Source organism: Columba livia, chromosome 14, assembly GCF_036013475.1.
Source record: "Columba livia isolate bColLiv1 breed racing homer chromosome 14, bColLiv1.pat.W.v2, whole genome shotgun sequence".
Lineage (NCBI taxonomy): Eukaryota > Metazoa > Chordata > Aves > Columbiformes > Columbidae > Columba > Columba livia.
This window is the reverse complement of record NC_088615.1, coordinates 6,855,213-7,116,901: the sequence shown is the minus strand read 5'-3', so window position 1 is coordinate 7,116,901 and position 261,689 is coordinate 6,855,213. Positions and strand designations below refer to the sequence as shown.

Below are 261,689 nucleotides of genomic sequence, written 5' to 3'. Positions count from 1 at the left end.
AGCCCACTCCACAGTCCCACTAGGGCTCCATGGGCGAGAGCAGCCACCCATCCCCATAATGCTGATTTTAGGTGATTTTATACAAGGATCTGGGGCTGCCCAGGGTAACACGTCCCCAATGCCAGCGCTGTGCTGTGGGGCTTGGCCTTGCCGGGCACACCGCGCCCAGCACTGAGCCAGCTCCAGCCTCAGGACCCAGCATGCCAGCGGGCAGGGTCCAGCCAAAAGTGAAACTCCAAGCATGAAATTCAAAGCAATTTGCTCGGGCGTCACTAGTTACCAGGCAAACCTCCCTACGCGCAGCCCAAGGACCAGAGATTGGAGAGGGTTTCTCCAGCAGCTCCATACTTTCTCCCAGTCAGTCCCAGAACCTTCCAGGGTACGGAATATCCTAAAGCATTCCCAAGGAGCGTGGCAGGGCCTCCTGGCAGATGCTGTTTCTGGAGGAGAAGCAGGAGGTGGTGGGATGATGCTCTGGCTTCCCAGATGGGATATCGCAGTCCCTGTGCAGATTTTGGTGCTCAGAGCCCGCTCCCATCCCCAGGCTCATGTGAACCAGCTGGGGAAGTCCCGGGGACACCCAGGGGTGCAGGGACCCCCTGCCCAATTGTGCCCGTCAGCCTCACCTCGGGCCCCTGCACTCCCAGCTCCTGCTCCCACCTGCATTCCTCCCTGGAGACTATTTTGAAGACAATTTATCTGCTACTTTTTAGGTGATGTTGCATTCAGAAATCACCCAAGGTGTTTAAAAAAGAGAAAGGAATTAAAAAAAAAAAAAAAAAGAAAAAGCGCATATAAACCCCTTCCATAATTTTTTTGGCTCTCCGCTCGCTCTCAGCCCACAGCAAGCACAGGGGACCTGGGGGGACACGGGTCTTTCTCACAGCCTCGCAGGGGCCGCATGCCCTCACGCTCCAGGCGCATTCTATGACCGGCCCCAGCTCTAAGGGGAACTAAGGAAAGTCTCAACAGGAACTCAGCCAGAAAACCCGCAGCGAATTCATGGAGCTGAGCCCAACTCAGCAAACCACAAACATGGGCGATAAACTGGGGGGTGGGAGAGACCCCCACATCCCCCCACGGGCAGGCTGAGCCCCCAGCCCAGCTGGGGACTGTCAGCACCAAACCAGTCCTCGCTCTGCACACAGACATTTCCATTAACTGATGTAGTGCTTCTATTCCCCTCTTTCTTCCATAGCCTGGGACTGGCACCCAGGCACAACACAGGCTCCTCACCACCCTGTTGCACCCAGGGCTTTGTATTTGTTCACATTTTATGCTCTTCATGAAAAATTTGACAAGTATCACTACAGGAGGGTGGAGAACCAGCTGCCTTTTGGGGGGAAAAGCAGCCATCTAGATCAAGGAGCATTCTCAGGGCTCAGCTCAGACCTGCTCATTCTTCCAGCGCCTTGTCTCAAGCCAGCAGAGCAATTATTCCAGCTGGAAGGCAGAAATAACCCCACGGGCATTCACGTGAAGCCATTTGTTACCAAACGAGCCTCCATCTCGCAGCCCGCAGCCCCTGCACAGCCTGTTGGGTGAAAACCCCACATTTCTCACCTTCGGCAGCACAGGATCAGCTTCAGGCAAACTAGAGGGGAAGGGCCCAGCCGCGGGGCTCAGCAGTGAACACAGACCCACCTATAGGGACTCTGTAAGCCGGGGATGTGCTGCAGCCCCGAGCAGCCCTGTGGTCTCAGTGGGATGAGCAGCCCAGCCGGGGAGACACAGGGTGGGCAGCCACGTATGTCCCCCCACATGGAGCTGGGGAGCCATCACCCGGATGCAGGGGGGTTTGCAGGTGATGTGGCTCCTCACCAAATCACACAAGACAAGCCAGCTGAGTAGGGGCAGGAACAGGCAAGAGCCATGAAACCATCCACTAGCCCACCCAGGAGAGTCTTTCTCTCCAGACAGCCCAGAGACAAGCGCTGGACAGCCAGCTCCACACAGCTCCCCCCTGTCTCTCTGGTTTCTCTTCCTCATTCACCATTTCTCCCCTGGGGGGGGTCAAACTGACGCAGGAAGCTGCTTCAAAGACATCCGATCAGCTAAGAAATAAAAGTAATTTTTGCCACGGTGTAGTGAGCCCAGGAACACCCTGCCAAGGGCACGGCATAGCGAGGGCAGTGAGTGGCAGGGGCTGGACTTAGAACAGCCCTGCACTCCCAGCAGAGCTCCTGCTTCCAAAGATTAAAGCCCAGCAAAGCAAATGTCCCTTCCTGCACTGGGAAGAGCTCCTGCCACCTGTGCGAGCCCCAGAAAACCTCGCGGGGGAGGATACGCCAAGCAGGGGAGGTCTGGGTTCCTCCTGTCTCAGGTTAGACACGAAGGTCTCAGCTTGTGCTTCAACAACCTGCTCCAAAAAGCGACGTCACCACCAGGTGGTTGTGCTCTGCCAGTTTCCAGCCTCGGTGGGCAGCAGAAGGGAGATGAAACTGAGCAGAAAACATCACAAACTGCACCCAAAGAGACAAAATAGGTCTATTGAGTTTGTACCACTGCAAAGGCCCTGCCTCGGATGTTATGTTCCTATAGAGCTTCCCCCAAGTGTACCCTGTGAAGCAGCCGCATTGTAACCTGGGACAGAGCAACATCCACCAGAACAGCAACAGGCTTCACTGCATACGAGTATTTAAGAAAGCAAAACTAAAGCTGTTAGTAAGACACCACACCTTTGCTTCCCTCTCCCCACGCACCTCTGCCCTCTTCCCTTCTCAGTTCAGCTCCACGTTGGCTGAGCTACTACTGCTTTCATGTTTGCAGCACCTTCTCCACACAGAGTTCAAAAAGCACTTCAAGGACAGGAAAACAGTGATTTGAACAGCAAATAGTGTACTTCTAGGACAGTAAGGCAAGTTTATTTCTATAAAGTTTTCCATGGCCCTATATAAAATTACAAATAAAACACTCTGTCTGCGCCAAGGGAAATGCTGGCTTAGGAACATGTCCAGGCAGAGATTTTTTTTTTCCACAGAAAAAGGAAGTCATGTACTAAGTAACAGTTTGCAGAAAACCCAGCAGCAGTTTGCTTGCTTACAAGCCCAGCTTTCTTTTCCACAGCAGGGACACCTCCAAGAGATCATGACTCACTTTGAAACCACAAGCATCCAAGTTTTCGCTATGAAGACTAAGAAGCACCGTTGGCTTCATCTGAAACAGGGACCCTTCCTCCACAGTGAAACTCGTCCCCTTTTACCACTCAAGAAATGGCTCAACAACCGAGCATCAAACCCGACAGGCGCAACGTGCCCTGGGTCCAGCCCAGGCCAAGTAACTTCACCAGAACAGTGTTAGGAGCAGAACACTTCCACTGTTGGCCAAAGCGTCTTTCCCGTGAGGGGAAGGAGGCTCAGGAGTGGGTGAAGGAATCCCCCATGAAACATTTTGAAACATCTGACGATACAAAAGCGTGGGAGGAGCCCACACAAAATCTGTGAGGCTCTCCAGCCTCAGGATCTGCAGGCAGACCTTGTCCAAGAGCCCAGCACATCAGAACACTGCCTCCCAGCTCGATTCTATAGGTCACACTTCGTGTATCAGACTATTCATATTTGCCATATAACTGTACTAAGAATCCTGTTTTTCAACCAATTCTGATAAATAACCATCACTTTAAACTTGACCACAAGTATTCCTGGACAAACATTTTACCAGCTCCAGATGAGCTCCCTCACTCAGTGCCAGGAGTCCCACTGACCAGTAGGTGACTGCACCAGAGGCACAACGTGATGAGTTGTAGCAGTCTCTACAACAAACTACTGACCGCAGGGCTGGGGGAGCACAGGGCACACAAGACAGACCCACTACGAACCAGGCACTGCGTGTACTGTGGCTGATGTCACCATTTCACAGGAGGAATTTTGATAATTTTCTCTCTCGAGTTGTAGAAGCCACAGCTATTTTAACCACAGGCAAAAAGCACCTTGACACCATGAGCACATAGACCCCACGTATCTTAAACTGTAATCAAGTAGCGTAAACCCACGAAATCTCTGGGTCTAAAAATCCTGCTGCAGCCAAGGAAGCAACAGAACAGGGGTGATTTCAAAGCCTGGAGAGCTGGGAAGAGAACATTGGCGGCAGCACATCTTGTGGAGGGCAAACATCAGTGCAGGCAGCCGTGCGAGACTAAGGAGACTCGGAGTCATTTTGCTTAAATACTCTAGAAATATAAATATATAAACAGAGCGGCTAAGGGAGCTGTAGTTCCAGTGCTTTTGGCAGCTTTCTCAGTGTATGTCCAAAAGCACCTCAGCCGCAGCAGTACTAACAACCCAAACCAGAAGCCCGGCTTTAGAGGATAAGCCATTCACGTACGTGATTAAATTGAAGCCACTCAGCTCCTGAGTGTACCCCAGTAAGAAAACACATGGCTGAGAAGAGGTTTAAAGGAGCTTTAATAACCAAAGGTGCAGCATTGTTTACAGACGACGTCCACGGCGACCACCCTTTCTGCGAGTGCTGTCAGAGGGGATGGGGGTGACATCCTCTGTGGCGAAAAGAAAACACAAAACACGCCGTTACCTTCCAGAGGTACCCCAAGAAAGCATGCTGGCACGACCACTCTGCCCCAGCTATCACCCCAACATCCCCCAGCTGCACCTTGCCATCAGCCAGGACAGGAGCCAGGCTCAGGCACAACAAATGCTCTGTGGAGCGAAGATATTCATGAATACATCAAGGGCTGGATGCCCACAGCTTTTTTAACAGTCCAGAAGCAAAAATCCCCACTTCACTTAAACCAAGCATCTGCAGTGTTTCCAAAGAAATAAGAGGGTGCTTGGTGCAACTTCTAGAGTGCCAATGCTGATGCTTCTCCTGACTCCTCTACAAAGTTTGGGACTATCCCTCATGCAGTTGGAGGAACTGCATTATTACTCCGTCACAGGCTCAAACCAAGGCAAACACAACATTTCTGAGCGACAGAACAGCTTCAGCACAAACACTGTTACGTAAAAGGAGCATCAGCGCCCTGCTGTGCGGCTGGGGTTTGTGGTGCAGCCAGAACCCTGGTTTCTGCAGTCAGCTCACGCCACCTCCTGGTGAATCCTCCATTTACGAACCTGTTTAAATTAAATTTCACCTACAGCAGCACCTGACACAGACCAAGAACGTCCCAAGTGAAGTCATAATAAGGGGCACAAATGCCTATAAAGCTCCTTTTACTAAACAATCCCTCAAAACTATTTTTTGAAGTAGCAAGGCTCTGCACTGATACCATGACACACGCATCCAGCAACCGCTTTCTCCATCACTCACCAATGCGGCCGATCTTCATTCCAGATCGGGCCAGAGCTCTCAGGGCTGACTGGGCACCAGGTCCAGGAGTCTTGGTCCTGCAGGAGAGAACCCATAAGCCCTTAAATGATTCAGAAAGTGGACACAGTTCACAAACAACTGACAATGTCAAAAATCACAGTTTCCCCACCCCAAAACATCCTGAGAGCAGAACTTGCCTTCTTCCCATCCCCAGACCCAAACCATTCCCACACCAACAGCCACCAGACATGCACTTCACTCTCACGCCAAGATAATCTCCAAATGTGATAACACCTCCCCACCCACTACCAGATAAATCAGAGCACAGCACAGCTCCGGCCAACTGAAGACGTCCATTAGAAATGGGTTCCAGATGCTCAGCGAGAGGTGACCACATCAGCCACTCACCACATGAGACAGACACCCTTCACGTCAAATCTAGTGTCAAATTCCCAGGGTGCATCCACCTTCCCAACTGAGGCAGCACAAAGAAGGGATGTGGTGCCACCTAGCCAGATTCTGAGACCAGGCAGATCCTCCGGGAATGCCAGGCTCCAGCCCAACGTACCTGTTGCCACCAGTGGCACGCAGCTTGATGTGCAGGGCAGTGATGCCCAGTTCCTTGCACCTCTGTGCAACATCCTGGGCTGCCAGCATCGCCGCGTAGGGAGAAGACTCGTCTCGGTCAGCCTTCACCTTCATGCCACCAGTCACACGGCAGATGGTTTCCCTACAACACAGGAAAATATTCAGAAAACAACATCCTCCCTCTTTCCTCCCCACCAATCAGCTCCTGGGTACACACAGAACCTGTTATTTCAAATGTTACTGGATCAATAAGCTGCCAACTGGTACCTTGGGCACAATATTCATCACAGAGGAACACAATAAGCCATCTGGTCTGTGTTCAGGGACACATACCATCTCAGCTCGCAGCTCAACAGAAGCTCAAGGAGTGTGGTAGAACCTTTGGTCAAATGTAATTTCTGTTTCCAAAAGCCGGGTACCACAGTGACTGGCTTTCAGTACTCACTTGCCAGAGAGATCAGTCACGTGGACAAAAGTATCATTGAAGGAAGCAAAGATGTGGCAGACGCCAAACACATTTTCTCCTTCAGCAACTTGAGGTCCCAAGCTGATGACCTGTTCTTCTTTCTTCTCCTTGCCCTTACGAGGTGCCATTTCTGAACAAAAAGAAACAGAAGTATGAGCAACGGTGAATTTCCCAACATTCACTTACAGGAGTTTATGAACCTTCCTGCTACTGCAACCTTCTACCAAGCAACATGAGTTATCAACAATAAAACGCTAACAGTAATTCTGGGGTACAACTGGACTTCCTAAAAAACCCCAATGCTGCCAGCTTTGCTGCACCCGGGCAGACAGGCCACCACCAACTGTTCAGTGGTAGTTCCAGCTGCACTTTGCAGCAGAAGCCAAGCTGTGCTTCATGTCAGCTCAGGCACAGCCAAGCACACAGGAGCCCCTTTCTTCTATAACCAGAAACACCGGAGCGCAGGGAGATGGTTCCCTATTGCCCCCTCCTGCCAGACACCAGCTACAACTGGCGCTTTGCACAACAGAAACGTCTAACGGCTTAATTAGGGCTATCAACCCAAGCACCACCTCGTTTTATCCACAGGCTTCAGCATGATGGTTCTCTGTCTCCACACACCGACCAACCAAGGCCCAACACGGTCACTCCACAAAGCCCATCCCCTTCCAGGCACAGTCAGCCAAAGTTTGGTGGATGTTATTGTCCCCAGCTGGGGTCCACAAAGCCCAGGGACACCTACACGACAACCGAAGCAAAGGCCGAGCCGTGAGCGCTGGGACTCCAATCTTAACCTCAGAACCACGCACCCGCTGCTCTTTAACGATTACTCGAAACCGCAGCCCTGGCCGCTGAGGATCCGGCTCACGCCACCAGGCCCGCAGCCTCGGCCGAGCACAGAGCCACGGCCCAGCCTCCCGACTCCTCCACGCCGCCAGGGCCAGCCGCCCTCCACCCCTAACCGGGAGCGCCGATCCATACCCCGGGCACCCAGCTACGCCGGCTCCCGGCTCGCCCGCGGCCTAACGCCCCGCTCCGCCGGACGCGCCTCCCCTGCGGCGGGCCCGCTGCTCCGCGGAATCCCGGGCCCGATGAAGCGGAGGGTGGATGGGGAGGCCGCGGGGAGCCGCGGGCGGGCGGATGGCGGCGGATGCATCGCAGCCCCACACTCACCTGCGCGTCTGCTCCGGCGGCCGCCGCTGGAAAGGAAGTGGCGGCGTCAGGGGGCGGAAGTCACCGCCGCTCACCCGGAAGTGATGGCGGGAGGCGGCCGAGTGCCGCCGGGGCAGCGGCGTTTCGCCGATTGCAGGCGCAGGACTCTTCCCCGATCCTGATCGTGATCGTGATCGTGATCGTGATCCCCACCCCGGTCTCGATCCCGCCGCCGTTAAACCGCGAAGGGAGTTCCCGAGGCCACCCCGGGCCGACCTCCCCAAGATGGCGCGGCTGCCCCTCCATCGCGGGTCCGTCCCCAAGATGGCGGCAGGCGTCGTTGAGCAGCGGCGCTCCTGGCGGGGACGCGCCAGGACGGCTCTGGAAAGTCGGGCCCGAGACGGTTTATAAACAGCTGAAGTAAAATCGGTGTAATGCCATCACACAGCCCGCTGCCTCCTGGCCGTGCAGCTGCAGTCGGTGCTGCCCAGGCTCAGCTAGAGCTGGGCTGAGGCACAGGCCATTGGGCTCACAGAATCATGGAATAGTTTGGGTTGAAGGGACATTCACAGCTCATCAAGTGCCACCCCTGCCATGAGCAGGGACATCTTCACCAGCTCAGGTTGCTCAGAGCCCCGTCCAGCCTGGCCTGGGATGTCTCCAGGGACGGTTCATCCACCACCTCTCTGGGCAACCTGGGCCAGGCTCTCAGCACCCTCAGTGTAAAAAATGTGTTCCTCATGTCTGGCCTGAATCTCCCCTCTTTCAGTGCAAAATCATCACCCCTTGTGCTATCACAGCAGGCCCTCCAGGCTGCAAATCTCTCGCTTGCCAGCAGGGCGAAAAGGTTTGGTCGGTCCGTCTCCCTGCAGCGCCCGTGCTGTGCTGCCTCCCCCGGAGAGCGCTGTGCTCGCGGTGCCGCCAGAACGCCGGCCTTGACCCCACAGGCCACCCTCGCTCACTCCTCTCTTCGTCAGCAGTTTGCCGCTGCGTCAGGGATCTTCCTGTTTAAATATTGACAGAGAAGCTTTTAAAATATACATCGTTGGGACTGCTGTAATTCCAGCTGGGGGCTCCAATGACACCAGCCGTGTCCCGATTCGCAGAAAGAGGGGAAGGACGGGGCTGGCAGCAGGCGAGCACTCCAGAGGTCAGCCTGTGCCAGGCCATGTGTGCCGTGGTGACTGCAAGTGACCTGTCTGAGAAGGAGCTGTGGGGACAGCGAAGGGTGCACAGGCAGCCTGAGCCAGGCAGGGCGGGTTTGTCCACATGGAGGCTCTGTGAGGCTCGCACCAGCCTACAGATGTTCTGGAACAGCTGCAAGCCAGAGGCAAGGAAATGGGCAAGCTTCCATGTATGGGGTAACAGGCTGAAATAATCAGATGAGCTTCTAAAACAAACAAACAAAAAAAAACAACCAGCAGTTCAAAATCCAGTGCTGCCCTCAGCCCTGGAGCAGCTGGGAGCCAGGCTGCTCCCAGTCCCTCCAGGCTCTGTGCAGGATGAGGCTTTTTCCACTCTCCAGGATTAAGTCTCTGTCTTTGCTTCTCAGCACTCCTGGCGTGACTGCAAGGGAAATGCCTGCCCTGCAAAATGCTCCCGGGGCTCAAATGCCAGCCCTGACTGGGCTGTCGTAGCTGCTGAGGATCTTCCCAGGCTGGGGTGAGCAAGAAGGGAGACACCACGCAGGAGCTGCAGGGATTGCAGCCTCAGCCTGGCCAGGAAGGATGCCCAGGCCACGGTGGGGTCAGTGCTAGAGATGATTTGTGTTTGCTTTCAGAAATCCCCCAGATTTAGTTCCTTAATGGGTAATTAACATTCCAGCTGCTCCTCGGTAATAGCCTCTCCAGCCCATGGGAAACCCACAGACACGGTGACGCTGCAGGCGGATTTCATAACTCAGCCAGTGACTAAACAAAAAGGGAGCCCGAGAGCCAAGGCAAATGGAAATGTTGCTCTCAACCTTTCCTCCCGCCCGGGCTTTGGCCCTGCTGTGAACTGGTCCTGGCTGAGCGGGGTCAGTGGGAGCGACTGACCTGACCTGTGAAAGCCCCAGCTCCCATGGCACTGTTTCCGTGGCCGTGTCTCATTCCCACGAGCCACCAGTCCAGTGGCCTTACTGGTGGCCTTGAAACAGAGACGAGAGCTGGAAGAGGCAAAAATTCTCCTGAACTCTGGTATGGAGCAGGGTCTGCATGCAGGACTGGGGCATAACAGCTCCCAGCCCCCTGAAATGGCATCTTTCCTCTAATAATCCCACCAAAAAGAAATTCAGGGCTCCAAATGCAGCCATTCACAGGTTAAAAAAAAAAAAAAAAGCTTTTCCATTCACTTTGAAGGCCGTTTTTAGTTTCAGAAAGGCAGTTTGTGCATGCACACATGTAAAATGATGTGTCAGAAACGAGCACAAGAAAATTTAAAAAGCAATCTCCAACACTGAAGTTAAAGCACTTAAGGAATTGGCAGAGACTTCAAGAGCCAGTTTCTGGTCCTAATGAAGTCGGTGGAAGTGCTGCCATGGACTTCAAGGGGACCATAATTTGGCTGTGACTCAGTAGGGAGCTGGAAGTGTTGATTAATAAATTGGAGACAATGCGGAGGAAAGCCGCTGAACTTCTTTCTGACAGATGTGCTGAAGAAGAGCCTGTAAGTTAAAGCGTGCAGGAGATGAACTGTTTTCCTTTGTGTTTGCAAACAGAAGATAGGGGGAAAAAAAGCAACCTGATACTCATGTAAAATGGCAGAGCTGGTATTTATAAATACCAATGCCTTTCTGAGCAGCCTTCTGTTTCCAGGGAGGTCATTCTTATTACAAGAAAAAAAAAAAAAGTATTAGCAAATGCCAGACCAAGCATTCAACAAATTCCTTTTCCTCAGAAGTAATTATGCAGTGGAAAACTTTACCGCTGGAGATTGCAGATTGTGCAGATTGTCCTCGGATTTTGGTGCGTGCCTTTGATTACTCATTGCTGGCTTTTTACTTGATGATTTGTGCATGAATCTCCTCGGCTAAAGCTCTGACGGAGGTTTGCATGGCCTCAGAAAGCCGTTCCTGCTGCAGATACATTTTCAGGCTGAGTTTGCAAATCATTTAAGGCTGAAAAAATCCCAAACCTTTGATACCCTTTATAGCGGTTCGTAGCTGAAAAGCTTCCTGTTTGTCCCTTTTTTTGTTTTCTGTTCTTTGAAGTAACTTTGGCATAGGCAAGATCTTCAGAGAAAAGGCTTGTGAAGGAAGCAAAATGTTTAAGGATAAGGAGTCTTTGACTTCAATGAATGCTTTGGAGTGCATTAGGAAATTTGCAGCCATAATTGCCTGCAATTCTTTGTGTCTCCTTTCCTACGATTTCCTTTCTCCCTTTATTTTTGTTTATCTGCCCATTTCATTGATTGAAATTGCTTCCTTGCCTCCCATTAGGTCGGAAGCTCTCCCAGATCAAACTGCCAAAGCCAAACCAAACAGACCTTCTGCCGCATCTCCACGGGCTGGACAAGAAACTTGTCCCCAGGATCTGGACACAAAACCTGACAGGGTCTTCTTCATACACTGCATCCCTTCTTACAGGAGAACTGTGATCCCTTCTCACAGGAGATCCCACCTCCCTGAGATGGAGCCGGACAGCTCGTACTGGTGATTAACGTGGACTGGAGCGTGTCTGAGCGTGCGGCAGAGCCCCCGGCAGCCTCTGTGGAGAGGGCAGGAGCACCTGAGCTGTGTTAAACTCATTTTTCTCCTCTCTGAGGAATGAAGGGAATTCTGTGTGTGCACTTGCAGGTCAGGGAGCAGCCAGCCCGTGACTAGACATGTACCTCGCGCTTGTCTTGATGTTGGGCTGGAAAAGCTGAGAGGATGCGATGAACCGGTGCTCTGAAATCATGCTTGGGTTCCGCGGCTGGGGGGAAGGTTGGCGACAACCTTGCGCTTAACTGGCTTCAAAAATCAGACATGAAGGGCACACGCACACTGGGAGAAAGATGAAAGGAGACATCAGCCTGGCACCTCAGTTACACCAGAGGTGCTGCCTGGGCTTTACCATTCAGGACAACCTGTTGTGCTCACCCTGGGGACCGGTGGTGAGAGGAAGGACCTGGTGGGAGCATCGCTGGGTAGATCATCACATGTGCCTCAGGCCCGGGGGATGGAAGGAGCCCTCTTGTTGGGAGATTATCACAGGGTTCACGGTCATCCCTTGTATCCCGACACGGCAGGGACTAGGGGCCGCTCTCATCCCGAGGCTGAGGAGCCGGGGATGGGCAGGGGAGATGGAGCAGTGGAACGGCAGCCCCAGGGGGGCCAACCCGCTGTGTGCGCTCCGAGCCCCCCGCTGCAGCCGGGCGTCCGCAGCCGAGCAGCGCCGGGGCGCCTCCGCCGCCATCCACCTCCCCGGCCCCGGCCCCACCGCCCGGGCAGGAGCCCAGCGCGTCTCCCGGGGCGGCGCTGCCGGGCCGGGGCCTGGCAGGGGGCGGCGGGGGCCGGGCCGGGCGGCGGGGCGGTGCCTGGCCGGGGCGGCGGGCGGGACGCGCCGAGCGGGGCCGGGCCCAGCGGAGCCGAGCGGAGCGGAGCGGGCGGCGGTGGCGGCCTGGCGGAGCGGAGCGGTGCGGGCCCGGCCGGGCAGGCAGGTACGGGCCGAGCGGGGCGGGAAGGCGGCGGCGCAGACAAAGGGCGGCAGCGCGGGCCGGGATCCGCCGGGCCTTGCAGCACGGGCCGGGCTGCGGGAGCCGGGCCAGGGGAGCCGGGCCACACCGCCCTTCTCGTCCCCCCGGGCTCGGCGGCTCCCCTCCGCCGCCCCTTGCCCTGCGCAGGCCGCTGCGGTGCCCCTCGGGAGGAGCCGGCTCGGGGTCCGGAGGGGCCCGCCCGGGGCGGCAGAGCGAGGGGTCCGGTGCAGAGCCCACCGCGCCCCGAGCATCCCCGCCAGCCCCCGGCTCTCTCAGGCCCCGCGTCCCCCCCGTGTCCCCCAGCCTCCCCTCCGTCGGTCCGCTGCACGGGGGGCTCTGGAGGTGAAGCCGTGGTTGGCCGGGGATGCCCTCGCCCCACCGCTGCCCGGGCATCCCCCTCGGCGTGCGGCACCGCCGTGCCGGGCAGGGCTGGCGGCTGCTGCAGCCGGGGGTGCGAGGCCTAGAGCATCCCTGCTCTGCGGGAGCGTAAGTGGCATTAGTTAAAAATAATAAAGGATTGAAGGAGATCAGGACAGTGTGGCTGGGAGCCGGTTTGATGGTGCACTCCTTTTACATGGCATGGCTTGGCTGGTCTGGCTGGAGTCCCTGTAAAGCACCTTATCACTCCCTCTGGAAGCAGTCCTAGTCTTTAGCCAGCCACTGCTGAACTCTGGGCCTTTTACACATAGCTGTATGTATTATTTCCCCACAGTCCTTTGGGTTTTTTGCCTCCACCGCTGCACAGGCAGGCTGTCTCCTGCTGTAAGGCAGCCGGCGATGCCCAGCGATGCAGAAGCCACACCAGCTTTGCCACCTTTCACTGTCACCTGAAAGGCTCTGCTTCCCTTGGAGGCTGGTGCTCGCTCCCAGCACCACGATCGCATCCCAGAGCTGGGGCTCTCCCTTCCCATGGTCTGGCTGCCACCACAGCACATCGTGGGGCTGATCTTCTTCACACTGCCGGTGCTCACAGGGTTGTGAAGCTGGTGCCTTGCAATGCCGCTTTGTCACCAACAGCCTTGAAACAGCAGCTCTTCCTGCAGCAAAGCAGCATCTTTGTTACTTTAATCTCAAGAGTGCTTTTTACCGGGGCTGGGCTGGTGCAGAAGGGGGGGCGAGCAACCCAGTGCCTGCTCCTCTTGGCTGTTCACGGAGACCACGGCTGAGGAAGTTGTCCTTTTCCAAATAAAACAACCAGGACGAATTCGATAGGAAATAAGTTCCTCGCTTCTGAGTGAACTTGCCGTGGGTGGAGAAGAAGGAAATTAAACAATAGAAAAAACGTGTGGAGTTTTATACAGCAGGAAAAAAAACCCAGCGTTGCTGGCGTCTGGTGGGATGGCCAAGCATCTTCCCTTTGCCTGTCTCGGAGCTCCTCTTCGGCAAGGGTGGTGAACGCAATGCTCATGTTTCCCGGCACCCCTCCAAGTCTGGGACATTGGTGTGGGGAGCCAGGACCTCCTGTGTTACCGGTCCCCAAGCCACCCCGCAGGGTCACCTTGCTCAGCCCTGGTGGGTGCCATGTCACCCTGCTGGCCGCAGCCCCCAAATTCCTCCCTCCCCACCTGAAGCCACCAGCACAGGTGCTGATGGGAACAGTCACACAAACGAAGCTTTTCCCACTTCCTGCGCCTTTGGGAAGCTGATGGGTCTGGTCGGGTTGTGTTTGGGTGGGGATTGAAAACCCATCCCCGCAAAACAGACTTTTTATTACAGGTTGGTTTAGGTTTTTTTCCCCTTTTTCTTTCTGCGTGGCACTGTCAATATTCTAGAACAGCTACGTTTAATGCGCTGTTGGTGGTAATTTAAAAAGAAGAAAAAAGAGGCCTCACAAGATAAAAACTAGGCTGGGGTGAAGAGGGAATGATTAATATTTTTTTTCAGTAGCGTGTCATGGTGAAGTATTGCACAGCCAAGCATGTCCCTGCTGCAGTGTCACCAGCACTGCCTGCCCCCCTCTGCCTGCAGGCTCTGGCTTTTATAACCAGGTTTGATTTGGGGGCATCTCTGGGTAGCTGGGCCAGGGACAGAAGCCCGTGGTCCCACCGGGGATCCTGTCTCAGGGGCTGGAGATGGAGCTGCTCTCTTGGCTCTTCATGCTCTTGGGCAGGGGTTAAAAGGGGTTTTGTGGAATTTTACCTCCTAGGTTTACCTTATTGCATTGTTTTTTTTATTTTTGACTGTTGAGGTCTAGAGCCTGCTAGAATGAGGTTAGGACTCAAGGCACAGAGAGCAGTAACATATTGTCTTTATCTTGCAATGGCTTCGTGATCATGGAGGGCCAGGGTTCCCAGTCCGTATTGACGATGTTTCCAGCTCTGCTCTTGAAGGCACTTTTGGACCTCAGGATTGCCCTTGGCTTCTTTGTGTGTTTTCAGCCCAGATGGTGGCCTTACTTTGCGTATTTTTACAATGTGCCATTGTCACGCATGGGCCGGTGGCTTTGGAGCCTGAGACAGGAGAAGGACCTGGGTGGAGGGCAAGCATGATGCTGCTTTCTTGAGGACCACCTCAGAAACCTCGGGGGCTGTGAGGAGTCAGTCCCCAAGTGATGGCAGCCCCTGCACCCCGCTGTGCCCATCCCCAGGTGCGGAGGAGCAGGACAGCCCTCGCACCAGGACCCCTGGAAGGGCTCGGTGAGTCACACAGCACGGACGCGGGGAGAGGGCGGCCTGTAGCTTATGATTCATGTTGTTTTCCTGCAGAAGCCACCAGCTGTAATGGCAGAGCTTGCAGAAGATGAATCAATATCGAGCCGTAAATCCTGCATGTGACTCCTGACCGGGCAGCGACAGGGCTGGGGTTGGGACTGCCTTGGTTTCCGTGTCCTCCTCAAAAGCAGCAGGACCTTGCTGCAACCCTCTGCCTGGAGGAGGGTCTGAGATCCTCAGCGCTACCTTCAGGTGGTCTGAGCCTTCCTGGAAGGGTTTAGGAAAGTCAAGAGATTCCCAAATGTCGGGTATCCCGTGAGGAGCTACCCTGGTATTTGTGTGGGGACATGCCCGGAGTTCAGTTCTGTTGCTGGTCTGGTCCAAGCTGTGAAGATGATGGTTGTCTTGGAGAGACCGAGACTCTCTCCCAGGGGCTCTGCTCCGTTGTTGACAGGGAACTCAAAATGTCTTGGAAACCTCATCACTGATGTAAAGTGGGGAAGAAGGACGGTGTGTTCTCTGTCTCTCTTGGCTTGGGCTCATTGAGGGTTGGATGTACAGCGAGAGGGGTGTTGCTCTCAGATCCCTACGCTGAGTGAGGACATGTGTCTCACACAACGGCTCTGCGCATGGCCTGGGAGGATGACCGTCCCCGGGGTGTCCCTGCTGCCCGGGCAGCCTGCCAGCTCCGCACACCTGCTGCTCTCTTGGCTCAGTCTCCAGTGCCCTGGCCTCAGCAAAACCCACATGCTGTCCTGCTGCTTGTGAGCATCTCACTGAATATCCCCCTTCCTTCCCAACCACCGTCTGTTTCTTCACAGCCTTACACAGCCCTACAGCCCCACAGCCTGGAGCCTGAACTGGTGGTACCGGCTTAGAAAAAAGGGCTGCCTGAAAAAGGGTTAACGGCACGGTCCTGAAATATGGCTGCAAAATGCTATTGATGTCTGAATTCTAAATGTTACAGCTTGAACCGCTTTATATCTCCTCAATTCATCCCTTGGCTGCGCTGGTGCCTCGCTGACCTTGTGGATTTACGTTGGAGGGGGAGATGGAGGCCATGAGATGGGGATGCTTTTCCTGAGGGTGGGGACATAGGAACCCACTTGAGTGAAGAATGTCCCCAGGTAAATGCACCAGCAGCAGTGTGGTCCCCTGGCCCAGCTGGCTGGTGAGATGTGGAACAGGACATGTCACCGGTGGTTTGTTGTTATAGTTCTCGCCAGCTGACACCATGAGCTGCTGTGGTGAGGCTGGCAGCGTGGGGAGTGATGGAGGGGCAGGTGGGGCATCGGAGGCTGGGTCCTCGAGCATTTCCTTTGCCTTGAGCCTCTGCAGAGGAGAAGGAGGGGTCAGGGCTGATGCTGTAGCCTTGGAGCAGGTAAACTAAAGCAACAGGCTTCCCATGGAAATGCCACTCACATGGATCTGAAAATCAGGGAGGCAAGAGGCAGCTCGGGTGCCAGCAGCCCCGGTGCTGGGCTTGCAAGGGGCAAACATGGGCTTCACCAGTGGTGTCTTAGAGGATGAAAACAAAACGGATCTTGTAAATACCTCCTGTACTCTGCGCCTTTTCCTGTTTTCTGCATTTCCCCTGGGCTGGTGAGCATTCCAGCTGCTGGTACTTTTTAAGGGCGGGAAAGCTTGCGTGCAGAGGTAGTGTCTTTTATTAGCCTAACTAATACCTTTAGGAAAAGACAGATGTGCTCTCCGGCCTGAGGAATGGCTGCATGTCCAAAACGTGGCGTTTTTTCCAAGTGTGTCCATTGGTCTAATAAAAGATCTGACCTCCACCTGGTCTGGCTGTGACCTTGGAGCATTGCGTCCATTTGTCAGTCACCGCCTGGCCTTTCCCCAAAGGACCTGCCAGCCCGGGAGCCATCACTAGAGCATGGCTGTGCTCACAGCAAGCGCTTACCTGCTTCCAAATTCAGGGCTGGCTGTGAGCACCCAGCTCCACAGGTGCTTGGACCCCGGCAGGGTCTGTCCCGGCTGACTGTGGTGAAGCAGAGCTCGGCTGCGGCTCAGCAAAGCATTGGGGCACCAGGCGGGATGGATGCGGTCCAGGGAGAGCATCCTTGGGAGCCCCCAGGAGGAGGGGACAGCTCGTGCCATGCTCCATCCTTGCAGGGATTTCTCCTGAACACGAGCACCAGGGGGTTGTTTGCTCTCCATGAGCTGGTTCACACCATGGGTTTATGGATGCTGCTTTGCAAAAGTGCCGTTTTGGGCCCGGGTTAGCGCTTGGCAAGGCAGCTCCCCAGAACAGCTAGTGGTTCTTCTGTGGTGGGATGGAGCTGCTCTCCCACCATCTTCAAATTCTCCGTAATGGGCAGCTGGCCCATCCTGGGGGGCTCACAGCACGGCATGGCCGAGGGGCTAAACACTGCTGCCCCCCACGATCGAGCATCACCTTTGTGCTTGTTGCAGGACCAGCATCTCTGGCCAAGCAAACTGTCAGAGGCAGCAGAAGGTGGTTCAATTGGTGTGTTTTTTGGGTAAGAGCCCTGTGCGACCTGCGGTGAGAGCATAGGCTGCTGCTCTGGCGAAATATAAAAATTCACACGAGATTAGTTTTCTCTTGTCCTTTTTATGTTTTTTAAATACGTAGGATTTCGGCCCTGCTTACCCAGAAGGGCTTTCAGGCGCTTGGAGAGCCGCAGGAACCAAAGACGGTACATTTCAAAGCAGGAAAACCCGATTCATTGAGTGGATTCCCACCCCCCCCTGCAAACCCACTTAAAATTCATGGAGAGTTTTGTCAGTAAGAACCTGTTTCAATTAACAGACAAAAGAAACTCCTCGTTAAGCGCCTCTTTCAATTAAGGTTTGGGAGAATTCCCCCAGCTATGCTTCCTCTGGAGCAAGGCTGTTCCTGAGGATTCAGGGGCAAAAAGCACCCATGAGGAGGAGTCACCTGCGAAGAGCTCTGGCTTTTTTGGGGTTAGGCAGCGGCACAGCCTGAACCATAACCTGCGTGTCTGGTCGGGATGGTGTTGGGGAACATCAGCACTGTGGGGGTTGGCTGCCCAGCCTGGCATCCCTGGGGCACAGGAAAGCTAATGACAGCTGCTAATTGCTGGCCTTATTTATGGACAATTATGAACGATGCTGATTTTACGCAGGTGCTGGCAGATGGGGGGGAGTGTGGAGAGGTGCTCTTCCAATTCAGGGTGCTGGGGTCAGGAGGGGTGACAGTCACCAGTGTCACCTTCCTGGTACTGGTGCCACCTTCCAGGCATCAGTACCCAAGGCTCAGGTGTGGGGTGACCTCCTAGGGGGTTCCTCTCTGCGGGGGGCTGGGGAAGGGGCCGACAGATGGGGGTTTGCAGAGGCAGGACCTGGGGAGTGGGGTTAAGAGGTGGGGTTTCCTAGAGCTGGTTTGAAAGCCTCACTGGCCAAGCTTACCAGTTGCTCTGCCATGGAAAAAGTTTTAATCACGGGCTTCCAGAAACCTCACCCAGTTCTTTGGGGTTTTGAGTTCATTTTTTTTCATTTGTTTGAGGTCTTTTTCTATCTTAAAAATTCGTCAAATATTTGCAGCAATTCACCACATGTCAAACCATCCCTCTGCAGGGACAGAAACATTTTCATGGTTGTTTTTTCGAAGAAAACTCAAGGAAAGTGTTGCTTTTATCTTTTCCAGTAAAACTGAAGTGCTAACAGGGCTTTGTGGGTGGAAAACGGCTCCTCCAGAGCTAGGTGCTTTGACCCAAAATAACATCATTTACGTGAAAAATCTTTGACTGCTTTTGCTGGGGGATCACTCTCTTGATTTCCTTCCTGCAGGAGCAGGCAGGCAGTGGGCAGCCGGAGCCAGAGATTATTTCCAGAGGGGAAACTTAGTTCGGCCACAGCATCTTGGGTGGATGCTCTGACTGCTTGCTTCTGGCCAGGCTTTATAAATCAGATCTTAAATACAGTGTTGAGAAAAAGGGAGGATTTTCCTGCTGAAGTCCCCCAGGGGTATGAACGCTCTAGACCTTGAAAAAAATCAGGGCTAAATTTTCCTGATATTCCCTTGTGTTTGTTTCTATTCAGCCTGTGCACAGTGTGGAGAAGCTGAGCTGGGTGGGTTTGGGGTGGGAGCAGCGCCTGTCCCTGCTTTTCCCAAGGGCAGCTGGCCATTGTCCTCTTTAATTTTGCACCTTTTAGGCACTGGGGAAATGCCGGTGTGCTGAGGAACGCAGTGCTGGGGCTGTCCGCCTGCCAGCAGCAGCGTGTTTTTCTCCCTGCCTTGTTGTAACTACTGTTTGCAAAGCGCTTAAGCAGCCCGTGTAATCTACCATTAAGACGCTCCTTATCTGGCATTATAAAACTGTGCCGGTGGTGCACGGGCAGCCGGGATGAGCTCGTTTCTGTCCTTCTGCTTGTTTTCCCCTCTCCGTGTGCTCCACATCTCTCTCCCCTGTCCAGACATGCTGAGTTTGAAGCATGACGGGAGGCAACTGGGTTTCCATAAAGCTCATCCCTCCATCTGTGTCTCTTTGTGCCCATCCTAAAGGCTCGCCTGGGCTGTCAGTAAGTGGGGATCGCCAGGAAAATCCCCAGTTTTGCGCCATTTGAAGCTTTTATGCCAGTTTGTCGCTTCATCCCCTCTGGCACAGGGCTCCAGTCCCTGCTCAAGGAGCACCTTGCAGAGCTGTGACCTGGTGCCTCCTGTGTTTTGATATTGCTGTGCATCGTACACCGAAGCAAAGGAGTTAATCTCCTGATTGTGCCTTCTCTTGGCCCAGGGATCCGGCCCTGGCTGCGGAGGGAGGCGATGGGGACAGGGACAGGTGGTCCTTTGCACCTTGCGATGGCTCTTTTCCCACACCAGTACTCCCAGCTCCTTGCAGGTATTTCCAGTTGCAGTTGGCATTGCTGCCGTTCAGAGTTGGTAAAGGCAGCGGTGCAGAGGTAGGTGTTTAAAAGCAGGTCTTTCACACCAATTACTTGATCATTTTCAAAGCAAGCTCCCCTGTCTTCAGCTCACAGTTGTCTCTTGAATAATGTGGTGGTATTAATCTCTCTAAGGACGTGCTTCACTTAGTGGTTTTAGATCTGCAGCCCTCTCAATATTACCAACAGAGTGAAGAGGATTCCCTCTAGAGGGAACTTAAATCTATTAATAATAATATGTCTGCCTTTTGTGCATCTTTTACGGGTATTTGTGGTTCCCAGGGCTGCACGGCACCAGTTAGTTATTGCTGAGGGTGCTGGTGAGGATGCATCAGGTGCAGGAGAGATAGCAGACACGGTGGGCTGAGCACTGTCACTGTACTGGGCACCTGGGTCCCAACCTGGCCCAATTTAGACCTTCCAGTAGCCTTTTGCCATCAAATATCTGAGTGTGAGACAAAGCAGATGCATCGGTGGCGCTGGCCTGGCTGCCTCCTCTGAGGTGGTTGGGTACGGGAAGCATTGGAGTGAGCAGAAGCAATTGCAAATTGCTGAGCTGGGCAATGCAGTTTCACATCCTGCCTCTAAATCCTTCTCCATCCAGGCTTAACCCCCAGGGCTGGCTTATGTGGAGAAGGGGAGCTGGTGTGGTGGTGAGGGGGTGATGACCCAGCAGTGGGGCTCTCCCTGGGTGGGGAGGACAGGGTGCTGGCAGGAGAGGAGTGGGGTGACCCTCTTGGCTGTGGTGTTTCGGATTTGGCACCATCTCCGTGGGCTGAATGTTGAGCGTCTGTGAGGTACTAGAGTCAGGGGCTGGGGTCCTAACTCATGCGAGGTCTTGGAGTCCCTTCTCCATGAAGGTGGATGCTCGCTCCCTTCCCTGCAGCCCTTTCCAAAAATGTGTGAACGATTTCTTGCCATGTGGTTTTGAGCTCACTTCCCATCCCTGGGCTGTGGGGTTGGGACGGTTGATTTATTTGACAGCCAGGATTTGTGAACTGCCTGATCTTCACTGCTTGCACCTGCGGCTGGACCTATTGCACTCCCTGCTAAATCGAACCCTACTGCGCTTGTCTGCTTGGACCAGCAACCCTTCCCTCTCCTCTAGATCCGCTTGCACTTCCTTGCTTGTATTTAATCCTCCCATTGCATCCCTGCAAAATCCCACTGGAGGTTAAAGGGAGAGTGCTGCAAGCTGCTGATGGAGATGCTTTTATCCTCTTTCATCCCTTCCAGTGCCCTTCTACCTTTCCGGGGTGCAGTGGTTCCCCGGGGAGCATTTGTGGCCATTAACTCTGTCCAGGGGAAAACCGCAGCCCCCAAACCACACCGGGAGGGGGGAATTTAGAAAAGCTTTTAAAACCGTTTTTGCCTTCCTCCTGTGACTGTCTTAGGTTTGAAGTGCTGATAGCAAAGGGCTTCCCAGCCACCGTTTGCACTCCCCACCTGCCCCGGCATCGGATCCAGCCCTGCGGGTGCTCCAGTCTGCACTGGAGAAGCTGCTCAGATGCTGATTGTGTTTGTCAGGGATGTTGGATTAAGAGCGCTGTGGCTAAGCCTCCTCGCTGAGCCTCCTCTCCAGCGGAGCCTGGCCCAGGGCTTTGCTCAGAAACCCACCAGAAAACAGCATTTTCCAGGGCTCTTTCTCCTGTGGTCCTTGACGTGTGGCTGTGGCTGAGCACTCATCTGTGTGACGGGAGCCCACCGGCACTGTACGGTGTTTCTGGGGACCTGAGGTCTGCGTGTGGGACTCAAGCTGATGTGTCCAGCTGGTGCCTTCTAAATAACCACTGTGGTTGTAAAAGGCACCGGAGTGGCTTCTAAAAATCAGGTTAAAAGGAAGTTTGGCTCTGTCACCTTGCAAGCTCTTGTAGGTTTTTTTTCTATTTTACTGCCTTGTTTCCCTTTTTGTTTTAGAGAAGCTGTTGGTCTCAAGAACTTGTTTTGTGTTCTTGGACCTAAAGCTGCTTCCTTCTGTGGTGTGGAGCTGTCGGCTCTTCCACCACTGCCAGGGATGCTCAGGGGTTTGCTGGGCAGTGTGCAGCCAGCACCCGCTCCTGTGGGGAAAACCATGAGCAGGAGCATCCCTGCCCCACACCATCGCCCCAAGCCCCTCAGCATCCTCCCCACGGAGGGTTTGGTCTGGCAGCGAACTGGCAGAGCAGGATTCCTGCCCACTTTCTGCCTCAGCGGTGGGTTCGTGGGGCAGGACATTGCCTGCCCTGGTCCCGTCTCACACCTGCCTGCTCCGGGGGTCCAGTGCTGGCCCCCTGCCTGGGCAGGTGCTGCCTTCATGCTTTGACGTGACAGCCTCCCTCCCCAGGGACAGTCAGCCAATGTCTGCCCGGAGATGCTGTCTCCAAGCCTGGTCATAAAATACCATAATGAAAAGCTCTTAGGAGAGGATGGACTAATGAAGCCACTTTGGACCTGGCAGGCGATGTGGGTGCAGGATGTGTCTGCTCCGTCTCCCGGAAGGTGGTGCCACTGGCATCACACTCGCTGGCTGTCACTTGCCCATCGCTATGGGAATGTGGCTGCCAGCACCCACTGGTCCTGAGAGACAAGAAAAATGGAGGGAGAACAGGCTGACACGGCCGGGATGCTTGGTAACGCAGTCCTGGCTGTCTGCATCCCTAGGGATGGTACTGGGCAGGGAAGCTTCCCCTCTGCATGGGCACATCCCTAGAAACAAAGTCCGCGTGTGCCAAGTTTAATTACAAACTGATAGAACCCGGCACTCCACCGTGCCTGGCACAGCCGGGTGTGCGGGTTGCTGGCAGGCTCTGGGCGAAAGAGCGCTGTGCTGGCGGGGTTGGGAAGCAGAGCCTGGAGCGGGGCTTGCTGCAGGGAAGGGCAGGGATGACAGGATTACTCTGCCAAGCCCCAGCCTGTAATCCAAGGTACAGCTCAGCTGGCTGTGTTTAATCCCGTTATGTGCCCACCTGGTGCTTGGCTGCAGTGCCAACAGGGCACAAGGGGACTCTCCTCGGGGAGGACCTCTGTACCCTTGTCCCCAGCACCGGTGCTGGGTTTGGGGACAGTGCTGCAAGCCATCGTGCCAACACTTCGTATTTTCCTTAAACACATTGGCTGCATTGCTGTGCCCCTGGGTGGTTTAACTTCCTGGCAGGCGGTACCTTCTCCTTCTCCTTCTCCTTCTCCTTCTCCTTCTCCTTCTCCTTCTCCTTCTCCTTCTCCTTCTCCTTCTCCTTCTCCTTCTCCTTCTCCTTCTCCTTCTCCTTCTCCTTCTCCTTCTCCTTCTCCTTCTCCTTCTCCTTCTCCTTCTCCTTCTCCTTCTTCTCCTTCTCCTTCTCCTCCTCCCTCTGTCCCTCTCTTTCACAGTGGAGGGGAAAATATTCTCCAATCCTTTCAGCTGCTTGTGGGCACTCCTGTGTGCCCCGCTCGGTGACCTTGGCCAGTGGCTCCCTGCTCAGCCTCGTGCCAACCGGCTGCCCACATCCCTCTGTGCCAGCCAGGCTGGGTGATGGGGGGCTCGCACCCCCACACCCCCATTCTCCTTGCCACAGCCTGGCCCCAGCTGGGAAAACAAGAGGAGCAGGGCTGCTTCTCCAGCTGTTTGGTGCAACAGGGACTCACAGGAGGTGGGAACTCCCCTGCACAGCCCCCCAGCTGCCCGGCGGCTGGGATCCTGGGAAACGCCTGCGCGCTGCGCTCCCGCCCCATCGCCAGCACGTTGGGAGCTCGCGGTGCTCTGCTGGCAAGCCCTGGCACGCCAGCCAGCTCGCCGAGGGATCTGCCAGGGCCGCTGTGCTGGCGTCAAGAGGCAGTGTTGGTACGGACACCGACCCTTCCCACTCACCCTGTCTCTCTCTCGCAGGGCACTGTGTGGAGCCGGGGGACAGGGGTGCCCCGGGGAGCCGCCATGGCCGTGTGCCCGCCGCGAGCCGCCCCGAGGCCGCCCGCCGCCCCCTCGCCCCGCTGAGGCCATGGGGCTGCTGCCGCCACTGACACCACTGCGGGGATTTCGGCTCAGCAAGAGGACTCTCGGTGCGTCTGCCATGGTGACATGAAGCAGACAGCAAGGGACGCCGGACTGCTGGAGGGGAGAGAGTCTGCGCAGGCGGCCTGCTAGTATTTTAATTTATTAGTAGCATTCAGTTTTATTTTCACCTCTTTTTGTTGGTTGGTTTGTTGCTTCTTCCCCTCCCCGGGGCTCGCAAGGGGAGGGGGTGGGCAGGGGGGCGGTACCCCACCTCACCCCGCGGATGCAAGGATGACTGTGCTGGCCAGGGCCCGGCGGGGTATCCGGCAGCTCTCTCCGCAGGTGGTGTTGCTTCTGCTCTTCGCCTTCTGCCTGCTCAGTGTTTTCGTCTCTGCATATTATTTATATGGGTGGAAAAGGGGCTTGGAGCCCTCAGGGGACGTGGCAGGGCCGGACTGTGATGAGCCCAAGGTCGCCCCTTCCCGCTTGTTGCCGCTGAAGACCCTTAAGGTGGTCGACTCCTCTCGCACGGACCCCTTGGTGCTAGTCTTTGTGGAGAGCCTCTACTCCCAGTTGGGCCAGGAGATCGTGGCCATTTTGGAGTCAAGTCGCTTCAAATACAGGACGGAGATCGCCCCGGGGAAGGGGGACATGCCCACGCTGACTGACAAGGACCGGGGACGCTTTGCGCTTATCATCTATGAGAACATCCTCAAGTATGTCAACCTGGATGCCTGGAACCGGGAGCTGCTGGACAAGTACTGTGTGGAGTACGGCGTGGGCATCATTGGCTTCTTCAAGGTAAGGGGGTGCACAGGGTGAACTGAGACCCCATAGCCAGGCTGGGTGTGAGCAGGGGACTCTGGGGTCCCACAGCCCTGCAGGGACCCTGCCCTGCTCCTGCTTTCTGCCAGCGGCTCTGGTTTGTGTGGAGCCAGCCCACAGCCTGGCGTGAGTCACAGACTTCTAGCAGTGGGCATCAACTTATTCCTCTCCTCATGGAAGGGCTGTGCAGGCCCTGGGTGATTGCGGGTAAAAACATAATTCTGGGATCAGTCTGGTTGCTTTTAGCATCCCATTTCCCAGCAGTGACCCTTGTTGGGCTTCGCCAAAAGCACTAGTGGGTATTTTGCTCGGCAGCCTGCTGCCCTTCTCCTGCCCAGGGCTCGCAGCCCTGGGGTACTTTGCATGTTGGATGTGAGCAGGATTGAGCAAGCGAGGGGAATGAGGGTGTCCCATGCTTGGGAGGGGAACAGGGGACCTGGCACCTGGATTTCTATAGGTGCTGAGCCACCTACCCCCCTTGCCACAGCAGTTCATGGCCCTGGAATGCTCCTGGCTGCAGAGCCAGACTGGGCACTTGCTGTGTGTTTCGACACCTCCGTCCCCTGTGTCCTGTCTCCTCCAGCTCCTGTCTCTCCCCACGCAGGCCAACGAGAACAGCCTGCTGAGTGCCCAGCTGAAGGGCTTCCCCCTCTTCCTCCACTCCAACCTGGCGCTGAAGGACTGCAGCATCAACCCCAAGTCTCCTCTGCTGTACATCACGCGCCCCAGCGAGGTGGAGAAGGGTGTGCTGCCCGGCGAGGACTGGACCGTCTTCCAGTCCAACCACTCCACCTACGAGCCCGTCCTCCTGGCCAAGACCAAGTCAGCTGAGTCCATCCCGCACATGAGCGTGGACGCGGCGCTGCACACCACCGTGATGCAGGACCTGGGCCTCCATGATGGCATCCAGAGGGTACTTTTTGGCAACAACCTCAACTTCTGGCTGCACAAGCTGGTCTTTGTGGATTCTGTCTCTTTCCTGACGGGCAAGAGGCTGTCCCTGCCTCTCGACCGCTACATCCTGGTGGACATCGATGACATCTTTGTGGGCAAGGAGGGCACGCGCATGAAGGTGGAAGATGTCAAGGTGCGGCTGTGATGTCCTGGGTGGGCAGGGTGCTCGTGCTGCTCTGGGGTGCTCCAGGGCTGAGCTTTTCTGCCCCCAGAGTATCCCCTGGCCCCCTGGGAGCCCCTTTTGAGGACACTGATCCTCAGCCTGGTGTGACAGCTGTCCCCAAGACCACGTGCTGAGGACATCTTGCTTTCTCTCTCCCTTTCCCAGGCACTGTTTGACACACAAAATGAGCTTCGCACTCACATCCCGAACTTCACCTTCAACCTGGGATACTCAGGGAAATTCTTCCACACGGGTGAGGAAGGCGAGGGCATCGCTTCGCGTGTTGGTGCCATACAGCTGGTGTTGGGGCACAAACCCGTGCTCAAAGAGGCTGATGTTGGGGCTGCAGGAGGGTCCTCAGACATCCCACCCCTCTGCCCCTGTCACTTGGTCACCGAGAGGGGCTCCCCCTCCCTTGGCCCCAACTGCTCACACATGGCTCTGCGTGCCTGGCAGTGACACCAGCCATTGTGCCCGCAGGTACTGATGCTGAGGATGAAGGTGACGATCTGCTGCTCTCCTACGTGAAGGAGTTCTGGTGGTTCCCTCACATGTGGAGCCACATGCAGCCTCACCTCTTCCACAACCAGTCAGTTCTCGCTGAGCAGATGACCTTAAACAAGAAATTCGCTGTCGTGAGTAAGATGCCGCCAGTGGGCGTGCTTGTGGTGGGGGGAGGATGGGAGAAGAGAGGTGAAGAGGCTTCCTGGGGGAGCCAGCTGATGGTCTCTGCTTCCCAGAGGAATGGGACCTGGTGATGTTAAGTCCTGTCCCCTACATCGCAACTGAGCGGTTAAATCCATTTATACTCTAGTATCTGGAGAAAAAAACAAAGTATTTGTCTGCACCAGCCAATGCACTGCTGCAGCAGCAAGCTGCCCTGGTGCCTGCCCGACGGGAGACATTGTCTGTGCGTTGCCTGGCCATGGGTCATGTAGAGATCCAGCCTGAGGGATGTGGGGTCTGATCCCAGGAGATGTGGAGATCCAGCCTGAGCGATGTGGGGTTCCGATCCAAGGCCCTGCAGGAGGAGTGGGCCGCCTGGGTTGGTGTGTGCTGGGTTTTACCTGAGCCTGGGGTTTGGTGCTCAGCCGGGCACTGTTTGATGCTGCGCTGGGCAGCGATGCAGGATCTCGGAGCAGTTGCTGTGTGCTGGCAGACTCAGGCTGATGGAAACTCCCTCTGCAGGCTGAGCTGTCAGGGACATGTTCAGTTTATAAAGGCAGGCTCTGACCTTCAGCTGGGCACGGGGTTGTCCATCCTCTTGGACTGTCCTTTATCTGCCCTAGATAAAGCCAGATCATCCTGTGATTGACTGGTTTGAATCCAAATGAGTGAAGCCAGACCCAGTAATAATAATTGGGTTCTATGGCCTAAAAGAGGGATCTTTAGGCTGATTTCATTAGAGATGCTTAATTAGAGAGAGCCCCGACCATCCCTACTTGAGATAGGTGGTTGTCCAGCTCAGAATTTCTAGGCTGTTTTATATCTACTGACATAAACCAATTTACAGTCCCGTATAAATGTGTCTCCTCATTCTCCACAGAAAAGCTTTGCTGCTGTTATTTTGTTGTTGACAGCAGAAATGGCAGTGATGACGATGGTCCACGTGAAGCAGAGGAGCAAGTGTCCACCCAACATGTCTGCTCCTGGGCTCCCTTTCAAGGAGACAACCCTGGTTAGGAGAGGATGCATGGGCACAGCCCTGCTCTGGTTGCTCTCCAGGAGCACAAATAGACGATCTATAGTGGGGAATGGACAGTCTCTTGGGGAGAGATTGGGTTGGGACCTTGTGGTTTTGGGGTTTGCAGGGTCACCCACTCCCCGCTTTCTTCTCTGCAGGAGCACGGCATCCCTACTGACATGGGGTACGCCGTGGCCCCCCACCACTCGGGTGTGTACCCCGTCCATGTGCAGTTGTACGAAGCTTGGAAGCAGGTTTGGTCAATCAAAGTGACAAGCACGGAGGAGTACCCTCACCTGAAACCCGCTCGCTATCGCCGTGGCTTCATCCACAATGGCATCATGGTAGGTGGCCAGGCTTTATCTCTGGTGCTTCTCTCCTCCTGCCTCCCCACAACACCAAGAGCCTCAGCAGGTGATTTCTGGACAACTCAGATGCTTTGATTTGAGGACGCTGTGCCCTCTGCTTATCCTGCATGGGAGAACCTCATACGAGGACAATTTTTGGCTTCTCCATCTGTCCACCTCCATCCCTTGTGGGCAGCAGGATTCACATTGAGGTGAGGGGCAGTGGAGCTGGTCCTGACCTCTGAGGGGTTGAGAACCCCCTTTTTGTTTGGGAGGAGAAGGGGACACAGCCGTGGATGCCTGGAGGAGCCCGTGTAGCTGTTTCCTTGCCTGGCTCCTCTGCCTTCTCCATCCGTGTTTTTCTCCTGCCCCAGGTACTTCCCCGGCAAACCTGTGGCCTTTTCACACACACCATCTTCTACAATGAATACCCTGGTGGCTCCAGCGAACTGGACAAAATCATCAACGGGGGTGAACTGTTCCTGACAGTGCTCCTCAACCCTGTGAGTACAACCACCCGGCTGTCTGGGGACAGACTGGCAGATGTCTCTTGCAGAGCTGTCCCCAGTGCTGCTGTAGAAGATGTCCCTGATGTCCTCAGCTGGGGTGGGAGCCATTTGCACAGGACAGCTGCTGTGTGAGGCTCTGCTAACCCCTGCTCTGTCCTCTCTGCTTCAGATCAGCATCTTCATGACCCATCTGTCTAATTATGGCAATGACCGCCTGGGCTTGTACACCTTCAAACACCTGGTCCGCTTTCTCAACTCCTGGACTAACTTGAAGCTGCAGACGTTGCCACCTGTGCAGCTGGCACAGAAATACTTCCAGATTTTCTCTGAGGAGAAGGACCCACTGTGGCAGGTACCCCCCGTGCCTGGGATGAGGGGAGCAGCCCCATTTCTTGTGCTGGGAGAGGGAAGTGGGGTGTAGCTGTCCCTGCTCTGAGCAGGGGGTTGGATAAAGTAACCTTCTCAGGTCCCTTCCAACCCAGATTTCGCTCTGATCCCCTGAGTAAGCAGCGTTTTTTCATGTCTCTGTGGTTCTGTGGGCAGTGCCAGGAAGGGGTTTGCCCCTTAGACCTGGAGATAAGCCCTATCTTGGCCTCACATGTGTCTGCTCGGGCTGGCAGGGGCTGAGCAGTGGTGAGCGGTCCCGTCCAGGCTACCTGGTCTCTAATCCTCTGCCCTGTGTTTCAGGATCCCTGTGAAGACAAACGGCACAAAGACATTTGGTCCAAAGAAAAGACCTGTGACCGATTCCCGAAGCTTCTAATCATCGGTCCTCAAAAAACAGGTACTTACCTTTACCCTTGGTGCCCTGAGCATGCTGGTAGGCTTGCCAGGTCCCCCCCACATACCCAAAGATCCTCTCTCAGCCCTCCTGCCCTGAAGCAGAGCTTGGAGGGAGGTTTGGCCTAAGTCAGCTCTCACTTTCTGTCTGTCTGAAGGAACAACTGCCCTTTATCTCTTCTTGGGGATGCACCCAGACCTGAGCAGCAACTACCCCAGCTCAGAGACCTTTGAGGAGATACAGTTCTTCAATGGACACAACTATCACAAGGGCATCGACTGGTAGGTCTCCCCGCTGTGGGGGCTGAGCTGGGAGCACCAGTTCCTTCGGGAACAGGAGCAGTGATGCCGTGGGTTTTCCCATCGACCTCGCAGCCGCTGGGCTCTTGGCAGAGAGTACCTGGGTACTGCAAAGTGGGATGAATCCTGTGCAGGCTCTGCCTTTTGCAAGGGCGTGCTCATGCTCTGCCTTCAGGCCGTCACACCGCCACAGTTTATCCCCGAGATGTCGTTTTGAAGGCAAAGGCCACTTGCCAGGACTCAAAAGTGCCCCCAGCAGAAGCCGGGTGCTTGTGAGTGCATCTGCTACCCCCTGGTTTTGGGGTCTGCCTGGGGTATCTAGTGAGGCCTGGCTCTCCCAAATGGCTGGAAGGGATTGTGGAGCCACAGGCTGTGCGTCAGACCTGGAGGCACCCTGCAGAATTAGTGTGTGATACAGGGCGTCTGAGATGTCACCTGCAAGGGGGGGATGCTGGGGACATCCCATGGTGCCAGTCCACCTGCCTCATGCTGTGGCTCCCCCAGGTACATGGAGTTCTTCCCCATCCCCTCCAACACCACCTCAGACTTCTACTTTGAGAAAAGTGCCAACTACTTTGACTCAGAAGTGGCTCCCCGGCGAGCCGCGGCCCTGCTCTCCAAGGCCAAAGTCATCACCATCCTCATCAACCCTGCAGATCGAGCATACTCCTGGTATCAGGTGAGATGCCCGCCCCTGCCTCTCCTCCGGCTTGGGCAGCCCCATGAGGTGCTGGGCAAGGGGCTTGCCTCCATCACCTTGGTTTGGGAGGTGGGGTGGCTGTGGATGCCATGCTTTTTGGCTGAACAAGACACACAAGGACACAGCGTGGTGGCCTGGAAGTGGCAGCGCCTCATGGGCAACCCAGGATTTGGGTTGCCCCAGGAACAAACTGCCTTGCTCATGCCTGACAGCACCAGCGAGCTCATGATGACCCGGTCGCCCTGAAATACACCTTCCATGAGGTGATCACGGCGGGACCTGAGGCTGCTCCGAAGCTCCGGACCCTGCAGAACCGCTGCTTGGTGCCGGGCTGGTACGCCACCCACATCGAGCGCTGGCTGAACAGCTACCACGCCAACCAGGTAGGGATGACAGCACCACGTTCCTAGGGTGGCGGCACCCCCAAGGAGCCCCCCTCACCCAAGGAAGGATGCTCAGGGAAGAGAGCTTGGCTCCCAAGTCAGATGCCAGAGTGCTCTTGTGGGAGATGCTTTTCTTACACTCTAAAAAACATGTGAAGAAGAGTAAAAGTACTTGGGGAAGGGGCAGAGGGGAGATACAAAGCAAGAGGGAAACCCTTGTAGTGTGAAGCTGGTGATGGATGATGCACAGAGATGTTGTTGTGTTGGTCCTGGGCAGGGGGGTCCTGCTGGTCCCCTGGCAAAGCAAGGTTGAAGGGGGCTGTGGGGCAGAGGACTGTGGGTGACTCTGCAAGGACACCCACCACTCATCTGCCACTCTCGGCCACAGACCCTTGCGGGGCAGCCCTGTCCGGTGTCACCACGGCATCGAAACAGGACAAAAATAGCAGGCAGGGCTGCCTGCAGTTTGAGCTGCCTGCAGGGGAGACGGGGCTGGACGCCGGCCCCGCTGTGACCCGCACAGTGCAGTGCTGCTGGCTGTGCATGGGCTCAGTCCTGGAATGATTTTTCCACTGTCACTTAGCCTTATAAAGTCTATTAGTTGTCTGGTTCTGTGTAATTGCTGTAACGCAATCCTGGCTGGCGGTGGCTTGGGTGGCCCTGAGCTCTGATGTTGTCCTGGACAGATTGTGGCCATGGCTTTTTTTTGCATTTAGCATTCTAACACCCAGTGTAAGTGAACACCAGGGTATGTTACCATTCAAAAGGGGACCCTGCATGGTTGGTGGCAGGTTTGACTCTGAAATGGCAAAAGGTGCAGCGAAGGTGTTGTCGTGTCCCAGGAGAGCAGGGCTGGCAGCCAGTGGCACCTCACCACCCTGCCTTGCTCCTCACAGATCCTGGTTCTGGATGGCAAGCTGCTCCGAACAGAACCCGCCAAAGTGATGGAGACGGTCCAGAAATTCCTCGGAGTGACCAACTTCATCGATTATCACAAGACCTTGGCGTGAGTCCTTCCTCGAGCTTCTTCTTCCAAGCTGCCACTGGTCCCAGTGCAGTGGTTTGTCCCTGGGGCTCACCACGGAGCTGCTGCTGGTTTTGACGACACCAGGGTTTCACCTGAGACTGGAACAGCAGCTCCTCCTTGCTGCAACCTGCACCAGGGCAGCTGCAAACAGAAATAATGTTCAATGAGCACCCTGCTTTGCTGTGCTTATCCAGGCATTGCAGTGGGGACAGTGGTGTCACTTGGGGCAGCTCAGGAGCAGCTCTAGGTTCCCAGAATGGGGTTCAGGGCTGTGTTTGTGCTGCTTGTTGAGCTCTGGCACCCTGGCTCTTTATGCGCTCTTGCTGCTTGTGATCTGTCACCTTGCCCTGAGCCTTCCAGACATTAAAACCTACCATAGGAAGCAGGAAACTCCAGAGCTGCTAGAAAAATTATAATTTACCTCTGTGCTGCTCTTACCTCTATACGTGGCTGCTCTGAGTCTGCACCCAGGTGTTGTGGGGTTCTTGAGGGCATCCAGGGCTGAAGATGCTGCAGAAAATAGTAATTAAACCCATGTAGACTCCTGTGCTCCCTCAGCAGGGCGATGCAGTGATGAATGAACCTTGCTGGGCTGCTTATTGTGCTGCTGTACAGGGAACCTGTAGTACCAGGAGGGTGGTAACGAGCTGTTTGCTGGGCCGTGAATTAAAAAGGTGGAGAAGTGACCCCATGCAGGGCTGGGCAGCAGCAGGGCTCATCAGGAGGGCAAGAGGGGTGAGGCAGAGCTCTTGCTTTGCAGGTTTGATCCGAAGAAAGGGTTCTGGTGTCAGCTGCTGGATGGAGGAAAAACAAAATGCTTGGGAAAGAGCAAAGGGAGGAAATACCCCGAGATGGATTCGGATGTGAGTACACAGAAAGCCTACTGGGATGGTCCTGGGCAGGGCTGGGGGGGCCACGCTGGGATGGTGGGCTCAGGGCTGATGCCCCTGACGCTCCTCTCCGTTCTCCCGTTGCAGTCGCGCACCTTCCTGCGGGACTATTACAGGGACCATAACATCGAGCTCTCGAAGCTGCTGTACAAGATGGGGCAGACGCTGCCCACCTGGCTGCGGGAGGAGCTGCAGAGCACCAGGTAGCTGCCGCCTGCCGCCCCCAGCAATACCCCAGCGGGGCTGACCCTGCACCCGGCAGGACCTTCCTCAGCAATACTTGGCTGTGGCCTTGGAGGGGACCCCAGGAGCAGACGTGGCCTTGGAGGGGACCCCAGGAGCAAACAGCTGCGCCGGGGCTGCCCCAGCGGTGGCCTGACTCTGTGGTCCCTGTGCTGCCACCTCTCCCCCTCCCTCACACCTGTTTCACTTTTATTTTTCCTTTTTAATTCCTGGGCCCATCAGTGGGGTCCCTTCCCACCCCGACATAGGGAAGTGGTAAAAATTCCCCCTTTCTCTGCCCAAAATGGATTCCGACTCCCCTGGGCCTGAGGGCAGCAGCAGAGCTGTCCCTCACGTCCTGGTCCGAGGGTGGAGGAGCCGCTCTGGGCACACTGGAGATGGTGTTGCTGAGCTGAAGCAGAGGAACGGAGCTGGTGGAGACCCAAGGCACAGAGGGACCCAGACCCACTCCTGCCATCGGCCCCACGGCGGGAAGCGGGAAAGTTTGCCAGATTCCGTGACACCTACTTGGAAAAGCTGCGAACAAGGCAGATTTTTCTTTCAAAGACTCAGGCATGATTTCTTTTGTCAACTGTTCATTTTCAAGCTCCTCAATTTCATGCTCCCTTTCTGTGGGCAGTGCAGTGGGACAGCAGCTGAGCAGGAGAAGGGGCTGGTGTGCTGGCCCTGGTGTGCTGGTGTGCGACGCTCTTGTGCCCCCCAGGCTCCCCTGCGATCTCGTACACACGTGGTGTTTCCTGTGGTAAAGCCGAGTGGTGCCCAGCATCCCCGGGCATGGAGGAGATCCAGCCCTTGGGGACAGGGGGCAGACCTTGGGATAATGGCAATCGGAAGGATGCTGAGAACTTCAAACCTCTTGAATATTAAAAGCTAAAGTATTTTAATAAGGGTGGGGTGTGGGGTGGGGGGAGGGTTCGTTTGGTTCCCATTTTGCAGTTTTTCTTTGGTGCCAGAATTTGTACCTAAACCCCGAGGATTTTACGTGGTCTCTTTGGTTGTTACACGTGATGTGGATGAAGGTCAGTGGGGAAATGGGGACAGTTTCCCAGTTGGAGACGCATCTTTATACCGGTGGTGCCATACAGAGCTGCCACCCCGGCCCTGCCCCCCCCGCCCCGCTGTGTCCCCTGGGTTTTGCTGCCAGGGCTGGCAAGTGACACTCAGCCATGATGGGATAAGGTCCCAGATTTCCCCTGGGATGCAGCTGCTCCTCGGGATGCAGGATGGAGGTGGTACCCGGGATGCTGCCCTGCCCTCCAGAGTGGGGCCAGGGCAGCAGGGGGGACACACTCAGTGTTTCACCCTCGTGGTTGGCAGCAGGGGTTCCTACATGGTTATTGTAGCAGGAGCCCCCGTAGCTGTGTGTGGGGCTGGGGGGACCGCACACCCCACTGCCCCTGGTGGGGTTGTGCTGGTAGAGGCTCCTGGGCGCTGCTGTAAGGTCCTGCCAAACAAATGGCTAATAAATGTTGGGGCTCTGGTTTTACTTGCTCGTTGTTGCCTCTTTCTCTCCTTACTCCCCAAGTGGGGCTTCCATCTGCCTCTGGAGGTCTTCAGGCCCATCTTTTGGGGGGATTTGGGGAGGAGGGAGGTGTGTGGGAGCAGCTCTGCATGCACGAGGTGGCAGCAGCCGTCCAGTCCCAGATCTGACTGCGCTGCGCAGCCGCCATGGCCTCCTGCTCCCGGGACAGCCTCCAGCACCGCCTGTGTTACATTTTGAGGGGCCAGGGGGTCCCCACTTGCCTTCTTCCCCCTGCCCAAGGGTAGATAGCCCCTGCCCACCGTCTGCTGCCTCCCCACCGCCTTCTGCAGCCTGGCCCCTGCAGAGCGCTGGAGGAAATGAAGATGGAGCCTAATTAATCCCAGCTGGGTTTGTTTGAACCTGTCGGAGTGACAAACGATGTGCGGTGCCGCGGGAGCCGCCGGACGGAGGGGAGCGGAGGGGAGGGGGCTCCTGCCTGCCTCCGCCCCTGGGGCTGCCTGCCTGGACAAGGAGGCTTTTAATTTTTGGTAATTCTGGAGCAAAGCCAGGCCATGTACCCTATGCCATTACCCCAAGGTTGGGTTCCCAGTGTCCCCAGCCCCAGTCGTCCCCATCCAGCCCCAGAGTGATGTGCAAACCCCTGGCTCAGCCAGGTGGCACCAGCTGCTGCCCAGCTGAGCCCTGAGTTATTTGCTTGTTAATTAACAGGGTCAGCAGCACAACTCAGCCCTATGCAGTGTGGAATTATTTAAACCTAAAAGTGTCTTTACCATATTTTCCTGTCAGAGAAATCTCGCTGTGACCCTCTCCACTCAGTATCAACCTCCTACTTCTGCTCGTCCAGAGAGACACATGAAAGGGGCTGAGGCTGGCAAGCACAAACCTGTCCAGGACCTCGGCTTTGAAAACCCATCATGGGAGACGGGAAGGGCCACGGGAGCTGCTCCCTCGCAGGGAGAAGGCGGCAGGGTTTGCATCCTGTAAATAACAGAGATAATTGACTGCAGACAAGCCCCTCACACCCCCAAGAAAGGCATCCCCAGGGCAGGTGGCTGGAGGTTAAACGGTGCAAATATTTCACACCACGACAGGACTGCAAAAGCAGCAATAGCTTCACCATCTTCCACAGCCCTTTCCTCCCAAATGGGGACCTCCTCCTGGGGGACAATGTCCTGGAGGTGGGGGTGGGGGTGATGCAAGGGACCCGCAAGGACAGGGAGGTGACAGAGGTGCTGCTGGTGGGGTTCTGGCTACAAAGAGCCACACACAATATTTATTCTAATGCCTCATTATTTTGAAGTGGCGTGTTCACATTTTGTGATAAAATAATGCTAAACTCTGGTATCTGAAAAATGTCAATGTATTTTTATTATATGTTCATCTACCCCTGGATTACAAAGCCAAGAGAAATCTTTTTGTAAAAATTGTACGTTTTCCTGTAAAGATTTGTAGGTCTTGTTTTGTAGATCCAAATGTATAGAATGTCTTCTATACATTTGAAGATATTTATATATAAGATGCTTACAGTGCCTAAGACTGTAAATACAGATTGCCCATTTAAATGTCACAGCCTAAATCATAAAATGCTGGAGATGTAAAATAGACTTAAAATGTCAAAGGACAGATGACAAAAAGATGTTTCTTCCATCCGGGAAAATTGTCTTATAACCAAATTCCATTAATCCCAGCTTTCTGGTGGCTGCAGTTAACCCAATTCTATGGGTGGTATTTGTTTTAAAGCAGAGATGTGGTAATGGGCAGCTCAGGGCTGGGACCCCACAAAGCTCCTGGCCTGGTGTCGCCCTCAGCACCCCCTCACCTCAGCCCCAAATCCCCTCTCCCTCCCCATCTGCCAACCCCCGCACCGCTGCCCTGCATCCCACCACCCTCCTGCAAGGCACTTTTGTCCCTTTCTGTGTCATTTATTATTAAAACCAGGTGTCAGAGTGGCTCTGAGCCTGGGGGGAGCCAGGGCTGCCTCCTGGGGGTCTTGGGGCAGGGCAGCAGTGGGTCATTCCCCTAAAGAGGGACCATAAGGTGCGGGGGGTTGAACCGGGGGGGCAGTTCCATCTCCCTGAGGAACTGGACTCCCTGGGGACCCGGTGGCTTTCTGCCAGCCAGAGCCAGTGGGGTCAGCGCTGAAGGGGTGTCCCAATGTCATCTGGCTGGCAAAGCTGAAAGCAGGCAAGTGGAGAAAGATAAGGGGCTGATAAGGTGTTTCTGGTTGAATAATGCAGGGACAGCTGGGAGGCAGAGCGGCGAGACTGGGACAGGAGGCTCAGGGCAGCTTCAGGGTGAGGAAGGGCTGCGAGGTGATGCTGAGTCCTGGAAAAAAAGCAAAAGCAGGTATTAAACCAGGCTTCAGGTGCTGAGGGTGTGCAAAGGGCAACAAGGTGCAGATGGCTCTGGCTGTCCTGGCAGCTTTTCCTTCAGCAAATCCAGCTTCTAGCCACATAAATTCAGATATAAGTTCTCCGGGCTCAGGGAGCAACAAAAATTGTGCCAGGAACAATAGCACGTTCCCACCGCTGAGTGGCTGGCACTGCTGTGGAGGTACAGATCAGCTCACATAATATATAGATTTCAACCATGTTGATAGTTTTCCTTCTCTTTTTAAGACTTGCAGGGATTCGGTGCTGTTTGTTTGCTGGTGCAGAGCTTGCTTTCAGCATGCTCCTTGCTGTGGGCTGCTTGCCTCTCCCCTGCTGCCTTCCCCAAAGACCCTGAGGATGCCCAGAGCATCCTCACCGAGTCCCTCTCCTTGTCCCTCCCCAGGAAAATTACTGTGGCCCCTTTGCAGGGCAGCTGGGGAGTGAGAGAGGATAAACTCAGCAGCCAGGGCTGCTGGAGGGAAATGCTGAAGGGTTTCCTGCTGTTGCACATCTGGGTTGAGTTTCACTGCTGATCCCTCCCCAAGCACCACAGGGCCGGAGCTGCTGGGAATTGAGAGCCGTGATGGGGGTCCCAGCACTGGGGCAGGCGGGGAGGCGTGCTCGGAGACATCTTTCCCACTGTCACGGGGGGCTCAGCATGGCAGATAGCCCGTCTCCGCCCCCATCTTCCCAGCCTTTCCTCCGCAGCCAGGCTTGAGCAGCCCAGCCCTGTGACCACCCGGGTGTACTGGGATCCCCGCAGCCACCCCTGGCACACTCCTGGCTCCTTGTCCTTCCCTGTCACCTCCATCCACCCACCCTCACTCAGGGTTGCTGGGATACTTTCTCCCAACCATCCTGTCCATGGGGGGAATCACCTCTGTCACCTCCATCCTCCCATGTTCTACAAGGCTGGTGGCTACTTGGGTGCTGTTCCACATCCAGACCCCGTGGCAGAGAGGGCACAGGCTGGTCCTGTCCCTGTGCAGTGCCACTGTCACACACATGGACCATCTCCAGGGCCACTGGGAAGATGCTCTGACTGCCCATCCTGCCTGTGGGGGCTCACGGTGGGACCAGCAAGCTGAGCAGGGGGATGATGCTGCCGGCAGTCGCGAGAGCCGGGCTGGCTCCCTGCCTCCCTCCAGATGTTGTGCTGGGGGGAGGTCCTGGGTATCCTGCTCGCAGCTGTTTGCAGCTCCCAAAAAACCTCCAGCTCCCCTTCAGCCTCTGTAAGAAGGAGGGTGAGAGTGGGGCCACTACTGCTTGCAGCCTGCTTGCCCCCCAGTACAGCCCCAGCACCTCGTGCCCTGCCACAATGCTGCTCAGCCTGGTCGGGGCTGGGGGGGACAGCAGCTGCCCCCTTAATTTTGGCAGCGCTGGGAGAGCAGTTGCTGGGCTCCTCCTGGACGTGGTTTTGCTGCCGCTGGCTCTGGCTGGTGTGCCGGACCTGAAAGTGCTGTCACCAGAGCTGAGACTTGTCGGCTCTTGCAGCAGATGTCCCGGGGGGGTCCCAGCTGTGCCCCCCCATGCAGGTGAGCAGATTGTCCCTGGAGGCTGCTCTGGCACTGGCACAGGCTCACATAGGCCAGGGCAGACTGGGAGGGAGCCCCACAGCGTGGAGGTGAGTGCAGCCCACGGGTGCGTGGAGGCCTTCGGGGGGGTGAGGTGGGGAGCGGGTGAGCAGCGGCACGGTGAGCTGGACCCCCACTCCAGGCTGCTGCCGGGGTCTCTTCCCTGGGCCACACACAGCCACAGCGATATTTATACAGGATGGGAGCGGAGCACCCAGCCCTGCACATGCCCCCCACCCCCCCGAAAAGCCATATAGACCCAACATGAATCAAACGCCTCGGAATGAGCCAGAATAAATATTTTATGGTAAATTACCAAAGCTAATAATTATAAAAATCTGTACTTATGACCTAGAGGCAGAGAAAGCTTTCCAAGCAGCTGGTGACCACATGGTCCCCCCCTGCTCCCTGGGCAGGCTGACAGACCCCTCCGCAGTCGAGAGGAGCAGCCTGGGGGTAGGAACTGGGGGGATCTAGGGGTGGGTGTCCTCCCATGGCTATGGAGCTGGGGCTGCTGGGGGGTCTGTGAAGCCCCATGAAAGGGCTAGAGACAGGATTTCTCCAACAGTAATTGCTGCTGGGGTTTCGGGAGGGGACAGAATGGCTTGGGGGGGCTCAGCTTCCCCCCACAGCCCCAGTCTGCAACAGCTTGGGGTTATCTCATTGCTGAGGGACTCGGGGACAACAGCACTGCAATGTGGGGACAGGCCGGGGGAGAGTGAAGGAGAGAGGAGGGATGGCCCCAGCTGTCTGTGGAGTGGGCTTGTTTTACCCATTTGACCACTCAGAGGTGATTTTTTGGGGTGCAGCCACCCCTCCTCGACCAGTAGGAACCAGATCTGCCCTCACCCCCCAGCCAGGGCTGCTGCATTGTCACAGTCCCCAGGGGGTTTGCTCAGATGTGGCCACGTGCTCGGGGCTGGATGAGGCACGTGCCAGCTCTCGCTGTTTCTTTTCCTCCTTTCTGCTCCTCCGAGCATCAGTTGGAACAAGCACAGCAAGAGCTTGGGCACATGCCCCACCAGCATCTCTCAGCCTCTTTCCCCTCCTTGCAGGCCTTGGTGTCACCATCCCCATCACGGTGCTCCGCAGCCCCTCGCCATCACCCTGGCCACTGTCATGGCCCCATCTCCTTCCAGAGCAATTGGAAAGAGGGGACATTTGAGCAACCAAATCCCACTCACTGCTTCCACCTTCCCCCAAACTTTTCCCCTTCCTCCCTGCCCTGATTCAGAGAAGAAAACTGGCTGGATTTCAGGTCAGCACCCAGCTCTGCCTCACTTGGCTCCTCTGGGCTGATGACTCAGATAGCTGACGGTGGCGGCATCCGTGGCTCCAGCCTCGTTTGGCTCTGACGTGGCTCCAGCAACAATGGTGTTGGCCTTGAGCGAGTTTATGCTGAGCTGTAGGCTCCCTCGCACCCGCCTGGTTCTATTTAGGCAGCAAGTGGGGTCAAAGCAGCAGGGAGCGAAGGAGAGGGCCCATCGCTTGTCCCCACGCAGGGCGCTCAGCAGTGTTTGGGGAGCACCTGGGTGCACCAAGGGCTGCAAGGGTTGTTGCTGGAAGTGGGTGGATGTTACAGTCCCCAGATCTCCACAGGTGGGTGCCAGCATCCCACCTGCACCCCGCCATGGCAGCACGGAGCAGCCTCAGGGTGAACACCTAACCCCTCCCTGCCCCGGGGGTCTGAGCTTCAATCTGCTCCCCGAGGGAAAAAACTGCTCCCAGCCCCTCGGGACAGTTGTCCCCCATCCCCTGGGATGCCCTGGGGGGTTAACCTGGGCTCAGCCCTTTCTCTGAGTTACCAGAGAGCCAAGCGGCCACAGCAGCCCTGGGCTGAGCCAGACCTTGGCTTCCAGCGAACAACAGGAAACGGGAGATGGATTTCTCGGCAAACTGGGCTTTCCATAAACAGTCTGAGGGGCCGACCCGCGACGGCGGGAGCAGCGCAGAGCCAGGGCTGGGCTTTACAGCTGTTTATCACATTTTTCTGCTCTTGTTTCCTCCCCGGCTCGGCAGCTCAGGGTTCCTCTTCTCTCACGTGAAAACTGGGGCTGAGCCAGGTGCTGTCAGATGGGTGCTGCCATCTCCAGCCTGCTGCACCCAGGGTGGGATTGGGACAGGCGGCATCCCATGGGTCCTGAGCCCTGCTCAGCCTGGGTGTGAGGTGCCAGGGTCCCCCTCCAACACTTTGCAAACCTTCAACCCAGCTCCTGTCTGGCTGCCTTTGCTTCGGAGCATGTAACCCAGCTCCGTGGTGTTGGGGATCTCTGCCCCAGGTCAGCCAGACCTCAGCGGCACACAAGCTTCCAATTTCTCGGCAATCAGGGCTTAAGAAAATACAAGCTGACCCTGAGAGGTGAGAGGGGACCAGGGGGGGCGATGCTGGGTTCTCTGCCTGCTTTTCATTAGAAGCAGCTTGTTCAGCGCTGTCCCCGCTCCCCTGTTCCACTCCAGTGAGCTCAGCAGCCCTTGTGTTTCCCAGTGATGGTTTGCTGGTCTCAACCAACCATGAGGTGCGACATTCAGTTGTAAAGCCTCCATCCATCTGTCCGTCCCTCCCAACAGGACAGAGCTATCCATAGTCGCACACTCTCTGCAACCCGCACCAACATCCCCGGGCATGATCCTGATCCAAGAGGCAGCATTGGGGGCTGCCCCCATCCCCATCCCTGTGCACACCCCGTCCCATGGGACAGCGGGGACTGTGTTTTCGGGTGGTGGAGGTCAGCGCAGGGTGGTGGGGTCAGCCGAGCCCAACAAAGGGGCTTTCTTCTGGCTGGGGCTCGGGGGGAGCGTGGCCCGTCTGGAAATGAAGCTGCCTGCGTCAGAGGCAGACGGCGGCGGGACGGGGGGGTCTTCCAGAGGGCAGGAAAAGTGGCGGCTGCAGCGCGGAGCTGCTGGAGCCCCTGGGGAGCTGGAGATTTGCCAGGGCAAGACCCCAGGACCCTCGTGTCTCCAGCCCTAGGTTGCCCACAGCCAGTAGCAGGAGGATGCCCTGTACCCGATGCACAACCACTGTCTTCATCCCATGATGCCACCATGATGTCAGTGGTGCTGCCAGTCCAGCCTGCAAGCTAAGTAACCTTCATCTTTGCAAATTTGGTTTTTTTGGCTCTGAAAGGCACAAAAGCACCCCACAGATAGGCAAGAGTGAGCACACAGACAGATGTTAAAGCAAAGAGTCAGAGACCTCGCACTCCACCATTTTCGACAGGTCGGTGTCGGTGGCAAGTGCCAGCTCCCAGCCCCTCCCCAGCACACCAGGTCCAGCCAAAACCTTCCCACAAAAGCCAACTGTGCGAGCCACCAAAACACAGGCAGCTCTGTGCAGCCGTCCAGGCGCTGCTGGCGCGGCCGTTCCTGCGTGTTTTGGCACCAAAACGCACATCCTATTTCCATGTGATGGATGTGCAAGAAATGTGTTTGCCTGCAGAGAGGGGATGTGGATGGCGGGATGGGGGCTGGATTGGGGCTGGCAGGGGAGGTGTGGTGTGTGGATACAGGGCTGGCCAAGGAGAAGTGCTGCCTGGAAACGGGCTCAGCTGGACTGGGGCTGCATTTGGGAGGAAAGCTGGTATGTGGGTGTGTTGGTGTGTGAGGACGTTGGGCTGGGGAGTGTGTTGAAACAGAAGGGTTTGATTTTTTTCCATTTGAAACGGTTTTTCTGATCTCTTGGAGTATAAAACAAAACATTACCAAAGCGGGGGGGGAAACAAAATGGCAAAAAATTAGCACTAACCCTTCCCACCCTGAAAAATCCCCTTTGCAGTTACATTTTTTGCTTGCTTGTTTGTTTTTCAGCCTCAGCGTGAAGCTGTGCCTCAGAGGCTCACATGTCCCCTTGCCGTGGCTCTGCTGTCCCCAGGCTGCCAGGCAGGGATGTCCTTTGGGGAGCCATACCGCGGGGATGCTCTCAGCCAGGGATGCTCCAGCCTGTGGGACAACAGCAGTCACATCACCCTGTGTTCAGAGGAGGGAGGAAACCTCATGCATGTTGCTCTTTGCCCAAATGTTATAGGAGTGCAACCAAGCAGTGACCAACCTGGTAGCAAGAGATGCTCATGCCTGAAGACCACGATTTGGTGCTCCTAGCCCTGCATCCCTGTCCCCAGTGGGAGCAAAGGGACACTTAACCCTGGGGCAGGGGAGAAGATCCAAGGGTGATTCATGGCACCATGCCCATCCTGGCATGACAACACAGCTGTGTGGTGGGAAGCTCCTTCAGGATTGGCTTTTCCAGCTGTAAATCAAAAGAGCAGCTTGTCTGCAGGCCAGGGGATGGATGCTACCAGCTGTGCCGCAATTTTGGGGCTTCCCCCCAGCCTCCTCTTGGGTATGGGTGCAGGTGGGGGCTGCAGTTGTTGAAGGTGCAAAGCCACATGTGGGTCTCTGGCACAGCCCATGCCCCTGCCTGTCCCTGGGCAGCAGCCAAGAAGGTTTTGGATCTATATCCCTATTCCCATGGGGAGGCTAATTTACCCCCCAGGTTCCCCACTTTTTACTCTTTCTGGCAGTATTTGGTTTCACTTGTCACTAGGGAGGTGTCAGAGCCTGCAGGGTGCCCTGACTGGAGCCATCCCAGCTATAGCCACTGCTGTCCCACACAGGCCACCGTGTTCCCCGTGCAGCTGTCCCTGTCCCCTCTCACAGTGTCAGGGACACCCAGGGGTGCAGACACTGACCCCCCCAGCCTGTTCCAGGCATTGCTGCGTCTCCACAACTTCCCAGTGCGCTGAGCCCCAGACCCCACTGATTAGAGACGTTTAACATTCCTCCCAATGCCAAAGGGATATTTTATCAGTATTGTGTATTTTTTTTTCCTGCAGACTATTTTCTTTTCATGAAAACATTAAATGGTGTGTGAGATAAGGAGCAAATTTATAGCAGTTCACACCGAGGCAGCCAAGACACTGGCAAGGAAAAAATGCTTTCCCTCCTGCTACCCGCCTTCCCTCGCACGCTCCCCACCCCGGCCGCTTCCTCTCATTCTCTCCAAATTCTCCTGACTCCCACGACAAGCTTGGCTGCCCCATCCTGGCTTTTCCTGCTCCACACCAGGGCTCACCGCAAAGTTACCCACTGAGCCGGGGCTGTGGCACAAGGAGGGGCCAGGCACAGTCCTGCTTACCATCACTCTGGGGATGCTGGTGAGGACTGCCCGCATCCTGGGGTGATGCAGCCCTGCGTCAAGACAGTACACCACCTGGATCTGTCCTTGTGCCAGGGCTCCTGGATCCAGGCTGTGCAAAGTGTGTCTCACCTTAAAAATGAGCCAGTCTAAAACAAGGTTGATGTTAACCATGGGTCTGGGTGAGACTTGCAAGTCCTCTCCTTCCCTCCCCCAATAAAGCATCCCTTGTTCCATCCCTCCTCCTGGGAGCTGCTTGGCAAACCAGCCCTGGGGCTCACAGAGCTGTAATGTTTCACTTACCAAAATCTGCAATAAATTTTCTTAGCGGCCCCCAATCAGCTGGCCCCCGTCTGCCGGCGCTGCAGGTTTATGAGCTCTGAAGAGCTATAAAGGCCTTTTACTGCCTGCGTTTTTTTATTCAAATTAGAGTGTGACTGGATAAACACTGGACAAAGTACCGATTTACTGTGCACCCCGCATAGTGTGGGGCTGGGGGCTCGCAGATGGGCTGAGCTGTGGTTCCATGGGATGGACGTGTCCCTTCACCCCCAAAAAGCTGGGCTGATGCCTTGTCCCCTGGCCAGCCAAAAGAACCAGAGCTGGGGAAAGGGAAGCCCACTTTGAGAGCCTCCGTGGGTGCTGGGGCAGGGAGTGTGATCTACTGAAGGGCCCCAGTGTCGAGGGATCCCAGTTTGGGGAAAACAGAATACATCGACAGTCCCCTCCATCTCAAACCTCACTTGGAGGTTTGCCAACAGCTGATGTCCTCTCTTGCCCAGAAGGTCAAAGTCATCTCTTTTATGGGAATAAGGAAGGGATACAATGCCAGGGACCCCAGACATTCCCACCCCACATCGAGGTGGACAGTGGGATCTGCAGGGAGCAGTGCCAGCCACCCTCTGTGCTAAGAACCAGGGATGTCCCGTCCCTGCTGGCAGAAGTTGTGTCACTCTGTGTAACAGACATCATGATATGTCCCTGGGCACCATGGAGGGAGGTGGAGGGGGAAAATGGGTGATCAGCATGAGGCATCCAACATGGATATTTTCTAGCCCTTCCCTGCTGGCACCTTGCCTCCTTGCTGCTCTGAGGGATGCTCTCGTGTCTTCGGGTGTGGGCAGGGAGGGGACACACCACCAGCCCCTTCCAACCTCTCTCTGCCACCGTTAGTCAAAGCTCCATGGGACTGTGGGGATCTGCTGTGTCCCCAGGACAGAAGAGCTGTTTTAGAGTCTCAGACCCCCAGGATGGTGGGGCTGGTTCCCCCCTTATTCCCAGCAGGGACACACAGCATGTGCGAAACCAGGACCCCCCCTTTCCCAGCCTTGAGTTTGGGGGTGAGAGGGGCTGGCTGCCCTTTTGGAGGGAGAAAATCATGCAGGGAAGTGATGGTGGTGAAACAGAGCAATTTTCCAAACTGTGGTTAAGGGTTCCCCCCAGCAAGGAGGGGTGTGAGGGCAGAGGGGCCACTTGCTGCCACCTCCAGCCCCCAGAGACAGATGCCACATCCCAGACCCGAGTGCGGGGCCATGCTCCCAGCCGCTGTGAGCTCTTGAAGAATATAGGTGGTTAATGCCTTCAGCATGTATGAAATATCCCATATGCTGGGAAACAAAAGGGGCTCTGTGCTATTAAAGTTTCATTTCCCCACTCCCCTCCTCCCGCCCCTCTCCCCCCTGTTCACCCTGCCCTGCGCAGCGCGGCTGGAGCAGAGTGAGCGAGGAGATCCAGGCGCTGCTGTCCCCCAGCTCCCAGCTGGGACCCCAGGGTCCAGGAACATCAGGGGGACAGCACGCTTGATCCCCCTGGACTCAGCTGGAGCATATGGAGAGCAGACAGCTTTCCTTCCCCACGGGAGAAAACGGAAAGGGAAAAGAGGTGAGCATGGCGAGTGCGAGCATCCCCGCAGCCACCCGGGGCTCTGGGGCCATCCTGGTGGGATGCTGGTGTGGACGGCTCTCAGTGACCGCAGGGGCAAAGTGGTGTCACAGGACACGCTCCTCCAGCAAACTCCAGGATGGAGGGGGCTCCTGGCAGAACAGAGGATGGAGATGGGCTTCCCTGAGCTCCCTGGCATGTTTTCCTCACAACGAGGGTTCCTGTGGCTCCTTGGTCCCGCCCAGGACCCCTGCCCAGGGGTGCCTCCCTTGGCCAGGGTGTGCTGGGGATTTGGAGGGGGGAGCAGCCCTTTTCCCTGGAGCTGCTGGGAAGAGGATGAGCTGTTGCGGGGCTTTGCTGGAGGGGGGAGACGAGGACGGGGAAGAAGAGGGAAAGCAGCACTGGGCAAGGGGCTTGGTGGCCGCAGAGCCAGCCCAGGGAGGCAGCCCTGTGCCTTGGGGGGGAACCTGGGCACCCCATGGGTGTCCCTTCACAGGGACAGCCCTTTCTCATGGCTGGACCCCCAGGGGTCTACGGAGTTTGGGTCCACCAGCTTCCCAGGTTCCCAGTGCTCATCCTCTGGTCTCCCGAAGGGGTTAAGAGAGGAGAGGAAAAGCGGAGAAAGAAAACAGAGGGTTGGGAGAGAGCGGCTCGGTCAGGGGCTGTTTGCGCTGGTTGGGATGTGTCCTCTGCATGTTTATTCCTACTGCACAAGCACTTTTGCCAGAGTGAGAGCCAGACTGCTGAACACACTGCACACACACATGCTGCTCCTGCCTCTCACGCATGCACAGCCCCATCCTAAAATGCTGCCCAGTTGCACCCTTTCCCTTCCACCTCCTGCCCGTTTCCCTCTGCACTATAAACTACCTGGAGATCCCACTGAGCAGTGATGGCTGGTGGCTGTGTCCCAGCCCCAGGGATCCCCAGAGCCCAGCACCAGGGCTGCTCTCCTACCCCTCCTGCCCCCCCGCCTGTCCCAGATGGGTTCACAGCCTTGGCCAGCCAGATGGGACCAAACCTTGTGTCGCAAGGCCACCAGCCTGCTGTGTTGCTGGGGCCAAGGCCTGGGAACGGGCATGTGCTGGGGTTTAGCTGCTTTCCTGGGCTGGAATGAAAACATCCCCCTCCCTGGGGTGGTCTTTGTTTCCCGTTGACTGTCTCCAACCACTGCCACGGGGGCTCAGAGGTGCCAGACCCTGTGCTTGGGTGCACTTAGTCCCTGTCTTCTCACTGGGTTAAAATGTCCTTTGTCCTGGTCCTGGCTGTCCCCAGGCTGTGTGCATCCTCCTCTCCTTTCAGGTCCCATCCTGTGTCTCTGGGACTGGAGATGGGAACCAAGGGACTGGCCAGGGCTGTGGGTGCAGGAGCCAGCAGGGAGCAGCTCCCCCAGCAACCAGGTCCTGTTCCCCAGCCACCTCCTCAAGGCTTTAAGGCTCCAGGGATGCCTGCCAGGGGGTCACAGTGGGGAGGATGGAGATGCCAGGGCTCAGCAAACCTCAGCCAAGTTGCTGGCTCTGCCACTGACCTTGCATCTATATGTGGAAAGGTCTTGTGTCCGGATCCCAGCAGTCCTGGGTCATGGCCCTTGGTTTGTCTGCTCAGGGGAGCAGGAGGAGATGTGTCAGCAGCAAACCTGGCTGTGAAATCCCAGTATGGCCCAGGAAGCTTGGCAGCCCCTGGGGACTGAGATGCTCTGGTTGTCGGTTGTCACAGCTCCGGCAGCCCTGAATGTGCAGAGGGTGCTGCTACTGGCTTTTCAAGACTCTGTGGGTTTTTCTGCTTAGTTAATGGGTTGTGTTTTATGTCTGCTGAGGCTGAGCTACTGAGGCCAATGTGGCTGTGGGATGAGCCCCAACCCCACTGCGGGGTGAGCCCTAAGCCCACTTCAGGAGGCTGCCCTGCCCTCTTCACCCAAAGAGATTTTTGGCACAACCAACAACAGGTGCCCCAACAGCCTCGGGGTGACCCCATTCCTACTGTGCCCACCTCCAGAGGTGGAATTTTGCTTAATTAGACAGCATTCGTCATCATCCTCCCCAAAGACGTTCAGTGGTAGCGCTTGAGAAGGGTGTGAAGGTGCAGTGGTGCCAGCCTCCCCTACGGCATCTGCTGCTGGGGTTCTGTGGGGAAATTTGGGTGTGGGACCTGCTGTGCCGGCAGCCAGTGGCTGCAGAGCTGGGACTGTTCCCGTGTGATGGATAATGGAGATGAGCTGCCCGGGGCAGGCAGGGGTGTGCAGAGCTGGGTGGTCAGGAGCTGCCTGTACTCGGCTGGCCAAGCCGGCTCACTCTGACATGGCTTGGATCTGCTTTTTGGGGAGACCTATGCTGTGCTGGGCTGCTGGACCCAAACCTGAGTGAGCCCCCTCTGTCCTGCCTCCCCCTGGCCAGCCACCTCAGCTCTGCATGTCCCAGGGGCTGGAAGGAGCCCCCGGTTCATCACTCAGCCCTCAGTGGGTTTATAGCAGCGGGGAGGTGCTTCCCTGCTCCAGCTGCCAGAGCTTGGTCTTTAAGGTCATCTTCTCTCTCAGACCTCCCTGGTTTTGCATTTCATTTGAGCATTGAAAAGTCTCAGCTTCTTTTTCATCCCTGGCTACTCGCAGTGATCTGCCAGGGCTCCGGCTGATGGCCCTGTTTCCCTGCATGGCAGAGGCCAGGGGTCCTTGGGGACTGCCAGCCCCCTCTATGGCACCTTAGACTTGCACTGGGCTGCAACTGATGGGACCTGGGGTCTCCAGTGCTTGGCAAACTTGGTGCTTTGCTCCCCAAAACTCCTCTGAGAAGGACTTGGGACAGCTGCAACAGCCAAGCTGGGGATGTCCTCACCCTCAGGGATACAGCAGCTTAAGTTACTATTTAGATCTGGCCTTGCAGGGTCCAAGGACAGGGCAGGAGTACAGCCCAAGACCTGCCCTGTGCAGCCAGGGTGCAAGTGACTCCTGGGATGGTCTGAATGGGGCCCCCAAGTAAGTCGACCCCCTTAGGGATAATGGGGGGGGAAACTGATTACTGGACCTAGCCAGGAGGACTGAGAAGGGTCAGTGTCACTCAGCTGAAGTGCACAGGCTGAGGTTCAATGGATCTAAATCCCCACAGAGCATCTGCATTTGCTGAAGCCCCCCGCCAGCCTGGGGCTGGGAGGTGGTTCGAACAGTGGGAGGAATGGAGCAAATTTGCTGAGGGCTGTGATCCGACAAAAAGCACCCTGGGAGCTGGGGTGGTGGAGCGGGTGCAAACATCTTCTGGAGTTTGTTTGGGGTGTTTGTGCTCTGGTACAACATGCATGTAACCCCAAGATCAGCCCAGCCTGCCCTGTGCTGCCCTCCAAGGGACCAGCATCCCTCCAGCCCAATGCTCCACCCCAGCCCACTCCCAGCCCAATGCAGCAGAGAGGTGAGCTGTCCAGGTGAGCTCTCCTCCCCTTGAATGATGGAGGGACAAGCCCAGGGCCTGGGTGAGGAATCATGCAGGGGTGCAAAGTGATGCAGAGTGGTGCAAAGCGATGCAGAGAGGTGCAAAGGCATGCAGAGCAGTGCAAAGGCATGCAGAGTGGTGCAAAGGCATGCAGAGCAGCCCATGCAGCCACATCCAGCCCTTGCTTCCCGCGTGGGGTGGAGGAGGAAGGGGACATGGTCCAGCTGTCCCAGATGCCTCTGTCTTCCCTCCTCCTCTTCCCTTGCTCGGCTCACTGCTTAATCAGGATAACTCCTCAGGTGCCCCACAGCCCCCGTGCTGTCTTCAGGCATTTCTACTGCTGCTTCCCCTCCACCAGCTGTGGGCAGGGGACAAGGGCACAGCTCGGCGGGGACACCCGTGTGCCAGGACGTTTTGGTCTACGGGGGTTGCACAGGGATGGGAACTCAGGAATGTTATTTTTTCCATCTCAGTTTGCATCAAGGCAGTAAATCAGCCCTGAAAAAGGCTTTCATTTTCCCCAGCACACTGCCAGCAGCTGTGCCTGCCATCCCCTGCAGTGGCCAGGATGCTGCTGTCCTTGCCCACATTCCCAGGGCTCACTCCAGGGACAGGATCCATCCCAGCCCAGCAAGGCTGGTGACCTGTCATGCCAAGGGAAGCAGTCACATCACATCACAGCTTCCTTGCACCCCTTCCCTGGGCACTGGATCCCTGCAGGGAGCCCTTGCCCTGCTGCAGAAGCTTGCATCCATCCCACACAGCCCACCCGTATCCCTCCCGCTGCCGTCCCCTCTCTGCTGGAAACGGTCTCACTCTCCTGTGGAAGGATGTCAGGGTGGCACAGGGTGACACTGAGCTGGCCCCAGGCCTGCAAGGCTTTGGGGTTTAGCAGTGGGGTCCTTGTGTGAGGGGGTTCACCCTGCAGGCATCTCAGTTGTGTCTCTCCCAGCACGTGGCTTGGCAACATGTCCCAGACAGGTACCCGGAGACCTGGGGGGGGGGGATGTTGGATATTGAATTGCAGCATATGGGAGACTATCCGGCACAGGGTGGCCCAGGCGTGGCTCCAAATGCCACTGGGTGACAGCTACACCGCAAAGATGTCTCCCATGTCAGCTGTGAAGGCAGCGCTGCCTTAAGGAAACACACAACCCCCCAGGGAACTGCAGTCACCCTTTGGGGGTGCAGCTGATCCAGGCTCTGTGTCCCCTGCGGTGCCCCGCGGAGAAGGGGAAAATGGGGGAAGGTGACAATGGGGGAAGATGCCCACTTCCCCCGAGGGACATTCAGCTGCTGGCGTGGGGAAAGTGTGAAGATCCCCAAATGCATGCATGTTGTGGCTGGGCTATTTTGGAAAGGGACGGAGCTGGTCTTGTGACCGGAGCTGGGAACTGCAAGTCTGGACAGCAAGGTCCTGCCTGAGTGACAGCGACCCACTGTCTGACCTCAGGGAAACCTGAGAGCCCCCGCTGTGCTGCGGGCAGCTTTCGCACCCCTTCCCACCCCCCAGCCCACCTCGTTTAATGATGATGCAAACCAAGACCTTGGCAGCAATGTGGCTGGGGACAACACAGGGAACTGGGAACAAAGCCCAGGCTCGGGTGCAAAACTAACCCCCACCCTATGACATCCTTGTGTCCAGGCCACCTACGGTCTGCAGGGCTGTTGTGGAGGTCCACCCCATTTTTTCATGGCAGTGCCACCTCCTGCCCCTGTGCTGTGGCTGGGATGGGACCAGCCCAGGCCACCATGGTCCCCCGGGTCTCCCAGCTGGGGATCCACGGGCAGACGGAGACGAAGACTTTCTGCAGCATGAATGCCAGCAACGCCTGCCAAAAATATTTGTGTGGGAGGTGGAAAGTTAACTTTAGTTTTTCTTTTTCAATGGTGGGGGGGTTGGCAGGGTGTGAGAAAGCCAGGCAGGGGGGACTGTGCATCACCCTCTAGCAAGTGGGCAGGGAAAGATAGCCAAGCAAAAGGTCTCTCTGCTGCCAGATTACAGCACTTTGTGAATTGAAGGGGGTTTTAATTATTATTTTTCCCTTCCCTGGCACCATTTTGCAGCTTCTCGTAGGGACTTGCCTCTGCTGCAGAGTGCAAGATGCTTTCCCTGGGGGGAGCATGGTGGGCAGAGGCTTGTTGGGGCTGAGCTGTGTGCCAGCACCCAACTTGAGCATCCTTTGCACCCCAGTTTGGTGCTGTGTCCCTGAAGTGGTCCCCAAAACAACACTCACGTCCCGTTACAGCCTCATTCTGCAGGCGGGGGTGGCTGGTATCTCAGCCTGGTTTTGTGGATGTGTCTGGCAATGCCGCTCCTCTTTGCTGGTGCAATGATGCACTCGGGGCACATGTACCCATCCTACCCAGCCGGTCTTTGAGCAGACAGGATCAGCCCCCCAGCATTTGCTAGAGACGCACATTACCCATAAATATTCCTGTGCTGAGCTGCCTGCAGAGCCCAGAAGCCGTGTCCCAGGGGGAAGGTGCCTGCTCCACCAGCAGCTCCGCCAGCATCCCCCCATCAGCACGGGCTCAGACTGGCCCCCGGTGACACAGAACACATGTGACTCGGTATTTTGGTGGCATGGGCGGTCCCATCCCCACAGTGTGTCCTTGGGGAATGCTGCTGCTTGGGTCTCGCCAGGGAGGGGTTTGCCTGGGGAACGTCGGGACCGTGGGCGCCCGTCCCCGGGATATGCCCATCTGCAGAAAGCGCTCCTGACATGGAAGGGGGTGGCTTTGGAAGACGATTTTCACGGTGGTACAGACTCGCAAACTGTCAAGGCAGCCCTGGTGTAGGATGGGCGGGAATCGTGCTGCCTGAGAAACCTCCCTATGGATGGGGTGAGGGGGTGGGAGTGGGGGGCAGCAGAGCCTCTCCAACAGGGTCTCTGCTGACCCAGGCTGGGCTAGGACTATTTTTGGAGACTTTCTCTTTGTCTTCGTTTGAGATAAACCAGCTCACTCCAGCTCCCACAACTTGCCATAATTGTAAGGAAAAATGTGGGTGGCTTCCTGCAACTATTGGGGCCCTGAATTACATAAAGAGCTGGGTGAGATTCCTTTTTCAGAGAGAAACGTTGACATTTTCCCCCCAGGATGTCTTTGCAAATCTGTGTTGAATAATTGCAGCAGAACAAGGCGGGAGGAAGGATTTCAGAAAGGGCAGAAGATTTCCTTTGGGCATTCTCAAAAACATGCAGTCTTGCATTTGGGAAATGCCCGAGTGCCTGTTTGACAGCAAAGCTTTCACTGGAGGTTTTCAAAACTGTCTTAATTTCCAAAATAACCTTGCTAAGGGTAGGAAAACTTTTGCAGAGAAGCTCTGCGAGCCCCAGATGAAGCTGCAGGGTGTATTCCTGCCTGAGCTGAACCCACAGCTTGACCTGGTGCATTTTCTTGTTTCACTGAAAAATCTTGCAGCAACTCAGGGAAAGTTTTGGGTTGAGCAGAAACATCTTTTCCTCCTCAGCTGGCTCTTAGGCTGGAAAATCCATCACAGTTTGTGTGCCATGGGCTCTGTGGGTCTCCCTGCAGCAGCGACGCCCCAGTGGGTGATTCCCTGGGACCCTGAGGCGAGCGGGGCTGGGTGAGGCTGTGCTGAGCATCTGCAGAGGACTCACAGCACAGGAATTTCCCCCATATCCTGCCCCAGGAGCGATGATATCCCCCTCTCCCAGCTGATCCCTCGCCTCTCGGCTGTGTCGGTGCGTGCATTCGTCATCCAGCAGGATTTATGCTCGGTGGAAGGGAAGCTGGTCTGTCTGCGCTTGTCCCGGCACCGTGTGAGTCAATGGTTAAACACAGCTTGGTTAGCTGGATGCTGGGAATTCTGCTTTCCAGCAGGATGGCGGGATGGAGCCAGGGCTCCTGCTGACCCGGAGCAAACCCTCATCTGCAGGGAAAGGGCTTCTTCCCTGAATGCTCCCATCTCCTGAGCAGCAGCCGTCCCCCAGTGCTGGCCACAAATGGGGGGCTCTGTGGCCACGTCTGGGCTGCTACAGCAAAGGGAGCTGGGCACTGTGCTCCAGCCCTGGGCACTGTGCTGGGGGTGAGGATGGATGGGCAAGGGTGCTGGGGTGGGAGACCGTGGAACTCGAGGTGGGAGGCATTTCCAAGTGAGCACGTTAGGAGTTTTTGCATCTCATGGGGTCCTTCCTTGTGGGGAGCTGTGCTGCGGCTGGACCCCAGGCTGGGGACTCACAGAGACGCTCTGCTGGCTGTGGCCAGAGGAAACCAGTGCATGCACAAGCATCCTCAATGCTCCCCCTTCCCCTCACACAGGTCTTTGGACGCTGCTCCTCTGCCTGCCTGGACAAGATAAATTCCTGCAAAATCCTCCTTGGAGACGTGTATCCTCCAGGTGAATCCCTGCGGCTGGGTCTCTGAAAGCTGCACTCCCGTGGCTCCTGTCTCATTCTTCTGCTTGCAAGAGGAGTAAAACTGGGCTTGTGCCTGACACGTGGCCGCCTGCCCTCTTGGACACTGCCCGTGCTCCAAGGGACGCGGCCGGAGAGAAGCCAGCCCCCCGGCCATGCTGACAGGGTTTGAAAGGCCCTGGAGTGCCAGTGAAGGGAAGTGGCAAAGATGCTAAAGGCAACGCTGCGGCAGCCCTGCCTGCAAACCCAGCCCGACTGCCCCCCACCCGGCGAGGCTGCGCAGAACCTGTGTGTCTGCAGGATGGCCGAGGGGGACACCGAGGGGGACACTGGCTGTTGGCAGGAGATGGAGAGCAGAGGGGGACAGAGGTGCCATCAGCTCCGGGGTGCTCCCACCTCCCAGCCAGTCGAGCAGGAGGGATGGACAGGGCTGGTGGGAGGGAAGACAAGCGGGAGCTGCCGGCAGGAGCCAGGGGTGCTCAACAGGGACGCGCTGGTTCCCGCACTGGATGGCAGCAACCTGGCCTCAGCAACTGAACTCACAGCCCCTCCAGAATGCCCCAGCTCTGCCCCAGAGCTGCCTCCCCCAGCAGCCAGCCCTGTGGCTGACGACAGCCAGGAGTGGAAAGTGGTGAAGATCCAGCGGGTCATCATCAACCCCACCAGCGAGCTAAGGAAAGTGGGTAAGAGAAATCCCCTTTGACCAACACCCCACATCCCAAAACTCACTGGTGTGACCCCAGTTCTGGGGCTGCCACTGCTCAGTACAGTGGTGGGAACGCCCAGCTCTTCCCAAGGCAGGACCTCTGCTGGGTTAGAGGTCTCAGGCTCCCAGCAAGCAGCTGGGACTTTTATAGCTTGAGATGATCTCTCTGGCCTTAAAAATGAGGAGGAATCCATGGCTTTTCTCGGAAGGGGGGTGGGAAGGCAGCCAGTGGGTTCCCATAGTCTCCGAGAGCCCAATTCAAGTGAAGCACAAACAGGGTGGGTTTCCCAGCCCTCACCCTGGCCTCGGGGCTCAACAGGACCCTGCCAAAAGGGGGGTGATCAGGGACAGCTCCTGGGGTGCTGTCTGGGACAAGGACACCTCTGCCCGATCAGTCGGTGTGGGGATGACCAAATGTGCATTATGTGGCTTGGAGCCATCTCTCTTTCAGCCCCTGGTTTAAAAATTAAGCACTTTATTTCAGGCTGGTTGGTTCCTACAATGCTCAGTGCCACTGCCTCGCTTCACAGCTCTGTTTCACAGCCATTCCCCTGTGTGACTGTTCTTTCAGCCACAGTGACACAAATACAGGCGCATATCTAGCGTTACAACAGTCACCCCCACACCCGGACCTCCCCACCCAGGGGAGATGCTCCCACAGGATTAGACCCATCCTCTTACAGGCATTGGACCCATTTTTAAACCCTGCTGCCACCCTTCTTTCTATTTTGCTCCTGCCCAGCTGTTATCTCAGCTGCCACATGGCGCTGAGGCAGGTGTGCCACTGTTCCCATGGGATGGTGTTATCGGATGCTGTTGCTCTACTCAGAGCCTGGTTTTCCCAAAGCAGCCCCCAGGATGCAGAGGGACAGGACCGGCTGGGGATGCTCAACATGAACCTGGTGTCCAAAAAGCTGTTCCCCACCTTTTTTGGGTGTCAGATGTCCCCAAAGCCAGCGGCTCCCCAGACAGGATGAGGACTGGGAAGCTCGGCCAAGCTACTTGGCTCACTGCTGCCCCAGGAGCTCTCCTGGCCACCCGGGCGTCGTGTTTCAGAGCCCAGCACGCGAAACAGACAGACCTAAATAGCCTTCCCATTTCTCACCCTGCTCTGGGACAGCAGATCTGCAGCAGGGAAAGGTCAGGCCTGACTGTGTCCAGGCTCAGCATTTTTCTAACCCGCACCACCATCCAACACTTTTGCTGCCAGCCTGGAATTTTAAAGTAACTCAACAGGTTTGTTGGAAAGAGTTTGTCTTTCCCGTTTCCTCCCCCTCCAAGTGAGATCACCACCAGCCACTGCCTGCGGGACCCGTCAGACTTTCCAGAGCCTCTGGGCAGGATGTTGCTGAGGGTCCTGAGCACCGGCAGCAGTGCCAGGACCTTGCAAAAAACCTGCAAGTTTGTGAAGGAATGGTTTGGTTCAGAGCAGGGACCATGACAGAGGAGGAAGAGAAGGGCAGGTCCCCAAACAGGTGACAGCACCTCCTGGGGATGTTCACAGGAGCATCCCCAGGAGGTGTTGGGTATTTGCTCCTTATTTCCTTGGCTGACTGGGTGTAAAATAACCTCTTTCCCAAGCAGCTCCCACAAGAGAAAGGGATGCACCCATCTGCACCCAAAATCATGCAGGGGTGGTCCTGCAAGTTGGGAGCCAAGCGAGTGCCCCCCTGAGCAGTGCAGACCCACCCAGGCAGGTCTCGAGCACCCCTTTGGTCTCCATCCAGCTGCCCAAGGCCAGGCTGGCTGCTCCCAAGTATCTGGCACAGCGGCCCGGGCTGGCTGGCACCTCTCGGGGCAGGCTGGGGAGCACAGGAGCCCCAGGTAGAGGCAGCGGTTGGGAGATGCAGGAGGCAGGACTGGTTTCTCTGTCTGGTGTGCAAATAAACAGAAGGTTTCACTCCCTGGAGGCTGCCAAGCCAGCACCAGTCACCCCCAAAAACCAGAAAAGCATAAAAAAACAAAGATGGCAGGAAAAAAAGGAAATTAGAAAGGCAAAAAATAAAGCCAAGAGCTCATCCCGCAATGTGGACGGGCTCAGGAACAGGGTGACACTGTTCCCACCCACAGCAGTGCCCAGGAGCTGTGCAGACGTGGCGGGAGCAGGGTGGTGGAGGTGGGAGGTGATGCTGGCTCCCTGGGAATCATCTCACTCAGGGCTGCAGTCCCCGCTCACTGGAAGCAAAACACCCCTGGTCAAGGTCTTTTAGTGCTCCTCCCAGAGGGTCTCCAGGACAGTGACACTGGCGCTGGGTTTTTGCCCGTCTCCAAGCACCCTGGCTCTTGAGGCATCATGGAAACCAGCACAAGGGGAGGCCTTGCTCCCCCAGAGTCTGAAATGTGAGGTGCTGCGTGTCCCCAGCAGTGCTGGGAGGAGGAAAAGGGGGTGACGGGCCGGTTAAGGGAATGCGCTGGGCTGGGTAAGGGGATACTCAGGGCTGGGTAAGGGGAGGCGCAGGGCTGAGTAAGGGGATGCGCAGGGCTGGGTAAGGGGATGCGCAGGGCTGGGTAAGGGGATGCGCAGGGCTGGGTAGAGGGATGCGCAGGCCTGGGTAAGGGGGTGCACAGGGCTGGGTAATGGGATGCCCCGCTGCTCTCACCCGGCCGCGGGCCCGGGGCAGACCCAGCCGGGACGGGAAGCGCCGGGGCAGGGCAGCCGGGGACAGCCGGGGCGGCTGCCGGTGCCGCCGGGGAGGGGGACCCGTCCCGTCCGGTCGGGCGGGCGAGGAGGGCAGGGGCAGAGCCGGCGGGACCCGCCATCCCCCCCCGGCCCCGGTCCCCGCCCGCCCCCCCCCCCGGGCCCGCTCCGAGGGCGGAGCTGCCGCAACTTTCCTGCCCGCCGCCTCCTCCCTGGTGCAGTCGGGCTGCGAGGGGCGACGGCGGCACCGGCACCGCGGGTAGGGTCGGGGCTGGGGGGCGGCGGCTGCACCCAGGCGGGGCTGGGGGAGGGTTGCGGGAGGATGCAGCCGGTCGGGGGGGACCAGGACAGGGACAGGGTGCCGGGGGGTGGGGTGCAGAAGCGGGGTGGGAGCACAGACGGGGTGCAAGGGAGGTCCCGGGGCTGGGTATGACAGGGGTGCGGGGGCCGGCAGTGCACGGGGGGTGGGGGTGCGCAGGGCGTGGGGGTGCATGCCCAGAACCCTCCGTGGGTGGCGGATGGTGGGAAAGGGCTGGCGAGTGGAGCTGCAGACAGCCCGGGGGGAGCAAGGGCTGAGTGGGGTTTCTCTGCATATATAAATTAGCCAGGTGGGTGTCAGTTCCCTCTGCCCACACTCGAGGTCCATCGCAGGTTGTGGAGTGTGGGAGGCACAGTGGGGGGATGAGGGGGAATGTGGAGGGTCCCCCCCGAGGCTCAGCAGGATTGCATCTCCCAGATCTGCTCAGCGTCTTCCCAGGCAATGTCCCCTGTCCCCCACAGTGGGGACATGATCTCCCCTGGCTCTGCCACCCGGCACTGGAGACACAAGGTCTGTCCCTCTGGCTTGGCAGCCAGCGGGATGGATCCCTTACGCGTTGTGCAAGGGACAGCCGAAGGCCCCGTTTCGTCCCACTCCCCTCCCCACCCTGTCCATCCAGCGGGGATAAGCCAGATGACCTTCTCTCGCCATGCCAGTGTCTCCAGCTCATGACACCAGCCTGGTGGGGCCATCACTGCGGCCTGATTAACCCAGGATGTGTCGCGACAAATCCGAGCACTGTTGGGCACAGCGGGACTGGGACTCACCTGCCAGGAGGGGTGAGGTCCCCATGGTACCTGGCCGTAGGATGGGCTGACTCTGCTCTGTGCTGGGCGGATGGATGGCAGGGCAGCCTGGAGGAGATCTGCCTGACTCCAGCCTTCTTTTGCAAAGCTAAAAGCTTAATTTTGGCCAGCTGGGGGAAGTTGCTGCCTCTGTTTTTGTGGTAGCAGCAGCCTTTTCTTCCCTAGCACGGATGCACACAGAACTGGGGCTGCTCACTATATCCTCTCAGCTTGGCATCCTCTAGGGAAGCGGGGCTGGGACAGCGGCAGCCAACTCCTATTAAAGATCAAAACTCCCCCAGCCCCTTTTCCTCCTCCTCCCAGGTGGGAAATGGATGCACTAGGGCTTGGTGCTTGGAGATTGTGGGGCCATTTTTGGCAGAATTTGGGTGCCGGGCAACGTAGGGGCATGGCTGAGAGCCGGGAGGAGAGTGGGGCAGCAGGCATAGGGAGGCAAACAGCTCTAAATCCAGCAAAGCCCTTGTGAACAGAGTGCAGGGAAAACTTGCAAGCGCATCGAATTTTCTTGCTGTGCCAGATTTTGTCACTGGCAAAGGCACCCGTGAGGAGAGGCCCAGCACAGTGTACCCTGCCAGGCAGGCAGGGTCTGCTCCCACCATGGCACCCACCACTTGAAATGGGGCTTTTGGGGTCTGTGGGGCCAGCACAGATAAAAACTTCATGGAGGTTTTCTGTCTGGGGTATAGGAGTGTTGGAAGCTGGGAATGAGGCAGAAAATTGTCATATTTTTATCCATATGTTTGGTTTGTATCTGTTCCTAGCTAGCCTGACTGTCCGTCTGTGCTACTTTCCTTGTTTTCCTAGAAGCAGATTATTTGAGATAAGTCTGGGAGCTGGAGGAAAGAACACACTTAAAAGTGTGTGAGTTTGTGCGCATTGTAAAAAATCCCACACAGCTGTAGTTGGGGCAAAAGGCCAGTTGGCTTCTCTGCCAAAAAACCTGCTTACATTTTCTCAGTGTCCAAAGCCCTCAATGTCTGGGTGAAAAACACTGGATTCCCCCTCCCCAGTACCATCCGGCTGTGAACGTGTGTTTGGGTTCGTGGCAGGGAGATGGCACAGTGGCAGCGTTTGTCCCTCTCAAGATGAGGTTTGTTTTGGTTTAAGTCTTGGTTTTGCTGGTGGGATTTTGAGAGCAAGAGGCACCGTTTGGGTTGACTTGCCACAGCCCAAGAAATGGTCAGAAAGGGGGAAAAGCACCTGCAGGTTATGGATGGCGGTTGCCACGCTGTATTAAGGTTGATTTGGGGTTTCTGGTCCTTGCTCTGCCTGGCCCTGGACAGCGCTGGGGCTGGCAGATGAACTGGTGGGACATCCTGAGCATCATCCCGTGAGCTGGCCAAGGTGGACACCAGCACTGGGATGGCTGAACATCCAAACCAGGAGCAGGTTAGGGATAGATTTTAGAGTCACCTGCCAGCCTTGAGTCCAAGATTTCACGTGGCCTGTTGCATCCTGCCAACCCCACCGGGACTCTGGTACCTCTCTGCTCCTCCGTACAAAGACTTCTCACCACCACACCCAGTGCTTGCAGCCACAAAGACCTGCAAGGTGACAGCTTCCAAGTCGCTGATTTTCTTCATGTGACATCCCAGTCACATCAAGACCAACAACTTCCACTGAATCTGTTGGCTCAGAGAGCCCTGGGGTATCTCTCCTCCTTGCAATTTGGGGCCAAATCCTTGTCTCATTCCAGCTCTTGGAGCCCATGTCAGGGTAGAGTGGGCCACAAGCAGGGTCTGCCATGTCCTTCACCATCATGTAGGGTTGGGTGGTGACTCCAGCTTTTGCTGGCCGGACTTCAGACACTCCGCAGCAGCACTGTGCGGGGGAACCCATCCTTTGCATGGAAAGCTGAGCTGGAAGGAATTTCTTTTTTCCCCATCTCACCAGGAGGGGAGAGCAACAAAAATGCCTTTCATCACCCTCGTCATCCTCGCTTTGGAGCAGAGATCACAGTACGTGCTCTAGGAAGGATGACTGGCAGCTCGGTAAGAAGCTGTTAAGCCTTGCACTAACAGGATATTGCTGCAAGTCACCCCTAGAGCAACGGGAAACCTACAGACCAAGTGCCTATAGACATATATAGCTAGAAATCTATAGGCTCCTCTGGCCAGAGCTGAAGTGCATTGCACTGAAATAGCACTCAGGGGCTGGTTGCTTGCATGCACTGGAGTCTGGCGATGCTGTGGGGCACAAGGAGCATGTCCTGCCCCTGCACCCCTGGACCACAGGGCTGGGAGCTGCCAGGGGACTCCCCAAAAGTGAGGAGGCAGCAGCGGAGGGCGCTGGCAGGGTTGCATTCATTGTTCTTGGAAGAAGCCGGGACATTTGGAAAGGGGAGATGTTTTCTTCCTGAAGGGCAGCACAGTGGTGAGACAGTGCGTGGTGTGAGGAGGAAGGAAGGAAGAGTGGAAGAGCATGGGAAGAGCATGAGAAGAGCTGCTTGCCGGTCGGATTTTGGACTGGGCTCCCGTTAATGGGCGGAAGCCAGTTTCCAGTGCTGCGCGAGCCCCGGGCGCCCTCAGCTCTGCATAGTTGTGCTTTGCCTCCTCCCTGCACCGCTCGGGCTGCCTTTAGCCTGCACCCCTCCTCCTCCTCCCCAGCACCTGGACTTTTTCAGCCTGTTGAGCTCCCTCCTGACTGCCTGGGGCTGGGGGGAAGCGCAGAGCCAGAGCCCCCCGAGGCTCCCTGTCTGGCAGGGGGTGGCGGGGAGGGATGGAGAAACATTCCCTGCAGCTGGGAGGAGAGCAAGGGGTGCAGGAGCTGCCCCGGGTGAAGGGCGTCCCCCTGGCCACCACAGCAGATGGCTAAAGGCTCTTGGGCCAGGTCAAATAACCTTGTTCTATGGCTCAGACTGGAGGGGAAAGGGGAAGGAGCTGGTCCCTGCCCTTCGGCTGGGGATGGGATGTCGCCCCAGGTCAAGTGATGGTGAGCCACATTTGCAATGGTACCTGCAGAGCCGGGTTGCAGGGCTGCAGGGTCCATCTGTCCATCGGTCCATCCGCTGGGTTGTGTGTGGCTGTGCCAGCAGGGTGGTGTACGGGGTTGTTCTCTGCAATCTCCTCTGGCCCACTGGGGGATTTGGTGCTCTCCATCCCTGCGATAAACATTGGATGTAAAGAGCAATTATTATCCCTGGCATCCCCATAAGTATCCTGAGGGATTCCCATCCAACAGGCTAGGGTGGAACAGCTCAGGAACAGCAGGTACTGGGTCGGAGGTGCAGAGGGGCTGCCGGAAGCCCGTAGGGGATGAGGGTTGGCAAGATGATGCTGGGAATGGATTCTAGGCGGGGGATTTCAGGTAGGGAGCTCCCACCCTGCAGCACTCTCTGTCCTGGAGGGATGCCTGTGCCCAGGGCAGCAGCAAAGGCTGGGGACATCTGGGGGCAAAATCCTAGGGATCAAATCCTGGTGCTTGTCCTGGCTGTGCAGGAGCATATCCGGCAGCTAGTCCAAGCAGGAATGGGCTGGCCAAGAGCTGAGTCATCCCTCCAGCATGGAGGAGATCCCCCAGGGCCCCTCAGTTGCTGTTAAAAGGCAGTAGCAAGAGTGAGAGGCTGCGAAATGGCTCCATCGAGAGCTCAGCTTCTTAGGCGGCCTCAGCCTCCGAGGAAGCGGGGATGCTCAGCTCAGAACACGAATTTCGCAGACATCTGGAGCCTGTGGCTTTGTTTCTCAATGGGTCCTTGGCCGTATTTCTCCTCTGCTTCAGAGATGAAGGCGGCGAGGGTGACCCCGCAGAGTGTGAGCTGCGGTGCTGGCCGCCCTCCAGCCAGCCCGGCCAGAGGAAACCGCAGCCCCGTTCTGTGCTGCCGCCAAAGCAAATAGAAACGGGGCGTTAAACAATGCCGGGCGCGAACTGGGGGAGATGTTGGCTGCCAGCATTGCCGCTGCGGATGGGCTTCTCGTCTCCAGGAGAGAGTTTCCACTGGCATCTCTGCCTCCTCTCCCCCATGCCCAGCCAAAACCCTCCCATCAGGCAGCCTGAAGGCTTCGTCCATCCTCCTCCTCTCCGTCCCCTCTGGAGAGGCAGGGCCATCCTGCATGCCTCGGCAGTGCTGGGGTCATGGCAGGGACTTGCTGGGTGCTGAGGGAGATGGAAGGGGTGAAGAAGAGGAGATGACCAGCTTGCAGCAACCCTCTTGCTTCACCGTGGGCTTGCTGGAAGGATTTGGCTTAGTCATTCATCCCTTCCCTTGCTGGTAGGCTGAGCCACTGCTGAAAATATCCTGGAAGGCTCCCAAGCAGCACAGAAGGCAAGAAAATGAGAAACACATGAAGGAAGGGAAGGGATGGGAATGGAATGGAAGGGAAGGAGAGCGGGCGCTGGTGGGGCCCGGAGGAGTGAGGTTCAGGGTGGGCAGCCTTGGCCACCAACCTCCATGTCCGGAGCAGGGACACGCCGTCATGGCCACCCCGACAGCACCTTTGGGGAGGGGGCTGCATGCTGGGTGGGTGCTGAGGTGATGCTGATGCTCCACACCCAGGTCTGTCCCTCAGCAGTGGCCTTGGCGGGGCCAGGGACGTTGCCCTTCCCGTGGGTGCTTAAGGGCAAGCCTGTAGGAAATTGCTCACCCCGAGAAAATGTATTCCTGGCAGCTTCACATCCTTCTGGCCTCTGGGAATGGCTGACACCCTGACCTTTTGGCCAGCACATGAGAAGCCCAGCAGCACTCTGACCACTTGCCATGGGGCTTTCTCGGGGCTTTTAGCACTTTGCTTTCAGCACTTGCGTAGGCTCCGAAGGCACGAGGTTGGTGCGGCACTGCGGGCTGTGGCCGTGGCCGGCGAGTCGGGATCTGCACAGCTTCTGTCGGCTGCTGCCATCTTGTGTTGCTCCATACATTGGTCCCCTGACGGGGCTGGCCAATGACCTTGCCATGAGGCTATGGTGGGCTGGCATCTCCCTGCAGACGCTGGGTTTGATCTCCTCCTCACTCAGGGCTGAGAGTGCCGTGATTTGGGGCAAGGGGCCAGGGGGGACATGTGCTGGCCCCTTCCCTGCCCGCTGCCTGTTCGAGCCGCGGGACAAAACCATGTGAACTGCAACCTGAGACCTGCTGAAGCCCTTGGAGAAATTCCTTTCCCATACAGTCACCCCGGTGGGCATGCAGAGTCCAGCAAAATAGACGGTGGGATGGGAGGAAAACTCCCGAGTGCCCCTGGGCTTTGCCATCTGTCTGCAGAGCTGCAGCTCAGCTTCTTAGCAGAGGCTGCACTGGGTGCCCATCACCCCTGGATGGTGATATCCCCCCACATACCCCAGCCTGGGAACATCCCTCCTGCCTTCCGCCCAGCAGCCGGGGAAGGGGTTGAGATGCCGGGGGATACCTGGTGGAAGGGCTGCCAGTCCTGGGCGAGGAGGGTTGGGGTCCCATGTCACCGCTGAGCCCCCATAACCCCCGTCTCCCCTCTGCTCAGGTCTCTCCCGCAGTGCCAGCCTCTCCGAGAAGGAGCTGAAGGAGGCGAAGGCACGAAGCCGGAAGATCGCGGCGCAGCTCACCACGGCACCCAGCCCCAGCTCCAAGGGCGTCCTGCTCTTCAACCGCCGCAAGCAGCGTGTTGATGGGCTCACCGGGGCCGGGCATGGCGGGGGGCTGCTGCTGAGCCCTGCACCCCGGCCTCGGCAAGCAGCCATGGAGGAGGGCGAGGGGCAGGAGACGAAGCCAGAGCCAGGCACCTCGGGAGAGGAGCTGCGCGTGAACACCTCCCCATGCCGGGAGCCTGCCGAGGTGCAGCAGGTCCCCCTTAGCATCTATCTGAAGGAGAACATGGCATCAGCTGCCACCAACGGCGTGCAGGAGCAGGCGACTGGCGGGATGCAGAGTGGGGTGGGGGTGCTCAGGGATGCGGGAGCCCCCGCAGGGCCAAGGACAGTGGCTCTCGCCCCACTGCAGAGCCCCGAGGAGGGGAAGAATGGCAAAGTGCCCAGCGAGGTGCCCAGCAAGGCGCCCAGCGACATGCCCAACGATCCGGCAGGGACAGCCACAGGGAGAGCATCCCCGGCTGGCCAGAGGCAGAATGGGGTGCAGGGCCGGCAGTACTACGAGGTTCATCTCACTCTGGCCAAGCCCAAGCCTGTGAAGAACCGGACGGCCAGACCCTTTGGCATCCAGGCATCCCCCGCCAGCAGCCCACCCACGGAGGGAACCCCCGTCCCCAAGCTGCCCCCGCCACCCACCTATGCAGAGACCCTGAGCAGCCCCCCACCGCTCACCCGTGTCTGCTCACCCCCTGCCTACTCGGCCCTGTACCCGCTCCGGGAGCAGAAGATGCTGCCAGGTCCCCCCCTGAGCTGTGGGGTGAGTGGACCAAACCCCCTGCCCAAAACAGGGATCTTGGAGGAGTCGGCTGCTCGGAGAGGCAGCAAAAAGTCCATGTTCACCTTCGTTGAGAAGCCAAAGCTGGGCCCCAACCCGGATCTGCTGGACCTGGTCCAGAGCGCAGACAGCAGGAAGAAGCAGAAGGAGCAGGGCAAGCCCAGTGCTGAGGACGAGCCCTTTGCACTCGGGGCTGAAGCTGCCAACTTTGTCCCCAACAGCACGCCCGGGGATGGGCAGCACCTCCCACCAGCTGACAATGCTCCGGCGTGGTCCTCCTGCCTCAAGTCTCCCACCATCCAGCCCAAGCCAAAGCCACAGCCCAGCCACAACCTCAGTGAAGCCAGAGGGAAGGGGGCCGAGCTCTTCGCCCGCCGGCAGTCCAGGATGGAGAAGTTCATCATCGAGGCTCCCTCCCAGCCTGAGCTGCTGCGGTCCCCATCGCCCACCATGTCCCTGCCTCCCTCCTGGAAGTACGATGCCAATGCTTGCCTGTCACCCATGGTCTCCAGGCACCCTTCCAAGAGTCCTTCCAGACCCTCCAAAACCCCCCCAGCCTCTCTGTATGGCAGCAACCTGATGGAGAACGAGGTCTCCCAGAAGGAGCTAGAGATCTCTAAGCACCAGCCCTATCAGCTCCAGTCTTCACTCTTCATCCTCTCCCCATCCAAGGGGCCGACGAGCTCCGTGCCCTGCGAGATGCCTCCACCCAGACCCTCTCTTCCCAATGCCTACCCCTACCCCCAGCAAACCTCCTGCCCGACCTCTCCATTGCCTCCTTCCCCGGTCTGGCATCCCCCCACCATGCCCAGTGCTGGCCAGACCACCTCCAGCCCCTTCCCCAGCACCGCCGCTCTGCCTCTGACTCGTCCTGAAGCCGAGGTGCTGCTGGGCTCCCCATGCCGCCCGCTGCCACCTCGGGCCAAGGGGGGCTTCCAGGCGCCCCGACCCTCCTATTCCACCAGGAACGCTGGCATCGAGCCACAGGTGTGGAGACCTTCTTTTTACTACAAGTAGTGGTGGTGGAGAGAAAAACACAGGGGTTTGAATGTTTTCCCTCTGACGGCTGAGTCCTCCCTAACTGCTCACGGGTATGCCAACAGCCGAACCAGCCACCAAAAAAAAAGGGGAAAAAAAGGAAAAAGAAGTAGCTGTGAGGCTGCAGTGCTGGGACAGGGGTGAGCCCCCAGTGTAATGGGTCCCAGCAGGAGTTAAGGGCGTAGAACCTGCGGGATCCCAAAGAGCCATCGGCAGCCTGCTCGTCCCATGGGGCTGCTAGCACTTTCTCTCTTCTCTCATCTGGAAACTGTATGGAGCATCATCACCTCTCTGGCTCCGTCCTTTCCTCGTCTCCTGCCTTTCCAGCTCTTGCAGCCGGCAGCTGCTGGCTCTGCCCTCTGTCCCGCCGGCTCCTGTCAGCCTCCTACCCAAGCAAACCTGGAGGGGACACACCGCCTTTCCACTGCACTGTGCCTGCTCCTGTCTCTTCTGCTGCTCCTTTGGGATCTGTCCTCATTTGCTGCAACACCACAGAGGAAAGCCGTGTCCCCAGGGGAATGACAGAGCCCTGTGGTGCCAGGATGGGGGACACCATGGGGTCCCTGTCCCTCCCCAGGCTCGGTGCTGGGGCTGGGGACGGGCAGCGCTGTTTGGCACATCTGGGAGCTAGGGATGTGCAGGACAGAGGAGGGCAGAGCTGCTGGGCAATGCTCAGACTCATGCTTGTGGCCCAGCTGTGCCTCTGCCTGTCCCTCACTCCCGCCACTCTTTCCCACAGTAATGAGTTGCCTTTTGACTGTGCTTTTATTTCTCCTGCATTTTTCTCTTTTATTTTCCTCTCTGAATACACTCTCTGCACTGTCAGACCTGGCTCTTCTCTTTCCTGGCGTCTGGGGAGCAGGTGGCGGACCCCTGGGGTGGCTGAAGGCAGGTCTCCATGCATCACCTGGAGGGAGGCTTTAGGAAGCAGCAGGTAGCGAGAAGTCCTGGGTCATATTTTGGGCAAGGATGATTAAATGCAGGCTCATCCTGCCCCAACCTCCTTGACTGGTGCAGGGGCAAGTGCATTTTTTGGGAGCCCTTGCAGGGGGTGCAATGCACAAGGCTGCATTCCCCCAGTTCCTGCAGGGCTGAGCCAGCAGGAGCTTCTCCTGACACCACTCCTGCCCCTGTCCCTCTGCTCTGTCCTCTCTGTCCCCCTCGAGGGTGCCAGCGCTAACCTGCTCTCTGTCCCCCTCCAGGAAAGGCGGTCGTCCCTCCCTGCATCACCTACCTGGACGCCCCGGCTGTCGCGGCGCCTGGGCAGTCTGGACGGCTGGGCCAGCCCGGCCTCGGTGCCCGAGCTGGATGAGGGGCCCCCCATGTCCCCAGCGTGGAGCGAGAGGTCCCTGTCCCCGCTGCGGCAGGACATTGACCCCCGGGCCAGCCGGCAGATGCAAGCGCGGCTCGCCAGGAACATCATCAACGCTGCCCGGAGGAAGAGCTCGTCTCCCAAAGCCGTGGGGCCGGAGGGGTCCCGGCCATTCACCCCCATTCCCACTGGCCCCCCTAGTCTGCCCCAGTCCCCTCGGCTGGCGCGGCTGGAGAGCTCCAGAGCCCCGGCACTGCAAGCTGCCAGCAACATCCTGGGGAGCATGTGCAGCCCCTCGCCCACCCACAAATGCCCCCTGCAATCACCCCAGGCAGATGGCCCCCAGTTTTGTGCCTCCCCTGGGATGCCCCGAGCTGCTTGGGCAGAGAGTGGCCGGCTCCTGCTGCCACCCAGCGCGTCCTCCTGCCCTGTCCCCAGGCTGTCCCCCAGCCCCAAGAGCCCCCTGCCATCCCCCATGGTAGACGGGCAGTCCCTGGCCAAGCGCTGCACCTCCCGGTCCCCGACAGACTCGGATGTCTCGCTGGACTCCGAAGATTCGGGGGCCAAGAGCCCGGGCATCCACAGCTTCACTCTTTGTCCCCGCGGCTGGACCGGCAGCCTGCGCCTGAAGCCAGGGGGGCTGCCATCGGGGGCCCCCTGCACCTCCTAGACAAGCCAGCCCTGGCCATGGCCACCCCCTCTCTGACCCCGCCAGCCTCGGCAATGCCACCCTCTGACCCCGTGCCAGGAACACCCCAACCCTCGGGGCTGCGGTTCCCAAAAACCATCATCCCTGCTCCCTGACTTGGCCCCTTGGCCTGCCGGGGGGGTCAGGTGCCTCCCACCTGCCCGCCATCCCATGGCCCTGCTCTATTTTTACCACCCTAACCTTTTGGGGCAGGAGTGCCTGGTCAGCAGGCAGCACAGGCAGCGCAGGCAGCATGGGCAGCAGAGGTGAGCCAGCCCCTGGCACGGGTTCGTCCCTCTGCAGCGCCACGCCATGTATCAGGGACAGGCTCCGCAATCCCCTGTAAGTCCCCTGTCCCCAGAGCCAGGGTGTCACTGCAGCTGTGCTTTCCCAGGGTGGTACAGCCAGTGCCGCTGCCCGTGGGCTCATGGTGTCCCTGCCAGGGTGGGCAGCACCGAGTGGGTGCTGCAGCCAGGGCACCCTTTCCCAGCCTCTCCCAGCCTCCAGATCTGGCTGGTTTCAACTGAAATCAGATTTTGGGGAGGAACAGTCAATTTTGTATTCCAGCCCCAAAGGTCTTCATTGCCTTCTTTTTTTACTTTTGATTCCTTCTCAAAGAAATTCCCTCAAGTCTTTCCCCAGTGACCCAAAAGAGAGCCAAAGTTATTTATTGCCACATCAAGGGGACCATTTACAGGTGCTTTCCCACTCTGCCTGGACGAGAGTGACAGACCCATCCTGTACCCTGTCACTGTCCCCATCCCCAGGCTCACCCCATCCCTGTCCCCACCCCTGTGGGATGGAGGGACATGGGTGACCAGCCATTGCTGTGGCAACCTGAACTGGCGGGAGGACATGGGGGACTGAGGTGCAGGGCAAAGGAAGCGCTAAATGTTGCAGAAGGTTTGACGGAGATGTCAGTGCAGGAGACGATGCTGAGAGTGTCTTGGGGACAGGCTGATGTCCCCACGGGGAGCTGCTCAGGGCAGCAGTGTCAGAGTGAAGCTTGAGAGATGACAGGGAGAGGAGGGAATCAGGGTGGACACAGTTCCGTGGCAGAGCCTGGGGAGAGCAGTGGATGCCCAGGGAGAGCAATGGGTCCCCAGAGCACTTGTCTCCAGCCATGGGGAGTAGGAGCAGTCGGGGTGCCAGGAGATGCTACAGCAGTGACAGCAGCTCCCCCCACCAGAGGACACAGCCTTGGTGCTAGTAAGAGCAGCACTTAGGTGGGTGTGCTTGGGCTGCCGGGGCTCTAGCACGTTCCCCTGTCACCCCTTCCTTTTCCCTGGGACACGCCGTTGTCACCAGCCCACCCACGTCCCCCAGGGTCCCACCGCCCTGCAGCCTGCCCCTGCCAGGGCACAGCCCCCGCCTCGCTCACCAGCCACCACGACCCGCCTTTGCCACACAGCTGTGTACCCAGCTCAGAAATAAACTGCCGTTATCCCACCCTGCCTGGCTCTCATCTGTCCTTGAGGTGGCCTGGTCACACGTGGTACATGGTCACCTCTTGCTGCTGCTGCACAGCCACCATCCTGGTCCCAAAGAGTCAGCCCTGTTCTGTGCCGGGGTGGCAGCATCCTGGTCCCCAAGGGTCAGCCCTGCTCCATGTCAGGGTGACAGCATCCTGGTCCCCAAGGGTCAGCTGTGCTCCACCCCCTTTCTCAGCCAGAAATAGCTGCTGTCCCACAGCCCGCCCTTGGCATCTGGTCTGGAGCCCAGCACGGGTCGGGGCGAGCGGCAGGGAGTCTGGGGGTGCCGTGGAGGGCCAAAAGGGGCCACCGAGCACTGGTACCCACAGCCTGGCTTTGGCCTCATCACCAGCCCAGCAGGAGAACATCCTTGGTCCCCAGCATCTGGGTTGTCCCTGGCCAGGTAGGGGAGGTGGGATCCCACGCTGGGGTCAGTGGCTGCAAGGGTGCATGGGGCTTGGGGACATTGCAGCCTTGCTGGTGGGGACATTGCCACCATGGGGGGCAGGGGTGGTCTCCCAGAGTGGGGTCAAGGGAAGGACGGGGCACAGGTCCCATGTTTGTTGTGCAGATGGTTAGTGCTGAACTCGGAGCTGGCAGGGAGTCGTGTGCCAGGCACCCGTGGTCCCAGGGGACCCCCTACTCTCCAGGGCTCTTAGGGGATGCTGCACAGCCCTAGCCCAAGCTGGGGGATGCCAGAGGCACCAAATGAGGCCGAGCCACCACCCCACTCCTCGCACTTGCAGAGTCGAATGCTCCAGCAGTACAGGAGGGTGCTGCTGTGGGGGGACAGCCGGGGGGCTCAGACCAGGGCTGGTGTCCAGCTGCCTCCCCATGAAGGAGCGACCTAGCCCAGATATCCCATGCCCCATATTGCTGCCAGCTGGGCTTGCTGGCTCCCCGGCAGGGTTAGTGCTCCTGCACCCTCGGGGCCAGAAGCTGAAAATAGCTCTGCTGAGGCAGAGGGGCTGCGGGGGCAGCCAGGGCCCCTGCTCACCCGTAGGCTGCAGGCAGTGAGTGCCGCTCCAAGGGGGTTTAGGATATGAGGACACCAGCTCACTGCAGGCAAGGACAGAGCTGAGGACATTTCTGCACTAAAGAAAGGCAGACAGGAAAGACAACAGGCAGGGGCTGAGGGGCAGCATCTGTGAACATTTCCCTACACTTGTTGAAGGGAAGGGAGAGCAGCGCAGGGATGATGCTGTCAGGAGGAGATGCTCAGGGATGGTCCTGTCGGGGGGAGATGCTCAGGGGTGATGCTGGCCAGAGGAGGTGTTTGGTAAAGCTTGGCCTCTCCCCATGGCACACCTGGGGCTGGTGGGTCCCCATGCTTGGTGTCACCCTGGAACTGCCTCTCTCTTCCAGCCAGGCAGGATCCAAACCGCTCTAACAGAGCTGCCCCAGGAGCTCAGCAGCAAGTGATGACCATCATGAAACCGGGTCCTGAAGATGGTAAGGAGGAACGGGGGTGACCAGTCCCACGGCAGTACTGTCCCCCCTGCCTAGGGGCTGGACCCAACTCTGGTTGAAGCCACTGTCCTCACTCCTCACAGCCTCTGTCTGTGTGTGTTTGCTTGGTCCCCTGCTGCACTACAGCCCCAAGGGGCAGCAATTGCCTGTCAAAGGGTCCATGCACAGGGGCAGGAGAGGCTGTTCGAACATTTGGAGCTGAGATAATCCCCTGACAATTCCCCACACTGAGGAAATGCAGGTCCCCAGCACAGCTCCCACCACAGGTGCATGGCTGAGCCACGCGACAGGGACCCTGGAAAGGGGACATGCTGTCCTTGTGCTGGGCATGGGGGTCCCCAGTGTTTCAGCAGGCTCAGCTGTGGCTGTGCTCTCCCTGGGCCTCCCCAGCACCCCAGCTGGACCTGGGCAAGAAGGTGAGCACGCCGCAGGATCTGATGATGGAGGAGCTCTCCCTGCGGAACAACCGCGGCTCCCGCCTCTTCCAGCAGCGCCAGAAGCGGATGCAACGCTTCGTCTTCGAGCATCCCAGTGGGTACAGGCAGGTGGGTCTGCAGCTCATCCCCCCGTCCCAGCGGGACAGCCCTTCCCTGGTGCTCGCTGCCTTTGCAGGGAAGTGGGTCTGGGAGGTCTCAGCAGGGTGGCCAGGCTGGGCGTGGAGATGGGTGAGCATCAGGTTCAGCATCCACGAAAGAGCAAGGGTGCTGGTCCCCCTCTGCACCCACTAACCCCTCTCCTCACCTGCAGCTCCCAGGAGTGGGTGGCTCACACCACGCCCAGAAGGGTGGCACAGAGGGAACAGCAAATGAGTGGACGGTGAGTAGGTGGAGGAAGCTCCGAGGCACTTTCAGCAGAATTCTGAGTCCTGAGTGGGACAGGGGGAGCTCCCTGTGCCCACTGACTCTCCCCTCCGCAGGCAGGGGAGGACGGTGGGCTCCAGAACTATCACTCCGAGATGCACGTGGCTGCATCGCCCCAGGGCGGCCCCCCTGAAGTGCCCAAGAAGACAGAGAAAGTCTTGCAGATGAGCAAAATCCTCAACCCCGACTCTCTGGCCCCAGGTAAAACCTACCTACACCCCAAAGCCTACACGGCTGTTATCTCAGTAATGCGAGGGCACTGCGAGCTGCTGCCTGTCAAGGGTCCTCCCTAAAACCCTCCCCTAGATCTTTTATATGTATAAATATATATTTATGTTTTATGTATGTAATCCCACCTGCAGCAGCAGGTCCTCCGTGGCTGTTCCCAGCCCCCTGTCCCCTGCTCGGGACATTGCCCCAGCCTGGCTGTGGCTGCCCACACCATCTCTCCCCCCACACAGGGTACTCAGGGCCCCTCAAAGAAGTCCCCCCGGAGAAGTTCAACGTCACCGCCATCCCCAAAGGCTACCGCTCCCCATGGCAGGAACTCCTCGGTGACAAAGACAACACTCTGCACAGCAAGAACCAGCCACCCGTGAGACCTTCTCCATGGGACTTCAGGAGCTTCAACAGGTAATGCCTGCCGAGGAGCAGGCACTGCCAGCCTGTCCATCCCTTGGCCAAGCCCTTCAGCCTCAAGAAGCACCTACCATCCAGCCAGGGAAACGCAATGGTTCAGGCCCTCTTTATACACCGCAGGGCTCAGGTTGCTCTTTTCCTTGCTTGGGAGCTCCTCTGTGGCTCCTCTGCAAAGGTTTCTACCTCCAGCAGTTTCCCAGATCAGGTCTCAGCTCCATAACCGGGCTTGTGCAGCCTTACGCAGCTTGGTCTTGCAGGGTAACCTCAGGGATGATGGCTGAAATTTGGGAGGACTAATTCTTACACATGTGGTCCTGCAAAAGGAATCGCTGTTGTTCCCAGCCAGGCTCAGTTCTGGGCTGGGTGAGGAACTGCCCAGACACTGCCAGGTCTCTCTCCTCATTTCCTTAGGGTGTCCAAGCAGTTGCTGGAAGTGGGGGGTATAAGGTTAATCCCCACTAGATTCCTTCCAAACACCTGCTTGAGATTAAGGTCTCCAGGCTGGGGAGCTTCTGTCAGCCCAGCCTGGGCAGCTCTGTGCCCTGCGGCTGCTTCCAACAGAGCATGGCTGCTGTGTGTCCCCACATCCCCAAAGCACACTGGGGTCAAGGTTAGGACCACGCAGCAGAAGGCACCAAGGAAAATCTCCACTCTGGAAACATGTTTGGTGGCGATTCAGAAGACAGAGATCTGGTGGTGGCAAAGTACCAGCAGCCCAAGGCAGAACAACGAGAGCTGAACCTTTAAGCTGAACATCATCCCAGGGAATCTGCAAACCAAGGTCTTGGCTCTCCTCACTGTAAGCCTCTTTCACGAGGATGAAAGCACAGCAGCCCTGGTGGCCTGGCCAAAGTCACCTTCCAGCAGGCAAGCCCCACTGGAGCTCCTTTCAAGGACACAGCATTGCTCCCCATCAGAGCAGCTGCCACTGTGCTGGGGCCCCGCAGATGGCAGCTTTCCGGAGCCCACACCAGGGCTGGCTTTGAGGCAGGGGGGACACAGCTGCTGAAGGGGCTGCAGGAGACACAACTCCCCTGCATGAGAATGGTGTCCTGAAGGGCAGAGACCAGCCCAGCCACCGGAGATGATGCTGCCACCATCCCTTTGCTGCCCTCCGCCCTCAGCCCCTGGGGCTTTGCTCTGCAGCCTGGCGAGGTGCCCAGCAGGAGGCTGCTGTGCGCTCAGCCCCACTCGTGTTTCCCCTCCCACACCAGCGACAGCGAGACAGCACACTGGTCTGTACTGGAGTTGAGGGTGAGAGGGAGGAGGCAGTGGGGTTAACTGGAGGGACAAGAACGTGTGGGCAGCCGTGGGGAAGCCGAGGGGCTGCGTTAGCCATTCAGGGTCTCCTTCCCAGTTGCTCAGCAATCGTGAGCTTTCCTAGAGCAGCAACATCTGAGGAGGTGCCGTAGGGGGAGAACAAGGAGCTGCTGCAGATACTTGGCTCTTTTCTTTCAACGTTTAGCCATGCTCCTGCCTCAGTATTTATTTATGGACAGGGACGGAAGCAAGGGCATGTTTCTGAATAATGCTTTACCCCCGTACCATTTCTCCCCTCTCACATGCTGCCTTTCTATTTAAAGTCTTGAACTGTTATTTAATACAGATGGATGCTAATTTAACACCAAGCCTCTTGCCACCTCCTCTAATTCTTCACTGAAGCAAGAAGATTCAGAGAGCCAATCTGCTTTTAACTGGGCTTTTCAAGATCTTCCAAGCTGTTGGCTCTAAAATCACTTCTCAGTTCATCAAATACCAGACTGCAGAAAAACAAGCTTTTTGGAACAAAGCAGCTAGCAAAAAGCCAGCAGTCTTGCCTGAAGCTAGGTGAATCCAGCACAGCTCACACAGGTCACAGGGCAAGTTCGCTGTCTCAACAGCAACTGCATTAAAGCAGACCAATTTATTCTCAAGTTTAAACATTCAGGCTGTGATGCAAAGACCTTCAGCCACCTTGCTAAGGTGTCCTGTCTTAGGAGTAAAAACCAAGCTTTGAAAAAGATTGTCTTTTCCCAGAAGGGAGAAAGTTTCTGGAACAAACCTATCTCATTTACCTTTCCCCCACCTTATTTCTCCTCTGTTGCTAAACAGTGCCACGTTACTTATGTTCAAGTAGCACTTTCCAAAGCAAACATTCCCAGCTATGCCTCACTGATAACTCAGCCTCCATATGCTGCTCCAAAACCAACATTCTTGGCTTTCTGGGGGCTAGCACTCTCTTCCCCAGTTTCTTTCCATATTTCTCCAGACAGGGATGACAGCTCTTGCCCCCACACTGCTCCTCCTGTTAGTCATAGTTCAAGAGAAGCTATCCCAAAAGGCAGAAGTGGAGCAAGGGCCAAGAGAAAGACATTTGCCTACACATGTGCTAGAGTCATCAGGAGGCAGCACCACCCTCTGCAGAACAAATCAGCTGCGTACGAGTCACTTGCTAAAGATCAGGGGGTTTGTCACCATCACCCACTCTCTTACTCTAGCCCCTTTCATGCACAAAACATCTCTGCTGCTGTTGGTGGAGCCCACTGAGAGAGACTATGGCAAAGGTAAGAAGATGCTTCCTCCCTCCCCTGCATGGTCACTGAGGCTCAGGCACCAAAACCTTCTCTGCAGGGCTGCCAAAGCCGGAGTTGCAGGCGGCTCTGTACAGGAGAAGCACCTCACTGGGGTGGCAGAAGCCCTAATGGCCTCTGGGGAGGAAGAGGAGGGTTGTTATTTGCTACAAGCATTGCTAGGTTGCTGCCGGGCTCATAGTAAATCCAGACCTGCTTTTTCCATCACTTTTGTGACACACACAACCTCTCCTCCTGACATACCAAGTCTGTCTTTTCTTGCACTGCAGGACTCCCACCCCATTTGACAAGGCACTGGTCAGTGACCTGTCCTCTGTGCCCACCATGGATTTGGAGCACTTGAGTGTTCTGGAGGTGATTTCCCACAGACCCAACTTCAACAGAACCCCGCAAGGTTGGGTGCGGATCCTACCAGAGAGCGACGAGCTGTAGCATTGCGCTCCCTTCCTCATCGCCACGGATGCTTTTCTCGCTAGACTCAAACGTACTTCACACAGCAGGGGAGAGAGAAGTGAGTATTCTTTGTGAAAGCTAAGCACGTGGTCTCAGTTGCCATCCTCTTCAATGGGATCTGGACAAGCTCAAGTCTGGGACCATGTTGAATTCCCCCCATACCAGCCATTGTCACAAGGGTATTCAGTGCTGAGCTGAGCAGCCAAGTTCTCACCAGTAGTGTGAGCAGATCCCTGTAAGCTCCTGTACAAAACACCCCATACATCCCTCTTTCGTGGCCTTGCAGAAGATGGCAGGACCGCCTGCTGCAACACAGCGAGCTGTCTCACTGCTGTTCAGTGACACCCAAGACTCGCTCTGACAGCTGGTGCCTTTGCAGAGAAATTCCATCTTCAGGACACCTGTCATTCTGGTCACGATGGCCAGAGGAGGCGATAATTGAAGAGCAGCAGCAAAACAAGTTACCAGAGGCATTGGCATGTTCAAAGCATTCACCCTGGACCTGGCTGGACAAGAACAATGAGGAACCGGGAATCTGTCTGTTTACCAACACAGCACAACCAGGAGATATGGGAAAGAAACACTGGGAGCTGGAAACTTGTGCCCCATTCTCCACAAGCTACTGGCCGGCACTTGGCAGCTGATATTTTGCCCTTCCTACTGCTATTTGCGTGCCTTGCTTAAACACCCAAGCCCTTCGATTGACTCACACCAGATTTGCTTCGTGTAGTCAGTCAATAAAGATCAGGCCCTACCTGGACCAGCTGCTCTGCAAAATTGCACCAGTCTGGAGGTACCATCAGGTATTCTGGCAACTGCAGCATCAGTGGGAAGGAAAAGCAGCGCAGCTGTGACACCGGAGCAAGCACGGGCTTCTCCGTGAAGGCAAAAATACACAGCAAGGATTCAACTACAGAAACATTCTCAGCAGTGACACACAGCGAACACCAGGCTATGGGAGAGTCCTCAGAACACCTGGAAAACCCCGCTAAGCGCTAACAAAAATCTCTAACTTCAGACAGGCTTTCTACACTTACTTTTGTCAGGTTCTTGCTGTTACCCTTATTGAATCTTGCCAAAGCAGAAGCATTAGGATAAAAGTTTCTTATTCCACCACTGTTTAAACCAGGCAAGTAAATTTTGTGGTACAGACGCAGTTAACGGCTGCCTCACTTGTGAAGTGCGTTTGTAACGCTGTGCAGAATGAATCCCACACAGGGATTCCGTGGCCACAATGCAACATTCAGGCAGGAAACTTTCTTTGCTCTGTTCTTCCCACAGAAGCCGGAGGCACCAAGCAAATGGAAAGAAAAACGGTCTGTTCCTTATACATTAAGTATTTATGATGCTCAGTTGCTGTCCTGTTCCAAACCCGTCTTTCTCCCCTTTGACTGTTAGCTGAAGAACTTGTGTATCCCTGGGGACCTGGCTGGAAATAATAAATAAATGGCGATAATGTGAAGCCTGCTTGTGTTTGAGACCTGTGTGCAGAGCACCCATAGGCCCTGACTGCGGACTCAGGGCCAGAGCAGTGGCAAACACCACAGCCCCACCAACCATCCACTGGCAGCCTCTGCCCCATCTCCAACACTGCCCTGGGATGGCTCTTACCTGACAAAAACTAAACTACCTGCACCCAAAACCCCGCTTTCTCCAGAGAAAGCCAGCCTGCCTGCCAGCCGTGCCGCTGGTGCCACCTCCAACAGCCGGGGACCCGGTGGCATCGCACAGGACAGCACACAAAACCAGAAGTGGAGCTGCTGTCCTTGCGCACTCTGCACTGCAGCTTTGGCAGCAGCCAAATAAAATCAGACAAAGCGCTCAAACACTGTGCTTAGACCATGCCTCCTGGAGCAAAGTGTTGAAAAATTCAAATATTTTAATGTATGTTTTTTTAAAACAAGCAAACGAAGCTTCGGAACAGGTCCAATCATGTTTTGCTTTACAGAAAGGTGTCTACAGATCCAAGATACGAAAGCAGCTGACACAACAGATAAACTTAAAATCCTCCAGCCACGTGCACGCACATCTTATTCAATGGCAGGCTCCATGCAGGACACAGTCGCTCTTGGACAAACACTAGAGCTGGAGCACAGGGAAAAACAATGTTTCACATCTTACCAAAGTAGGACAGAATGAGATCCATCTCACAGTTAAAGAGATTGTATCCACTGGCCTCAAAAGCCCCAGACATGCTCCAAATATCCCCAGGACAAGCTTTTGCACCTGCACTGTGTCCTCCCCCCCGCAGCTGTCAGCACTGCAGGCTATGGGGGCCACTGGGGGGACTGTCACCAGTCCAGAACTGGCAACTTCTGAAACCAGGCAACCACCAAAACCAGGCAACCGCCAACCTGCAGCTCCATGTCACATCCACGCCCCCCAGGGGCTGCTTGCATGACCCAACGCTGATCTGGCTCAGGATGGGCAAGATTAGAAATGAAGCATCAAAAAAGGTTTTGGTTTTCGGTTTTTAAGCAGAAAGACAGGAAAAGGGAAGGAGGAAAATTCTGTGGCAATAGAAGGGCAAAGCCATGGGTCTGGCACCTCTGATAAGCTTGCTTTTCAGCTCTTATTGAGTCCTGGTTTAATAGCTCATTAAAATAAGAAGCCATTACCTGACACAGAAAGAGCCTCTGGTTACATTTGAACAGTCCATAGTGTTCAGACTGAGGATATCAAATGGGCTTGGAAAGGGTTTGCTTTTGTTTTTCCAGAAGTTTATTTCAAAAGTGTGCCAAGGGGATACATGGCTAGCACTGTAATTCTGGTACACCTGATCCACAGAACCCCGACAGCCCTGCTCCGTCTGCCCCCCGCCCCCCCACCCCCCTGCACTAAATGAAAGACCTGGGATGTATCAACCATCCCAGCAGCCAGTGGAGACACGGAGCTCAGCTCGCCCAGTGTCTTCAAGCAGGGAAATAAGGCTTCGCTAGCTCACCCACAGCTCAACAAATGGTGCTACCATGGTAACTATAAAATAACATTTACTGAAAAGACGAGGGCAGCAGGACGTGCTAGGGGCTGCTGTGCTTCCCTGCGTGGGCACCCATCCTCTGGGGATCCTGGGATGGGTAGTGGATGGGGCCTGGGGCTCTCATGAATGGAGGTGGAGGCCCCATAGCGTGGAACATGTGTGGTCCAAAACCTGTGGAAATAAAGTCAGCAGCTTCAGAACAAGCAATGCAGATGTAAAAGTACCAGCAGCAAACAGCTGGTTTACAGCTGTGCCTTAGAAAGGTGCACACCTCCCATGATTCCTCAAATCCCCCAATTCTTTCCCCTCTTCTCAGTATAACTGGGGGGCAATCCTCACCCAACACACACCCGTCCTCACACATAAAAGCTGGGGGGGGCGGGACTGAACAGGTGTCTGTAACACTGACTTAAATGCTTTCTACTCAAATGTGGAGCAAAGCAAACACATCCACAAGTCTGCTGTCCCACAGAGGAAAAGGGGTCTCTGGATAGATGTACACAGCCAAACACAGGCTGGCGTTCAAAGAGCTGCAGAATCACCCTTTGAAGTTCGGGTTCACGTGGCATTTATACAGCCAGCAAAAGCACCATGTAGGTCTCAGCAACCAGTGACAGAGATCTCTGACACGCCTGAGAACTTGCAAGTGAATACGTACCACGAGAGGCAGCTCAGTGTAATTAAACTGTGCTGACAGCTCATTTTAGCTCATCAGTTCACATTATATGATCAGGGATGAGGAAAATGAACCCAGGGCATGTGTCAGTGCTCCAGTGCAGCCGAGTGAGGAGGACTAGATCATCAGACACCCCCGCTTGAAGGGGAAACACAAGTACCTGGAGGTGGTGGCGGAGCGATGCCAGGAGGAGGTGGCAAAGCGATGTTAACCACGGCTGGAGGGCCGCTTGGAGGTAGGTTGAAGTAATTTGCAGAAGCCTCCTCTTCTGCAGCTGGAGGAGGGGGGAGAGCTGCGGGAAAATCACACAGTGGTTATGGAAAGTCTTTCAGTCAAGATATGCAAAGGTATCTGCCTTCAGAGAGGAGGCACAGTCAGTTCCTTCACAAAGACAAACTGCTGCTACTATTGCATGTATGAACCGGAGAGAGAAGCAGGACCACCCTGAAACTCCAGAAGTCACTTCACTCAAAATCGGCTTTGCTTTTTCCACCATACAACACTCAGTGGATTAGGAAAACATTAACCAAGCTTTGAAAAGCATGGGTCAGCATTATCTCAGACCTAAGTAACTTTAATTCAGCTTTAACTTTTCACTCATCACATAAAGAACTCTCTTTTCATCAAGAATTTGCTTCTAGACAAAGCTCACCTCCCACCCCAGCTGGATCTGCCGCAAACCTGCAGCACGTAACTGCTCTGGGCTCACCAGTGCCTCTCCTGTCCTGATATTCCTTACGGCTCTCGGGGGTTTAACACCAGCCTTGCTCGTGGAAGCAGGTCAGCATCAGGTATTTCAGAGAGAAAAATACCTCCCTTACCTCCAGGAAGCCCTGGAACTGGCTCCAGCTTTATCCCAGATTCTGTAGTACCTTCCTTGTCCTTTTCTTTTCCTCTTGCTGCCTGGGACCTATAAAACAGAAGTTCGAGAACAGGAATGAGAAAAAACTGGATAAGCAAAGATTCACACCACAATAGTTTCACATCTTCTCATCCAGATCCAATGCTTCATGCCAAAGGTGAAAAATTCACAAACATCAGAGACAGCAGGTACAAAGTGTGCAAACGGCACTTGCAGGAGATGGCTTAGAAGAAAAACTTCAGAAACTCATGCGTAACGCTGAACCAGGACACCCCTTGCACAATTTGTGTAATCTCCAACTCAGACCCTGCTGCTGAAAGAAAATCAAACTGTAAAAGGACCCCCGCTGTTTACCAACTCGGTATCTGCTCCAACTTAACATCCACTCCTGCCCATCAAGGCTGCATAAACTGACTGAGGAACCTTGTGACAGCATCCTCAAGGCTTCCTCCCCCCACACTCACCTTCCCCATTTGACATTCAGCCTGCGACCGTTGACGATGAGTTTGTTGAAGGATTTCTCAGCAGCCACCTCCGCAGCCTGCCGGGTGGCAAACTGGATGAACGCGCACTGCTGCCTCTGCACCACAGTTATCGTCCGAATCTCCCCAAACTGGTAGAAGTGATTTCTGTGGGGAGGGAAAAAATTATTGTGAAACCCCACTCCTCCAAGCCACAAGGTACAAAGCAGAGCAGGTGACCTCATTGTGTGCTGAAATATACATGCTTAGATCCTTTCATTTCTCCATCTTAAGTTCAGACTAACCATTAAAAATTAAGTCACTTGCCCCTCTGTGCAATTACAGAGCAATAAAAACTCTGCAGCCACTTTTCCCAGCAGCTAGCTAGAGAGAAACTATGGGACTTTCTTGTAAGAAGTATTTGAAATGTGCCTGTTCATCTGTTCTCCTACAAGCTAGCATCACTTGGCACTTGGCCCATCAACTAGTTTCCCATTAAGGAGAACAAAAAAAGAAAAATATTTATTTTCTTTCCTTGCAACAGAGATTTCCTCACTTTAAGATGAGCAGTAATCAAGGCATCAAATAAAAAGGCAAGGGCAACACAAATTCACCAACACACCTGAGATCTGATTCAGAGATAGTATCTCCAAGCCCTCCAACATAGAGGGTAGTAATAGTCTTGTCATCAGGGGGGTCTAGACGAGGCATGGTTGATGCTCGTTTCAGAAGTTTATCAGCCACAGGATCATTAATTCCGTAGTAACGATCTTTGATGTTCTGATCAGCCAGAGGATCGTCTGGATCTGTAGGCTTCTCATGCCTAAGGTTCAGAAAACAGAGCGTTTCTTAACACCAGTCACAGCCGCATCGGGTTAAATAAATGCTGCCTTCCCCTCTAAAGGCCTCTGCTCGCTTCTATGCTTAACCCTCTTCAGATAAACACACCAAAATGAAAATAAAAAAAGCCTGGAGAACTTCAACTGCAGCCAGGACTGCCTTGAGCTCTGAATGAATGGCACTTCTGACAGCTCAGCGTTCAGCACTACACAACACAAGAGCTGGATTTCAAACGGCCTCTTGTTCAAACACAAAGATCTCTGATTGAGGGGACTGACGCCATGAAAGGAAAAAATGAACTATGCAGAAGAGCTGCAGTCACTGCTTTGGCAAAACACTGCAGGACCAGGCAGCTAACTCCTCACAAAACAACTTGCCACAACAAAGACTCGTTCACTGGCGCCGCGTGCCAACCGACTGACCCCGCTCCTGGTGTTACAGCTCCTGTCTGCTGCAGCATTTGCTGCTCCTCGAACGCCCCAGGGAGCTGCGTCTGACCATGGGAAACAGATTAACTGTTTAAGCTGTGTCTGTACCTGTAGGGACACTCTTCTCCTCTCTTGCATTCTCCCTTTACCCAGAAGGAACAGATGTGAGGACGGTTACGTTTATAGTAAGGAGTGGTCCGAGCCAGCTTCAGCAGCATGTCGCTGGTAGAAGTAGCTTTTCCTAGTGCACCAACTGGTCTAGTGCCGTCAGAATTAGATATCTGAACAGTAGTTAAAACATAAATAATTATGTACATATCACCATTAAAAACTAATGCACAGAATAAGAGCAAGCGATTTAAGATAAGCCAGATCATTCCTCCCCTTTACACATCCACAGAGAGTGTGATTACAACTACACTTTCTTACCTCTCGTTCCATGTTCTGGGTGTAATACTCTTTATTAACGTCAGACTTGGGCATTTCGTCCTTGAGGGAGAGTCCTGCATCCCGGACTTGAATAGGCAAACCTAGAATCAAATAAACAAACAAAACACCAACAAATCTATATTACACCTGTGCATTTGAAGACATTTCACCAACTTTCATTTCAGAGGCAAGCAGACCAGATGCTTCTCTTTGCATTTTTTGGTACACACCATATTCCAGGTCAAGCAGGCAGGTCTGACAGACATTCTTCAGCTTGCTGCATGTCTGGCATACTTCTGTTTTCTTGAAACGCATACGAACACCAGGGCACCAGCGAAACACTGTGAAAGGCCTGGCACAAATCTGAGAGACAGAAAGTCGACACTTGTACCACTGTCACACAGCAGGGAAGTTACCGTGCTGGCTCTTGCACAGAAACTCAAAGTCCAAATACATCTAATATCTTTAAACTGTAAATACAACTTCATCCTTGTGCTAAGATTCACATCTCAAGAAATGTTTGTTTCTATTTGGTGCTTTTGACAGGAGAAAATTTTAGAAAGTTTTTTTCTTGTTGTTGTTTTTTATTTATTTATTTATTTATTATAATAACTCAAAGCAGATCGACTCAACAGAAAAATAAATTCTCCTTCATTCCAGGCCATGTCAGTACAGAGCTATTAAATTACCAGTTACAAGTAAATTGGTCACCAGTGTGGCAGCAAGTCCAGTAAGAGGTTACGAGACTTTTAGTCCAGAATGGACTGCTGGAATGATGCATCTGCTGCAGGTACCATTTGAGGAGGAGAAGGAAGATTTCAGAACCTGCCTTCTCCCTCCCTCAGATGGCAACTTAAAAAAGGGGCAAAAAACTCCTTTAATTTAACACTAAATATTTCTCGCTCTTTCAAAAATAAACATGGCTTATTTCTTATCCAGCTAACACACAAACCACTGTGTAGCTGTGAACAACATACTCATAGCAAAACCTAAACTCCAGTTATTTATGTACCACTTATGGGTAAAAATAAACTTGCAAGAGAAAATACGAAATCATTTAAAATGCTGAAATACCTTCAAGTATAGTACAACATTCACAAAACCTAAGTCAAATATACATGAGCAAATCTTAAGTCTGTCTGAACAGCCTTCAGTAATTTTATTAAGACCAACTGACTGCCTAACAAAGCACACAGTAGACTAACCTAAAAATGTATGTAGTTACATAAATATTTTAAGTTGTAAACCCAGATAAGCACTTTTCTGAAGCAAACATTTTTGTAACATTAAAATTTATTATTCCTAGAGGCATGCCAATTGAGATATTCTTTCTTCAAAAGTCAGCAAACACACCTTGCATTCTTTTCCATATTTTTCTTTGGTCTGAAATATAATAAAAACAACAAAAGAAAATATGAAACATCATTACTTCAACATAAAACATGAAACATATCATTGATGTTATAGCAGAGGGGTTTTTTCATAATTACACTGCATTTAGACTCACCCACCCCTATGTTTTGGATTTACACCTTGGCAGGTCAACAGGGAAAAAAAATCCTAAAAAGCTTTCAATCCACTTTTGGTTTAGAAACTTTAATTAAAAGCACAGTATAAGTCTCATCTCAGGTACAAATGAAAGGTGAGGATGAAATGGAATATTAATAGCTATTTTTAAGCAAAGATATGTTACATGAAGTGCATGAAACAAGCAGCTTTTGAAACATCACCTATACTGGCAGCAGGATTACATTTCACAAAAATATCATAGTCTTTCTCAGCAAAGTTGGTGGAATGGAAATGTGAAGGGAAGATAATCCCAGTGTCGGTCATACACAAATGGACTGAGCACAGAGAAGAGCAACAGAAGAGACCGACGCCTGCGTGAAGGACGCCAAGGTAAACACACAGGGATTTAAACTACCATCAGGCAACCTTCATAAGGCAGTTTTAACTTATTTTTACAAGCGCGTATTCTTCACATTTCAGAAATTGCGCTATTAAATATTTCAACAGCTTAATGTTCTCCATATCACATGATTCACCAGAACTGATGCTGTGTTTTCTAGTATTTCCTGCACTCCAGACATTGGATTGTATCATCTCACTTTCCTTTTTGACTCATTTAGTCTTAAATCACACATCTAACACCATGACATCGCATACCAACAACGGCCAGGAGCAAATAACGGTGTGCAGAACCAATTACGAGTGCAGGTGCACCTCAGCATCTCCTGATGTAGTCAGGCATGTTTTAGTTCCCAAAATACAGCAGTTCTAGGGCTGACACAGAGGAAAGGACTGTATGGTTGAACAGGCACGTACCATTCGGATATATGGGTTTTCTCCAAGGCATGTCTGGCACAGGATGGGGAAGTCCTGAAATGAGCAAGAAGAAAGAAAAAACAGGGATTTGCAACAAACTCTATCATCATAACAACATTCAAATCACACTGAACTGAGCTAGACTAATCGGCCCGCTTAAAAAACATAAAAAGACTCATTCAAAACGAGCCCCTGGGAGAGCTACAAGCCACGACCCAAGACCCATATTATGATAGACCCACGACCTGTCAGCTATTCCAGTCTGAAGCAATATTGAGACAAACAAGCCAACCAAAAGCATCCTCTGGAGACATCAGCTGTCCAGTGACCTGACTGCAGCAGCAGACACCGCCCCCAGCGTCCCCCGGCATCTATTGTCTGCACTGTGCCCACCCAGGAGAGGCCTCAGCACTAAAGAACGTGGCCCGACGGGCCCAGATCAACCCCCGCAGCTGCCGTAAGGCCTCCCCAGTTCCCGAACACCCCAAGCCCCGGCGGAGAGCGGGGAGAACAGGGCAGGGCGCCCCGTCCTCCGGTCCCGGGGAGCCGCGGCAGCCCCTTCTCGGTTCCCCCCTCGCTGCCCGCCCGGCCCCGAGCGCCGCCTCAGCCGCCGCCTCACGGCCTTGTCCGGCCCCCCACCCCGACACGCTCCCGGCAGCGGGAGGCCGCAAGGCCTGGCCCGGCCTCTCCCCCGGGCTCACCGCGTCCTCCCAGTTCTGCCGGTTGTAGGTGTTGGAGCCCAGCGATGTGGACATGGCGGCGGGGCCGCTCCGCTCCGCCACCGGAACACCCGCGCCGCTCCGCCCCGCGCCCGGCAGGCGGCGGGAGACGGAAGTGACGCCACTTCCGTCAGCGACGTACCGGGGAAGCGAGCACCGAAGCGACGGTGTGAGGCCACAGCGCGTCGCGCGCGTGGAGGGCGCTCTAGGCACAGAGAACCATAGAGCTCAGTGAAAGGAGCGGAGATGGGCGGGGCGAGCACAACCACTGCGAACAGGGGATGGCGGGAGCGGGACGAGACCATTAGGAACGGCGGGAGAGGTGCTCCGCGCTTTTTTTTAAAAAAATATAGTTATTCTTTGATGAACCGCAGCGTAAAAACCAGCGCAAAGAATCCGAGAGCCACGTTTGCTTTATTGAAGGTCACTACACGACGTCAAGCAGTAACGGCAATAGGCGCCTGGCAGGAAGGGGCGACACACAACAGGGACAGAGGTGGAGACAAGGCGACACCTTTTCCTATCGCCTACAAGCACCTACGGGAAGGGGAAAACACCTCACCGAGCTACTGAGACCGCTCAGAGTATCACCTTGCCGTTGTCAGTGAGGAACGGAGTGTTCTGGAGTGGGGCGCACAGCACTAGCCGAGCACAGGGACACAGTGGCCACCAGCCCCAGCAGGACCATTTTAGGGACACCAGCTTGTCCCTAAAAGGCTCTTTTCCATGTTAGTGTCAAAACCAGAGCAGCTATTTCGGCTACTGAAGAGAAGTCACAGCCAAAGGTTAAGTGCTTTGTTATCTGGACAGGTGAAGCTGCAGAACACGCAAGGACTAGACAGTAAATACCAACTACAAGTCCGAAACTCATGCTGTACATTCGCGTGTAACCTACACCGAGTTGTAAACGTGATGCCTCACTGCTTTGAGACCCATCATCGCAGGATCTAGGCTGCAAGGCACGCATGCCCCAGCACAGCAAGGCAAGGTTTCTAGAGCTATGGGTGGTGTTTTGGGGTAGCGCACCCCCACCTCCCTCCTGGGCAGCTCCGGGCTGGCACAACTATGGCACAACCGTCTCGATGGAGCGAGAGCTGCGGCCGGCTGGTGTTCTAGCCCTTCCCAGCACAGCAGCAGCAATGTTAAGGAAGGTCAATGTCTGAACTGGGGACATGTCACAGGAAGAGCGATCTCACGCACTTGCGCTAAGCTTCTGCAGGTACTGGTGATTCAGTGTCCTGGATATGCTGCGCTTAACCACTGGTTTTAGTTTGGACTACAGCCAAATCACACCCCAGATAAATTACCTCGTGGTGCAGCATTTGCTAGTTAACATGTAACTGTTTTGCCACCTTTACACCTCCCTCCCACTCCTTCAACTGGAATTAGAGTATGAACTGGAACAGCCTCTGGAGTTGTGTGTACACCAGACCTAACCCAAACTCTCTAGGTTTCATCCTCTGATACCTAATTAACACAGATTAATTGATCCAAAGACCGCCAGGCAGCCTATCCAGAGCATCCCTGCCTCAGTCAAGAGCTGTAGCAGAACGTGAATTCCCAGCGCACATCACGCTACCACATCCACCCGCACCACAGCGGGCTCACGGTGGGCTCGGGTGCCACTCAATTCCACCAACACTACGGGACACTACGTTTGGAGATTAAAGGCAAAGAGGTCATTTCCTTTGTGAAAACACATCTATCACCTTGGCTAAACAAGCTACGTATCCCAGAGTGGGAGGGCTGTATTTCCCAATCCCCCACAGCTGGCATATCCAAGGAAGGAGAAAAAACAAGAAAATAAAGTGTTGCTCTGCTGCCAATAATGCAGCAGACATGGCCACATCCTAAAATATTTGTTTGGGAAGGGCATAGCTCTGTATGAAGAAGAATTTCTTCGCTATTGAGTATGTAACACCAAGATAGTGGGTTGACATTAATAAAAACTAATAAGCATTCTTTTGTCTTGATAAACCCAAATTCAGCCAGGTGTAGTGCAAATCTGGAGAAAGTGAGACCTTTCTCTGTGCTGAAACACATGCTGCAAATGTTAAACTAGCCTGTGACAGTGAGGGGAAGCAGAGCGGTATTTAGTGGCCACTACGACAAGAGGAGAGAGAACAAACCATCCCAAAACCACGGCCCCTTCAGACAGCTCCTTGGGACCTGTGGCGCACACCCACACAGCACAAAGCAGCTCTTGCAGAACCTTCCACCGGGTGCTTTCTTCACCGTGACCGTCCATTCTGCACCAGCCGTCGGGGCGCGAGTGGCAGCAGCGTTTAGGGGAGCACTGGACCGAGGCTGAGCTCCACGTGATGGGTGAGCCAGATGACCTCAGAGGTGTGATCGCCTTCCTCAATGGGCCGGATGGGAGCAGCAAGGTTTTTAAACTCGTGCTTCATCTTGAAACTCACGGTCACTTCACCCTCTTCTTTCTGTGGGGTGACCTTGATGAAAACTCCCACCTTATTGGCTTTTCTAAAGGCAATAACGCTGTAAGGCGGGAAACAAAAGAACAGTGGGTCAGCCAAGTTCTCAGACAATTGTTCCAAGATAATTATTCTGACACCACATAACAGGGATGCTTAGTTTATGGCTGAATATGCCCTGTTAGAACAACTGCCCTGTTTTTTAGCTTACTCCCCACTGCTCTTTTTTGCAGGGGGCCCACAGCCCCTCCTGCCTCACCAGCAGAACGTGGGTACCCCCCTTTAGGCTGACAGCTGCTGGCACATCTGTCAAACAGAACACAGGAGTTTTGTACCCAGCTGTGGAACTGGGAAGAGCCACAATAAATGGCTCAGGTTGCTCTGCAAGAAGCTGCAGGATGTTATTTTGTTTTGAAGGCTGGAGGCAACGCTGTCACACACCCTACTGTGTAGTTCTCACCACTGCTGTGAACCCACCGCTTGCAAAGGAAAGGATTACACAGAGTATTCCTGGAGAGAATTAATACCATCATCTATAACTCAACTGCTCTTAGAGCACTCCTTGCCTCAAAGGGAACTAATGTCTCCTGAATAGTCTAAACCTCAAGCAGAAAGATCTGCATTGCTGATATCTGACCCCCTCCAAGAAAACATTAAGAAAATCAAAACCAAACATGCTGAAGACAGAGAGAAGAAGAAGTTACTTGGTTGAAGTCCCAAGTATTTAAGGGACAGGATCCCCACAGGACACACAACACTCACTCAGGGTCATCCTGGAAGTCTTGAGGCTCTGCCAGCTCATCATATTCTGCTGCAGCATCTTTGCCAGCCAGAATCAGCTCCTTGGGAGGAACTGCCACCTGAAACAGAGCATGAAGAAAAGCCTTTCAGCACTGATTACCACCAACACTGTGAGCAGGAGAGAGCTCTCCCCTTCCGAGGGCTGCTTTGCTGCTGTTCAACAGAAAAGTGATTCGTCCTGGGCTTTCCTCTGCTCTGGTACCACCTCACTACCGCTCTACCAGTGAAATCGTGAACCCCTGGGTTCTGGATGTCAACAAACAGATACAATTTCAAAACACTTGATGATCTAATGTTTACATTGGTGACAGTCCCATAAACTCCAAGGAGGAATATGCACCACAGTTAGCAGGGACTGAAAGACACATGGAAAGCGGGACCTGTGGAAGGATAAACAGGAGTGGAAAGCCTTGAAAGGGGCTTGCAGGAGGGTGCGATACCTTGGCAGTGCTGTTAATGTTGTCGGGGTCTCCCTCCTCACACTCGAGCAGTGTGACATGTGTGATATTCTCCACTGGATTGGTCAGAGTCAGAAGGACTTGACTCTCCTGGGGAGATTCAGGAATCACAGTTCAAGAAGCAATTACTCTAAAATTCATCATTACCATTAGCAAGTCTGTCTTCTGTAACGACACTTTCAAAAACCACGTCACATACACTCAAGGGATGGACAGCGAACACCCTCAGTGCATAGGAAAGGTGCCAATGCCATGCAGCACTGTTTTTTAATATAGAAAATACATATATTTGAAATCTAGCCACGATCTCAACTCCACACCTTTTATTCTTCAGGTATTGATGTGTATTTGTGATGCCAGATGTCACACCACACAGTAATCTACTCCTGGACAGTGACAAGTACATGCAGCAGTATTCTGACCACTCCCTTACACCCTGCACCCCCTCTAAATAGAGAGAGCGAAGCCCTCAGGCAGCAACCATCACGCCACGTCACCTTCCAAAAAGGTCCCACATCCACACCTCCCGGCTGCATCTCACCTCAAGACATTTCTGGGAAAAAAAATACTGACCTTCATGTAGCGCAGGTTGGGAATAGACATGATTCGCACTTCAGGGATATAGTTACTGCAACAAGAACAAAGCAAATGACCATGATGGAGTGTGTTGCTGTCTATAACCTATCTCTTGAAGTAGAGGGATGTATTCACAGGCATTCAGCTAAACTTGTTCAAAGCCATTAGAGCTTAGCTTACATTAAACAAAAATGAATTGCCCTTTTGCTATATAAGCCTAATCCTGCAAACTCTTACTCCTGTGTGGGGCTGGAACAGCACGTAGTGCCTTTTTCAAACTGCTGAAATCTTCAGCAAACTTTTTAGCAGATTGCAAAGCAAACCTATTACAGGTGAGCTAAATATAAAGAGGTGATTACACCATCCTAAGAGATGACACAACCACACAAGAGGTCAAATCAAGAGTACAAAAGAAATTGAAATAGAAAGCGTTAACCAAGCATGGTTGTTCTTTCCAATCCCTGTATCTTACTTACACAGCAACCAACTGGATCTTGAATTTGATAGATGTTGGGTTGAACTCTGGTTTGCTCAGGTTATGTTCACATCTCTAGGGACAAAGACATTTTAGTCATCACTCTAAGACAACAGTTTATTTTAAAATTAAATACACAACCCATTTCCCACAATCCAAGTTCTGCGAGCTTAGAAAAAGCGGTGGGTTTTTTTGTATTTAATTACCTACCCGACAACGCAGCGAACGTTTGATCAAGAGATGCTTATGACGTGGGTAGAGCTGGGAAGCGCAGATGGGCTGGAAGTCAGGCTGCAGCAGGCGCTGACGCAGAGTCGTCACTGGGTGCACAACAGAAAGCAAGACCAGATTAGTGATTCATGCAGGCACTGAAGCTCGAGCTACATCGTACATATGCACTGGCCTAAGAGCAAGTATGTCACACACCATATACAGACATGCTACAATCTCTAAGAAATTTAATTTCACCTGCACCCAACAATCCAGAAGCCACTGGCAAGTATCAGTGTTTCCAGCAGTCGATGAACAGAAGGTTAGAGCTGTATAAACAGCTGCCAAGTCTGGGCAAAGTAACACTAGAGCAACATCAGTGCTAGCCCAGGAAAAACAAGGGATGCTGATTCCTATTCAAAGCTCAGCAGGGGTGGAAACTGAATTTTGTAATCATCTAGAAAATAAATTCTTTCTCTTTCTCCACCAAGGGAAAATGAGTATTCACAGCTTTGTAACCCTCACAGCTGGGTCCTGAACAAGTACAATATACAGCTTTTCAGCATGGAGTTTGCATAACTCAGACTCACACATAGAATTAGTGACTACGTGGTTTCCAAGGCAAGGAACTCCATCAGCCAACTTCCCATGGGTTTGTCCCAAAAAACAGGCTCCTCACTGTTCCCAGTCCCTAACAGGCAGTGAGCCACCTGGCAGCCTTCCCCCCATTGGGGGGAAACATGAAAGTTGTCTTCTTTACTAGCATCAGGCTCTCACAATGCTGACAGTCTCATGAGAAAAGGAGAGCAAGATGAACTACTCCTTTCCATAAACCTTTCATGAATTAATTAATTTGGCAGACTTTGTAGACCTGCAGGACTACTGAGAACATCTGTCCTGCTTAGAGCCACCTCAGCTACAAGTCCACATTGCTTCCTGTACCTGCTGGTTTATCCCATTTGCTCCCAAGTTTAATTGGCAAGTTTACAGTATTTGCTGATTAAATCACAAGCCAGCTAAATAACTGGCAAGTGTACGTAAGTTGTTTCAAGCTGATGTCAAAGTAACACACAATTGTTACTAAACAGGTCAGTTTTGGTTCCAACTCCCCAGTAGCTCTGCTACTTCCTTATTTCCTGCTGTCATTGGAAAAAGGACGTCAGCTCTTTTTTCCATTCAAAACTTGACACTTCAAATGCAGAGAAATTAAAGTCAGCAAGAAAATGAAACAACCATTAAGAGCCCTGACGTATTTGGCTCTAATCTTTCGATGTACAACAAGAAGCTAAGTTACCATTTAAAAAGTCAAACATTTTCCACTATTCTAATCCCAGCATAAAAATTACTAAAACCTCAGGCCATTAGAAACCCCACTGCCAAGTTTTCAGGCACTGCCCATATTATGAAATATAAGGGCAAAAAGTGACAGAATATTAAGGCGTTACCTTCTGTCAGATTGATTGGTCTTGTGTAGTAATCCTCAGGAAGAGGTTCCACTTCTTCCACTGCATCAGCTGGCTCAATTTTTATCTCCTTTTGGTCCTCTCCTTCTTTCAGGCTGAAGCAAAGTGAGGGACAACTCAGTCGTAAAATATGGCACGTGTGCTCTGACAGCAACAGCAGTAACTGTGTTGTAACACAGAAGGCAGCGAGAACTGAGATTGCAAGACAATAGGTAACTACACGAGGACATGCGTAGTCCCTTGTTTCTATGAGGGGAAAGCATCTGGAACTGCTGCACAGAGATGCCTGAGGATTTGACATCTCTCTGACGCTACAAAGAAAGCTCCTTTCACTGCTATTTGCTAATATGTTCGTCATCTTTCTGAAGTTGCTTTATTGCTCTCTTGCCTACACCTCCTGCCCTTCCCACAAATACAACCCCAGCTCTGAGACTCACGAGAGTCCAGCAAGTGCGCTGATCGGTGCTCCAGGCCGCTGCCGCTGAAGCCTGGTTCCCAAGCCATACTTGTCCTACGAGGGAAAAAAGGAACTGTCACCTTCAGGTCTGCTTCCTGCTGGGACAAAAAGCCCTACTGCAAACTCATCCTTTGAGCTGCATGACAAGCATAGGAGACAAGCAAAGGAAAGCAAAAAGGGAAAAGTATTCAATGCTTCCCAAGAGGTTGTTTTTTTCTGCTCAAACTGTTAGTAAGGAGAAAACAACTATCACTGCACTGCAGATGGGGAGAGACAGATGAGGCTACTGCTTCTAAAGCTTTTGCTCTTTTCTCAAATGCCTGCACTACTGACATATTTTCTCTTGATCTTCTGTTCAGAGCAACTGCATGTCAAATAGTGCAAAATGAGAGCTCAACTGCCAAAAGACCTGAGTCTATGTGGGTACGCATCCATCTGAAATGCTCTGCAGCACTACCAGAAACAGCTGAAAGGTTCACTCTCCTACAAGCCTTGTTACCTACAGGCCTCTCTCACCAGGCACCACCAATTGGCAGGAATAGCTGAGCTACTCCTCAGCTTTCTACAGCTGAAGTGCAGCCAGGAATCTTCCTTCTGGGCAGGACTGAAAACCTGAATTCTGACCAAATGAGAAATCTGAGCATCAGCCTACTCTGGTGATTTTTCACAGATAAGACGACTGACGTCTATGCCATTTGTCTCAGGCAGGCAGAGAGCTGCATCTCAGCCAAGCTTTGTGAAGGACTGCTTTTCAAGTGGATGTTACTTACCCAAAGACACTGCTCTATTTATAAACTAATAAAAAATGGGGTTTGGAACAGATGTTACCCTCTAACTAGTTAGCCTTCACATACATCTGAGTCAGAGGCCCTGAGGCAAGGTGAAGAGTAGGATCCGTTACTGCCCTTCAGTTGGTACCATGAGAGCTTTAACACCAGCAGAAACTGTGAAAAGACTTACCACTACGTGTATAGTGTGTTGCTGTGGAGAGCCCCCAAAATAGCAGCAGGTAGCAACGGAGACAAAAAATGCAGCCATAAGACACAAGCAAGGGCACAGAGCAAGCACAGTTAATTGAGAAGTAGCAAGCATATGCAGAGTCACCCAGCTAAACAACGTAAGCATTTACCTGCCAGTTACAATAAACAAGTCAATCAGGCCACAATCAAGTCTTAAGGTTAATTTCAGTTGAGACGTCATGCAGAAAAGTTCCAGAAAATCCTGATTTAACTGTTACTGGTACATAACTGTCCTGAGAAAGAGCTACCAGCGGTATCGTGACCGCAGCTGCACTGCATTTCACTGCAGGGCAACAGATTTCTTTGCATGGCAAAACTCTTCTGCCATTATCAGAGAGAACTATTAGAGAGAGAAGCAATATAATACACAAAAATGGGTGTAAAACTACTTGCCCCTAAAGAAACCCATGTGCCCTAGCACATTTTCTTCATCTTGTTCTCAATAAAAAAAGGCTGAGCAGCCCTATCATGCTACCAAAACTACCTGATCTTTCAGGTTGAGGCTGTTGTGTGTCCCTTCTCCTGGTCTGAGAGCACAGAACTCCCAACTCACCGAAAAGGCCAGAGGCATGTAGTTTCGGCGTCGCACCAGCTTCTTCCGGTCCCGCTCGATCTTCTCTTTCTGAGCCAACTGCTGGTAATACTCAACCAGTTTGTTAATCTGGAGGGGTGAAAAGAAACACCCAGTGAGCGGGGAAAGAAAGCCAGAGCAGCTGCAGTATTTTGTTGTGAACAAGCTGGGGTTCCTGCTACTTGTTTCACCTGTTCCTAGTACCAGCTGTATTTTGAAAGACACATTAAAGAAGTCTGTGTGTCTTAACCTACACTGCAGGTGACAAACTGACCCTCCTTTGCAAACAACATCTGTCGAAAAGCCGTGTCCAGTTCTCACTTTGCAGCTGGACAACTGAGACTTTGCACACGCATTTGCCACAACAGGACACTCATGTCACGTGGCCAAACCCGAGCAATTTGGACTAGTGGAGCAACAGCATCTTTCCCCCCCACCAAAGCTGATCACATTTACTGCAGAGCCCTAACTGGTGACAGGGAAGGGAAGTAAAGGTGAAGTTCTGTTTTCCACATCGTAGATACACTCTTGGTCGGAAAACAGCTTTTGTTCATATACATACGCAGCATATTCATCGGTGTCATTTTAACAGCATTATTACATCAGATGTTTGCAAATGAGTTTCAGAAAAGAAGATTTTATACTGCGACATCCATGGGAGAGCCTCCTAGAGGCCTTCCTTCCATTGCATTCAGTCAAGGTGGAGATTAGGAGCTGGAACTGGTATCTGAAGGATTACATAGATGTAGAAAAAGTGACTGAGAGGGCCTGGCACTTCTAACAGCTTTTTCTAGCTGATGCATCTCAGCTTAAGCATGATCTTCCCCTTCACTCACCCTCTGTGTGTGAGGATTCTCCGGCTCCTGCCAGCCACCACTAGCTGCACAACAAAGAGAAAAAACAAAGTCCTCAGGAGAAGATTTCCAAACTCCACATGGAAATCACATCTAACACCCAACTATCTCAGTTTTACTCATAGAATATGATATTCTCTGTTTTCACTACACTTACCTTTGCAATTCTTTATGTTTGTGCCTGTACAAATACACCCCTCTAAAAGCTTTTCACAGGCAGGTTTGGGCTGAAGACGCTTCACCAGCTTTTGTACTGTGTTTTTAGACCATTGCTGCTTGAGAGATACTCAGGAGGGCACCTAGGAGTCACTTTAGCAGCAAGATTTTACAAGAACACTCTCTTACTACTGGCTGCCCACAGCCCTGAGTCTTCAGCTCCCAGTCTTCAGTCACATCAACACTGGAAGTCAGAGGATTTGCTTGGTCTACTCAGCTCCATTTCTGGAGCCAAACAGATACTTTCTGCATGATTTATGCACCAAGAAATAGATGAAAGATTTGTTCCAGTGCTGTCATGAAGAGAAAAACAAACACAGACTAGAAACCCTGGAATAAGCCTTAGTGAACATAAGTGACAGAAAATAAATCAGATATTTACACTGTCACACTGAGCAGCTTCAAACTCTCTGAAGGTACACAAACAAGATCTCAACCGTGGGCAGGGTGCACCAACTAAAAAAGCCCCTTGTCTGACATCTTTCTCATTAGTCAGGTAACACAAGCATGGAAGTGGGTGACATGTTCCACTAACTCATCTCAGATCTTCAATGAGACTTCAGCAACAAACCGTTTTCCTGTGAATTTCAAATTGTGACTCAAAACCTGGACAGATATTATACATATTGTATGGCCAGAAACTAATCTGATTATCTGTTACTTTCAAAATACATACTTGGCTCCTGCTGTTACTCAGTTTTCTGACTTTGACTGTCACTTACCGACAGACTTGTCTGCCATGCCCACATCCCGGGAAGTCCAGCGGCAAAATCCACAGGCCAAGTAATACGCTTTCTTCATGGTAGTCTTGGCCGGGTCGTCAGGGAGCGGAGCAGGAATGCTGGTGGCCCGGGTAGAAAGGGTGTGCATGCAACAGGGGCAGTCAAAGCAGTTAGCACACCTGTAGAGAGGAAGGTCTATAAGACAGTGCTCTGACAAGGATCCCAGGCCAAGGAAAATGCTCTCAACAAGCACATCAAGATTAAACCAACAGGGCAACAGAGCCACCAACAGAAACAGGAGGGGTGCAGAGTCAATATAAGAATGGCAACAGGGAGAAATACCGGGCAATACTAAAAAATCTTTTGTATTATGAAAGCAGGTCTTAAAAAAACTAGAACGTGAAGAGCACATCACACATCATGAAAAGACACTTATTCCCCAAGACTAAACGGTAACAAGAGGCAGTGTATTTTCTTGAAGACTGTTTCAGATCCAGTGAGCTGTTGATTAAGGAAGGAGCTGATTAAAATAGGGAATCCTGATGGAAAAAAAAAAAAAAGCCAAAGTGACCTTACCTATTCTTTTTCAGCTTGGCTTCAGCTGAAGGCATGTTTTCCAGGCAGCTAGGGCAGTAGTGAGAGTCCACCTGATGAACGAGATGGTCACATCACACTTCCTGGCACGCATTTGTCTAGACAACACACTGGCAGCAGCCTGGAGCTCCGCTGCATGATTTAACAGGGTTTTGCATCTGGCAACGGACACGTGAAGTCAGTGAAGACTTCAGACATTTTTTGATATCTGAAATCTTAGCCCACCTCAGCCAAATTCTGATATTCAACAATGTAAGTCAGAAGGTGTTTTAAGTCAGAATAGACTAAACTACTCTGCCTAGTAAATGGGAAAAGGACAACTGGGTAGTCACCTTTTGAGATCACCAGAATTTCATTTTTCATCTTTAACAGCAGGTTTTAACATGCTGTTTTTATATCTAACCTTATTCTGCTCTTGTACTTACACTGGTCGGAAATTCACACATTTCAGAAAATGCTTTGTCTCCGTCTGCTGTCACAAACCAATTTTGCTAATCAAAATGACAGCAGAGAGAAGGAGGACCCGTTGTTAAATAGAAAAACAAACTTATTGTTAAAGATGGAAATGCATGATGACTGCACTCGTCACACTACGGAGGCTTAATGACACATGCAGCCTCATGACAAATCTGTTTTCTATTCTTCAGAAGCTTTCATATTTCTGAACAGATACCTCTTGTGAGATCTGGGTTGCACAGTCATCCTTTTAAGGCTTTTCTGATCTATTGTAATTTCTTAATTCACCCAGACTCCTACGAAATCAATTTTACCAATTTTATTATGACAATGAGTGCAGTAACAGGAACAGGCCCGGGATCCAGGGTTGACACAAGAGCAGCGCTGAGTGCAGGGCCCTGCAGATCATCGCCCCGGCCTGACAACCTACAGCTTAGGGCTGGTCAGAGAGCAAACTCTCCATAGCACAAAGAGAGCAGCTGTGCCCCTGTGAGACAGCACCGGCCTGAGCCCCGAAAAGGGGCGGGAGCTCCCGGCCCTGCTCGGGCTTGGCCCCATGGAGATGTGGGGCGGTGGGTGTCCCTGCCCTCCCGGCCGGGCCCGTCGGGGTGTGCGCATGGGACGGAGTCCTTGTTCCCCCCGGCCTGGCTCCGTTGGAGGGTCCCGCCGCACCGGCCAGGCCCCGCACAAGGGCCGCTCCCACCCAGCCCGGCCCTCCCACCACAGCCTCCACCCCTGACATGCACGCCTCAGCCAATCACAGCCTGAAAACCGCGACAGACAAGGGCGCAGGACCAATCCAACGCAAGGTACCGCCCCTCCCCTCATCCGCTGTTAATCAGCCCGCTCCATGGAAGCATCACTGTGCCCACCCCTTAGCCGAGGCACCAACCAATGCCAAGGCAGAGAGAGAGTGAACGGCAGGAGAGCCGACCAATCAATACGCACAGAGAGTGCAACGTCCCGCCCCGTCACACCCGGCCTCCGGGCGCGGCCGGGCCGGGCCGCCGTTACCTCGTGTGAGACGCACTCCAAGGAGCGGAGCTCGCTGCAGTACCGGCAGAAGTACAGCTGCGACAGCGGCGCCCGCATCTCCTTCTCGCCGCGCACCAGATACAGCACCCGCTCCGACTGCAGCAGCGACGCCATCTTCACAGAGGGGCGGCCACCGCCGCGCCGCCGTCAGACGTCACCACGCCGCCCGGCCCACGTGACCCCTGCCGGAAGGGGCGGTGGCTGCCGCGTGCCGCGTGTCATGGGCCTCTGGTAGCCGGGCGGCGATCGGTACCGGCGGTGCTGGAGGCCGCTGCTCCGCCCGCCCCGCGGGGCTTCCCCGGGACGGCGGCAAGGCCGCGCGTTGCCCGCGGCGGGGAGGAAGAGGACCCGGTCCCGGTCCCGCCCTGCCCTGCCCGCAGCGGGGTCCCGGCTCAGCCGTGTGTCTGAATACTCACTGTGCCCGCAGGGGAGCTGGACCAGGGCCGCCAGCCCGGCTGCTCCGCACACCCCGGAGCTGTTTGTAACACGTTCTCCCGTGTCTTTTCCCTGAGCCTTTGTTCACTTTGCTGCCCACGTTCCCCTGTGAACCCACAAGGCGCCAGACTTCATACCCCAAAACTGGTTTCGCTTCGGTCTCAGGTCACTAAGGTGGGATCCTGTCAAACCACCACAACAGACTGTAGGAAACAATCATCTTGCAAATACAATAGGCCCAAGCAGGATCTGTCAGCAGAGCATATTTTGTTAACGATTTTGCAAGATCGGGTGTTCCACGTAAAGGCAGGCAAATATAATAGGGCAAAAAGCCCCTGTTTGTATCCCCCAAATCTCAGCTGCAATTTCCCCGCCCTGTTCCCCACTGGTTGGTACTTCAGGGTTTACAGACTACCCAACGCCTGCCTCAGTTTACCTGTCTCACTCATCTAAGAGCCCCCTCCCCTTATTGGTTTATTTAAAATACGGATTCCTGGCTCTTTGGTTACCCTTCCCTCTAGCTTAACTTTTTAAATACAGTAATCAGTTTGCATTCCGGGATTAGATTGAACAGACTTTGTTTTACATTAAAGATTCAGAGTCTGATGTCTCTCAGTCCTTCCCCCTTGCTGGGGTCAGGCGCTGGGTCCCCAGCTTTGTAAAAACAACATTTGTCCTTCAACGGCTCCTTACAAGACACCCCCGTATTGCGGGATCTGCAGAAAAGCATGACGTCTCCGGATGCTGTGTCCCCAGAGGTGACAGTCTGCATTAGCAAACACCTCCCCATTGCTCCCAGGCATGCTGTCCCTCCCCTGTCCCCACCCCGCTGTGTCTGTCCCTGCACAGCACCAGCTGTCAACCCCTGGCCTCTGTCCGCTGCTTGCCTGTTCGGCTCCAGAGGAAACCCTGGCCCGCAAGGATCTTCCACCGCTTGTGATAAAACTCCCACGCACTTTTCATCTGACAACAGCAGTAGTGATTTCTGCCACCAGGAACCCGCCAGGTTTTAAGGAGCCACTGAAGGAGGAATGTTGTTTTTGCAAGTGTGGATCCAAGGCCTGACCCAGTGGGTGGGGACTGAGGGACATCCAGCTATCAGACCTTGAATGTAGAACAAAGTCTTGTGGCACTGATCACGGAATGCAACTCGATTCCTGTGGTCAAAAGTTAAGCTGGGCAGGGGAGGAGGAGGTAAGAGAGCCAAGAAACCATACCTTAAATGGAAATAAATAAATAAGGGGAGGGTCGTTAGAATGGGAGTAATGAAAGAGGTAAACTGAGGCAGGCATCCAGGAAGCCTCGGGTGGTCTGTGAACCCTGTAGTACCCAACCAATGGGGAACAGGGGAGGGAATATGCAGCTGGGATTAGGGCAATGTAAGTACTGGCTTTTGCCCTGTTCAGTGTGTGCTTACCATGAGGTAGAACATCCAGTTTTGCAAAATCGTTAATAAAAATATGCTTTGCTGAAAGATCCGGCCTAAGCCTATTATATCGGCAAGACAATAGTTTTTTACAAGGTTTCCTCGGGAAATGTGGGGATGAAGGGTGCGGTGCGCGGGTCCTGCTGCAGGTGACACCAGCCTTGTGTCCCAGAAGGAAAATCAGAGCAGAACACCCCACCTCGCTTCCTGGGGCTGGCTGGGAATAGCGGCTGCTGGCTTTGCCGTTCAGCATCGGCCATGGGCTGGAATATTCCACGGGGCAGTGGAACCATCGTTCCCAGCCGGTGGGCTGAGGTCTGCCGCCTCCCCGGGGCCGCTCTGTGCTGTGACTCGTAAATCACGCCTGTCCCGAAGCCCTGGGGAGCTGGCTGGCACCTCACTGGGGGGTTTATGGAGGTTTTGTTTCTGCATCCTGCCCCTGGCCTCGACGGCAAGTGGGTGCGAGAGAGCCCCGCTGTTGGCGAGGCAGGAGGGGACCGGGGGGCTGTGAAATGTCCCCACGGCACCTCCCTGGCACCCGAGACCTTCAGGTCTAGCTCTGGATGGCCTTCCCCAGTGGGACTCCGTCCCGGCGCGGATGAGCTGGAGTGTGCGTGTGCAGAAAAAAAGTCCTGCCCTCCCTCCTCTTCCTCCTCCCCCCTCTCTCGCTTCCCCGTCCCCTCCTCTCCCCCTCGGGCCGGGCGGGGCGGGCGGAGGGTCCCTCCCCCGGCGGGGCTCCCGCCGCATCTCGCCGGAGCCGGGCAGCACTGCAGGTACGGGGATGCGGGTCGGGGGGGAACCGCTGCTGCCGCCTCTCCCCCGCGGAGGGGGCTCGTCTTTCCCCCCGGGGCTGCCGGAGCCCGGGGCGGCTGCGGGCGGGACGGGCCGGGGGTCGCAGCCCAGTGCTCTCGGTCGTGTCCCCGGAGCCCTGCTGTTAATTAAGGGATTAACTCCGTGACTCAGCAGGAGACACCCCGCGGCGGGGGGGAGGTGCGAGGTTCCCCCAAAGCCAAAGGGGCTCTGGCCGCCCTCGTCCCGTCCTTCCCCCCCCTTGGCAACCCACTCGTGAGTGACCAGTGGGACGCTTGGTTGTGGCTTTGCTTTAGCAGCTCTTTCAACAAGGGCAGCAATTAACAGGGAAGTTTTTTTCCTGGGCTTTTATCCAGCTGCATCAAAGCACATTATAAATCCTGGCGCTTCTGGAGGAAGCTTTTACCAAAGCCCTTTGTTCTCTAAGAGCCCAAGGCCAAGGCTGGAGGTGGCTGTGGGGGTTTCCCTCGGGAGAGCAGTGGGGTGCCCAGTGTGATAGGGGGTTTTCTGGTTCTCCAGCCCCTATGGCTATGGGAGGGATGGAGGGGGCTCCCCATCATCCCTCTGCCTCTTTTTTTGCAGGATGGACCTCCCTGATCCCGCAGGTCCTGCTGCCCTCCCCAAGCACATCCTGGATATCTGGGTCATCGTCTTGATCATCCTGGCCACTATTCTCATCATGACAGCCCTGGTGCTCTGCCCAGCCACCGCTGTCATTATCTACCGGGTACGGACTCACCCCACGCGCAATGGCATTGTGTGAGGCTGCGGCGGAGATGACGAGGGATGGCCAGCTTGCGGGCCAGGGACCACAGCCATGGGACCCTGTGCTAGGGACCCTGGAGAGCCCAATGGTGCACACCAAGAGCTGGGGAGAGAGGGGCAGGAGTCGGGGCGGCCCAGCACCCAGACACCTGCCCCTGTAGCTGGCTCTCACCATGTGAACCCTTTGCCTCCTGTTTACTTACCGAGCTCACGAGGACTGTCGGGGAGATGGCAGCCTGGGCACCAGCACGGAGATGCGTGACTGCAGATGCTTCGAGCTAGAAACAAGTCACTGCTGTGAAGCAGACAGGTGGGATTTCTCCTTCGCTGGCAACCCCATCTTCTCCCAGGCAAACAGCAAGGAGTGGAAATGCTCTGCAAAGTTATTCTTCTTTGGAGTTCCAGCTGTTGAGGTGGTTGGGAAAGAAGGGTCAAAGAAAGATGGATATGGCTTCTGGTCATGCATTCAGAGACTCAGCTATAAACAGTAGTGCCAGAGCCCGTCCTGGCTGCACAGCAGGCGTGCAGCTGGCACCAGCTCCTCCTCTGTCAGATATCTGCCGAATTTGTAGGAAAAACCCTATGGGCTGCTCGGTTCCTCTGGGTCTCGCAAGGCAGAGGAACATGGGCAGTTCCTGCCCATACGACAGCTGCGCTCGGTGCTCCTGCAGATGGGAAGAGCTCCCACCACTCACCCAGCACGCCGGCTCCACTGTGAGGGTCTGTGTGCCCCTAATCGCCTGGGCTGGCAAAGCGGGAGGAGCCCAGGGGTTCATGCCCAGGCAGTGGCAAGAGACCATACAAGTTCGCACATTGCCTCTTGCTCCAAAATAAATTGAATTTATTCTACACATGAGCGTGTTGTGTAGCTCTGTCCAGGCTACAGATGGTGTCTGGGGGACATGTGCATCATCTGAGGTACTTTGCAGCCCCAGAAACCCTCCCCACACTGACCCCCTGCACTGCCTTGGCTCAAGGTCCTCAGGGTTCTTGCCCGGCCATTGAGCTTGCTGGCCACAGCCTCGCAAGAGGGACACGGTGCCAGGCTGGCCCCACGCTCCTGGGCTGCAAACCTGGATCTGGCTGTGAGAGCGACAGCATCCATCAGGCAGTAAGAGGGAAGGATCCCCAGGGACTTTCTGACAGCAGCGACAGCTGCTTTTCTCTCGCTCAGGCGTCCGGCATCGCTCTCCCCCACCAGCCTCGTGCCGGGCTCTGGTGTGTGGCATAAGTCCTGGGGCTGAACCGGCATCCCGGTGACTCACAGCGGGAAAGGTCACGAATGATGGGATGAGTCGGGCTGGGATGTGGGGAAATGCTATGGTGATGCTGGATCCCATTTTCTGTGCTGGAAAGAGCAGCCCCATGGTGTTGGAAACCCTGCATCCCATCCCTGTGCAGCTTGATCCTCAGCAGCCAGCACGGGGTTTGTTTTTGGCATTGGGGCTGGAGGGGCAGGCAATTCCCAGGGAAGCAGGACCTTGCGTGAACACCTCCCTCCCCGGGGAGGGAGCCCAGCACGGGGCCACAGCCCCCGGGGAGCGGAAACGCCTGCGCTGGAGCTGCGGTTGTGCCGGGCAGGGCGCGGACATGTATTCCTTGGCCAGCCCAGAAATACATTTCTGTTTCGAGCTGTTGTCTCTCTATCCCCTCTTGAGTTGCAGAGTTTGAGGCAAATAACCAGTTATTTTCCTGTTGTTCCCCTTCCTTCGCTGGCACAGCACAGCAGCAGCAGCTGGAGGAGATTAGGGCTGTGCTGGGTGTGGGCAGCCCTGTCCCTGCCTCCCCCCACACTCTACCCTGGCGTCCTTTCGCTGGGGTCACTGGCGGGTGTGGGGACTGCCATCAGAATCTGGCACCAGCAACCGAAGCTGAGCAGCTTTGCTATGAGAGGAATGGGGAAGAAGCCACAAATATTGGAGTGGTTTGAGGAGAAAGCCTGGTTTGGAGCAAAACACCCGAGGAAAAGCACGCAAAGCCCCCCTGTCCCTGCTGTTCTCACCTCCCTGTGCCCTGTCTATGAGCAGCCAGGGGGTGCAAGAGGTTTCTTTTCATGGTAGAAGTTTTCTGGGAAGTTTCAAGCCCATGGCAAACAATTCCAGGAAAGGCATTGCAAAGCCTTGGAAAGATGGGTTTGCGCATGACAACAACAAACTGCACAGGGTAAAATGGCAGTGGGGGAAGAGCAGGGTGAAGCTGGGTCTTTTTTAAATAATGAAAATGAAGGGGATGGACTTGACAGATGTGCACTGTTGAGTTAGAAATTGCTCCTCCAGGACTGAGCAAGACAAGCAAATCCCCTCACAGCCCTGTTTTCAGTGCCTGAACAGTGCTGGAGCTTGGAGCCAGTGTTTGCACATTGTTTTGCTGAGGAAAAATGCCTTTTCCTGCCTGTTAGGGAGCGGGTCGAGCAGCGGTGACGCTGCGGCAGGCAGGCGCGGTGCGGGTGCCGGGGTGATTCAGCGTCTGCCGGGATCCTTGCCTGCCAGTGCTGGTGGGAGCTGGAACATGGCAGGAGTAGCTGCCAGCCTGGGGCTCCTGCTGGGGGTGGGGGGGTGTGCTGGCAGCTCCGGTGTGGAGGGGCTGGCACAGGATGCTGGCTGTGGCTCATAAAGAAAGTTGTGGGGAGCCCCAGCAGCAAGAGCTGACCCTGAACATCTTGGGTGCTGTGGGGGGAAGCATCGCCTGGAGCAATTGCTGATAAAGGACCCAAACATGAGCCCTGTGGCCCCAAAGGGAGGCTTGTGGGATCCCAAACCACACCCTGCACTCCCGGCTGTGGTGGGGTCTCCAGGAGCACTTCGCAAACACCATGGGCTCGTCCTTCCCCAGACCCAGGGATGAGCAAATCCCTGTGGGGTCGGAGCACTCGGAGGGGCTCCTTGTGCCGGAGGGGAGAGCAGCAGCACTCAGCAGCCACCCATCTGCCCTCCTGTGCTCAGCAGCAGCAGGTCACCGTGTGCCCCTGTCCCCTTTGGATGGGGGGCAATGGGCCAGGGGCATTTCTGCAGGGGGCAAATCTCTGACTGAGAGAGAAAGGGGAAGGGGCAGCACCTACAGCCATAGCCTGGAGGAGCGGGGGCACTGGGGGAGGGGATGTCCCCACTCCAAGGGGTGCTGGCCACTGTCCCCAGCGGGGAGGTGTCTGTCAAACCAGGACAGCGCCTGCAGGAGCACAGAGGCTTGGGTGGTGAGCGCTGGGGGGCTGCGGAGGCGGCGGCGTGTGGGGAGCCAGGCGCCAGGGAGCTGGGGCCTCTCGCCCGGCAGAGCTTGTTTTGCTTTCTCCTCCCGTTGCACACCCAGAACAAAAGTTCAGAGGTTGCCCCGGGACTGATGCTGCGCCAGGCTGACAGAGGGAAAGCGGCACCGCTGCCAGCCGGGACAACGCTGCCTGCCGCTGCCCCGACCCCTCGCTGCTGTCCCCGACATGCTGCTGGCACCAGCCCCGGTGCTCTGCGTGGAAGAAGCTCCTTGCTTGGCTCTGGGACAAGCCCAGCCAGCAGTGGGGCATGGGCCTCACCACTGTTTTTCACGTTCCCTGTGCTCATCATGGCCCTACAGCCTGGTGCAAGGTCTCTGCAGCCCCCAGCCCATGGCTTGGGAACAGCAAGGGAGGCTGGTGGCAGCAGCAGCACGGTGGCCAGGGGGCTGGAAGCGCCTGGCCTCCCACCCTCAGATTCCTGCCAAACATCTGCAGCAGGCGGGGGCTGGCTCCAGCCCAGATCTGGTGGAAAAACAACCGAGGAAGGAAGATCATGCGAGGGTCAGCCCGCCCAGTGTGCCTGCCATTTGGGGTGGAGGACCCCGATCCAGAGGGTGGAGCAGCACGCTGCCCTCCAACTGTCTTGCTGGAGCTCCCAGCACCCTAGACTCCCCCATGCTGCCTCCGGCATGGCATGGCACAGCATAGCGGGGACACTGGATGACATGCCCAGGGTCCCATGGGAGGTCAGTGGCAGAGATTGGGTCAATCAACTGTCGCTCATTAAATCCTCCTTCGTCTGCCACCCCAACCAAGGCCAGTTTGGCACCAGGACCCAAGGAGAGGGGACTTGAAGAAACAGGCCCCTTATTTTTACTTTGGTTTTAGGTAAATAAACTTGAGGAGTGGCTCAGCCTTTCCCTGTGCATGGTGGGGATCAGGGACATGTGAAAGGGACACAACCACGCTGTGCCACCACTGTGTCTGCCATACTGCTCCTCCCAGCCCCCAAGACCCTGCTAACCATGGGAAAGCCACCAAAGCCCCACACAGGCAATTAGGGGATATAATTAGAAGTCAGTGACTGTTCCTGTGGGGGGAAGTAGCAGGGCAGGGAGCACAGCCCCAAGCAGTTCCCCAGCTCTGCCCCATGAGATGGCTCAAGCCCTGGCCAAGGTCAGCAGCGTCAGCATCTGGGGAGCACAGCACCATGCCAGGGAGCGTGGCTCTGTGCCAGGAACGCACCAGTCCCTGTCGGCTGCAGGATGCAGCCAGGTGCAAGCAGCATGTTGGCCCAGAGCTGCAGCCTCATGGCCCCAAATCTTCACAGAGCCTGGGCAGTGTTGGGGCCAGCCCGGCCGCTGGGGTGTTGTGTTGGGCTCTGAGCAGTCTCCCGGCAGCCGCTGAGCATCTTGGGGGTTTGCCAGGACCTGGGGGAGCACCCCACACAGCTTGAGGACCCAGGCCAGGTCAGGGCTAAACCACTTCTCCAGCTGCAGTGTAGGTTTAAAGTTTTGGGAAACACTGCCTGTGACAGCGGGACCCACAGCTCTCCTGCTCCATGGGTTCCCCAGGTTCCTGGCGGACATACCTGACCCCCAGCTCTTCCCAGCCAGGGCTGCCCTGAGAGCCGGACAACATCAACCTTTCCCAGGACACAGCATTCCTGCCAGCAAAGGACACGGGATGGGAGATTGTTCCCAGCCTCTCGCAAGCCCATGGCCCCGCTCTCCTTCCCTGGTGGCATCTCCAGCTGTTGGCTCAGTGACAGTGCCCTGGCAGGGCTGGCCCTGCTTTCTAGTAAAGCCAAACCTCATGCTGACAGCCACGGTCCCCCCGGGGCTCACCCACTGCCACCCCATCCTGCCCTCTGTCCCAGGCCAGCTGCCATCCCAAACCGCAGCCCTTCCCCAGTGCCCCTCCAGCCAGTTAATCCTGCCATCAATTTTTTTTTCAGAATTTCAGAGAATTTACACCTCACCATGGATATTTCCCTTGGAGCCAGCCCAGGGTAAATGTTTGCATTCCCTGAGTATGCAAACAGGCCCCTGGAAACTCCTTCCCCTGGGGACACCAAGGGCTAAGGGATAGCCATGCCGTGCCCTTGGCCACAGCAGGGTCCCCATGGGGCTACGGTCCCTCAGCCCCAGCAGAGCAGACCCCCCAGGGCTGCTTCTAGGGGCACCCTAAATTGTAGGGCTGCAAAAGAGAGAAGTGTGATTAACCCTTCCTACCCTGCGCAGCGCAGCCACGGCAGGGGAGGACGCCAGCCCCAGCTCAGCCTCCCTGGGGATGCTGCTGGGTCGGTTCAGTCCCTGCTCCTCGGGTCCCAGCACTCTGCTAGGGGTGGATGTCACCTTGGCTGGGTGCCCTGCACAGGGTGGGGACATTTGCCTGGCATCTCTCCCACCCTACAGGTTTTTAATCCCCAAGTCCTTGGCTCATATAATGTGTTGTATAAACTCCTGAGCACATGCAGCTGCCCTGTGTGTTGGCGTGTGTGCCACATCCCTGTCACACCGAGGTGCTGCCACGGCACTGCCACCCCCCTTCCTCCCCAAACACCCCGCACGGCTGGCGCCGTGTCCGTCCCAGGGCCCACACGGTTAACGCCGTTGTCAGTCCGTCCTTCCACCGGCGATTGGCTCCCCCCCCGCTCAGCCCAGCAGCTATTTCTCCGCTGTCGGGCTCCGAGGTGGCAGAAGGCGACAGGGAGAGGTGTCCCCTCCCTTCAACCTCGCCACCACTCTCCCCTGGGGGTGTGAGGAGGGTGTCCACACCCCATACCTGCCCCTGCAATGGGGGGCTGGTCCCGCAGCGCCTGGATTTTGCCCCTTTTCTTGGCTGGGCTTGTCCAGCCGGGACAGAGCCAGGAGAGGGAGAAGGTAAGGGGGTGGGGGAGACCCCATGGGACTGGGTGGGCTCTTGGATGGGATGTGGCACCCTGGGGACCTGCTTGTCCCCAAGGCTTGCAGCAGAACTCCCAGGGGTAGGAGTGGGGCACAGTGGCCCTGTGACCCCCCCCCACCCAGTCCCAGTGGCTGGATCATGTGGGGTGTTTTTCTGAGCTAGTTCTTACAAAGGGGGAATTGCTGTCCTGGGGTTGGGGCAGAGTGGGACAAAGCCTGCCCCCCCCAGCATTGCCCCCATAGGGGCAGAACATGGGGCTTTTGTTCCATGCACAGTGTCCAGGGGGGTGCAACCACGTTTGGAGGGTGCAGGGACCTCTGTGTTCCCACACCTCGGCAGGCAGAGAGCAGGGTTACAGTCACCCCCAGCCCCCAGCCACCCTCCCTGCCCTGCTACCAGGATCTGGCCGGCCCATGGAGGACAAACTCTCCAGGCAGAGCCCCTATGACTTTACCTCCTGCCAGCTCCCAAAATAGCTCCTCGGTGACACTTGCGTGAGCCTGGGTCCCCTCATGGGGACAGAAGGTGGGTTCCCCTGGGTTAACCCCTGCAGCACTGCAAGCAGAGGCTGCTCCACCCCAGCCCTTCACTGCACAGGTCTGATCCAGTCCCAATCCGTCTCTTGCTTGGGCCCGGCTTGGCCATGGCACAGCACCCACTGCGGCTCCCAGGCACCCTGGCTGCCCCTGCCCCTCTCGGGCCCAGAGGGGCTGGGGCTGGTCTCCCCCTGTGCTAATACGCCACCTCCGGCTGTTGTCCAGTCTCTTGCCTCATCCTGGCTGGGTAAACATCCCTCCAGCTGCAGCCAGATGTGCTGATCCTTTGTGCACACGCATGTGCGTGTGCTAGCCAGCCTGTCCCATCACCATGACCTTGGCATGGTGGAGCCGGGCTGCTGCCAGCAGCACTCAGGGCAGGAGACACAATGCTGGCAGCTACCGTATCAGTCAACGCCAGGAATGGATCTGCTGCTCAGGGGGTATGGGCGGCCAGCAGCCTCCAGCCTGGTCCCATTGGATGCTCCTCACCCCACAGGTGAAATGCTACGACTCAGTGCCAGGCACCATCTACGACTACGGGGCTCTGACCATCGATGGGGACGAGTACATCCCCTTTAGGAACTACGCAGGGAAGATGGTTCTCTTTGTCAACGTGGCCACATACTGAGGCCTCACCCTGCAGTACCTTGGTAAGCGTCCCATGGGGCACGGGCACCCCAGGGGACAGGACAGGCAGCTGAGGAGCAGGCGGTGTCACCCAGATATGCAGCCCTCAGCAGGTCTCCATGGTCCATCCTGCCCAGGGGAGGCAGGGGAAGGGGTAACGCCTGCTTCCCAGGACTGGGCACGGCTGGGGATGCTCCGAGGGGGTCAGTGCAGCTGTGTGGGTGAGTCCAGTCCCCCGTAACCCACCCCGGCTCTGCTCACACACAGAACTGAATGCACTACAAAACGAGCTGGGGCCCTATGGGCTCGTCGTCCTGGGCTTCCCTTCCAACCAATTCGGAAAGCAGGAACCCGGCCAGAACTCGGAGATCCTCCCTGCTCTGAAGTGAGTACTGTGGTGGGGGCTGCAGGGCACCTGACCCACCCAGCTGGGCTGGGGTCCTCAGCCAGGCAGCAGGTGCATAGGCTCCTGCTGGCTGTGACCCCCAAAAGCACAGAACTTGGGGTGCAGCACTGAGAGCTGCCCATTGCACAACTTCCTGCCCACCTACCCCTTGCAGGTATGTCCGGCCAGGTGGTGGCTTTGTCCCCAACTTCCAGCTCTTCCAGAAAGGGGATGTGAACGGGGCCAAGGAGCAGAAGGTCTTCACCTTCCTGAAGGTGGGTGCCATGGCAAACGGGGGTGAGGGAGGCAGCACTCAGCTTGTTTTTTGGCAAGGCAGTGATGCACTGGTCCCCTGTTGCAGAACTCCTGTCCCCCGGTGGCAGAGGAGTTTGGGAACCCCAAGAACCTCTTCTGGGAGCCTCTTCGGAACCACGACATCAAGTGGAACTTTGAGAAGTTCCTGGTGGGCCCCGACGGCGTGCCTGTCATGCGCTGGTACCACCGCGCCAACATCGCCGTTGTGAAGAACGACATCATCGCCTACATGAGGCAGCAGCAGCAGCAGCCGCTGCCACAGGGCCAGTAGAGGCTGGGGCCACCAACTTGCAGGCAGCTTCTCGCCTTTTCCTGCAACGTCCCCAGCTGCTGCAAGGCTGCTCCCTGTACCCATCCCCTCCTGGGACGCTCCCCAGCAGCAAGCTGGCACACGCCCCCCTCCATCACTCTGCTCTCTGCCACCCGCCAGCCAGGATGCTGGGCCACCTGGTGGCAGAGACCTCAGGGATTGGAGGGGGATGTTTCCCAATAATCCTGTGTTCCAGCTCCACTCCCAGCAGTGTCATCTCCTCCTGGCCACCAGTTTGTCCCCCTTGTGCCCCCCGCTCTGCCATCCCACCTTGCCAGGCAGCAAGGGGATGCAGGGGCTGTCCGCCCCCGGAGCAGAAGACCCCGTCTCCATGAAGGCTCGGCCCGAAAGCCCCCGGCAGGGGGCGGGCCCGGCCCGATCCTGCCGGGCATGGAGCAGCTCTTAGTGCATTCAAGCTGCCCGTGCTCCCGGGGCAGAGACGTGCTCCTCTCCCAGCCAGGTGCAGTCACAGCCCCTCATCCCCTGCCATAGAAATGCCAAATAAAGTCTCTGCAAACACACAGCCCTGCTTCTTGGCCAGGGGTCGGGGGAAAGAGTAGGGGGCACAGCAGTCAACCTGGGGATACCAGAGTGGAGGGATGGCTCCTAGCTGAAGAAACCTCACATTTTTTTTAGGGCAACTGCAAACACAGATTTATCATCACAGCCCAGCACTGGAGGAGAGGATGAGGGAGAAGGGGTTAGTGCAGAGCATGGTGTGGAAAAAAAGGGCTGGGAGGGGGAGACCAAGGACCAGCCCTGGCAAGGAACATGCCAGGGTGTCATTTCCCCTGCTGTCATGAAATAGGTGTTTTGGGTTTTGTTTGTTTGATATCTTGGAGTAAAATTTGAGAGCCCAGTGCCACGGGCAGTGCTGCAGGGAATGACAGAAGGGGAGCAGGGGTATCCCTGCCCTGGCAAAGGTGGCAGGACAGAAAAAGGGGGAGTGAGGGGCTGAGGTGGGGGGCATGCACTTGGGGCAGTAGATCCTGGGGTGCCTGTGCAGGGGTTGAGTTCCCTTCGCTACACTCAAGCACATGGGGAACAGCAGCCCTTGCATCCCTCCCAAAAGAAGCAGAGAGACTCAGTTACACTTCAGTCCTTAAATAAATACAAAGACACCAACCACTCTCAGCCGTGGCTGTGGCAGGCACACGCCTGCAAGCTGGGAGAGCTCCCCCGCTGTCACATGCTGCTCCAGGGCTGAACCGCACCAAGATCCACAGTGAAGCCCTTGGACCAGGGCCATCTCCTCTTCCCTGAAGACCTGGCTTAGGTCTACAGGGACACCAGCCGTGATGTCTCACGGGGAAGGGGATGGCCACAGGGGGTTGACCCCATGCTGGCCACCACCGCGATGGCACCTCAGGTTCCTCCTTCACACCTTCCCCAGGGGATGCACAGCCAAGCCGCTCCAGGCCCTGGTTGCAGCCACATCCACCATGTGTCCACACAGGGGGTTAAGTAGCTGGAGGAATCTCCTCGATATATACACATGGGCACACACACACACCCTACTCCTCTTCTGCCAGTCCCACAGTGCAGCTGGTCCTCGATGTTAGGGCAATCTGGGACCTCCCTGTTCTGAGACACAAAAGGGGTGGCATGGGGTGAGCATGGCTCTTTGGGCCCAGACGAGCTCCACCGTAGGGGTGTTAGTCATGGGAGAGCTGTTCCTCCTGAGCATCGATTGCCATAACCCCATGGGATGCTGGGGCTCGGGTTCATGCCTGGCTTCAGATGCTGCGGGGATGACAGGGAGGATGCAGCAGGGACCAACCCCCCAGGCAGAATCATCCCCTTGTCTGATCAGAGGCAAGGTCTGAAGGGAAATCGCCACTGCCTGGCAGAGTATTGCACCCCCATCTCTCACCCAGGTGGCACCTGGGGCTCCCAGGGTGAAGGATGGGGCTCTTCCCACCACTCCAAGGGTCTGAGCCTTACCCAAGTCCTTGGGGACCTGTTTCACCCCAGCCATGGCCTGGGCGTTCTGGCTGCGAGCCATGGCGCAGGGCGGGCGCCAAGGGTACTCGGGCTGCAGGAGGAGATGGAACAGAAATGACATGTTACCAGGGATGTGAATCACGAGGCTGTGCTCTATATTTGATTGCTGGGGTGTGAGGAGAAAGAGGGGAAGGAAGAGGACTGAGCATTCACGTGCCAAGAGGACACATGCTCAGCTCCCTGCTTGGTGACTCAGTGGCCATGGAGGACCCGCTTGCGTGGGACCCTCATGTGGCACAGGTAGACACTCACCGGGGGAAAATGGTGGAAGTTTTGTCCCGGCGTGTGCTCGCTCGGCATCGCTGGCGGGTATCGGATCTGCTGCCACTCATCAAAGCCGTGGCACATGGGGTGAGCCATGGGGGGACTGTACTGGTACTGGTACACAGGGCAGGCAGGGCCCAGCGGCCCCGGCAGTGGCTCAGGGTGCAGCCTCTCTCCAGAAGCCTGCAAGGAGCCAGGGGAGATGCTGGGGAGAGCCCTGAAGGCAGCCCACCAACACCTCAATGCCCCAGCTCAGAGCTTCTCCTCCAATATGAGATATGGGGCTGAGGCCCCACAGACCCCAGCCCCTCTGCCCAGGAAGGGTTTTCCCCCCATGCGCACCTGTTTGTGCTGTTTCAGCAGCTTCTTCAGCTTCTCCTTCTCCTCCTTCTCCCTCTGGCAGTCCTCTTTGGAGGCCCGAAGCTGGGAGAAAGGGGGGATTAGTGCAGAGCTCACTCTGTCACCTTCCTCGTCTGTGGGGCAGGGGATGCTGTGGTGCCCCATGGGAATGTCTGCACTATTCCCCCCCCCCAACATCAGACTCCCAGGAGAGGGGCAGAAGGAAGAGATGAGTGAAAGGAGATGCTCTAGCAGTGACAACTGGCAGCTCCAAGATGGGTACAGAAGCCATGACACTGGGGACAAGGATCTCTGACATACCTTGAGGGGACACAAGCCTCCTCCTGGGGTGCTGCCCACAGCACCCAGTGCTTCTCACCTGGTTGTTGGACAGGACCAACTGCTTCTGCAGCTTTTCCAGCTGCTGCTTCAGCTCTTCTTTCTCCTCATTCATCCTCTCCCTGTCACTCCGCTCCCGCTGGAAGTCCTCTTCAAAAATTTTCACCTGACAGAAGGGAGGGGAGTAGGTGCACCTGGCTGTGGGTGGACACCTCCCCCAAACACCCCCAATTGCTGCGTTGCCATCCCTGATCCCACCAGCTGCACCAAGCCCCAGGCAGGCAGGTTGGCACGATGGCCCACAGCTGTGGTCCCTCCAGCTGAAGACGTGGTGGATGCTGAGCTAGGTCCCCCATCCCCACCACTGCAGCACAGACACCTGTCTTGGCCTGCTGGGCTGCTCCTGGCCACAATGGGCTCTTTACTGGGGGGTGCCAGGGCATGTAGCTCCCTCCCCATCTCAACAGGAGCAGATGCCATGTTGTCTTGTCCTACCTGCTGCTTGAGGAGCTCATTCTGGGTCAGCAGCTCCTGCTGTGGCACCTTCCCAGCTGGCTCCATAGCACTGGCAAAGATGGGTGGTGGGGAGGCCTGGACATTCAGCGCCTCCTCTAGTGCCTGGAGAGGAAGAGGAGCGGGGAGGAGGGGTCAGAGCAAGGTGCTGTGCCCACAACATCTCCGGAGGGCCACAGGCACAGGCCCAGTGTGGGAAGTGGGTATAACTGGGCAAGAGCTGGGCAGGAAGAGGTTGATCAGGGTCAGTTTTTGGGTCTGAGAGATGAAAAGAGGCTGGAGAACGTAAAAGACATTTTGCAGGGAGGGGGGTTTTCCCTGGCCCCCACCTTGTTCAGCCTCTGGATCTCCTTCTCCTGGTATTCCCGCTGCCTGGTGACTGGAGCCAGCTGCTCCTGCAGGAACCGCATCCTCTGCTGCAGGTCCCTCACCTCCATGGCCAGCCTCTCCTTCTCTGCCTGCAGGACCGAGGGAGAAGGGGGATCAGCCAGAGCAGGGCAACTGGGTGTCCCTGCTGCCCTTCCTGAGGGACTCACCTCCTCTGTTTCAATCCGGGACTTGGCCAGAAGCAGCTTGCGGTCAAAATCCCGTTGCTTTTGCTCCCGCTCTGACTCCAGCTCAGTCAGTGCCCTGCGGGCCTCAGCCAGCTCCTGCTGCAGGTCTGTCACCTGCCAGGAGGGAGAGGGGACATTGGCCTGCCCACAGGGACCCACACTGGAGAGGAGGGACAGGCAGCCCCGAAGTCTCCCCCTACAGCTGGTCTCCTCCAAGCCTCCCAGCAGAAACATGTCCCCCAAGCATTCAGACCTACCTTCTGCTCGTACTTTTGCTTCGTGGCTCGGAAGTGCTGATCCCATTGCTTATTCACCTCCAGCAGCTGTAGGAACAGAGGAATAGCTGAACGGGAGCCCAACCCCATCACCAAGCCAGCCATGGTGACCCCCAGCAGCCTCCCATTGCAAAATCACCTCGGGGTCCAGCTGGATGAAGATCCCAGCCCCAGCAGCGCGTCCCTGCGGCTCCGCAGCCCTGTCCCAGTTTCCCCACACTGTCCCAGTCTCCTCGTGCACCCATCACCCATTCTCACCCTGCTCACAGCAGGGCTTCCCCCCAGCCCCATCCTCACCTCCCTGCGCTGGTGCTCCAGGATCTTCACCTTCTTCTCCTTGGCCTCCAGCTCTCCTCTGCCTGGCGCCTTCTCCACCGAGGCCCCACTCTGCTGGACACGCACAGGGGAACCATTAGGGCTTTTGTGGAAGCTGTGCCTGAGACAGGCCAAACACGAGCCGGTTCCCCTGCCACCGCCTCCTCATCTCCTCAAGACCCTGAGAAGTCCTGCTGGTCATACTGGGGGCTTGATTAAAATCAGGCCACGCTTGCTGATGGGTCAGTGGGCTTCCTGCCTCCTCCCCAGCCCTCTCTGATGGTGACACTGCCTCCTCACCTGCTGCTGCTCGGCACCTTCCCTCTTCCCGCTGTCCTGGCTGCTCAGCATCACCATCCTCCGGAGCTCCTGGTTCTCACACCTGCAGGCATGGAGGGACATGTCAGCACAAAGAAACACCCAGGGCAGTCCTATCCCCCTCCCTACCACCCACCCTCACCTGAGCTTCTCCAGCGCCTGATTTCTCTGCTCCAGGTCCCGCTCCAGCTTGGTTCGCAGCTCATTGTTCTCACTGTGCAGGGTTTCACACAGTGTCTGGGGGGCGAATGCCAGCAGCGTGAGGACCACAGCCAGCCCCAAGAGACTCCTTGACCACCCACCTCACATCAAGCCCTGGCACAGAGGTGGATGTCCACCTCAGGGTGGACAGGAGGTGCTTGATGGGGGGGAAAAAAATATATATATCCCTGTGAAGAGGCCAACCAGCCACTGCTAACCTGCAGGAACGTTGTCCGCTGCTCGTTCTTGTGCACCTTGGAGGCCAGGCGCTTGAGCTCAGAGGCCATGTAGCCCATGCGCACAAAGACCTGGTCCTTGCTGGCCTCCTTGGTGCAGCCGCTCAGTGTGTTCTCCAGCTGCTGCAGCTGGGGCAGCAGGTTGGTGTCCTCACTCGGTGACTGCTCCAAGTCCTGGGGACGGGGAAAAGATGAAGCATGGTCAGATCAGTTCAAGGAGCATCGCAAAGCTCCCTCTCAGGGCAGCCTTGTCACCGCCAACCAGGGCTGTAGTGGGAGCTGGGCCAGTGCTCAGACCCTCTGCAACAGCCCTCGGTACGCTGACAAATCGTGTTGGCTTTGTAAAAGTTTGATTCCCAGCTGCTGGACATGGGACACCAAGTCCCCAGGTGGAAGGGGGCAGTACAGCAGTACAGCAGCTCTTTCAGCCCATGCAGCTCCTCATGTCCCTCGTCAGTCTGAGCAGACCATGCTCCGGGCTTGCTGATAACAGTGGAGACATCACCACCCCAATCCTGTCTTCTGCCTGAATTCTCCCAGTTGGCACCAGGACCAGAAATCCCAGCTCCTGAGACTGTCATAGAATCATTTTGGTTGGAAAAGACCCTCAAGATCATTGAGTCTAACTGCTAACCTAACACTGGCACTAAACCATGTTCCTAAGAACCTCATCTCCACATCTTTTGAACACCTCCAGGGATGGTGACTCAACCACTGCCCTGAGCAGCCTGTTCCAACGCCCGACAGCCCTTTCCATTAATATGTTTTTCCTAATACCCAATTCAAACTTCCTCTGGTGCAACTTGAGGCTATTTCCTCTTGTCTTGTTCCTTGAGAGAAGAGACCAACACCCTCCATGCTACAATGTCCTTTCAGGTAGCTGTGGAGAGCAATAAGGTCTCCCCTCAGCCTTCTGAACAGCCTGAACAGCCCCAACTCTCTCAGCTGATCCTCATAAGACTTGTCTTTTCCATGTACACCCCAGCATGTGCCAGGAGCTAAGGTTTGCCACGTGAGGGGTGGCCTTACCCCATTCCCCATCTCCTCTTTGTCCCTGTCCCCCAGCATGGTTCTGCAGCTCTCTTGCCCACCAGGAACCCAGGTGTTTCACTGCAGCACCAAGCAGGTGCTGCACAGGATTTAAACAGTGGCTGGGAAAGCCCCGGTCAGGAACACCCATCGGCGTCACGGCACACCCTCACCCATGCACTAGGGATGTCCCCAAGGGGCTCACCCTCCCCTGGTGTGGCTTGTTACCTCCTCCACTGACTGGGAGACATGGCCGGCACAATGCAACCTGTCTGCACACCCCAGTGCCACCCCTGCGCCAATGGGCTCGACTGTCCAACCACACACCGTGGGCACCAGAGCCACTCACCGCTCTCCCCATCTCCTGAGGAAACCCCTGCGCTTCCACAGCGACGATCTCAAACTCAGAGGAGGATCCCTGCAAGATGGGGGGAAAGCCAGGTCAGGTCTCCCCAGGGAATGGCAACCCAGGACACTTCCATGTGGAGGCAGGGACCACAGTGGGGAAGCTGAGTCCTCCTTTTGGATTTCTCCCTGTTTCTAGAGGCTAAAGGCTGCCTCCTTTTGCTTTAACTAGATAGAGGGTCTCTGCCTCCGGCCATCCCAGCACCAGCTCTCGCGTTCACCAGACTCACGCTTGGAGGAGATTTTCGTGCTTCCCTGTCTGGCTGGGCGCTGCCCGGGACGGCCTGCGTGGAGCTGGGATCAGGGCCGATGGCTGCAGAGAGGGGAGAGGACAGAGCCATGAGCCTTTTGGAGAGCAGGGCCCCTCCCCACTCGGTGCAGGGATGCGGAAAGCCGGCACCCATGAAGCCAGGCACCGAAGGTTTCCACCCCAGCTATGGGGATGGGACAGAAACCCCCTTCTCAAAGGGAGAGCGGCAGTGGTTTGACACACTCTGGAGACAAGAGGGCTGTGAGAAACCCTCATGAAAGTCTCCTTCACACCCCTCTCCCTTTCCCTGAGCTCAAAGATCCCAAGTCATCAGGTTATCCCTCCTCAGCCACTCTCCTGTCTCCTACCTCCAGTTTCCACCAGGTCCTCCAAGGAAGACGATGCCACCAGCATTTTGTTGTCCTTCACAAGGTCCTCAGCTTTCTGCCGCAGCCTGGATGCCTCCAGCTGAGACTCCTCCAGCAGCTCTCCTGTTGTGGACAACAGAAAGATACTCAACCTCCCTTCCCAAAGTTCCTGCCCTGCGGCTGCTCCATCCACCAGCACAAAGCCTCCTGCTTGGGTGGAAAAGAGCCCAGCATGGTTCTTCTTCATCCAAAAAGAACTTTTCTTGGCCAAATCCAATGGCAAAGCCCTACCAGCAGCTCACTGGCTGCAGAGTTCCCCATGCTGACACACAGAGGGCTGGCTACAGGAGGCAGAAGGGCAGCACTGCATCTCTTAGAGATCTCTGCCACCTCCCAAAAGAGGCATATTTAATCCTAAGTGGTGCAAGGTCCAGCCCACCAACTTGGGGGTCTGGTACACCGATGCAATCCCTCTCCCCACCCCGAGCTGCTCCCACACCAGTGAGCCCCAGTCCCAGGTAGGGACATGGTGACATGATGGGAATCATGAGGCTGGTGGAAATTCAGCTGCAGAAGTGGGACTCGAAAGTGGAAGCTGGGTCACGAGACTGAAAACAAAACTGGGGGTGCACAGGGGGAAGGCAGCCAAGGAGGAGAAAGGGGGTGGCATGACTTGGCTGGGGCGTTTCAACACCAGAATGTCCCCCCTGCTGCGGGGAGCACCCAACATCAGGGACTTTGAGCAGCACCTGGGAAAAGCCCCTGACCTGACAGGGATTGCAGGAGGTGAGGGCTTTCAAAGGCAGAAGAAATCTCAGCACCTGCGACCTGCCACTGCAGGATTCCAAGGAGCTGACCTGGCTCCATCACTTGCCTTTTATTCAGCCGTTTATCCCACCGTAAAGCACACTGGAAGTTCAGCAAAAGCATTGTTCCCTCCACACCGCAGCATGAAAAAGCCCAGAAACCATGCTCAACCCCCAGGACAGGGACAGTCTTGCTACTGCCCTAGTGCCAAGACCCCCTTCCCCAGCTTCTCATAGCACCTTTCCTAATTACTCCAAGAAAGCCGCAGGCTTGGTGCGTCCAGACTGAGCTGCCCCAAAAGCAAATATTGTCCCCCAGCCACACGGCAGTTACCAATAGACTTGATCCCCTGCATCTTCTCCTTCAGCCGGGCATTTTCCTCCATCAGCCGCTCAAAGGCAGTGGATTCATTTTCCTCCGTCCCCCCACCAGGGTCGTAAATGCGGTAGGGTCCTCTCCCTTCCATGCCAGCCATTCAGTTGCCTATTTCCTAGCCAGGCATCCCTGCAAGGCAATGGAGCACGGTGTCACTTTCCCCTGGCCCTGGATGGTGCCGTGGTCCCCTGGTCCCAACCCTGCAGGGGCCTGGGGCGCCAGGCAGACAGAGGCAGGGTGGCCTCACTGGACAGCAGAGAAATGTCCCAGGTGAAGGCACTCCCTGCTACGGCCCTGCTTGGGGTGAATATGCCGGGGTGACTCATGGCCATGAGAAGTGTCACACGAGAAGACATCACTAGCACCCTCAGCCAAGGCCAGTTCTCAGCCCTGTGGGGGGTGGGAGTCCCTGAGATGGTCACAACTGCCTGTCCCAACACCCCTGTGGAATGGGGACTCAGTCCAGGACATCCACCCATGCTGGTGCAGACCTGGGCACTGCCCCTGGAGCATCCCACTCATTGCAGGGTATTTGTGGGGTGCAGAAAGGATTGCAGGGGGTTGTTTGGGGAGGGGCAGTGTCTGCAGACGCAAAAGCCTTAACCCACAGCCGGTGGGCTGTTTGGGCAGCACTGGGGTGGGCAGATGAGCCCCAGCAGCCAGGCAGGGACCCACTCTGCCATCCGGCTCAGCCAGAGAAACCAGTGGCCAACAGCATGGCTTCCCAAATCAGGGCATCAGTAACAGCCAGGCACTGGGCCAGAAGCAAAATCCGAGGAAACACCCACATGCCATTTGCTTTTTAAATTCCTTGTGTTTGTGGGTGGCCCAAGGCCTCCCTCTCGCTGAGCTCTGGCCTGGGGACAGCCAGGCAGCACCCCAGCCCCAGGTCTCACCCATCTCCTGGGGGTGATAAAGCAGCTGCTGTGAATCACAGCCCAGCTCATCAAAAACACCCCCCACCCCCAATGCCAGCTCACTATAACGCAGGACAGCGTGGCAGCCAAGACAGCGCTGGGGGCAATGCCAGCTGGGGCACTGCCATGAGGACCACAGGAGCACCCAAGTGCTCTTCCACCCAGCCAAGGCAGCTGGGTGCTCATGAGCTGGGGGAGAGGGGAGAAGCAAAGGGGGGGCCCATTTTGAAAGGGGAAGAGGGGAAGCCTGTACCTGAAACCATCTTGACCTCAGACTAATGCTTATGTCAGGAGCGATCTGGGCTGATCACCAGTTTAATGACCTGCCTGCCAGGGAGCGGCAGGGACTTTCCAGATGACAACTGCCACCTGGCAGCATCCGCAACCGGAGCCGCAATTAACACCCACCTCATCGGCAGGTAATTACACATGGCCTCAGCAGCGGTCTGCTGTTGGGAGACGCATTTGTCAGTAGGTCTCACATTCCTCCTGCTTTGCCTACTCCAAGCAGCCCCCCATTGCCTGTGGCCCCATGTGGGGAGCCCGCAGCCCCGTCCCAAGCAGCTGGAGGTGGTGACCAAGGGAGCTGCCCAGCAACTATTTCTGGAGCCCACAGCAGCTGTCAGGAAGCTGCAGAAGAAGCGGGGTGGTTTCTGTGCTGTGGGTCCCGGTGCTGGAGCATCACCACAGCTGGTAAGAAATCGCCCACCAAGGGATAAGGAAAACTTGTAGAGCAGACCTGCTGGTGGCCTGGGGACCCAGCAGCACCTCCATCACAGGCAAATGCCATTGCTTGTGGCCATGCTACCTGCCTGGTCAGCCAGAGAGAGGATGGGGACAGTGCCACAAGCAGGCTGGGGACCCAAGCCTGTTTCTCACTGGTGTCTGGTGATGCTCTGGGTCCAAACCCAGGGCTCTGGGAGCAGCTGCAAAGCAATCTTGCAGTGAACATCGCGTGGGGTGTCTGTGCCCTCTGCCAGGACGACCCCAGGTGTGGGTCAGAGAAGGTGAAGGACAAGCTGCCCTCTCACCAGGGAGCCTCTCCCCATGCAGTTTTGCAGCAGCCTGAAATGCCAGCCCCTATTTTCTTGCACTCCAGACCCCAAAGATGGGGGATCTCCACCCCACAGCACATGTGGGAGGTCCCCTACTCCTGTACATCCCTGTCCACAAGGCAATGCAGCACCAAACACCCAAATCCTGCACTGACTATCTCACCCACCAGCAGAGCTCACTCACAGTGACCCTGTGTTCTTCCAGCTGGATAGAGTCACCAAAAGTCTTCGCTGTTCCCAGTTCTCATTATTTTATTAAGGATTTCTCTACCCAAGGTCTGTACTCCACCAGGCAGACAGCAGCAGAAGAGTGACAGGAACTGTTTTCAAACAGCAGCCGTGGAGAAGAACTGAACTATCTCCAGCTGACAGAAGCACAGATCAGCCACAAATTCACCAGACAACAAGACCCAGTGAGAGGGGAGGGTTTCTGCAGCATCTGAGCCCATCACCGGGATCAGGGCAGGTTTGTCCTGGGTGAGGAACAGCCTCATTTCTGCAAGGAGCTGATGGGACCGAATTGATGCTCTGAGGACAGGACCCTGGACCAGGTCGCTGTTCCCAGTCCTGTTAGGTTTTGTTTGTTTTCCTTAAGAGTTTTGAAAGGTGAGATTTGCAGTGAGAAATCTCACATTTCAGTAAGAACACCAGGGGAGGAAGGGGGGCTATAGACAAGCATGTAAAAATGGTTACAGACACAAAGAAAACTCCAGAATAAACCTCCAAACCAGCAAAAAAACACTTCTCTTTTTGCCAATCAACAGTTTCTAATCTAATCTGACAGTATCTCACAGCCTGGGGGGGTTGAGGGCCAGCCACGGACCTTGGCTGTTTGGCTCATAACCGGCTCCGTGCCACCAGCACAGGCTGCCAGATGCTGCAGCTGCCCGTGGGCATTGCTGGTTGTGAGTGGAGCACTGAGACCTTTAGGTAGTAAATTTTTATGACAACTCAGCAAAAGGAGAGAATGAGAGAGCAGGGGAGACTCCCAGGCAATGAAGAAAGCAGGGCTGTATTTAAATAGCTGTGGCTTAGGAACAAGTTGGCACTGTGTAGCCGCGGACTGGTTGTTCCCTCTGCATATTGTGGCCCCAGCACCACAGCCATTGCTACACTGGCCACACAGAAGGAAATTATTCCTGCTTTAAAATTACCAAACAGCTGAAGATACAAAAGGCGGAGGATGCAAATTCTGCACAGCGAGCAGGCCAGCACTGCTGGAGGTTTGCTTTCAGCAGCGAGACCCAGAGCACAAACCAGCCTCCCGAAGCTGCAGGCTTGGCAGCTCATGAATTCTCATCCCACGATCCATGGTGGGGGTTCAGCCCAGCCCTTCGAAGAACCGGGTTTTCCTTAGCCCAGCACACAACATTCCCAGGCAGTCTCCTCCTCACCAGGATCACCCGAGGTGAAGGCAAACCCCTGCAGGCTGCCAGCATCGTTTTCCCATGACCGGGACTGCCGGGCCCCCAGCAAAAGCCACTCCAGATAGACACTATAGAGGATTTTTTTGTTTGTTTTAATAATTTTGCTGGAATTCAGCAAAGTGCCACAGCCCCTGGCCCAATTTCTTTTCAACTCCAGAGCACCAGCAGCTCCCCAGACCAGGGACAACCATCATTCCCGGGCTGATGGGCCGGGGTCCCTGGGCTCATTTGCTGGGAAGCAAAAGCAGAGCTGGCTTTAGGAGGAAGTAACAATAAGGAGTTTCTGGGCACTGCAGTCAAGTCAGGAACAATAAGATAAAAGCAAACATTGCAAGGCTCAGATCCCAAAGGAAAAGGTCTGAACCTCCACTTGAAGAATTTTTCTTCCCAGCCTGGCCAGCTGCAGAGAAACGGTGGGAAAGGCATAAGCCCCATCTGAAATTCAGCAGATGTTACAGATGTGCTCTGGCCAGAAATGCCACCCTTGCCTGAGAAACCCACCTCCCGCAGAACCTTCACAAAGCTACCTGTTTCTGACAAGGCAGCCAGACTTGGCAGTGGTGCTCCCCTGTGCAGCACAGTGGTGTTTTTTTGCAATACCCTGTCTTATGCTGCAAAGATATCTTGCTTCATGCTGTCTGCTCCATTTCTTCCCCCTGCAGAGCTCAGTAGCTATCATGGCTGCTTGACACAGCGCTCCAGAGCACAGCAAGGCACAGCCACCCCTTTCCTTGCAGCTCCAGCGCATCCCAGGCTGCTCCTGTCCAACCTGGTGCACTTCAGCCAGGCAAGAACCAAGCAGCAAAAGACAGCAGAAACACAAGGCTACGCCTGCAAAGCCACCTTGCTCACCCAAAGCCTAAGAATTGTTCCTTAAAACTAAATCTGCAGTGCCACAGGAGTAGATGGTTCAGCTTCTTCCATCCATGAGTGTTTTGTACCAGCTACTGGCAAGCAACAACCCACAGCCCTGTGCTAAACAGGTCTCCCTGGCATATAGGTCAGGCGAAAAGGGCATTGTGGGATTTCTTGCAGTGCCAGGAACGATGCCAAAGGCTGCAAAAAGCCTCCACTCTTTTCTTATTGCTTTGCCACACCACACAGACAGCTCTCATGGACACACCTGGCTAGAACCTTCCTGCCTCCAGAACTCACCCCAGTGCTCAAAGTCCAGTCTCCAGCACGCTTTGGCCACAGTCTCAATGAAATTTGCACTCCAAAACAGCCTGTGGCAGCATTTGGCTCCCTGATACAGGAAGCAACCTTTACCCAGAGGCACTGAAGAATGGAACAGTCAGATCCCGAGAGGCTGCAGGTGCCCACCAAGTCCCATCCAGAGCTATTTTCACCCCAAACCAGGGCTGACAGGCAGCATCTTTCTTTCCTCTGCCCTCAGGGAGAACCCTGGCCTGGAATTGAAGGAGGAGAGATGGGGAGGCAAGTTGTGCGCTCCCCCCCCAAAGGAGGATGCTGTCATCCCCACTACGTCTATTCCAGCCTCTGGCCCCGCATCCCATGAGGGCTCCTCGGAGCTGCCAACCCTCGGGGTTCCGTCCCTGCCTGGGGAGAACCACAAGCCCAGAAATAGTCAGAAGGCAGATGCGGGGGCCGGGGAAACGCCGGGGTTGTGTAAGGCAGAGCGAGGGGAGGAGCGAGCCCGGGGTGCGGGGCTGTCCGGACCCAGGGGCCGGGGGGAAGGAGAGGACCCTCCCCAGCAGCATCACCTCCCCGGGCCCTTCCCCACCGCCAGGCATCGCCCCCGCCGGTGAGCCCCGGCTCCTCTGCAACCGCCCTGCCCTTTGGGGAGCGGCGAGAGGAGCCGACATCCCCAGCCCTGCAACGAGAGAGGGAAAACTGAGGCACGACTATCGCGACAAGCCTGTAGCAGCCGGGCTGTCCCCAGCAGCGTAGCCCCGGCCCCTTCCAGGGTTGCACCTTGGCCGCCCGCGGAAACCGACAGCCCAGGAAACGGTCAGATACGGGCAGCCTCGAGCCTCGCCGGGACCCCTCGCTGGGGCGGCGATACCCAGTAAGACCCCGGTGCCCCAGGCAGGGCGGCATGGCACTGTACCGCCCCGAGCTCACCTGCCGTACGCCCCCAAAGCCGGGTGGGCCCCAGCGCCGCTCCCGGTACCGCTCAGCTCCGCCGCCAGCACCGGAGGAAGCGCTTGGGGAGACGGGACCGACGGTTCCGCCCCCGGGAAATTCCCAGCCTGACGGACAGGCACCGCAGCCAATCGGCGCGGAGCGAAGGTTATAAAGAAGGAGGGCGGGGATAGGCAGTGAGTGGTCAGTCATGGCGGCGTAGCGGCTGTTTGTGCTGCTGCCTGGGCTCCCCGGGCTGCTCTGCTCCCGCGGAGCCGCTCGGCACAGTGGAGCCCTGAGGGGCAGAAGGAGCCGGCCTGCCTCCCCCTCAGGGGATCCCGCTCGCTGGGGAGCGGCAGGCCCGGGACCAGCAGCGGCTTCCCCAGCTTATCTAGAGACAAGATGGCGGGGCGGAGGGGAGGGCAGGGCGGAGGAGCCACCTTGCACCCTTGGTGCTGCTTCTGGGGTGCAGCCAGCTGGCCGTGTGGAAGAACAGCCGATGGGGGCGCCATACTGCAGAGACCCCAGGTCCTCAGCCGCTGTGGCAGCCCAGGCTGTCTGTTCAGGCCGGGTGCCCAGAGCAGCCCGAGTGCTCCCGCAGGCCCGGTCTGGCTCCCCGGAGCTTTCCTGCTTGGCACCTGAGGCAGGAGAATTCCCCATCGAGTCTGTCTCTGGAGCTATGTTACACGAGCAAATTACACCTCCCAGCTGGATCGTTTATTACCAGCAATCCTTTGTGCTGCTGCGTTATTGTGCGTTTCATGAACAACAGGAACCATCCAGAGGAGCAGGAACCACAGGGAGCACCCGCTGGTTTTGTGTAGCTCTTTGGGACTTGCTCTGCAGCAGCCTTTCTTTCTTGTGTTGTTTTTTCCACAAGGAAGGTGCTTTATGTATATATATATGTAAAAACGACAAAATAGAAGCAAAGAAAGCCTGCTGTAAGCAGACAAGCTGTTTGTTCTCTTCCTGTTCTGGTGTTTCTTCCTTGGGTGGCTGCTGCTGGGCTCACGGAGCTGTCGTTCATCAGCCATCGGGCTGTTTCCAGCTGTCCCGGCTTCCTACTCAGCTCAGTCCAGATGGTTACACCACTTCTTGGCGATTTGATGTTTTGTGTCGTAAAAATTAAAAAAGAAAACAAACTCCTTTTCTGCCTGCCCTTCATTCCAAGCAGGACGTTGTCCTGGCAGCCTGGCTGGGTTATGAGGCAGCTCAGCAGGTGCTGGGACGCCGACGTGCTCGTTGTCTGGGCTTGTGCCCAAGGTCTCAACAGGGGATGAGGCAGCAGGACCCCACACACAGCCAACATCTTCCCTTTTGTTCCCCCAAAGGGCTTGTTTTCCCCCACAGACCCAGCGCTATTCTGTAAACCCTCGAAAAACCCAGTTTTAAAGCTAAGCACATTCCCACAGAACAGAAAACATCTTGTTTATAAGATAAGGTCTCAGCCTGCAAAAAAATAGCCAAACCCCAGCTCTATTTCTGAGCGTACCATCTTGGGTACGCTTGCACCAAAAAAAGCATAGTGGTACTCACCCGGCCGGGTTGCCGAGGGGCTGGCGGGGGTTAGAGCCCTTTGCGCCAGGCCTCTCCGGCTGCAATCCCCAAATGCAGGAAGGCCGGCCCAGCTGAGCTTACTTTTAGGCACAGAGAAGGGGAATTCCCCATGATGGAGGCCCCAGACAGCCTCTGTGTGGTTTTGATAAGGAGCCAGGCACGGCTTAAAGGGCTCCCCTGTGCCGTTACAGAGGCTGCTGAGCCCTGTCAGGTATTAGTCAGCAGCAGGAGGGGTGGGGGGGCTGTTGTGGAGCCTGTGATTCACTTTTGGACAACTGGAGGGCCTGGTTACATCATTCTCCTTGCCTGGTTTCCGAGCGACTTCCGACCGGGTTTGTGAGCACGTCGTGTGTCTTCCCAGGGAACCTGCTGCGTCTTGCGAGAGGCTTCATCATTGTCCCTCGCGCATTTCCATCCCATTCCTAAGAAAGACGGGGACAGACTTTTTAGCAGGGCCTGTTATGATAGGACAAGGGGGAATGGGTTTCCATCCACCAAGATGACAGATGGTCAGAATCAAGGCTGGAGCCAGCTGGTGCTGAAGTAAACACTGAAGTGTTTTAAGTGATTTAAGTGTTTCTGTTTCACAGAGGCTGATTCCAGCTCTTTGCCATGAAGTTGTACCTGGCAGAGCATTTGATCCACACTCGCCAGGTGTGACCTGTGAGGCCCAAAGAGCACCTGGCTTTAGTCCGGGTGTTTGGGTGGTGGGAGCGCAGGTGCTGGGCAGGAAGGGTGAGGAACCAGGGGCTTTGGGACCGGCCAGCAGCTCAGGTACCCGTGGATGTGGTCAGTCAATGGTGTGCCCTCACCCAGCACCTCTCCACCTCTCTACCCAGCTGCTCTTTGTGTTTCTTTCTACCTGAGGTCACCAGCTCGGGCTGACCCAAATGCCAGGATGAATTTCACTATGAAAACTAAAGGCTTTTGGTTCCCTTGGTCCTTCCTCATTCCTTGGGTCCCGCTGTGCTCACGGGAGAGAACTCACCTGACGGCACCTGTGATTCATGAGCACGCCTGGGTGGCTGTGAAGATGTGTTCATAGCTGACACTTTTAGATACTAGGGTGTTTTTTTTGGCGTAGAGGGTTGGGATCAGCACCTTCAGCAGAGACTTGTTCACATGAAGGCACCCTGATTGCTTTTGTGTTGTTTTGGATCGGGACAAGCTTCCTTTGGGTTGACCCCACTCGTGGGTGAGCAAGGTGGGCTTTGTGCATGGCCAGTGGTGTGAATCCCCTGTAAAAGTGGCCCAGCAGCCTGAGGCATCCAATAGACCCACCTGCCTCGGGTGCTGCTGGGCAAACAGGATGCATTTCAACCTTCCCAGCGCGATGGGGCAGCTGCAGAGCGGGCGGCGGGTGCAGTCGGTTTGGGTGCTCGTGGGTTTGGTGCGGGGGGCTGGGGGTGCTGCCAACGGGTGACTCCTGGCATCAGCAGCAGGTTTCGCGTGTGCCTCACTGATCGGATGGGTGCTCTGGCGAGGGAAGGGAAGCAGAAGGCTGACAGTGACACTGTGAGAGCGGGGAGGAAGCTAAGGCCGCAGGAGGGGATTTCCAGAACATTGTGATCTGCTGCCTATGCAAATCAGGAACTCAAATTAACTGGGCAGGGAGGGCTCTGGGATGGAGGGTGAGGGAGAGGCAGGGGAGGGAAGCTGGGCTGGGAGAGGGAAGGAGGGAATTGGGGTAGGCGAGGGGTCAGCATAGGGATGGAGAAAGGGGGCAATGGGGAGTGATCTCGCACCCCAGCCCTCCCACAGCACCTTCCCAGGGGGTCAGAGTCACACCGTGGCTTTCCAGGGATGCTGGGCTGGCTGTGCTTTGCTGAATTCCCTTCTCCCTCCACCTCTTGTGTGAGGCAAGACTCAGTGTCACCCACTTCACAGGAGGAGATGGCCTCCTCCTGCCTTCCTCCACAGCCTCACCATCCTCCCCCTCCCTACTCCACAGTCAGCAGTGGATGGGTTATGGTGGGACTGGTGCTGTCCCACAGCAGATATGCCAAAAGCTGTGAGAACAGAGTCTGGGACTGCTCAGAGGATTTCCTTGCCTGCTTTAAACTTTCAGTTATTTGGAGTCCCAATGTGTAAGATCAACAACATGCACAGAAGGGATTTTCCCCTCTTCCTCTCTCTCCAGGCCATGTCTCATCCAGTCGCAATGCCTGAGACAAAGGCTCCTCAGCGCTCATTATGTCCTGGAAAGCGGCTCCAGGCATGATGGTTTGGGGAGAGCAGCCCCGGCAAGCTCAGTTGTTTCCAGCTTTGGCTCACCATGGGGAGCAGGCTGCCTGGCGAGCAGCACCTGGATGTGAGGGGCAAGGCTGCTTCTTCCTCATCTGGCTTGGGAAGAAGAAGAGCTGAAGAAGAAACCTCTGCTGGCTGCCAAGACTTAAGGCTAGGTTTCTCCTGTGGGGGAACGGGAGGACGACGGGTGGGATGGAAGTGACTCGCTGATGTTGCAGCATTGGGCCAGGGACCAAGACCAACATCCCGCATGTCTCTGCACCAGATGTGGCTCCTCCTGGGGTCTGGGAGTAAAGAGTATCTGTAGTGGCCCCTGGGGCTGACTCAGAGGGAGAGGTCTGACCCTCTGCACATCAAACATGGGCTCGCGGGGTTTTTTTGGATGTTGCAACCTGTGAAATCTGGTATTGGCCTTGCCTGGAAGCGAGTCCTTGCCCCCCGGCATTGCTGTTCAATGCACAAACCAGCCGTGTGCTGGGTGCTGGTGTGTAAATCCCAGACCCTGGCAGCAGCTTCTCTGCAGTGGCCAGCGTGGACCTGCCTCCAGCCCTTACCTTGCTCACAGCCTTTCTAATTCTTCGTGGGTTTTTTGTGCTCATCATTTTGTCCTCCCCTTTCCTTTCCTTGCTTTCTTTGAACTGCTTGCCTTCTTGCTGACCACAGAATCTAGGCATGAGATTTGCCACCAGTTGCCCTGGGATTGGGCTGGTGGGAGCCAGCGGGTGAAGTGGGAGTGTTCCTGGAGAGCTATGGAGTGTATTTTCACTAGAGACCGGGGTGCTACAGGGATGAAGCTGCTTTGTCTGAAGGGTCTATGACCTGCTCACATATAGAGGTTTTCACGGACAAAACAGTCCTCACTTGGGGAATTTTTATTTAATTTATTGTCAATTAATACAGTTTGCTAGTGCGTGATTTGGGCATTAAAAAACAAACAAAAACAAAAAAACCCCAACCAAACAAAAAAAAAACCCCACAAAACAAAACAAAACGAACCCCAAAAAAGCCCACAAAAAACAAGTGTTCTTTCTTTCCCAGGCTTGGCTTAGGCCTTTCTCCTTCCTAGACTCAGCATTCCTTGTTTCACTGCAGGTTACTCTCACCCTGTCCCAAATCCTTTGGCAAGGTGACAGGTCACATTTAACCTTCTGGCTGCACTTCTCTGTGTTTCTTACTGGGTTTCTTCCACTCCTCTGTTCTTCTCCTTGGCCCAGGGTCCACAGCCTGTCTTGGTGCTGCTGGTCCCAGGCTCTTCTGGATTCGCTTGGAGTCCTTCTAAAGCAACACCCCTGCGCAGCACCTCCTCCTTCCTCCTGGCTGCTGTTAACCAGAGCATCTCATTTCTCTGGGCCTGGTGCAGAGACCTCAGTCTCTCCAGCATGGGAAGGCAGCAGGAGTTTAATTCAGCTGGCATTCAGATGCATTTACTGCAATGCACAACAGCAAATGGGAGCCGGTGTCCAAACAGGAGCTGGCTGCAAACTCATCAACATCTGCAAGCAAGCATCGGGGTGAGAAACAGAGAGAAGATGCCCCAGGTGGAGAGTGAGTCCCAGAGGCCATGCTTGTGCTTCCCCAGATGCTGTCACACTCCTGGCATTGCCCTCAGGGTGGGCAGCTCTGCTGAGCTCAGTCCAGTTTGTGGTTCTCCCTCACAGGGCAGCCCACTGAGAGCAGCCCCAGGTGTGCTGCCAACCCCAGCACCATACAATCATACAGTCGTTTTGGTTGGAATAGACCTTTAATATCATCGAGTCCAACTCTTAACCTAACACTGTCAAGTCCACCACTAAACCGTGTCCCTAAGAACCTCATCTCCACATCTTTTGAGCCTCCAGGGATGATGACTCCACCATTGCCATGGGCAGCCTGTTCCAGTGCTTTACAACCCTTTCCGGGAAGAAATTTTTCCCAACATTCAATCTAAACCTCCTCTGGTGCAATGTGAGGCCATTTCCTCTTGTCCTATCACTTGTTCCTTGGGAAAAGAGACCAACACCCTCCACGCTACAACCTCCTTTCAGGTATTTGCAGAGAGCGAGGTCTCCACTCAGCCTCCTTTTCTGCAGGCTGAACCTCCCTGGTTCCCTCAGCTGCTCCTCATCAGACCTGTGCTCAAAAAGCATGGAGTGGGATGCTGAAATACCCTGTGCCTAAATAGGATGTCAAGTATGCTTAAGTATTTGCAGCGATTAAATGCCGCTGGCTGTTTTCTGTTCCAGCTGTCGCAACCACTGCTGGAGATAGATCACTATGGATCTGAAGCAAGACGAAGGCTTTTTGGCAGCAGGACTTTCCAGGAGAGGGAGTTGCTCTGAGGAGGAAATCCCATCTTGTTCTCCCTCCCTGTCCCCAAACACTGTGTGACTCTGGTATCTTGCCCTCATCGCAGGAGCAGCTGGCAGTGGGTGCCAGGGAAATTCCTGGCCTTGGGACCAGTGCATTGGGGTCAGTCAGGCTTCCTTCCAGCAGCATCACTCCGAGCTGGGCCGGGAGTGATGGAGTCACCAGTGACAGGCTTAGAGCAATTGTGGTACAGCCAGAAATGTCATTGGAGTGTTTCTGCCTGTGCATACACCCCCTTGTATGCACCCCAGTTTTGGCAAAACGAAGGAGGCAGGATGATGGCTCACGTGTTGCAGCCCTTTGCTAACACCGAGCAGATTTTCCACGCTGTCTGGAGAAGCAGAGCTCCACTGCCTCAAATCTGTCTCTCTCGGGGTGCTGGGCCGTCTCCTGAGCCCCAAAACTTCCTTGGACATCACAGCCTGGTCACCGAGAGCCCTGTTGCCAGCTGCGGGGATGTGGCCAGCTCTGCTGTGCCTCACGCCTCTGCTGCGAGCTACCATGCTGAGATGGGCAGATGAAGATTTGGGTTATACCTTCCCTTCAAAACATCTTCTGCATCTGCTCAAAGCCTTCACAGCAGGTTCCTGGCCAAGCAGGTGACCTGGGAGCTGCTGTAGGCTCAACCCACCCAGGTGCCACCAGGACTGGGTTGCCCATTCCTCATTACACATGGGGCAAGACAGAGGAGCCCAAATCTCTGTGGAAGAGTGAAAAAGCTTCAGCCAGGCCCTTTTCCCCTGAGAAAGGTGATTTTGTTACAAGGGGATGTTTTACAGGAAGGCATTGAGGAAATTTTCAGTGAAATAACAACCAGCTGAGTTGTTTCAGCTTCCCTGGTTTGTCTCTACACGTTGATTGCTTCTTGACCTCAGCTGGTTTTAAAGTGCTAGAATAATATTGTGTTATTATTCCTAATGCTGCTTTGATATTGTGAAAGTGAAGCTTTTCCTCACCCACCTGTTCTGAGGAAGACTTGGGTGTACAAGACTTTTTGTTCTGACTTGGAAACAATTGAAAGTGCTGGAATTTCCCAGTTTTGGAAATTCCAGTTATTTTCGGCTAGGCGCTGGGGGGAAGTGCAAACATAAACTGTTTGGGGGTGTAGCTTCTATGGCATGTGCCTTTCAACTGCTTCTTCAGCAGCTTGAAAACACAGGAAACCATGTGCAAGGACGGGCAGATGCCATCAAGTCCGATTTGTGTCTGTTTTATAAAAGCACCATCCACACAATGGCATTAACCCTGCCGGGGGGTTAGTGAAGCTCTCAGTGAAATCCCTTGCTGCTGCCAGCTCCAGACACATTTCTAGCTGCTTTCTCAGTAGCGAGGGACTCTGCGGTGCTGCTCAGATGGGCTTTGGGGTCTCCAGGGCTGGGATCTTGGTTGCAGGACCAAGAGACCCTGACACTTCTCAGCACAGGCCAGTCCCACCCAAACCTGGCTCAATAAATTGACTGTTCTTGCCCCAGGGTCAGCAACAGTAAGGTTTTATTTATGAGATTTAAAATTGTCTTTTCCATCTGGGTAGATTCCTGGGTTAGTGGCATGTTTAGGTATGAATTGCTTTGTACTAAGACAGACAATAACCCCCCTAACCCAGACCCCTCTGCTCCCTTCCCCGAGACTCCCCCGTTTGCAACGTGGTGCTGCTTTCCAGCGCAAAGTGAGTTGTCCTCTGCAGGGACCCGAGTGTCCCCCAAAGCTGCAGTGACATCAAGGCGGTGGGTGTGCATGTGCTGGCTCAGACAAGAAGAAGGGGCTCCTGGGGCCACCTAGTCCTCCCCACCGCACAGGGCCAGCAGAGCCTTGCGGTAGTCGCCGGAGGTGTCCTTCTGCAAGAGGGAGACCCATGTCAGAGACCTGCCTGCCCCAGGGACACCCAGTTCAAGGTGCTGGGCATGGGGAAGGCATCACTCCATGCCCTGGCCACCCCGCAGGCATCTTCACAGCAGTGGAAAATGTTGGCATGTCCCCTCTACAGCTAGACCTGCCAACACGGGGGCTGATTGGGGCAGGCTCCCCCTCCCCAGGCGATGCTCAGCCCTATGCATGGCACTGCTCATGGCTCAGGTCCCTGCAGGTCTCAGCCAGACAAGGTGACAAGCCAGGGAGGGAATGCCCACTTCCCCTCACCTCAATCATGTGGTGCAGTGATTTGTCAAACAGGTCTATGAACTCGCCCCGGATGTTCAACAGGTCGATCTCGCTCCGGGAAATCATGATCCGAGTAAGGGTCCTCTCATCCGTGCCGGCACCCTACAAAGGGAAGCTTGAACAAATAAGCCCAGAGGGACTGGGGCTCAGGGATCCCCCCCAACACAGTCCGAACTGGGGATCTCTGCTTGGAAACATGCTGGGCTTGCTGCCAGCAAGACAGAAGTCTGCAGTGTCCCCTGCTAGCCCAGAAAGTTGATGCAGTATTTGAGCTCAGCCCTGCGGTGCTCTGTTGGGGATGGCTGGGAGCCAAACTGCATCACTGCCATGGAGTTAAATCAAAGAATCCCAAAGGGCATCTGTGTGCCCAGCCCCCAGAGAGCCCGTCTGCACCTTCATGGACTTGTAGAGCTTGTCAGCGAAGAAGGCTGGCTTGTTCTTCACGCTCCGGACTGCAACACACAAAGGGGAGAGAAAGTGGGCTTCTGGCTGGCAGCACCCAGGGTACACATTGCAGTAAGGAGCTGTGCCGCCCCTTGGGTCAGCTGCAAACCCTCATTGGTACAGGGGTATAGGCTTGGCTCTGTAGGATGCCCTAAAAATGCCCCAACCCCACACCATGCTGAGGGTCTCCATGGCCCAAAAGCAGCTGGAATATGCCCTCATGTTGCCTTGACAGGGGCAGGCAAAGGGGCTGCCTGCCCACTGGGCAGCCCTGCCCCGAGGGAGCACCCGCTGGGCACTGACCGATGGCCAGGAAGGCATCCCGCACATCTCCTGACATCCGCTTCCTGATGGCATGCTCCACGTCGTGGTTGGTCATTTTGATGAACTCCTGAAACACTGGGGTTGGGGGGAGAGGAGAGGGTCACCGTGGAGCCGCTCCATCCCAGCCCCAGGAGACCTGAGCCTCACCCATGGAGGCTTCTGGATCAGATGGGACCAGAGCAGGCTTTGCTGACCTCGACCAGCCACCCCAAATGCCATCTCCTCCCACCACTGGGGAGACAGGGCCACCCCAACCTCCTGCTGCCCGGGAGTCTCCATCCAGCCCAAGTCAAAACACTTGTGTCACAGCTGAGGGTCCAGCAGTGATGGAGAAATGTGGTCGTACCTCTGCGGAGGTGGGGGTAGCTGCGGGTGCAGAGGATGCTGAGGAAGCGGGTCTCCAGGGAGTCGCTGGAGTCATTGCTGGAGACGTCAGCAAGTTTCTGGGAGAGCAACAGAGAGCGAACAGGGAGGCAGGGGGACAGGCATAGCAGAGAGTGGCAAAGATGTCAAACAATTCTTCCTGGGACAGCCAGTCCTGAAAACCCTCTTGCAAAGAGGGCAGCCTCTTATGAGCAGGAAAATAGGTTGTTGGGGATTTTTTGGCAAAAAAAGGTGTTTTCTCTGCATGGATGTGAAGGTGTACAGCTGCACACTCACATAGAATATTTCCTCTGAGAAAAGACATTTTCCAGTTTTTATGAAAAAAAGCTTTGCAATGCTCATGGTTAAGACTTTTTTTTGTCCTTTGGGGAGGATGTTTTTGGGATGACCAGTACTGAACAGAAAATTCAGAGCTGCCAGACACAGGAGCCACCCTTCACCCTGGGCTGTAGCAGCACTGCCTGTGTGTGAAATGGTTGCCCCACTGCTGTGGGGCTCAGTGGGGAGTCTGTACACATTGCCCCTGTTAAGTTATTGCTGGAGAGAGTCACCCCTTCCCCAATTCTCACTTTTGGTGAGCCAAGAAAGCCAGTCCTGCGTCCCAGGCTGCCAGGAACAAGAGTCCTGCATGCAGGCAGGATTGATCCCCAGCCCTCCCAAGGGCAAGAAGGTGAATTTCCCTCTCCCTGCCCAGCTCTGCAGGGAAATGTCCTCATGCAGGTCCCATCTGTCCCCCTTGCCACCCCGTCCTCATGCAAGGACCCTGAAGCCCCGAGCAAGCTGAGCCTGCACAGCCAAAGGAGTCCTGGCACATGGGGTTGCTCCTCCCAGCCCCGGGACCCCAGCATCCCCTCAGATATGCAGAAGGCTGAGGAGTGAAAGGGCAGGCACTCACCAGGGTCTCAGCAACAACCTGGTGGAGAGAAAGAGAGAGACAGGAAGACAACAGGGTCAGAAGATGCTGCTCAACCTTTATCCTTTCCTGACAAAGTGAGGGAAGTCTAGCAAAATCCCCTTAAATGACCTGTCTCCAGCTCCCCTGCTTCCCTGGGAGTGGGCTTGATTTTAGGACCTGTGTCCTCCTGCAGTTTGGGATGAGGTAGGTGCTGGTCTTTGGCCAAGCAAAGTGTGCTCCTCACCTCTGGGCTATGGGTACCAGCCCATTGCTCCTTGGGGAGCATGCTTGCCTGGCCCCAGGCTGGCTCACACCACCCTGCCCGCCTCTGCCAGGCAGAGGCAGCAAGAAGAGGATGAGAGCAACTTTGCTGGCAAAATACAGCTCAGTGTCAGGCCAGCTGCCTCCCGGCTGGCTCGTCCCTGTGTTTGTCATGCCTGGCTCTCTCTTTCTCCGCAGCAGGTCGAGGCAAGCGGCAGCGCATATGGTGGGGCGCAGGCAGCGCGTGCGATGGGGCGCAGGCAGCGCAGCACCTGCTCCCTCTGCCGGCAGCAGCCCCGCCAGGAGAGCTGCACATCTGCTGCTGCCGGCGTGTGTTAGAGCTGGCAGTATGTGTTAGAGATGCATGTGTTAGAGCTGGCGGTATGTGTTAGAGATATATGTGTTAGAGCTGGCGGTGCTGGGGCAGGACAGCCAAGCGAGAGCTCAGGCTCTGCTCAGCACTGAGCTTCTCCAGTCCCTCTCAGGGAATCACAGAATAGTTTGGGTTGGAAGGAACCTTCAAAGCTCATCCAGTCCAACCCCTGCCACAAGCAGGGACATTTTCACCCAGATCAGGTTGCTCAGAGCCCTGTCCAGCCTGGCCTGGGATATCTCATCCACCACCTCTCTGGGCAACCTGGGCCCCTGGGCCAGTGTCTCACCACCCTCATTGTAAAAAAATTCTTCCCCATGTGTAGCCTGAATCTCTCCTCCTCTAGTTAAAAAACATTCCCCCTTGTCCTTTTGCAACAGGCCCTGCTAAGAAGTCTGCCCCCGTCTTTCTTATCAGCCCCTTTTAAGTACTGCAAGACTAGCCCAAAGGAGCAGGAGGCCAAGGTGCACACACAGCCCAAGGGTCACAAGTCTCCTGGGACCGGGAGCTGAGCCAGGCAATGGGGCCCCAGCACCCCCTTTGCACAGTTTCTGGCTGCTCAACCTTCCTTCTCCATTTCTGGCTCACCACAGCCCAGTAAAGATGGGGCAATGGTTTGGGGGCTTGGGCTGGCATCCTAGTACATGGGCTGTGTGAAAAGCAGCTTAGGCTTCAGGGCTGCCCCTTGCACAACACAAAAGGTGGGTGGCTCCGGCAGACCAGCCCAAAGCTGCCTTTGAAGCTTAAGTGCCAAATTTCAACATTGCTGTGTGTTGCTGTACCCCAAATCAGCAGCTCTGCAGAAAAAATGCTGCAGCCCCTGGGGCTGGGAGCTCCTTGGGCTGCTCTCCTGGTTTGCAGCTTCCATGTGTACAGAGCAGTAGAGCCCAGGGTATCAGAAATTGGGTGTGGGAGCTTGACCTCCAAGGGCATCCTTTCACCTGGCATCTCCACCTGCAGCTTGAGACCCCACCCTAGCATAATTTGCTTCCCTGAGGATGCCATTTCCAGGCCAGGGGATGCAACATCCTCATTTTTGTGACACACAACCTGTAACAGCACTGCCAGGATGGTTCTTACCTTGGCATCTTCATGCGCTTGGGTGAGGTTCTCTGGTCCCTCGTCACGGTTGCCCTGTAGTTCAATAAAAAACTTATGGAGCTGGAGAGAGGACATCTCCCAGGAGAGCCCCAAATGAGGGGATGGCAGGCAAGGTCCAGCAGCACTACCCAGCTGGGTGATGTCTTCTCCATCATCACATCCTTGCAGACCACCCACCACTGCCTGTAGAAGGGAGGGGACCATCCCCAGTGAGACAGCCACCCTTACCAGAGCCAGGGAGACAAGAATCCTCTTGAAATGCCCCGATGTGTCAGAGCTCAGGTCATCTTCCAGGCGCTTGTGGTAGGCTGTGGAGAAGGGGGATGGCTGAGCCCTGCACCCCACCTGCCGCTCTGCTTCCCACCCCCCAGTGCCTGTCATGCCTGTGATCCCCGTGGGTGATGGGGAGGCTCATCTTCCAGCCTTAGCGTGGCTGAAACAGATGCCCCCACCTGTTGTTTTCAGGCCCAGCAGCTCTAATGCCCTGGAAATGAGCACAGGCTCTTGGTCCAGGTGCTCCTGAGAGAAAGGGTCATTGCAAAAGAGCTTTCAGGGGAGGAGATATTGGTGGTGGAGCTGGGGCATGTCACCATGACATGGAGAGGGGCCAAGAGCAGTGCTCTGCTGCGTGTGAGTGTCTGGTTAAAACTATTGGCTTGCTGGTAGAGAAGAGGTGGGGGATTTAACCTGGAGCTTGCAGCTCTTGTTCCCTAGGGAGAAGGGCACACGGATGGAAGGGAAAGAGAAGTGTATGGTCTGGAGGTGTGAGAAATCACAGTATGGATTTGAGGGCTCCTGCCAGCCTCATCCTGTGTTTCCACTGCTATTTAATAACGTGTTGGACCTGGAAAAGATCTGCTCTTGCCTGGAAGGACTAATAGACATTCACAGCATCAAGCCATGGACCCAGCCCAGGGATAGCAGTTGTACCCTGGGCTCTGAAGAAGACCTTGTACAATGTTAAACACAGTCTGTGCCCAGGACCCAGGCACTCCCTGTGTCCCCCCTGTGCCGCACCTTCCTGATATGCCTCGTTGATAGCTGCAATCTCCTGGTTGTTCCGCGTGGCCATGATTTCAATGAGGACACTCTCGTCTGTGCCAGCTCCCTGGAAGAGACCAGTGTGGTGGTGGTGGGGTGCTGTGGGTGCCAGCGCTGGATGGGGGCACTGTGGCATCGCCCTACCAGTGCCAGGCAAGAAGGGGCTGCTCAAACCCCGGGGCTACTATGTGCCAGAAGACAAAGTCCAGCAAATGGCCCAGCAGGCTGGTAGGAACAAGCACAGAAGTGTCCAAGTGTGCTGCCAGTGGGGTCTCAAGTGGTGTGACTGGTGGGCAGTGGTGCACGCCACTGGTTTGCCCCTACCCTGGCTCTCCTGTGGCTGCCTGTGCCTGGCAGGGCACTGCTCCTGCTGCAAACTGGCAATGCTCTGCAAAGCAATGGGATGCCTCCCTGAGCAGCTTTGTGCTGGCTAGAGCATGCTGGGCTTAAAAGAGGCCAAACTGGGCTCCCAGCAGGTCTTGAGTGCAAACCAGGTCTTTGTCCTGGTGCTTTCTGCTCTGCTTTCCTTCCATATAGGAGAAAAGAGCCTGGGGGCTTGTGGAGCCAGGGTGTGCTCACAGCCCCAGGCCACCAACAATATGGGTACAACCACAGCAAAAACCACTTTGTCCTTGCGTGCCAGGGCCGGTACCACCAGTGCAGCAGTTACCTCCACAGCCTTCCTCAGCTGCTTGGCATCGTACTGCGCCGGTGTCAGCATGAGCCCGAGGATCAGCTTGGCCAGGCTGCCCGACAGCTCGGATTTCAGGTCTGCCATCAGATCCTGCAAAAGCATTTGAGGATTCAGGCTCCTTCCACAGGGACAGACCCGCCGAGGCAACACCAGGAAGAAAACAGGGGAAGAGAGTGTGGAGGTGGGAGACATCTGGGAAGACCCTTGGGGCAGTTTAAGGTCATGTTTTAAGGGGTGGCTCTGGTGAGATCCTGGCTCTGGAGTTTGTATGGGGCTGAGGATGGGGCAAATAAACAGAGACACCCTCCCCTCAAGCTGGGGATGCACCCAGAGCTGGAGGCTGATTGACCACTTGGTCTTCCTCAGGGGAGTCATGCCAAGGCAAATAGGGGTGCCCCAGCTGCCCACCCCTCCCTGGGCAAGATTTCATCCAGCAAGGGGCAATCTCAGCATGGGAGGGGGCAGGAGGCAGGAGCAGGGGGGTCAGCAGCAGTACCCGGCCATAGTGAGCCTTGTAAGCCTTCAGGATCTGCTGCCTCTGGGCGTTGCTTCTCTGTGTCAACACATCGATGATGGCCCCTTCGTCCGTGCCTGCAATGCCAGCAGAGATGCTGGAGAGAGCCTTGGGGGGCCAACAGAGCCACACCATGTCACCCCCACTCCTGCAGACTGGGGAGGTGGGGAATGGAGAGCTCCCACAGCTCCAAAACCACCTCTTTGTTCCCCCTGGGGCTTTCACACACCTCTGCATGGGCCAGGGTGGGTTTTCTGCCCCAGGAGTTGGTGAGGAGCAGCAGGAAGGGGGGCACTGGGTACATGGTCCCCACTTACCCAGGCCCTTCATTGCCTTCCTCAGCACCTGTGCATCCCCATCATCATTGAAGCTTCCTGCAGGATGCACGGTTCCTCGCAGCTGTGGGTACACAGAGAAGTCTGGGGTCATCCCTGAGCAGGGTGGGATGGAGGGGGAGAGGGAGGGACGGACGGAGAGAGGGAGGGACGGACGGAGAGAGGGAGGGACGGACGGAGAGAGGGAGGGAGGGACGGAGAGAGGGAGGGAGGGACGGAGAGAGGGAGGGAGGGACGGAGAGAGGGAGGGAGGGACGGAGAGAGGGAGGGAGGGACGGAGAGAGGGAGGGAGGGACGGAGAGAGGGAGGGAGGGACGGAGAGAGGGAGGGAGGGACGGAGAGAGGGAGGGAGGGACGGAGAGAGGGAGGGAGGGACGGAGAGAGGGAGGGAGGGACGGAGAGAGGGAGGGAGGGACGGAGAGTGCCACCTGACAAGCCAAGGCCAAAGCAGGTCGTGTGTTAGTGCAAGCACCTGGCGCTCAGTGAGGACATCCCTGCCATTGTCACCCTTCCATTGAGGGGCAAACCAAAGCCAGGCTAGCAGAGAGCAGGGAGAAGATGGTAACAGGCAGTCCCTGGAGTCTCACTGTCCTGCTCAGTGTCATACTCGCCTCCCCTAGCACTGACACACCTCAACTGGGGCCAGCCACATCAGCTGAGAGCCAGAAGCGGAGTCGCTGAAAGGCTGTCTGCTCCTGCCCTGGAATTCTACCCTGCTGCATCCTTACAGCTCCTAGCACATCTCTGTTCTCCCTGTGCACACAGGGCTGAGGGTGCTTTTTCTGCATGTTGTTTTTGTCGGTGCCTCCAGCTGCATGCAGGGTGCTGGCTCCCCATGGCACAGCGGTGCCCTGGGTCAGAGTGGGGTGCCCTGGAGTACAGGAGGTCTCTGATGGAGGCACCAGAGCCAGGGCTGCAAGTGATGCATTGCACAGACATGCAGGGGCTGTCACCCTGAGGGAGGGTGGTCTTGGAGAGAGGAGGGATTAGTGGAGCTCATGGGGGGCAGTCAGCTCTGCTGGGGTTACGTCCCACCAACCTCCTGCCCCAAAACCAGAGAAAAGTGTTGAGAGAAGCCACAGAGCAGGAAGAGCAGAGACACGGGGTTGGCTGTGTTCCACAGCAGAGAGGAGCAGCCACAGATCCCAAGCTGGTGGGGAGCAGAAGGGGTACGGGGGCTTGGGGGTGCTGACCTCTACTTTGGCCACCGCGCTAAGCTCCCACATCCGATACGCCACCTGCGCCGCCTCGGGGAAGAACTCACCTGCGGCACTGCAAGGGGAGGGCAAGGACAGGGGACAGTGAGCCCTGGGGACCCTGTGCCCCACCAGCAGCTGCCCCCCACCCTGTCTTGCCCCTCTGTGAGGGGTGTTTTGTGCCCACCAGGTGCTGGGCATGGGGGCAGGTCCTGGGTGCTGCTGTGGGGCTGGGTGGGAATGGGGGGAAACGGGCGGTAAATCCCAACCGCCCCCCTCAGATCATCCTCCCTCCAAGTGTTTGCCCCTGGACTTATTGTCCAGGAGCCCCCACAGACCCTCTCTCCTCTGGGAACAGTGGAGCAGCCGTGTGCTCCATGGCTCTCCCTGCCAAAGGCACTGCAGATACTGCCGGTCCCATCCGGCTGCCAGTCCGGATCCAGAGGTTGGTACCCAGCACCAAGGGGATGAAGAGGGACAGACAGGGTGACAGGCAATCTTACTCATCGTCCCCTCCGCACAGCTTCAGCAGGGCCTTCTTGTACTCCCCGGAGGTGTCCTCCTGGAAAGACAGACAGAGGTGGAGAACCATGCGGCAGGGAGGTTCATGTAGTGCCATGGGATGGGCACCTGGAGAGGGAATTCCCTGAGCCTTGTTCTCGGAGGTGGACACCCGGCACAGGGTGGCTGGGGAGGGGGCTCAGCCCCCCAACGAGCATCTGGAGGGAGCAGCATTGGCAGCAGCTCAGAGAGTGACCAGGCACCCCAGCACTTACCTTTATCATGTTGTAGAGAGACTTCTCATATTTGGTCCTGAACACCTCACGGATGTCCAGCATGTCGATCTCGCTGCGGGACACCATGATGCGGATCAGCGTGTTGTCCCTCGTGCCCAGCCCCTGCAATGGAGGAGCCCCCACGTCACGCCTGGGATAGCCAAGCAACCCTGTTCAGCCCATCGCATTTGGGGGACCCTCTATCAGATTTCTACCCAGCCACGGGTTTGAAGGAATAACTCCTTTGGAGGGAAGAGCAAAGACCCCAGGTCATATAGGTCCTGTCTTCATGAACCTGCGTCAGCCCGCCCTCCAGCAGCACCCGTGGCAAGGGGACCCCTCTTTGGCCAGCTGCCCACAGCACTGCGGGGCACCCACCGGGGAAGGGGTGATCCACTCACCTTCATGGCCTTGTAGAGCCTTTCTGCAAAATACTCTGCTGTGCTTCGGACACACTTCACTGTGGGAAAACAGAGACAGGGTGAAGGGAGCCAGCACACAGCTTCCCCCGTGACTCTAGCCCCCCACAGTCAGCATCCCCACCCGTCCTGAAGGAGCCTCCCTGAGCTCCCTGAAACTGGGGACAGCCACAATCCCAAACTGCTGGCTCTTGCACAGAGCCCTTCCATCCCAGCAAGGCCAGTGGTGTGCTTTTGCAGCATACCCCACGCAGGGACTGACTTACCCACAGCCAGCATCAGCTTCTCAAAGTCTCCAGAGAGCTCTCCTCGGATGCTCCTCTCGATTGGCTTCCCAGAAATCTTCAGATACTCATCAAAGACTGTGGAACGAGAGTGAGATGATGCCTGGAGAGGCTGCCAAGATACATTCAAGCCCAGGTCCAAGCTTGCAGGAGATGCTCACCCAGGCGGAGGTGCTGCTTGCTTCGCCGGCCAAGGATGTAGATGAACTGGGCCTCATCCGTGCCCCATTTCTGCTCACCAGCTTCCAGCAGGTCCTTGTGGGATGGGGAAGGTGGCAGAGACCAGTCAGGGTGCTGCTCACATGAGGCTCTGCCCAAGCATGGGCATTATCAGCACCCACCCACCCTTTGCAGCACTAGGTCTGTGTGGTGCCAGTGCCACCAGCCACATCTCTGCCCAGATGCCACCCATCTCAGTGACCAACCAAGCATCACCTTGGCATCCTGCTCCACCAGGTCCTCGCTCACCACATCGTCCTCCTCCCTGCTGCCCTGCAGGACAGAGACAGGCTCAGCACTGCCTGCAGGCACCAGCTGCCTGCAGACACCTGACAGACAGAGATACCTGCAGCAGAACGACGAGCATCTTCTTGAAGTGTCCAGATGTGTCTCCAACAATATCAGCCTCCAGGTCTCTCTCGTAGGCTGGTGGAAGAGAGAGAGGTCAAGTCCTGGAGACCTGGATCCCCTTAACTCTGCCCGTTTTCCTGGCCTGAGGAGACACCAGGCAGCCCCTGCCCTCCCGCAGCCCTCACCATCTTTGTAGGCAGCCACCAGGTCGTGGATCTCCTGGTTGGTGCGGGAGGCAAGGATCTCGATGAGGCACTTCTCATCCGTGCCAATGCCCTGTGGGCAGAGACGCAGCCCCATGAGTAGCAGGGCCAGCTGGGGTGTCCTCAGAGAGGCCCCGGGGGGGGTTGCCCACCCCTTACCGCAATGGCATCTTTGATCTCCTTGGCGTCACTGTAAGCTGGGGGCCGCATCAGGCTCACGATCAGCCGCTCAAACTTGCCCGTCAGTTCGTACTTGAGGTCTGCAATGAGGTCCTGGTGGAGGGGGAGAAAGGGGCTGGGGCACCCTTTGCTCCACAGCATCTCTCAGTGGGTCCAGGGAGCAGTGGGTCCCTGCGTGGGCAGCAGGGACATGGACCAGGGAGCATTTCTGCTGTTACCTTCCCGTATTGGGACTTGTAGGCCTGGCAGATTTCCACTCGCTGCTTGTTGCTTCTTGATGTGATGAGGTCGAGGATGGCCTCCTTGTCACTGCCTGCAGGGACAGATGGGAGTCACATTTAGCCCCACGGCTGGGTCTCATCCCCCATGGCTGGGGCTCATCATAGCCACTGTCCTGTGCCCAAAACTGCTTGGGGCTGGGAGGAGAAGTAGAGCTGAGCCAGCTCCGGGGAGGAAAGCAGAGTCAGGAGAGGTCCTGACACGCTGCTAAAGCAGCTGAGATGGGAGGCAATGCAGGATGCCCAGCCATGCAAGGGTCAACCAAGGGGACATCAGGGTGACAGACCAGAGGAGCGTCCATACCAAACCCCTTCATGGCATTGTACAAGGCCTCTGCATCCTGGCTGGCATCAAAGCCTTGGAAGTCCTTCACCGACCCCCTGTAGACCTAGAGGAGAGGAGGCAAGAAGGTGAGAAGGAGCAGCCCCTGGTGGGATATGGGGAGGTAGAAGTTGAAGCTGAGCAGGACTGGAGCAAAGTCTGCTCCCACTCAGGGCTGCCTGAAGGCAAAGCTTAGCCTCAAACATAACACTTGTTCTTCTCCTCAGTTGTTTTCTTGCCTGTTTGCTCTCCCCACTATGCAAATAGTTTGCGTGCCAGGTTACTGGAGTAAACAGCTTTCCCTCTCATATCTTGCTGCTTGTGCCTCATGTTTAAGCTGGGTACAACCCTCCCCACTGTACCAGCAAGAGCTGGTGGTTTGATGGGAGGTTTCTTGAGCACTTTCGGGTTCTCAGCTCCATCTGGGGGCATCAGCAGAAAAAGGGCAGACCCCAGTAATTTCCTACAGCCTGTTGTGAGCAGGGAAACCCTCTGGATGGTGAGGTTGCCCAAGGTCTGCATGGCCTCCAAGCAAAGAGATATAAGTACAGGACAAAATCATAATGGGCTGCTAAGCGGAAAGCACTGAGAAGTGCTAAAGCTGCCAACAGCTTGTTCTGCCCCAGCATGCGCTCCTGCAGGGCCCAGGCTGGTCTGAGGGGTTGGAGCAGAGATCCTGGATACACAGAAAGGCTTTCCTGGGGGCCTGAGAAATCCTGGGGTTTGGCATGATCCACTTCTATCTGCTGCTCCGCACAACGGGGCACCCAGAAGCAACAGCCCCAAGCAGAGACATCAGGGAGAAGCAGGCACTGGGTTTCCCCTCCCTAAATCACCTTCGCCTGGGGGAATTCACCCCGGGGGAGCCTTGAGCTGGACTCTAAATGGATCAGCACAAACCCTGGGTGGAAGCAGATGTGAAACCAGCCCAGCACCACATAAGGAACTAGGATACATTCCCACTGGGGGCAGAGAGCAGGAAGAGCTGAACAGCAGCATTTCCTTAGTGGTCTCACTGGGAAGTGAGACAGCTGGGAGTCAGACTGAGCTGGGGCTCTCAGCTGTGTCCATACCCTGGGAAACTCTGAGCATCCTCCCTTAGCTCTGCTTCTTTAAGTGCCAACCAGGTGCATACACCTCCCAAGGTTCGCTTGCTCAGGGTCTGCTGCAGGGCATACTTAAAATCTCCAAGAACTGTCTGAATGGCCAGGGCTGTTGCCAGTGTGGGCATATAAAGCCAACATGTCCCCAGAGAAGGTGGGCATCAGGCAGGCTCCACCAGCACCCCTGGCCCAGCAAGTGCCTTGAAGTGATGGACACAGGGCAACCCCACGCCTGTCACTGCCCTGGGCCCCATCCTAATGCTGCAGTACAACAGTTTCACTGTACATCTCACACAACCAGCCTCTGTACCCTCATTTTCCAGAGAGAAACCAGTCCAGGCTGGGCACATCCCACGGGATCTCTCTGGAGGAGCTGCTGACACTGGTGTCCCATGTGGTGGGGACCAGGTCGGTCAAGAGGAGACGCTGCCCTTCGAGGGAGCTGGGCAGGCACAGGGACAGATCGTATTGCAGGTGATTCATCAGGAGAGCTGGATTTAGCCCTGCTTCCCGGCAGCTCACAGACCCTCCTGGCTTGGTGCAAGCTCCTGCCCACACACATGCCTTCCAGTGATGTGAATAAGGAGCTGCAGGGCAAAGGAGGTGCCCAGAGGAAGGAGTAGGGGTTGAGGGTGGCTGGAGGTGCTGGGGTCACACGAGTGGTGATGGAGAGACAGGATGTTGGCCCTGGTTAAATGGAAAGGAGGAGCAGTGCTGTGTTCCTGCCTGCTGAGCCATTGAAACACAAGCTGCCTGCCACAACAGGGGTAAGGGAAACTAAGGGACGAACTCAGCACTGTGCATCACACCATGCTCCCTGCATCTTCGTGGGAACAAGCCCCACGGAGGTGCAGAAACATCACTACTAGAGGGAAACAGCATTCTGCCCACTGCTCCCTCCTCACACCCCCATCCCCCTCTCCATCCCCACTTCAGCTGCCGGCCCTCCCGCCTCCCCTCCTCCAGCCTCTGAGTCATCCCGGCCTGCCCGGGACCTCCCAGCTAAAAATAAGCCAGGCTGGGGCCGGGAGGGTGGAAGCAAAATTCCCAGCGTGGCTTCTCTCTCTCCCACCACACGGCTGCTCAGGGTCCTGGACCACTGCAGGGGTGATGCTCACCCATGCTGTGCCTCAGTTTCCCCACCCAGAGGCAATCACCCCCTCAGCCAGGTGGGAAGCTGTGGATAATTGGGCTTGAGGCAACAACTGCTTGTGTTCTCCAGGGAACGGAAAGCAGAGCCTGGCCCTGAGCAGTGGAGAAGGGAGGCTCTGGGCTTGGAGTCCTCCCCCGCCTGGCACAGCTGCCACCCTGCCAGGGTTTTCCACCCACGCCGAGATGTTTTCCTGGCTGCAGGCAGCACCTGCTCACCCAGCTGCCACATTGCACCGGCCCCAGCTCAGAGCAGGGAGAAATCCAGGCTGGGGGGAGAGGCCAAAGTGGGGCTGCACGCCTTGCAGCAGAGTCAGGCAGGAATTCTCTCCAGTGAAAGCTAAAATCCCCCATCTCTTTACCTCCCCTTCCCACAGCCCCACTTCTCTACCCTATCCCCACTGGGGTCCCAAAAGGATTTTTGCTCCTCCCTATCTCTGTTTTCCCAGCTCCCTGCTCCAGCACTTCCCCCATCTGCATCACATCCAGACAGCGCTGGCAGGAATGTAAACAGGCTCCGGACAGCATCGCACTCTGCACGTCAACACCATCCTTGCTGCATGATGGAGATGCTGCCCCAGCTCTGGGGTCTACCCTGTGGCACCCTCAGTACCCATCCCCATCGTGTATGGGTCACCCTTACCTTTCCTTTGGGTGCCATGGCTTCCCAAGCTGGAAATCACCACAGGGAGGGCAAGGAGGAGCTGCAGGAGGGAACAGAAAAGCCGATGTGAGCAAAGTGCCCCTCCTCTGCAGGTTGGGTTCACTAAGGGAGGCTTTGCTCCCTCCCTGCCTCAAGTGCTGATGCTGGCCATCGCCATGGGTGCGGTACCCATGGGGAGGGCGATGGATGGCTGGGTGTTGCTTCACCAGCCACCCTGTGGTCACTGCAGCAGAGGTCCTTTGGTGTTGGGGACCCCACAGGCTGGAGGCAGCGGAGACAGGCACCCACACAGCTTCCTGCCAGCACGAGAGAAACCGGGAGGGGAAGAAAGTGCTGAATACATGGAAATGGCCTGAGCATCCTCTGCAGGGCTGATCCTCCTCTCTGCACCCTGCAATGCTCCCGCTGCAGACCCCAAGCCCTGGGGCCATCCCAGCTTCAGCAGCTGCTGGGGACACCCTGTTGCCACATGGTGCTGGGGCTGGGCAGCCCCCACAAGATATCACCAGCTTTTATCTGAGTTTTCGTACAGCAAATCAAGGCCGCTATCAGTCCCACTCACGCAACAGAGCCCAGGAAACACAGACGGGTTTCCAGGGTAACTTGCAGATTTTTTTCTAACACTCACACCATTTATAGCTGCAACCCGCTGTGGTGTGGGCTCTCCCCACCCCCCAAGAGAAAGTCCCCAGACAGCACCGTTTGCTCTGAGAAAACCAACGGAGGGAGAGAAACATCTGGAAAATGGAGCGCGGCCATGAATGAACCGCTGAGCGTCAGCTGAGCTCCAGCCATGAGGCACAGCTCCCTCCTCCCTCCCAGACACGTTGCAGGAAAGCTCAGGGTGCAGCGGGGCCACCCTGGGGGGATTTCTACCACCACCTGAGCTCTATTTTGTGCCATGGAGTGAGTAGGAGAAATCACATGAACTTTCTCAGCTTGGCCCTGCATCCCTGTGAGAGCACCCACGCGAGGGGACACCCAGCCTCACAGCCCTTGGTACGGCTGGGTCACCCCACTCACACGCAGGAAACTGCCCGGCACCCGCAGGCATCTTTGCCAAGGGGAGGAAGTTTTGCAGAAAATCGGAACTGCCCTCACCTCCCTTCCCTTTTCAGCTGCGGATGCTGCAAGCCTCTGCTGCTCTTCCCTGCGGCTCCTGGCTGGGGGGAGCCCCCGCCTGCCCCGTGCGTGGTGGGGCTGCACTGCGGCCGGGTGCTGGGTGTGTGCCAGGGGATCCCAGCCCCACGCAGCCTTTTAATGCCACTCAGGAGCCCGTATGTGAAGCTGCACACTCTCCAGGGAACGGAGAAAAACCCTGTGTGGCACAGCCCTCCTGCCTCACTCCGTGCATGCAGCAGCCGGGCAGAGACCACCCAACTCATCTCAGCAGTGGCAGAGAATCCCCAGCCACACCCAGTCCCCAGGATGTCCCCGCAGTGCCTCATCCCTGTCCCCCACCGCTGCTGGCACCTCTGCAGAGGCTGGGGGAGCAGCCCCAGCTATTGCCCTGCCAGCAGGTGACCCGGGGAGGATGCCCGGACCAACACACTGCATCCATGTGATGAATCCTGGAGGCTGCAGAGCTCAGACAGTGGGATGTAGCCGCACCCCTGCCCAGACGATTGGGAGATTTGGGTTGTGGGGGTGCCTGGGCAGAAAGTGCCATGAGAAACACTAAATGACATGCATAGCCTGTCCCTTTTGCAGAATGACCCACCCTTGCCAAAAAGCCTCTGTCCCCCCAGCAGCATCAACCCCACCGGTCTCCCAGGAGCCCAGCGGCTATTTTTGCAGCCTGCTACCTAGCAGGGCTCTCCCAGCACAGCCAGACACGGTGAAGGCGATGCCACACCCAGCACCCTGCTGCACATCATCCTGCCTGCAGGGTGGAAAGGGAGATTTGCTGGGTTATAAAAAAGCAAGGGAGGTCCCCAAAGTGCCCTGCCCCACCCCAGAGCCAAAAAGTCCCCATGCCCTTCTAGAGCTCTGTGCCTCTGGGGTTCAGCATGGTGCAGTTGCTGGTGCAAAACTTGGGGGGTACTGAACCAGGGGGATTGTCCCCGCTGAGCCCAGCTGGGACCCCTGTATAGAGGGTTGGGAGCGTCCACGGCCACTGCAGTGCTGGGGCACAAAGGCGCATCCTGGCCGGGACACACCCATGGGCCCCACAGCAATGCCAGCGCCCACCCAAAAAGCCCTGCTGGCAGCACTCCCCCCGACTTTTGTTAAAAAGGAAGAATTTTTCATAAAAAGAAAAAGAGAACAAGGACCCCCCCTGCAGCCACCCCTTGGAGGGAGCCTCCGCTCGCACAGCTCACCTCCCCTTGCACGGCTCACCTCCCCTTGCACGCCACCGCCGTGGCTTTGCACACCAGCACTGGCCCCTCGCCTGCCAGCACGGTCCCCCCGCACACTTACGAGCAGCACCGAGGCCTGTCCGGGTGTGCTGGCACAACAGCGGCCGCCGGCGCACTCGGTGCGTACTTGTGGCCGTGCGCTCGTCCTTGGCGTGCAGCTGTCTCCTCCCGGTGAGACGTCACCGCTTGCCGGCCCTCCAGTCCCCGCCTGCTATGGCACCGGGGTCAGGGCTGTGCTCCCACCCTCGCCGCCATGCCGGAGCTCAGCCCCTTGGTTTTGGGTGCTCACGGTGCAGGGGGACCTGATACTGCCCACAGAAGCACCCTGTCCCTGCCAGGGTGTGGGGAAGGGGGTCTGTTGGCAGAAAAGCCTCACCAGTGTGTGCAAGGGGCTGTGTGCCAACGATGGTGACGAGCACAGTGCAAGGCAACAAAAGTGCTTGCTCTTAACTGCGGAAATTTCACCCCCTTCCGTGCCCCCCACCCCAGTTTCCTGCTGAATGCTCAGTTACAGGGTACCCTGCTGCCTCCCATGCTTGTCCTGCTGCTGGCCATTTCCACCCACACCAAATCACCCCCTTCCCTGGGAAATATCCATCCCTGACTTTCTGCAAAAGCCAAGTGACAAGGCTGGCACCCTACAGGACATGTCTGGGGCTCTGCAAGGAGCATCCATGGGGCAAAGGCTGAGCTGGGGAAGAGGCAGCTCACTGTTCCCCAAACCTTCCATCCCAATGCAGACACAGGGCTGAGAAGACCTTGCAGCACAGTGGCGGGTGGAGATGCAGGCTGAGATGCTCCTGGTAGGCTGCACTGCAGCTGCAGCACCCTGAGGCCATTCCCTTCCCTGCCTTGCCCAGGCCAACCACATTCCCTCTTTGCCACCACCCTGTGCCCCAGCCAGCACAGAAGGGCTGGAGGAGCTGGTGGGGCTCCCAGGGGCTATGGGTAGCAGTGTCTGCTGTCTGGCTGATATCAGAAACAAAACCAAGGGCCCCACCAAGATGCTGAAGGCTGCTGGCACATAACCCTTCAGGCATCCAAGCCTTGGTGGTACCTACTGGCTGGAGCATATCTCTGGGGCTGCTCAGCCCTGCCTAGCCTGAGAGACAGAGGTCCTGGGCAGCTGGGACCCCAGGCTGGCTGTGACACACCTGATGGCTAGCAGTATATCCCCTGCCCCAAGAGACTGGAGGCACCTTGGGAGGAGAAGACCCTCAGTGCTTCTCCTTCCTGCCCTGTTGTTCCCTTGGGGCCATGTTCCCTCAGGCTGGCGTTGGTGTCTGGATGCCTCACTCATGTGAGACAGCGTGGGTGACAAGTGTGGCTTTGTTCACCCTACACTGCAATGCAAGACAACAGCCCTGCTGTCCTCCAGGGGCTCCTGGCTACACCAGGGTGTGCTGAGCCCCCACCACAGAGGCACCAGCCCAGCAGCTCACAGAGGGCACTATGGACACAGGGCTGCCCTGCACAGCCAGGGCAAAGTAGCCTGTGGTTAGAGCACAGACACTTCAGGTGCTCTGGATCCTTCCTTACTTTGTTCCTGCGTTGCTGATGTCTTCTTCCACTGTTCCTTGCAAGCTTTCACAGCACCAGAAGGCTGGCAAATATACCAAACTACACCATAGCCTATGCACAAACATAAATGGCTTTTAACCTGAAATATTGTGAGCAGACTCAACCTGCACACTATTTAAAATAACATCGAAGTTAGCACCTCACTGCTAAATACAATCTGTCAGACCCACCTCAAAGCCAGACTTGATTCTCCTCTCTCAAGATCACAACATAGCTTTCCCTGTACTCTTTCTCTCCTAAAAGCAGCCCTACAAAACAGCTGTGCTGGAGCCTGAGGGCACTTATATCCCTTACTGGCCCTGAGCAGCCTCACCTGGGACTCACACCCACACAGTCCTGGACCCCACTTAAGCCCAGCCCCAGACCTAGTTGAGCCTTTACTCTCACTCTGCTGCTCAAGAGGGAGGTACTGCATCAGGGTTATTCCTAGTACCTGTTTAATTTTCTGTTAAGGTGTACCCAGGTCTCATTGCACCTTTGCACCCCCCCTGAGGTAAGGCTGGATAAGTCAGTGGTGGATGGTGCTGCTGCTTGCTCTGCTCTCAGCTGTACTTAGCCTAGTTAGGTATTTCTCTTTTCCTTTTTCTAAGGATGTTCTCTCTATGCAATGTGGTTGTGACAAGGTTTAGGCAACACCTGGGGTCCTAGTGCCCAAACACTGGTGAACTGTGGGCAGCCTCAGGGCTCTGCTGCTGGGAGCTGGGGCTGTGCTCCTCTGCCTTGCTGCTGCAGTTATTTTGTGGACCTGCTCATCTCTCTCCATATTCACCAGGGACAGGTCAGTTTGGGTACATCCACATCTGTAACTGCATGCAGCCCTGTATCCTAACCTGGCTGTATTTTTGCTTTTTCTGCCTGGCTTTCCTCTAAAACCTGCTCCACAAATTGGGAGCACCTCCTGATGTGAGGTAATAGGGATGGAGAAAGGAGTTCCCCCTGCTACTTGTACAGGCAACTCTGAAATGTTGAACTACCTTACTGATGCCCCTGAGCCTATTAGCATTGCAGGCTCATGTGTGTGAACTGGAAGGCATTACAGGAAAAATATTTCTGCATAGATTTCCCATTGTGCAGCCCAGAGTGGTGGTCAATGAGAGAAGGACCAGGGTGCTCCCAAAAGGAATTTAAGGGGAGTGTTACTGGGGCTGCCCAGTGCTTACCCTCCCCATCAGCTTGCAGCTGGAGCAGTTTGCCCAAAGGATGGCCAGAGTAGGTAGCTTCTTTTGCACAAGATGGAAAAATTATGAAGGTGAGGTGTTCTGGGTGGGACTGGTGTTGTGCAGAGAGTGGGTGCTGCTGGGGGGGGAAAGCAGCCCCAGCTGGCCTGACCATGGGCAGCAGCTCTACAGGCCCCAGGAGACACAAGAGTTGACCCCAGAGACTGGGGGTCCAAGTGTTAGGAGGACTCACAGTGCCCCATCCTGTGGGGTGGGGTGCTGGGCACTGCTGTCCCACCAGGCTCCCCACTGCAGCAAGGACCGCACAGCCCTGTGATCCTTAGTGCTGCTAGGATGTATTGGTAAGCAGGGTTTCCAGCCAGGTCCCTGGCCCTGTAAGTAGCAGATCATGGGATTTGAAGTGTGCAGCATGGACTTTGCTTGGCTGCGGGGTAACACAGAGGTGCTGGGAGGGTTGGGATCTGCTTTCTGCTGAGAGCCCATTGAAATGAATGAAGCAAGGGAAGGAGCAGGAAAAGGGGGACCAGCAGTGTGGACCTCTTCCAGGTTTTTCTTGCTGTGGGTTTGTGGGGCCTCCTCCAACCCCTCCCCATCGTCCCACTGCCCTGGGTGAAAGGCACATGCCCCCCCATGAGATGCTCCCACACTGGTCCCCAAAACCATTGATAAGGGAATCTTGAGGCTGCTTCTTCTTACAGACTTGTAATTGTTACAGCCAGTAGCACACTGGCCTGGTGCACACACATACACACAACCCCTGGCTAAACAGGGGAGGGGACAGGCCAGTGACAACCGCTGGAGCAGTGACTGTCCCACCACACTTGTGAGCCCAGTGAAAAGTGCTTGTGTGCATCCAGCCCCAACCTGCAACTGTGCTGGCAGCATCTTCCCCAATGGGGATGTGATCTGCTGATGGCCACTGCTGAAACCTACTCCCCTTTGGAGGATGCTCTGCTCCCCACATGTGCACCTCCAGGTGTGCAGAATCTGCCCGGCTTTGGGGGAGAAGATGGGGCTGGTGTTGCTGCTGTTGGGCAGCAGGGGCAAAGAGGCTTTGGTGTCTGTGTGGCAGTCAGTGGGAGCCTGCCTGGGCAACCCCTGGGGTGGAGGAGGGTGTGAGGGGGATCCCTGCCTGACCCCCTCCCCAGGCAGGGGCAGCCCTGTTTTCACTGGGAACGGTGGAATGGGTGGTACCTGCTCAGAGCAGCCTGAGCAGGAGGCCAAGCCCCAAAATGGGACAGGCTGACATAGTCGGTGGCAAGGGCGGTGCTGGAGGTGGCAGAGGTACCCTCTTGCCCTTTGCTGCTACCCCATGAAAGCCTCCATGTCTCAGCCCTGGGCTCAGCCATGTGCTTCCCAGGGATACTCCACAGAAAGTGAGGTACCTTAATGGCACCATGGCCCCAGCGCCCTGCTCATCCTCCCGTGCTTGTCCCTTTCTTATCCCAGTCATGACCTTTTCTTACCTCCATGCCCCCTAGCAGCACTGATGCTGGTTATGCTTAGAGCCAAGTGCTGGGTGGCATCCAGCCCAATGCATGTGTGTCCTGGCTGACCCCTTTTACCCCAAGAATGCTCACCACAACTTCCCACAAGAGGAAGGGGTGGAGGGGTGGCTGGGGACCCCCTGCAGCCCTGCATGGGCTGGAGAAAGGCAGGTGCAAGTGTCCTGTGAAATGCTCCATCGCCCTGGTCAGACAGGGCCTGCCCCAGCAGCAGGGGCACTTGTGAGAGCAGCCCCGGGCTCCTGTGCCCGGAGGAGAGCCCTGACAGCCCCCCCGGCAGTGCATGGTGCTGGTTGGAGGTGTGCTACGTGGCCATGAGGGGCACCTCGCCGGCAGCCGTGGGGAAGGGGGAGCCGTCTCCCCCGTTGAGCACACGATACAGCAGTTCCTCCTTCTCGCGGCGAGCCTGCTCCCGCAGCTGGGTCTCTTTCTCCAGCGCCCCGCGGGCGGCCAGCAGCTCCTCCGACAGCTGCCTGCGGACAAATGGCGTGTTAGCCCTCTCTGCTCCCTGCAGAGCACCCGGGGGCACCATGGACTGTGATGTATTCCCCAAACCCTGCTGTCACAGCATCTTAGAATGGGTTGGGTTGGAAGGGACCTTCAAAGCTCATTCAGTGCCACCCCAATGCCATGAGCAGGGACATCTTTATCCAGGTCAGGTTGCTCAGAGCCTTGTCCAGCCTGGCCTGGGATGTCTCCAGGGATGGGGCATCCACCACCTCTCTGGGCAACCTGGGCCAGGCTCTCACTGCCCTCTGTGTAAAAAGTTTCTTCCCCATGTCTGGCCTGAATCTCCCCTCTTTCAGTTTAAAACCATCAGCCCTTGTCCTGTTGCTAAAGTCTGTCCCCATCTTCCTTATTGGCCCATTTTAAGTATGGAAAGGCTGCAATAAGGTCTCCCCAAAGCCTTCTGTTCTCCAGGCTGAACAACCTCAGCTCTATCAGCCCGTCCTCCCAGAGCTGTTCCAACCTTGGATTATTTTTGTGGCCCCTCTCTGGCCCCTCTCTGTCAGGTCTATGTTTGCCCTGTGCTGAGGGCTCCAGTGCTGTCACCACTTCCTACATTGGTGATGCCACCTGTGACTGCTGTCACGCTGCCACTGTGTACCAGTGGATGCGTGGGACCAGTGCTTACCTAGCCATGACCAAGTGGTTCTGGGTGCGAACTTGCAGGTCCTCATTCTCCTGCTGGAGGATTTTCACCTTCTCTTCCAGCAGCAGGTTCCTCTCCACCTAGAAGGGGGACAAGAGGGTGAGGGGGGAGTCGGAAAGTGCCTCTGACCTCCCCGCTGTGCCATCTTGGGGGAAAACTGGCTTGGTAGGAACATGGTGGCATTGCACCCACATTCCCTCCCCACTCTGAGGGAAGAACCAGGCTCTATCCAGTTCTGCTTCAGCTGCAATTTCTGGATGCGATTCAGGTGGGAAGAAGAGATGGAAATAAGAAAGCCCACCGGTAACGCCCTCCTTGAACCCACCACGCTCTCCAGGTTCAGTAGCTTCTTGTCCAGGCCGTGGATGTGCTCATTCTTCATCTCGATGACGAAGTGCAGGCTCTCCAGCTCCTGCTCCCAGAAGGGGCTGGGGCTGCCGTGCTCCTGTGGGGCACAGGGATAGGGCAACTGCAGCAGGGTGGGCACTCGGGCTGTCTGACATGGTTCATACATGACCCCAGTGGGCCAGGTGGAGTTCTGCATGGCCCAGGATGCATTTGTACCCCCTGGCCAGAGCCCCTCCACATGCTCTCAGGATCCATCAGAGAAGCACCCCTGGCTTTGGGCCAGCACCCTGGAACAGGTCCCCTCCCTGACACTCCTCTGCAGAGGCCACTGGTCCCACATCTCCCTGTACCTGGATGTGCTTCTTGTAGTCTGTGCTCAAGAGTGACTCCTCCACCCGTTTCATCCTCTCCTGGAAGGACTTCAGCTGGGAATTCAGCTCCTGGATCGTCTCCTAGGGCAGCCAGGGAAGAAGGAGGGTGGGAGGTGTCCAGGATTTCTTCCCAAGCAGGGGCACTGCTGGGCTATGGCACCCTGGTAACCCCAGTGCTGGAGGAGCCTGCATGGTCCCTGGGCACACAAAGGACCAAGGTGGCCACTGAGGAGCTCAGTGGACCGTGGCAGAGCCAGCAGATGGTCCTCAAGCCCTTCAGGAGCACCCCCCTCCCCAGGTGTTTCTCCATGGGTACCTGTAAGGCTGCTTGGGACCTGTGGTGGGACTCTGTCAGCAGCAGCTTCTCCTGCTCATGTACTCTCCAGAGCTCTGCAAGGGGCACATGAATTGAGCATCACCAGTGCAGGGACACCAGGGCAGCGAGCCCCACCTGAGCCCCACAGTGCCATGGAGCAGGGGGGCAGCGTCCCCATAACCCTGCATGAAGCTGGAGGGGCACCAGCAGTGGGGGGCAGGGGGACTGCAGGGGGCCCTGCTATCCTAGCACGCACCTCGCAGGGTCTCTGTGTGCTCCCTCCTCAAGGCATTGAACTGCTCCTCTAGCTCCAGGTCTTTTCCCTTTTCCACCTGGGAAGCAGGGAGATAATAAACCCTACCCGTGTGACCCACATAAGGGATGCTCTGGCTCTCCCCACCCACCCGTGACTCACTGCCAGACCCGCACCGCTCCCGGCTTCCTAACCCATTTCTAACACTTTCCTTCTCCTAAAGACAGGAGAGCCCAGCCCAGCGTGTGCCAGGTTTGTGATCACTGCCTGGGATGTCCTGGCTGGCCACACCTCCCTGTCCAGCCACAGCCCCACCAGCACCTCCCTTTTCAACTGACCTGAATGTGAATGTCCTGGGCAACTCTTGTGGACCTTGCCTGGCTGGCATCCCGCAGCTGCTCCTCCTCCTCCTGGTCTTGGAGGAGTCTCCTGCTCTCTGTCCGCTCCTCCTGCAGTGCTGCCTTCTCCTTCCCATCCTCAGGCAACAGGGCGGCATCAGCTGCAACGCAAACGTGGCTGAAATGGCACTGGCTACATTCTGCTAACTGGGCTGCTTGGGTGTCCTGGGCAGCTGACCTGCCAGCACCTTGTCCTGGGTTCAGGCCCTGTCCTCTTCCCACTGAACAAATCCCTCCCCTGCATCTCACTGATTGGGTTGGTGATGACAGGCTCAGAGAGGACTTGTTAGACTTCCTGCCCTGGGGACAATCTCTCTGCCTGGGAGGAAGGGATGCTATAATCTCTGGGATGCCACCATGTCTGCCCGCCTGCACCAGTGCCATGTGGAGGATGCAGCCATTATCCCCATCCTCCCCATCCCTGGCACATGCTGGCTGCCCTGGGGTCTCTCCTACTGCCTTTTTAATATCACACTGAGAAAGCACAGCAGGGGAAAACACACTTTCTTCTCACCATTCTCTGTCTTCAAGTCTGCGAGCTCCTGGGAAGCTGGTCCCCTCTGCTGCTGGGCTTTTAGCTGTCTCTGGCGGAGAGAGAGGGGGCTGGAGCAGGGGGGAGAACAAAGGGGGCAGATGGCTGCAGGCAGAGGACACCTCACAGCCAGGCACCCTGCGCTGAGCACCCTTCAGCCCTGCTAAAACACAGGTGCTCGAGCAGCAGTGATGCCTCCCTGACCCTCTGCCACCCCCAAGCACCCATGGGTGTGCACGTGCTGCCTGGCAGGCAGCCCTGAGCTTGTGCCATTTCCCTGTGTCCTGGCCACTTTGCCACATGGCATTGCCACCTACCAGCTGGAAAACCCACACGATGCTCAGGAACCTCCCAACACAGTGCTGGTGCAAAATACCCTCTGGCAGCAAAACTCGTGGTGGGGGAGAGCAGGCAGCACTTGGCGTGTCCGTGACACCCTCCTCCTGTCCCTGGCACCTTGCAGCTCCACAAACACACCCCTCTGCCGGTGTTTTACGCAGCTGGGCTTTGACATGGCCCATGCTGGAGCAGGAGTGAGAAATGAAAAGTAACTATAAATGAGAGGTGATCCTGACCCTGCGCAGGGCTGGCAGCAGGCGAGGGCTGGCGGCGGCACAAGCAATGAGCTCAGGAGCGCAGGAATGTGCTGCTCGGCCGTGCGCTCCCGCAGCTGCCGCGGGGCTGATACAACCCAGAGCTGGGAGCTGCCTTCAGCAGCACAGCTCCATGGGACGCTCTCCAGCCCTGTGAGGGCTTAATATAGTCACTTGGGGAGGAGAGAAAAAAAAAAAAAGAGATAGATATATTTTTATTTGTTGCCGAAAGATAGAAGCAAAGCTCGTCTGCTCACACAGCCCCGCGTCCCCAGTGCAGGGCAAACCTTGCCCCCAGTGCCCATCGCCAGGTTGTGCTTCTGAGCAGGGTATGAGTGTCTGTGGTGAGGGAATCCACCTGCTAACATGTTGCCACACTCCAGCCCTTGGCAAAGCCTGTCCTAAAAACAGCAGTCCCTCACAAAACCAGCCCTGCAGCCCGGGGGGTGCAGGGACCCCGCTGTGCCGACTGCACCTCGGCTTGGCTCTGTTGTCACAGCAGCGCAGCCAAATACAGACCAGATTAGGGAGCCTGGCTTGGGAAAAAAGGGAGACAAAGCAAACAAGCGTCCCTCCCTCCGCATCCCCAGCAGCCCCCCTCCCGAAGCTGGAGGGAAGCGCAGTTGCCAGAGAGAGCAGCAAAACTTGTGTCTGGGAAGCCCCGGCTTTATCTTCCCTTCTATGGCGTGAGTGGCTGCGGCATTGAATGCAGCCCAGGCGTTGAATGTGGCCCAGGCTGCAGGGTGAGGAGGCAGCAGGCGATTGGGATTCACAGGTTTTGTTCTTCTTGCTGACACAACTTGCTCTGCAAATGTGGGGTGCCCTGTGATGCTGCCAAGCCCACCCAGCAGCCCTACCTGCAAAGGGTCCCCCAGGTCCCCAGCACCCATCTCATGCTGATGTGCATCCACCTACTATTTAATATACCCCATGTCCTGTGCTGGATTTTGGGGTCTGGTGGGATGAGACAGTCGGGGCTCTGCAAGCCTGGGGACACCAAGAGAACCTCAAAATTCCCACCCCCCAGGTTTTACTGTGACAAAGCAAAGGCTGTGCAGGGGGACTGTCCTGGCACGGCAGGGTCAAACAGCCCCCAAGGTCTTTGGATGATCTGAGCCTTGCTGAGAGCAGGATGCTGGTACCTCCTCCAGGAGCGACCCCTAAACCTCACCTTCCCAAACCAAATCACCTCTGCTGCATGTGTCCTGCTCGCTGGTGAAGGTGATGCCCAAGGACAGAGCCAGGGCTGGTCACCCCTGGCCATCCCCATAGCATAGGCAGTGTCCCCAGCATGGATCCAGGGCACTTTCACCTCTCCTCCGTGTCCCAAACCCAGTGGGATGGGGACTCAGAGACCCTCAGCTGCTCAAGCAGAATGATTCGAGACAACTGTATTGAACTCAGAAGTGGCAAAAGGGAGCAAGAGGTGTACCAGCATCAGCAGACAAATCTAAATGCCTGCCCTGAGGCTATGAGTGAGGCACCCTTCCTGCCTCTAGGAGCAATTAAAATAGTGTCTGGAGCTAATTTTACACCTGATCACTCAATTGCCCTTTGGGATAAGAGCTCCACTTCCAAAAACAGAGTGAAAAGGAAACGTGGCTAAAAACTTGATCAGAGGCACCTTCTGCTGTCACTTCCAGAGCAGCATGTGGCACCTACATCCCGGGTATTGCCCAGCGCATTTTGGAGAGATGGAAGGTGCTCCTGGTACCCGCTACATGCAAAAGGAGCAGGCTGGGAGTTGCTCCAGCTGGAATGGCTTTGGCCTGAGGAAGAAGCAGCCTGAAATGTCCCACAGGTGCTGGCCATCAGCAGCACTGCTGGTCCTGTAATGTCTCAGCACAGAAACCTCTGGCTTAATCTGTGAGGATGCTTAAAAAAAAAGTATCCATGTTCTTAGAACTGAATATTTCTCATGGTCTGGATGGATTAATCAGGATTTCCAGCAGAACCTGAGGCACCTCGAAAGGTGACAGTGGAGGGGAGCCCCGTGCAGGCAGTGCAGGCAGCTGGGTTGGCTGCAGCCTCTGCTTCAGCTTTTAGCCTGAGGTGGGGGTTTGTACTGTATTTTTCTTCCTCTTTTCCTGTTTTACAAGCATGTTAAGCAATTAAACCATGTAATGTTACCGTCAGGGAACAAAATCACAAAGAGGCAGGAAACAAGCTTTTAAATCCTGACACTGCTTCTGGGGATGAGGCTTTGCTTTGTGGCTGTGGAGAAGGGGGGACAGGATTTGGCCCATGACCCTAAAACCTCCCTGGGACCTGCAGCAGACGCTCAGTGCTGCCAGAGCAATGCTGGCACAGGTCCGTGAGACCTGTCTTTAACTCTGCTGCTGTTTTTCCTCCGGCGATGGTTGTGTTACGAGATGACTATCACCTCTCGTACAGTCAAATCTGTACCGCAGGCTGTATGCAAACTCTTCATGTTGTTGACAGCCCCGACTTTTTCATTCTGACTTTTCCCTGGCTCCTGCTGCTACATATAGTTCCTATATCTCCAAAATAAATTCACCCCAGCCCTGGAAGACAGCCAAGCCTCAGCCCTGATCTTCTGGGAAGGCGTCTTGGCCTCTCTCACGCCAGGAGTATGGCTGAAGAGCAAGCGGTGATGTGAAGCAGCCGAGCACAGGTGGATGGAGCCAGGAGGTGAAGTGACACCTGGGGATGGTGCCCTCAGCTCAGGACTGGGCTCTGTGTGTGGCACTTGCACCTGTGCATCCTTATTGCCCCGCTGCCCATGGACCGGTGACGGGAAGGAGGAGGCTGCCAAGCCGCCTCCCTTGGGGCACGCAGCAGTGCCTGGTATGCCATCCACCCACCAGACACAGCCCAGCATGGGCTCCCCAAGGTCACCTCCAGCCTTAGACTGGCCCCAAAAGCCACCACAGCCCCCAGCCCCGTGACATGCATCACAGGTCTTTCCAGGCTCCCCGCTGGGGTTTGAGGGCTCCTCCATCCCCAAACAACCCCAAGGGACCAGCTCTGCAAATCCACCCATCAGCAGCAGGAGGGTGAAGGTCTCCCACCCTGCCTCTTCATACCCTGGACACGAGAAGGTGGGCAGAAAGTGGGTCAATGCCTGCCCTTACCTCTTTTTGCCATAAAGGGGATTTTTGGTGCTGCTTTTGGGTTTAACTCACAACTTAGTCACAGCAGCAGGGCTGTTTGATGGGGCACAAACCGCGGTGAGCTGTGTCGTGAGGCTGAGCAGAAGAGCTCAAGAGTGGGTAAGTGCAGGAAGGGAGGCGTCTGTGGGCAAATGACTCTGACTTAAATTTCCGCGTTTCAGTAAATGTGCTGCTCTCAACACCTGGGACCTCAGGGCTGCTGTTTCTTCCTGTCCCATGCCCCTTCTTGCGAGCTCTTAAGAGTCACAAACCCGCCCAGAAGTGTCTGATCTTATGACATGGAGAAGAGTGGGATTTTTTCCATGATACGGAGAAGCAGCCAAGCCTGCAAGTGCTGTAAATAAAGGCACTTGCTGGCTCCAGGGCCGTGCAAGCTCCACGCCTGCTCCCCCCACACATCCCAGCAGCGGCTTGTGCTTTGGCCACATGGTCCCGGGCAGCCGAGCTCTCCCAGCTGCTTCTGCAAAGGGCCACCCGTGCAGGGGGACACGGCGGCACCCCAGGGCCTTTCCGACTTTCTTTCTGCCCCTGCCACCCTCCAACAACCACAGCCCACTGACAGCAGTACGAACAGCACATCTGTGTTCACAAACAATTCCGAGGCTGATGGCGGGGCACTAAGGCAACATGAGCATGGCAAAAAATAATAATAATTAGCAGCAGATATTTTCTAGACCTTAACTTGCAAAAGAGTACTTTGAGTATAGAGCAATGCACTGAGATCTGCTGGGGACTCAGAGCGTTCCCCAGCAAAAGCTTTACCTTCAGCACAAGGGGGGACACAACTTTTCGGACAAGGGGTGGATGCTGTGGGAGTATGGCAGAGATCTAGCTGGGGCAACCCATCCTTGCCCTATATGGAACCAGCATTTCCAACAGGAATTGTCACCCCAGATGCTGGACGCCCCTTTAGTATGGACATCCCCATGATGTAGGTGTTAGCAAACGAGAATTCAACTATAACATAGGTGCTCTTCCCCAGTGCCTGGAGGGGTGCCGCAGGGTGCAGCAGGGCAGGTGGCTGCTAACACCCACTGTGCCTGGTGCCAGCTCCCCCAGGGGTCACAGGCAACTGGGGGCAGCCACACTGCCCAGCCCAGCCACTTCGCTCACACGGGCAGGGATCACAAAACACACCTCCCCAGCAGTCCAAGCAGGGGCCCACGCAAACCCCAGCCCCATGCGAACCCCAAATCCATGCAAGCCGCGAACCCACGCCAGCCCCGACCCCAAGCAAAGCCCAGCCCGAGCCCAGCCCCAGCCCAAGCCCAGCCCAGCAAAGCCGGTACCTTGCCGCCGGCGGGGCAGCAGCGCAGGGAGCTGCCGGTGCAGCCCATGGAGCCCCGGCCTGGAGCCCGCTCAGCCGCGGGGCACGGGGCGCTGCATCCCCCGGGGGGACCGGGAGGGACGGGACGGGACGAGCCGCCCCAGCGGGGGCTAGCAGGCAGGAAAAAAAAAAAAAAAAAAGAAAATTCAAAAAAGTCCGCGCAGCTGCTCGCAGGCAGCGCCGGGAGAGGGTGCTCTGCACCCCCGAGCCGCGGGCAGGGCCCCCGGCCGCAGCCTGCCCGCCCCCGGGGCTGGCCCTGGGCGCCCGGCGGGGCTGCTCCACCCCGGGGTGTCCCCGCCCTGGGTCCTCTGTACCGGGGTGCTTCATCCCAAGCAGTAGGACGCCCCCGCCCCGCGAATGTTCTGTCCCCCGGGTCCCCTGCACTGAGGATGCTCCACCCTGGATGGGGGAAAAGGGGAGCAGGACTCCTGCACTATGTCTGGGGTCCGGCTGGAGCAGGGCTGCCTCAGGGAGCTTCCACTGGTGAATCCACCCCAGTCCCCTGAAACAAGGGATGTGAGGAGCAAAGGCAGGATCCATCCTGCCTTTTACCTTCACCCCGTGAAGTTTAAGCTTGTGTTGCGGTAGTTGTGTAAAAGTGGGAATGTTTTCTCCTGTGGAATGTGTTCTGGCAGCAGCTCTGCTCCAGGGGTAGCTGTGCTGGCTGGAAGGGGTTTTCGGTGTGGTCCATACAGCCTGAGGGACTGCATCCTGGCAACTCCCCTCTTGAGCATCCCAGACACCCCGAATACTGGACCAGGGTGACCTTTTCCAGGAGAAATCCTGCACTTTGGAAGTGACGCCTGAATAGGAAGGGAAACACAGGGATTTGAAAGTGGCCTGCCTAAAAATTAAGGGAAGGCAGGTTCCTCCAAATGTTTTGGGTCTGATGATTTTTTTTAAATACTGTTAAATAATAAACATTCCTAGAAGAGCATACATTCTGACCTGAAAATAAAACCTTGCCACCCAGTGCTGCTGAAATAGGAGAGTTTCAACCTGGTCACGAGGCTGTGCCTGTATGGAAACACTGCCAGTTTTTGTCAACAAGTTTCTATTCTGACATTTTCCAAATATCCCCTGGGAGAAATCCAATCATCCCGTGGCTTCTGGGCTGCCAGCACGCTGGTGTTTCACTGCTGGTCCGGCACCGCCCGCCTGGCTAGCAAGCGAACAGAGGTGCGTGGTCGCCCCATCACGTGCGACTCGGAGGTGTTTTTCCTACCCTGGTAACCCTGGGATCTGGGAAATTGTGAAACACCCCTTGGCTAGGAGGGTGGGGAAGATGAAGGGCAGACCCGTGGCTGCCCCAAGTCTCCTGGGGACTGGTGGGACCAGTTGCCTTTGTCCTCTTGGGTAGACGCTGCTTAATCTGGGTGAAGTCTCGTGAGTCACAGCAGTTTTCTGGCATCAGCTCCCACCACTCAGAAACAACTGAGAATGTCTCTGTTCTTATCTCCTCAGCACTTCATACATGGGGCAAGTCTCCTTCCCCCTCCGGAGAGTACTTATTTGGGCTGAGTAGATCATTTGCTGGATAAAAAGCTGCGCAAGGTGCTGCTCTCCACCTCTTTAGGGTTAATTAAAAATCCTGGTCTAGACTTTGGAAACTGAAGGCGTATAGAGGCAAGCATAAAAGCACATGCTTATTTTCAGGCTGAATTTGCATTGCTGGGGCTGTGAACAGGAGCAACTGTGTGGGCAGCTGACAAGGAGCCTGTCCAGCTGCCATCATGTCTCGCTGGTGCAGGAAGCTCCAGCAGCTTGCATGTGCGCTTGTGATAATGTCTGGTTTTACTGGGGGTGCACTGGGGTACCCCCATGCCACAATGCAGGGCTCTGGGTAGGGTTTCTCTCGCTAACAGTGGAGAAAAAACAGAGGATTTGATCACATCAGGCTGTGGCATCAAGGCAGAGCTGGGGTTTGGGATGGGGTGTGCAGTGAGCACATGCCACTGTGCCATCTGGTGTGAGGTGCTCACCATGGCTGCTACAGCCCTTCACGTCTATGAATCACTAACTTTTGAAGAAAGAACCACACCAGATTACGTTACATCCTTCCTTTAGCCCGCGGGTGCATCTGCAATGCTGCCTGCTGGTGACCCTGCCTGTACTGCCCCCAAAGTCTCTTATTTTAGCTTGATTTCTCTCTTTCTCCAATTTTTCCTGTGCGGGCTGCACTGGATGTGTCCCTGTTGGAGAGATCTGCTGTCTCAGCCCTGCTTCTTCTTCCTCTGTCCCAATACATTGATAACTTGCTCCCTTTGCAGCGCAGCAGTTAAACGGTCAGAATCTTTTCTGTCCAACCACTTTCAAGCGAAGCAGGGGCTTTCCATGGCATTGTAGGGGTGAGATTCATGGCTGCAACAACTCATTCCCCTCTCTCTAACCAGGGGAGCGTCAGGATCCAGGGAACATGTGAGGCTGGAGCTGCCTGAGGCTACTCGCAGGGGACTAGAGACAATGGGGATAGGGGCAGAGAGGAGATTTCTGCCTGTGCAAATCAGGCAAGTGGAGATAGTGTGTGGCAGACCCACCTGGGGCAGCTTCGGCTTGTTTTGAAGTTTGCCCTGATGTCTTTTTCAGTGTTATCACGATCTGATCCCAGGAGCAACAGCGACTGGAGACATCTCAAGGGCTTTACCTAGAAAAGCGAGCCTAGGAGGGTTTATCTCACGCTCAGCTGAATTGCCGTAAATGGGATAACAGCTGGCCGAACATGGAGTTAATTTGTACCAATGGTCATTTAAAGTGTTTGGCAAAGCTTATGGATAAGAGAAGTATTTATGCAAGCTGCTAAAGTGTCTCGTCTCTCTCTCCAGTTCCAGCTGGTAAGGACTGGGCAGGAGGGGGTGGGTACAAGGCAGTGTTGGTGCCAGTGCATGGGATTTGCATCTGGCCTTGCATGGTGTGTGTACAGGGTGGTCCTGTGAGCACAGATGGGGTCATTCATTGTTTATGTTTCTTTTATTTTCAGAAACCCAGTCTGAGGAAAAAAAAAAAAAAAAGAAACAAAAGAAAACAAAAGAAAACAAAAGTGGGGGAGAAGATTTTGCTGAAAGGTTTTTGGGCAATGAGCTGGCCCATGGCAATGCCTGGCAGGTCCCAGCAGAGCTGGTGGCACAGACAGTGGAGAGAGGGGGGTCTGTGGTTGCACCCTTTGGCCCCGCACATCATTTGTGATCTGTTTGCTTTTGTAAAAGGGACATACCGAAGTCATTAACGTTGCCACACATCTGCACCAGCTGCTTTCCTTCAATGCAAATTCAAGATGTTTAGCCAGATCTGCTGGGACCTCGTGACTCGGGTTTCACACGGGTGAGGTAGCTCAGAAAGCTGTTTGAACTGCAGAGGATCTTGCATGTGTTAGAGCTCAAAAAAACATCACAGACTCCTTCGGTGAAGATCTAGGTCACACATGTTTCTGCCTTGAGGTACAGCAGTGATTTCAAGTCATTCTTGCCCCTGCCTGTGCTTTTCCAAGCAAAAAATTGTGGATTAACCTGTCCCTACAGTCCTTTATTACCTTTTTTTTTTCCCCCATGGCAAAATGGAGTGGGGAAGGAAGGGAATGGGGCAATGAAACATTCATCTGCGCTGGTTGTGAGAAGCAGCAAAATACCTGGTGTCAGGGGCTCTGCCCCTCTCCCAGCCCCAAATCTGATGCTCTAGCCATGCCCATGCCTCTCCCTGTGCATCCCCATCCCCATCTCCATCCCCCGGCTGCTCTGGGGCCTCAAAGTGAAAACTAATCCTGGGACATAACTTTCCACCCTGCTCCAGAGTGGGACGAATGGGGCTATTTATTTCTTGCCTTTAAGCATCTGCAGCGGATCAGCAACGCAGTTGTCGCTGCCGGCACGGGGTGAGCAGCAGCATCCGTCACGGCCCCTGCCTGCTCCCGCGCCCTGCCTGCACGCTCCCAGCTGGCCGCGCTGCTAAATAAGGATGAAGGGCTAAAAATAGAGCTGAGGCAGGGGTTTGGACGAACTGGGCAACCCTGCCCAGGGCTGGGAGCGATATGGGGAAGCTGTGCAGCGTCAGCATGTGAGGGAGAGCTGAGCTGTCTTCAAGGAAGGGTCCCACACATGGGTCCTAAGTGTGCTGTGGCAGAGAGGAAGTTTGAGACCTGCCACACTCATGTCCTGTGTGCTCAGTGGGCTCAGCCCCTTCCAGCTTTCCACGGGGATAAACATCTGTTCACCAAAATATATAGGAAAAGCCACACTCTTGTGCCATCCATGATGGTGGGGTACCCGTGGGGCCACTCCATCGTGACAGGGGGTCTTGGGGCAGCTCTGGCTAGAAAATGGGCACCCAAAGAGAGAAGGGTAGAAGAGGGGGCTCTTAAATCAGAAATGGTGGATAGGTGGGTGGTGGGTAGCAGGGTGCTGAGGTAAACAGCCCAGTCGGGGACTGCCCAACCCTTTGGGTGCTGCCACCCCCCCGCAGCACATACGGCATCAGGTTCAGGGTCTCAAATTATCTCAGCTCTCCATCCGCCCTGTGCTGAGCGCAGGGGAAGTGTGGGGGTCCCGGGTACATGCGTGAGGTGTGTACCGACCCTTTGCATGCCCACAGATGCCTCGGCCAGCTGGAGCGGGGTGCGAGAAGAGGTGGGGAGATCGTCTGGTCTCACCCACCGAAACTCGGAGTTGGTGGGTGCGCTGATGTGGTGGCTGCACCGCGGCATCCCGCCCCGGAGGCCCTGGGTGCCTGGGAAAGCGCGGCTTCCCGTCCCAGCATCCCTGCGACTCCAGTCCTGCGCTTGCCGACAAAACCAGGGAGAGAGAGAGAGAGAAAAAAAGGAGGAAGGGAAAATCTGAGCGTACCCAGGGAGAGGGAGGGGAATCGGGAGAGGGGCCGGGCCCGGAGCTAACAGGGTGCAGCCCCGCCGCGCAGCGCGTCCCAGCCCCGTCCCGGCGGCCGCCGCGCTGCGTGAAGCTCCGCTCGGGGACCCCGCGCTTGCCTCGCTGCCTCTCGCCGTTCTCTCCCCGCCGCCTTTCCCCGGGTCCTGCTCAGCCCCTGCCGCTGCCGGGGAGATGCTGGTAGCGGGGCTGGCGCTGGCGCTCTGCGCCCTGCAGCTCTGCCCGCCCGCGCTCGGCGGGTCGCAGCCGGCGCTGCTGGTGGAGCGGAGCGGTTCCCGCAGGCTGAGCAAGGTGAGAGACCCCAACCCCTGCACCCCGCTCCCCTTTGGGCAGGGAAGAGGCCGAGAGGGCTGCCTGGGGGTAAGAGGGGCGCTGGGGGTTCGGCGGAGGGAGCACCCCGAGCGGCGCGGGGGGAGGAAAACTTCCCCCGCCCTGCTGGGTTTTGCAAGAGCTTCAAAGCGTTTTCTGACCTGCAAGGACGAGTGTAAGGTCTGATTCTGGGTGCGTGTTTGTAGCTGGGCTGTGGGGGGAGGTGGGATCCCATCGACCTGGCCACGCTGGGGCAGCAGGAATGCAAGTTCAGGTATAGCCTCTGAACAGGAGGGGATTTCAGTTTTGACAAACCCTTCTGGATTGAGGAGCCCAGAGGCCTCTCTTCCTTCGGCTGAGCTGCCCCTGCAGCCTCCCAGCACTCATGCCTCTCGTTTGCTGGTGTTTTCCAGCTCAGACTGCTGCCTCCTCTTTCCCACGCAGAACTGGGCCGGGCTCATCAACATATGCTGGTTAAGATACAGCTGATTGAGACGTGTGACTCTGACAAGGTGCAGAGGGGAACCTCTCTATTTTCCAGGAAAGCTGATGTTGCACCAGGGAAGGGGGAACTGGCTAGGAAGGCTGGACGAAGCTCTGGACGAGGGCAGCAGAGGGTCTGTGGCACAGCCATATGCAGCCACACACTGACGTTTAGCTCCTGTGGAGCTTTTTTGGCTGCAGACTCGCAGGCAAGGGGCTCCCAGCTCTTGCTAAACATCGGTGCGCAGCCAGCCCCTTGCCCTGGCTTGCCCTGAGCTCTTCCGGGCTGGTGAGCGGGACGGCGGGGCGGGCTGCTGGCCTGCGTGGGCAGCGCTGCCCGCTGGGGCTGCCCGCTGGCACTAGGTAATACAGCTTCCACCGGTTCTGCAGCTGCTGAGCAGGTAGAGAGAGCCCTGCACCTGTGGCACAGGGACACGGGCTGCCCCGGATAAACCTGCTTGGGGTGCGTGGCTCAGGCATCCTCCCCACTCCCCGTTGGGAAAAGATCTGCAGTTAGGCTGGAACCTGCTTGGGGAGGGAGCCCAGGCTTAGCTTTTGCCACCGACTCGCAGCTGTGGCTGTTGCAGGCGAGTGCTGCCATTCCCCTGCCTTCCAACTTGATTTGTGGGAGCAAATGACTCCGGTGCTGTTGCCAGCCTATGGCTTTGCTGGTGGCAGATGGGGACACTGGTGGGACTTGGAGGAAACAGGGGAGATCTGCCATCCTGGCTCCTATCACACAAATGATGACTCCCTGTCTGGGTGACATCCCCTGTGTGTGGATTTTCCTTATCCCATGGGAAAATACTGCTTCCCTGGCCCATTCAGACCAAACTAGCTCAGGACCAAGCCCCTGGGATATGTCAGGCAGGGGGTGAGCCTGGTTCATCTGCCCCCCAAGCACAGCAGAGATGGAAATGTTAAGCCATGTTTAAAATGCAATGCGCGAGTGCTGTTCCTGCCCTCGCACGGGACCAGGTGGCCAGAGCTGGTGGACGAAGGCTCAGAATAGCCAGGCTGGTCATGGCTGAGCTGGGAGACTGTGTTGGCCCCTCAGCCCCACAAGGGCACAGCATGTCCCCAGCCAGCACAGCCAGCACTGCCCTGCCCCAGAGCCTGCTTGCTCTCTTGCCTTCGCTCTCACACACCTTGCTCACTGCTGTTGGCGCTGGCCTGAGGGTTGCTGCTCGCCTTGTTCACATGCAAAGTGTTCAGAGGCTGAGCTGTGGCTGGTTTGGAAATCACAGCCTGGGAACCCTCTTTGGGTGAGAAGAACAAGGAAGGGGATTGTGGCAATTGCTGTCTGACAGAGTTCCTGTGACACCCTCAGGCTCAGAGAGCTGGGATTGCAAGAAATGCAAATGGAAATATTTATTTGGCATTTGAGGGGGGGCTGAAGGTTATTTTCTGGCTGTGTTTGTAAGCGGATATGTGTGTGAAGGTGCTTGGGGGTCCAGCACTGAGGAAATCTCCTGCAAACCCAGGGCAAGGCTCACCCAGGATCTAACTCCTCCCATCCCTTGGTGTTGCAGGTTGGTGGCTTTTCCTGGGAGAACTGTGGTGATGGGAAGGACCCTGTGGTGCTGCAGAGCCTCTCCGTGGCACCCGACCCCATCTCCATCCCAGGGAGCCTGCGCGTCAGTGCGGCTGTCAGCGGCAAAAAGACCATGGCCTCCCCTCTGAAGGTACGTGCTGGAGCTGTCTCTGTGGGACAGGGGAGGGCAAAGCTTCCCAGAACCACCAGCCCCTGGGCAATACCTCACAGTGGGTTTGGGTATGAGCAGCTCTTGGAGGAACGAGGCACCAAGCGGTACAGAGCTGAGTGCACTGGGCTCTGTCAACCAGGACAGAGCGATGGGCATGGGGAGACCAGGAGGAAGCTCCCAACCTTGTCTTGGTGGGAGAAACACCATGAACTGGGTCATGTCCTGGGGACGTAATGATTCAGAGAGGGAAATGAAACCCCAGGTGCCCTTTGTGTTCCTGGCGGTCGCTGCAACACTTGTTTTTCAGCAGCCAGAACAGGATGCTCCCTTCAGGGACATGCCACGACACTGCTGCAGGAGCCCTGAGCTGACCCAGCTGCCCTGCCCCACTTTTTGGGCATTTTTGGGGATGAGACTGAGCACATCCCTCTGCCCAAGGTGCATGGGCTGTCTTGAGCAATGCCATAGTGCCTGTTTAGGGCTGGGAGGTGCAGGGAGCGTGCTGGGGGAGTGTGGAGGCGGAGCTGTGGGCTGGGAGCTGCCGTGTGGTTTTGGAATGAGGCACTAAGGAGAGGAGAAGGAGCAGGTATGTGGGTGCTGGGACGTGCTTGCTCAAGGAGTCAAGCTGAGGTTGGAGGAAGAGAAACCTGCAGGCAGAGAGGAACCGAAAGCAGGAGGAGGAGGAGGTTAGAGAGTGTGTGATGGCCGCAAGGCCATCCCAAAGAATTGCACAAGCAGGAGCTGGGATGGCTGGGGAGAGGTGGGACAGGCTGGAGGAGCCGTGCATGCTTGTGCTGGCTGTACTGGTCTGGGATACTTTCCCTCCAGGTGTCGCTGGTGGTGGAGAAGGCGCTGGGTGACCTCTGGGTCCAGCTGCCCTGCATTGACCAGCTGGGCAGCTGCACCTACAACGATGTCTGCACCATCATTGACAACCTCATCCCACCCGGCACACCGTGCCCGGAGCCACTGCTTACCTACGGCATCCCGTGCCACTGCCCCTTCAAAGCGGTATGCCCGAAACACTGGCGCCACCGGCTGCGTACCACTGTGGGGGGTTTTGGTTGGCGTCTTGCCTACATGTCTCCTCTCTCTGCAGGGCTCCTACTCCCTGCCAGCCAGTGACTTTGACCTGCCCGACGTGGAGCTGCCTTCCTGGATGACCAACGGCAACTACCGTGTCCAGGCGGTCACCAGCAGCAGCGGGGAGGAGCTTGCCTGTGTCAAACTGGCCTTCTCCCTGAAGTCCCAGTGAGGGATGGGGACCGTCCCTTCTCTCCCCACCACCTTTGTCCGCTGTCCCATGCCATCCAGTTGCATCCCATCCTGCCCCAACCTGTCCCTGTGAGATGCCTCCCTCCCGCTGCCAAGAGGAGGCAGCCCCCTGCCCTGCTCAGTGCCCCCCTCCCCTGCTATGCACAGAAAGGTCCCTCTGGCTGTCCCCATCCTCATCCCCAGGGTTTCCCCTGCCCCAGCCTTTCAGTGTGATGTGGGGGCAGTTATTTTTTACATGGTTTCTCTTTTTTTTTTTAGTCCCATCAGGGCAATTTTAGACAAAAACATTCCAGGGAAAAGCAATATTTCTTGAAGCAGTGCATGGGGAGGAGGGAGTGTTTGGGAGTGCTGGGGCAGGCTGGAGGGATGCAGAATTAGCTGCTGAGGGTGTCCCTACTTGCCCACCCCACCTCTGGCCAAAGCATGGGCCTGTTTTACAGAAGTGTCCCCAAAGTGGCTGCAGGAGACCTGTCCCCCTTCAGTAGCTCTGGGTCTGCTTTTGGTGCATCCCTGTCCTGTGCATGGGACCAGCTTGGCAACAGGAAGCACCCATGAGAGCACCTCCCCATGTCCATTTTTGTGACAAACATCACAAGCACAAGAGGACTAAAACCACCAGAGTCCCAGATGGACATTCCCACTCGTGAGGGACCAAGTGGCTGGTGCTGCTCCCAGCTGCAGGAGAGGTGGCTGGCTGCACTGGCTGTGGGGGAGGTACAGCCTGGCTGGGGACAGGTCCCACTCATCTCATTTTGCCACTGGGACAGAGCTCAGGCAGGATGCTGCACTGGAACCATCCTTCCAGCGTACCGGCAGAGGCACTCCCAGGGAGCAGCATCCTGGACATGGGATGGACTGGGAGATGGTAATGAAGACCAGCAGCCTGGGTCCTATTTGTGGCCCTGCATCCCATCTCCCAGTCGTGTTTGGAGGCTGAGGCATCATCCTTCCTGCCTGCTGCTCCGGGCAGGGTCAGTGTCTGAAGCCACCTGCCTATGGGGCAGAGAAGCAGGTGACCCACCACCCCCCTGCATCCCTTACTCCCTCAATGTTCCTGACTGCTCACATTTAGTGTAGGGCTGGCCTTCCTCCAAGCACTTTATACGCCTTAACTACTGTCGGGCTGCCCTGGTGGGAGGTCCTGTGCTGCACAAACCTGCTCCCATCGCCTTTCCGCGTCCTTGATTTACTTCACCCTGCTGCTGGGTCCAACCCGGGTTTGTTTTGCCTGGAGAAGTGCTAACCTTGTCACCCCGCTCCCCACCGCTGCACAGCGCTCGTGCCAGGGTGGGCAGGTACTGTAGGTTCTTAATAAATCTTTTTACCAGGAAGTGGAGCTGGTGCCTCATGGTGCTGGGGGTGACCTGGGGGTGTCGTTAGTTTCTCTTGAAATAGCAGGGATGTGGTTTGGAGCTGGGAGAAGTGAAGATGGCGTTGGGGCTGGGGTGCAGGCAGCGGTGGAGGAGGCTGCAGCCAGAAGAGCCAGGTGTGAGCAGGCTTGAGGCTGGCTCCTGTGCAAGGGGCACAGCGGGTATCTGCAAGCACTGCCTTTGGACATATGGACACAGCCCCCCACCTCCAGGGGTGCGCAGCCCACGCTGGGGGTGTCACTTGTCCCAGCGACCATGTGTCTCCCTGACACCTGCCAGCCTTACCCTGCTCTGCAGGCCCTGCCCAAAGAACAGCCGCGCTGCGGGCGATGCTCCTCGTCGCCCACGCGTGGGGGGCGCAGGGCTCAGCCGTACTCGCCTTTGCCCCACGCGGGGCAGCGAGACCCACCCCCCCGTCCGCGCCACCGCCGTGTCCGCCAGGCGGCGCTGTAGTGCCCCGCCGCGCTTCGCCTCGCCCCGCCCCGCGCCTTCACGGCTCTCCGTGCGCAGGCGCGGGTGGCGCGGTCAGCTGAGCCGGCTGTCACGTGACGGCGCGGGCCGAGGAAGCGGGCCCGGCCGGGTCTGCGCGGCGTGGGGCGGCAGCGAGGTGCGGGAGCGGGACCGGGGTGCGGGAGGGGGCTGGCAGCCCGCATGGGTGCGCGGGGTCCCGAGGGTGCTGGCAGCCGGTGTGGATGCTCAGGGATGCGGAGCTGACAGCCGGTGTGGGTGCTCAGGGTGCAGAGCTGGCAGCCGGTGTGGGTGCTCAGGGTGCAGAGCTGGCAGCCGGTGTGGGTGCTCAATGAGCCTGGGCGTGCTGACAGGACTCGGGGGTGCAGGGGTTCGCTGGCAGCGCTTGTACGTGGCCGGGATTGTAGGGGAGAGCTGGCAGCTTGTGTGGGTGCACAGAGGTCCCTGGGGGTGCTGGCATCAGGCGTGGATGCTCAAGGGTGCAGAAGCATGCTGGCAGCCCGCATGGGTGCTCAGGGGAGTTTGGGGGTGCTGGTAGCCCATTTATGTGGCCATGTGTGTGTGCAGAGCCTATGTGGGTGCCGGGGGGGTGCTGCTAGTTTGCAGGGGTGCCCAGAGGTCCCTGAGGGTCCTAGCAGCCTGCAGCAATGCCTTAGGGTGCCCAGAGCTTGCATGGATCTATGGGTCTGCCTAGACCCTGCATGGGCACCCAGGGGTGCTGGTGGTGCCCTGTGGGGGTGCTGGCAGCCTGCAGGGTTCCCCTTGGACTGTCTGGGGGGCACAGCACCTGTGTCGTGCACCCGGTGTGAGGTGCTAGTAAGGGTGCAGGATGCTGTGTGGTGAGCTGGAGGGTTCAGGGAACCCCGCGCTCTGTGGGGTGCAGCCACGCTGCTGGGGGCTGCTCAGTGTGGGGGGGGAGTGGGGCAGCCCAGCACGGCTGGTGTGGGAGCTGCAGGGACTGTGGGGGTTTGTCCTGAGCAACCTCTCTGTGGGGAGAAGCCAGGCTGGAGAGACCAGGCTATACTGTGAAGTACTGGAAAGGTGAGACTGGGGGTGACTCTGGGGCTGTAAGAGCACTGGGTGGCACAGGGACCAAAGGACTGATGCTGTGGGGACACAGCTGGTGTTGTGTGCACAGCAGCCTGGGGATGGAGCTTGGCCACAGCCTCCCTGTGGGCAGGGGAGTGGGACCAGGCAGGAGGGGGATCTGGCAGTGCTGGCTCTCCCTTGTGTCATGCTGGGATGGATGACAAGCAGTGCTGTGGAAATAAAGGATTCAACATGTGCTGTGGGGAGCAGCAGTGAGTTTTGCCCTGCAACCCACCTTTCTTGAAGATTTCGTGTAGTCTTTCTGCACACAGGCCCTGCTTGGCTGGGGAGAGCTGTCAGGGTCAGCAGAAAGTTGCATCTTGCTTTCGACTTCTGGCGTGGGGTTGTCACTCTAAGGGACAGATTGCTGTCACCCCCACACCCAGCTTTCCTGGGCGCTTCGCTCACCACAGTGAAATTACTCGTGTGTGGAGAGGTGGAAACAAATGCACATGAAAGCTGATGAGGAGCTGGGTTTAAAGTAGAAAATGAATGAGACCATTCTTGTCTTTGCAATGACGAGGCAATGATGTAGTGTGGTTTTGCTTTTGTTTGAAATATTAATTGTGTGGATGAGACAAGTTTTGCAGCTTCTTGTTGATTGCGGGGGAGCTGAGTGCTTGCTCCCTGCTGCTATGCAACCTTTAATCCAGACACAAAGAAGGCAAGTCACGATGAATGCATTTCCCTGGCTCTTCAAAGCAAAAAGCAGCTGGGGCTGGGAAGAAAAAAATAAAATAATGGGGAGCAATCAGGCAGACCGATGTAACTGTGTTGTGTTTTATCTGGAGGATGTTGCTGTTGGGTACTTCAGATAAAGTGCAGGCTGTCTTTGGGGAGGGGTATCCATGCCTGACCCCTCCCTGGCAGCCCTTCTGCCTCTGTCCTTGCCAACCACCAGCCCCAGGTGCTTGGCAAAACCTCCCAAGTCTCTCCCCTGTCCTTCGGGCACCCATGACAAATAGCTTCTAACGCTTTCCTTGTGTAAACTCATGCTGCCGCTCTTCCCAGTCCCTGCCTCACCGCATCGCCCTGCCTGTGGCAGAGCCGGTTCAGGCTGTGATTACGTGGCCTGGCTGTGAGGGAAGAGGCTGGGCAGGAGTGGTGGATGTACTGCCTTCAGCTCCTGAGCACCCGGCTGCATCCTGGCTTGCCCGGCCTGGGCTCTCCGCTGCTCTGGAGGCTGGTGTTGTGTAGGACAGACTGGCGCTGCTTTCTGCTGCCGGCGTTGCCTGGTGCCACAGGAAATAAAGAAGCGTTGTTGCAGCTTGAGTAACTGCTCCTGAGCGACCGGGATCTGGAGCAAGCATCCAGAGTTGAGCAAAGTCCCTTGCTCCCTACTTCCCTTCCGGTTGCGAGGCTGGACCATTCAAGCGATTGCAGCTTTTGGCTTTTTTTTGCAAGTAACAGCCAGGTTTGCAGAGTATGGTGATGGGGAGGTGGGATGCCTGAGGGTCGGGATCTGAGCAGCCTGGGCAGAGCATTCCGTGCAAAGACTAACGTTTAGGTCTGTGCCAGGGTCACTTGTGTGACCTGGTAGGAGCTGTCTAGCAGGAGACATTTCTCTCCTGCTTCCACTCCTCACCAGCACTGGGATGGGGAGAACTGGGACTGCTGGGGTGTGGATGGTGCCTGGGGCGGTGATACCCTGGAGGAGCCTTGGGGCAGGGACCGAATCACCAGGCTGTGTGGCAAGAGGCTGGCAGATAATTTCCCTGTCCCCGGTGCCCCTTCCAGCAGGCACCTGGGGTGCTGAGTGCAGCCAGGGAACTGGAGGAAGCAAAGGCATTTTTTTGGGAGGGGAGCAGCAGGATGTGCAGAAGCTACAGGAGCTTTTTAGGGCATGTGTGGAAATTACCTCGCCAAGTGCTTTCCAGCCGAAGGCAGGAGGATTGTGTCCTTAGGGAGGGCTTGTGCTGGTGCTCCTGGCTTGTGGGACTCTGCTGGGTTTTTTGCTGGAGCAAGAGCTTCAGTTTGTGCAGGTGCCTCTTCCTGGGAAGCCCCATAGTCCTGCAGCAACCTCTGTGGCTGTGAAAACTTTGGGTTGGGTGGTTTGCTGTCAGCCCATGGCCTGTTCTCCTGCCTGATCGAGCATAATCAATTCTTTTTTGATACAAAGTCTTTATTTATTTATGTATTTATGTATTTATTTGTTTATTTATTTATTTTAAGGGAAGTTGGGGAAACTTTCCCTTCCCTGGCAAGAGCAAGCTGTTCTCTTGCAGCAAACTGTGTGCGGGTTAAAAGTGGTTGTTCTTTCCTGGCCGTTCTCTTAACAGCCCGAGTCCTGGGTGCCAGGGCTGGGGACGCTCTGCCAGCATGTCCCTCCCTGCCCCTGGTGCTGCACTTGCCATCCTTAGAGCTGGTCCCTTGCCTGATGCAAAGTGGGTCACATCCAAGCTCTGTCTGCAGGATCCTGAACCCAGGTGTGCCCGAGTTGGGGTCATGAACCTGCAGGAAGAGCTGTTGGGAACATACTGTGCACGTTTGACCTTGGGACATGCCAGCTCCATGATTGCTTGGGCGGGAGCATGTTGCTGTATAAAAGCCCCGGGGCAGACCTTGCTCTGGTAGTAGGAGCTGGTCTCTCTGCACAATGGCTGACCCCAGGGAGCCCGAGAAGGGGGGTGTTGAGCTGAGCACTCCTAATGCAGCTCCCCCCACAGAGACCATGTCCACTCGGCGCCTGCGCAGCGAGGACTACAACGACTACAGCTCTACGGATGTCACACCAGAGGGGAGCCCGCCTGGTGGCATCAACGGCTTTGCCCACCCCGAGTCCTACCAGCGCTTCGGAGAGACCAATGGGACAACGTGAGTGATGCTTCCCTCCCTCCTGGGCTGGCTGGGAGGTAATGGGGGCTCCCTGCTGCCTGCCAGCTTTCCTTGGGGTATGCTGGAGCTGTGGTTTTATGGGGTGGTGAGGGCAGAGCTATGGTCTTGCCTCCATGGGGTGCTGGCACCAAGTGGGAAGCTGCCTCAGGGTCATTCTCTGCTCTCCAGTGAAGCTGGACTTGCTGGCAGTGGGCAGTGTTTGGTGCTTTTCCCAATGTTCCCCCCATCAGCTAGATTTGATAGGGAGCCGTGATGAGCAAACAGCATGTCCAGCTTCAGAGGTTACCTGGGCATGTTGCAGCCATGCCCTGGGGGCTTCCTTATGCCTTACCCACATGAGCAGAGGATGTTGTCTTGCCCCAGGGAGACCCATCCCTTCATCTCAGAGACTTGCCTGTTGTGCAGGCCCTTGGTGCTGAGCTACACTAGTGCTGGGTTTTGCCTCAAAGCTGGTTCTGCAAATGCCTACCCAAAATCTGTTGTTCCTGTCTTTACTTCCCATCATTCTTCAGAGCCACTGGGCTGAGCTGGGTTCAGGGGACAGAATCCAGATCCCTGTGTGTGTTTCCCACAGCAGCTCAGAGCTGCTGGACCCCGAGCAGGATGAGCCAGGGGCTGAGACTGTGCATGGTCCGGGTGCAGGTATCTGCCAATGGTCATATCTGCATCTTCTCTCCCTCAGGTGGTACCAGACCCTGATCCATCTGCTGAAGGGGAATGTAGGCACGGGGCTGCTGGGTCTGCCCCTGGCTGTGAAGAACGCCGGCATCCTGGTAAGGCAGCTCTGAGCCCCGCTGTGCAGGGGCAGAGTGACCTCAGGGCACTGTGCAGCTGATGTGGCCGGTGTGAGGGCTCAACTCCCAGCTGAGATACCTCTTGGTGCTTGGTGGCTTGTGAACCTTTGCACCTGGGCTCTGTGGCTCGCCTTGTTTGCTGCCAAGACTGTGTTTGCTGCTGTTGCATTGTGCTGGCTGGTCTCGAGTAGCTCAGTGTGCAAGTTGGGGCTGTGGTTTCCTCTGCTGGGGTCAAGCAGGGTGCTGGGTCCGTGGCTCTGCACCCAGCTGGGTGTTAACTTCGCGGCCCCTGCAGCATCAGCATCTTTCTCCCAAAATGCTCCACTCAGGTGGCATCTCCTTGCCCTGGTCTTGTGGGTGGCAGGCTGAGCAGGACCTTCACCTTCGTTTGTCCCCAACAGTCCATGGTGAGCAGGCTGTTGTGCCTCCTGAGGGTCCTACGAGCACAGCGCACACATAACGAACCCCGTTGGTCAGTGGTTAATGCCAGTGGCAGGAGATGGCAATGGGGTTTCACCTGGGCTGGCCCAGCCCTGTGGCACTGGTGCTGTGGAGATCAGTGGTTGTGATGCAGCTTTGCTGCCTGAGGGCTGAGGTCACACTTGGAGGTCAAACAGCAGCCCTGGCCATTGCCACATATCCCCACTGCTTCTGTCCTGACACTCTGCTCCTCAGGGTCTGTGTCATACCCCAGCAACTACTGTCCGTGTGAGAGGTACGGCCACCTTGCTGCTCTGCTCCGGGCTTCCTCACCCAGCAATGCAGCGTTCCTATTGCTCAGATTGAAAAATGAAAAGAATTTAAAAAGAAAACTTCTTTCCTTTGTCCAAACCATGACCTCTTCATCACCTGTGTAATAGCAATTTGCAAGATACTTTGGAAAAACAACCCTGGAAGCACTTTGCTATGCCCAGGCTGCCCCACCTTGCTTCTTTTGCATCATTCCAGCCAAGTTTATAGCTCTCTGTAGGGTTACTCAGTTCTGAGGGGCTGGTTCCTGGGAGCAGCACCCGCGCTCCAGTTCAGCCTCCGGCCATGTTTTGGTGCACGGAGCCTGTGGGGTTTTGTCTGGAAGAAAACCCCACGGTGCAGCTCTGCCTCTGGCCATCAGAGTGCAGCCTTCCCCCTCTCTTCCCCTGCAGCTGGGTCCTCTGAGCCTGCTGGTGATGGGAGTCGTGGCTGTGCACTGCATGGGCATCCTGGTGAAATGCGCCCATCACTTCTGCTACAGGTAAGGAGCGACTCCCCTTCTCAGCACTGCTGCTCCTACAACTCCTCCGTCATTCCTAACAAGCCCGGTTGTTTTTCTGAAGCTCCTCAACAGCAAGTTGCCCATGTCAAAGTCTCGGTCAGGAACTACTTCTGGCCTTTTTCGCGAGAACAGTTTCCCCATTAATGCCATTGTTTGCCTTGGGAGCCAGCAGACAGGGCTGATGTGACGTCCCTTTTCTTGCTCTTCTCTGAACAGGTTCCAGAAGCAGTTTGTGGACTATGGGGATGCTGTGATGTACGGGCTGGAATCGACTCCCAGTGCGTGTCTGCGGACACATGCCGTTTGGGGAAGGTACCTGTTCCCTCCTCTGGATGGGGGACTTGTCTTTAAGACCAGCACGTGCTGCAACTGGGACAGAAGAGCCCACTGGTCTCTGAGCTGTGTGGGCAGATGGGCACAAGTGACACAAAATGTTATTTGGCTCACCTATCCTGAGTGCTCGATGTCCCCCGGGGGATAACATTGAGGTCTTTGACCCAGTTTTGTCCTGAACCACATGTAGCTTATACTAAAGGGAGAAGTAAATCTCTGCAGTGTAAGAAAAGGGTAAATAACATGTATTTCAGTGCTGGCCCATCTCGTTAGACAATGAGCATGTCTAATGGTGCCTCCCAGGGATGCTGCCAGCCCTGTGGATGTCCCACATCACACAGATATTGCACACAGATCACATTGTACATCAGACGCTGGGAAAATCAACCTATTCCTGTGTGTGGGGAGCGTTGCCTCCAGCTGTGACAATTCAGCAGCAGACTGGAGATGCTAAACTTTCCTTCTGAGTGTCCTCTTGAGTCTGACCCTGTGGAGGTGGTGGGAGGGAGAGATCGGAGAGCCTGAGGTCTGTGAGGTTAGATGGAGATGTGGTCTTTCCCAAGCATTGAAGAGAAGCAATCTGGGCATGCTCTGACCTGCACATCCCAGCCCATGGAGCAGCGTCCATGCAGTGTTTGATTGCAGCCCTCAAGCAACCCAAGTGGGCTCTTACTTCTGTATGGCCTGGCTAACCAATGTGTTGTTTTTTAATTTTCTAGGCGTGTAGTGGCACTTTTCCTGATCGTCACTCAGTTGGGTTTCTGCTGCGTGTACTTTGTCTTTCTGGCTGACAATCTGAAACAGGTCAGACTTATTAATGAGCAAGGGGAAGGTGAGAATGGGTGTGGAGGCGTTTGGGTCACAGCTCTGTTTTCCACCAAAGGTCCGCTTCCCATAGCTAATGCTGCTCAGGAAGGTACTGCTCCTCTGCCCAAGTATTTTGAAGTATTTGTTTTCGTGTTCAAACAGGGCAGGTTTGTCTGAGAATCCCTGTGAGTTTGCTCCGTGTGCAGAGGTGCTGAGCTGTCCATGTCACCCAGGAGAAAGAGGGGACCATTCCTGGTTGGGAAAGGAACATGATGAAAGCAGAGGGACTGTGTCTTTGATGTCCTGCTGCCTCAGTTAATTGGTTTATTGATGCTCTGTGTTAGATGGTCATGTCATAGAATCCCAGGTTGGAAGGGACCACAAAGATCATATGATCCAACCTTTCTTGGCAAAACCACAGTCTAGACAAGCTGGCCCAGCCCCCTGTCCAGCTGAATCTTAAAAGTGTCCAATGTTGGGGAATCCACAAATTCCCTGGGGAGATTATTCCTATGGCTGATTGTTCTCATAATGAAAAATTTCCCTCTTGTGTCCAATTGGAATCTCCCTGGGAGTAATTTGTACCCACTGCCCCTTGTCTTTTCCGTATGACTCCTTGTAAAAGGGGAGTCTCTATTGTCTTTGTTGCCACCCTTTAAATACTGGAACATGGTAACCTCTCTGCTCCCTTTCTTAGACCTGTTTGCATTCCAGTTTCTTGCCTCATCTCGTGGCTTTGGGGCTTAATTACATCTTTAGGGAAAGAGTTTCCTTCTGCCAGGCATTGGGAGGAAATAAACAGAAACTCTGAACCGCTTGGCTGGCTCCCACGCTGTCAGAAACTGGGAATAACAAGTCCCTGTTCCCAGCCTCACCAGCTCAGTGCCTCGCTCAGCCTTGTTCCCCATGTGCTTGTGCAGCAGTGCTCCGGTCGCTACCAGCGTGGCTGTGACCTTCCCCAGCCCTGCCCTGACACCCGTCAGCTTCAGAGCAGGTTCTCGGGGGTCTGACGGTGGGTGGCAGAGGATGGACGGGCTCTGCCTCTGCTCTGGGAGCAGCAGCTGAGGAGATGCCCCTCGTGCTGCCCTGTGGGGTGGCCGGGAGGAATAAATGGGTGAACGTGGGTGATTTGTCACCAGCAGCTTTGAGAGCAGGAGTGTGGGGTGTATGTGTGGGGCCGGGCTGCTCCTGCTCCCTGCGAATGGCCCCTTGCTGTTCTATCAAGGTGGGCTGCTTTCTGCTCAGCCCCTTGCAGCAGAGACTGAAGGCTGGCTCAAACCACGAGGGAAGTTTGCACAACCATGCAAATCTGACCCGTTTTAGGGTTTCCCATAGCTGAGAAATCCCTTGGCTTCAGTTTCGGATTTCTTTTGTGTAGGGAGAGGAGAGTGTTGCTTGTTCCTTTTTGTGGTGGTTGGGTGTAGCATGTTAGATGGGGAGTAATGGTGCAGGTGGGACCTTGGGCAGGATGCCGCTGTGCTGGGCAGAGCTTTGGTTTGGAAAATGGCTTTGGGGGAAGCTGCAGAGAGGCAGGGCAGATGGAGTTTGAGCAGCACTTCCCTGTGGGTGCATGGTGGCTCTGCATGTCCCATGGGGGATGCTGATTTGTGCAGAAGCTCTTTATCATCTCCTCTGGGGCAGGACTTGCTTGGGAGCAGTTTAAATTAGTTTTCAGGCAGCACTTTGCAGTGGCCAGATGGCACCTGGCACCCAAACCAGCTTGGTGGTGGTTGTATTGGTGATCCATAGCGTGATCGCGCTCCCGAGAGGGACGGCTCAGCCTCTGGATCTCCTCACGTGGAAACAGGGCACTGAGCAGCTGCAGGGGTGCGTGACGTTGGGTGCAACGTGGTGCAGCAGGAGGGAAAGGACCTTTGAGGAAATATCCCTTAATGTCTCTTTCCTTTCTTCTCAACTGGCCACGTGGGTAGTGCAGACCAAGCTCTGCCCTCAGTGCGCTTGGCTGGTTCATGTGCCCAGCAAGCCTGAGCTTGGGCAGGTTTTGCTGTCTGGGCTCAGATGCTGTAGCTGGTCCCAGCTCTTTTCCTTGCAAGGTAACAGGGATTTGCTTCAAAACTACCTGAAAACCCATGTTGCTTTGATTTTATTTGACCAGCTGTGTGCGAATGTGAGCTGATGGGGCAGGAGTCTGACACACCCAGGGTGCGCTGCCAAGATTGGTGGCTCTCAGACCTGCACGATGTGGTTCATCAAGTGTTCCTGTGTTTCTCCAGGTCGTATCTGCAGCAAATGGGACCACCAATGACTGCAGCTCGAACAGGACGGTGACCATGACCCCCACCATGGACTCCCGGCTCTACATGCTTTCCCTGCTGCCTTTTGTGGTGCTGCTCACATTCATCCAGAACCTCAAGGTCCTGTCCATCTTCTCCATGCTGGCCAACGTGGCCATGCTCACCAGTCTTATCGTGATCTACCAGTACATCGTCAGGGTACGTGCGTACAGCTCCCCTCATTGATTCTGTGATGTCCAATGCTTTGGCAGGTGGGGGAGCTCAGTGATGGGATGTCTGCAGGCTGTGGGGTGCTGCTCTTTCCCGTGGGCACGCTCCTTATACTCTGCTCTGCTGGACTTTCTCTGCAGCATGGGCCTGTGGCAGGGAGCAGTGGGAGTGGGCCAGGTCCTCCCTGTCCTCCCCACATCTGAACTCTGTGTGGGCTTTTTTCCAGGACATTCCCGATCCCAGTGACCTGCCTCTAGCAGCAGCTTGGAAGACCTACCCTCTCTTTTTTGGCACTGCAATCTTTGCTTTCGAAGGCATCGGGGTGGTAAGTTGGCATGTGGCAGCGAGGCTGCTTGCATGGGAGGCTCAGCCCATGCTCGGGCTTGCTGCAGCACCTGCTCTGCGCTGCAGCTGTGTTTGCGGATGAGTTTCTCTGACAGTAGCCCAAATTCTGGGTGATGCTGTTAGCTTTAGCCTCCAGGCTATCTCCTGGGTCAAACTCTGTTGCTTCCATCTGAGGCTGGAGGAGAACATGTTCCAAACCTCAGGTTGCTGCTTTGAAGGTGGCTGTATCTGGCAGTAGATCAGGCTCTGCTGGGAATCGCACTGGCAGCCGCCTTCGGCTCAGCTGCCTGACCTGTGGATGAGGAACTGTCCTGAGTCTTGTTATCAGGCTCGATCCTGAAGTTTCTTAAGTGGGAAGCCAAAAAGCATTAAAAAAGAAAGTGATCTATTTTTGCCCCCGTCTCTGCAGAGGCGCTGAGGTCTCCCTTGGGCAGCCGCGTGGCCCCAGCCTGCCGTGGGGCTGGATTTGCATGTGCCTCTCATACAAGATGCTGTAAATAGACCATCTGTGTCTGTGGAAAAAAGCTGTGTGGGTGGGTAGAGAGCTTAATGACTCCTTAAGATATTGTGGGTTGTTTCCGGGAGCTCCCTTCAAAGGAGTGAAAAATGTTTTCATCTCTTAATATAAGCTGTAAGCACAGGGTGTGAGAGGGCCAAATCCATTACAGGAGGAGCTTTTACTGAATGCTGTGCCCAGGGCAGAGGGCTCTGGCTGACAGTGAGGCACAAATCCTCTCTTCCTCACATGACTTGGAGGTGGAGAAGCAAATAAAAGCTGTTCTGGTCCTGCCTCCTCACCAGCTCTGCCACTGTGTTTCTTTAAATCCCCACCACCCAAGGACAGCTATAAAAATGTTTGCTGAAGTCCTATATTTGAAAGCAAATGTTAGTAGTATAGATGTGAAGGACTTGCCTCTGTCCTTCCTTTTGTTTTTATTGTCCTGCCTGGTTGAAATCTGTCTGGACAAATTTGATAAGAGAGGAGAAAGTGTTTGGTCTTTCCAGGACCTGCTGGGGAAAATAAGACGATGTGACACAATGGGCATGGCTGTGCTGTTTTGGGGTGCAGAGTGTAGTGCAGATGGCATCGACTGGAGACACCAGGCACCTGTGGGCACAGCTCCTGCCACAGGGAGGGAGCAGGTCCCTTTGTTAAGGTGAGAACATGGGTGACCCTGCTGGGGACCTGCCATGCCAAGCGTGAAGGTCTCAAGTGGGAGCACAGAAATCAGATCTCCCTTGCAGAGTTCCATGTGTGACCATCCTGTCCCCTGGCATGCGGGGACTATGCTTGGCCGTGGGGCTGGGGCGTATAGAGGAGTGGGGGCAACCTGCTGCTCTGTCATCATCCTTCCCTCCTCTCCCAGGTGTTGCCTCTGGAAAACAAGATGAAGAACCCCCGGCAGTTCCCAGTCATCCTCTACGTGGGGATGACCATTGTCACCATCTTGTACATCAGCTTGGGTGTCCTGGGGTACCTGCGCTTTGGGGCGGACATTCAGGCCAGCATAACGCTCAACCTGCCCAACTGCTGGTGAGTCCCTGTGGGGAGTGGAGGGGCTGGGGGGTGAGGGAGGCATGTCCCAGCCAGAGAGGCAGGAGAGGGGACAGTGGGGGACGTCACTCCTTAGGAGAACTGATCTGGGTGAGCTTGCAGAAGGATCAACCATGCCATAGCCAAACTGTCCGAAGGAGCTGGTTTAGGGTTGTCAAGGCTCATTGCTCTGGTGTCTGAGCTTGGTCTTGGCTCTGCAGCTCAGGCTGATTCCTTGGGGTCCCTCATGTTCCCTGCCTGGGTAGGTACAGCTCTTGGCTTTTTCTTGATGTCTTTTTGGGGGCTAAGCAGCACTGCAGCTGACAGATATTGAATACAGACCCTGTGGGGCTGTATCAAAAGGTCATTGAACAGTGCAAAAACCGCTTCTCTTCCCCAGATGAAGCACATGGAAAACTAACCCAAAACTGGGAGCTCCCAGAGGGGCTGAGATGTGACGTCTCCACACGTGGGCTGCGTTCCTTGTTTGCAGCCCTCGAGCTTGAACTCCTACTCCCTGGGCTCCGTGTTGTGCCTGGACATGGCTCAGCTTGAGCCCAGGCTTTGCCTGTGAGCGCTGGTGCTGTGAGGAAACCCCTTCCTTCCCATGGGGGCTGAGCTCTGCAGCTCCCCAAACCTGTCTGTCCTCCTCTGGGATCTGGTGAGGCCTCCTGAGGTGCTCGGGTTGCTGGCTGGAGCCCTGCGGAGACACACATGGCCTGACCCTGGACCTGCTTCCCTGGAGAGGTTATTTCTCCTCTTGCCAGGGCTGGTGGCTGTTGTAGGAGCTGGCTGGGCTGTGTGCTGGTCTGTGCTGGGGGCAACGGGTTGCTCAGTGTCACAGCTCCATATTCACCCTGGAGGAGAAATTCAAGCAGTTTCTCTTGCCTTTGGGAGAAGAAGTGTGGAGCACACAGATATTGAGAACAAATGCCTTTTCCAGCTTGCTCCACTTGGAATTATTTGAGAAAATCCTGAAAAAAACCCCAATTCTTGCTTCTTATGACATGCTGCTTCGAAGTGTTTGTGTGGTAGGAGACGGTGCAAACAGGTTAGGAGCGGTTTCACAGCAGCATCTCTGGCGCCTGGGTGCAGAGCTGGGGCTGAGCGCCGGCTTTGATGCCACAAGGCTTCTTGGAAAACTGTCCTGTGGCAAAAGAGTTTCTCTGGGTTTGCCTAGGAGCACTCTGGAGTTCAATGGTTTTGCTTTGATGTCTCTGCTGTCTTGAAATCCTGCAAGAGACCAGGGTGAGAATTGGAGCTGGGGGTGCCTGTTCCCCTCCCCAGCCCATCGTCTCTGCTCTTTGCAGCTGCCCATTGCTGTGCAGCGTGACTTGCTGCCTCTTTCCCACTGTTGAAGTGGATTTGGGCAAGACTCAAATTTAGAGTTAGTGGTGGGCTTCCACATGCTGACCTTGCAGAGCTGTGCAGCTGGGGCTCTGGAGAAAGCAAGCATGTGAAAAAAAATAGAGCCTGTTTTTGCTTTAATTGTTGCTGTGTGGGTTTCTTTGAAGTATGCATGGATTTTCATGCTGGATCAGTGTAGTGACTGAACTGCTGGATGTTGGTGTGGCAGAAGGTCCTGCTCCTGCTGAGAGCATTGTCCCTTGCAGGGCTGGGAGCTCTGCTGGGTCCCTGCTTGCAGTGAGGAGGGACAGAGCCAGTGGAAAAACAGGCTTGTGTTGCAGGGAGATCTGAATCCCAGTGTGCCAAGGTGTGAATCCCATCCGCTCAGCAAGCTGAAGTGAGGTGTGGAGGGGATGAAATGCTGCTGTTGTTTCTGAAGGTGTGAAGCAGGTTGGATCCGGGTCTTGGGCTCTGCAGGGCATCAGGTCATGCCACAGCCTGTAGTGATGTCTGCTGACCTGTAATGCTGCCCCGGGGGGTTCCATGGCAAGTCTCAGCTTTGTTTGCTCTAAAGGATGACAATGACATCCCTTGGAAGAAGGTGATGAGATTTGTGTGACTTGATAAGCTACAGAAAGATCCCGTTTCAAGTGCACATCCATGCCGTCAAAGTACTTTTCTGAACAAAACTGTTGGGTTTTTCAGATAGAGAGGAGAGAATAGCCCTTTGGCAGCAGTGCTGGGGAAGCCTGGGTGTGCTGTGGTCCTTGTGACTCAACACACAAAGCGCTTTGATGTTTGCGCATGTTCTGGAAGAACATTTGATGGAGGCTATAAATAGTGGACTTGGAAATGGTTTATCTAAGGTAAGGGCTAGGATACTTAGGCCAAAGTATTGACTGCTGCATTCCCACGCATTAAACTGCAGGTGATGGGTGGAGACTTGCTCTTGAAATGAGTGTTTTGCCCATTCTGCTTCGTTTGCGGGTTTTCTCCCTAGCAGTAAAAAGAGTTGACCTGCAGGAGCCGGTCATAAGGACTGTGGGTGAGAAGTCATGGGGTTTGCCTGCAGCATGGGAGACAAGGCGAGGATTGTGGTGGAGATGCCGCATTGTTCCTTGGCTGTAACCATGGCCCAGAGGTCTCTAGAACAGATTTGATGAACGTGTTGGGAATCGTTGAGTTACAGGATGACTAAGGACTTCTCCAGCCTCATTTCTCTGTGACCGCAGCTTCCTCTAATGAGGAGTGTGTCAGTTCCCAGTGCCCAGGTCTAACCACAGCTTCCGAAATACTGCTCTGCTGTGCAGAAATCCCTCCTTGCATCCTCGGGAGGGTTACTTCACCCCACCCTCTTGAGAGTGAAGAAATGCTGTAGTGAGGGGGAGGATGTTTGGTTGCATATGGCTGGTTGGAGGTAGGTAACGACAGAGCTTACGGTCAAAGGAAGGTGTGCCATTTCTTACAACTTGTTGAGATGGCCTGTCGTGGCTCTCTGGATTAAGGACATGGGTGCTGTGGTTGGCAGAGCAGGACCCTGCGTGGACCCGTGTTTTCTGTGGGTCAAGCCTAGCGCTTGAGACCTTCTTCTTGTTGATGTTTAAAATGCCCTTTGAGCTTGTTATCCTGGTTCCTGACCTGTACAGGATTGGTACTCAACCTTATCCTGTACCTTTTTTAGTGACATCTCTTAATTATGTGTTGCCTGGAAGCACTTTATAGCTTTACAGCATCACTTAACTGAAAAAACAATAATAAAATATGCAGGCTGTGGAACAGGTGGCTCAAGGCTACTGTGCATGTGAGTCACGTGTGGCTGAGTGGGCACATTCTGGATTCTGGTAGCTTTCTCTTTAGCTTGCCTGTGGAATCACAGGGTAATTTGGGTTGGAGAGGGCATCTCGAGATCATCATATCCACCTACCTGCTCAAAGCAGGGCCAGCTTAAATTATCAGTAAGGAGGGGGGTTCCCCACCTCTCCACATGCTTGTTCTGGTGCTTAACTACCCTTTAGGGATGCAGCCCCGTCCCAGTGTCCCTGGTTCTTCTGCTGTGCAGCTCTGGGAAGGATCTCTCTCTGTCTTCTCCATGCTCTCCTATCAGGTAGCTGAAGACAGTAATAGCATACCCATTAACCTTCTCTTCATGCTGAACGAGCCCAGGTCTTGCAGCCTTTTCTCACATGTCATGTGCTCCAGCCCCAACAGCCTCTACTCAACTTGCTCTGCTAGGTCAGTGTTTGTCCTGTCCTGGGTGTCTCCAGACTGCACACAAGATGTAGCTTCTCAAGCTCCCAAACAAGGGAGTAATCCCTACCCTTAACCTGTTGGCTATGTTTTCGCTAACACAAACTGGTATATGATTGACCCTAATCACTGCAGGGTCCTGCTGTTTTCTCATGTTCAGTTGCTGCCCACCAACACTTCCAGGTCCTGTTCTCCTGGCCAGTCAGGAAACTGGGCCCCAGCCCTTCCCACCTGCAGGGTTTTGTGTTTACATTTGAACTTTGCCCATGGCACCATGTTGGTTGGGTCCTGTTCCACGGTGTGTCCATCATTCCCTCCAATTTGATCTTAGTGTGAACTTGCTCTGGGTCACTGAGAGCTCATCCAGGTCACCCATGAGGATATTTCCAGGATTGAAAAATCCCCACTGGCTGTTCACCCTGTCCAATATGCACCTGGAAATGGATGCCAGGAGGACTTAGGTCCTAGTTTTCTGGGGATTGAGGTGAGGCTGATTAGCCTGGAGCTTCTCTCATCCTTTTTGAAGGTGGACCTGACACTTACTTCTTCACAGGCAGTGAGACGTCTCTCTCTGATCACACTGCTCTTTTAAAGGTGAGAAAGTGGCTTCAGGCTGATGTTTGCCATAACCTCAAATACATCTGATCTGATCCCATGGACTTGCATAACATCCCATTTGCTTAGGTGATCCCCAGCTCCATCCCCTGTGACTGTGAGAAACATTTGACTCCACCAGACTTTGCTATTAGTGTTCAGAGTTGTCTTGCCTGTGAATATTTGGACTTTTCTGGTTTGGGATTGTTGTTGTAGCAGCTGGATGCTGAGAGCCAACATACAGAAAGACCCTGTATTGGGCCCAAAGAAAGTAAAGGGGTATCAGGAGGAGCTGTATACCTTTCTTTCAGCTTGGAGCCACTTCATATTTACTCAAGTGGTGTGGCCAGGACCCGTGTTTCCTGCTTGGTCAGCATGTCGTGAGTTGGGGACCAGATAGGACCGTGTGTGATGTAACTAGATATCACTCCTCTTTTAAAGAAGCGTTTCCTGCTGCCGGGTTGCTGCGGGCAGAGATGAGGCCGGGAGGTGGCTTTTTCGCCACCTGTGACAGGCTCTGTCCCGCACCCCCACTACATCGCTGTGGGATCTGGGCCGTGAGGTCTGACTCGGGGTGAGCCTCGGGTGCTGTTTGCAGCCTGTCTGCTCCCCACCTTCCCCCTGCGCGGCCCAAACTGCTCGTTTAACTGTCACTGCCTCAAACATGTATTATGCAGCATTCCAAAAATAACTGCTCTTTTTCGTTTCATGGAGGAGGTTCAGTTGCAGGTGGTGGTGGTGACATTTGCTTTGTAAGCCCAGACTTATCCCAGCAGTGCTGTTCTCTTCCCCCTCCTCAGAAGCCAAGCAGTAACTGCAATCTGTGAAATATTAATGGCTGCAGCTGATAAGGCTCTTTGAAGATATTCTTCATCTTCTATTTTAAGACAGAGAATAAAGTCCAGCTGGTTACAAATAGCAGAAAAGGTGGTGGTTTTGTTCCTTCAGCTCAGAGGCTGGATTTTGTTGGTGAAGGTGGGGGGTCTCTGGGGATGGGTGTTGGAGGCAACTTCATTCTGGGTCACTGGCCAAAAGTCAGGATTGCAGCTCTTGGTGGTACCAGTGCTAGTGGGGGTATTTGTGTGTGTGTGTGTGTGTGTGTGTGTGTGTGTGTAGGACAATCATGAAGAAGGCCACCCTGTGTCACTGCAGACCTTGCAGAGTCCAGCCTGGTCAAGCGGCGAGGGTGGTATGGAGCCTATATCTCTATATAAGGGAGCAGGGTACCTGGAGGATGTGTTACTTTGTGCAGCCAAGGGCAGCGTGGCACACGTGAGCATCTAGAAATGCAGGCAGATGCCTTAACTTGTCGAGGACCAAGTTAAGCCCTTGGTCCCTTGACTAACAACACCCCAGCTTCCCCTGTGCCTTTGGATGAGTTAGGAGCAGGACAGTCATTTGTTGTTTTTGTTCGTTCGTTTTTCAAGTAGCTCTCAATATCTGTGCCCACAAGTTTTGCCAAGGGGAAGCAGCATTTGAGAGGCTGCTGGCCCAACTCCTGGACTGATGATACCTTACACAAAGCCAAGACTAAAGCCTCTGAATAGGTGTGGGAACATGTATTGCTGCAGCTTGGAGGATGTGCTGTCTCCTTGCTGTCATTTGTCCAGGAAAGGTCTCTGTACATTGAATGCATCAGCCTAATTTTCCAGCAGAGCGTTCAGGAGGGACGATCACTGGCACACAAAAGTCCTTCTTGGCAGAGTGTTCCCCTTCCACTTTCTGTTGTTGCTGCCGTGGGGGCTGGAGCAAGAGCGTATCCCACTGGGTCTCCTCCTTCTCTTTTGCAGGCTGTACCAAGCTGTCAAACTGCTCTTCTCCATTGGGATTTTCTTCACATACGCTGTGCAGTTCTACGTGCCCGCCGAGATCATCATCCCTCCCCTCATCGCTCGGGTGTCAGAGCGCTGGGGCTGGCTGGTCAACCTGCTCCTCAGGGTGGCCCTGGTCGGCGTGACCTGTGAGTAGAAAGCAGCTTGTCGGAGTTCCCGTAAGAGGATGTGACACCACCTTCCCACCACTGGCTGGTGGTGCTGAGAGCCTTTGCCCCTCTCCTTCCTGCCTCAGGCCTGGCTACTGAAGCCTGGGCAGTGGGGAGTCTCCTGGAGCCCTGTTTTCCATACACAGCATGCAGCCGGGCTTCTCCTGCCTGTGTGACACAGACATGGCTGCAAAGGGGTGACTGACTGTGAGGGATGGGTGTGCTTGTGTACAGACATTCATGGCAGTGTATAGCACAGCAGAAGATAACTGGGAATGGTGCATGACCCATAACAAAGCCTTGGCATGCCTGTGGCCACAGGGCAGGTCTGGTTGCGTCAGCCCCAGGTGGTCTCTTTCCCTTGATGGTGTGTGCTGCCTGCAGTGAGGTTCTGGTGGAGCAGGATGCCAAATTAGAGCCTGGCGGACCTTCGGGAAAGGTGTGGAGCAAATCAGGTGCAGGAGTATCAGATTTTGGCTGGCTTTCATTCCTGAAGTCTAGATCCTTGCTATTGTCAGCACAGCTGAGACGCTTGACTGAGCTCGCAAGCATCATGTGCTGAAAAAGAGCTTTTCTTCGTGGCTTGACGCTGCTGATGCACCAGAGTTGAGCATCAGGGACCTGGCCCTGCATCGCAGCTGGGTTTTGTTTGTGCTTGAGAGGAGCATGGTGCTAACTGGAGGGTGGTGGAGATGGCTGAGAACAGGATGCTGCCAGTTCCTGGGTTCTCAGTAATGGTGAGTCAGAAACACTGCATTAACGGAGGTGGACAAAGCCCCTTCTCCTCTGTGCTGAGTTCCTGAAACACATTCTGGCCCAGTGCCCACAGCTGGAGGGATGGTGCAGGGATCACAGAATCCCAGACTAGTTGGGGTTGGAAGGGACCTCTGGAGATCATCTGGTCCAACCCACCTGCTAAAGCAGGTTCACCAGAGCAGATCACACAGGAATGTGTCCAGGCAGGTTTTGAATGTCTCCAGAGAAGGAGATTCCACAGCCTCTCTGGACAGCCTGTTCCAGGGCTCTGGCACCTCAAAGTAAAGAAGGTTCTCCTCATATTCAGATGGAACCTCCTGTGCTTCAGCCTGTGCCTGTTGCCCCTCATCCTATCATTGAGCACCACTGAAAAGAGTCTGGTCCATCCTCTTGACATCCACCATTGAGATATTTATAAACATTGATGAGGTCCCCTCTCAGTCATCTCTTCTCCAGGCTGAACAGACCCAGCTCTCTCATGAAATCCTTCTGTGCTGGACCACGTTCTCTGACCACCCCAGTGCTGGTGCTGAGCTCGCAGCCTGCCCATGGGATGGGAGCCTCTGCTGGAGGGTGTTGGGGTGTGCCTGGCCAGGGAAATGAAGGCGTGGAGTGACGGGATGGATTTAGACACTGGCAGTGGCCGATCGGGGATAGGGAGGCAGTGGAGGTGTTGGTTGAATGGTGCTGGTTCCTTTGTACCTCCTCCCCTCCCCTTTCCCTGTAGGTCTCTCTGACTGCTGGTGAGGATAAAAGCAACTGGGGGGGTTGCATGAATATTCATCGGATGATTGTGTGGCCACAGAACAAGCCTGCATCACGGCTTTGGCTTCCAAAGAGAGGATGCAATTTGGTGTATGGGTGCCTTTTATGGGTGTCTTTTAAGCTTAGACTTCAAAACCAGCACAGTTAAAACCCCTTTGAATTAATACCTGTGGAAAGCAGGACCGTTGCCCCTGGAGGCTGAGGACTGCAGCTGGTGCTTCAGCCCTGCTTGTTTTAGTGGGGGGTTAATAATTTTGTTTACTCTGAGTCCAAAGAGCGGTGTGGGGTGGGCTGAGGGTGCTGTTGGCGGTTGGCTGCTCTGCTCTCCCCACAGGCTGCCGGAGCAGGGATGCTGCTCACAGCAGAGACCTGGCAGAGCACTCCTTTGCCTCTGTGCAGAGCTGGGAACTGGGATAAACTTCCTCCAGGTCAGCTTTGTGGGGACTTTTGCTGCTCTTCCCCATGGTGGAAGGATGGTTCATCTCTAGGCTTATCCTTAACGGCAGGGCTGGAGTGGTGGTGATGTGCAGGAGCATCTCCTGTTTGTGTCTTTGCCTGCTGTCAGTCTCCCAAGCTTTCCATCTGCTGCAGTGCTGTGGGTGATCTTTGGCTCAGGGAGGCTCCACCAACCTCTCTTGCCTGTAGCTGATTGCTGAGGAATGAACAAATCCATCTGGAAGGGAGCCCCGAGACGTCTGTTTTCAACTCAGTCTGGAGCTGACACAGTTCTAGGTGTCTCCTGTTTCTAAGCAGAGCTTTCAAAGCAATAATCCAGTTTATTTCTTTTGGTTACTTTGATTAAGCGCTGAGGTCTGCTTTGATTGCTGAGGATGCTCTTCTGTAGTACAAAGCCCTGGTTGCCTTTTCCTCAGGCTTCATTTGAACAAAAAGCAGCAGTGATGCTCTTGAGTGCTGCGGGTAGGGAACTCGCTCGGTGTGTGACCGTGCTGAGGGGCACCGCTCCCAGTTGCGAAACAGGACCTAGATGATCCCTTGTTTTAAATCTGCTCGCCAAACACTGACACTGCGATGCCCAGGGGTGGTGGTGGCTGTGGGCTGTTGGAAGGAGGACATACCATCCCTCCATCCTCCCCTGGTCCCAAGCAGGAGAAGGGGGAGTGGGAATACGCTGGAATTTGCAGCCGCTAAGTGTGAGCTGTCAGAAGTCTCCCAGGGGGATTTTCCTTGGCTGCAGTTTTTACCTCACAAATGTTCTCCCCTGGGCTGTGCCGCAGGTGCTCTGCTGCTGGAGCAGCTCTAAACACATGCAAACCACAGGGATTTATTTGGAGTGGGGGGAGATGGCTTTTTGCCTCCTGTTTTATGGGGTTTCTGAGGCTTTGTGGCTCCCCAGGTGTGGGGAGCAGGAGTGCTGGTTCTCTCAGGGGGGCCAGCAGCCGAACTTCTGCCAGCGGCATGTTTGCTCGGCCCCAGAGCTCGCTGTGGTGGTGCCCGGGGCGACAAAAAGGGTTTGGTCTGCATGCTGCACTACATTAACTCAATGCAATGGCTTAATTGCTTGTTGGGGAGGAGTTGCTGGAAAACATGCAGCCACATCTTCAAAGCTCTTGTGTCAGGGAGAAGGGCAGAGGAATGATTCAGGCAGATGGAGTCCTTGCAGTGGGTTTTTGCTTGTTTTGACTCAGGGGAGGGTCTCTGCCGTTTGGGAGCCAGCTGCACTAACGTTGCATCTGCTCCTTCTCCAGGCGTGCTGGCCATCCTCATCCCGCGCCTGGACATCGTCATCTCGCTGGTGGGCTCCGTCAGCAGCAGCGCCCTGGCTCTCATCTTCCCCCCGCTGCTGGAGATCGCCACCTACTCTGCAGAAGGCCTGCACCCCCTTGTCATCGTCAAGGACATCGCCATCAGCCTCTTCGGCTTCCTGGGTTTCGTGGTGGGGACGTATGAGGCACTGGTGGAGCTGGCTGCACCTGCCGCCACCATTGTGAACAGCACCAGTGCCATAGTGCAGTGATGGTGCCTGTGCCCCGCTGGCCCCTCTGGGCGCTATGCTGGGGGCACACGGGCACTGCTGGTCCCCTGGGGACAGTCTCCCCTCTCCCCTTGGGAAATGCGGTGGGTTTGGTCTGCGAGAGGACGGGGCTGCCCGACGCTGTGGCTGCCCATCTGCAGCAGGGTCCTGTGCTGGGCTGCGGCTGGGGAGGTGGGATCTGGGGCAGTGCCTTCCCTGGGGGCTTTTCGGGCAGGTGTTACAGCCAAACAGCACCTGTGTAAATAGTCACTTTGAGAGTGTACATCCTGGGGATGTACATTTTGATTTTTTTCTTTTTAAATCCCAGCCTTTCTGTATCTCCCTTTTTCCCTTCAGTCAGGGCAGGAAACAGGGACTGCTCTTTTTTGTGCCAGTTTTTTATTTCCCCCCCCTCAGCACTTTATTTTTACAGCAACAGAGAAACCTCAGCTCAGGTTGGGGAGCATGCAGCCGCCTCCTCACCCCAGCCCTGCGGGGATGGCAGATGGAGCCTGAGGTATGGAGCATCCTGGGACTCTCCTGCGGTGGGATCCCCGAACATGGGCATTGGCTCCTGCCGTGCTCCAGATCTGTTTCCAGACACCCTGGGAGCTGAGCTGGGCACCAGGCACAGCACCTCCCTGGCCTGGGAGGGTTTCCCGAACTCTGGCCCATGCTTTCAGTAGTGGCACTTTTTTCCCCATCCAGCACACACACTTAATGTCTGGCTTTTGGAAATGTTAGGATCTGATGCACGTGGAGAGCAAATGGGGTCTGCTGTAATGAGGGTCCAAGCCGGACACCTTTGGGTGGGAGCGTCTCCCTTCATGGGATGGGGAGGTCACCACGTGCTGCCTGCACACCGCAAAAATGCATCACTTTGTTTACAGCACCTGAGCTGGCCCGGCACACTCCAGCTGTGTCTGCAGGCCATTACTGAATGTCAAATCACACACAAAACCCCCATGTGTGGGGTATTTTTGGTTTTGTTGTTTTTTAACCTTTCTCTCCTCCCTCCCTGGTGGCATCCTCTGCCTCTGCCCCAGCTCTGCAGCCCCTGGTAGGAGGCAGCTTCTCTCTGTGCTCCTGTTGCTTCTAGCTGTGTGGCTGGTGCATGCTTGGATGTGGGACAGTCCCCACCATGCTGCTGCTTCCCTTCCTCTTGGTGAGCCCAGCTTCCTCTCTGGAGGGTTCCCTTGCATTTCACAGAATCACAGAGTGGTTGGGGTTGGAAGGGACGCCTGGAGAACATCTGGTCCAACCCACCTGCTAAAGCAGGTTCACTAGGGCAGATCATACAGGAATGTGTCCAGGCGGGTTTTGAATGTCTCCAGAGAAGGAGACTCCACACCCTCTCTGGGCAGCCTGTTCCACGGCTCTGCCAGCAGTTTTTTGTTTGTTTTAAGAGGACAGATGCATCCTCCATGGGATGCCTTTTCCTAGCAGTGTGAAAGCCACCCCTCTGCAACCCCCGGTCTGGGCTGAACTCCTTCCTGCTCACACAGCATCTCCCAAACACCGGCAGCATGGTGGGTCCCTCCAGAGAGCTGTTATCCCTGCATCCCACCACAGCCTTTTCTCCATAGGGGTGGGCAAAGGCTGGTGGTGGTGGGAAAGTAGTGTGAACATAGCACTGGTGGGCTGTGTTCTGTCTTTGATGGAGGATGGGTGATGCTTGGGGTGTTTGGTGCTTAACCTGCTTCTGGGAGGAGAAACTGTGCAGAGCGGTGTCCGTGCAGCCTGCCTCCTTGATGGGTGGTGTTTCAGTGTCTTGCACTGTGTCCCTTTTGCTGGCTCTGCTTTGGGTGCCCCATACTGTTACATGGACCCATGGCCAGGTGTGGGGTAGGTCTGTGCCATGTCACTGCGCCTTTCCAGCCCCTCATCTGCTTGCTGCATCTCTGGAGGCTCACCTCATCTCCTCCAAGTCTGTGCTGGTGAAGGTTTCATGAGCAGAGCAAAGCTTTAACTCAGATCATCCACCTGGAGGACACTGGGGTCTGGGAGGGCACTCCAGGGGATGCCACGGACGGGAAACGTGCAATATTCACATCCATCACTGTGTACTGACCCTGGCGTGGCCCTTGCAGTTGGATTTGACAGCAGAAATGTCACCCTTAGCAGAAGAGAGCATGCTGTTATGAGCAGGGGATGTCTGGTACATGCCCCCAGATCTGTTGGTACCCTCTGAGAAGGCTGGCTGCATTTTAGGGGACAGCTGTGTGCCAGGGCATGTCCCCAGCCCAGCACCGGGCATCAATGTGTTTGCTGGTTGGGGCTCTTAGCACCCAAACTCACTTTGCAATCAGTGAAGACCTCATTTCCAAGGAGACTGGGATATCACAGCAGCATTAAATGTTTTTTGCAGTTCTTCACTTTTATTGGGGTGATCAGGGGGTGTTTAGAGATGAGGCCAGATGTGCTGTTGGGGCACACAGCCTGAGGGGCTCTGCTGAGCCAGGAGGACCTGACACAGGACCCAACAGACTTGAAAACTTGACACTTCTGTACCGTAGGCTGCTCTGTAACCACGGAAATTATGTAAATATAGAAATTATTAATGTATATGTTTCGTGCCTATGGATATTGTCAGTGAACAGTGTGGGTAGCTGCCCAGTGGAAGAGCTGGCGCTGCACCTCAATTACATTATCTTACTTTAATCAATAAATATAATCTATTTTTTACGTGAAAACACTCTGGGGTGTGAGATGGGGACTTCTCGTGTAAAACAACCTGGCAGTGCCCCAGCCAGGTGTGCAGCAGTGCCGGGGGTCTCCTAGGTGGACCCTGCTGTGCTGGGCTGGATGGGGCAGTGCTGTGGCATTAATGTCAGTGGATGTGCTACAACTTTTGGGACTTGTTTGTTTTTACCTCCTCTCTTTTCTTCCTTTTTTTTGCAAATACCACCCAGTAACAAGGGCTTGGGGAGGAGGGGACATCCATGCGACAGCAGGAGCCCTGGAGCCCGGCAGGCAGCCGGGGTCAGCCCCTGTGTTTTTCCCAGCCCCATTGCAGTACATGAGACTCCTGCCTCTGCTGAGGGTTTAAAATAAAAGTGTTTCAGTTTTGCTACTCTGAAAATGATCATTTTTCTTCTGAATGCACTTGTGCAGGTGGGTTGTGGGCAGAGTCTTTATGGGCTGGCTGGACTTGGCTGTCCTCTCTGCCCCACCAAAGCTGCACCTCGGCTTCTTGTCTGTGCCCAGGGACCCAGCAGCCTGGTTTATACTGAAAGTGGGACTGCAGCTGAAAAAAGAGCTTGATGTGTGGATGGTGGCAGCGTGGTGGATGCTGAGATGCTGCTGATCCACATGAGGGTTCAGAGGAGACGGCTGGGTGCCACGCCAGCATGGTTGCAGCTCTGCTTATCCTCATGCTGCTGAATAATTCCTGCCATTGCGGTGTGTCGTTAGTGGGGCTGTTTGGAAAATCAGGGCTTGAGTTAATTGCTTGAAGAAAAGTCTCCTTAAAGTTCTGAGGCTGATAGGGAGTTTGGTCCCCGGGGGGTGGAATCCGAGGCCACCCGAACCCCAGGGCAGGAGGAGTGGCTGAGCACAGGCGAGCAAAGGCAAAAACTGGGGTTTATGAGCAGGAAACAGGCAGAGCAGGTGAACCCCATCTTTTCCTTTGGCTTTAAGAAAATGCTGCTCCCTCAGCAAGCCTGGGGATGGCAACCCTGCTTTTCACAATGTCCCATCAGCATGCAGGGGGTTGACCCTGCCTTGGGGACCTGCCTGTATTTAGAGTTCTATTAAAAACAGCCATGGTGAACTGCAAAGCTCACAAGCCTGTCCTGGTAGAGGAAAGCTGGGTTGGGGATCTGCACAGCTGCAGCCAAGTGCGCCATCCCTCCCCTGGCTTTAATTTGGGATTAAGCCCAGCTGTGTAGGGTTAATGGGGTTGTGGTGGGAGGTCTGGCCAGGCCAAGTGGTGCTTGTCCTGTACCTGGCAGTTAAGGCAGGAGGGAGGTTGCTGTGCTATCTCTTTCTCAGCCTCTCTGTGTGATGAGCCCCCCTCAAGCCAGCAGGTAGGGTGCTGTGGCATCCCTGGGGTGGTTTGGGGAGTGGGGTGAGTCCTTGGCTTGGGACATGAAGCTGGTGTCAGGATTTGCAGCATGAGGTGCTGGGGCAGCATAAATATTGTCTGGTTGGGCTGGAGGTTTGGAGCTGGGGTCGTGTGCTGTACTGGTGGTTTTATCAGTCCTAATCCAGGCAGGGGCTGATCTCTCCAAGAAGCAGCCCATATTCTGCAAACCTTCGGGTAGCGCAGCTCCTGGGCTGGTTCCGGTTCGTGTCTGGGCTGTGCGGTGAGAATGTCCCTGTGTGTCCCAAACGCAACCTGCCCCTCCCCGGTTTTGGTCTCGGAAGGGGATGTGAATAGCAGGTTTTCTCACATCTGCTGGTTGTCCCACGTACCTGGGTGGCGGTTGCCCCCCCGCCCCGATGAACTCCGGAGCTTTCAATGGGGCAGTTGATGGCCCTTAAGCACCTTTTGTGCCCCGCTGTCCTCACAACAGTCCCGTCCCCCTCCCCGGTGGCTCCTCACAGTCACCCCTCGGCTGGGGGGGCAGTGGGGGCCGGACCCCGCTCAACAGATGGTTCCTTAGGCAATGAGGGGCCCATGCCCAGAGAAGCTTCTGGCCCAGCCGGTCACGGCCACAGCCAGACCCGACCGGGCTGTGAAGTGGGACCCTCGCCGAAGCTCCCGGGACTTGTTCAGCAGGGAGCAGCGGGACTGGGATCCCTCCCCTGAGCTCAGGGACTGTCTGAAGAGACTTCCTGGGACCCAGAGCCATCACCTGCTCCTTGGTGAGTGATTTTCTTCTGGAAATACCCATGAGTGAGCCCTTGTGCCCCTGGCCAAGTGATTATTTGTGCTGGGTGCCCCTGAGTGAGAGAGGTCTCTGCTTTTTGTGAGCAAGTGCATGCGCGCTGGGGATCCTCATTGTTCTGATGTGGTCGTACAGTAACAACATCCCCAACTGGTATATCGAACCTGCAGTTTATTAAATGCTGCTGGAGTGCTGAATAACTTTGGATAAACCCCGTTTCTAGTTGTTTCTCTGCTAAACAGTTCTGGTTAGAATCAAGTCTGCTTGGAGCTTATCACGTGCCTAAATTGAGTCATGCTTCTGCTGCCCAAGAACAGGGTCTTGCTGGGGTCCTGCCTTTTCCCTGGGTAGGGGACACTGAGGCACTGCCCCAGGCTGGGACGGTCCCCTGTCATTGGTCACTGTTGGGGTCACTTGGCCCATGAAGAACTTTGTCCCCTGCAAATACTGGCCTTTGGAGGTGCTGCTCCCCTGGTCCTCCCTTTGCTGTCTCCATGGTGACAGCTAATGACATCACAAGTGTTGCAAGTGTTGCTGCACCTTAGTGATGTCATCAGCTGTTACTGGGGAAACTCCAGAGGTGGATTGTGCTCCCAGTTGCCAGCGAACCCTTCTGGAGGAGCCCGTCCTGTGCCTGTGGGAGCGACAACAGCGGTGAGCCTGGGGGTTTTGGTGGAAAAAAAGTTGTCAAAGTGCGTGAGGGCTTTGAGAGGTAAAACAGGCAGCGCCTTGGGGGCTGTGGGGGTGGCTGGTGGGTGCTGGAAGAGCAGCAAGTGGCCCTGATGCCCAGAAGAGTGGGGCTGCGGGCAGGGTCTACAGGTGCCGGGGCTGGCTGCTGTGTCCCACTGGGTGTTTTGGGGTCCTCTTTGCAGACGTGCTTGAGTCAGGTGTGTTTTCCAGTTAACTGGGTGATAGTCATCTCCTTAATGGCTGTGGCTTTGTTTTCAGAAATGAGATGAATTTCTGGTTTCCCAAGTGTGTTTGGTTGGGGATGAGAACCAAGGCAGAGCTTGGGTTTAGATCCTTTAAACCCCTTTGCTCCTGAACTAACAGATTTGGGAGGCTCATGCCTTCCTGGAGGGAGGCAGGCTACCGAGGGTCTGCCTCCTTCCTCTGGCCCTCATAGGATCCTCAAAGATGCACTGAATTGCTGTCTTGGTACTTCTCTGATGGCTCAAGAGGCTGAGGATGCTGGTGTCCAAAATAAGCAGTTATTCCCTGGGCTGCCCTTGGCTGGAGCTACACAGGGATATTCTATTTACAAAAGAATCCCCAAGTTATTGAAAAAAATCATAATAGTAAAAAAAAAATCCAAAGTCTTTTAATACTCTCAAAAAAATCAACAACAAAAATGTTACATCAAACAACCAACCAAAAAAAACTTCTCACGAAGAAACGATACATTTCCAAGCACAAGGACATACAGGTAAACCCACGCTCAACAGCCTTGGTGCCCCATTGTGGGTAGGAGATGCCACGTGGTGCTGGCCAGTCCTTCTGGGATGCACCAGGGAGTCCTGGCTGCATGGCAGGACCACGTGTCCTCACATTCAGCGTTGGACCATGACAGCCCTGGGGACATGTCTGTGATCGTATCCTCAGGGCAGGGACTCCCTTACTCCTGTGAGCACAGCCCAACTAGGCAGGGGTCTTGTTTCTCTGCCAGCTGCGCTGGTTTGAGTCTGTGGGCGATTCCTAGTGTGACAAAGCTTGTTGCTTGGGCTTTTCTACAGAAACGGACTTTATTTTTTTTGTTTGGACTTCTGTTGGCCAAGTGAGGGATGTGCTGATGGAATGAGCTGCATTCCATCATCTCTCTCCCTGCATCAGGGAGCAGATGTGAAAGAGTGTTTGCACCAGCTGATCCGTTGCACTGGGCAAACTCTTGGCTTGATGCAAGCCCTTGGAGCCAGAGCTGGGGGCAGGCAGCCTCCATTGTCCCTCCTGGGGCACTCCCAGGCTGCGCATCGCTAGTCCTTTCACACCTTCTCCACCATGACTGCTGCCATGCCTGCAGTGCTTCTCCTCCTCCTTATCCCTGTGGCCAGGGAGCCCTGGGTGGGAGGAGGTGGCACGTTGTGGTCCTGCGTGGTGGTGGAGGAAATCCCCTTGGAAAGGAGGCAGGTTAGTCACTGGCATCCCAGGAGCATCCTCTGTGTCCCACCATAGCTGGAACATTTCCCCTCTGTTTGCAACAGGAGCACCGTGGAGGGCAGCGAGGGGAAAGATCCAGCCAAATCACAACCCAGCTGTGCAGGGGGAGATGCAGCAAGCTGGGGGGGTCACACCCATAAGCCTCTCTTTGGTGACACGTGCCAGCCCCCTGCACACTGTTCTGCACAGAGATGTGCTGCTTTTCTCATCTCGAGGATGAGCCTGCTCTTAAAACATCACCTCTTCGCAGCTCCCGTAGTCACTCTCCACCATGTCGGAGCCCTCGTAGTTGGGGGGTGGAAGGGGCTGGGCTCGGATGCTGGGCTGGTGGCCCACCTCACAGTCTGCATAGGACGGCTGGGCCACGCTCAGGCGCATGCTCACCCGCTTGTACCCGGGGTCGGGTTGGTACGGGGCACCCTCACCCTGCACCAACTGCGCTGGGTAGTAGCTGATGGCTGTATATTCGTTCTGGCACTGGGAGGCTCCCATGTCCACAGGGCCGAGCGGCAAGAAGTCCTCCAGGTTCTGGTTGCTGTAGCGGGGCGGGATGGGAGCCCGCTTGTTGCTCTGGTCCAGCGGGAAGGGGAAACCCCCGTAAAGAGCGACTGGCTCCGTGTCTGCTGGTGGAGGGGGCGGCGGGGGGAGAGGAGGGTGCGAGGAGGATGGAGGGGGGCCTTGTATGATCTCGTAGTGGGAATATTCCTGGACATCTGATGAGAGGTACCGGGGGGGCCAGTAGGTTGTTTCTGCTGGGTAGACTGAAACAAAACAGAGTTGTGTTAGCTGCAGTTCAAGCTGTTGTTTTCCCTCTCTTGCCCTCCTCCTAATTCCTGTGTAGGCTCTGAGCCTGCAGGAGATGTGGCAGGCTGGGGAAGAGAGGAGATGTGGGGATGGGGGAGCTGTAGCTTCTGCTTTGGGAATTGAGGGGACCCAAGGGCACCCCTCTATAGCCTTCAGGTATCCACTACTCTAGCACCCAAAAGGTACACTTCATCACATCGTTTGGATGCAAGAAGTTGCATGAGGAAGGGATGAGGGCAGAGCAAGTGATCCATGGGATCTTTCCCTTTCCTTGTAGTTACGCTTGTGAACTTTCTAACAGCATCCTTTGAACTCCTGGACAGAGAGAAAGCAGTGACCTTGCTGTCCAGAGCCATGCAAAGCGTTTCCCTGAGGGTGTGATCCCTCTGCCTTGCAGCACTGATGCAAAAGCCTCCACTAAAACTCACACTGATTTTTTAAGTTCTTATTTTTTTCCTCTTAGCTTTGTTATTCTCTTTTATAAGGTCTTTTGACTTAGGATGTGTGGGAATCCAGGCTAGGCATTGATGGTTTCCCTGCTGACTGCGTACGAGACTGAGCAATTTAAAGCTGAAAACTGGGATGTAGTGGTGAGCAGGGAGGGAACAGCCAATAAAGGACCTACAGCAGGGCTTGGGCAGCATTTCCCTGTGCTTTGCTTGGTTTTAGCCAGTGCTGCTGGTCCATTGGGTTTGCAAACCTTTGATGCACTTCACACGGGGAAGAGGAATGTGTAAGAGCAAGAAAAAGCTGTGGCTACTGACCCATCTCCTCCCTGGCCCAGGTGCACTTGATGAAGGACTCGTTGTCGGAGTTGGAGGGTGGTGCAGCGGGGGGCAGGTTGGGTGCCACGCTGCACACGATGGTGCCCCGGTGCTTTGGGGCATTGGCTGAGTTGAAGGTGACAAACTCGGGGGTGCTGGTGGGTTTGCGCTGCTCCGGTGTGGCCCGGTCCAGGTTGTTGTGTGCTGTGTCACTGAGGATGTTGAGCTCGATGGGTGGCACGGCTTGGGTGCCCACACCCACGCTCTTGGAGAACTCGCTCTTGGAGAGCAGGTCGGGGTCCTCGCGGGCCACCGGCTTGTGTGCCTTGGCCCGGTGACGGTAGCGCTTGCGGATGACCACAAATGCCGTGGCCAGGATGGCCACCCCCAGCACGCCAGCTGCTATCTCCGCAATCTCCTCGGGGCCCACCGCCCACTGCGTGGGCACAATGGCAGGGGTGATGATGGGCTGCGTGCAGTAGGCCCCCTGGTAATCGGATGGGCAGATGCAGTGGATGGAGCCCTGGTTGCTCACACAGCGCCCAGCATTTCGGCATGGGTTGTCTTGACACTCCTCGGCCAGCTTTTCGCACCTGTGGGGAGGAAAGGATGGAGACAACCACCATCAGCCTGGGGATGCAGCTAAAACCACGTCATCCTATTCTGGGCTCTGACTTAGGCCAGCCAAGGATGCTCCATCCTGCTCTGCTCTCCCTCGCGTGCTAGACCCGTGCTAGCTGCCTCCCCTACCGTGATCCTTGAGTATAAAATGATGCTTTTCAGGAGATGATGTTTTACAGGATGGTGTCATTTCTCAGTCATGTGCGACAAATTAAAATGTGGTCTTCCTGCCTCAGAGGAGTATTTGGAGTTTCTAGGGCTCACATTGCTCCCATCCTGTTCAGTTAGGGAGCCCAGCATCACTCTGAGATGTGTCACCCTCTTCTGAAGCCTTGTACGTCCTCCAGGCTGCTCTGTGGGGTCTAAGGATGATGTGTGAATGTCTGCATGTTGCAAACATTTGGGAGATATCTAGCCTGAGAAGTGGTGAAAGAGCATCTTTGTTTTTTTGATATTTTATGGAACATCTGCAGGACTGAGACTGAATTCTTGATTCTTTGTTCTGCTCCACCCTGTACAACCTAAACGTTCACCAATACAGGGGACCTTTCCTTCCAAAAGTAATGATTACCCTATGCTAGCAGTGAAATGCAATACTTTGCTGGCTTTCCTTTCCCTTCCCCTCATGCCGCCCTGCCTTCTCATTACTGAACAAACTGTGAGGTTTGGGCTCCTCTTGTTTCTTAGTGTGTCAGGATGTGTGAGCTGGTGTGAGGAATGTGCACCCACATGCTCTGGCTAGACAACCAGTGATTTCAGATATTACACTGCCACCTAATGCTCAGCCACGTTCATTTATTCCAAGAGTTGCATGAATAGTTTCTGCCTTTGCTTTGATTCAGAGTGCCTTGGCTAAATGACTAAGGCAGAAGGATGAACTTGACTCTTTGAGCTTGTGCTGGGCTGGAGTGGGGCAGGGGGCTTGAAGGGGGTGCGTGGCTGTGGTGGGTAATACTGAGCCACAGAGCAGTGTCTGGGCCTGGCTTAATTCTCTAGCTGCAGATACAAGTGTGCGCTGACATTTCATATATGGGAAAAGTATCCAAGCTGTACACTGATGGCGAGAACTTCAAAGTGATACGAACTGTTCAGGGCCGTGATAATAGGGATCCATAGGCTGACAGAGGGGAAACAGCATCCTGCACCTGCTTTTCAGTGTAACACATTATCCCAAGCTGAGCTTTTAACTGGATGAATTGTGGCTGTGACCTGGGACAGAAGTTCCCCTTGCATGAGCTCTGCAGAGCTGGTCCTGGGCAGAAACAGCCCCTGTAGCACTCAGGGTGGGTGTCCCAGCTACGGAGGGGGGGGGGCAGCTCATGGCTGTGCTCACCAGCCTCCCCCTAGACTGGGACACCCTTCTGCCGCATGCACCCCACTCCTGGCAGCCCTGCCCTTGGGGACGATGCCACCATAGCCATGCCACACGCCACCCTCAGAACACGCCGTGGGGAGAGACTCTGCCCTTGCAAGGAGCAGCTCTGAACCTGAACCAAGCATAACATCTGCAGGCATTCAAAGCATACGTGAGATTTTTTTTCTTTTCTTTTTCTTTCCCTCCTGCTCAGAGGAGATGGGCACAGAGCAGCAGTGACCACACGGTGGCAGAGCTATTCCTGCTCTGGTCTGCTCAGCTCTGCCTTTGGATGCTTGTCTGCTGCAATGCTCAGGTACATGCAACGAGCGCTTAAACCCAGAGTGTCTGGTGAGCTCCAGAAGCGTGCAGTGCTCACTGGCAGAAATAATGTTTTCAGCCCACCACGGAAGATTGCCCAGCCCTTACCTTTCTCCCAGGTACCAGTCTGGGCAGTGGCAGGAGTAGCCGGTGGCGGAGAGGGTGCAGGTTCCCCCATGCAGGCAGGGCTTGGACTCGCAGGGACTGTCCCCAAGCTCGCAATGCTCACCAGAAAACAGTCCAGGGCAGATGCAGGTGTAACCTGGAGAGAGTGAGACAGCACCATGAAGAGATGGTATCCACACGGAAGAACTAGCAAGAACAGGGAGAAGCAGGGCTTGGTGCTGGTGGCACCCGCAGAGCTCAATCCGGCTACCTAAGCATTGGTGTTTGCAGTCACGGGAGGTGCTGATGGGCACCCGAAACACCCATGGTGATCTGGTGGGCGTGTTACAGGACTTGGAGCAGTTGCTGGGGGCTGGCTGGCCACAATGGGGCAATGCAATGGCACTAGAGAGCTACTTCAGCAACAAGTCAAGCCTATCCTACCACAGACCTTCTCTTGCCAGGGACATATTCAGAGCATGGCTTTATTGCATGGAGAAGCTGGGACACAAATTCAGGTTTAAGGAAGGGGAGCCTGTCTGGCTGATTCACAGTTTCTGACTCTACTAAATGCAATCCTCTTTAACTTATTGTTCTCTGAAGTCTTTGGTCCTGCAAGTTTCTTCATGGTATGAAGCGCCTGTCTCAACACGCCTGGTTTCTCTTGCCTACAGGAGGTGTCTGGTTGCAGATGGTCCCCAGGAACTTGGAGGGGGCTGCTGCTCTTTGTTTTTGGCTGCTGTTTAGTGTAGCCCTGAGCATGAGAACGTCCCTGGCTGTGCTGAGCTCCTGCTAGTAGCAGGGCTGGTGATGCCAAGCCAGAAGTTCAGAGTTTCCACCTTGCAGCGTGTTTGGGAAGTCTTTGCTAGTCGTCCACAAACTAAACATCCCAGCTTTAGAGCATGGGCTGAACGAACGCAGACCTGTTTCCACATGTGTGTTAGTGGTTGTACAGCAAGGACTTGCTTACATGCGCAGCAGGTGCTGGACATTGCCTGGAGAGCTGCGTGTGCCCAAACACACGTGTTCCTGGGCGCAGGGGTTCATGTGTGTTTGCACCTGTGGTCCTGAGCACTGTGGTTGATGTAGTGGCTGGTCTGGCTTTGACCCTTTCTGCATAGATACGTTCTCATGTGGCCACGTGGCTTACCGAGGCTGGTGTGCACAGACGTGTCTTTGCCTGTGCATGTAATCCCATGCCTGAGATCTTTGGGCAGGGCTTTGCATAAACTAGTGCTGCGTGCCCGTGGTCTACAGGACTAAGCCCCACAATGCTCAAGGAAGCCAAGCACCCAGGATAACCTCACAAACTAAATATCCCTTGAGCAACCCCTTCCTTGCCATCATGCCCTGTATGTTTCTGTGTGGGGCCATGTCCCACAGGCTCTTTCCTGGGCAGCTGGGCCATTTCACAGAAGTTGTTGATCACCTGAGAAGCAAACTAAGGGAAGAGTACTAGATTATTGGGTTATTAGTAAGGGAGTGATTTTCCTCCTTCTCCCTCCTCTTGTATGCTCCCTGCAAAACAAACAGGTGATGCCTTAACTTAGAGCAGAGATGGGTTTTCATCTCATGGGCTTCAAACCCCTTCTAGCCCAGCCAGAGGGGTTTTCTGTGCAGAGGGTCTCAAGGGTAAGGCTGAGGTGTGAGTAGCAGCCAGACTTAACTGTTCAGTACAAATGCACCTGGTGTCAAACAAGTTCACCTAAACCAGGCAGCTACTGAGTTGGCAGGGCTGAGAATCTTGTTCCCAGAGGCTGCAGGCAGGTGAAGGTGTGCTCCCTCCTCTGGCCTCACTCGCTCCACAGGCAGGGTGTGGGTTTTGGCAACGGCCCCAAAGAGCACAGAGCTGCGGGAGGAGCTCCTGGCCTGCGCAGCAGCCTGGAAATCGCCTCTCTGTCCCAAGGAAGGGCCAAAGCACAGACAGTATCTATAGTGATAGATGGAGTGTTACAGGGTACAGCCCTGCTGTGCTGGAACCAGGGACAAGGTGTAAGGCAGTGACACAAGAGTGGGCATCACTGAGAGTCATTCCTGCCCTTGAGGCCACAGCAAACCAGCCTTGTTGCTGTGATACAGCTCGCTGCAGGGAGAACCCCCGATGGGAGAGACGGGGCAATGATGAGACTGTCTTGGGCAGACGCTGGTACCAAACCTCTGTTGGTATGTGCAGCTTGAGACTCTTGTATTTGAGTTTATGGTTTTCCCATATCCCTTCCCATAGCCCCGGGGAGTCACTGACTGCAGTGGGAATAGACCAAGATCTTAGCTTGTTTCTGCCCAGATACCATCGCTGCATGATCCTATCTTACCTGATTCCAGCCTTGCTAATGGCTCCTTAAGCAAAGAGAATGCAGAGGGGTGGGTGGAATTTCTATTTGCATTTGAGTTTTTGGCAAAGCTGCACTCTCCTAAGTCATACACACTCCTTAGAAACACACTCCTGCCCTCTGGGCCATGGTCCACTAGTCTATGGGTGCCAGGATGATGATCTCTTACTCTGCAGCTGCTGCTGCACTGAATCAGCTATCATTTGAAGTCCCCTGGCACAGCGGACCTCTGATTCTCCTCTGGGGTAGCTCCCTTGCACAGGAATGAATGAAGAAGCTGCATCTTTCCCTCCCCCTTGCTTCTTATTGCTCTGCGTGGGATATTCACATACCTCCTCCATGAGTTTCAGAGCACATCCCGTTGTTGAGGCATGGGTTGCTGCTGCAGGCACCGGTTGGGGAGCAGCACTGCTTTATCCCCATCTCTTCCACAATTTCCTTTGACTGCCCTTTCCCGGGCAGGAGAACCACTTCTCTGCCATTGATTGCAACCACATCCAGGCAGCCTCTGAACCCCCGTGTGACTCTCTGGGACTGGAGCGGCTGCCGGAGGCCCCCAAAAAGCAAGTCTCGTCTGCCCCAGGAGATGCTACAGGTCAGTGGCAGCTGGAGAGAGGTGTTTCCCAGTCCGTCGATGAGCAGGCGGACAGACGTGTTCTTCACCTCCAGGAAGACTGAGTGCCACTCACCATCGCTCACAAAACGTGAGGAGGAGAGGTTCCCAGTGTAGTTCCCCTGGCAACTGTACCCAAGTTGAGGCACTCCATTAATCATCTGCAAAACATGTCCCAGAAGTCATGGTTAGCTGTGATACAGGTGGCTGCTGTTCATAGAGGCTTTCAATGCTTCTCCTCCTCTTTGTTCCCATCTCTCCCTGCCTAAGCATAGAATCATAGAATAGTTGCCTCTTTGGTATGGGTGAGGGTGCCGAAAGGACCTCAGTGGGGAGGAGCACCTGGCAGCTTTCTCTGGAGAAGGCAAGGAGGAGGTGGGAGGCAGAGAAAGGAATGACTGTTGTACCCAGCTTCTAACCAGCATGCTGGAAAACCAGGCCAAAGCTGCTGCTGGGTGTTGCAATCCAATCCTTGTTCTCCAGCAGATGGGAGGGAGAGAAGGTATTGAGCTTCTAAAAGTGAACCACACCAGTGTGTTTCTGTGTTAAACTGGAATGGTAGAAATTCCTATTTGTGGCCCAAGAGTAGTCTTTAAAACTCATATGGAGGAAGGAAAAAGAAAAGGTTAGCTGTAGTGTTTCAGGGTGGTCAGGCATAAACCTCTTTCAGTTTTTTATCCCCAGAGCTTTGTTGATTAAAACCTCTGTTTCATAGAAGCCAAGAGCCTATGGAGGAGGAGAAGAAGGATGTAACAAAACATTTACAGAAAACCTGCAGATCTTGCTATGTAACATCAAGCAATTTATGCCAGGTGAAAGACATCTCCAAGGGGGGCATTAAGGACAGAGAGGAGTGGTGATGTGTGAAAGAGTCTACAAGAGGATCAGCAACTCTAGGGTACACTGAACTCCAGAGGAACCTACATATGGTATGATGTGGCTACTTTGGAGGGGTAAAAAGCAGAGCAGAACAACAGTTCACTCTTAGAGAAGTCCAATAATATAAATAAATCCCAATGGGAGGAGAGAGCAGCTGCTGGAGGAAGAACACGGTGCAGCTGGCACATGCCGTGGAAGGGCCTCAGGGCAACACGTGTGTAAATCTCTTTGCACAACTGGCAAGTGCACCAGAGAACTTTGTCATTTCACTCTATCTGGAGGAACATGATTTCACTTCAGATGGGTCTGTAGATTTGGCTTCTCAATATCTGGGGCTGGGAGACAGCTGAGAACTCAGTTCCCTGGAGCAAGAGCAGACAGACTGCCAAGTCTTTCCCAGCTTGCCTGTTTTGCCATCCTCTTGCTGCACCCTATTTCTGAACATCAGGAGATGGATGGGTGACAATTTGCATGCCCTTGGGAGAACTCATCCTCTTAATCAATCTACAAACCATTGGTTACGATTCTTTCAAGGCTTTGGCTCATACCTAGAGCACTGCAATCCACAAAGCTTAAAAGCCTGAGAGATTCCTTCAGTTTTTTTCAAGCCAGATGGTCTAGAAAAGGTTTGATCCCTGAGATGTTAATAAAATAAATCAGGAAAGAAATGATTCACAGGCAACTTTATGGTGGGGGCTTTACGAATGTTTCCTACTGAAAAGCTTGTGAAGACATCTGGGTACAGGAGATTATGGGCACACTGAACTCCGTCAGTGAAGAGTCTTTTCTCCCTTGTTAGGCCTGGCTCAGTAGAGCTTCTTGACACCTCGTCCTTTTCTGGAGTGTTGGACTACTTCTGCTGACTATTTGGTGACTCTCCTTCCCAGATGGGGCAGAAAGCTAGGGACCCTTCTCAAGCAGCTAAGTTTTTCTCATCAGTGCTTTAAATGCAGCTAAAAGTCACTTTTGCAGATGGGTACAGGACATATGGATGATGCTTCTCTGCTCTAGCTCTTAAGGAGCAATGGCTATGGCAGCAGGAGCTTGCAGTATGTACTTTGGGCAGGTCCCTGGGCATTGGTTGCTGTGCAGCTCTGTCTGTCTGAGTCTTTTATAACAGCAGAAAGAAAAATATTTCAAAATAGGAAGATGGGGTTGTGAAACCATGAGAAGGGACGAGGGAATTCAGGGACAGGATGAACATTTCCAGGTAGATTACAGTAGATCTTCATGTGATTAGCCTCAGGGACAAATCTCTGTAAGCTGCTAAGTGTGTCTTGTGATCTGGGTTTCCAATTGGTCTGGATTTAATTGATGAGGAATATACAAAAACCCTGCTCTTTAGTCATCTGCTACTTTCCTTCTGTTGCCAGAGTGGAAGAGGGAGATGATCGTTGAATGCGGGTTCTATTCAGTGTGCTGTTGGGAGACGAGAGTGATCAGACTGAAACGTTCCCATCTCTGCAAGTGTCTAAACTAGTGAAACTACCTAAAGAAAGTGGTTGAAAAGAGAGTGTGTGGGGGCGAGAAATAGCGTTTAAGACTCCTGTTTTGTCTGTTCTGTCCATTACTGTTAAGGACCTTTAATTTGAGGTCCATGCATGATATGACTGGCATATTCTCAGCTGCAGGTAAAGGTTGGTGATATCATTTCCAATTTCGGAGCTCACCTGTGCCCTCCCATCTCTGTATTCTGGTACCCCAACCGTAATGTGGTCTGGCAAACTGTTTGTGTGCTCACTCAGAGTCTGACTCTCCTTCTGAAGTCTGAGGACAAGTTTGCCCTTTGCTATAGCAAGCTGATCTGGGGAAAATGCTACCTGTAAATTCTTTGTCCTGAGAGATGCGATATAAGAGAAGGATGGAGAAGCAAGCTGTAAGGAAAAAAATGATGTGCTTGGCTCTCACTTGGTCTTCCCGAGTCTTATATTTTGGCTAGATGAATTACTAAGGGTACATATTATTGCATCTTCTTTCTGTGTTTCCTTTGCCTAAACCAGTGGGTTTTTACTCTGGAAAGAAATCCCATGCATTGCAATACAGACCTCCAAAGTGGTGTGGTCAGTCCCGTTAGAGTGGAACACCACAGCGTGCAGCTGGCGAGTCTTCAGGCGGAAATGCATGTGCCAGGAGCTGACCTGTGAATGCTGGTACCAAATGTAGCTGTGGCCCCCAAACCTCACAGCTGTTCCTGGAAGGAGAATGAACAAAAGGTCTCATCTTTGTCATGCTTTGAGACTTTGGACTGTATGGAGCCTTGCCTCTTTTCCAGCATGACACCATAACTATCCAGGAACAATCTCAGCCACAGCAATCAATGCACAGCTGCACTGCACCTCCCACAGCTTCTGTTTGGAGCTCCAAGTGTGGTCTTTAGTGTAAAAAAACAAAAAAAATCCTGCAGCAGCAGCCTGTCTATTTCAATTATATAGTGCCTTTGAGGTGCTCTCAGCATGGTCTTCAACACCCCTGAATTTCCTCATCCTTAATAAGTCTCTGTATTATTCCATGGTATCCCCCTGCCATTCCTGCCCAAGTGATGTTACCTTCTCTCCCTGCTCACTTCATTTATTTCTTGCAGTATTCTAGAGTGAGTATAACAAATAAGCATTATTTGGCTTTCCTCAAATTTATCTGTGCTTTTCTGAGTCTAGGCTCAACACAGGAGCTCAGAGACTGAAATTCTGATCACTGAGCTTCATTACCTGCTAGGTATGAGTGACTTTTTCCAATGAGATAGGTAGATGTTGCTATTAAATGCTACAGGAGATCAATTTAAAAAGAAAAAAAAAAAAGGAAGACTGTGAAACTTCTGAACTCTAAAAGTCTAGATTTGTCTTTGAAATTGCAGGCAGAGTTGTTGGTTATTGGGCAACCTAATTCCATGGAAAGTCTAGGTGCTTTACAACATAAGGAAGAAAGACACAATATGTTTATTGGGTGGGATGCTACCAGGAAGGATTGCTCACCATTGCAAGAACAGATTTGCTCCAAGCTGTGCCGTGGGGTGAGGACACTGAGTCGGGCAGTGCTGTAAGTTGACATCATGCCTGGATCCAGCTGAATGGTTTCCTTGCAGACACGATGGGTGCAGTCTGGCCCGTGACATGGCACATGAATTGCCTTCTTCATCCGGAGCCCAACGAGTTGGTCCATCTCCCCAGCTGACACAGTGATCTTATTTGCGAGGATCCGAGGTTCATACAAGGAACCGTGTGGCTCTCCAACAGCCAAGAGCAGGTCCACTCCATCAGAGGTAGCTGCAGGCTGTAAGCTGGCCATGTGGATGTTTTGGCGGCGGGTGACAAGGATGTTTCCCAGGAATCTCTGCAAGTTGCGCCAATGGTCCCCCACAAACTCCTCAGGGGAGAGGTGACGGAAGTGTAGCACCACTGCCTTGTCCAGGGCCTCCTGTGTGAAGCACCACACGTGGACGTTGACGCTGGTGGTGGCTGTGAATGTCCCATCACTGACTGTTACGTTCAGGACATAGTGGCCGTGGGGAAGCTTGTCCCCAGCAATGATCTTTCCATCCGCAGTCCCAACAGAGAAGAGCCCCTCCTGGGGCACTTCTGCCACCAAAGTGTACACCAGCGTGTCATGGGGGTCTCGATCTGTGGCATGGATCTTGCCCAGGACGCCACCTCGGAAGGCTTCCTCGTTGGTGGTGATGAATATTTCCAGAGGAAGGGCTGAGGGGGCATACTGACTCTGCTCAGTCACTTGGATATTTATAAATGCAGATGAAGACAGGGGAGGGATACCACTGTCAGAGACCTATCAAGGAAAACAGAAGGCTCTGTTATAGCCACATGCTGACATGCTGTCGCCTCACCCGGCTGGATGGGCTGAGAGGGTCTTGCAAAGAAGCACACCTTGGAGGTGGCAATGGGTGGAAGCTGTCAGGAATAAGGAATGGGAAAAACTGGCAGCACAGCTGGATGTCTGCTTGGAGATGGCCCCAGGGAAACTGCAGTGTGCCTTCCAGTGTGGAGACTGGTTGAGACCTCCTGTCAGCAGTGGGGTTGCACTAATTTCTGTGTGTGCTCATCAGCAGCTGAGGCACACCTGGGTGGCCCAGATTAACTGAGGATTAATCGTCTTTAGAGGTGTTGCTAACCTTTGGGGTTCTGTGCTTAACTGAGTGTATAGAGATATAAAGCAGCTACACACATAAATGCATTTTCTCAACTTCCAGACTCTTTAAGCCCATGTCCCACCTCTGACAGTGTCTGTCTAGCATGAGTCAAGGAATGTCAAAACAATCATATTATAGAATAAGTTTCTCCCTAATCTTAGGCAGGTAGTGTTTGAGGTTTATAATAGTACCCAGCTTTTAAAACAACTACCATTACTGAAGAAGCATGTACTTCACATGTTATTATGCTTTTGTTTGTAATGGACTATCATTATTGATAACATTGAAAAATAATTAAATCGCTCTGCAATAATAGAAATTCTCTTTGAAGAGGAACTTTAAGCACTTCTTAAATGACAAGGATAATTGGAGAAAGTTCATAGGACCAGATCCAGGTCTCACTTTAAACTGGAAGTCACTATAATGATGCTGGGAAAAGCATCTGTCTAAGGAAACTGCTGACAGAGTATCACGATCACGTTATCTGATTTTATCAATGCAGAAGCTGGCTCCCAGCTTCATGTGGGCAGGCTGTGTAAAGAAATGAGCTCTGGAGCTGGCTCCAAGCTGCATAATTTGTGCCTGGATTAGATTTCTCCAAATCTAGAGACATTTCCTTCCAGCTGTGCTATCCTAATCTCATTTTGTTGCTGCTTAATCTGGCTGGGGAATTCAGTACTAGGACAGTAAGGCAGGCTCTACCTGGACTTGTAACAGGTACTGTTCTTTCATTCTTCTGTTCAGGATGGATGATGTCACCAGCAGACCATTCTGGGTGACATCAAAAGCCTTCCCATCGTTGCCCTGGGTGATCTGGAATGAATACGGCGGTCCATTTTCCGGGGTGTCTCTGTCACTCATAATCAGCTCTAGGACGCTTGTACCCACAGGAGCATTTTCCTGAAATGGGAAAAGATTCTAGTAGAGAAAGGCAAGTAAAGAGAAAAGGCCCAGGGAAACTCACAATGCCCCTGGAGATGCTGGATCACGAACAGGGAAGCAAGTCCACACACCCCACATGCATCAGACAGAGACTCTTGCCAGCAATGGCAGAGACCCAGTGGTTTCATGGGACTCCCTTTCATGGTGTTACTTCTGTGGCAGCAAAGCATAGACAGTTGAGCTGATGCTCTTGCTTTCCCCTTGAATCATGCCAGCACAAGCAGGTGAAAGCATGTTTTGTCTGTGTTTCTTTCTGAGTACATATAGGTGTTTTCGGTCCAAGTGACAACTGGGCTGCATCCAGCAGGCATGATGATGCTTGACTGTGTGCTTGCATCTACTCTTTATGTTGTGGTGTAGATGTGAATGGTTGCAAGGGAGAAAGGGGCTGCAGGTCAGGCTTGGAAAGTGTGAAAAGCTCTGCACTCTCTGTACTGAAAGGACAAGAGATGCCTGAATTCATTGGAAGGAGAAAATGACTTCTGTTGGCAGATTCTCTGTCCCTGCAGTGCTACTGGTTCTTTGTGGCAGTGAACAAAAAGCAACAGCATCTTTCATCACCGTCTCACCCCTCTGCTCCCGCAGCAGCCCTTGCATGAGTACTGTAGTACCCTAACACAGTCTGGGAGAACAAACCACCTCCTGGCTTACCTGCACTACCACGCTGTAGTTGAGCTGGAAGAACCGAGGAGGGTTGTCATTGACATCAGACACATGGATATGCAGGGCGACGTCACTGAACTGAGCAGGGTGGCCGTTGTCTGTGGCTCGAACTGTCAAGGAATAACTGGGGATCTGGAAGATTTGTAGTGTGTGATTACTGGGAGAAATGGAGGAATGGTGGCTTTTTTACATTGTTGTTTTACCCTGTTGCAGCCTGTTGAAATGATTGAGGCCATGCATTGCACCATAACAATAACTTTGCCCTTGGCTAAGGCTCTCCATCCATAAATCACAAAGCACATTGCTAAAGAAAATCAACCTCACAATAGTTGCAGAGAAGGGAAACATCTTACCAGAGATGGATGAGACTTAAGTTGGGCAAACATCTGTCAACAGTGGTTTGAGCTGCTACTGTTTTATGAATGATTGCCTAGAAGACCTTTCTCTCTCTTCTCCACACCTGTTTTCTATAGTGCTCTGATGCAGAGAAGCAGAAACCAGTTGGAAACATGTTGGTTTCCAGTTTGGGGCTGACTCCCATCCAGCCAACTCAAAGCAGCCCACAGCCTGGAGCTGTGAGAACTGAAGGCTGTATTGCCTCCCCTAAAGCCCAGCCTTTCTCCAGCAGTATCTACAAGTCTAGAAAATGAGTGAAAGAAAGACTACCCTTCTGCTTACAGTATTAGGCATAGATCATTCAGAAAACTTGAGGTAGTTGGATATACTGTGCTCCCTCAGTCTTTTGGGGCACACCTGTTGTAACCTTCCTGTTCCCATTTTCTGGTACTCACCTCCTCCCTGTCCAGGTGCTTGGCGATGCTGATTTGCCCACTTTTGGGTTGAATGGCGAAATGTCCGAGCGGGTTCCCTTCCACGATTGAATACGTGATCTGATTGTTCATTGCTCCATCCAAGTCATCAGCTGACACCTGTTAAGAGACAAAAAAAAAAGCTAAGATGCCTGGCCCAAAAAGGCCTTGCTATGGAGGAACGCAGCAGGACCTCCTTGACATTTAAGGGTATTGGTTTGAGCTTGCCTCAAATGAGGAGGAGGAAGGTGGTTTGCATAAGTGTCATTCATTAATTTTTTCGATACATGCTACAATCATGACTTTCTCCTTGTCCCTTTCCTGATGTTACCACCACTGTGATGGTAACAGGCTGGGAAGGAACTTCCACATGGATGTACCTTGGGCTCTGCCTTCTCTAGGTCACAAGGGTATTTGCCTTCTGCAGGCATTTTAGCTCTTGAGAGATCCTCAAAGCTCCTGAGCCCCCTTTAGCTATCTCAAGCTTTTACTTAAGGATGTCTTATAAAACAAAGTGTTCTCCTGTCTATGGAGTGTCAGGAATTCTGGCAGTCATCCTTCTTTGAAGGCATATTTAAACCTTAGATGTTGAATGTCACAAACCCAGTGAGGTATCTGTGTCCAAGGAAAAGTAAAGTGTGAAAGAAGAGTAAATAATGCATAGGACAATTAAAAGATTAGGTAAAGATGGCTGGCCTGGTTCATAATCATACCGTGAGGATGATTTCCCCAACTGCAGCATCCTCCCGGATGTCAGCAAAGTAAGGGTCTTGGATGAACTCTGGTGCGTGGTCATTGATGTCGGTTATGTTGATCACCACCATGGTCACATCACTGAGGGAAGCTGAGCCCTTCCTTGTGCCCTCGATGGACAAGTAATACTCGTGACTTGCTTCAAAGTCCAAGCTGCCGTTTATGTATAAGGCACCTGCATCGGCAGATGGATAGAAAAGAACAGAAGATACTTTGAATGAATTGCATGTGAGGTTTCTTGGAATTCTGGAGATATAATGAAGTAATTGCCAAACTGCCACTTTGACCTTCTCTGGTTAAATCAGCATATTGTAGGTCATGGAATCACATAAAAAAAGCTAAAATTTAACTGATTCTGTCGTAACCTGCATCATTCTGGTATCAAATGTTTGAAGAAGTGAAATAAACTTCAGTTCTGGAAGGTCTCCAGGAATCTTGATTGGAGGAGATCTGGGACAAAATAGAACAAGGGTCTAACTGTGCTGTTGAAAGCTGTGACCAAGGCAGTACTAGAGCATCGCTGCACTGAGCCACAGGCAGGATGAAAAGGTGTGACATGTCGTTGCAGAGTTGTACAGGAGAAAAAGGTATGTGGCAAGATGCTGTGATTTTTGAGGCTTGGGATGCAACACAGAAAGAAGGAGGAAGCAGTTAATCTCAAAAAACGAATGGTGAACATGAACGGAAGACATAAAGTGAAAGCAAAAGAAAGAAAGGAGGGACAGAATGTGCCTGTGTATTTCAGTGCTTTCCTGGGTTCATCACTGAAACTACCGTATTTTGAGATGTACACTCAATAAGAAGATTGGTGTGGAAAAATTAACAAGAGCCTTGGGGACAGAGTAGCTGAGGAAGGTGTTGTGGGTGAGGATGTTACAGCAGAAGGCAAGAAGGCCATTGATGACGCATCCAAGGGCTTGTTTCAGGGAGTTAACATTGGCCTTCCGATAACAGCTCTTATCAGATCGCTTTGCAAACAGAGCAGTGTTTTATTTGGCTAGTAAACCTGGCTCAACACCTGCTCATGGTTAACAGATTGGTATTATCCACATTCATTCAGTGCTACCCAAAAAATCTGCTGGTTACTCTGGGCTGCAAGTTCATTGTGGGATCAGGATGGGATTTTTAAATGAAATCATCATCTCCTTCATTTTGAAGTGGAAAATTTTCTCCATCCTGTCCTCTATGTATTCCTCATTCCCACACACCTGTCTGAGGTCTGAAAAATATGATGGGAATATTTCCATTAATTTTAGTAATATTTTGATCACTCCTTAAGTGACTTGGCTGGCAAAATTTGGGGTAGAAGACTGTGTTCCCTACCTATGTGCTGGCTAAAGACAGAGGGGAGCAGAAGTGCAAGCCAGATGGAGAACCACCAGAGAAGACGTGTACAAGGACAGCTTTTGATGTTGGGTCAACATGGACCTGCTTGGTCATGAAATCACATTACCTGTGTTTGAGTTGAGCTGAAATTTCCCGTGGTCGTTGCCATTCACTATTTCATACTTGATCTCTGTGTTTTCTGCATTGTCCCTTGTCAAGGCTGACAGGTTGAGGACCTCTGTACCCACAGCTACATCTTCCTTTACCATGGCCATATACTCAGGGGCCAGGAAAACAGGCAGATATTCATTTAGATCCACAACGGAGACAGTGACAGTGCCAAGAGCAGAGAGGGGCTCTGGGGTGCCTCTGTCGGTAGCACGAACTGTCAGCTCAAATGCTGAATGCTGTGAATCCTTCAGAGGCTTTTCCAGACGGATCACCCCTGTGGTTTCCTCAATTGAAAAGTGTCCATTGGCAGAGTCAGACAGAGAATAGACCACCTCAGCATTGGGACCTGGAAGGATAAAGGACAGGCTGCATTAATTCCTGGGTAGGGATGCTGCTGGTTTAATCCTTATTTTTTTAATACATTTGGACTTTGTATACTTAATGACCTTAAATTCCTAGGGAAAATGGAGGCTGCAGGAACACTAAGTGTATTCCTGTCCATATGTAGGTTCAGATATCTAGCCATGCTCACCATCATTTATCAGCATCACCTGTCTGTGTTTACTGGTGCTTCCCATTTTTAATTCCCCTGTTTTCAAATGTAATATCCCTTCATATCTGCTTCCAAAGCAGATAAATACGTTCTTGCTTCTCTGTCATTGTAAATTTGGTCTCTGCTGGAGAGGTTTATTGAAAGCTCCTTTCTTAGGAGTCTTGTCTACATTTCTGAGAATCTTTGTGTCTTCAGAAGGACCTCTCCATCCGTATCACCCGCCACATCCAGATCTAAAGCTCATTTTTTCCTTATTATACTCATTCTCAGTCTCCATCTTGGTAAAGTTTCTGTCCAGTTTGGATCCCTGACAAACTGTGTATCACAGTTTGTGCTGTGCATCGTGATTACAGTTACTGAGCATGTCCTCAAAGTCTATCTTTGCATGTTTCTACAGATTTTGCATTTCCTACAGGGTCACAAAAATGCTGATGCCAGCCTGCTAGTCAAGAACATGTCAGCGATGAGATCCATGCACATCTTCGCCAAGATTCAATCATCTGTAGCCCTTCCTAGGTTTCAAAGGTTTCTATTCAGGATGAAAGATGAACTCTATTAAAAAGTAAATCCCCTTCTGACTCACCTTCATCAAGGTCCCTGGCAGCAACCACAGCGATGGGTGTCTTTGTCGTGGTGTTGTCAAAAACAGCCACGGCGCAGTGACTGGGGAAGAATCTTGGTGCGTTGTCATTCGTGTCCTCTACAATCAGTGTTATATCTGCCTGGCAGGAACGGCCTCCACCATCTGTCGCTTTGGCAACAAGATGGTACATAGGTTTCTGTTCGCGGTCGAGAGGTGCGGATGTGGTCAGTTCCCCTGTTGGAAAGAACAAGAGATGGTCTTGTCTCCTGCAGCTTCAGTTTAGGAGAGCTCGGAGATGTTCAATCTTGCTGCCTTCCTGGGTGAACCGTGGGAGACAACAGAGCGGGTTTGAATGCTGTTTGTAATTCAGCTAATAGTGGTAATGTGTCCACACCACATTGCTTGGGGCTATTCTCGGATCGCTGCCAGCCAGTGCCCTGGCAGGGCTTGGCATGGGGAGTCCTGCAAGTTGGGCTGAACTTCATGTAGGGGATGTCGTCATGGGATAAAAGTGCTCATAAAGTTGTATTATACTTCTAAAGACCTTTGTAAACCCTGATGCATTAAGCTTTCTGCAATGTAATGAACCCCAAATGATCTCTAGAATGATCATCATGTCTATTTGGACTAATATACTGCCCAAGACCTGATAGGATTTTTTTTAGAGTTTAGAACTTGGGTCTTTGATTCAAGCCGAATACTTGCAGATCTCTTCTTCTTGAGACCTGCCTTTAACAATAGTGTCTAACCTTCATTTTAACGATGCTAATGCCAACATTTGTAAAGAAAGCTAGCAGGAAAATGTAAAGCTGACTTTCCTTTATACTGTATTGCAATAAACCTGCCTGTTTGCCATTCTCTCCTGGCTTGGGAGAGCTGCAATGAACAGTGCTTTCGTTTGCTCAAGAGGAGACAAGTGTTGAGCCACACAGGGAGCTGGCACTTTTTGGGAGTGGGTGAGGAAGAGGGTAGAAGCATCCCATTGCCCAGCTCTCACCTGTGTGTGGGCCCAGCCGGAACTCCTCTGCGCCAGGGCCGTGGAGGCTGTACGTTATCTGCGCGTTGCTGCCAACATCGGGGTCGGTTGCTGATATTTTCAAAATGAAAAGACCCGGCAGAGCGTCTTCAGAGACTCTCCCGGTGTAGAATATCTGTCAAGGACAGAAGGTGTCATTGACATCTTAGCTGTCTTAAAAATACCTTCATCCTATATCGGGAGGAATAGATGAGCAGAAGCTTCATAGAGAATGATAAACCATGTGGTTTATAGGGAAACACGATGCACCTCCCTTTGCCGGATGCCAGGGTGTGGACTGGGACCAGTGAGCTCATTTCACACAAGCCTTTGAATCTCCTTTGGGAAGTAACCACCTCTGTTCTTTCTCACCACGGCTAACATCCATGGCAGCGATCAGCTCTCTACAGTAGCCAACCTCCTGATGGGAATCGCTCAGCTTAGCAGGATATAAAACTCAGTAATTTACATGCCTCTACCCAGGAGGCTTCCTGGCATTGTTTATCTCCAAAAATTATCCTTCATAATGCTTAGGCGCTCACTTACTGCTGGCAAACATGCTTGGAGGCTAGACTTAATGTTCTTGCTTGACATGCAGCTTAATTAAAATTGCTAAATATAATCAAAGCAAGAGGATCGTGTGAGAATAATTATGACAAGCCAAACGCTCTTAACATGCTCTTTCTGTTTTTTCTTCCTCACTATTGTGTTCTCTTCTTTCCAGATGCTCCCCTCATGCCCCTGGTGTCCCAAGACAGATGTCTTACCTGGCCACACTCAGGGCTGTTGTCATTGATATCCAGAACAAAAATTTCCACTTCAGTGATAGCCTGAAATTTCCCATCGGAGGCCATAACCTTGAGGAGATATTTCTCTGTATCTTCTCTGTCCAGAGGCTTCTTGGAAGAAATAGTCCATTCTCCCTCAATTTGGTTAACTGTGAACTGTCCCAGTGCGTCTCCTTCTAGAAGGGGGCAGGAGGCAAGGAAAAAAGGCATTTACCAAGTGGTGAAAATCAGAGGTGATAAGGAAAGGGGATATAGATATGTCCACTGCTTGTCCTTTAGGAGAGCTGATGGACTTGTGGTGGTGACACAGAGAGGGCATCGGTGTCATATCAGGCAGGTGAGGAGCATTTGGTCTGTCTCACAGAAATACCCTGCCTGTTCCTCTAATTCATTGTCTGCATGTTGCACTGAAAGGAGGAAACAACTCCTGATGGCAAAAATGTCTCGGTAACATTCTGCAGATGTGCATATTCATTGCCTCAAAACCACATTGTCTCACCTTGCTGAAGTGTGTCAGTCTTTCTTGGTGCATGTTCCTAAAGGGATCTGAGAGTTGCAAATACCCTGCAGACATTGGTTGGATCTTATAGTTATAGTGCCATGTGCTGTATATCCTTTTAACCTGTAGAAGTGTTTAACACATCGCTGTGCTTTCTGGGGCTAATTTTAATTCTTTAAGAACCAAATGATGAGACACAGGCAAATCCAGATGAGGCAGGCTTTCTGGTACACCAGATTCATGCCGCTCATGGGGTGGATGCTGCCCCTGGAGAATCCTTCTGGCAAGGAGCTGGTGTCCTCTGTGGACCCTCTGCTGTTGGGCAGAAGGAGGGAGCATATTCGGTAAAGGGAGGCAACAACTCAGCTGGCTGTAGGGCTTGTGTTAGATTCTGAAGGGCCTTGCACAGCTGTGTAAATTAAATTCACCCTCTTTCTGATTTCATTTGCTCTGTTGTGATGAGGTTGTGAATCTAGAGGCACAATGAGTCCTCTGCTGACCCTTCTTCTGATATTGGGAGGCTCCGGTCCGTGCTCAGATTTAGTTTCTGTGTATTTGAAATCCATGTGCACATGAACAACAGGAAGCTGGACTCTGTGTTCACCTCCTTTATTTTCCTGAAGCACTATACTGCGGTTCTATTTGTATGTTTACAGGTAGAGTTTGATTTGTCCTTGTAAGTAGAAAGTAGACAGAACATTGGGGATTTACCACTGACATAAATGTGTATTCTCTCAGGTTTAAGGTTAGCTGGAAGTTACTACTACCTTAAAGATGGCAGAAATGTGAAGACGTATATGGATTTAATCTTTCCTCCCAAAGGTCTGCAAATACCTCAGCATGCCATAAACCAACTGAAAGTACCTGCATTCCTCTCCTATTTTGAATGGTTACAATAACAGATAACAGGCTGCAGCATGATCTGGCTAAATGATTTGACCCTGAAGGGTCCTTGTTGGAGTTTGAACAAACATTTTAATTTGAAATATCTGTTCCAGGTCTGAGAAAGACCCTTTGGGGTCAAAATGTACTGTAAAATCAAGCTTCTACTTGTGCAGATGCACAACAAACATTCCAGTATAACATTGTTGTTGTTTTACAGCAGTGATTAGTTTTAGTTGGCACAACTGATGTTTCAGAGATGCCAGAGTCATCTTCAGTATTTCTTGTTAGCCAAAATCCTTGCTAAGATTGACATGACAGCCTCAAATATTCAGTCTGCAGAGTGGTTAAGTGCAGAGTGGTTAAGTGCAGCTTTATGAAGTCTGCTTGTTTGTTAAGTCAGAGTGGCTTCATAGGAAACACATTTAATACCAGAAAGTTATACGCATCATATGTGCATATGTATAGCCATTAAAAATACAGTCAGGCTACACACATGTGTGATGTGTAAAGTGACTGCAGTGCTTGCAAGAGAAAAAGCTGCATCAAAGACCTTAAATACAGATCACAGTATCTATGTAACAAAAACCTTTGTTCCTGCTGTACCTCTGCTTTTGTCCTTCCAATAGATGTTGCTATCTTAATTATTCCTCTGTTAAGAAAATGCAGACAAGTTTGTCTACAGTACTACTAGTTATTTATTTCTTTCCAAATAAATAGGACAGTTCAGTGGTGGGATAGCTATTATAGTGATAATTCCACCCACTGCAGTTAGGTACTGAAGAGTTTTGGATATCCCAGACTCGTTTAACTGAGGAGTCCAGCTCATGACAGAGCTCGAGCTTCATCTCCTGCTTCTGATAGGACTGTCAGTATAACCTTATTTCTGTGTTAGTATTCTACAAGACAAGGTATCAAATCCTCACTTTGAGAAGATACTCTATTCTTGATCACTGAAGATTTTAAGACAGAAAACACTCACCAGTGATGTAGCATGTGACCCGCCGGTTCTGCTCAGAGATGTCTGCATCGATGGTGCTCAGTGTGACAACCACCTGCCCTGGCTCCGCGTTCTCAATTACCGATCCTTTATAGAAGTCTGAGGTGAACTGTGGAGCATTATCATTTTCATCAGAGACAGTGACCTCCACCAGGGTTTGGGAAGAGAGCTGGACTTTCCTGCCATGGTCAGTGGCCACCACATAAAACCGATAAATCTCCTGAGCTTCACAGTCCAGCTCTTTTAGTGTGGTGATCCATCCACTTTCCCCATCAATGGTGAAAAGTCCTCGGAGGTTGCCAGATTCTGCTTCTAGACTGTAGGTCACTTGTCCGTCATTTCCCGTGTCCTGGTCATTAGCTGTCACTTGAATGACTGTGGTTCCTGATGGCATATTCTCCATGACAAAAGCTTTGTAGGGATCTGCCTCAAAAACAGGTCTGTTGTCATTGACATCCTGCACATGGATGTTCACAGAGACCAGGGAGACCAGCTCTGTCTCCTGATGTGAGCAGTGAGCCATAACATCAATCTGGTACCACTTGGTGGTCTCATGATCCATAGCTTTTTTGATTTTCAAAGCCCCTGTTTGTTTGTCCAATGTAAACACCTCGTCCTTGTTACTTTCTGCAGTAGTTCCCTTTACCAGGCTGTATATGATGGGTTCCTCTGCAAAAGCTCTGACTGACCCTATTTCTGATCCCTCTGGAAGATCCTCTGATGCAGAGAATGTATAAAGGGGCTCAGAAAACCTTGGCAATGTCACCTCCCTGGGGACAATTTGAAGATTCACTGGGACAAGAGAGTTCCAGTGAGGGGGTCTGCTGTCTTCAGCTTTCACCTTGAAGTTAAAGGCTCTGTTTTCTAAACCAACAAGACTCTCCTTGACCTTAACAACCCCAGTGGCAGCATTGATCTCAACAAGGTCTTCTGCCACATCTTCCACAGAGTCAACAGAGTAAATGACATCTGCATTTGCACCTTCATCAGCATCATAAGCCAGTACCTGGATGACGGGTGAGCCTTTGCTTACATTGGACTGGATGGACAGGGTGTATTCAGAGGCTTTGAACTGAGGTGGGTTGTCATTCTCATCTGTAAGGATTATTTTGACAGTGCAGAACGCCACCTTCCCACCCCCGTCCTTGGCCATGACTTTAATAGCAATGACTCTCTCTGTTGAGTTTTCCCTGTCCAGTTTTTGCAGTGTGGTAATATGGCCTTTATCGTCTATGGAGAACTTCTCATGGGCGAGTTTATTTATGATGGTGTAGTCTATGGTGCCATATGGTCCACCATCTGGGTCAATAGCCAGGAGCTCAATCACTTTGGTACCTATCTCAGCGTTTTCTGCCAGCTCTGCCTCGTACACGTTCTGCCGAAAAGAGGGGCTGTATTTGTTGGCATTTGTGGTATTGATATACACGGGCACAGTGCTCTTAAAAACTCCATCTGAAGCAGAAACTCTGAGATTGTAAAATGACTCCAAGTCCTTTTTACAGCGGTTAAACATGGATATTATTCCAGAAGTGCTGTTGATAGTGAAATGCCTGTTGTCATTGCCCGAGAGTATCACATATTCCAGTCGGGTGGTGTCTCCGCTATCGGGGTCCAGGGCCTGGACTTTTATCACAATGTGCCCACACGTAGCCATTTCGCTTACCTTGGCTTCGTACTGAAGCTGGCTGAACTCAGGGGGGTTGTCGTTGATGTCTGTCACATCCACAATTACAAGGGCATCACTGCTAAGCGGAGGCATTCCATGATCTGTAGCTCTTACTTTCATGCGAAACTGCTGATTCCTTTCATAATCGAGTGCTTGAGCTGTTGTTATTTGCCCTGTGCTGCCATCAATATTAAAGAACTTGGTAGCATCTGAACCATCATCCAGGATCTGATAGGAGACCGCTTTGTTTCTGTCTGAATCCTTATCAGAAGCAAAGAGCTGGACAACAGGGGTCTGTGCTGGCAAACTCTCCGAGACAGATGCTGTGTAGATCATCTGAGAAAATACGGGGGGGTTGTCATTAACGTCCTCTACCTCCACCTCTACTCTGGCTTCTGAAAAGGATCCTAGTGCTGTGTCAGTGGCTTTAACAGTGAATGTGTGTTTTGTCTCTAGCTCGTAGTCCAGCTGACCGGTTACAGTGAGGACACCAGTTTTAAAGTCAGTGCTGAAAAGTTTCAGGGAGTCTTCTTCCACGATGTTGTAGATGAGGCGCAAGCCTTCAGGGCTGCGAGCCTGTATGTGGAGGATGGATGTGTACAGGGGGATGTTTTCTGGTACTTTCACTCGATAGTACAAACTTTGGAACAGGGGGTTGGATTTGTTCCTCACACTGATCACAACCTCCTCTTCAGCATGGAGGGGGGGCTCACCTTTGTCCTTAGCAATGACTCGGAGGTTGTATTTGTTTAAAGCTTGATAATCAAGAGGCTTCTTAAGCGAGATGTCTCCTAGGTATGGGTCAATCCAAAAATATTTGTAGTCTTCTGCAAATGAGTAGGTAATGGCTCCGTTATCCCCTATGTCTTTGTCTGTTGCTGACACCTGAAAAAGCACATCACCTGGCTCTGTGCCATCTTGCACTGAGGTGTAATATGGCACGTTCTCAAACTGCGGTGGATTGTCATTGACATCCTCTACATAAACTTTGACTGTGGCTTGGGACACTCTTGGTGGTTTCCTGTTGTCCTTCACTTCCACAGCTACCTCGTGCAAGTCTTGTGCTTCACGGTCAAATTTCACACCCTTGGTCTGGAGCACTCCAGATGCCTGGATCATTTTGAATCGTTCCTTTCCATTCAAAAGCGAATAGAAAAGTGGTTCATTTAGCTGGTAGCCCTTGACCCCAAGAACAGTGAGAGTCTTCTCATCTGTAGAGTTCTCCATCACAGTTGCTGTGTACACGTCTTGATCAAATTTTAAGCCTTTACCTTGTGCTTGAGTTAAATTTAGCTTAACCAGAGCAGTACTCTTATATAAGCCATCACCAGCTCTGACAGTGAGTTCACGATGGCTTCCCAGGCCAGTAGCATTGAGAATGGAAAGGAGTCCTGTGACTGGATGAATATAGAAAGCATTATCAAGGTTCCCTTTCACGATGCTGTAGGTGACCTCTGAATCTGCATCTTTTGCTTGCACTGACAAAAGCTCCATCCCTGGGTGAGCAGGTAGCAAGACAGAAAGCTCATAATTGTCTTTAGAAAAGACTGGAGGTGAATCATTCACGTCTTTAACATGAATTGTGACCTTGGCTGGCTTGGATGCAAATAAGCTGGGATTTCCACTGTCATGTGCATGTACACTAAAGTGGAAAACTGGAGTGAGCTCATAGTCTATATCAGCACGACTGGTGAGTGTCCCTGTACTGGGATCTACTGTAAAATATTTAAGTGCCTCTGTTTCCAAAATTTCATAAACCAGCAGAGCATTAGAGTCTTGATCAGCATCTGTTGCATGGGTCACGAGGGGAGCATTGCTTTCATCCAGAACCATGCTTTGTGATGGAGCATTCTCCATGATCCAGCCAACGAAGGAAGGCTTAACAAAGATGGGTGCATTGTCATTCTCATCTATGACATAGATAAGTACAATTGTGTCCGTAAATGCTCCAGCCATGTTGGTGCCACGGACTTTCAACTGGTAAAAAGACACCTGCTCAAAATCTAAACTCTTCTGAGTGGAAATAAGACCTGACTGATAGTTCATGGAGAACACCCCATCTCCATTTCCATCTTTTATTTCATAGCTGACCGGTGACAAGCTTGTGGCTGAAACCTGGATCAGAGGAGAGCCAACAGCAATGGATTCACTGATTTCTGTGATATATTCGGCCTCTGGAAACTTTGGAGGGGTTCGATCAGAGGGTCTAATGCGGATGTGTACTGTAGCAGAATCTTTAAGCTGGGGAAACCCCTGATCTTCTGCCTTTACAATAAGAGTAAATCGCTCTTGCCTGGATGGGTCCAGTTTCTGGGCAACTGTAATAATTCCAGAATACAGGTCAATGCTGAAGAAACCTTCCCCATTACCTGCAAGAAGAGAAATGACCAAGTGAAGAATGTAGACATCCTATAGGTCTTGGTTTCTGAGTATCTTTTCCATAGATGCTCCTGATTTCAGATGTAATTAACATCTGTTTCTTTCATTGGGAGACAACAACCTTCATTAATTTCTAAATAATTTTCATGCTAAGAACAATGAGCCCATTGAGATCTATAAGCTAACTTTTAAATCAATCAAAATGTATATTAGAGACAAATACCCTTTAATTTGAGCCCATTTAGTGGTGGCAGAGCATGTGCTTGAAACTTTTGCCTCCTGTGCAGAACGTGGTAGCAGAGACTATACTAGATACTTCAAGCTCTGTCATGCTCATAATTACCAATACTTCAGGAACAATTAAATTCCTCAGTCCTTGATCTAAATTGCAGTGGGAAAGATGGAGCAAAGAATGGCTTGTCTCCTGCAGAGAGTTTACTTGCTAAATAGGCCATGTGGAACAGCCATAAATATTTGAGTCTTAACTTCTAGAGTGAATAATAAAATACTTGCCCACTGAGCTCGTATGACCCAAGAAGACCATTGGCTAAAGCTGAGAGGGTGCTCACCTTCCTTCAAGGATATATTTCTTGGTAGAACTGGTGGAAGCGATGATGACTGCTGGGGGAGTGGGAGTACTCTTGCCTAAGAACTGGGCAAGGATCTCTCCCTCAGTTCCCATGAACAGGAAGAGAAGATTTAAAGTTGTTCTAACTCATCCAGTCACATTTTTTCTTAGACTGGTTACTCAACATTGAACTGTCTTGCTAAGGATGGGTGCCTTTTCTATAAAATGAAAATTTCCATAACCTGCTTGCTCTATATTTTCTTTGGACAGGAAAAAAAAAAAATCACATTTTAGCCATGTGCAGCCATTTACTGTTCTTTGCAACAACTAGGGAAAGCTGGTCAACTGTCTGGCCACTAGCTAGAACATGGAAATGCAGGCATGTTCATGGCCTAAATTGTCTTGTTAAATGGTTCTCACCTGCCTGAAGGGAGTAGTGGATTTCAGCATTGGCTCCTTGGTCCTGATCAAGGGCTCTGACTTGCATAATCTCTGTGCCCACCACTGCCGAGTCCAACACTTCTGCTTCATAATGGATGCTGCTGAACTGTGGAGGGTGAAGGTTGCAGTTATCCACATGGATGATGACTCGAACAAAGTTCCTCTTGATGGGAACCTCCTGGTCTCGTACCTGAAGGACAGAGGAAGAGCAGGTATGGTCATATCAGGGAGCAGGCAGCCTTACCTGCACCAGGCTTCCAAGTACCTCATCAGGGCTCATAGGGAGTGGCGTGTTTCAGAGGTACCAACCCCTTGGATGGGAACAAGCCTCTAAGTTTCAGCACCAAAACTCAGCCTTGAATTTGAAACCACACATTAACAATTATCCACTGCGCTTTCTTGTACAAGAATCCAGTGTCCTTTCGAAGAAATTAGCAGCTGATGGGCTCAGCACATGGTTAGAAGAAAGCAAGGTGTTGCCTAGATTTATCCAGGATGGTTATATAGTAAAGATTAACACCCTGCTTTCCTCTTCCCTGCTGTTCTAGACAAATCTTCCCTCAAAATCTAGAATCAGTCTGAATTTCTCCAGTGGCCCATAAACCCCAGAGAAGCTGATGGACTTGGCAGGATTTGGCTGGGACTCACCATCACTGTTAGGGTGTGTTGTGGCATGGGCTGGGAACTGAAGCCTTCTGCTGTTGTGAGGACCCCACTGCTTGGATCCAGCTGGAAAAGTCTTGTGCTTTTGGGGTCCACACTGCCATGGATGGTGTAGATGAGCCCCTTGCCTTTGTCCTTGTCTGTAGCACTGACTCGAAGGATTTCCCTTCCTGAGGGGGTATCTTCAGGAATCCTCTCCTCGTAATGGCTCTCCAGGAACTGGGGACGGTGCTGGTTGATGTCAATCACGTGAATAAATGCCTGTAGGAGAGATAGCACAGTGAGGACAGCAGAGACATGGGACCAAGGTGACTTACACAGCCACGTAAAATCTCAGCTACCAACCCCTCTTGGGTGTAGCCGTGCTCTGAGCCTTGTAACCATCACAGCCCCAGCTTTTGGGGCTTTGCCATCCACAGTGACTGGGAGCACTTTTGTCCTTCTTCCCAATAAATTCTGCTGTGTCTTTCCTTGGTGACTTTCAGTTTGCTTCCTCTCCCCCTTTTTTTTTTTTTTTTTAATCTTTCCAATCTGGCAAGCCATTCATAATGAACACGCCAGTGCTTGGCACATGGGGAAACCATCGCAGCCTGCCATGAAAAGCAGCAGCCGTTCAGCCGTGGTGCCAGCTTTGCTGGCTGGTGCCTCCACACCAGCCCTCATTAATTACACACCAGAAAGCTGATGGGGGGTGATATTTGACAAGGGGAGGGAGGTTGGTCTATGTCAAGAGCAGCGTATGTGTGGAGAAGGTATGCAGAAGCAAAGTTTGTGGTCTACACTTTTTAGCCAAATCTTCCCCTCTGCGTGTAACAGCAAACCACTGTGAATGGCCTGCCTGAATTCTGCCTGCAAAGTCACCTAGTTTTTCTGTTTGGTCCCCTGCCCATCCTGACTGCTCTACTGATGCGTTGACTGAATCTTAGGAAGTCCCAACCAAGTGTAATAATTTGCTTCCTTTAGCAAACCTGAACATGCCATGGCTGTTTTGCACAAGCAGGTTTTTTGACATCTGCTAGTGGCATTGAGTGCCAAAATAAACGTAAGGATAAGATGCAAGGTGTCAGGGAATACACACCAGGCATGGTGGGGCTTTGTTTGTTTATTTGGAACACTGCTTGGTGATATTTAAGATAGATAGCTGTCTGTTAGCATTGCGTTTCACAGGAATGGTAGTGTTCCTCACTCATCATCCCCCGCAAACCTCCGCAGTGAATTTCCCACGATAAGCGTCACTGATGGGTGACTCATGTTCCAGGTCTTCCTGTGCAGTGAGGGATGGATTTTTGGCTGCTTTTTACGTGTAGAGAAAATGGTTTGTGAAAGATGAAGCCCTGAGAACCCCTCCTGAGGGTAGGTAAAGATGGGCAAATCTCAACAGCCATTTTAAATGGGGCTCGGGGACATGCCTGGGAGCAAAGTGCCTCTTTTCACCAGTGCTTGCTTTTCATGTGGCAGCTCAGAGGACATGGTATCTCTGCTGTTGCCCCACTCAGCACCCTGGACCTCAGTGCTGATGTGTTACCAATGCTCCATACACTTGGAGCAGCACAGGGCTGAGTCTGGCATCACCTCTTGCAGATGTGTCTGTGCTGGCTTTCTGCAGGCTAGCAAGTCTCAGGAGCACCTCTTGACATGGTACCATGGACTTAAGCCTGATCTAACTGCATATGCATTTCCCTTATGTCTTAGCATGCCGTCCAGACACGTGGTTGTTCAGCCTGAGTAGCTGAGAGCAAGTTGAGGTCTGAGAGTGTGAACTGCCACCCCAGCTTGGCTGGTGGTATAGCTGTGTCCTTGTGTGCTGGCTGTGATCAACAGGAAAAGCCCAGGCTTTCTATTATTTTGTGTTTCCAACAATATTTAAAAAATCTTAATTTGGTACTTGGGAAAGACTTGGGTCACTGTGTAGTGTAAGATCATGGTGTAAGGAGATTCTTGTGCCTGGCACTTGATCTAGACCTCAGTTGAGTCAGAAGAAAGATTCCCTTCGGCATATACTCACTCTAGGTGTGGTCCCTACTAAATTAAATTAATTAAAGAACATTACCTGGGTTTTGATGGTAGTGGACCCATCAGTGACTTCTACTGTCAGGTTATAGCTTGACTTCTTCCTTGCATCGAGGGGTCTTGCAATGACCATGCTGCCTGTACTCTTTTCAATGTCAAAATCCATGTCATCATCGCCACCTGGGATACGGGAGAGATGGGAAAAGGAAATGGGGGGTCAGCCACAGTTAGATTTTTGTCTGGAGCAAGCTGCAGGTGCTGGCAGCCTCCACAGGGGCAGGGATCCAAGGAGCTGTCTGAAAATCCAAAGGATGAGGATCACCCCTCCAGACACCATACACAAAACACATAAAGAGCTCATGCCCAGCCACAGATACATGGCATGCCAGGCAATATACCTTCATTCGAGCTGTACCTCTTGGGACACAGCTAGGTTGGGGACAGTGCCATAGGTGAGAAGCAGCAAAGAGTAAAGCATGCACATATGTGTATGATGTCCTGGCTAGATTTGCAACAGTCACATTTGAGCACTGATTTATTTGCACAAGGTCTCCAGCTATGCAGCATCATGGACTTAGCATGGATCAGAGACCTGCAAGGCTGAACAATGTTCCTGCTGGCTTCCTATTCAAGGTCACACAGTGGGCATATCAGCGATGGTCTTCATCGCCACGGTTGGGGGCCTGAGAGCTACCTGAAGAAGCCCAATACTTGAGCAGTTGGGGAGGCAGACGGTGCTTGCAGGGTGAGCAGAGCCTGGTGCCTCCAACCCAGATGGCTGTGTCGTGCAGGGAACCGCAGGCCCGAGCAGCTCCGCAGCAGAAGGCCATTCCTCATGCCGCGGCTGTTCAGCCCTGGCGTGGCAGCTCCTTTCTCATGCCTCACTTGCTGCTGGCCTCTTAGGTCACTATCGCAGGTGAAACACTGCTCTGCTGTTCTGAGATGCAGAAGGAGTTTTCTGCGATTTGTTCCAGGTCTCATCTTCTTTGCTTCCCAGCTACTGGATGCTCTGGATCTGTTTGATTCTCTTACCAGCTGGGAAAATTTTAGTTGGTGGTTAAATTACACATCTTCCCTTGCGGGAGAAATGCAGTGGTTGCCAGCCATCTGGATTACTTCCTTCCATGAGCACTTTCCTGCTGGGAAGTAGATGGAAAGAAGCAGAGAGAGGAAAAGAGAGACCCATGGATGCCTTTCCCTAATAAAAGCGAGAAGGGCTCCCTTTGCACAGTGCAAAAGGGATAGAGGAAGCCCGAGAAAGGAAAGAGATGAAGAAAGATGTTGCTTTGTCAGAGTTTTTTCAGACATCATCAAGCCTAGTGATAGAGCCTTTGTGGACTGGGACAGGCAAGATTTTGAATGAGGTGCTGAAGGCTCCTGGATCTCTGTATCACCTGCTTGGCTGCCAGCTACTGTGATGCTTTACTTTGCTAGTAGGAAAAAGTAAATCATGTCCTCTTCCATCAGTATAGAAACCAAGAGAACCCTGAGTAGCACTTGGTGCACTAGAAACTGGTAAAGATAAGGCCAAGCATACAGGTAAGCACTCAGCAGGGAAATGATGGGATAACATTCAGAGGAATATACCGTTAATTCTGCAAACCCAAGCGGATACTAGTAATGCCAGATAAGCCATGCACTGATACCGTCTGTTCCTTATAGTGTTGTATCTCTTGTTGCTTAATTGTATTTATACACCATTATCCCTGCCCTAACATAGTAAGGTAAAAACTATTCACTCATCTAATTAAGGCTTTGTCTGACGAGGGCAAACCCTACAGGCAATGTCAGGAAAGGCAGACTGGGGCACCATTTCAAAACATCAAATTACATGAGCACAACTGGCCCTTGTTTGTTGGACCAGTTCTGCACACGCACTGCCTGACGAGTCCCCTGGGGTGACAGCCCACGTCCCCTCTGCCCTGGCATCGCATGTCTCAGAGGAGGCCCTAGAGCTTCTTCACGTTTCATGTCTCAGTCATCCCTGGGATGCTGTGTGGTGGAAGGGAGAGCCCCACCAGTCAGGTCAGACCAGCTCTTTGGGGAATCCTTCCCTCTCGGGGCTGTGGGCTCGGCAGGGAGGGAGAGACAGGGGGTGTCTGTGAGACCCAGCCGAACACCTGCATCCTCACAGGCTGTTTTACCATAACCAACAGTGTCACTGGATTCCCAGGAGGAGTTGGGACTGGCATGCCCTGCCTTTCATGTGACATTGGAGAACACCTCAAACACTGGCAAATCCAAGAGTGTCATTAAGAAAGTGTGTTAGATAATTGCACTTGGCACAGGAGCCCTTGGACGGGCAGCTTTGTGTTGTGTTGTTTAAGCCTTTTGGTGTCTGTGAGAAAGCTTTCCCTGTAGCTCACCTACATCTAAAGCAAACAACTTCATTAGCTCAGGCATGTGAGTGCTGAAGGCCAAGGGAGCTGGAGCAAGTGATCCCAGACACTGCTGCCCTGCTTTTATTTCTGTGTCTCACCTGTGATATTAAACCACACTTGGCTGGGACCCATTTCGATGCTGATCACTCCCACCATATGGTTTACGGGATCCGTTTCCATCACGGCAAAGTTAAAATGTGGTTCATCGAAAGCTAGTGGCTCAGAGGAAGGGCTAGGACGGGTGACCCAGCTGATGTGAAGCCGCACATGGGAAGAAAGTGGTGGGCTGCCGCCGTCTGTTGCCTTGACCTGCCGGGAAATGCATGTGCAGTCAGGGAGAAGGCTGGTTTAGCCCATGGGAGCCCCATGGGAAGCTGCTTCTCTCACCCACTAGGAGTTTCATGTCCAGGTGAGCCCAAAATCCCACAAAATAAATCTTGGCCCGGTAGCCTGTGCTCTGCCTGCAGCCGAGGCAGAGCTGTGCAACCCAAGTGTCTCTTGACCATGAAACACAAAGACTGTTCGTGTTCATGTCCACATCCATATGGGATTGTGGATTACCATGTTTATCTCTGAGAGTGGGTTGGACAGTTTATTTTACATTTATCCTCCATTTTTAATAGCTTTGTGCCTTCTGCATTTCCCATCACTGCTTCCCAATTTCTCTCCCTGTAACCTAAGTCTGTCTCATCCAAGTTCTCCTGCTGCTGCATTTTTTCCATCTCTTTTCTGTTGCTGCACCCTTTCTTCTCTTTCCCTCTCTACCCATCTCTTCCCATTGACTCTGTTTCCCTCTCCTCTCACCGTGAGTATGTTGTATTCGGAGGCAGGAAAAGCCTTCCTGGAGAACACCATGCCAGTTGTGGGGTTGATGGTGAATATCCCTTCGTCCTCCTCCTCGATGGTGTAGGTGATGTGGCTGTTCTGGCCCTGGTCACGATCCGAGGCGATCAGCCTGTAGACAGGCAGCGGCGTCTCCGAGGCGTCTCTCTCGGGAAGCTGCACCATGAAGAGCTTGTGGGGGAAAGTGGGAGGACTGTCGTTGGCATCCAGGACTTGTATCACCACTCTGCTGGTGGATTTCAGGGCTGGCTCTCCGTTGTCAGAAACAGCCACCTGCCAGCAAGCAAAGGGAGCAGGTGACAGAGCTGCTTGTTACGACCCAGAACATGAGTAACCAACCTTCATCCTGATGGGCAATGACTGAACTAGGGTGTTCACTTGGATCTGCACTTGTAGCTCAACATCTTCAGAGACATTGCTCCTTTCTGCAGGGTAAAATCTGCTGGCCGTGGTTGGCACCATGCAAGGCTTGTGCATGCATGGGGAGACACATCTGCAGGGCTCCTGCTTGCGTTTGCTCAGGGCAATGGGTCAGATCCCGCTGCCAGGTCAGGCTGTAGGTCATCAGGAGTCACACAACTGAAAACGTTTGTATTGCAAAGGCTTAACAAGTTATCACCTGTCCTCACTTGACTGTGCCCACGCACACTCCCAGCATGTCACATTGCAGAAATAAATGTATTATCCTCAATCACTGCGATAGACTGCAACACCTTAAGATCCCTCTAATGCAGGGGTGTCAAACTCATTTTCACTGGGGGCCACATCAGCCTCGTGGTTGCCTTCTAAGGGCAGAATGTAATTTTAGGACTTTATAAATGTAACAACTCCTGCTCTAATGTCAATATGCATCACTCAGAGCAGCTAGGGATGGGGGCAGGTAACACAAAACTACGCAGCAATGTCTGATACAATGAGATAAATGTGGGTGGATTTCTCTCGCTTGCTCTTTCCTCCATAACTTATTATATCTCCTGCTAGAGGACAATTCCAGTCCTCTTCCCACAGCTTCCAGAACAGACCTTTTCCTCCAGTCTTCAGTAAGGAAATAATAAACCCCGCAGTACTGCTGCAGCTGTCTCTTAGGGCAACACACACCATTTAATTAAGTTTCCCAGCAGTTTGGAGCTGATGGGATGAGATTCTTTCTCTGTGCTCCAACTTGCAAGGAAAGCTTTTTGAGGACTTAATACACTTGTACGTAAATAAAGCTAATTACAATCATCATTACCCACCTCTAGGATATGTTCAGCCTTGTATTCTCGATCCAGCTGCCGTGAAGTTGTAGAAATTAGACCTGCCAAGAAAGAAACCCTTTAAGCTCCAAGAGTCATCATCCAAAGAAAACCAAAGCCGGTCAAATCTCCATGTGTCCCACACCAGCCTGGCCACCCATCCTGTTTCAGGTTCCCTTTGTGATCAGAGGAGAACAACAGATACCCACAGAGGGCAAGCTGTGCTCCTGAATCCCTATGCAGAGATGCTGCTCTGATTACAGAGACTGAGAGGAGGGGGGACACCTACCAGATCCCGGCCTCAGCTGAGGGTTGTCCAAGCCATGTGGTGGGGCTTTTGGTGAGAAAGATAGCAGGACCATGAAAACAAAACTTTTCTTATACCTCTAAGTAACGTTCTGCATGTGCTGGCACAAGTTTGGCCTCTTTACAAGTCTCAACTCCTATTTTCCCTCTGTTGAACCTTGTTTTTTGTAATTTACAGTGTTCTGACAATAGCTTTGTCTTTTGTCTTGGGAAATATGCTCTGTTCTACCACTGGAATAAATGCATTCAGGCTAAAAATGGGGTATAGTTGATAATAATGTTGGTATATTTTTTAAACCTTGCTGAGAGACAGGTTGAATCCAATAGCAATTGCAAGATTTGAGGGATTTCTAAAAAATACACACTAGTTTAGCCACAGGGCATAGACTGGATGCGGGAGGGAGGATTGTGGCTATAATAAGCTAGAGTTTAAACAAAGTCATTGTAATTGCCTGGTTTTGGCTTGTCAATGACTAAAACGAGTAGATGTGGAAAGGACAGAGTTGAGGCTTGTGTTTCTACATCTGGTTTGATAACAGTCCTTATCAAGTACCTTGATTCTTCACCTTTGGAGAAAAGCAGATCTAGACTATTTTCACAAATGCTTTACAGGTGACAGAAACTGTATATATAATGTATGATTTTCTGACAGTCATCAAGTCTGACACCTGTGAGCGTTTGTGTTAGTTCCCCTAACTCCTGCTCCTGGTGTTTGCTGTTATCATGGTGTTTATCCCTTATGAAGACAAGTCCTGCTTTCTCATACAAACAAAAGGCACGGTGAATTTTCCTGAGCACCACAAGCAGAGATACAGGCTCATGCTGCTCTGGGAAATGCTTTGCGTGGAAGGCAGGGTGTATTTGCAGTGGTGTGAGCACGTGCACTTGTGTGTCCCGAAAGACTCGAGAATCAGAGTTGCGTGAACCCCTCTCAACTCTCATTTCTCGTCCTAAGCCAAAACATTTTAATTAATAGTATTGTTTTCAGTCGTGTCATACTTCTGTGTATTGCTGCCTAAGCATGATAGGCAGGAGAAAATTTGAAATGGCTGCAGGAAACACCAGGGAGCTGAAGGGGGGAGTGAGGAGCAGCTGCTTGGAACAAGACTATTGTTCACTGTTTCCACTTGTTATCTGGGATTATTCGTATTTGGCACCGGCCTCTGCACTAAACATTTATTTGATGCCTTTACAATCATAAATCATGACTCCATGTATTGTGACAAGATAATTTGAAAGACACTGTTTGGATGTATATCATGGATATTTTCTTTTCCCTCCCTAATCTTCCTTTTGACATCTCGGTGAAGAAGCCTCAGCACTGGCCTGAGAGCTCACTGGCTGAGGAGTTTCTGAGTACCTCGTGGGCTCGTGGGAGGCTGCAGGGCTTCTGTGGTAGCAAAACTCTCGATATGCATGGAAATGCTCACTTAATGGGGGCCTGAACATGGAACTCCAGCAACAGGTCACTGAGATCTCTGATGCTTCTGTCCACATTGCCAATAGACTGGATAGGACAAGGGAGCAAACCCTAAAACTCCAGCTACCTCAGGGAATGGCTCATAATTTTGGCCTAACCAGCCCATAGGACACATAGGTAGCTATAGACAATGGAGTCACCCAATACCTGTGTGCACACTGGGGATATTTCTAGTCTATCCGATTGCAAAATTCAGTTGCAACAGAGTAATACCTTGTTTGCACTTGGTTGCTGCATGCCAGCTGATGGAAGGTAACTCAAACCTCTCTAAAGTGGTTATTTAGATTTGCCTGGCCACACCCTGAAATTCTTTCATGACCTAATGATAAAAATTAAGGAAAACAGGATCATAGCTGAGCTTTCTAGAGCTGGAGAAGAAGGACTGTGGTAAAGGCAAATGAACAAGAACTTAATGGTTATCTTGAATGTTTGTGCCAATGAAGATGCTCAGATCTCCTGGGCAGTAAGAGCTGACTCTACTCTCACTCTCAGACCTGTACTGTATCCCAGTTGGGCTTATTAATGGATGGCATTTTTAGGTTTATCTTCATATCTGTTGAGTCACAAGTCAATGGGTTGGCTTGTCCTCCTGACCCCAGGCAAACTCCCTCTGTCCCTTACCCTGTGCTCAATTGTGGCTCCTGGATCCCCTCTCCAGAACCAGTTACCACTCTGCCTTGAGATCAGAAAGCTCTTGTGGTTAACAGTTAATCACTCTAATTCCCGTACGGAGCCGTGGTGCTGTGTGGCTGCCAAGATGCACAAACTGCCAGCAGTGTTCACACGGCGGCTGAGAACCCAGAGACAAGGAGACAGGAGCTGCACATGATGCTTGAGAGAAGCCAGCTGGAATTAATGCATATTTTTGTTTGTTGCTACTTGGTTATACACCCTCTGAAGCCAGAGGGCTAAAATGGAAGTGGAAACTGTTATTAAAGGGGAACTGCCGTCAGCTTTTGTGGCCTAGGGAGACAGTTCCTTGGTTCTTTCTGCGACCCTCTGCAAGGACCTGGGAAGTGTGCGTTTTGATTTTAATGAGAATGTTTCGTGTGTGCATGTGAACGTGAGTTATCAGTGCAGTCCCTGCCTCTCTGGAAAACACCAGCCAGCCCATCCCACAGGACTTGTAATCGAGTGGGTGTCTTTTATTCGTGTGAGTGAAGAGTGGCCTTGAAGTTTTCTGCTGAGTCCTATGGAGACTGAACAAAACTGTCAATGGTCCTGATTGCACTTGGCCAATTAACCAAGCTCTCTGCATTCACCTGAAGGTCTAGAAACGATCCTTTCTGTTATTTGCACACAGAAGGGCACAAGCTCTGCTCTTGCAGCCTATCTACACACAACAATGGGAAAAGATTGTCTGTAATTCTCCTGCTTGCTGCCTGGAAAGGAGAGAGAGGAAAGCTAGTCATGTTGGAACAGGAGCTGCAAAATTAACAGTGCATTGTTGTCAGGGAACAAAAAATAATAATAACTTCTGCTGGCAAGAGCAGGGCTGGGGTGGAGGTTGCTGGCCCCCTGCCCTTGCTGCAGGGAGGAAAATCTAAGATAGTTAAAATAGCCAGAATCAGGTTTGCAGGTACTGGGGCTTTCAAAAGAGCCTGAGAAGAGGTTGTTATTCTGATTCCTCTTTCTGTTGCCCCACTGTCGCTTCCCTTTCACATTCCCTTTTTTTTTTTTACCACCTCCCCTCTTGTTCTGACTCTTCTCCGCACCACTCCATGCTCAGCTCAAGCTGATGGTACATTGTCTCGCGGAGCAGCAGTGCAACCATCCCTCAGATCAAAAGAGTAGGCTGTGTCTGTCTGTCTTTCCGTGTAGACATATGCAGGGAACCACAGGCATCCTGGGGAAGCCCGTGGACATGGACACAGCTGGAGAAGTTCCAGAAGAACAAGCACTAGATAAGAGCTGGAGATGAATAGTCCAAGGTAAAAGGATTCTCCAAAAAGCCTTTCGGCAGGATGAATGGCTTCATCCTGACTCTTCCTGCCACAGCCTCCCAATTCCTCCTGGTCCTGTCCGGACTGGAACTCGCTTCACATCAGGGACTGCAAACCCTACACATAACAAGCTGAAAATGTTTCCAGCGAAAGAATACCTCAAACTCTACTATCTCTCCATCTCTCCGTGTATCTATCTATCTCTCTGTCTCCCACAAACACTGCTCTGCACCAGCTGCCAGGCTGGGCTGGAGAGATTCCATCACCAATGGCAGAAAGCTTTCATCTCACTGTGCAGTTTTATTCCCTCTTCTCATTAGCCTTTCATTTATTTTCCCTCGCTTTTTCTCCACCCTCTTTAGGGAACTGAGAGCTGGAAGAGCTTAGAGCCCTTCTGTGGTAGTTCAGGGACGCTGGAGGTGCCAAGTCCTCCCAAGGGACAGCTATTACAGCCGTTCCTGCTGCCCTTCAAGGCCTCATGAAAGACCAGCAGTTCACCTTCCAATGCTACATTTCCAGGCTGAGGCCAAAGATTATGTTCTAATTCTACTTAACAGAAAAACTAGCATGCCCTTGTCTGCAAAGGAGAATATCACAGGGTTTCAAATAAGCTTCCTACAACTCTGTAATTTAGATGAGCTGTGATATTCTTACTGGCAATAGTAGCAGATGACTTCTCTTTAGATACTTTAGATACTTTAGATACTGTACGCATGATACTGCTCAGCTTATGCCAATGCTTGCAGGTAATTATTTGTTCTTTTCACTGATATGCTAGTAAAACAATGGACAACTGAATCCTCATCAAGCTTGGAAGCATGTCCTTAAGTAAACTCCAAGCTTAGGGTTTAAATAAGGGACCTCCAGCAACTGTCCAAGAGATAAGATCAGCTCATGGGTTTCTTACAGGACTGACAAACTTCTCACTCTTCACATGCAAATTATCTGACTGTAGAGAGAGATGTATAGGAGGTGACTCAGAGCTGAGAGAGCAATTTTTGTCTCGGATGGGAATTAAAGGGTTGGCTTAAAGGTGAGGTGTCTCATTAGCCAACGTTCAGATTTTGCCAGTGTCTTTTGTTTTACCAAAAACATGACATCCTTGGACCATGGCTTTGCAGGGCTGCACTCACACTGGGATGAAGGTTTTGTGTGTTGCCTGCAGCACAGAGAAGGCTGAATTTCCTACAGGATGCGTGAGTGCAAGCTGAGCTCAGCATGAGGGTTGCTAGCCTGGTGTCCTGGTAGCCATTTCTGGTCCACATCCCATCAAACAGGCATTAGTCTTCCAATAGAGGGCCTCTGAAAGCACCTCTCCATGTAACCCAGCATTTGTGCCAGCTGTCCATGTGGCTAAGTTGTGTATAGTTTGGACTATGTGGGGAAGTTGGATGCAGAGCAATACCCTGACCTGGCTAAAAAGCTTCTGACCATAGATGTAGCTACAGCTGGAGGTGGCCCTGGTCAGAGTTAGCTGACATCTCCAGGTGTATGTATACGGTGCCATGTAGAGACACCAGAAGGATTTCATTGTTTCAGCATAACAGATCTTTTCTGAACACCCTGGCCTGCTGTAGGGAACTGCCAGAGGGCCATTACACCACAGGTAACATGCAATCAAGAGCTGCACTAGCCTTTTTCAATACATTCAGCTTCTTTCTCATCTGAGTGCAGGCTTCTGTGCCACTGCAGTAGGTGAACTGCTTTTATCATCTGCGGGAGATCAAAGTCATGCAATTAATCCTCTCCCATACCCAGGCTCTGTGCCCTCCCTCCCCTGTTCTTGCAGGAGCTGATGGAGTGCCGGGCTCAGCACAGCTTTCGTTGCCAGGCTGGCCCAATGTCAGCTCTGTTGGGATAGTTTGAGGAAGCTGTTTACAGAAAACATCAGCGGGTTTTTGATGGCTCTGAAAGATCTGGTAATTAATCCTCAGATGAAAGATACAGTCTAGGAAGATGGCAAAAGAGGTGGTACTACACTTATTACATTAATAGTGCTGGAGAATGGGTGGAGCCTTTAAATGCAGTGGGATTCAATTTTATTAATCCTGCCTTGGTCTGTCCCAGAACAGTCACCTCCAGAAGGGTGTTTCCTGGCTCAGGCTGTGTAATAGGGCAGTTGTTTGTAAGGGGGAAGATTAAAAGCAAATGCTTGGTTCAGTTTACAGCTTTGAAAGTAGCACATTTGTGTCATTCTAAGAGCCATCTGGATGCAAATAGCAGCCTTCAGGTTGAGGGTTTCAATCCTTAGCCTACCCACACAGTGTGTTTGGAGACTGGGACTTTTGCTGCAGAAAGAAGGTGTGACAAAAACAGCTGCGTGGGCTGTTTATATTGAATATGTAACATCCTCTGGGCACTTGGAAGCCTCAAAAACAGATGCTGAATTGGATCAGTCTTACCTGTAATGAGGTTAATGGTGAAGAGTCCTTGAGGATTTCCAGTTAGGATGTGAAAAGTCAGTTTTCCCTCTGAGCTAGAGTCTGGATCTAAGGCATCAAGCTGAAGGACAGATGTGTTTGGTGGGGAATTCTCCATCACAGAGGTGTAGAAGACAGGTCGGGACATCTGAGGTGGGTTGTCATTGGTATCGGTGACTTCAATATAAATTTCAGTCACAGAAGAGAGAGGAATTGTTCCCAGGTCGAGAGCTAGCACTGTCAGCCAGTAGTGAGACGTTCCTTCTCGGTCAAGTGGTCCTGTGGTCCGGATGGTGCCTAGAAGAATGACAGAAAGTGCTTGTGAGGGATTTAAGTAACTCAGACCACTTTGTCCTTGATGCCAGACCAGTCTGTGTCTTTGGTCTTCTTGGTTTTTGCTGCAGATATAAACCCTGGCATCGGCCTTGTGAGATTGTGGGGAAGGTGAGGACTTGCTTGTGCTGAGACTAATTTGTTACACAAGTGAAAGGGAAGACTTCAGTATTTTAGGGAAGGACAGATCTTGATTTTCCATTATTTTAAGGAGACAAACGCTGCTTGCTTTTCCCCATATACAGGGATGCACATTGTACATCCCTGCACAAGCATGAAAGATTTGAATGCATGGAACTTTCTAAATAGAGAGAATATAGAAATGTCATATTGGGTCAAAAAGTCAGACCAAACACAGCATGGAGTTTAAGTTTTTATGATACACCATTAAACTAAACTGTCATTACCTGTGTCCTTTTCGATGCTGAAGACTGACAGGCCAGTGCCCTCTCTGAAGAAATATTGAACCTCTCCATCTTTCCCCTTATCGATATCTTTTGCTGTGACCATCATCACTGATGTACCCTCAGGGCTGTTCTCCTGCACCCAGCCTTTGAAGACAAAGGAGGCAAAGCGTGGTGGGTGCAAGTTCTCATTGACATCAAGGATGTTGACTTCCAGGTGACAGAGGGAAGAGCGAGAGAAGGGCTTCCCACCGTCACTGACCTGCACGGTTAGATTGTAAGAGTCCTTCTTTTCATAGTCCAGCTCCTTCTCCAACCGGAGTGCCCCAGTCAGCTTATCCATGTGAAACATCATCTCCTCATCACTAATGAGGCTGTACCTCACCTCACCCCCAGAGCCAGTGTCTGGGTCAAAAACCTCAAGAAACAGGAGAATGGTTCCCACGGGCAAGTCCTCTGGGACCTTCACATTGTTGAGGGCTGGGAGGCATTGCGGGGTGTTGTCATTTACATCCTCCAGAGTCACCGTGAGATCTGTAACGGAGAACAGCTCGTAGCCTGTTTTGGGCTGGTCCCTAGCTTCTATTTTGAGCACATAGTAAGGCCACAATTCCCTATCCAGGGCACCTGTAACTGTCACTTCTCCAGTGACACTGTTAATGGCAAACTTATCAGTGGGGGTTAGGAGAGAATATTTTACTCTCCCATTGTCATCTGTATCAGCATCTTCCGCTTTGAGTTGCGCTATTGTTGTCCCTGTTGCTACGTGTTCTGGTATTGCCACCCAGTAGGCACCTTGCGGGAATTTAGGAGTGTTATCGTTGGTATCCAACACATTCACAGCCAACAGTTTCCAAGATGATTTTTGTGGTGTGCCAAGGTCGTACACGGTAATGTTAAGAATGTAGAAACTGGTTCGTTCATGATCTAGAGGAGAAAGGACTTGAAGGAGACCCAGTTCCAGGTCAATAGTAAAGCAGCTATCGTCATTTCCATCTGAGATCACATAGACCAATTTTCCATTAAAACCAGTATCAGGATCAACAGCTGAAAGGTCAGCAATAGTTGAGTTGATGGGAACAGTCTCTATGATATCAATAGATCGTGGAAAGCTGTCATCAAACTTCGGAGCATTATGGTTTATAAGGTGCAAGTTCAGAGATGTTTCATCATCCTGCCCGTGGCCTTGAGACTGAGACTCAATGGAGTGTATGATGGTTTCTGTCAGTTGTTTCAAGACTCCTGTTTCCTCACACTGCATTTTGACGGGGAGACCTTGGCCGACCACACTGATATTTACAGATGTTGGCAAAGCATAGTTCTCCCCATCTGTTGCAGTTATTTTCAAAGAGTAGAAAAGTGGCTGTTCAGAAGGAAGATCTCGCAAAGATATTCTAAGTGATATTACTCCAGAGACGGGATTCAGTTCAAAATGCCGTAACTCATTGCCAGACTTGATTTCATATTTGATATGCTGCAGCTCATCACTGTCGATTGCAGAGACTGTGGCCACGGGGTTCCCAACCGGAAAGTCCCGTGGGATGGTGCCGCTGCAGCTTGCCTTCTCAAACACAGGAGCATTGTCGTTGACATTGCTCAGCATGAGGGAGACATACACCTCTGTTTCATGGCGGAAGGGTGAGCCCCAATCTGACGCCCACACTCGCAGATGATACCATCTCTGCATCAACTCATAGTCCATTGACTTGGAGGTGGAAATTATGCCAGAATAGGGGTCAATGACAAAGGGAACCGATTTCTGGTTGGCTATGGTGTAGGTGACAAAACCATTGTTTCCTTCATCTTCGTCTGTAGCCTGTACCGTTAAGACACTGGTACCGGGAGGAACATTTTCATCAAAGGCCCCACGGTATGAAGACTGACTAAAACTTGGAGCATGGTTGTTGCAATCAGTGATGTCAATGTGAACAGTTGTGGATGTGTGACTGTTAGTGGTTGTAACTTCAAGTACAAAATGAGACTGCTCACGGAAGTCCATTGTTCTGGCTGTAGTTATTAGTCCAGTGTGAGGATTGATCTTAAAGCTTGTGCTGTCAGGAGTGGGTCTCAAAATATATTTGAGATTTGGGAAGACTGGTGTGATCTTCACCATAACAACCTGGCTTCCAGCTGGGGAAAATTCACTCAGCTGGACGTGGTACACTTCTTTCTCAAACCTGGCAGAGACATACCTGGAGGGAGGTATATGGATAACTCTAATAGGAGAGAAGAGTGGTGGCTTGCTCTTGTCCTTGGCTTGCAGACTGAGGTTGAAACCAAATGGGTAAAGCAGCCAGTTGATCTCTTTGGTTGACACAATCATGAACTCCGTGCTCCCAAAGTAGGATTTGATGGCTTTGAAATGTCTTCCTGGATCTCCATCCACAAAGTCGACAGAATCTATCCCTGCTTCTGAGTCACCACTTTCTACAGACAGAGTTGCATAGAGAAAGTCTTCATCTGAGTCAGGTGGTGTCACCTTCACTGAGGAGATGGAGGGGGGTTTCCTGGCAGATGGCTCCACTTGGATCATCAGATTAGCCAAGTTCCCAAAGCCGTTTCCCTCTGTGATCTTTCTCATTCTGTCCACAGCCAAAACCTGCAGGTGATGTCTGCCTCGGTGGGTGCTGTTCAGCCTGCCTGTGGTCATAACTGCTCCCGTGGTGGGGTGGACGGTGAAGAGGTCAGACTTGGTATTGAGGGCATAGTAGAACTCGGCGTTCTGGCCAGCATCAGCGTCAGTGGCGCTCAGTGTGCAGACCACCGTTTTCAGAGGTGTGTCTTCTCTGATGGACACTTTGTAGGAGGGGGGTGAAAAGAGAGGCTTCAAGTCATTTCTGTCCAGAATGTGGATCAAGACTTTGGCCCAGGCTTCATAAGCAAAGGTGCTTTCTGTGGCCTTGATTATTAACATATAACTGTCTTTGACCTCCCGGTTTAAAAGTGCTGTGTTGCTGCTCCTGGTTCTTATTCTCAAGAAGCAGAAATCCCCGATTACATGCTCTTCTGTTTTAAAAAGACCAGTGTTGTCTCCAGAGGCTATTCTGTACCTGATGTCCCACTCAGGGTCTGTCTTGTAGATACCCATTTTGACGTAGCTCTCCACATAGGTCTTGGGGGCTGAGTTCTCATAGATGGTGGCATTGTAGAAGAAGTGGGTGAAGTGCAGAGGGGAAGTGTTGCCTTTCTCGCAGCTCGCCTTATGGACCACACAGCTCATCAGGAAAACAGCAACACTCAGGAAGTGCCTCCTGATAGTGACTTCCATGGTGTGGTGCCTCTTCGGGTCCTGCAGGTGTCAAAGGAAGAACCTTGGTCATTTTTATTAAGGTTAATGTGCTGGAGAAAAAGTCCCTGTGGGCTCAGCCTCACCTCCCTCCTCTCCCTACTCCTTGCTTTGCTGGTGTGGTTTAAGCTGAGCTTTTCTTCCTTCTGGCCCCAGGAACGACCTGTCCTCCCACATCCCCATGCTGGTTCAGATCCACTCACTTTTTCTCTTTCAGTTTATGCCCTTGTAGAGGGCAAAACATAAAAAGCCATGTAAAATGCTCTGATCATGCTGACTCCCTATTCTGTGAACAATCTCTCCCTCCATTTCTACCTTGTCCCTAGTCAAAGAGCCTATTTGAACTCTCCACTCTCAATCCAAACCCCACTTCTCTTCTGTTTCTCCATTCTCCCTTCTCCATCTTCTCTCTCCATACAAGTTCTTGCAAAATATTTTCAAGAGTCAATATACAAAGAATGACTTGATGTCTCTCCCCATGGCTTGTCTTCCCATTCCTCTCCTCTTCCTACAGCAATCTGTTCTCCTTCCGCAGCATAGACGCCCTACAACAATATGGCCTTTTCAACAGCTTTAGCTCAAGCCCTTGTCAAGTTGTATCTATGTTACTGCAAAGTTCTTATAATTCACAGTTCTGACCCTGTCTGTCTCCTATGCATTGCTTGAAGAGCAGATTTCTAGCAAGACACCTTGACCATGTCACCCTCAGCTGCTGAGCAATCTCTCTGGTTCCTCCCCTCCCACGGCAAAGCCCCAGGGTCAGGATTCCTGTGGAGGATCTGCTGTCCATGACCACCCGCCACCGACTTCCTTCTCTAACGACTCCTGAACATCTGTGGCTCCATGATTTATGTCTGTGAACATGGTGTATCAAAGAAGCAACAGGGGAGCACATACGTGATTAACAAGGATGTAACTTTATTAGTGAGCTTTGTGGAGCTTGTTAAAGGATCAAGGCCTGTTCTTTTCAAAAGTGAAGTGCGTGCTGCTGTGTGTGCATTTAGGGGTTGAAACCAAGGATAAGCTAAATATAGGTGCATATATTTCCCTTAGATATCCCAGATCTTTATCTAGAACTGTTTCTTCCTCTTTTAAATTTAAATTATATATCAAGTACCTGCCAGTCATTTGGCACATTCCTGATTTAAACAGGGAAGACTTGTTTTTCCAGACACTTTTTTCAAGACTTATCTCTTTAAAAGCCAGAACTAGTTAAATTTATAAGTCAAATTGAATGTTAGGAACAAATTATTGAAGCCTAACTAAAAATATGTGTCACATTCTCTCACTGAGATAGCTAATTACTGATGAATATAAAGCTGTAAATTTGATACTTCCTTCAAATCCTTTTTCCTTGGTAAGCAGATGCCAATCATCCAGCAGTCTCCATGCTGTGGTTATTTATTTTTGAAACAAATGGTCTGAAGCTGAATTGCCGCCTCTGTCACTAGGAAGTGAAACTATCAGAATTTGCAGAATGTTAACACAATTTGGATCTACCACAACTGACAAAATTCAGACTACATTTTTGATTGTATCATTTAATTTATAGGAAATACAACATAGTCCCAAATGCAATGCAAATGAAAGAAAATCTTGGAGGACAGGGCTAGGTGATCCAGAAAGGCATGTGGTTCCTCCTGAGAAGATGAAAACCACGTTCTTAAAAGCTCTGCATGTTACTTAACAGCGCCTAAGAGTTTTGCAGCATGTAGGGACTTGCCTAGAGCTGCTCCCGTCCAACATTTTAAACTGCTGAACCTGGAAAGAAGATGTATGCATGCTGTGTGCGCGTGTGTCTGCTAGGACTGTAGAGCAGGAAAAGTCACATACAATTCAGAGTAGAATAAGACAGCAGAATATAACACCAAGAAAAAACAGTGCTGTTCCGTGAACAGCAGAATTAATGAAGTTGATTGCTTTGTATCTGGGCTAATTGACTTCTTAATTGAATTGTACTGAAATGGCAATGTGAACTCATCTCTTATAAGACATCAGAGAACCCACAAGGCAGAGATGTTATGAACTCCACAACCACAAGAAAAGCTGGAGCTAGAGCACATGCAGTCTCGAGCACCAGCAATTCAATATGGGAGGATAACCCTGAGCAAGGATTGGATTTTCTTGCATTTAACAAGACACAAACTTTCTTCTGAACCTCTCTTGGAATGTCCTTAACCTCACTCTTGCCTGTAGATTTCCTGACATATAAGAAGGGCTTTACTTAGGTTGGTGTTTTTTCCTCTGAGGGGGCATTAACAGGGTTTTACTCCTCTGTACAGCTAATTATTTTGCAAAACCTGTCATGACCTCATATTTCTGAGAGCTTTGCTCTCAATTACAAGCTGGGCTGAACACAATCAATGGCTTCAGCAGTAATTATGAGGGCTGGAGAGTAACTACGCATATGAGGCATGAGGCAGAAGCCTCATTTCCTCTGGAGATGGATCTGAAACTTTGAAAGGCACAGCCAGAACTTAGGGAGAATTTCCTAGGAGGCATCACTATCAACCTTTGAAGTCTAATAGTTTTTCTTTGTGGCAGGACCCATGTGCAAAGCCCCAACATTGGCACAGAGAGCCCATCGTGTCCCCTGACAGCAGCTGCCTGTGCTCTGAGACGTGCTTTATCACCACCTTTATTACTGCACATACATCTCCTTGGACCATTTCTATCCCAATACTGCTGTGGAATCCTGTCACTGTTTGTGCAGTTCCACCCAAGCCCGTGTTTGCCCTTTTGGTTTATCCTTTGGTAAAAGAATGATATGGAGGCGGTTGGTGACACCGGTGTGCTTCAAGAGTTGGTCTGTTCCTGTTGAGTGTCCTGGGGCTTTCAGGAAAGCTCACAGCTTCCCTAGCCCTGACTGGAAACCATCGCGTGCTACTTGTAGCCTGGAGTTTCTTCTTTAGTAGGTTGTATTGGGAAACAATGGCACACTGATGTCATGTTTCTTTTTCTCCAGCATGTTTTTAATGTAAGTTGAAGAGTAATAGGTCTTCCAGGAGATAACTGTGCAGCCCTTGCTCTCTCTCCCATTTCTGGGATCATTCACACCACATTCACAATGCAAATTTATCCAGAAAGGGGATTGGGGCATTTCCAAAGGCCACACTGAAGCTCAACAGAAAAATGGGGCACAGTGCTCTGAAGAGAGGACAATCTGGTTAACTACTACCTTGGGTCAGGTCCAGGGAAAGCCCTGTTGGAACTACCCTTGGACGGTGTCAGTAACGAACTAGCAGAAATGAGGTGGGATTCTGTGACTCTTATAGTGTGAATGGAAAAGCTGTGTATAATGTGAAAATGGCATAAAATCAATTTACTAGCACTTAAAATCCCAGAGGAAAGCAGGAGCTGGGCTGCCAAGCTCAAGGGTCTTTGAAATGTAGTTCAAGGTTCTCCATGTTGAAACTCAGTGAAATCAACTGTGCCTGCAACCAATTCTTTCCTGTAGATTAGGAGAAATATTTTTCCTATTTTTCTGAGCTGTGCTACCCCATGCCTTTGTTCTGATAGTTCTGTGGCAAGGGCTATACCTGCTTCAGGCCTGCTAGATCAGCTGAAAGCATTAAATACCAAAACTCTCTCACCTGCCTCTAGTCACTCAGCTCATGGGATTGGTTATTTCTACTTCTGAAAGCTCTGCTTCTCATTTTCATGGCTCCCCTGGGCACAGATGCCCTCCTGGAGCTGGTTGCACATGGGCAGGCAGATGTTTTGGGGAAGGTCCATTGGTGGGATGAAGGGAGGAAGGTAAGGCATGCTCCTGACTGAGGAAAATACCAGGGCATCATTATGTGGTGATTCAGTCTCCTCTCCTAATCACCAAGCGAGGATCAGAGAGCCTCAAGGGGCTTCGCCCTCAGCCCTGTAGGTGCAAACTCCCTGCAGAGTGAGTAAACATTCTGTGTATCTCTAATCAGAGCCTAAGCGCGCGTCTAAATTTAACATCCAAATTGTGATCCTCCGTCAAAGGCATGCCCAAATCTGTTGGTTTGAAATGAAGGAGCAAACGTAGCACTGAAGTTCAAAGTATGTGTTTGTGTGGGGAGGCTGTGGAGTTGGGTGATTTTGGGGGATCAGTGCAGGGCATGGCTGCTCTGGCCAGCTGGGGTGAGTGGCTGAGGCATGGCCAGGGGGTCCTCCCGGGGGTCTCTGTGGTGTGCAGGCTGCAGTGTTTGTCGGCTTTACCGCAGAGAAGTGCTGCAGCCTGCCAGGAAGCAGGTGTGGCCACAGCCCCACCTTTGATCCCCTTCAAGAGGAGCGTTTAAAAGCCATAAAAACCCCAAACATAAAACAAAGAGCGTGTTGAGTGCACCAAGAGCAGCATTCCCCTCGCTGCTGGTGGTGGGGGCTTGGCCCAAAGTTTTGAGATCAGAAGATTGGAGAAAAAAAAAAATCATCATTTTGATGTGAAAATAAGGACAACTCTTCCCTTATTGCTCTTCTGCGAGCACGCATCCCAAACTCTCTTTCTTCCTCTTTCTTTCTTGCTTTTTTTTTCCCCCCTCCTATCTCCATTCTCTCTCCCTTTTTTTTTCCTTCACTACAAGAAATAGTGTCCCCCCTGGGATATAGGTACTGATCAAAATCATCCCTGAGCACATCACCATCTTTGTTGGAGGCTACAAACACAAGGAGCTGGGGGAGAGGGGGCAAGGGAGATGCAAATAATCAATGATGGGGCAGTCTAATGGTAGGTCTGAATTTCAGTGGTCACTGCGGAAAAGAGAGAGAGAGAGCAAAGGAACTAAATCAAATAAGGTGGTGAAAGGCTTTGGGAAAGTGGATGAGAGCTGGGACTGTCTCTTCCTGGCTTGGGTGGTAGCTGAGCAGAAGGGGTTCAGCTATAGTTGGGGCAATATCCTTACAGCCACCTGCCAAAAAGACTCAACCAGAAAGCACTCCCTGGGTTTTTAATGTTGGAAAGTCACAGGTTAAAAAGTACCCCCTTTTTTTTCACAGGTGTTGAGCCATGTCTGTGAGATGTTTTGATTCCCAGCACTGAAATAACCTGTGTACAGGCTGTGGGGGCTGTGCTGCTTGGTTAATATTGGCCGCCTCCGCTGCAGCAATGCTGATGGGATTAGATCCTTTTCCATTTGGTGCCTTGTTCAGTTTTGATGAGTTCCTCACCGGTTGCTTACAAAGCTGGGCCTGTGAGGTTTGAATTCTGTGGGGAGATGGGTATTTTTTGAACTTTTTTCTTGAACTTTGAAAAACAAACAAGCCCATCCCTTCCCAAGCCATGGCCCAGAGCCTTTCCCATGATCTCGGCAGCATTTCTCTGAACGGGATGCTGAATCTGGGCTGGTGCTGTGCTTGGAGATCCTGGTCCTACATTTGGTAGTGCAGTCTCTGCTTGGTTTTGGAGTAAACCAGAAGAAATACATCCTGGAGGTACAACACAAAGCCAGAAAACTAATGAAAAGAGCCCCTGAAGTGATGGTGTTTCCTTCCTCAATCTATCTCGGGGTTTTCCAGTGCCTGAGGATGGTTTTCAAAAGGTTGATGTTCGCTGGGCTGTGTTTTGCCCCAGTCTGCTCAGGGGCTGTGTTCGTGTGGGTACAGCTTCTCGCTGGACTTGCTGTTCCTTCCCCATCTCCGAATGGCTTGGATAGACCTTTGGAAATTGTTTGCAGATTGCTAGACAGCCTGGAGCACGGCGTCTGATTGTTTAAAATCTGTTGCATGTGCCTTTTACAGCTGAGGTCTGCCCTTGCTCAAGGTGACCTGTGAAACGCTGCTCTTGTCACAGAGCGAGTGGCAGCTCCTGGACCCTGCGCTGTGACGATTTCATGTTTCAGCTCTGTTCCTGGTGATAAAGCGGCTGTGTGCTGACAGGGTGGGCTGTATTGGGGGCTGCTCAGCCATAAAGCTGTGGAAAGCCATGGGATTAACGAGTGTCATGCTGGTGTGTGGAGCAGTGACTGTTGCTTGGACTACCTGCCATGGAGTCCCATGAGCCCCACAGAGATGCTCAGCACATTGTCTGCCAGCTGGGCCAGGTAGGTGCTTTAACTCTGGGGAACTTGCGTACCCTGGGGAGCTTGGACCTGCAGCCTCTAAGGGGTGTTGGAGGAACAGAGACACTCTTGAAGGAGTTTGGGGGAAGCCTGTGAATCACTGACCTGTGTGGGGCAATCTGGGCCCCAGGCTGGTGGACCCGTCATGGTGCTGGGACACACTTTTTCTCTAGTCAGGCTGTGTTGCTGCAGGGGTTGGTAAAAAAGCTTAATTCTGAGACAGTGCTGCCTTCCCTGGGTCTGGTCTGTCACAGTCAGCAGACCTGCGAGGGGGTCCCTCTAGGACCAGCATTTAGGGTGGCGGGACACTATCTGTGGAGCAGTGAAGGCAGATGTGCCATATGTGGGTTAGTTACACAGGAGAGAGCAGGGTGGCTGGGAAGTGTTTCCTTTGATGTCCACCTCCTCCATCTCCCATACAACTGAATATTTTTGCCACCTGTTTCACCACGCCAGCTGTTCGCAAGCTGGATGCTCAGATCCAGACTGGCACTAAAGGCACTTTCCTCCATGACATCTTACTGTGGCATCCCCCAGTCGGCTGCTAACCCTTTCTCCTCGGGCATCTCACCCATTACTCCATCCTTGCAGCTCTGTCTGTGCCCTCCTGCTCTACTTGCTGCCCTCGTTTGCTCCTCAGCCAGAGCAAGCAGGCACTACATGGTTTTGTCTCCAAGCCATCCTCTGTTCATGAGCAAGGCATCACCTTGTACATGAAGCTGACCTTTCCACCTGTGATATGCATTTCTGTTGAATGCTCTGTGAGGAATCCAAGGAGAGTCTGATTTTGTACTGCTGCCAACACCTAGTCTGGCTCAGATATGTCACATAGCTGAGGTTTCTCTGTCATTGTTGTAAGCCTCCAGGAGCTCGTCTGTTAGGCACAGGGGAACTTGAACAGTCTTGGACTCCCCATAGAGTTATAAAGGGTCAGTGATCTCTATCTATCTTGGCATTGCAACATCTTTCTAGAGCAGGAGTTAATCACGCAGCTCCAGAGCTGTGGAGTCCTCAGTAGGGGCTTGGGGTGGTTGGAGGAGGCCTGGGGGATGAGGGAACCTTGCAGAGCCAGCTGCCTTGCTCCTGTCCCAGAGAAAGCGTGACGTGAGGGAGGTTGACTTGCTTGTGCCAAAGGCGGGAGGAAGCATCCTTACGTGTTATTTGTAATTCTCTTCCTCTGCTCTCCCCTGAAAAGATCAGCTGCTTTTCCCTTCTCACTGCCCATGGTCCAGAAGCTGCCATTGCACAGATACAGGGCTGTGTTGGGGACTGGTGGCTGTCTCCTTGGCCAAAGACAGCAGCTGGGACACCCAGGAGACAGGGAGGAAACAGCAGATCCATCTCACTGGTGGCTGTGATGAGAATGGAGTACCTGTTATGTGTGCTAAGAAGGAACAGCCCTGGAGGCTGGAGATGGGCAGTGCCAGTGGGAAAGGGCTTGGTGGGGGCTGCTGCTGAGACTGTGCACCTCTCTCTCCAGGATTCAGCTCCCATGGAGGCTTTTAGTGCCCAGGGCCACATACCTCGGTCACTGCAAACTAGCTGGCCAAGCAGGTGTGCCGTGACCATCAGCACAGGCTGTGAGAGCCCACAAGGAACCCTGGGCTCTTTCTGGATTGCTTACTCCTGCCACAACTCATACTGAGCCTTTCACATTTTCCTCATGCTTGGGTTGCAAATTATCTTGCAGTGATAATCACTCCTCTGTCTGCATACTGCTGAGGGAAGCTGGTGTGTGGGACCACATTGTTAGTCCTCCCTGCTACCTTTAGGACCTACTGGCCAGTTTCAGCCAAATTTAACCAGATAGGTAAGGACTTAAAAGGAGTTAGGTTTGCACAAGCTTGTGAAAAGCAGCAGGAGAGAGGAGAGAAATCCAAATTAGGACTCTCATCTGGAAGAAAAGGCTCTAATGTGAGCCCAACCCGATTATTAGACATCAGAGAATCCACACAAGAGAGAGCGCCCCAGGCAACCAAGCTTCATGAATTCTGCTGCTCACAAAACAGCTGTTTATTTAGGTGCTGCAAAGCCTGTGAGATCCTTTCTGGGATCCCAGCACACAATTCCTATTTGACCCACCAAAGCTGTGAATCCAGACTGGACTCAGCTCCCACCCCAGCCGGGAGAGAGGAGCAGCTCAGGCTGCCTCACCTGAGCGCTGGTAGACCTCTGATGCCCTTTCCGTGATTCCCTGTGGGGAACATACATGTTATCCTGTGATGGTAAAATTTGTTGGGAAGGAGTCCAAGAGCATCTTGGCATGAAGATCTGGGCAAGGGACCACGTGCCCTGCTGGATGCAGGTGAGGAGCCCCGGCACTCAGCAGGACCTGGAACCACTTGCTTCGCTCTGCTCCGCAGCACAACCCTGGCCACCGTGCCTCCTCCCTCACCTTCTTCTCTCCTATCAGGCAATTCTTATTCACCGCAGTCCTGTCTCTGCACTGATATGAAGATCTTCTCATTCCCCTGCCCAGCACCCTGCTGGTCTTTCCCTTCTGGTGCCTGAAGGTGAGCATGGGGAGCAGGTTTCTGCTCTGCCTGCAGCCTCCTTCACTCCATTGCCATCTGTCTGCCTTGCACTGCTGCTTCCTAACCCTCTCTCACATTCGGAGGCAGTGTAAGGACACAGAGGACAGAGAATGAATGAGATGATCAGGGCATGATCCTCCCTTGTCAAAGGATGGCTGGCCAGGATGCCAGTAGCTGTGCCACAGAAAGTCCCTGCAGCATTTATTGAATGCAAAGAGATACCTGCAAGCTGATAGAAAACCTTCAGCTCCCAGACCCGCCTGCCCTCGGGAAACCAGCCCTCCAGCAGCCCACCTCCTCTGCTGTACCCACAGTGCCACACAAGCTAATGCAAAGCCAGCCCCTGGCCTGGGGAGCTCAGGATTTCACCAGAGAAAAGATTAACCCCTGGGACAGGCATGTTTGCACAGGCTGGTCTCATTGCCACAGCGTGTCCTTGTCAGGGCGCTACCTCCCGCTCTGGACCGTCTGCTGGAAACACATTTCTGAAAGCTCTCACCATTGCAATGCCTCTGCAGAGCAGGCAGCTGTGTGCGGACACTGCTCACAGCGTCTGTGACAACCAGACACCAGACTGGGCATGCAATGTCCCTGTCAACCTGAGCCATGCAGAGTGTCTATTCATGGCATCACCAACCCATCCCGGGCTGCCTGAGTCACAGCATCTAGCCAAGGTACAACCTGGTCAGTCCAAGGTAGTCCCACAACAGAAGAACATCAAGGCAGCAACGCTTGGCCATCTCCCTATAATCTTTTCTCCACAAACGGCCAGTTTTGATTGCTTATAAGAAACAAGGCATGTGTAATGTGCTCCTTCTCCCACTTTCCAGCATCAGTGCAAATATGTGGTTGTTCTTGGGCTGTTGTGTTTAATAACTTCCACTGGAATGGAAGTTTGATCCCAAATGGATCAAAACCTTGTTTGAAGCCAAGTACACTTTTGGCCTCTGCAGTATCCTCTGGCAATGTGTTACAGAATTTAATTATGCCCTATGTGTGGAAAAAAAAACCCACTTCTTTTAGTTTTTTTTGAACCTGCTGCTTGTTCATTTCTGAGCTACAAACCTTCCTAGCAGCCCTTGCAGCCTGCCCCTCCCCAGAGCTCCTTCTTCCAAGAATTGGGAAAGTTTCTCTGCTAATAGACCCATACCTGCCCCATTGCCAAGGAAAAAGTGTGGTTGGGAGAACAAATTGCTTGCTCAGCAAATCAGCTTGCTAATAGACAATGGAGCATCAGTACTGCTAACCCACTTTAAAAAAAAATGCAGAGGGTATTTAATCCTCTTATGGCTGTGCATTATATAGAAGAAAGGCCACTACTGCTCAAGGTGCAGCTGCACTCGCACAATCCACATGTGGCAAAAAACAAAGTGAGGTGCGCGGAGCAGGGAATGCCATTTCTGTAGCATGGAGGTAGATGGAACGATTCTCTAGCATTTGCCTTGGAGCAGTTGGCAGGAGCGTAGGATGCAAAATGCATTAGTTTCTAACAGATGTTTGATTCCAGGTGTTACGCCTCCTTTGAACTCTCCCTTCGTACATGAATGATGCTTGTTTGTTTGGAGGCCTGGGAGACACGCTGGTTTCTGAGAGCATTAAGATTTGAAATACATTCATGGTGCAAGTTGTAGCTAAGAGAAAGGCTCAGGAGAGGAGCAGATCCTGCTGCGCTCTCCCCTCCGTGGGCAGGGTGGCTGGGCTCAGATTTGCAGAGTTACAGAGCATGCTAGAGCACAAAAAGCAGATGGGGAGAAGCAGAGACTGAAACCCCTGGTTGGGTTAGAAACCTCTTGCCCACTTGGTCCCTCAGGAACCCCAGCCACTTATCAGACAGGCGGATGTCCCTGAACTGTTCCTGATAAGGTGAGGTGCACTGCATATTAGGAGATGATAAGGGTGTACAATACCAAGCCTGGTCATTTTGCCTCCCCGAATACCGAGACAGCCCAGCCTCAGGAGCCCGATACAAACTGTTTGCTTTCCGTCCCGAGGCTCCGATAACCTCCCAGGTCTCTCTAGCTGACAGCCTGGAGAACTGTAGCAGCTCTGTATACCCGCTTTTTGCTCCCCCAAGTGCCGGGGGGACGATGCAGCAGGGTCCGTGCCCTCCTGCCTGGTTCCATGGCACCTTGGGCGAAGCGCAGCCCTGCCTGGCCAGCTAAGCCTGCCCAGCTCTGGCCACCGCACCACCGGAGTTCCTGCAGGAAACTCTCAGCCCTTTGCAGCACCATACCCAAGTGAGCACCAGATTTTTTTGGAAGAGTTTTGTCTGAAGCAACTCCTGTCGTGTGACAGCTGATCTTTGCCCCTCTGGGGTGTTGCATACCACCAAGTCTGCTTTTAATTTCCCCGGGAGGCTGATTAGCTGATAACTGCTGTTTGGAAGGGCCTGGTTTGCTCCAAGTGCCTGGTTTGCTCTAAGTGCCCAGGGCTTCCTCCCTGTATTTTCACCTCTTTTTCTCAGTGCTGCACACGTACATGGGAAATAGTTCCAGCTTGCCCTGAACTGGGACAGGGTTTGCTCTGGGATTTCATTCTATTTTGCCATCAGGCACCTGATAGTGAACAAAACTCCACTGATGCAAACATGCACACGTTTACATGTGTGCTCCCATGTGAAGCAGGCACAGTGGCTCTCGCTTCAGCTCCCCAGCTCTGCTCCTGTCGTAAATGGTACCTGGGCATGCAGGAGCTCTTGCCTGGCTGTACAGGGAGGCTGGGCTGGGGTGCCCAAGGCCGAGTTTGAGGTGACAATGGAAGTGACTTAATGGGGAACATGCAGGCAAAGCTTGGAGCGGTACCGCCTCAGCCCGATTGGTGAGGTTGTATGCGGCTGACAACTGAGCCTACAGCTGGACGCCATCACTGCGTCTGCTGCAACCCATCCATTTACCCCAGCACAAGCGTGCTCTCTGTAGAAATCCTGCCCCGCACAGACACCTGGAGCGCTTCTCTGTTCAGTCCCTCCTCGCCGGCCTTGCTCAGCAGCGTGGCTTTTGTCTTTGCTACCCAGAGCCCACCTGCTTGCACTGGCTGCAGGGTGCTAAAGTTTCCCAGCTAAAACCAGAAGCAAAATCCGCGCACACACAGCTGAAGCTTTGCCTGGCTCCTTCCATATCTCACCAAACTAAGGCTGCCAGAAGGGAGGAAAAGATGAAAGGCTCTCCCTTTGCATCCCGAATCCCTGTTTTTAGGATAAGGCCATTTCCACCAAAAGTTACTCACATGCAAAAGCAGTTCCATGACTAAATCTCTGCATCCTCCATGCCTTCCTCCATCCATGCTGCATAGACTGCTCCCTGAGTCATTTCAACTTCCCACACCGCCAAGCAGCATGCCTTACCTGTTGCAACAGGAGAGAGATCTGTCCTGAAGTTTACTGCCTCTCTGCTCTCACCGCTGAAAATCCTCTCCTCCAGCAGCACCTTGCTGGCTGCCGGGGGTCCATGGTGCTTGCAAATCAGAGGAGAGGGCTCGGAGAAATTCCTGCAAGAAGGGATTTTGCTGGCTGGAACTCCGGCAGCACAGGTTGAAAGCAGCAAGGGAGAAAGTTGCAGGAGGTGGAACTCCCTTGCAGAAGAGCCAGCCCTTCCGTGACGGACTGGAGGAGGAGGAGAGGCATCGCCTGCTCCCTCGCTGGAGAAGTGAACGTGTGTGTGTGTGTGTATGTCAGAGCTGGGCAAGGACCCAAGCCTTAGAGCCAAATAATTGCAGCGCTTTTTACTGTTAGATTAACTAGTATTGCCATGAAACCCAGGTCCTCAACTGCAAGGGAGGAGGGGGAGAAATATCTCAGGTAAATCCCTCAAAGCCCAAACACTGTTTTTCACGAGCTGCCAGGTGGGTGTTGCAAGGAGAGATGGGGAGAAGGAGGTGGGGGAAACCTGAATCTGCCCTCGGAGCAGCTGCGTGCAGAGAGGCACTTTGAAGGTTGTTGTTGTTTGTGTTGGGGGAGCCCCCAGAAACCCCAGCTACTGCCAACAAGCCCTGGGGTGCTCGGTGCTGTACAGGCAGAGGATGAAAAGGTGGTCCCTGTCCTGAAAAAGGCAGGAGGCAGAGAAAAGAGAGGGAGGCAGCAAGGAGAGGTGGCAGCACAGGGACACCAAAGGTTGTGCTGGAGCTTTGGGAGGGTTTTCTTGGAAAAGAGTGAGCAGGAAAGTTGGGGCTGTTGCATCCCAGCTCTGGGGGTGTTGTTCAGGGCTGGACTGAGGGGAAGGGACACAGACCCTTCTGTGGGTGCTCCCTGTCACATTGGCTACAGCACGGGCAGTGCAGGGGTCCAGCTTCAGCTCTCCCTGTCCCAGTCCCTTCCCCCTCCCCTCCTCCTTTTACCCCCAACACTCAGAAAATATTAATGTACTTCCTTTAGCAGGGGTTTGAACAGACACAGAGGTAGGTCTTAATGCCAGAAATCAATGTTCAGGTGTATGCTAAATTTCCCCCCCCCATGGGTGATTTCTGCAGAGGAAGTGACCAGAAAACTTTCTGTACAGTTTTAGGAAAACAAAACCAACTAAAGAATATGAAAACCGGACAATTTTGACTCCAAATGGTATGAATAGGTGCCTAACCGCTCCTCTTGAGGCTCTGTGCAGGAGACAGGGCAGAGACAGACCCCATTAGCATCCCATTGGAGGAGTGGTTGGTCCAGACTTGCACCTTACCAGCAAATCTCCCAGGACAGCACATTATGAATCCTCCAGCCACACATACAGCTTCAATTCAAAGTTGTCTCAAACTCGACACTGTTGAATTAAACCATGGGAAACCAATCCATGGGAAAATCCATGTAATTTCATGGTGCAGATCCAAAATGATGTGAAGAAGTTGACCTGTGATATGTTGGACTTTTTGGGGCTGCCAGTGGAGGCGAGTGAGAGCAATCTGGTAAATTCACTAGAAAATGCAGTTTTGAAGGAGTCAAAATTGTTCAGCATTTTAGGCTAAATCTAGTGAACTGTTTGGACTGAGAATGAGAGGCGAAATCTGCACAGCATGGTGAGACTAAATGATCTTCTTGGGGTCACCCTGGGACAGCGCTGGGTTGGAAACTGATTTGTTAGCTTTTGTGCTACAAATGTTAATGTTGAGTGCTCTCCTCACAGCATCCACTTGGAAAATGATTTCAAGCTCATCATGGCCTTTCAAAAATAGTTTGAACTGAGAAGAGGGCTTAAATCCAGTTGGATTTACATGTGCAGCTTGTCCATTTTTCCATTTAGTCAGATGACTTGTAGGAGAATTTGCATGGAAGTTTTCAACAATATAAAAGTGATAGTGGAAGTAATAGTGCCTTAAAGTTGAGAATCATCTCCTCTTTAAGATGTTTCATGAGGGGAGGCCAGGTGGTCAGTAATGGCATTGGGAGGCACATTTGGGAGGAATTAAAGGAAGATTTCCTTCATGCAGCTGCATCTTGCAGCCATGAAGGCAAGAAAATCAGGTATTGGTGGCTGGATTTCAGTGGGGCTGACGCAGGGCTCAGAACAATACTTGTATTATATTTAGACATACCAAGGTGCAAGTGAGCAAACCTCTGGCTCCAGGGCATCAGCTGATTGCTACAAGAATCAGCATTTCCCTGTGTTCGGAGCCTTTCACAACTGGCCAGGTGCCTTGATCCTTTTGCCTGCATCTGGAGACATTAGACTTGGGGACTTGGTCTCATCTAGTGTAGCAAGGTATGAACTTTCAGCTAGCAAGGCTAGCAGTGCTGATCTTCAGCAAAGCTGGAGACTATCATGCCACCCACAAGACAGCTCTGCTTTTTGCACTGTCCCATTGCTCTTTCAGGTGGTCGAAGAGTCCCTTTTCTTTGCTGCGCTTTGTTGATAAAATGCTGTTTGGGGAAGCTGGTGCTCATGGAGGAGACTCTGCAGAAAGGCTGGGTGTAAGATAGGGGTGGTTATTACTTGATCACTTTACAAAACATGTACAAGTGCTCAGTGAGTGTAAAAGCTGCTAACAACGCCACCTCATTGCCAGCAGATTGGTGACACGGGGTCTTCCTTTCCACTGTGGTGGCAGAGCATGGTACCAGTCTCGTTGGCTGGCGAGAGCTGCAGGGGACTTAGTTTCAGTTCTCAGAGAAGTTTTTGCTCCCTGGTTTTGGAGCAGAGAAACACTATATTAGCTGAACAGGTGTAGTTGGGAAAAAAAAAAAAATAGACAAGGTTTTTGGTGACACAAGCGAGGGAGGGCTTGATTGTCCAAAAGCCTGTCTGTTTTTCTAAATGTACCAGAAGATTTAATAGAAATATTGTCTTTCCTAGTTAAATCACAGCATCGGGGTGCAGAGCACTCCAGCTATGGAGGAGACACCCCCAAATCCTCAGATGATAGTTGACTAGAACACTGAGATGGATCTTGCCTTCCATACAAAGGTGAACATGGGCTCTTAGAGCCCATTTGGACTGACTACTATCCCAGTGATCCAGGAAGGGAAAGAAGCACAGGAGAACTTTTCATGAGGTCCAGCTGTTAATTTTCTGTCAGTGATGGAGGAGAGCCTGGGACTGTCTGTCTCTGCCTTCTCAGCTCTCCTACTCCACTTAAAGTCAGGCTGGGTTTGGAAGAAAAGTGTAATGTTTGTCCTGAGGAACAGCTCCTGCTCCTGCAGAAAGGGGTGGGTTGCAGAATTACCTCTGGTTACAAGCAGAGAGGATTGGCCTGGCTGGTGGAGCTGTGTCAGAAGGAAAGAAAGAAGTAGGATGGAGTCGTGCATGATGCCTGGCTTTGCCTTGAGCGCTGCTTTACACCGCTCAGACCGTTAATCAAACAAGCCAACAAAAGCTCCATAAACTGATGTCCACATTTCATGCCACCATGTCCTGCTGCTGGGATATCACCCCATCAGATGCAATGAGCCCTTTCCCAGGGCACAGGGCATGTCAGAGCTCCATCACTTGGCTGACAAGGACGCTCCTTTGGGCAGAGATTTCATTTCCTGGCTCCGCCCAAGATCTCCATTTGATAAAGCCAAGACTGTTCTGCTGTGGGTTAGCTGCATGCAAAGAGTTTTGCAGAGAAGGAGCATGTTCGGGCTAGGGTAGGGAAACCACCATGAGCCTCTCTGGACCGACAAGAAACACTTATAGGGGCCTCACTGCCAATGGCTATAGCTACTGACTGCCCTGGGGATCAGATCTGCCTGCCTCCTGAACACATGCCTGCAGGCCCATCTTCCATCTCACCCTTCTAAACACGTGCCCTTTCTGGCCAACACTCGCAACTGGTCCTGCCAGAGCATTGCCTCCATGGAGCTGGAGGTCAGGGCAGTGTTGTTGAGATGTGACACTGGGGTGTTTCTCCAAACCCTCCTGCCCTCAGAAGCAGACGTGATGGTGCAACCCCCTTTATCATCCATGCTGAGGGCTTGACACTCTTTAAGTGAGCTGGCCCGGTGAGGACTGAAATGCTCCAGCTGTTGGGGTGAGGGTGAGCAGCTCCCCGCATTGTGCGCACTTCCAAAGCAGTCCCAGCTCCTGTTGCTCTGCCACAGTACCTGACCTGATTTATCAGGCTACCTCAAAATCTACAGCAAATGCCTGCTCACTAGTGTGCTGGGATCTGACGGGCCCCGAGGCAGAGCGGAGACAGAGAGTTACCTCCCACAGGAAAAACAACTTCTGTTTCCCCTTTGCAAAGGGAGAGCTGGTCTGTGGATCTGGCCTTTGAGCCACAGCATCTGCCGTGCTGAAATGCTCTGTGGGTATGTTTGCACGGGACCGTGCAGGGACTTGCAAGGGAAGGGGCAATTATTTGCCTGGAACAAGAGCAGCATTTTCCCCAACAAGCGTGAGCGTGTGTGCTGGGGGAGGGGAGGATCCAGCCTTGCACAGGGATCGGCTCCCTGTGCTTGTGTGTGTGCTGCAACCTCATTGACCGCTGTTGATAATAACCCTCCATGAAGCTGCTCTGATGAGTCAGGATTGTTCCTGTGCAGCTACAAACCACTGTGCAGCTCCCAGCCAGGCAGAGCAGGCAGGGGAGAGAGGTGGGTGCTGTCTGTGGAGAGGGAGAGACAGGTGGCATCTCTCTCATCTTCTTGAAGCCTCCTAAGGGGCACAGGGTGGTACATCTTTCCCTTTGCAGTGGACCCTCTGGGTGGTAACCAAAGGCCCTGAACTGCATCTCTATGTGCAAACTTGATTCTCACTCTGAGACAAACCCATTGTACCCAACACAAATTTGAAATGGAAATTCCTTAGAGCAGGTCCAGATTATCCTGGCCTGAGGTCCAAGAGGAGTCTGTTGATGGGTGGGTTTGACTCAGGCCACCCATCATACTTAGTTTTGGGGGCAGAGGCTGGTGCAATGCAAACCCAGCATCCAGTGCAGGCTCCACTAAGACATCTTTGGCTTTTGAGGCTGAATGCTGGTCTCCATGCCTGAGAGACCAAGGGTTGGACTCGATGATCTCTGAGGTCTTTTCCAACCCAGTCGATTCTGTGATTCTGTGTGGTTCTGTCTCTATTATGGGAAACCTTGGGAAAAGGAACTTCTTTAACATCTGAGTAGTCCCTCTCCTTACAAGCAGAGGAGGGCATCACCACAGAGCTCATGCTGGAATTGTGTCCCTCACTCTCTATGGTGTTGCTCAAGGCTGTTGTGTGGAACAGATCAAACACAAGGGATTGCTAAGAGTGAAGGACAGGAGGTTGTTTGCAGTGTTGGATTGGAATCTGTTCAGGCCCTTTGTGGGGTCATAACCACTGCTGTGCCATGCTCCCCTTGTTGGCTGCCCCACCAAGGACGATGCACTCTGGTTCCTACAGGGCACTGCCAACAGATCCCTTGCCCCTTTAAAAGAGATGAAGTCATCTGCCTCCAAAGCCATCTGGCACCAGGACAGAGTCAGAAGCTCAGCACAACAGAAGGCTGGGATGCCAGCCCACAGAGGGGATGTCATCGCTCTACAGACAGATGGGACCCTGATGGGATGGGGCGAGATGCTGTGCAAGACCCCAGGAGAAGGTTTGGTGTTGCAGGGAACACAACGAAGACCTTCTGGCAGAGAGTACTGGGATGTGCCACAGGCCCGCTTTCATCATCCGTGCCGAGTAGAGACCCATCGAGAGGCGGGAGCTGAGCACCGTCCTCCTGGGAGGGCATGGGCTGGATCACAGCTCTCGTCATGGGATGAGCTAGCGAGTCAGCGTGTCTTCTCCTCCCCCTCCATCCATCTGCGCTGAGCGGGCATTAGCTCATCTGAAGCCAATCGGTCTCCACCACGTGCCGGATGGCTGATGTCATTGTTGGCTGGGGCAGTGGTGACTGAATCCGGAGCAGCGTGTGACTGCAGACTCCGCAGGGTGGCCATCGGGGCAGCACAGGGAGAGGAGCCACCATGTCCCTGCAAGGCTCAGGGAAGTGACCTCAAGCAAAACTGCCCACCAGACCTGAGTGGGTGGTTTAATCAGAACGTGCCGGGGGATGAGGCAAAGTCCTTGCCGGTGTGCCCAAGGAACAGCCTCTCGGTTCCAGCTCTGGCAGGAGGTTTCTCTCTCAAGTTCTGAGATGGTATCACAGGTCTCACATTCCCTGTGCCCCCATGGTCAGTACTTTATGCGTCACAGACTCCTTAACCCTCCTAACTTAATTAGTTAAGGAGCTGGTGCTCTTCACAAGACTTCACTGTGTGGATAACATCCACCAGGAATGTCCTGGGCCACCATAAGTCTTTCTGAAGCTCCTACACTGAAGCCTCTTCTCCCCACTACACACTGCAAGGCATGGTGGCTTCCAGCCAAGGCAGGGCCCCATCAGGTGCCTCTCTGTGGCTCTGTTGCTCTGTGGATGGATTAAGGCAGATGTCCCTTTCCATTGTCCTTGCTGAAAACCTAAGCTTCAGCTTGGTGTTTGTGCAGGAGAAAGAGGCTGGCGGAAGTGACGGTGAAGAAGGAGGTGAGGGGGCTAGAGAATATGGGAAATAGTCAAGTCTGTACTGGGGTGTGGGGAAGGAGGACAGTGAATTGGTAGAGCAAGGATGAGACGTTAAATTACAAGCCCATAAGTTTGAGTGTCTGTCCAGGGGGAGTGAGCTGTTCCCAGCAGATGCTTCTCTCCCTTCACCGGCTGCACACCAGTAGCTCACGCCAGATGGTTAACTTTTAGTCCAGTGCGCTGGATCCCGTGTTGGGGATTGCACTGGCACTGGTAGATCAGGCGGGGCAGAGCAGGGCACTACCCGCTCTCTTGCTTCACTCCAAAGTCTCTGTTTTGCCCAGCTCAAGCAGAAACCCTTTCAAAGTGGAGGTGACTTCTCAAGTGGGGAAATAACTTGTGCTTGTTTTGGTCTGGCCTGAAAAATCCTGGATCACCATCTCTTCCACCTAGGAAAGACAACTCCTCTCCTGCTTTTTCTTGCTTTGGGAAGAAAAAAATCTATTCTACTCCAGCCCAAATCCCTTGTACCTTTTTCTCTTTTGGCATAGCAGTCTGTTGATGTTAATCAGTTACCTGAAGCCCAGATTTTCCTGCACTCCTTTCAGATCCTCACTGTCTACCCATTCTCCTTTGGCTCAGTGCTGAGACCTGATGCCTAGTCCTGCCTGCTGGAGAAGCCGGCCTGGAACTTCCTTGCTCCAAGGGCATTATAAAGAGGCACCATTGTGCAATGGAACCTTGTACCAGGAATACAATCCACTTGATGATTATCTTGATACTATGCTCACTGAACCAGAGGAGCCTGAGCCAAAAGAGAAATTTAGAGCTAAACAGCTCTTGTTTACAGGAAGCCAGAGCACAGTGTCTGGGCTTGTACCAGTGTGGCAGGAGATGTTGCTATTGTCTCAGACTGCAAAATATTGATGGATGGTGTGTCCCTGAGATTTCCCAGGGACATAATAGGAGCAATTTCCCTCATTTCTGAAGGATCTTGCACAGCAGCCCAAGGGGAAAAGCACTTGTTTTGCCTGAACTGCACGATCAAGCAAGGGTCATCAGTTTTATTGACTGTTAGGTTTGGCCATGGTCACTGCAGGCTTTTCAACCTATGCAGCACACTTTGTGTGTTGGTGTGGAGAATGTATGGGTTTCAGTCATGTTCTAAATGGCATTAGCCACCAATGGACACAGTACCAGTAGCCCAAATCTCTGTGAATTTCTACTACAGAACAATTCCACGGTCTAAACTTCTACTGATTTCTCATAGGGTATCAAAGGAGAGGAGATAAAGTTCTCTCCCAAAAGTGAAGCTGCTTTTCTGGGGTTATTATTACCTTCCTCTGGGTTTACAAAACCGTGGTCCTACAGGCAAAAAGCTGGTGGACTGCTGTGCAGAAATGGGTATAGAACCTTCTCTACAAGGCTTGTCCTGCTCTGGGACAAGGCAACAACCAACAGAGAGAGAAAATCAGAATGGCTGATTGCTATCCAGATGTGGGGGAGGGCTTGTCCACATCTGGCAGGGAGTGTTTTGCAATGGGAACAGCTTTCCTCTGCCCTTGGCGCACAGCTGGGGGTGGCTGTTGCACCCACAAACAGGATGGTCCAGTTCCCATGGAGGTAGGAGATCTGTTTGGCCAGTTTGATGAGTCAGAAAACACTTAGCAAGATCTTTTTGTGTCAGGAAATGCATTTTGATGGAAACAGGAA

The 261,689-nt window shown here is 53.8% G+C and overlaps 14 protein-coding genes across 33 annotated transcripts; 7 read left to right on the top strand and 7 right to left on the bottom strand.

The window, feature by feature from the left end:
• Positions 1-4,386: 4,386 nt before the first annotated feature.
• Positions 4,387-9,915, bottom strand: RPS14 (ribosomal protein S14). The gene is made up of 5 exons (XM_065029779.1): positions 7,493-9,915; positions 6,299-6,449; positions 5,834-5,995; positions 5,266-5,342; positions 4,387-4,495 (listed from the first exon to the last, which is right to left on the bottom strand). Exons 2-5 carry the CDS (start codon positions 6,445-6,447, stop codon positions 4,428-4,430), a joined length of 456 nt encoding a protein of 151 aa, XP_064885851.1. The 5' UTR covers positions 6,448-6,449; positions 7,493-9,915; the 3' UTR covers positions 4,387-4,427.
• A 13,665-nt stretch (positions 9,916-23,580) lies between these two features.
• NDST1 (N-deacetylase and N-sulfotransferase 1) lies at positions 23,581-33,899 on the top strand. The gene is made up of 14 exons (XM_005503391.4): positions 23,581-24,409; positions 25,038-25,520; positions 25,716-25,803; positions 26,031-26,185; positions 27,393-27,578; positions 27,956-28,084; positions 28,260-28,442; positions 28,778-28,874; positions 29,029-29,152; positions 29,675-29,849; positions 30,083-30,253; positions 31,150-31,259; positions 32,041-32,143; positions 32,258-33,899. The coding sequence occupies exons 1-14, from the start codon at positions 23,900-23,902 to the stop codon at positions 32,375-32,377; spliced, it is 2,634 nt and encodes an 877-aa protein (XP_005503448.1). The 5' UTR covers positions 23,581-23,899; the 3' UTR covers positions 32,378-33,899.
• Positions 33,900-44,680: 10,781 nt separating this feature from the next.
• Positions 44,681-67,933, top strand: SYNPO (synaptopodin). Of its 2 annotated transcripts, none has more exons than XM_065029754.1 (4): positions 44,681-44,854; positions 52,558-53,335; positions 62,548-64,433; positions 65,687-67,933. In XM_065029754.1, exons 2-4 carry the CDS (start codon positions 52,861-52,863, stop codon positions 66,464-66,466), a joined length of 3,141 nt encoding a protein of 1,046 aa, XP_064885826.1. In that variant the 5' UTR covers positions 44,681-44,854; positions 52,558-52,860; the 3' UTR covers positions 66,467-67,933. The 2 variants fall into 2 exon arrangements, with proteins under 2 accessions (XP_064885826.1, XP_064885827.1); XM_065029755.1 differs by lacking the exons at positions 44,681-44,854; positions 52,558-53,335 and adding exons at positions 55,921-56,255; positions 59,015-59,112.
• A 242-nt stretch (positions 67,934-68,175) lies between these two features.
• MYOZ3 (myozenin 3) lies at positions 68,176-74,062 on the top strand. Its single transcript, XM_021289000.2, has 7 exons — positions 68,176-68,359; positions 69,322-69,408; positions 69,817-69,971; positions 70,174-70,242; positions 70,343-70,487; positions 70,748-70,919; positions 73,765-74,062. Exons 2-7 carry the CDS (start codon positions 69,378-69,380, stop codon positions 73,925-73,927), a joined length of 735 nt encoding a protein of 244 aa, XP_021144675.2. The 5' UTR covers positions 68,176-68,359; positions 69,322-69,377; the 3' UTR covers positions 73,928-74,062.
• A 1,745-nt stretch (positions 74,063-75,807) lies between these two features.
• On the bottom strand, positions 75,808-83,844 carry RBM22 (RNA binding motif protein 22). The gene is made up of 11 exons (XM_005503389.4): positions 83,651-83,844; positions 82,950-83,003; positions 81,978-82,007; positions 80,855-80,987; positions 80,625-80,725; positions 80,304-80,476; positions 79,550-79,750; positions 78,931-79,095; positions 78,426-78,514; positions 77,765-77,896; positions 75,808-77,099 (listed from the first exon to the last, which is right to left on the bottom strand). The coding sequence occupies exons 1-11, from the start codon at positions 83,702-83,704 to the stop codon at positions 76,969-76,971; spliced, it is 1,263 nt and encodes a 420-aa protein (XP_005503446.1). The 5' UTR covers positions 83,705-83,844; the 3' UTR covers positions 75,808-76,968.
• A 219-nt stretch (positions 83,845-84,063) lies between these two features.
• On the bottom strand, positions 84,064-96,203 carry DCTN4 (dynactin subunit 4). Of its 4 annotated transcripts, none has more exons than XM_065029766.1 (14): positions 95,990-96,203; positions 94,502-94,572; positions 93,926-94,104; positions 92,970-93,013; positions 92,116-92,223; positions 91,504-91,524; positions 90,524-90,597; positions 90,069-90,181; positions 88,624-88,733; positions 88,415-88,488; positions 87,936-87,990; positions 87,345-87,452; positions 86,866-86,963; positions 84,064-86,167 (listed from the first exon to the last, which is right to left on the bottom strand). In XM_065029766.1, the coding sequence occupies exons 1-14, from the start codon at positions 96,122-96,124 to the stop codon at positions 85,954-85,956; spliced, it is 1,404 nt and encodes a 467-aa protein (XP_064885838.1). In that variant the 5' UTR covers positions 96,125-96,203; the 3' UTR covers positions 84,064-85,953. The 4 variants fall into 4 exon arrangements, with proteins under 4 accessions (XP_064885838.1, XP_021144674.2, XP_064885840.1 ...); XM_021288999.2 differs by lacking the exon at positions 95,990-96,203 and adding an exon at positions 95,290-95,711; XM_065029768.1 differs by lacking the exon at positions 91,504-91,524 and having other exon boundaries at positions 95,990-96,200.
• Positions 96,204-97,615: 1,412 nt separating this feature from the next.
• SMIM3 (small integral membrane protein 3) lies at positions 97,616-100,297 on the top strand. Of its 5 annotated transcripts, none has more exons than XM_005503387.3 (2): positions 97,616-97,639; positions 99,264-99,675. In XM_005503387.3, the coding sequence occupies exon 2, from the start codon at positions 99,265-99,267 to the stop codon at positions 99,442-99,444; it is 180 nt and encodes a 59-aa protein (XP_005503444.2). In that variant the 5' UTR covers positions 97,616-97,639; position 99,264; the 3' UTR covers positions 99,445-99,675. The 5 variants fall into 5 exon arrangements, with proteins under 5 accessions (XP_005503444.2, XP_064885843.1, XP_064885842.1 ...); XM_065029771.1 differs by lacking the exon at positions 97,616-97,639 and adding an exon at positions 97,801-97,824; XM_065029770.1 differs by lacking the exon at positions 97,616-97,639 and adding an exon at positions 98,488-98,644 and having other exon boundaries at positions 99,264-100,297.
• Positions 100,298-105,232: 4,935 nt separating this feature from the next.
• On the top strand, positions 105,233-108,255 carry GPX3 (glutathione peroxidase 3). Its single transcript, XM_005503383.4, has 5 exons — positions 105,233-105,533; positions 106,594-106,747; positions 106,992-107,109; positions 107,285-107,384; positions 107,471-108,255. Exons 1-5 carry the CDS (start codon positions 105,447-105,449, stop codon positions 107,693-107,695), a joined length of 684 nt encoding a protein of 227 aa, XP_005503440.2. The 5' UTR covers positions 105,233-105,446; the 3' UTR covers positions 107,696-108,255.
• Positions 108,256-108,822: 567 nt separating this feature from the next.
• Positions 108,823-123,571, bottom strand: TNIP1 (TNFAIP3 interacting protein 1). Of its 6 annotated transcripts, none has more exons than XM_005503382.3 (18): positions 123,347-123,571; positions 116,285-116,455; positions 115,145-115,267; positions 114,757-114,839; positions 114,471-114,539; positions 113,075-113,266; positions 112,798-112,892; positions 112,638-112,719; positions 112,320-112,412; positions 112,005-112,070; positions 111,730-111,861; positions 111,523-111,651; positions 111,176-111,298; positions 110,721-110,846; positions 110,345-110,425; positions 109,991-110,185; positions 109,679-109,769; positions 108,823-109,318 (listed from the first exon to the last, which is right to left on the bottom strand). In XM_005503382.3, the coding sequence occupies exons 2-18, from the start codon at positions 116,424-116,426 to the stop codon at positions 109,293-109,295; spliced, it is 1,848 nt and encodes a 615-aa protein (XP_005503439.2). In that variant the 5' UTR covers positions 116,427-116,455; positions 123,347-123,571; the 3' UTR covers positions 108,823-109,292. The 6 variants fall into 6 exon arrangements, with proteins under 6 accessions (XP_005503439.2, XP_064885833.1, XP_005503438.2 ...); XM_065029761.1 differs by having other exon boundaries at positions 112,320-112,409; positions 123,347-123,528; XM_005503381.4 differs by lacking the exon at positions 123,347-123,571 and adding an exon at positions 121,811-121,954.
• Positions 123,572-129,434: 5,863 nt separating this feature from the next.
• Positions 129,435-146,419, bottom strand: ANXA6 (annexin A6). Of its 4 annotated transcripts, none has more exons than XM_065029756.1 (26): positions 146,049-146,419; positions 143,607-143,667; positions 140,694-140,778; positions 140,330-140,424; positions 140,091-140,204; positions 139,914-140,004; positions 139,724-139,803; positions 139,594-139,650; positions 139,320-139,413; positions 139,141-139,236; positions 138,857-138,915; positions 138,456-138,578; positions 138,183-138,241; positions 137,677-137,755; positions 136,466-136,547; positions 136,131-136,225; positions 135,611-135,724; positions 134,917-135,007; positions 134,128-134,207; positions 133,879-133,932; positions 132,165-132,182; positions 131,232-131,328; positions 130,865-130,960; positions 130,511-130,569; positions 130,097-130,219; positions 129,435-129,795 (listed from the first exon to the last, which is right to left on the bottom strand). In XM_065029756.1, exons 2-26 carry the CDS (start codon positions 143,622-143,624, stop codon positions 129,736-129,738), a joined length of 2,019 nt encoding a protein of 672 aa, XP_064885828.1. In that variant the 5' UTR covers positions 143,625-143,667; positions 146,049-146,419; the 3' UTR covers positions 129,435-129,735. The 4 variants fall into 4 exon arrangements, with proteins under 4 accessions (XP_064885828.1, XP_064885829.1, XP_064885830.1 ...); XM_065029757.1 differs by having other exon boundaries at positions 145,968-146,120; XM_065029758.1 differs by lacking the exon at positions 132,165-132,182.
• A 3,013-nt stretch (positions 146,420-149,432) lies between these two features.
• On the bottom strand, positions 149,433-159,018 carry CCDC69 (coiled-coil domain containing 69). Of its 2 annotated transcripts, none has more exons than XM_065029765.1 (9): positions 158,639-158,831; positions 153,605-153,674; positions 153,031-153,191; positions 152,696-152,771; positions 152,440-152,513; positions 152,103-152,204; positions 151,730-151,849; positions 151,387-151,484; positions 149,433-150,724 (listed from the first exon to the last, which is right to left on the bottom strand). In XM_065029765.1, exons 1-9 carry the CDS (start codon positions 158,684-158,686, stop codon positions 150,556-150,558), a joined length of 918 nt encoding a protein of 305 aa, XP_064885837.1. In that variant the 5' UTR covers positions 158,687-158,831; the 3' UTR covers positions 149,433-150,555. The 2 variants fall into 2 exon arrangements, with proteins under 2 accessions (XP_064885837.1, XP_064885836.1); XM_065029764.1 differs by having other exon boundaries at positions 150,317-150,724; positions 153,605-153,693; positions 158,639-159,018.
• Positions 159,019-163,525: 4,507 nt separating this feature from the next.
• GM2A (ganglioside GM2 activator) lies at positions 163,526-168,648 on the top strand. Its single transcript, XM_065029752.1, has 4 exons — positions 163,526-163,835; positions 165,869-166,021; positions 166,871-167,053; positions 167,142-168,648. The coding sequence occupies exons 1-4, from the start codon at positions 163,719-163,721 to the stop codon at positions 167,295-167,297; spliced, it is 609 nt and encodes a 202-aa protein (XP_064885824.1). The 5' UTR covers positions 163,526-163,718; the 3' UTR covers positions 167,298-168,648.
• A 511-nt stretch (positions 168,649-169,159) lies between these two features.
• On the top strand, positions 169,160-192,964 carry LOC102093251 (proton-coupled amino acid transporter 1). 3 transcript variants are annotated; one of them, XM_065029744.1, is made up of 11 exons: positions 169,160-169,294; positions 172,911-173,058; positions 173,762-173,852; positions 175,016-175,104; positions 175,342-175,437; positions 176,178-176,262; positions 178,500-178,718; positions 178,957-179,055; positions 180,443-180,609; positions 186,588-186,757; positions 190,006-192,964. In XM_065029744.1, the coding sequence occupies exons 2-11, from the start codon at positions 172,916-172,918 to the stop codon at positions 190,272-190,274; spliced, it is 1,428 nt and encodes a 475-aa protein (XP_064885816.1). In that variant the 5' UTR covers positions 169,160-169,294; positions 172,911-172,915; the 3' UTR covers positions 190,275-192,964. The 3 variants fall into 3 exon arrangements, with proteins under 3 accessions (XP_064885816.1, XP_021144671.2, XP_064885817.1); XM_021288996.2 differs by lacking the exon at positions 169,160-169,294 and adding an exon at positions 169,351-170,196; XM_065029745.1 differs by lacking the exon at positions 169,160-169,294 and adding an exon at positions 170,225-171,658.
• Positions 192,965-196,402: 3,438 nt separating this feature from the next.
• Positions 196,403-253,760, bottom strand: FAT2 (FAT atypical cadherin 2). Its single transcript, XM_005503378.3, has 24 exons — positions 253,435-253,760; positions 238,246-241,531; positions 237,488-237,802; positions 231,357-231,418; positions 230,083-230,394; positions 229,377-229,587; positions 226,938-227,077; positions 224,873-225,148; positions 224,204-224,414; positions 219,153-223,205; positions 216,769-216,965; positions 215,984-216,137; positions 214,987-215,220; positions 213,807-214,196; positions 212,314-212,528; positions 211,583-211,720; positions 210,780-210,923; positions 209,889-210,086; positions 208,018-208,825; positions 207,094-207,239; positions 203,889-204,330; positions 201,230-201,383; positions 198,826-199,418; positions 196,403-198,018 (listed from the first exon to the last, which is right to left on the bottom strand). Exons 2-24 carry the CDS (start codon positions 241,508-241,510, stop codon positions 197,486-197,488), a joined length of 13,191 nt encoding a protein of 4,396 aa, XP_005503435.2. The 5' UTR covers positions 241,511-241,531; positions 253,435-253,760; the 3' UTR covers positions 196,403-197,485.
• Between the last annotated feature and the right edge of the window lie 7,929 nt (positions 253,761-261,689).

Coding starts and splice junctions, on each gene's coding strand:
- RPS14 (XM_065029779.1), bottom strand. CDS start 6,447: ATGGCACCTCGTAAGGGCAAGGAGAAGAAAGAAGAACAGGTCATCAGC. Junction 5,996..6,298: donor GTGACTGATCTCTCTGGCAA/GTGAGTACTGAA, acceptor CCTGTGTTGTAG/GGAAACCATCTGCCGTGTGA. Junction 5,343..5,833: donor CGTGCCACTGGTGGCAACAG/GTACGTTGGGCT, acceptor TCTCTCCTGCAG/GACCAAGACTCCTGGACCTG.
- NDST1 (XM_005503391.4), top strand. CDS start 23,900: ATGACTGTGCTGGCCAGGGCCCGGCGGGGTATCCGGCAGCTCTCTCCG. Junction 25,804..26,030: donor AGGGAAATTCTTCCACACGG/GTGAGGAAGGCG, acceptor TTGTGCCCGCAG/GTACTGATGCTGAGGATGAA. Junction 27,579..27,955: donor TCATCCACAATGGCATCATG/GTAGGTGGCCAG, acceptor CTCCTGCCCCAG/GTACTTCCCCGGCAAACCTG.
- SYNPO (XM_065029754.1), top strand. CDS start 52,861: ATGCTAAAGGCAACGCTGCGGCAGCCCTGCCTGCAAACCCAGCCCGAC. Junction 53,336..62,547: donor CAGCGAGCTAAGGAAAGTGG/GTAAGAGAAATC, acceptor CCCTCTGCTCAG/GTCTCTCCCGCAGTGCCAGC. Junction 64,434..65,686: donor ACGCTGGCATCGAGCCACAG/GTGTGGAGACCT, acceptor GTCCCCCTCCAG/GAAAGGCGGTCGTCCCTCCC.
- MYOZ3 (XM_021289000.2), top strand. CDS start 69,378: ATGACCATCATGAAACCGGGTCCTGAAGATG. Junction 70,488..70,747: donor CCCCGACTCTCTGGCCCCAG/GTAAAACCTACC, acceptor CCCCCCACACAG/GGTACTCAGGGCCCCTCAAA. Junction 70,920..73,764: donor GACTTCAGGAGCTTCAACAG/GTAATGCCTGCC, acceptor CTTGCACTGCAG/GACTCCCACCCCATTTGACA.
- RBM22 (XM_005503389.4), bottom strand. CDS start 83,704: ATGTCCACATCGCTGGGCTCCAACACCTACAACCGGCAGAACTGGGAG. Junction 80,988..81,977: donor AATATGGAAAAGAATGCAAG/GTGTGTTTGCTG, acceptor TCTGTCTCTCAG/ATTTGTGCCAGGCCTTTCAC. Junction 77,100..77,764: donor CGCTCCGCCACCACCTCCAG/GTACTTGTGTTT, acceptor TTATTTCCACAG/GTTTTGGACCACACATGTTC.
- DCTN4 (XM_065029766.1), bottom strand. CDS start 96,124: ATGGCGTCGCTGCTGCAGTCGGAGCGGGTGCTGTATCTGGTGCGCGGC. Junction 94,105..94,501: donor GCCAAGCTGAAAAAGAATAG/GTAAGGTCACTT, acceptor TCCTCTCTACAG/GTGTGCTAACTGCTTTGACT. Junction 90,598..91,503: donor AACACACTATACACGTAGTG/GTAAGTCTTTTC, acceptor TTTCCCTCGTAG/GACAAGTATGGCTTGGGAAC.
- TNIP1 (XM_005503382.3), bottom strand. CDS start 116,426: ATGGCTGGCATGGAAGGGAGAGGACCCTACCGCATTTACGACCCTGGT. Junction 112,720..112,797: donor CAGGCGCTGGAGAAGCTCAG/GTGAGGGTGGGT, acceptor CCATGCCTGCAG/GTGTGAGAACCAGGAGCTCC. Junction 110,847..111,175: donor ATGAGCTCCTCAAGCAGCAG/GTAGGACAAGAC, acceptor CCCTTCTGTCAG/GTGAAAATTTTTGAAGAGGA.
- ANXA6 (XM_065029756.1), bottom strand. Junction 140,205..140,329: donor ACAAGTCCCAATACGGGAAG/GTAACAGCAGAA, acceptor CCCCTCCACCAG/GACCTCATTGCAGACCTCAA. Junction 133,933..134,127: donor TTCTTGTCTCCCTGGCTCTG/GTAAGGGTGGCT, acceptor ATTGAACTACAG/GGCAACCGTGACGAGGGACC.
- CCDC69 (XM_065029764.1), bottom strand. CDS start 159,003: ATGAAGCACCCCGGTACAGAGGACCCAGGGCGGGGACACCCCGGGGTG. Junction 152,772..153,030: donor CCCAGGACATTCACATTCAG/GTCAGTTGAAAA, acceptor CCTGCTTCCCAG/GTGGAAAAGGGAAAAGACCT. Junction 151,850..152,102: donor ACTACAAGAAGCACATCCAG/GTACAGGGAGAT, acceptor TGTGCCCCACAG/GAGCACGGCAGCCCCAGCCC.
- GM2A (XM_065029752.1), top strand. CDS start 163,719: ATGCTGGTAGCGGGGCTGGCGCTGGCGCTCTGCGCCCTGCAGCTCTGC. Junction 163,836..165,868: donor GTTCCCGCAGGCTGAGCAAG/GTGAGAGACCCC, acceptor TTGGTGTTGCAG/GTTGGTGGCTTTTCCTGGGA. Junction 166,022..166,870: donor CCATGGCCTCCCCTCTGAAG/GTACGTGCTGGA, acceptor CTTTCCCTCCAG/GTGTCGCTGGTGGTGGAGAA.
- LOC102093251 (XM_065029744.1), top strand. CDS start 172,916: ATGTCCACTCGGCGCCTGCGCAGCGAGGACTACAACGACTACAGCTCT. Junction 180,610..186,587: donor CTCAACCTGCCCAACTGCTG/GTGAGTCCCTGT, acceptor TCTCTTTTGCAG/GCTGTACCAAGCTGTCAAAC. Junction 186,758..190,005: donor GGCCCTGGTCGGCGTGACCT/GTGAGTAGAAAG, acceptor CTCCTTCTCCAG/GCGTGCTGGCCATCCTCATC.
- FAT2 (XM_005503378.3), bottom strand. CDS start 241,510: ATGGAAGTCACTATCAGGAGGCACTTCCTGAGTGTTGCTGTTTTCCTG. Junction 223,206..224,203: donor CCACTACTCCCTTCAGGCAG/GTGAGAACCATT, acceptor CTCTTCTTGCAG/GTAATGGGGAAGGTTTCTTC. Junction 214,197..214,986: donor TGCCAGGGACCTTGATGAAG/GTGAGTCAGAAG, acceptor TTATCCTTCCAG/GTCCCAATGCTGAGGTGGTC.